The 288358-nt window shown below is 40.1% G+C and overlaps 1 protein-coding gene across 4 annotated transcripts; it reads right to left on the minus strand.

Annotated features, from left to right (window-relative positions):
• Positions 1–7254: 7254 nt before the first annotated feature.
• On the minus strand, positions 7255–196106 carry DNM3 (dynamin 3). 4 transcript variants are annotated; one of them, XM_023554244.2, is made up of 6 exons: positions 195552–196105; positions 150497–150608; positions 50334–50498; positions 41458–41684; positions 40594–40830; positions 7255–8530 (listed from the first exon to the last, which is right to left on the minus strand). In XM_023554244.2, the coding sequence occupies exons 1-6, from the start codon at positions 195662–195664 to the stop codon at positions 8509–8511; spliced, it is 876 nt and encodes a 291-aa protein (XP_023410012.1). In that variant the 5' UTR covers positions 195665–196105; the 3' UTR covers positions 7255–8508. The 4 variants fall into 4 exon arrangements, with proteins under 4 accessions (XP_023410012.1, XP_023410011.1, XP_023410010.1 ...); XM_023554243.2 differs by having other exon boundaries at positions 7257–7383; XM_023554242.2 differs by lacking the exon at positions 7255–8530 and adding an exon at positions 12015–16489 and having other exon boundaries at positions 195552–196106.
• Positions 196107–288358: the final 92252 nt, after the last annotated feature.

A 288358-nucleotide genomic window follows, 5' to 3' on the forward strand; every position in this document is an offset into this window, starting at 1 on the left:
GTGTCTCAAGATGGAAGGGTGAACAACTGTCAAATTCTGATAAATTGAGTAAGACAAGGACAGAACTGACCATTGGACTTAGCAAGGAGAAGATCATTGGAATCCTTGAAAAAAATTTTTGTTTGGGGGGAGTAGTGGGAGGAAACCCTGGTGGTATAGTGGTTAAAAGCTGTGTCTGCTAACCAAAAGTTTGGCAGTTTGAATCCACCAGGTGCTCCTTGGAAACCCTATGGGGCAGTTCTACTCTGTCCTATTGGGTCACTATGAGTTGGAACTGACTTGATGGCAATGGGTTTTTTTGGTAGGAGTAAAAAACTCTTTGGAGGGTTTAAGAGAGAACAGGAGAAGAACTGGAGGCAGCAAGTACAGACAATTTTCTGGAATTTTTGATCCAAAGGGCAGCCAAGAAACAGGACAGAAACTGAAAGGGAAAGTGAGGACAAGGACTTTTTTTTTTCTTAAGATGGGAGAAATGATAGCATGTTTGTGTGCTGGTGGAAATGAAACAGTTCAGAGTAAAAACTGATGAGAGAGAGAGGGGAGCATTGCTGGAGCAGTATTCCTGAGTAGGCAAGAGGAGGTGGGATCTAGAACACCAGTGGAGAGATTGGCTTTAGACAAGGCCAGGAAGAGCTGATTTGTGGTAACAAGTGGGAAGGCAGAGTATAGGGATTCAGATGCTGGAAAGTGGGCAGATGAAGTGATAGAAATCTTTGGAAGTTCTTTTCTGATTGGAAACCCTGGTTGCATAGTGGTTAAGGTCTATGGCTGTTAACCAGGTGCTCCTTGGAAACTCTGTGGGGGCAGTTCTACTCTGTCCTATAGGGTCGCTACGAGTCTGAATAGACTTGATGGCAACGGGTTTGGTTTTGGTGAGTATGTAGTCATTAATTTAAAGTGAAACCAGAGAGCTTGGTTGTGTTTGTGTGTTTTCTAGACCATGAACAGTGACATGGGGCACACCAGAGTAGGTGGAGAGGTGGATTTACCCAGGGTAAACTGAGAGAAGGTTAAGGGAGAAAGGTATGTATGTACACACACACACAGGCATGATTATAATGATTGGCCATGGAGTTTAAGTGGGGTAAGAAGGACAGTGAACCTCAAGGGAATGGGGACAATAAAAATGTGTTAGAGGTCTTGGGGGTTATGAGAACGGAGGGAATAGACTAGAAAGATAGGAAGTGGAGGTCTGAGAGTGGATAAAGACAAGGGTGTACATTTGGAAGTAAGTAGCTGAGTAGGGTGGAGGGCAAGATCACTGGAGGAGTGATGTCCTAGAAAATGAGAGGCAAGGTGGGAGGGTGAGGATTACCTGCAGGGATGTGGCCATCCCCAAGAGTTAAGACAGGTGTAGTACTGGAGACAGTGATGATAAAATAGGAGCTAAAATTGTGAAGTAAGGGGGAATGAACTGGGGTTACATGAAACAAGGATGAGGGGTTGTGTGTGCTATGATCTGGTGCCATGGGGCTCAGAGCCGTGGGTTCTAGGGAGGAGGGCAAATGGTCTGAGAGCAAATGTGGGGAACAGCAGTCCCACCCCACTTCAGGTGCAGCAGTCTGAAGGTTGTGGACACAAGCAGCCACCTTTCAAGAAGGCTGCAAAGGAAGCAGTGCCCTCAGGGGAGAATCTGGCTTTGTCAGAGCAGGAAGGTGAAGAATCTGGCTTTGTCAGAGCCAGGGGACTGAAGATACAGGAAATATGCTGATCACAGGCTGTGAATTGCAGAGGACACAGTGGAAGGGCTTCAGGAGGGGAGAGCTGGGAAGAGGGGACAGGATAGGGATGTACGAAACTGTATGGGGATTAGAGGTCAAAGAGGAGGGCAACCTAGCCATCTAGGGGTTCTCGTGATGACTGATATAAACTGTGATAAAAGAGTTAAAGATGTAAGTCCCAGGGGGTTCAAGGGAGGCCCCTCTGTGATACAAGTGGTTTGTGATTGGCTGCTAAAGTTTGATGGCTTGAACCCACCCGGTGACACTGTGGAAGACAGGCCTGGTGATCTGCTTCCGTGAAGATTACAATCAAGAAAACCCTATGCGGCGTTCTACTTTGTCACATAGGGTTGCTATGAGTTGGAATCGACTTGAAGGCAGTGGATTTGGTTTTTTGGTTGGGTTCACAGCAGATAGCAGTGGGTAAGAGTGTGCATGTTGGTGGGGAGGAGTGGTGCATTTCTGGAGGGTTCTCTTCACCTTGAAGGAGATGTGGTCTTTGTGCACAGGCCTCACATCATCATGAACATGCTATTACTGTTTGCTAGTGGGATTAATGCACTAATTCCCTGGGTAATGTGCATTTTGACAGGGGCCTTCAGTGGATAATGACACAAACTTCTGAGAACTGTGCAAACTTCCATCAGTGGTGTGGTGTCATCTGCAATGTTCTACAAAGTTTGATTCTGGGCAAAGTGACTACAGCTTAGGTGAGAGCCAGAGTTGAACTTAACATAAAGTCAGAACCAAGGCCCTGTGGAAGGTCAGGCCTGAGAAGGCACATGCCCTGGCCACTTGGGGGCACCCAGGTGTGCTGAGCTGCATGGGAGAGGTGGAGTAGAAACGGCAGAAGACCTGGTGGAATGAGCTAGCTTAGACCATGCCAACACTCTTGGCTTCCGTATTCTTTTCCCATCAGTATTGGTTTATCTTGGAAGACAACACCAATTGCGCACCAAACCAAAACACCATGTTCCTCCCAGGTACTTTACTGTGACTGATGAGAGGATTCCGCAGAGCGGGTAGTTAGGAAGCATGTGTTTCCCAACTGCCCGATGTTTGCTCACCACCATGAGCCTAGCCGCCCTGTCCTGCTGGAGCCTCCTTGTGCCCATCAGGTAACACAGGGGCCCTAAGGTAGGTACAAATGGCACCAAGGACCAGCCCAAGGTCTCCTGTCTTCTTCTGTCCGAAACAGACTGTTTCTGCACTCCTGACTATAGTGCTGTTGGGACAATGGAACAAACCGGTTTCATCCAGGCTGAGGTCGAGGGAAGCTACTGTTCCATGGGCACCTGTAAAGCTGGGTCAGAGGAGCCGCTCCACTTCCCAAGCGTGACTGGCTTGCTGCTCACCCCAGGATGGCCCATGGCCTTGTGCCACCCAAGTAACATTTGGACTGTGGATAGTGGAACACTGTGGGCCTCCTGCTCTTTGTAAACCGCAAAATAAACACATCTTTAGGCCCCTGGCAGCTTTTGTGTATGCAGCCGAGAGGATTTTTGTCTTTGAAAAAGAAGGCTGGCAGAAGGAATCGTTTCCTCAGCTCTAACTTGCTCTCTGTTGAGCAGCAGGAGAAGAACAAATAGCCTTGAAAGAGCCTGAGCAACTAGGCTTTCTTGAAGTGTTATATAGAGCTTCAAAAACATACTTTGCCACCAGCTGTTTCAAGAGGTGGGTACTCCTGCAGGGCCAACTTCAGTGACTTCTCGGTCACTGTCCTCGGGACCCTTAAGACTCTTCCACCTCCTGGGGATTGCCGAGGCTTTCTCTGCTCCGTGCCTGCACTGGCGATGGCGCCTGTGCATGAGGTTCCTTGAAGATATGGCCTCGGGCTCAAAATCAAGACCTGATATAAAGTCCTATAAAATTTGATTTGATTGAACAGCGAGTATAGAAGTAGCAGTTCATTGTCTTGACTTGTCCAGTAGCCTGTCACCTAATCTGATTTTAATGCTGACCACACTGCAATTCAATAGTAACTGGTTGTAGGGTAATGCTACCCAGCTATATGCAGCCCCTCCTAATGGAATCAGCTTTGCTCTTCCCTGAAGTACGCTGGGCATGAATTTGGGATGGACTCAGGATAAGGTACGAGGCCAGGGGTGGCATGACTGGGCCAGCGGCCAAGGCCAAAGAATGCCTTAGCAACAAGAAGGAAAACATCTGGGCCTGGAGGTGAAGTCCCTGGGAACACTGACTGCCCAAGGATGTGGGAGAAAACAATGAGCCTTGGTCCCAGCTGGAATGGTATATAAGCTTGTGTCCCTTGCTAGGTGGTTGCGGAGCACTAAACTGGTCCAGCTGCCGCCCTGAGCCACGGTCCTGTAAGTAAGCTTCCCAAATAAACCATATGTCATGATCACTGGTTCACGAGTCTTTCTTTGGTCTCTTGGAGATGTGGCTGACCTTGGGTTCAGGTGCCGGTGGGTTGTTACTCAACACTGGTGTTATAAAAGAAAAAGGTATGCATTGTGGTAGTAGAGACAGCTGGCGTGCCCCTTTAAATGGTACCCAGGTGGTGTAGTATCATAAGCTCAATGTGATTTATTCAACACACGTTCTATTTTAAAGGGCTGCAGAGGTTTCTTTTCTTTTTCAGCAATCTTAATCTGCTATGACTGAGGGTCATGCTTTTAAAATGAGTTCACAGTTGGAAAGGTTCACTTCAGAGTCTCAGGGAACTGGGCTAAAGAATTCAATAACAATTTTCTGAGGATTTTTAAAAAAAAATCATATGTAATGCTGAGTTATAGACACAAGTACAGTTTTTTTTCATACTATAGAATAGTTAGGATTGAAGTGCATCATGTTTCAAAGCCATTAAAAGTATCCACGACTGGAGGTGAACAGCAAGCAGAGTTTACCTCCTTTTCTCCATTTGATTTTCAACTTCTAGGATGTCTTTTGAAACACCCCTCAATCTATACATGGTTCCCAAGGCTTATAGACATTTACCTACCAGTGGAACCTCCTAAGGAGAAGACTGGAGCTTTTTAAATTTGTTTCTTACCTTTAGTTCTCTCCTCTCCATCTCTTAGATGTCCAGGTCAGTTCACTGCTGCCCGTGGCAGCGTGCCTTCTCGGTCCAAAGCCTTTTGTTAGAAGCCAGCGCAAGTTAACAGCCCACAGTTTCAAAACCAATGTGTCTTTTTCTCAGCCAACACCTGAGTAATTTATAGTCTTGCATCATTCCATTAGAAATGAAAAGTTTGGTTTCTGATTGGCTAAAAATGAGTTCTATTCCTTTCTTTGTCTGAGGTCAAAATCACCACATTCTGGAACGTTAACATGTGAGAGTCAAGTAGTTAACCTGATTCTAGACCTCAAACAGCTGCTTCTGCCCGGAAGTCAGTACACACTTTCCCTGTATTATAACACTGTAGCCTAACTGCCTGTTTAGCTATTTTGTAAGTTTCTTTTATCCTGTCACTTCTCTGATGTAATTACATGAGTGCAGGAAATGCTTGCTACATCGATGAAGGAATGAATGTATTTAAGGAATATTATGTTTATTAAGGAGTCCTGGTGGCACAGTGGTTAAGAGTTCTGCTGACCTTTTTTTCAGCAGTTCAGATCCATCAGCCCCTCCTTACTAAGGATAAACCAGGGTATGATAGTTTTATGCCTCCTGACCATCCTGCCTTGTCATTAATTCTGAAGAATGCTGTACCTTTCCAACTCGATCAAATACTGAGGGTGAGAGTGAGGGTAGAGTGAAGTAGACAAAGGTATATCATGAGACACAGAAACACCGTTAACAGTAAGTAGATGTTCACAAGCCTCAGCGTAGTCTCCCTCTGCTCCGGGCTGCTTCCTTTCTCCCCGATTCCCCAGCCCTCCTTTTTTTGTGCTGATAGAATGTGAGACAAGGGGCCTAATTCTTCACTGAGGAGACGGAGTAAGGTTACCAGAGAATCATTTGATTCTGCTCGTTCCTTGAGTTTTCCATTCTCATTGTCAGATCAGTATAAGTTTTAAGCATCTAAATCGTGTAACAATGTATAAAAATAAGTCCATGTTTACAACACAGTGGAAAAGTACCAAATACTTTAAAAGGATGAACTGGAGAAACCTTCCCATGGACAACTGTTTTTTTTGCGGGGGAGGTGGAATGAAATAATCTAAAAGCATTGGGTCTGTTGGGATGGGCATGCTATCTGATGGGAATCTCTCCGATAAGGGTATTGATTAAAAAATCAAATGCCTGGCCTGGAGGTGAAGGGAAGGGCAAAGGCTGAAGCTGTACATTCTTCTGTATCACCTTGATCACCTCCAGGGATGGATCGGCTGCTACTGATCCCCTGCTTTGGAGGCTTTGAACTTTTCTTAGTTCCCGGTGATTCTACCCGGTAGTCACTGGATGTGAGATACAAGTAAAAAGGAGGTAACACGCCATATGGATTTTAACCTCAGAAGCAAACTGGTTTTGCGCTTCTGAGTGAAGGGATCAGTTCTCAAAAAAGATTTTACAGTCCGCCTTCATGCTGGGGGTTCCTACCACGTCTTCCACATGGCTCTCTTGCCAGGGCTCACCTAGGTCAGGCGTGGAGTGAAAAGTGACAAACATTCTGACTCTTCCGCTGTGTGGTTTTCTATCTTCATATGTTGAAGTGAGGCACACTGGGAAGTGAGCTCATCTGGGAGGGCATACTTTTAAATTCTAATTTAGTCACGTCAGTCTTCAAACAAGAACATTTGGAATTAAACCTCAAAACTTTGGGCAGGCTTCAAATCCCATACTTTGCAGGATATACTATATACTAATATAGTACATATAACAGTAACAGTGCTATTGAGTATATATACTATACACTATATTACCTTAGTAATAACCATTCATTTGGATAAATCTTTGGACACTTTTTAAAAACACGAGAGCTTAAAATTTCAACGTTGGAATGAAAGATTAAGGCACAAAGCTCTTTTATTCCCCAAACTCATCTAGATTCCATTCTTCATGAAGACACCATTAAGAATCTTTCTTCTCAAGGTAGCAACGTTTCCTTGCCTTGTTGTACTTTCATTCTGGATGATACATTTTTCCCTGAATTTGCCAAATAGAATTTGTGAAGTTTGTTTCAGACCTACTGTTTCTTTATTGATCTTACATATATTTTATTTCCTACAAGAGTGTTTAGAAAAGCAACAGAAAGAGGAAAATAATATCTTGGTGAAACAATAGTTATTAACGGGATTCCTGGAGGCAGGGTGAAGCTATTCAGTCTGCCGTGACTTTTTTAGACACCTAAAATTTTTACTCTGTATGTTCATACTTCTATTGGACGGCAGCCTCAGTCGAAGATCGATTACTGTTCTCCACCAAATAACACCTTAAATCACATGCTTTAAGAATGTAAAAACAATCTTTTTCTATTTCAGCTCCTTAAAAGATCAAATTATGTATTTGTTACCCTACCTGCTTTTAGTGGAAACAGACTTTTGTTTTTACTTGGGTCTTCATTAGAAACAGAAACTGAACACATTCCATGTTTTTATACAGAATAAATTTTGTTTTTATTATAGATAGAGATCAAAAATAAAATTTTTTATGTGCACATGACACATGGTGCAATACCACAGACAGACACGTTGTTGGGAACAAAAGGAGATGAATGATGGGGGTTAGGATGGTCGTCCTGGAACTGCAGGAGGGGGGCGCCTAGTGAAAACAAAATAACAAAGAGAAAAACACAGATGCAGGGGAAGAAAACGATGTCTAAATCATAAAACAAGTCCAAATAATACCATGCAAAAATACCCCACAAAAGTCAAATTCAGCTCAGACAAAAACATGCAGACATGCAGGGAAATGAAAGAATGGCATGCGGCAAGGTTAGCAGCTCCCAGGACTTGTCCTGGTGACCAGCAGGGTGCTAGGTACGAGCCATCTGAGCCTGCTCAAAAATCTCATTATTTTGCACCACGGAATGATAAACTGAAATCTGTGCAATCATTTTCAGGTGAAATGGGAACCACACCAGAGCCAAATACCTTTTTAACTTGAGTGTTTGATCCTTAGCCCTGATTTTGTGACACTCAGCTATTTCCAAAGATTTCAACCAATGTCCTGAAACATCCATGGGGGGAGAGGGGACCAATACGGAAATATGGCAGGGGACACTTTTTTTACGGTGAAGGAAATTAGGTGTCAAAAGATCAGATGAGCGATAGAATCACAACACAGAAATGTCCGGGGTCCATCTAGGAGAGAAGGATTTCTAAATTAGAATTTGCTCCGGGTGAAAAGTCCTGCGTGTGATACGTGTGATAGCTGGAACCAAGCTGAGGGAAACTCGGCAGCTAGGTCTGGTCCTTGGTATCTCAGAGTGAGGTACAACTGAAGTTCTGATTTGTTCTGAACCGGGTCTGGTAAGTGAGACCTGGCTTGCTGGATCCTTTTGCACATCCCTAGCCTGGTGCGCACCTCATCAGGCCCACAGTGATGAAATCAGGGTCCAGGGCTGTGCGTCATTTTGACATCAGCCTCTCTGATGTTCGTCTGCCAGGATGATGATCTGCTGCTAGAGAGGATACAGGAAACTCTACATCGTAACAAACAGCTCTGGAAGTAGGAAAACGGCCAAATGAAGCTTTTCCATTGGTTTCCAGCAGAAGTCTACACTTTGACTTCCTCTTTCTAACCAGCTTGGTAATGAACTCAACATTACCACGAGCCACAGCACTGTGCGGCTATTGCAGTGCCCTATTCTTGGTGCGGCTTCTTTTTGGCTACGCGTCCGCATGTTCAACACCGCACTCACTTCCACCTCACTCTGGTAACCCTTCAGTGAGTGGAGCAATGAGGTCTACAAAACACAAAAACAAAACAAACCAAACTGCATTTTCATCTTCTATGAGGTGTTAATGGAGCCAAGCTGACAGGGCTATTTCTGAGCAGTGGTAAAAAGAAAAAGAGTTTACCATCCCCAAAGTCCGAGACCAATTTTTCTTCAGTCTAATTTAAGCTGGCTAAGGAGGCCTCCCACCCATTTAAATGATGAAGAACTTATTACTGGTACATAACCTTTGAATTGCGGGGGGTCTGCAAGCTTTTAGCTTTAGATAGATCCAGGTAATGGTTATCCCTGGTGTTTTCATGAAAAAGTGTAATTAAATTCCTGTCAGGCTCAGTAAGATTTACCTCCTGCCCAGCAAACAGAAACTATTTTTGAGTTCTGAAGGGGCTTTAAAGGACACTTTAATTACCTCAGCAGGGCGGGGAGGTGAGCCATTAAAACTGAACAGCAAGTCCACAGTGCTGAAGGGACATTCTGTCAGCATATGCCAAAGCACTTTCCTGTTTGAGCTAGTCTGGTGTTCTAATCCAGAAACAGGATCAGAAACTTTACATCTCAGAATGTATTTCACAGACAGAATGTTTCCTTCAAAAATCAGGGTGCCGTTTACCCCCTCACAGCTTTTTCCATCTTCACTTATCCTGTATCTCACTTCCCCTGATTGCCAGAAAACACTGTTGATGATGACACTATTTCAGTCTCAGAGTTAGTTATATCATGGATCTCAGAAATTTGGGTTTTTGCTATTTCTTCCCCAGAATTTCCTATGTGACAGTCACAGGGCCGAAGTGCTGAAGGCAAGTGCTGAAAATAACACGAAGAGCTACAAGGCACTCGATACTGTCACTGCCTCCAGTATGAAAGTTTACTGACTACTCAGTGGCTAACTCATTTTACAGCTCAACACACTAGTATTCACCACAGAAACAGACTTACCTAATCAAGATTATAATTTCGGGTTATTTCCTTTTAAGTATTCTAAAAAAAAATAATTTCCTAGAAGTGGTGCTTGGCCAAAATGGGAAGGTAAAGAGGCAGGAAAGACTGCATGGAACACGGACACAATTCATATGTAAGAGACTCAATCATTGGTAAGAACAATGAATTACCCACATTCTCCTGGATCTACCTCCGGTCTGAGGGTGACATTCTTCTGGCAAGACGCCCAGGAAGGTCTGTCTTTTCTTTCACAATCTCACAACACTTTCTTTGCTTGTTTTCTTTGCCCATTGTTTAGGTAACTTAATATCCCAGAGCTATAGACAAGCCTGAAGGCTTGGGAAAGTGAGGCAAGAAAGAATAGCATTCTTCTAAAGTCTTCTGTGATGATCTTTAAGAATTTTAAATCAACTTGGATCTCTTCCTTTACAATAATCTCATGGGAGGAATGTAATTAATTTAGAAGTGTGCTTTTCTTGCAGAGTACCCAGAAAAGAGTAGATGTCGCTAATTTGCTTCCTGTTTCTATCTGACCTTCCTCCTTGAGATTCAGACAGTGCTGTAACAAAGCACCGGAGCTCCAGGAGGATTGTCCTAAGCTGGGAGACCTTGTTGTTCTTACATTCGATTTTATCACCCGACTGTTTGTTACTGACAGGCTGTACTGGGACAATCACACTCAATACCTTTCCCTCTGGCCTAAAGCCACCAGGGCAGTATTTTCTAGGGCACGTACCTCAGAACATTAGTCCTGTGAGATGCTCTGTAAATAAAGCTGGTACATTCAAATAAGTCTGGGAAACATGTAGACACTAATGTGCTCTTGAGATTTACAACACAATCTGATTTTAAAGTGTCTGTCAAGTCTTCCAGGAAAGAAACATTTCATTTTAAGTTGTCATTTCCAAAATACATTTGATCAAGAAACCCTTGCTTTATGTGTATGTAAAATTTGTTAAAATCTCATGGAAAACTCTTTGGGAAACTCTGAATTAAGGCTGTTTTTTCAGCCAACGTCTTCTACATGTATTCCAATTACTATGAATACCAGCAAGTGGTTTTCAAAGTGGCAGTGCCAGGCACGTGACCCAAATACCAGATAGGTTTCTCAGTATAGAACCTAGGTGTTCCAGCAGAAAAACAAGAACCTTGAGAACAGAAATTGAGTTGATGTTTACATTGACAGCAGAATTGTTTTGAAAGTACAAATGGACAATCTGCCAAATAGTCACAAAAAGGTCCTTTGATTTTGGTAACTTTCAGTTGACAATTCTAGAATATATTATTAACATATTTTAGAATCAAGCAGTAAAGAAACAAGTGTACAACACGATCCTCCTCCAGTCTCTTCTAGTAAGAAGCTAGCTTCCTTTGATGGTGCCTCTCATGGAAGATGTATTGATACAAGAAATTACAACAAAAAAGGGTGGTTTAACACAGCAATCTGTCCAGTTCATCTTCTCACAATGACCATCTCCTGATCACAGAGGGAAAGTAAACCATCATCTCTCTCCTCTCCTTGTCTTCTGCTTTTTCATGGCTCAACCTGAGACTATTGATAATACCAATCAATAGATACTAATCTCTCACCAAATTTTTGTAACAGTCTTTTGTTCTCTGGAGACTCAGGACAAGGATGTATGTAATGGCTGAACTTTCTTCCATTCTTTGAATTCTGGGGAACTGAGGACTATACTGTTCCTTCTATGCCCAGAGCTCAGTTATTTCCTGTAAGAGATGCCTTCTGTGGGTCTAACACCCAGGCAAAAAGCATCTTTCCTCCTTCTACTTCCAGTGTTTCTCATGAGCCCTGACATTTTCAATGGCAAAATTTCAAGGTGCCTCTTGGTAGGTCTCACATCGCCCCTCCAGCTATCTAGGATTTGTGTCCTTCAGCTTTACCCAACGATGACTCAGGTCAAAAGTAAAACGTCTCCCACTCTCTTGCCTTTGATTTATCCAATTTGCTCCCTTCAAAAATATCATCCTTCCCCAAATGAATGACAACAATGCAAATGCTATCATTCTCCACTTTGGTAACTTTGGGCTAATTCTCCAAAACAGGTATAAATATTTAGAAATTTCAGGTATTACTGAAATGCACAGGTATGACTCAAATATATACAAGAATGAAGAAGGGGGGAGTCCTTCAAATGGTATAATTTATTTCAGGTTCAGAGATACAGCTTCACATTTTCACAATAGGTGCATGTGACCTCCCGGAATAATTCAGGCTTTAGGAACTTATTTCAAAAATTCCATTCACAGAGTCCATATACCAGCATTAAGAAATCCCAAAAGTGCCAAGAAGACAGTAGAAAGTATTCTGGCTCATATTAATTACAGAATCAACAGAGAAGACACCATTTTGCTCTGTATACTCCTTCCTCATAAAAAAGAAAACTTCAAAATTTGATTCACAAAAGAGAGCGAGAAACACAGACAGGCAAGCAAAACAGGCTATACACATGAAATAAAACACAAATCAGGTAATAGTGTGGCATTTCTGGTTGGGGATAATTTCTATCAGGTTGGCAGCAGACAATCCAAGAGGTTAGACAGAGTAATTTTTTTACCATAATTTTTAGAACATTAAATAATTAGCACAGTTTAAGGAGTTAAAGGGTAAAAATTAACAAAGAAACTAACGCCTTGAGCTGAGCCATGTGTGAAACTCCAGACCAGAGAGGAGTCTCACCAGTATACCAGTATGAACAGGTCTTAAGACAAACAGGAGACTCTTTCTTGAGTTTCCTCTCTCTTGCTCTCACACACGCACACGCTCTGATATACACACACTCTTACGTATATTTACACACACACAAATAGCCAGGCATATATTACAAGGCATCAAAGTCATCTTAAAGTTTTACAATACAGAGCACCGCATAATTTTAAACATACCAAATAGACAGGATAATTAAGATTACCTAGAAGACACATTTGAGCCTTTTGGAAAGGGTTGAGTGATCTGGTGAACTAATTAATAGTTGTTTCTCTAAAATCATCTAGTGTCATTCGCATTGTTACATTCTGAGCTCACAGCTAGCAAGTCCACCAGGTGCAATGATACCAAGCCATGGCTTGAGTCTCATACGCTGTCTTCTTCCATCGAGTTCCACAGCTGAGACATCTACTATTTAGTCTTTATTCTCAGTGCTAAGGAGATTCCCATCAATTTCAAAACATACCATTTGCCAAATGAAAAATATTCATTGGAAAAAGTGGATGACCTACCTCCAAGGTATTAAGTACCTTCGCCCTGGAATTTTAGAAATTTGTTTAGAAAAATCCACTCATTTTATTACACTGTTGTATCCATCTACTTTCTCTTTTGATGTTTGCCACAGAAAGACAATGACTATGTAGACCAACAACCCCCCCTCATTTAGAATTCTAATTACAGATCTTAAAATGTAGGTTTCCAGATTTCACACTTTCTTTTATCAAACTGCATTGGCAAAGGTAATTCCTTCTTAGATAACAGTGCTGTGAATTCCATGCACGTGCCTGCGGATGTTACTCACCATGTCATCTTGGTGGTTCTGAGGTTTGTACCTCTCAGAACGCATACAATCTGGAGCTGGAAAACTGTGTACCTCCTGTATGCCATGAGAAGTGAATCGCCGTTATCACGTATTACGGCATATCTCCCAAAGCTACCTCTTGTATTAGCACAGTTTAGAAAATATATTCATACACACATGGACTAAGGACATGTATACATAGATATTTACACCCCCATACATGTACATTATACAAAATGCACACACAATCACACTCATGCTTGTGACATTTTAACAAGAGCTTTTAAACCTACCTACTCATTTTTTTTTTTCACTCAAAGGTGCACAAAATACATGTACTTACAGAAACAAAGTTTACTATGTATATAGTGTATACACAGAGACACATGCATAGGAAATATGTTCGTACACAGAAAAAAATGAACATTTATCACATACTGGTATTAGGTCCCTTTTCATATTTGAGAATTATGGCTACAGTCTATACTAAAACGTCATAAAATTAGCCTATATGACTCCTTTAAGTTCAGCAGGCTTATAGTTGTATCACAGGAACTGGTTTTGTTATAATTGGGAATAGAATGAGTTTGCATCTGAACAAGTAGGAGATTTGCTAATAAACAGATCCTACTGCTCTTCTATGATACAAAACACAGCTAAATGCAATATTCAGAAGAGTAGTCTTGGTAGATGATTTTTGGAAATGCAATATACCTGTTCTAAATCAATACTATTTCAATCATCTGTCCACAATTGAGTAAGTGGTTATTCCAGTTAGTCAATATGCATGCAAGGTTTAACATGTGACAATAAAGCTAGAGTTACCTATCAAACAAACATACACAGTTTATTTTTTCCAAGTCCTAAAACACAATGTTTTATTTTATTAGACTAGACACGATGGAGCTACGTCTACTATGCAGACAATATCAGAGCAGTCAGTTGGGAGAAGTCACAGAAGAAGAGAAGTGGTGTGGGGAACACTGAGGAAGCTCCACAGGTACGTGCCCTCTGAGGTGCGGGCTGTACCTCAGACTACAGAGCTGAGAGCTTCGGGCGCCCTGGCATCTCCCTTCAGCAGAATACAAACTCTGAGAAATGGGATTCATACTGATAGAGCAATGTAGTGCTGCAGCAAGCTGGAAATGGTCTCCAACACGCCTGCTGAGATTCCAAGGAGACTGGGTTCTATGAGAAATAATTTAGAAGCAGAAAAGAGCAACAATGAACCCCAAAGGGCGACAGTTGCAACAGGGCAATGGCTGGACTATAATTTAAGCATAAAAGCCAAAGATGACAAACGCGATTGTTTACGACTGCGTAAGATCAGTGAAAAGAAACGTGGAAAAAAATGCCCAACTTTCTTTGACATGGTTTATGCTGATCTTACAACACACCAGTGGTTATCCACAGTATTTTCCTTTAACAGAAGGAAATTTTTGAAATACAGCAAAATGCAAAACCGCATTTAGCAGAAGGCCAAATCCTGAAGTTTATAATCTGTTAGCTGTTTGTTTTAGAGAACTCAAAGGAAGAAGCAAAGGGAATCCTAAAAAGAAGGAATTTTATGAAAAGATCTCACTGCAGATTATTCTTTTTTACTGTGGAGGTTTACTTAAGATTTTTCCATTTAGCTGAGACACTATTTTAAAAATAGAGTATGTATTTACATGTCTGTTCCATTCACAGATTTAATTTTTTTTCCAGTGAGAAAAAAGAAGGCATGAGAGGACTCGTAGTGGTGATGTGCTTTATATGATCGCTTGTGACTTAAAAAGGTGAAATGCCCTTTTTCTATAGCATGTATTTTCCAATTTTTTGCTTGTTATAAATGGGCTAGTTGTAACCCTTTCAATACAATGCCACACACTTGGCAAGTTCTCTTTTTAATAATGGTTAAGAGGTTTTTTTTGTTTTTTACTTCATACTTTACGGGTGTCTGCTTTGGGTATAATCTACACAGGAAATTAAAGTTACGTTAACATACAAATCATGCTTGCTGCTTTCAAAGGGAGACATTTCAGTTGGCGAAACGTAATTTACTCCTGTAGAATATGAAGTAGTGTCCTGGGACGCCACTGCCCAGTGAATGCTTGGTCTGCTGTCTGGGAACAGTTAGCAGACAAAATTCCAGTTGGCTTCTGGCTGTTTCCCACAGGCTAGTCGTCTGGTCTTGGTAGCCCAAAAACTCAGCCTCGAGGCAGAACTATTAACCCCTAGGCTAACTTGCCCTTGTAAATTTCAGAAATTGCTGATTTACTTTAGATCTCAGTGCCTCAATACCTTCTTCCGGAGTGACCTGGATAGAGAACCTGAAGTTGTTCAACTGAAAAAGCACGGCATGTATTACTGACTCACTTTCCTTTCCATTCCTGGTTCCATTCTTTAAAACATGGTCATCCCATAGTAAGGCTCAAGATTTATTAAGAAAGCCGATTGTGGATAGTTACATTAAGCCTAGGATAAATTCTTACATGAAGGAATTACAAATTAGCAAGGAAAAAGAGTCTTATTTTTGTTCCAACCAAAACTAACAAATAATTAAATAAAGGAGTTGGTGTCCAAGTATAGGTAACCATGCCAGCAAATTATATCAATATGAAATATTTAAATATTTTTCATGTTGGCGGTCACTGCGACCTGTGAGGAGGTGAATCTATAAGTGAGTAAAGAAATTACATTTCCCCAGACACTTCTAGAAATGTGATACTTTGCTTCTTCCTGGAACTCTGAAATTAACTTGCCCAGTCTGTTGACTGACTACTGAAAAACAAGCGCTGATTCACTCCTGGATGAGCTTCTAGCATGAAGCAAAACACACTGGTATGAGGAGAGGCCCTTGCCAGCAAGCAATGCGTTGCTTTTCCTTTGCAAGCTACCTTCTGCTTCTGGAAAAGTTTTATTCTTACAGAATTGTAATTTAAAAAAAAATCATTTCCTAGCAGTCCTGTGAAATAAGGAGGAAGGCAAGAGGATGGAAATATGCAACCATGGAGACAGCAGCAGCATCAGTAACAGACAACAGAACTTCTGTTGACCTAAACAGAATGTTGAGAAAAGAAATATGTACGGCTTAGTCTAAGCCCACCGTCGCATGTCACTGAAGGATGATGCTGAATGAGTTACCTGACCAAAGCAATTTCAAATATATGCAGGGCTCGGCAACTGGCCCCCGAAGTCCAGGGCTGCTCCACAAACCCACCGTGGTCAATAGCACATCGATAGCCTCCGGGGTCAGCAGATTGCAGGAGTCAAACCTCAAAGGTCTGACATTAGGAGCAAAGAAGAACGAGCGATGAGGGCGTTAGTGAGACCGGTTACTTGCCTACTGATGTCCATACACGAGGCTACTCATGAGTTACTGCAACGGTTATCAAATGGGTTGCTTTCGCGTAATTCGTTAGTAATTAATCGCCACGTCAGACACTTCGTTTAGTCTAACAGGGAGGATTCTAGTGAACGGATTATAGTGGGACGAGTTGGTGATGGGGGTGGTCTCCGGCTAGAAGAGAGAAAGAGAGAGGTAAAGAAACAAATAGGGTAGCTGGCAGGAAGCTGTTCCCGGGGCCCTGAGGAGCCCTCACGCACATGCTCATGCACACATAGGCCAGCAGGAGGCGCTGCGAGCTGTGGGACTTTCTACGCGCTCACCTTTCACTCATCTAGCATTAGGTATGTTTTCATATACACACCTTTCTCAAGACAGAATAGTAACAAAAAATATTAAATCATTTGAACGCCATTTAAATATACTGCGCATTTCTCAGCCTTAAAAAAAAAAAAAAGTCTACTGATTGCATAGAGTGAACTGCCGGAAGATAAAGCTACGAGGTACATCGGGCCCCAGAGAATGATGGTTTTCAAGTTTTATCTCTGCTTTGTATACTGCCTCTTTTTCTGACTGTTAGGGTATTGGTTAACACTTCTCATTATTTTAGCAGTAGCTGTCTCCAGTTTGTTTCATACTTTGCTAATTTGCGGGAGCTGAGAAAATGAAAAAAAAGGCTTCTAGAATTGTCTACAAGTGTAAATAGGTTCACGGTGAGTGCCTGCTAACTGCATGAGCTCTAGTTTCTGCTTTGAGCCTTAAAGGTTTTATAGAAGGAGTGGTAATAGTATTGCTCACTTTCTGGTTGGTAAAAATGTTTCTGATAGCCTGAGGTTGCTGAATAAGAAAACTCTAGATAATAGTACTATAGTTGAGAATCTTAACATTAACAAAAAATATCACTTATTCCCCGATCCCCTTCTCTAACTCCTAAATTCATTAGTAAGATGTTTTCTGTGTGTGTACTGGACCTCACCGGTAGTATCTAGGGGAATAATTTTTATCACCAACAAAATTCAAAAAGTTCTACAAATCAAAACCTTTCTTTTTTTGATAAGGCCCTCCACATGATTTTTAAAGAAAGACTCCTCTGTAGTTAAAATGTTCTGGCTATCAACTCTTCAGACATGGATTGGAGTGGACAATGGGTTGGAGAGGGATGCTGGTGAGGAGTGAGCTTCTTGGATCAGGTGGACACTTGAGACTATGTTGGCATCTCCTGCCTGGAGGGGAGATGAGAGGGTGGAGGGGGCTAGAAGCTGGCGAAATGGACAGGACAGGAGAGAGTGGAGGGAGAGAGCGGGCTGTCTCATTAGGGGGAGAGTAATTGGGAGTGTGTAGCAAGGCGTATATGGGTTTTTGTGTGAGAGACTGACTTGATTTGTAAACTTTCATTTAAAGCACAATAAAAATTATTTTAAAGAAAGTGTGCACAAAAAAAATGTTCTGGCTATCTTCTGCACTGGAAACATCAGATTCATCAAATCAAATGACATTTCTCAGTTGTGAAGAAGTAAAGTTAGAAAAGTTGAAGATAAAAAAATTATGAAATATTGTTAAAAATCACAGAGATATTAAATGAAATTAGATGGCGAAGGAAAAATCAAAGCAAATGAGATATTGTTGACTAGTGCTAAAAAACTAAAGCTCCTTGGAAACTCTATGGGGCAGTTCTACTATGTCCTGTAGGGTCGCTATGAGTCAGAATTGACTCCACGGCAGTGGGTGTTGGTTTTTAGTGCTAAAAATACTTAAGCGCAAACTCAGGTCTTAGTAGTTTCTTTTGCTTCCTGCACCTGAAAAATGCCTCAGAGACTTTAAAGGGAAAGTTTGCTTGGGAAGGTGCATTTCAATTTAATGCTCTGTACAAACCCTGGTGGCGTAGTGGTTAAGTGCTATAGCTGCTAACCAAAGGGTCGGCAGTTCGAATCTGCCAGGCGCTCCTTGGAAACTCTATGGGGCAGTTCTACTCTGTCCTATAGGGTCACTATGAGTCGGAATCCACTCGAGGGCACTGGGTTTGGTTTGGTTTGGTTTTATTTGTTGTTGTTAGGTGCCATCAAGTTGGTTCCAACTCATAGCGACCCTATGTACAAATGAGTGAAACACTGCCCAGTCCTGCGCCGTTCTCACAATCATTGCTATGCTTGAGCACATCATTGCAGCCACTGTGTCAGTCCATCTAGTTAAAGGTCATCTTCTTTTTCGTTGACCCTCTACTTTTGTCAAGCATGAAGTTCTCCTCCAGAGACTGGCCCCTCCTGATAACAAGTCCAAAGTAGAATGTTTTTACCTTCCTCGCTTCCAAGGAACACTCTGGGGTTACTTCTTCCAAGATAGACTTGTTCGTTCTTCTGGCAGTCCATGGTATCTTCATTATTCATTGCCAATACCATAATTCAAAGGCATCGATTCTTCTTAGGTCTTCCGTATTCATTGTCCAGATTTTGCATGCATATAAGGTGACTGAAAATACCATGGTTTGGGTCAGGAGCACCTTAGTCCTCAAAGTAACATCTTTGCTCTTCAACACTTTAAAGAGGTCTTTTGCAGCAGATTTGCCCAAATGCAATACTTTGATTTCTTGACTGTTCTTCCATGGGTGTTGATTGTAGATCTAAGTAATATGAAATCCTTGACAATGTCAATATTTTCTCCATTTATCATGATGTTGCATATTGGTCCAGTTGTGAGGATTTTTATTTTCTTTATGTTGAGGTGTAATGCGTACTGAAGTCTGTAGTCTTTGATCTTCATCAGTAAGTGCTTCAAGTCCTCTTCACTTTCAGCAAGCAAGATTATGTCATCTGCATATCACAGGTTATAAATGAGTCTTCCTCCAATCCTGATTGATGCCTTGCTCTTCTTCATATAATCCAACTTCTCAGATTATTTGCTCAGCATACAGATTGAATAAATATGGTGAAAGGATATAACCCTGACACACACCTTTCCTGATTTTAAACTACGCAGTATCCCCTTGTTCTGTTTGAGCGACTGCCTCTTGGTCTATGTATGGCTTCATTAAAGAAGCAGGTACTCGATTTTTAAAAGTGTAATTAGAGATATAGGCATGACAGCAGAATTAGACCAATCACTTTTTTAGTGATTGGACCAATCACTACTAGTGATTAATTTGAGTAGACAAATAAGTCCTCTTCCTACAGAAAGGAACCTGACCAACTGAAGTGTTCCGGCAATTTCACAATGGGGAAAACACTCTCTGATTTCCTTCTTACTACTGCACAAAGCCTCCTGCCCTTTCACTGGCGTATTGTTCATTTTCTTTTAAAATGACCATATTTATTTAACTCATGTCCTGAATCTTGAATCTACATCATTTTCTCCTTTGATGTAAAGTTTCTAGAGGCCAAAGGTCATGTCAATTTAACTCCTTCCATCCAGTGTTTAGTATGTTGCTATGTGCAATTACCTTCTCAGTGTCCTTTTGTTCACCTGCTGGATCTATTGTTCATCCTTTAAGACTCACCTTTGTGATGCCTTCTCAGAACCCACCTCCGTCTTCTGATACAGTTGCTTCCATAGCATCTCGTTGTATTTCTATTAGTAATTATCACACTGAATTCTAATTAGGTTTTTGTGTTTCTCTTCATTGATCAGAAACGGCCTTTCATCTTAAACTCACCTTTAATTCCAACGGAGTCTAGCTCAGTGCTTGTCATTCATCATTGAATGTTCGAAAAATAAATGAATTAGTAAAAGTTACTTTACTCCTTGGAAGTAAGAAATCATTTATGAATGCTTGTGATATCTATCCATCTTTCCATGATACAAGGGCATTTGTCAATAAATCACTGCCGTGGCAACAAGGCCTGTAGGATTCAGACCCTTGGAAACTCCACCTATAAAGTATTTGACTGCTTCACTTTTTAGTAGGTGTTTGGATTATTATTATGATGATGATGGTGATCATATACTAAATTATAGATTCTCTGCCCACAGGGAGTTTGCCAAATAATCATGTATTCTTAGCAATTAAACAATTATGGGAGGGAGGGAGGGTGACCAGAATCTGAACTTGAAGGAGAGAAACTCTACCAGGAAGTTCAATAATGAGACTTAATTAGGGGATTTTATTTGAAAAAAGTAAACCTTAAGCTACAGATTTAGTGACAGGCAGGGTACAGCAAGGCGTGGTGCCTTGGGAAGTGTTTTATGCCCAGGTGACAGCTTGGACTGAGGGCTGCAGCCAAGAGAGAAAGGAATGTAAACCGGGTACCCTTCTGATCCTTCTGGTCTTGGTTTAAATGTCACTCCTCAGTCTGTCCTAACCATCCCATAATTTTCCACCTCCCCGTCCATGACCACTTCTTGCTATTTGTATATTTCACAGCACATACTCCTATTTGGAGTTATTTACTTACTAGGTTATTGTCTCCGTCCCCTCCCCACAACAGACTGTGAATTCCTGGAGAGCAGAGACCACGTGCTTTCGATTTATCACATGTATCCAGCATTTAGTGTAATGTGATTAGAAGGCAGTAAATAAATACTTATTGAGTAATGATCAAACAAATGAATGCTTGAAAAGTGCCTAAACAAAGGTGTTTAACCAGGTTAGAGTCTAGCCCAGGTCAGGGCAAGCAGGTCTAATGAGGCCAGAAATACAACACTTTTGAGGCATCTGTCAGAGGCTTATATTTGATGGCAGCAGCATGCTTATATAGAGAGAGTCCTGGACCAGAAGTCAAAAGATGTGGATTCTAGCTCCAACAATCATTAATCCACTCAATTCCTCCAAGCTTCAGTTTCCTCATCTCTGCTACAGGGAACTCAGGCGAGATGACCTGTGTGGTGCCTTCTGGTTACGTGCCTCATGCATTACTTATCCAGCATCTACTGCGTGGACTGCAGCATGCTGCATGATTGCAGAGAACTGGATTCAATTCAGAGTGGAGGAGGAGTGCAAGAGGACAAAGATGTAAACTATTACATACCATAAAGCCAAAAAATTTCCATAAAGCACCCTGTTTTAAGTGGAAAACTTAAATTCCATAACTCGGACTCTGCAAATATATTCTGAGAAGTTTGAGAACGTAGTAATGTGGTCAAAACCAAAACAGGAGAAAATATGATTTTAACTGCTGCGTATAAAACCTGGAAGTCATTAGAGGATGCAGGATATAACAAGAGGTGACAGACTCTGAAAAGTAAGTGATGAGATCTGAAGGGAAGAGGCCAATGGTGAGGACAGAGAACAGGAAGATTTAAATACTCTGATGGGTGCAGGAAGTTTCATAAATCTCCTCCCCAAACCTTGGTCCCTGCTGATGGGACAAGGGGGCAAGAATAGGCAACTGCAGAAAGAAGGCAAAGGCAGAAGACCAGAACTAAGTTCCTGCTATACACCAGGCTTTTGTTTGTCTTGCTCACCAGAGTAGCCCAGAACTTAGCATGATCTCTGGATCAGAGTGCTTTTTTATTTATCAGATAAATAAGTTTGGAGAAACTATTCATTTTGTCTTTAAGGGTGTCCCTAGGGCCTTGCATTGAATAGGCACTGTGTACCTGTTTGGTGAATTAATGACCTAAGAATAAAAGACAGCATTTCCATCATCTTCTCTCAAAATAATTATGACATATTTAAAATATTTCCAGTTTCAGGTTAAAGTAAACGATATATGTAGTTGCTTCATAATTAAAAATCCTAAAATAGTTCAGGCCATAAGAACCTCCCACCCTCCTACAAGAAATGAGTATTATTTTCTTTCTAAAACAATAAAAATCCCAGCAATCTATATATACAATGCTATCAGAAAGCGATTCAAGAGGAACACTAAGTTGTTCAGGGTGAATTTTCTTAATAAGCAATGCTAAGGCATGTACCAACTTCAACACCAGAAAAGCATTTAAGGTTTACCGGTGAGGTTCGTTTCATTGGTCCAGTTCCCAACCATTCAAAGGGTTTCCAAAGACATTGATTTCATGAGAGTGTTTTGAGCAAGGCAAAGTTGTTTGTTTTGTACCAGATTTCCCTCAGCTATGTTGTTTAGTGATGGGCTTCATTAAGTAACCCGCTATACTGAAATGGACCATCTTGCTTTACTTCAGTGTTTATTGAAACCCTGTGTGGTGTGTGGGCGGTTTATGGCTAAGACAGAAGAGCCATGCTTCTGCTTCCAAATCAAAGGGAACAATGTAAGACTCGAAGTTGTATTTGTAGCTTCAGGGATGGCCCGTTTACAGTATTTTAGACAATGACAAGTTTTGTAAGACAGGCAAATGCTCATGCAGGGTGGGTGGCATTGTGGGGGAGAAGCTGGTTTCACTGATAAGAGAGAAAAATGCATTATTTGTTGCCTCATCTTATTCTCTTCTAAAAATGGAAGAATTAAAATTTTATCTGCTCTTCTTTGGATCAGCTGGCTCTGAGTGTTCACCCTGGGAGGCTGTTCTTAACAGGGGCCAGGGAAGACCCGAATGGGGCAAACTGCTTTGGGGCATCGGCGGGCGGTGTATGCGGTGAGGTGGGAACTGCCTCTCCTCTAGCTTCTTGCTTCTGGTTAGTGGAACACCAATGACTGAAATGGCCTGGTCTTTCAGCCCCTGCCTTCGTTCCCCCTCAGGATGGGAAGTGGGGATTATCTGACTGCAAAAGTGTGAGCCAGCCTGGGCTATGAGCTCAGTCTCCTTCCTTCCCTGTGCTTACACCAAGATCCGGTGACCCCCAGCTCTGGGCCCTTTCAGTTAGGCGGTCCCGTTGGCATGTCCTGAGGCGGTGATTCTCACACTGGAGGGAGCACTGGAATCCTCTGGAGGGCTTGTTAAACACGGATTGCAGAGCCCCACACACAGCATTTCGAATGGGTTGGTACGTTTCTAAAAAGTTCTTAGGCGATGATGATGTTGCTGGTCCTGGGATTGGGCTTTGAGAACCACTGCTCTGAAGCATAATAAATGATTTTTGACCTGACTTTATTAGCACGTCAGTTCATTTGACAGATAAAGTAAGAGCAAAAAGAGAAAAAGTGCTGAGAAAAGTCCTAGGAAGGAAGAAGAAATGGTTGTCAAAATAGTTTGATGTCTTTGGGAGTTAGACTTACACACTGGTCGAATCAGTTTGGGCTTGTTGTAGAGAGCGAGGCCTGATACTAGAGCGGTCTTCTTATATTAGTTATTACTGACAAGCACTTGCTCGAGGATGCTTTTGTTTGCTTATGAAAATGGAAGGAAGTATAGAAAATGAGTATCTTTAAACCTCCATCCCAAATTCTCATATTTAGAAAGAGTAGGACTGAAGTCCAACCTAAAAGTTAACCAAATAAAAAGGAAAATGCTTAAAAGCTATATACAAAGATTGGCATTTCTAGCAGAGGTAACTGCCCTGGGGGGAAGTTATTTGCATAAAAATGACATAGAAGAGTCTCCTTTCATACCACCAAAAAAACCAAACCCACTGCCCTGGAGTGGATTCCGACTCATAGCGACCCTATAGGACAGAGTATCCATGGAGCGCCTGTCGGATTCAAACTGCTGACCTTTTGGTTAGCAGCCGTAGCACTTAACCACTATACCACCAGGGTTTCCTTTCGTACCACAGCTCAAACACAGTAAAACCTGCAGAAGCCAGAACCTGGGTAAGGTGGAAACCTATCAGAGAAGAAAAATTCAAATATTTTCCACTAAATAGAGAGCAAGAGAAAAGTGGTGTCTGCACCCTGCCAAAGGCGGAAAACTTGTGAGACCTGGAAAAGCAAGGCAGTCCTGTTGAGTTCTGGCTCTCACAGGTTTCACTGTATAACTCTCAAAAATTCAATTTATACATAACTCCATCTAGGAACGTGGAGAGTTATAGACCCCAGGTTTCTAAGGGTGACTAGAATCTGATATCAACTTGCCCAACTTTTTTACTTTATTGATGAACTAGGTCCAAAAAAATGAAGGGTTTCATCTGCTGGTACCTCCTTTCTTTTGGCTATATCTGACAAATTTCTTAGAAAACAAAAGAAAATGAAAACTGCTGAGTTTTCTGGAATTGCAAAGAATACTTCCCAAAAGGGACTCTGCAGAACCACTTGTCTCTGGAGCTGCTCCAGGCAAACATGGTTCTGGAGGCATCAGCTTGGGTAGGGTGTACCATACTGCATCTCCACCCTAGGAACTCAAATGCCTTGCTTCTCCATGACCTTCTTTAATCCTTGCATCATTTTTCAAGGTCTGAGGCATGCATATCTTATCATCTGAACTACATTATGAACTTCCTGTGAACAGAGATTACTCCTTGTACTTCTGTTATAGATTGAATTATGTCCCCTAAAAATATGTGTTCTAAATCTTAATCTCTATGCCTATAGTTATAATCCTATTTGGAGATGGGTTGTCTTTGTTATGTTAATGAGGAAGGATTAATGTAGGGTTTCTCTTGAGTCAATCTCTTTTGAGATATAAAAGAGATTAAACAAGAGAGCAGAGCAGAGATAGGAGAAGAGAGATGCCAAGCCACACGAAGAGCACCCAGGAGCAAAAGCTAAGGACCTTCCTCCAGAGCCCACAGAGACAGAAAGCCTTCTGCTAAAGCTAGTACCCTGAATTTGGACTTCTAGTCTCCTAAACTGTGAGAAAATACATTTCTGTTTGTTAAAGCCATCCACTTGTGGTATTTCTGTTATAGCAACACTAGGTGACTAAGACAATGTATTGCTGTCCCAACACCAAGAGAGGGGAGTGTCCCAACTAGTACTTCGGTAAGTAGGAATCAGTGGATTGACTCAGAGTGCCCTTCTAGGTGGAATGGAAAGGCAGCTCCTTCTGATCCAGGACCTTTCCTTCCTCTTGTGAACGTCTGCCCTGAGAGAACAGATTGTGGGACACGGTATTATACATTTCAACACTGTGTTTGTGGCTTGCTTCTTATTTTGAGTATCCATTCGATAAGCAGATTTTGGATAACTAGAAGGTATGAGGCTAACTTGAGAAAAATCCTTTAACAGTCATGACTTTGTCCACATGGAAGATATTTTCTAATTTCTCGTCAAAAATACTATACGATGCTATCCAGCATATTTTGGCCTTTTCAGCTTTAGGAAAAGTGAGCCAATATTGTCCAAGAACAGTTTACAGTAAATGTTGGAAAGAACATAGGACTTGGAGTCATTTAAAAGGTTTAAGGAATTCTCTAATGTGATTCTTGTTGTATATTAGAGCCAACATTTCTTTCCCCTGTGAAAATGAACCCATAATTTTATAATCTATGTCACTGGGAAAGTATGAATCAATTCATGAAATCTGATATACGAACATAAGAAGAAAAAGAGTCCCCAATTTTTATCTGTGATACACACAAACATATAATATCCTGTATAAACTAGCCTCTGAGATAAATGGTAATATAATCTACTTTGTCACACTTTCTTTACGTTGTCTTAAATATCTAACTTGGATTTTACCCAAAGGGATGGTACAGACGTGCCCACTTCCGTGGTTGCGGCAAAAAGGGAGTTTAAAGGATGATTTATTTGCCCTGATGAACTCTGCTCGGTTTACAGTCTGCAAGAAGTTTATGACAGCATTCACCCTGGCAAGGTTTTCAATAGAACAGAACAAGAGAAGGGGTGTTTGTGTTTTAAGTGGCTCTTAAAATACACTAAACATTGGACTAATTCATAAGCTAATTTTGATTAAGCATTGCAAGCACCTCATTTTGTATCCTTTCATCCCCTCAGTAAGCCCGGCTTATGTGCCAGGCACTGTATCAAGAGTCAGGATGCAGAAAGGAAGACAGTCCCTCACTGCTCCTAAGGAGTTTCTAGTCTAGCTGGGGAGAGAGGCAAGCAAACAAAGACAGGAAGAAGAGGAGTGCTGTGACAGGACTGTGCTCAAGGGCTTTTGGGGACACCTGACCTGGAGGTGGAAGGAGGCTGGGGGATTAGAAGGACTTCCAGAAAGGTTGCGGGGACTGGCACTTCAGGAACAGGAAATAGTATGTGCAAAGGAAAGAAAGCTAGAAAAGGTACTGTCTGTTTGAGAAACCAAGTGTCGTTCTTTATCACAAGCACCAAAACTACTTGTTTGCCCCAAACCTTAATTTATAAACTGGATATCTTAGAGGATTTTTGTCTGTATTAAATTTGATGTCTGAAAAGCATTACTTTTCAGATTAATTTTGTAATATTTTGGCCCCTGCACTCTGTCATTAACAACGGGTAAGATGGGGAGAGGAACCAACTAAAAGAGACACACAGAAGCAGAAGGTAAGAGGAATACAGTGTTGACAAAACTACACACAGAGAAAGGAGGTGATATTTTAAAAAAGACTTACAAGCACATGGCTACTGAACAAAGCTAGGCAGTCCTTTCTAATGATTCCTCCCTCCCTCCTCCTCCTCCTTCCTTCCCTCCTTCCTCCCTCTTTCCCCTCCTTCCTTCCTCCTCCCTCCGTCTCTTCCTCCTTCCTTCTTCCCTCTCTCCCTCCCTCCTTTCCTCTCCCCTCCTTGCTCCTTCCCTCCTCCTTCCTTTCTCCCTCCTCCCTCCCTCTTTCTCTTCCTCCCTCCTTTGTCCCTCTCTCCCTCCCTTCCCTCTCTCTGCTCCCTCCTCCTTCCATCCTTCCCTCCCTTCCTCCTCCCTCCTTCCATCCTTCCCTCCCTCCCTCCTTCCATCCTTCCCTCCCTCCCTCCTTCCATCCTTCCCTCCCTCTCTCCCTCCCCCTCCTCCTTCCCTCCTTCTTTCTTCCTACCCTCCCTTCTTCCTCCCTCCCTCCGACCCTCTCTCCCTTCCTGTTTGGGAAATTCCCAAGGTGACCTCCAAGAGCTTACATTCTGTAGAAACTTCACCTATCTGTTGATGGTGGATGAAGTAAAACGATTTGTGACCCTCTTCTATGCTTCTGGCCTCTTCTTTCTCTGTTTCCCCTCACTCCCACCCCAGGCACAGGGGAGATGGGGAGGCAGACTGCTGCCAGCTGGGCCAAGCAGGAGAGGAAATGGAAAAAAGAGAGGGTGGGAAGGAGGTGCTGAGAACTAGCTGCCAACCAGAGTGAGAGGCAAACTCATACCCTAAGGTGTACATTCCTTTGTCATCATAAAGTCAAGGAGAAGAAGAAACAGAATCAAGGATAGGGAGGGAAAAGGCAAGACTTCGAATCTGCGTATAAAACTGTAAAATTCATTTCTGCTTTGGGAAGATGGAAAGGCTTTTATACCCCTTTTTGAGAGAGCAAGAACTTTTCAGGCATGGGTAGTGACCAGGATGTGGGTATATATTTACCTCAGAGAGGGGAAATAGGAAATTAGAAACACTGATAAAAAAAAGTTTACTGTCCATTTCTTTTTAAAACAAAAAGTGATCATGAGGAGTTTGACTTAGAGAGGACCTGTGTTGTACCCACACCTCATTTCTGCCTGTTCATGATACCTGCTGAATTAAGAGGCCAGTTTAAAAAGCACCACCTGGTATCTTTCTGGTCACTTCTATCAGTCCAACTGGTAAAATGGAGACAAAGAGTTACTGTTTCCTAATTATGATCCCAGTGATTTAAAAAAAATTTCAGCAGGGGGAGCTCTAACATGTCTTAGCGCTCAAATGTCAAAAACAAAGTTTCAAAGCAAACGGAGAAATACAAACAGAGAAAAACAAACAAGAGAGGCAGTGTGCTCTGCAAGCTGCCCTGTCAGTGAGCAGATGTTTGACCAAGTCCAATTAAACGCTTCGTGCAAAGCCAAGTGATGGTACTGGTGGAGGGGGCAGGGTCCACGTTTTCTCCCTCCTGCCATCTCCTGGTTCGGAGGCATTAAACTGGGCCCAGATTTGTGGTGTCAGCTCTTAAAAAGGGGAGGAAAAGGCTGATTTATAGGCAAGTCGAGAAGTTATTCTTTCCCTCTTAAAGTGTGATAGTGTTTTCGAATGAATCTTTGACTGCGTTTTAAAAGTGAATTTTCACTGTTGGCTGAAGGCACTCGGGAATTCCTATGGTTCACTCTCCCTTACTCCGTGGCTTGTCGGGACTCTTAAAAAAATTTTTGTATGTATTAGATATTTCTATGCTATTTTTCTGACGTACCATTCAAAATGTATTGTTAAGGAAAGATTTAGATTACAAAACAAGATTTAATAATAGGCCAGTTTTCTAAAAACACGCACAAAGATTTTTCCAAAACAGTATGTAAGGGAATAGACAACAACAACAAAAAAAAGACTGGAATAATAGAAACCAAATATAAACAGAAATTATTTCTGGGTGGTAGAATTTGGGGTGGATTGTATTTCTTCTTCATGCTTTTCTCTGTTTTATTAAAATTTTTCATAATGAACAATTGCTATACTTTCGAATCGACACAAATAACAAATATTATTACATAAAAGAGAGTTTGTTACTCCAAATGAAACGGGACTCCTCAGGTTCTGAAAAAGAGGACTGTGTAGCACACATTTAAACCCTACTTTAAGGCCATGTCCCTCCTTTACATTCTTATACTTAAGCATAGGATTTTAAGTGGCCAATAATTCATTTGGAGAATAAAAATATAGATTTGGAGGGCATAGTTTCATCTATGAAGAATAAGAACTTATATTGGGTGAAAATATATCAGAGTCCACCTACTTCTTAAATTGTCAAGGAAAACCCTAAATGTCTGAGTTTCAACAAAGGACTGTAAGAATGGGGCCACGTTGTTCTGTGACTGCCTTGTGTGATTTTGGGGGTGGCTGATGAGGCATTTCATCCTGGTAAGGACAAATTTGTACCACTGTGAAGTCATGATATCACCCCTTCCCTTAAACTTGCCCGTGGTCTCTTGGTTCCCCTCTCACTTCTTGGGTGACTACTGTGCCATTTCCTTTGCTGATTCCCCTCCCTTCTCCTACTCATCCCCCCTCCCCAGCCCCAGAGGAAATATTCTGTAGGCTCCTGGCCTGGGTCCTCTTTCCTCTTTCTCTGCTTTCTTCAGAAAAGCATCTTCTCCCTGGGCTTCAATTATCACCTTCCTGCAGAAAACTCCCAAATGTGCATTCTTAGTGGTATTGTCTCACCAGAACCACACATTGACATTGGCCCAACAATACCTCAAAGTTCAGATACCTAAAACTGAACCCATGAAATCCCTCTCCTTGACTAATTTTGTTCCTTCTTTGATGTCCCAATTTCCCATAATCAACTCCTTCCCTGTGGCTCAGTTCTTCTACGGTCTTTGCCTCGTCTCTCCCAGTAAGTTACAGAGTCATTCTCCCTCCGCCATCATTCTCCCATCCATCCCTGCTCCCTTTGTCTGTTCAGGCCTCAGATGACTGCAGTGGCCCTGAAGCCCCCCAGTTCTACAGCCCATCACAGCTACCAGGTGACTGCTCTGAAGAGAAGCCATAACCACGTCACTCACCCTCTCATAAACAGCCTGCGATTTCTGACGGCTTGCTGATTTAATTCCAAGCTGGCAGCCTTACTTCTAATATCCTCTAGGCCCAATCTTTCTTTACAGATTTCTGCCTATCTACTTATTTGTACCTTATTCAGACAAATGAAAAAACTCCGCTATAATATGAATGAACACCACACTTCATGCACTGCTCCCTCTGCCTGGAGCATTATTTTCAATTCCACTGTTACCTCTAAACCGCCCCCCCCCCCGACACCTTTTTATTTTTCCTCTGAATTTTGTTTATTTCGTTGCTGTTGGGCATATACACACAAAGTGTACACCAATTCAACAGTTTCTACATGTACAACGTAGTGACATTGATTACAGCTTTCAAGTTGGGCACCCATTCTCACCCTCCTCCCTCATTAACATAAACCACTGCCCCCTAAGGTTCCTATCTCATCTTTCGAGTTGCTGTTGTCACTTTGATCCCACATGGATAGTTCTTAGAACATAATGGGGACTCTTTTTTAAAATGAGAGAAAATGCTGGGTTTGTAAAAATTGGTGCTAAAAGGGTAAGGAATCACATCTCTCCTGGGCCATATAAAGAGTCTGCAGAAAGAGTTGGAGCTTTCTAACATGCACACACCAACCGGGACACAAAGAATTCACTCAGGAAAACACCGAGGCTTATATGAGTTTAACAGTCACCGGAGCTTTAGGGCAAGGCTTCCATCCTGGACGGCGCTGTGGGGGTGGAACCCACGATGATCAAAATTACTTAACCTGAAGGAAATTTTCAACCAACTCCTTTTAATCTCTCGCCAGTAAGAAGTCAAACTTTTTGTTTTACACCTTAATGGTATGCCCACATTTAAAATTTTTATACAAGCTCCTACAGAAACTTTAACTAGACCAATTCAGACCAAAAGTCACTAAATAAAGCTAGTCTAGACGGAAAAATCTATGAAAACCATATGTCTTCTAGGCATCCGTCTTACAAAAACTGCCATCATCCGGGAGAAATAGGCTACAAAATATGCTCTCAGGAAAACACTGCCGTAGGACCAGAGGAGCCTGTGCTTAAAAGACGGCTGGATTCAGGGAAAGTACACCCGAAACGTTCATAAATGAACGGCCTCCATTCCCACTTACGTCTAACCAGTAACAAACAACACTGAAAGACCAGGCAGAGGCAGATACCATCTATATTTTGATTATTCTAGAAGGGATCAAGAAAGTTTACAGTTTTGTCCCTCCACACTCCTAGAGAACACTAGGCCAAGGGATCCCAAGGCAGCTGAGTTCTCATCCTCAAAGAACTGTTTGGAATAGCGATGTCCATGGGTGATGCTAAAGAACCGGAACATTTTCTTCTGATCATGACTTCATCCTGCTGGCCTGCCAAGCACCGTGAGAAGGCAGGTGTCTGACATAAGTAATTAAAGGTGTAGGGCCCCGCTGAGAGACAAGGGGAGTCACAGGGACGGGGGTACGGAGCGGGGGTGCGGTGAGAAAGCCGTGAGGGGGGGATTTCTAAAAGTTTGCTTTTCTAACGGAACATTACTTGCTGAGCCTTCGCTATTACACCTACACATTTTCACATGGCAAAATGCACTTGCATTTAATAAGTGATCTGAAACTCATAGAAAAAATTAGAATTGCAAACTTTAATGATAAAAAAATAACATTTTAACTGAAAACTATGAACAATCTGCGGAGACTAGGAAAGTATTTCTAAATTGCACAGATTCTGTGTGACCCTCAAATATATTTTGCTGAAAGTTCTTGCTCTTCAGGGAGGGGGCTTTGGAACACTACTGTAGCCATGGTTATTGGCATGACCGCCCTGTGCATTGTTCGGTCACCTAGGGGCCTGAGTGAACAATATATATTAAACAGCCACATGGTGAGAAAGGGCCTGGGTTGGAGGAGTTGGGGACAGAAAAACGAAGGAAATCTATAAGACGTAATCAATCATACATCAACTTTTTAAGGAAAGACGAGAACCAATATTTCAACATATTTACTCAAAGGTAATTTTTTTTTTTAATGTGCTTTAAGATGAGTTTTCGATACACCATATAGTTTCCAAGTATTGAGGTGGCGATGAGGTGACGTGGAGTGTTTGAACATGAAAACAAATCAGGCCACCGTATCAACAGCCGTCATTACAGATTCATAAATGGAACTGTGGTGCATTTAAGTAAATTCATCAAAGCCTATTGATGGATGAATCAGGGGGATATTTCTGGTCCACTAATTTTAGTCCTGAGTACCTGGATGCTACTGTTATTAGAGCTAAGACTACAAGTTTGCTTTAACTCAAATGACATGCAGAACATGGGTTTTATTCTGACTTTAGATCTAGGTGTGTGGAGGGAGGTTACTGCAGTGGGTTTTCCAGTTAGTACATACACTGACATTTCCTTAATTTTCCACCCCAAGAGGCAATAATTAAGGTAGAATTTGCCTCATGTGAAGTTTTATTCTTTTAGTTATTAAAATATTTTCCAACACTACTGACAACCAAAAAGGAATTCTAGTTGTTTTAAAAATAAGCAGATGGTGCCATGAGTTTTTGTAGCTTTTCCTCCATGAATGGTGGTCTTGCGGTGCAGACTTACTTGGCGAAGGCCCTTGAGCACAATCCTAAGAGTAGATTTCCTTGAGGGAAAAATTTCATTCACTCTTAAAATTGGCTTTGAGAATAATCCTAATATAAACTTAAAAAAATACACATGGTACTGACTCTGAGTTTCAACATGATTTCAAAAATCGTTTTCTTCTCCTGCTTTCCTAAGAGGTCTCAGTGTACATGAAGGAGGATGTGTACTTATCTTTTGAGATAAACAACATACCTCAAATGAGTGTTACTGATTTAAGTAAACAGGCTGAAAATACATTTAGTTGATGATGCCTCATGAAAATCTGAAACCAAATACAGGTGGTATTCACACGGTGTGAGGCAACTGGGCTACTGGATTATAAAATAAGGTCTTTTCCATTGATAATAGCCCAGATCCTATGCAAAGCCACCTAGGGTCTCCTTGCACTGCCTCACCTCTGCTTAGTTTTCAAAACCGCCAGAGATGCTTGGGGATGCTGGTGTGATGGTCTGTCTCGGTGGTGGTGATTCAGGTCTTTAACTTAATCTCCCTTTAAGTTGGTTCACAGCCCTTGTAACTTGCCATTATCCCTTCCGCCAAAAAGAGGGTAAGACACGGAGCTTATTTCTAAATTTCATATTATTCTGGGTTCCCCTAAGATCAGCAAGAAGAGTATTTACACTGTCTCTTATTTTTCAGCATTGAACTCCCAGTGGGGAAAAATGTTCGACTTCAGGAAGATTTAGAATTCTCTGAGTAACTGCCTTGCCACAGATTATGAGTAATTAAGAATTTTACCACAATTCTGACTCATAGCAACCCTGCAGGACAGAGTAGAACTGCCCCACAGGGTTTCCTAGGCTGCAATCTTTATGGAAGCAGACTGCCACATCTTTCTCTCTCAGTGGCTGGTGGGTTCGAACCACAGATCTTTCGGTTAGCAGCTGAGCACTTAACCACTGTGCCACCAGGGCTGCTTGACTGGAAAATAGGAGTGGACATTTGCTAGTGCCGATGGGAATAGTTCCAAAATCATTCAAGAAATTAGGGCACTTGCTAACTGTGGGTTTAGACTCTGGCCTGTGTAGAGAGTTGCCATGTGACCTGGACTTCATCTAAACACTAATACTGTGGCCACAACATGCATGTGGATTCACCAGAAGAGAAGGGAAGAAATGCAGTTTATTTCTCAATTTCATATTAATCTCGCACATTCCCGGGGTTCCCACAAGATCAGCAAGAATATTGACACCTTGTCCTATTTTTCAGTGTTTAAAACGACTCCTCACGCGGACAATGCTGACTTCGTGAAGCCTGAGAACCCTCTGTTTCTGAGTAATGGCCTTGCCACTGATTATGAGTAATTAGGAATTTTGCTACAATCCTGACTCACGCCTGCACATTCTCCCTTCCAACACTGCCCCCACCCCGCTTTCTAAAACCTTGGCCAGAACCTAAAGTGTCATATGCTTTTGGAAACAATGTTTGGTAAGCCAGATGGATTTCATCTGGCAACTGAAGGGTGTAAATATGTGTTTAGAGGCAGAGGCTCCCCTGACAATGCTTACAGTATGTTGGCACGAATAAGCTAAAGGACTTCAGTGTCGGGCGTTTCAGAATTCTACATCTGAGCAGCAATGCAGTTACGATAAGCAGACAAAAGCCACCAAACCCTCAGCTAAATCCTTAACTCCTTTCTCTCATTGCCCGAGATAAGCATTTAAGGCACGCCCTGAGTGAAAGATGCAATATTTACATTTTCTTTGTGAAGGTCCTGGCTGTCATAGGCTAAAGCCTTAAGCGTGACTTAACTTTTGCTTCTCATCTTTCCTGTAACTGATAAGTCAGAGGGAAAGGAGGACACTCCGGCAGCCCATTCTTGCATTTGGTGCCTGGACGAGATCTAGAGGTGACCGAGCCCTGACTCAGGGTGTGCCCTGACCCATCACCTGACGGTAACCGTCTACACGTGAAGTCTTTGCTCACAGTGAGGGACCACAGGGGGCGGTGATGAAATCCAAGTGCTAGCCTGTGTGTGTCTACAGAGCTGTCTGCTTACAATGGGGAGAATTTTTTTTCTTGTCTTTGAGCTGACACCAACTTTTATATAGGAACGTTCAGCAGATTCCAGCTGGTGACAATTTGCTGCTGGATGGCCACAGGAAGAATAATAACCGTTTGTGCCTTTTTCACTGGCCAGCGGCCCCCCTGCCAGACTCCCGTCTCGGCTCTCTATTGCTCAGGTGAAGCCCAGGGCAGGGCTGGGTACCCCGAAACTTGAAGCGGCTTTCCCTTCGACAGCAGAAATGCAGAGCCCCAAAGAGAACAACGACCCAGCTATTTGATATTATTTGTCACGGGACATGGATGCAGTTGTACTTGGTTAGCCGAAGGCCGGCTTCCACGGGGCTAAAGCGGAGCCTGTTACGTTTACTGCTGCCGGCCGGCCGTCTGCATTTACGTTGCTCCCATCTTGCCTGACCTGGACCCCCCCACCCTTCCCTTTTTTCTTTTCCATCCGACATTGGATGTTTGGCAAAGTCAGGGATACACAGAAACCTGAAAGACAATCTGAAGTCTACCTGATGCGTCTGCAAAGCTCCCGGATTGATTCTGACCTTAGGAACGCTGGCAGTTCTGTTCCCAGGCCTCGCCTAAACAAACTGCCAGTCATTCTCTACTGTGGGAGGGTGGGGATGTTTGTGTCAAGTAGGCTCCAGCTTGCTAGACCCAAGGAGGAAACCACCAAACTAATTTTACTTTCACTTAAACCAGATTGAAACCAAGACCCGAAGAATGAGAAACTTTGACGTTAACCACGGATTCACCTCAGTGAAATACTACGTTACAACCAGAACCATAATGGAGTTCTAATGAGGCTTTTGATGGGATATTTAACTGAGGGGCTTAAGTTCAACTGGACACTTTCTTTAGTAAACAGCATGTGACTGAATTTCTGTTTTCCTTGAAGTACATTAAGCGTCATGACAGCTCATTTTAAACCTGCAACAAACTGTTAACTGCATCTGGGGTCTCAGTCACAAATTCTGTCACACACTAGCCTGGTGAAGCGCTGAAAATATCAAGAATCAGAAAGAAAATCCTCAATTTGTTTTGATTCTTGGCAATTATACTCTTAAAAATCTTTGCTTGACTTTGAAATCCAGTTGCTAAAAAAAAAAAAAAAAAAATTCCCTGAATATCAGAATACCTAATTACAAATTTATTTGTTCTTGAAAGGGGGAGGATAGCTAGTGGAATAGAAAGCTCAAGGCTGAGAGCAGAAATTACAAGAAGAATTCATCAGTGGTCCAAGCGACACTCAGTGTCTAAAAGAAGTCACAATCTGAGAGAGCTGCGGGAGGGAGGGAGCCAGGGAGCGTCCAGCGCGTGGCCGAGGGGCGGCAGACGCAGGCTGGTCACAGCAGTTGCTTAATCGTCCATACACCCTTAGCCCACGGCTTCAAGGCTCTGCAGCTTCATCCTTCATGGCACCAAACCTTGATGTTAGGGATGCAATGACACACTCATAACAACCGTGGGTTTGTCCTTACTCAAAATTTGGGGGACTGGCTGGAAAGAAACAAAACAAGGAGACCTTATCCCTAAGTGAAAGGAATTCTGTACTCATTGTAAATGACATCAACACAGAATTTAAGTAAAAGAGATAAAACATTGCAGGCCATCAAGCTCAAACACTTAAGACAGGATTAAAGTAAATTATAAGGAGAACCAAGTGGTTTTATCTCTGAAAAGAGAGAGAGAGAGAAAAAAAAAAGGGTGCGTTAATTGTCTCTTTACATAGAGGGGCTTATATGTGTTTGGGGGTGGTTGATTTCAGAAGAAATGACTGAGAATGTGGGATTGGGGTAAGACGCTCGTGTAACGTCATGGAAACCGCGTGAGCCAGGCTGGGCCCAGGTAGGAGGCCCTGGGATGGTCCTGACGCTGATGGGGCTGTGCAGGTAGAACAGGGCATCAGGCTTACCACATGGCTCCCCAGAGACTTGGGATGAAGCTCTTCTCAGTTTCCACCCTGTGTTTCTGCCATCTAGATGAGCTCGAGTAGAGGTCAAACCCCTTGGTGATTTTTTGCCATTTTTTAAAATGACATCATCAGACTTGGTGGACAAGGGTGGTTAAAAGAAAGTTGTTCCATTTTTCAATTTTTTTTTGGTCATGTGGGTTGAATTGAAGGTTGAGTGATGAGGTAAATGAAGTCTGCGTTTCCTTGGACAGAGACCCTTCCTCCCACCCTTGTCCCCTTTTGACCGTTGCAAAACAGCTTAGTCCGAGGAATGGGGAGAAGAGAAGACAAATGAGTGAAATAATGCCAGAGTCAGTTGTGGCCAGGAAAAACACACTCTGAATCAGTTAATTTGTTCTGTTAATGTCAAAGGATGTGATCCCCACTTAACTAGTTTTAAGAAGCTGTAACCAAAAATAACTACCTCAGCCCTCAAGTTAGTGTCTGGTGAAGATTTGGATCTTCAGTTAAGAGAACAGGGGCTCTAAGGAGGCAGTGGTGTCTAGGCTTATCTTCCTAAGCTAGTACACGGCTGGCTGGGATTTTCAAACAACAGAGTTTTAGCCCCTCCAGAGAAGTTGGGTGGGGATGAGTGGGAAGGGGGCAAACCAAACATTCTGGCAATAGAAAGTGTCCCACAAATCACAGATCTGTGCACACTTTCTAATGACAGAAGGATCCATAGTGGTAAGGAATGGATAGAGAGGCCCCCCTAGTTCAGGTGGAACTATTAAAACAGGCACGTAGGCTGCAATATTCCCAGCTCCCTCACTGAAGGGCTCGGTGCAGGTAAACCAGGACAGCCTGAGCAGCTGAGAAAAGCTGGGCCCAAGGTGACTCCACCTCCTCCTCCCTCTTCCTCTCCCTTTACACTGAAGTGGAAGGAAAGAGTAATAACGACACTCGTGGTTTCTGTACAACTCTAAGTGCTTTGGTTACCTTTGAATAGAGTTAAAATGAAAGTACGTATGCTCTTAAAAGTCAAGACCACAGCTTGCTAACAGAGCCGTGAGTTATCCACTAGAAAGCCATGCACAGGCACGTGCTGAATGGCAGACCTCTTTGCCGCTAGAAGTTCAGTTATTGCCTTTGTAATATTAAAGCCCAACAGGGAGCTGGCAGGACACTGTTTGTGCTGTCTTGTCACGTTACGAGTTCCTGGTTTCAGATAAGAGAGGAGAAAGGGCCCTTAAGAAAGCAAAGAACTTGGGGGGAAAAAAATCAAACTTCCTTCTTGGAAAGCTAAGGGTTGTTTTCCTGGAGATGATGGATAATGGCATTTCAACTGTTTCGGTTTTTAATGGAGAAAACGGAGGCCAATCACGGGGGGGAAAAGGGACGATATAAATAAATAGAACAAGGTAACGTTTCAGCAAGAACTTCCCTCAGCTTCTTTCTTTCTCTTTTACTTTCCTTCGTTTCCTCTCTCTCTTTTTGAAATCTTAAACCCCATTTCTGGCTTGCATTTGGTAGGATTCCTGCTCTGGCTTTTATTAAAAACAGACTTTGTGTGGTGAGAAGTCTCCATCTGAAGCTGGGCTTTAATGGGCATAAGGACCCTGACAGTCTTTCTCGCTCTCGCAGGTGACCCTGCTTGGAGGGGTTCCCCTCCCCGGAGGGGTTCCCCTCCCCACGTGCTGAACTGGCACTTAAACTGAAGGCTCAGCACAAAACCACCAACTTTCCTCTTTTACTCCCTTTTCAATTTTACATTTGGGACTCTTTGCAGGGCTAGATCAAGTTAACTCCGACTCTAACAAGAATATTCTAGAATCTTTGAATAATGCGACCATTGTGCTGTAAGTTCCCCAGTGCCGGCAGGTTAACCGGTGGCTCCGCTTTCCAGCTCTGCTGCCAGTGGCCCAGTCAGCTGCCCAGCACAGGCTACCATTTCCCACCTGGCTCCTTCTGCCTGCGAGCTCAGAAATACCAACAGCGACTCCAGCACGCTTAACAAATCAGTTTAGCATTCAAAAGATGATATTTTTTGAAGGGCTTCTGGCAAGCTGGCTTATCTGAAACTAAGAGGTAAAGCAGCCAAGCGAGCAGACAAGACATGCACGTTCATTCCCGAGGACAGGCACCACCAGGTTGCTCTGGTTCCTTCTGACAGCGAAACAGACAAAATAGCCCACTTCAAGGCTCCTGGACCGACTCCGCCTCCCCACTCCCAACCCTACCCCTCCTCCCCGTCGCCTCCATGCCTTCCTGGCACAATGGCAGACACCTTCCCAGTCAATCTGAGGTTTTCTAAACCAATACATTTGAGCTCGCTTATAGCGGGGCTCACTGATGAAATCGCGTGCGTTTTTCCCAAGTGAGTAAAGTGCTTTTGAATAGTACAGTACAGTGGCTCTCGGGGAGGAGGGTGATTTTGCCCCTCCTGGGGATACTTGTCAAAGCCTGGAGTCGTTTTTCCGTTGTCACAACTGCGCCTACTGACATCTAATGGGTAGAGGCCAGGGATGCTGCTCAACTTCCTACAATGCACAGAACAGCCACCCACAACAGAATTATCTGGTCCCAAGTGTCAGTATTGCCAAGGCTGAGAAATCCTGGTGTAGTGGTTAGGAGCCTGGGCTGTGGAGTCAGCCTGCTGGGGATTCCATCCCACCTCCACTATCGACTGGCCGAGCAGTCTGGGGCAAGTTGCTTAGCCTCGGCACCTCATCCGTAAAATAGATCTATCTTGTTGGGCTGTTGTGGGCATTAAATAAACAATGTCTGTGTAGCGCTCTGAGGACATCGCCCAGCACAACAGCAAGAGCACAATATGTGCTGGCTATTGTCACTATTAGTACTAGATGTTTAGCTCAGTTCCAAATATGTTATAGGCCAAACCTATTAAGTTTAGGGGAAAAAATAGGTATAAGTAGGATTGAGAGGGCATATCTCCTCTTTAATGAGGACCAAAACGATAACACTTAGTAACAATCACGTGCTTTACAGCTTATTAGACTCCTTCTCATGTGATCTGGACAGCAGCCTTGTTGTTGACTTCTCCCCATTTCAGAGATGTGGAACTCCCAGCTCAGAGCTGAAAGAGATGCCCGAGGCCCAGCTCAGAGCTGAAAGAGATGCCCGAGGCCTTCGGCACTCAAGCTCTCCTGATTCCCAACCTCCTGCTATTCCCAATACGCCACCCTCTGTTTACTAGTTTAGGATCCCCTTCCTGCTCTTCAGACACCCCACAACCTGAAGATCAGAATGAAAATATAAGCACCTTCATGGGTGGGTGGGCACATTCAAAGCCCCAGTCACTTCCGTTTTCACAGTACAGATACAGCAGGGTTTCCTTCGTGGAGCATGAGAATAGTTTTATTCTCTGAATTGATTTTTTAAATAATTAACTTTTTGTATGTGCTCATTTTCTTTCCTTTTTAAATTTGGAAAAAAAAAATTTAATGCCTTCTAACTTAAGAATCTACAGGGTTTACACATTGTATATATTTTGACTGTAAATGTATGAAGATGAGAATCTAGTAAGTTGCATTTACTTATTAGCTGTTTTGTTTCACATTTAGGCCTGAAGAGCTGCTTATAATTGTGTCCAAATGTGTCACTGAAATGCAGGATGTTCTGTTTCCTACACACAGCTGGTCATCACACACAGCAATCATTATGTCTAATGTTAAATTCTGCATGCATAGTTTTTTTTGTTTGTTTTTGAACAATTGCAGATTAAACAGCCAGATTTTACTCCAGCTACATTAAGGTTTAGGAAACGCTGGTGGCGTAGTGGTTAAGAGCTACAGGGGCTAACTAAAAGGTCGACAGTTCGAATCCACCAGAACTCCTTAAAAACCCTATGGGGCAGTTCTACTCTGTCCTTTAGGGTTGCTGTGAGCTGGAATCGACTTGACGGCAACAGTTTTTTTTTTTTTTTTTATATTAAACTTGACAATATTGGGCTTAAGAACCATAGTTCAGAGGGCAGATGGGTAATACTCCTTGAAGTCAGTGGTTTTCTATTATTCCTTTGGTAAGACAGAAGGCCCACGACACTGAGCAGATGTCACACCACAGCCCAGCCACAGCTCCTTTGTTTCAAAGCCCTCAGTTAAGTCCTATAAATGCCATTCATTTGGACCCAGTTTTCTTTTGTTCCATCTTGTATGTGCCAGTTGATAAATGAGAGGCTTTACTGACCACATATTGGTCTTTAAATGGTACAACAGGCTTAGCAACTTCCCCATGATCCCCCTCTAGGGCGAATATTGCAAACACACCTAATAACATTTTCGCAGTTTTCTTTTTCAAATCCGTTTTGTCTGTCCCACTACAAGAAGAGAACCATAGAGCCTCCCTGCCATTGTTTTGCTCCACTCCTTACCTTGGAACACTGGGAGGGGCCCTCGTGGGCCGAGATGGGACTTGCGGGGGGGCTCCAAATGAGTCAGCGCTGTTGGGAAAAGGAGGTAATGGGCCTGGACGGAATGGGACTGGGGGGGCCCCAGCGTGTGGGCCTGGAGAGGGAATGGCAGGAGCTGGTCCTCGGCTGGATGTGGGCCTCGTGGGGGGAGCACTTAGTGTTGGCCTCCTTTGGGTTGTAGGGCTTGGAGGGGGTGACCTGAGGAAAAAGACAGACAGCAATTTGCCCACTCCTGCTTCATGTCTGAATTCATCTGAAAAAATATTTTATAACTTCCTAATTGTAAAAATTACTATTTTTTTTTTTTTAACTGAGTAATTCAGATACAGGCTGCCAAAGTCAACAGGTACGAAAGAGTAAAGGGTGGAAAGTAAGTTCCCTCACCCACCTTTCGTTCTGCGAAGATGACCACCGTGGCAGTTTCTGTGTGTCCTTTTAACTGTGCTCTACTATGTACAGATGTATATTTTCTCTCTACATATAAATTCCTTTTTCTTGGTACATAAATGGCAGCATATTATACACACTACTCTACAACTTACTTTTTTAAAAAAAAAAAAACTTCACATGAACTCGACTATCTTTTCATTTCAGTATTTACAGAACCACCTTTTTCTTTTTAACGGCTGCATGATATTCCATTGCAAGGATATACTGTGCTTATTTTTAAACAGAGTTATGATAATCTGGCCCTCTCATTCCTAAATTTAAACATCTCTCTTTCCTTCTTTTCTTTAGGTTCCTACTAGTTTGAGAAATCTCTCTTAGAAAAGGATATTGGATAAGTTCAGTGGGATTCCGGCGAGGTGGGGAGCACCTTCCTACCTGCGAGAGTGCTGTATCCAGGAGTCGTCCACTGGAGGCGGCGCAGGGGTGGACACGGTGGCAGTGCTGACGTCACCAATGATCACTAGCGCTTCTTTCAGCGCCTGGTACATTCGCAGCATCTCATCCCGGCGCTGGGCCTGCTCAGCAGACTCTTCCATCAGGGTGTTTTGGTCCTCTGAAGAATATAACTGTGCTAGGAGCTCTGAATTGATGAAATCTTTAACCTGTCAGATCACCACAGAAAAATAAAAGCGGGAATGAATGAGTGACTCAATGGTCTAAAGGTGGCTGAGATTTTCAGAGGCTGTGGACAAAGTCCACAAATGTCCACTCTGGCAAGAGGAAGCATTGTGCATCTGGTTATTCTTATTTGCTTCATTATCATCCCCATCCTTAGTACTGGTGCCAGTAAAAGGTTTTCCTCTTGTCTGCAGGTGTTGAAAAGAATAACCGAGATTAGCTGAGGAAAGGGCCAAACCCTGCCGTCACCAGGACAGGGCTTGCTGGCTGTGCAGGCGTTCCAGTGATGCTGTCTGAGGCCGCTTGGCTTATAGGAGAAAGTACTGGGAGGCAAGCAACAGCATTTTGAACAGGAAATAAAGACAGAAAAAAAAAATCTGTGTAATAACTTAAATTTTCCAAGCCTTGCATTCCCAGCCCTTTACCTAGCTTTTACCAAAGTCACTGGCCTATTGTTAAGACCCCAGGTTTCAGTGTTGTCTCAAAAGTGGAATTAGGACCAAGAGTGATTTCACAGTTAACAGACACATAAAAACAAAGTGTGAGCAATACGTGTGAGTCTCAGGAGAGGGACTTTTGTGGCAGAATAAGCACAGAAAGGATGGTTACGTTGTTGTATAGCTGTGAGAAGGTCAGCACCAATCACCGTGTCTCTTCCAATCTAAGACACCATGGATTTTAAGTTACGTGATTTAATTCTCCCCATATACCTAGAAAACAAATTTTTTTCAATTTTATGGATGAAGAAACTGAAGGTCAGAGAGCTTGAGTGGCTTCCCCAAAATGACAGGGCATTCAGCTGGATCCCAAATCTTCCGACTTGAGGTCTAGTGCTCCTTCCACCACCCCACTGTGACTGAGTGCTTAAAAAGACGACTTGCCTGTGTGAACACCATTATTTTAGAGTGGTGTAGCGAGTAAGCCTACAAAAACAAGCCAATTTTGATTTTTCACTTTCTCTGTTAAATGAGAAAATTAACACTTATCCAGGGTCACTGGGTATCTGTAAGAAAGGCTAAACCCAAACCCAAAACCAAACCAGTTTCCATCAAGACGACCCCTCCTCACGGCGACCCCACGTGTGCAGGGTAGAACTGTGCTCCGTAGGGTTTTCACGGCTGTGACCTTTCGGAAGCGGATTGCCGGGACTTTCTTCTAAGGTGCCCTGGCTTGGTTTGAACTGTCAATCTTGTGGTTAGAAGGCAAATATATTTGCTACCATTCAGACAAACAACAGAACATCTGTCAGGTGCTCAAAATTCCTGGGCTGTAGTTCAGTTTGTAACTCAGAGATGACCAGAGTCTAAAACATCCAAAAACCAAACCAAATCTACTGCAGCCAAGTCGATTCCAACTTGTAGCGACCCTACAGGACAAAGCAGAACTGTCCCAGAGGGTCTCCAGGGCTATCAATCTTTATGGAAGCCGACTGCCACACATTTCTCCTGTGGAGCGGCTGTTGGGTTTGAATTACCAACCTTTTGGTTAGCAGCTGAGCACTTTAATGACTGCGCCACCAGGGCTCCTATCTAAAACATACACCGTCATTTTTTAAAATATATTTGAATTAAAAAAATTTTATTGTGCTTTTTTTTTTTTTAGGTGAAAGTTTACAGAGCAAATTATTTTCTCATTCAAAAATTTATACACAAATTGTTCAGTGGCATTGGTTGCAATCCCTGCAATGGAGCACTCTCCCCCTTTTACCCCAGGTTCCCCGTTTCCATTCGTCAAGTTTTCCTGTCCCTTCCTGCCCTCTCGTCTTTGCTTTTGGGCAGATATTGCCCATTTTGTTTTTTATAGCGGATTGATCTAAGAAGCACGTTCCTCATCTGTATTAATTTATTTTATAGCCCTGTCTGATCTTTGGCTGAAAGGTGAACTTCAGGAGTGGCTTCAGTTCTGAGTTAGGAGTGCGTCTGGGGGCCGTAGTCTCAGGGTTCCCCCAGTCTCTGTCTGATCAGTAAGTCTGATTTGTTTTTGTGAATTTGAATTTTATTCTACATTTTTCTCCTGCTCTGTCCAAGACCCTTTATTGTGATCCCTGTTACAGTGGTTGGTGGTGGTAGCCAGGCACTACCTAGTTCTTCTGGGCTCAGGCTGGTGGAGGCTGTGGTTCATGTCATTCATTAGTCCTTTGGACTAATATTTTCCTTGTGTCTTTGGTTTTCTTCATTCTCCTTTGGGATGGCACCAATAGCCGTATCTCAGATGGCTGCTCACAAGCTTTTAAGACCTCAGACAAACTCATCAAGATAGGATAGAGATTATTTCTTTATGAACTATGTTATCCCAATTGACCTAGATGTCCCTCAAGAGCATCGTCCCCCAGCCCTCAGCTCCAGAAACTTGGTCCTTCCTGGTGTTTGGATGTGTCTAGGGAGCTTCTAGGACTGTGCTCCCTTTGTGCTCTAGTATATACATGAGTATACATGCTGTACATACAACTATGTGTGTGTAAAAAATCTACAGCCTAACCTATATAAGCACATGGGTATACTCCTGTACGTCCTCCTACCCCTGTTCAGCATACATATCTGCTTGTAAGTTACTGTTTGTTTTTACTGTTGCTGTAGTATTGTATATGCTACAGTATTTACTGTGGTTCTCTCTTTTTTTTTTCCTTGTGTTCCTCAAAGTGTCTTCCTTTGCCTTGGTCAAGTTGTGCTGACTTCCCCTATATTGTATATTGTACTTCCCTTCACCAAAGTTAACACTTGTCTACTATCTAGTTACTGATTCCCTCCAATCCCTTGTAACCTCAAAGGTTGCTTTCTTCTGTGTGAAACCTTTTCTTGACTTTTTATAATAGCGGTCTCATACAATATTTGCCCTTTCGTGATTGACTTATTTCATTCAGCATAATGTCCTCCAGATTCATCCATGTTGTGAGATGTTTCACAACGGTTCTTCACCCTTGCGCATAATATTCCTTTGTGTGTTATGTACCATAATTTGTTTATGCATTCATCTGTTGATGGGCACTTAGGTTGTTTCCATCTTTTTATTGTTGTGAATAGTGCTGCAGTGAACATGGATGTGCATAGGATGTGACGACTCTTATTGCTCCGGGATATGATTCTAGGAGTGGGATTACGGGCTTATACGGTATTTCTACCTCCAGCTTTCTAAGGAAGCACTGTATCGTTTTCCGTAGTGATTGTACCATTTTACACTCCCACCAGCAGTGCAGAAGAGTTTCCAGCTCCCTGCAGCCTTGCCAGCATTTACTGTTTTCTGAATTTTTGATCAGTGCCCTTCTTGCAAATTGTTCATTATTTTTTAAAAGTATCAAAACATGTAAATAATTCTATAAATTAAAAAATTCAAATCAACCACAGCTTCATTGTGGTGAAATGAAAACTGTTCCCTGAGCCTTTTCTTAAACCAAGAGTGATTCAAACATGGATGTAATCTAATATACAAGACGTGTTCAGGGAACCGTCTGGTGGAGTCGAGGGCCCATGTGTGATAGTTGTGGAGGAAGGTAAATTTGGCCAGGGAGGCTGGGGCCAGATGTGAAAACCTTGAATGCCAAGGAAAAGCGTTTGAACTTCATCCACTTGGCAATGGAGAGCCATGGAAGGCTTTTAAGCAAGTCAGTAAAACAATAAAAGAGAGTTTTTAGAAAAATTAATCTGGCTGTGATTGAAAAAGAATTTTCAAGGGTGGTAGTGGAGGTAAAGAAATGTGTTAGAAGACTTTGCAGATCACTCATGAGAAGACGAGGGTTTGCTATGGAAAGGCTACTGTGGAATAGAAAGTGTGGGTAAATATAATGCCATTGTAAATGAACAGTCAACCGAATGTGGTGTGATTTGTGATTTGGACGTGAAGGCCAAAGTAGAAGAAACAATTACAGACACCTCAAGTGCTGAGGTCTGCGTTTGAGTAAAAGCATAGAAGATCAAAAGGCAAGAAAGAAAATCAGGTTTACAAAAAAAGACAGTAAGTTTGGCTTGAGGGATATTTCTTTTACTTTCTTGAATATTCGTTCACTTCTAAACACACTTGCAGGTACTCGAGGAGTCAGAGACACGTGCACCAATCTTCCATTGTTGGGTGTATGTGTGTGTGCCTGGACAGACGGTGCAACTCAAAACCAGACAATTTTCCTGGCAATGGCCAACAATTGGGTTAAGCTCTTTTGAAGCTTTACATTTTACTGGAGTATCACTTAGAATCTACTAAACACAATTTAAAAGATGCTTCTTCCAAGAATAGATTTAAAGCAGATCTGAATTAAGAAGCAACTGTCAAACAAACCACAAAATAAAATAGTGAGGGCCTGTTTCACCATTCTGATCAAAGATCTGCCTTGACTCAACTCTTCCACTAAAAATGTCACACGACTAACGCTTTCCTGCCATCCAAATGTTTTGGCAATGTTTTCAAATAATGGGTATTACAGGCAGTCCCATTCCACACCCCCCCCACCTTGAGTTTGTCTTTAAGTCGAATCTGTAAGTCAGAACAGTTAAGTACAGTTTGTATCTAACGTCAGTTAGTCAAATGTTTGTCTTAGTATATTGTACATAGTGTACCTTTCTGTGTATCAAAAACATTAAAGAAACACTTCCAGATACACTAAAACCTCTTTAACATAATACAGTAATAATAATAATAATGTGTGATGTACATCACAAAGTAGCACCCCTTTGTTATTAGGAACCATTGTATGAACCTCAAATTTTAATATAATAGGCTGTGCGGGGGTTGGTTCTTAACTACTGGTCAGGTGTTGGTAACCTGGGTACTGCCTGTAGTAGTGTGAGAGAAAACGGCAATACAGCTAAGTGGGCTAAGAGCACGGGCTTTGGAATATGACGGCTCTAACACTTATTGCTCTGGGCCAAATAACTTCTTTGGGTCCCAGGCTCCTCATCTGTAAAATGGGAATATCAGTAGCTACCTCATGAGTTGTTGTGAAGATTAAGTGAAATAACGAGTATAAATCCTCTAACACAATGCCCAGCATATGGTTAGCGCTCAATAAACAAAAGCTATTGTTTTTACAGTTGTTGTTGTTGTTAGGTGCCACTGAGTCTATTTCGACTCATAGTGACCCCGTGTGATGGAGCAGAACGGCCCAGAGGGTTTTCTAGGCTGTAATTTTTTAATCTTTATGGGAGCAAATCACTAGGTCTTTCTCCCATGGAGCCACCAGTGAGTATGAACTGCCAACCTTTTGGTTAGCAGCTGAGTGCTTAACCGCTGTGCCAACAGGGCTCCTTTTTCTTTTTTTTCTTTTTACAGTACATAGGCTAAATTGGCATTGGGTACATCGAGGTAGCAGAACAAGTAGAAAGCTGTTGTAGTAGTGCAGGCATCAAGGACATACAGTTAAGTACAGAGCATAGATGAACATTTTCTTTTGCATTCAAAGCAAATTTTTAGAAAGGCCCTTCTACCTTCCTCCTGCTAGCCTAGTCTTGTAAGCCTATGACTGGAGTTTAGAACAAAGGAGGGCGGTTTCGGGGGAGTTTCCAGACACCCCAGGGACTTTCTGAGCAGTCTGTATGTCTAGGGAACAAATATGTAAATTAAGAATTCTGCGGGACCATTAGAGGCCAAGTAGATCCCTCCTGGAGGACAGCATTTAGAAAGTGCCTCACAGAACACAACATAAACTAATTAAGCTGGGACGTGAAATTTGAAATAATATTTATGCTTTTAATTATAGCACCTTATATTTGTATGGCTCTCAAACATTCTCACACACCAAGCTCCATGCCGGCGCAACCTCTACGGGCGAGATAAACAGAAATTACTGCGCCATGTCGTTCTGCTCAGCGTAAAGGAATGTGAGGCCGTTAAAAACCTTCTCTTCTGTAGCAACCTGAAATATGTCTGGATCTTAACCCTTCTTGGTCTTTATTACTAAGATCAGTTCAAAGCCCTCACAAATAGAAGAGACATTTCTAGGGTTTTCATGCAGCTCGGTTACCAAGGAGACCCTTGCTTTGGAACGGCTTCGTTTCTGGATAGGAGGACCAGAGTACGCACCAAAACCTGCCCACGGAGGTTATTTTAATTGCCATGTTTAATTTAGTGTAGTTTTAGAGGACGGCTTGGTAAGAATCTGGTGCTTTTTTTGGAGATCTCAGATCTACCTAAGCCTGCTTTCCTTTTTCCAGGGATTTAGTTTCGATAAAGACCAATGGAGATTTCCTTGTTTAAAAAGCAGCGCCCTTGACTCTCAGAAACATAAAGCTGGGCAAAAGAAATTAGACACAAAAAAGCATAAACTATATGATTCCAAAGTTCAAAAACAGGCAAAACTAATCTACGGTGCGAGAAATCACGAGTCTCACCTTTGCGCGGGGGGCTGAGGGGGCAAAGAGTGGGGTTTCTGGGGTCCTGACCAGCTCTGTTTCTTGAGCAGGATGCTGGTTATAGCTAGACAACTATGAGGTGTGCATTTTCTGCACAAGTGTTAAGCTTCAATAATTCTTTTTTCACCCATAGGCTGACTTTAAGGAAATCTTTGCGCATACATGCAAGAAGTACAATGCCATTTCATAGTATTTAAAAGGCGTTATAAATTGCTTTGTTTTTTCAAAATAACACCCTTCACGAAGTTTTCTCACCTGAAAATCCAAGTGTAAATTCTTGACCCTTGGAAAGAAATCAGTGCTCTGGCATTGAAGACGGTCTTTCTCCTCAAATAATGAACATTTAAAATAACATTTTTCTTCATGTGCATTAAAAGTACAGTAAGTTTTGAAACTAGGGCACATGTTACTAATTTTCCACCAAGGTGCCAGTGGACCTTCAGTGGTCCAGAAGCTCACGGTATAGGTGGGAGATGCCTTTAAGTTTCATATTTGTTCTTTTAAAAATTCCATAAAAACTTTATATTCTACTTTGTATTATTTGGGCTTGTTTTAATATGAGAAATGTGTTTTAAGTTACTTATTGGTTAAAATAGCTATCTTCTTCCTCTCCTCCCACCCCCCAATTAAATCTTCAAGTAAATTAGCTCCCCAGGAAGATGCTCTATGTACACCCTCAGGGGGAGGAGAAGACCCCTACTTTGAGAAGGCTCACTTACAGTTTTCCTAACCCTGCCATAGGCCAATATCTGATGTTGAAATGAGAAAACACCAGACTATAAGAAGAAAGCTAGATTTTAATCTTGACTCTGCTGCCCTTAGCTGTGTGCTCCAGGACAAGTCTCCTAACCTCTCGGAGCCTCAATTTCTTCATTTACAAGCTGGGAAAAAGAATGGCTATTCAGCAGGAGGCTGATGTGAGGACCTCACAGAATCAGGTGTTGATGCCGAGGGTTTCATATACAGGATTATGCGCCGACGGGCCACACACAATTTTAGAATAAAGCTGGATCCATTTCCTTGCTTTTCGGGTGGAGAGCTTCTGGTGGGGTAAGCGGCGGTGAAGAGGCCATCAAAATGTGCCTGCCATGGGGGCGTTAGGTGTGTGTTGGCTTTAGGGTCCCGGAGCCAAACTCTGCTGCTTTGCCTGTAGCCTGTCCAGAAGAACCGCCTGCCATAAACTTGCTATTTCTTTGTGCCGTTGTTACCTGGTATGTTTAAGTAATGAAACAGCTGCTGCATTTCAATAGACAAAGGCTTACAGTATGTCTGAGGCAAGGCATTTACTGCTGGGCTTTAAACTTCTTAAACAATTCCATATGGAGGCTTGAGTGGCAGAGCACTTAATGTAAACTTTCAAAGGAAACTGCCCACCAAATTCTGAACTTTATGAAAATTGGCTGAAACATATCCTTTTTCAGAAGGCAGAGTAGCCATTCCAGTTTCAAAGAGGAAAGGCCACAGCACTGCTTTAGATAAACCAGAAATCGGGGACCTGTTTTAGGAATTCACAGGCTCTGGAGGGACAACTAGCTTTTCACTCAAAGCCATTTATAGAAGCGGCAGGGTTAAGGGAATGGACTATAGAATTAGGAGTCCAAGTATTAGTTTTCTAGTTGTGATTACATCATTAATTCTCTCGCTTGAAGGTCTCTTCACTTTAAATCAAATAAAAAATCAACACACATGCATGGCTCAGGGCTGGGTGTTCACTATGCTTCAGTTTCCTTGTATTCAACGGGGAGCTCTGGGAGTGAACAAAGGAGCCCAGACACTCTGTACAAGAAAATGTCAAGAGAATATGAGTGCATATGTTAAAAGGGATTTTACATACGTAGTAAAAATAATACTCAAAGAAAAGTGGCTTTTCCTTCTTCTCTCCCTCCCTCTCTCCCTTCCTTCTTCCCTTCGTTCCCCCCACTCTTTCTTTATTTTTGTGTTTAATGTCAAGGTCTAGGAGCCAGGGCATCTGGTTTTATTGCTGCCTTTGAAACTAATTTATACCATGACCTTGGCTATGGTATTTTTGCTGCACTTTATTCTGAGCAAATCCACACCTTTCTAGAGGAGACATCCAATGGGGAACACTGCAAAATGAGAACTTTTTAGTTTTACATTTTCTTTCCTAAGTTCCCTTTCACTGGTCAGTCACTTGTCACTTGTAATGGAAAATGATGAATCTGGGTAATAGGTATTTCAGCCATCCAGAAAATATCACAAAGGAACGGAAGAGACTGTGAGCAATGACCATGCCAGGATGGGCCGGACGTTAAAACGAGACAGCTCAGAACCACTTACGTTATTGATCATGAGGTGCATGATGGTTTTGGGAATTAGGTCACGGATACATTTGTTGATAATAGACATGTAGGAGTCTACGAGGTTGCGAATGGTCTCCACTTGTCTCTCCAGCTGTGGGTCCATGGAAAAGTTTTCTGCTTGTCCATTCTCCTCACTCTCAGTCTGGTAGATTGGGAACAAAACATGAATTGTCTCCCATTAGTACAAAAGAAAAAATACACCAGGCACTACCAGGTAATCAACTTCTGCTTAGCATGTTTGGAGTTTATACTACCACACGGTAACATCTTTATCTTATCGCACGTCCATTAATTCCAAAAAGAAATCAGAACTCTGCAGCTCTTATACTACTTTTAGCCTGCCACATTCTAGGAAAAGAAAGTATTCCAATTCTGAATGAATGTTGAGATGAATAACCAGATAAACAGTCTACCTAACACCATACCTCTAGAGAATCATCTCATTTTAAGCCATTTCCAAGCTGGCCAAAGAACTGAGTCCAGATATATGACGCAGATGTAAACCTCTGGGAGGAGTCTCCTGGGGATTCCACAGATTAGAAATAACCTTGGTGTTGTTCTGGAAATCCTGAGTCTGCTCTGAAACGGATCAGCCCCGATGCAAAACTAAATCTCCCAGGGCTGGCCTGGAGCCGTGTAAGAGATAGCAAGCATAATTCATTCTCCCATGCACTTGCTGGAATCTGTTATGTAAATTCATGCTGCTGTCATCACTACTAAAGGCTGGCTCCATTGTGAAAAATGTACAATTTTAACTTCCAACGTGTTATTCTTTGTATAAAGCAGAACACATCAATACACACAAAAAAAATTGTGCAATAGGAGAAAAGCATCTGTTTTCTATACTATGGGACCTGAGTTAATTAATGTTGGCTTATTTTTTTTTATCCACCAGAGGCTGGGCTGGAATGGTATCTTCATCATTAAGGGCTGACCTATTGGCTTGGCTTTGAAATCAATTTAGAACAAAAGGTCTCTATTTCAAGTCAGACTGAACCATCTAAGCCCCCGAACACGATACGGATATTGTTAGTGGTCTCGCTACTTTCTAGTGTTTGGAAAGATTTAATTGCAAATGCAAAAAAAGGGAAATAATTTATTGCTTCCAATGTGGACATGGAGTACTTTTCTTAGGAAATGTACATACTTTGATCTGCTAGCTTTGCAATCCTCCAATCAGTTCTAGGCACAGCACTGTGCTAAATAGCCTAGCTGGGTCTACAAATGCAGAGCCCTCCCACTGAATTAACATGCACACGTGAAAGGCAGATTATAGAACACCAAATTAACAACAGCATCGTTCACACAGCCTTCTCTCTCTCTCTCTGGAATATCTAACACTTTAAAAAATGTATTAAAACAATACAAGCTCACTCTAAAAAACAATAGTCAGTTTCCATCCCTGGGAGTATGGCCCATGCTTTAGAGTGACAGAGGGCATTTCTGAGGACGCGTACTGCTCCTACAGCAGAGGACTGGGGGGCTCAAAAATGAAAGCTGTTGCCCCATACCATTTCTTTGAAAATAATCTTTTTAGTCAATGAAAGAAAGAACTAAGTCAAGTCTGACACAGCTTCTCATTTTTATTGATAGTCTGTGATACAGGCACAAGAGGACCTGGGGTAGATAGGTAAAAAGCTAAGGCTACGAAGTGGTAAAATGATACAGGAAGGGTCAGCAGTGAAAAAACCAATCCCCTTCTCAACTTCTTTCTGGGGTGCATGTGCTCCACACTGCACCTGTATTCCAAGGATCAGCGGTAACTTCAGTGCTATTTCATGGGCACTGTATTTGAAAGTAAAAACTTTAGGTTCAAATTCAGGCTCTCTCAGGTGCTGGTTGTGTGGCCGTGCTTCAGCTACCTGATGTGACTGAGACTCAGCTTCCCAGCTTTAAAATGGGAATACCTGCCTGAAGACCTGTGGCAGCTAAATGAGATAACCTATACAGAATGACCCAGCAGAGCGCCTTGTGGGTGCTCAGTCAATGTTAGTTTCTTTTCCTTCCTGCCTGGATATTCATGGACTAAGATTAAGAGGGGTGTTTGACTCTCAACACAGTATGAAGATTTAGATGACAAATTGCAACACAAAACATTTTCAATTCAAGCAATATATGAGGCTTTTTTGATTGTTTTCCAACTCCATGTTTTCTGCAAGCTATTTGCCTTGCCTGGAATCCCCTCCTCCCACCAACCCTTTCCCTACCTGTGAAGACCTTTCATCTTTCAAAGCCCTATGTCCCTATCACCTGTTCTAGAAAAGCTCCTGGAAGCCCTCAGACCCTCCATATTCCACCTGTGCCTTGCACTCGCTTTTGTTATTTAATACCCAGCTTAGGCATATCCAGAGTCCTGGTGGTGAAGTGGTTAAGCGTTTGGCTGCTAACCAAAAGGTCAGCAGTTTGAATCCACCAGCTGGTCTTTGGAAACCCAATGGGGCAGTTCTACTCTGTCCTATAGGGTCGCTAGGAGTCAGAATCAACTCAATGGCAACAATTAGTATATTGGGGTCCCCTGCTAGACTTGGGGATCTTGTTTCTCTGTCCCTTCTCAGCACCCAGCACAGAGCTTGGTGCACGGGAGGAGTTGGACTGAACACTACAGGAGAGCTAACCCAAGTCCAGGAAGCTGCCCAGTGCATTTCAGTGTCCCTAGGAGTGGCTACTTGGTGAAGCAATGAAAGTGTAGAGAAACCCCAAGCTGATGGGCTAGGATCCTACTTGATAATAAAAAGGATGATAAGATAATTATGAAATTACATATATGAAGGAGAAAAGATGACCCACACCTTTAAGGAAAACACCTTTTATATAAAGCAGTACAAACCTCCATAATGAGTACAATACGATTCAGCTGTCTCTTTGATCTAAAACATACTTGGGTTTTGCTATAGTATTTGGCGTTATGCGGGTGATGGAATTTCAGCACCAACCTACTACCTCCAACCTATTACCTCTCCTGGGAACACTTACCAAGCACTTACTTGTGTTCCAGGCACTGTGCTATGCACTTTACACAGAAGATACCTGCCATGAGGTTAGGAAGTGGGAACCATTGTTGTTGTCAACCTACAGAAGAGGACTCTGAGGCTCCAGGAGCTAAGGTTTCAACCCATGTGTTCAATAAACACAAGACGGGTACAATTTTAAACCAATTTCTTCTTTTGCTTAGGTGTGAAAAACAAGAAGTATGATCAAACAGTGAAAAATTCATATCAAGTAGGTTTCATAGATAATATATGTAAAAAGAGCTTTTTGGAAAAAGATGTCAATGAAGCACTGATATTTGCGAAAAAAATGTTTGGGTCAAAACAGAGCAGAACAAATAGTATTTATTAAATAAATTTCCAGAAATATGAAAAACCAGGTAAATTAAATCACACTCTACATTTTCATGTTGTTGTTGACAGGTTCCTTCGAGCTGATTTTCGACTGGTAGTGACCCCATGTGACAGAGCAGAACTGCTCCATAGGGCTTGCTAGGTTGCAGTCTTTACAGGTGAAGATCAACAAGTCTTCCCCCGCAGAGCAGAGCTGCTGGTTGGGTTCACATTGCCAACCTTCCAGTTAGCAGCTGAGTGCTTAACTGTTGCGCCACCTGGGCTCCTTCATTTCCACACAGAAACATCAAATTTCCCCATTTCACACTATTCTGAACATTTAGCCTTGCTTTACTGTTTTGCATATCAAAATATGCAAAAACACTGAGTTTCACTGTTTGAAACCAGATACAACTAATAGGCAAAGTGTCAGAGTGAGTGAAGAAGAACAAATGTTCTAACACTCAACATTTGTGAAGAACTAAGAGGCGTTTCCAAAACAACCAACGGAACAATTTGAAATTCTCTTTGGGTTTTAGAAATACTAGTAGTGTCGAAGTGGCTAAGAGCCCAGGCTGCTAACCAAAAGGTTGGCAGCTTGAATCCACCAGCCACTGCTTGGAAACCCCATGGGGGAGTTCTCCTCTGTCCTATAGGGCTGCTACGAGTCCGAATCGACTGGAGGGCACAAAGACAACAGTAGACATGTGGTCACATACAAGTTGTAACTACTCTGACACCATGGACATGGTGGGAAGTCACAGAATTCAGAATACAAATTTGATGGCTTTAGAAAGAAACAAGCAATAATTTACCCTTCTGAAATGTCTAAGATGAATGGGGAAAAAGGCACGTAGATGGAATTCTTCTTTTAACTGAGTAATTGCAGAGAGCAAATGCTGGCTTTTCCCCACCTCCAGCTCTAACCGGATTCCCTATAGTGCTCTTTTCTGTATGTATAACACGGATGACTATGTATTTTTTCTTTGTTTAAATTACAGGATTGCAATAAGATTCTTTGCAGTCGAAGCTCTGAAGTGACAGCTGTTTATCATTATCCTCATCAAGGGAATGTAAAATAAAAATAGTAATTTGTCTCTGATCTTTGAGGCAAAAGAGAATGGTCTGCAAACATTTAACCTTTTATGTGCAGGTTCATTGATGCTATTTACAAATGTGAATGATGTTGTAGAAACCAGCTTTCTTCTGAAAACACAATGGACAGACTTTCCTAGTGCCATTTTTTTTTCTAACAAGCTTTTGATAACTTTAATGAAATTTAAACAATAAAAAATAAACAACCCAGCTTTATAAAGGTGAGGTTGTTTCCAAAAATTAATATCATAACTTTCTTTCTTATGAAACTCTTTGCACAATATTTAAGAAATGAGCTGTTTTCCAAAATTTAAAGACTTTCTCCTCAAACCTTTAACAGGTAAGAGAATGAAACAGCTGCATGAGAAATAATTCCCGCCATACTTTGAAACAGCATTACGGATGTTCTGGGCTTGACTGGGATGTCTGTTTTTCGTGTGCTTTGTTTTGTGTCTTCCTTTCCTTAAATCTCTTATCTAATTATGTCTTAGGCTTATTTGAGGACCATTGAAACTTTCTAAATAAGGTTGGTGACTTTAACTCCTTAAAAGTAGAATACTGAAATTCAAAGTATCCTGACAGTATGATGTACATAAAATAATACAGAGTGAATGGAGTGTTCGCTGCATCTATATTTACCAATGGGAAGCACTGGAAAATAATCTATAGATCTACACAAGTGATTTTTCTAGACAGCTGATGCCTACCCCTGGTGGTGCAGTGGTTAAAATTAAGCGCTCGCCACTAACCAAAAAGGTCTTTGGTTCAAACCCACCAGCCGCTCCACAGGGGAAAGTTGTGGTAGCCTGCTTCCATAAACATTTACAGCCTTGGAAACCCTATGGGGCGGTTCTACTATGAGTCAGAATTGACAGCAACGGGTTTGGTTTGGTTTGCGCATTTTTTTTTCTATTATTGTTACACAGCTCTCCACTGCCTTAAACAAGAGTGACAAATATTATTTAACTTCTCCATAATGTATCAGGTCATTGTCATGAAAATACTGTTAACTATGAATTTTTTTTTTTTTATGGTAACGCAGCTTTGAACTTTTCAGCCCCACACTGTCGAGAATGTTTTCACTGAAAACCTTTCCCTACTCCCAATAATCCAGCTAGTGTGTAGTGGCAAGGAAGGTAGAAACCAAACTTGTTAAAAACTGTGTGAGAAACATGCCTGAGGACGCTGCTGAGAAAAGGGTTAGGTAATAAACTACCAGGCTGTAGTCTAGCTCTTTGTGATAGGTATTTCACTAATTAATTCAACGAATACATAGTTAGCATCTATGGCAGACTGTAAGAGACACAGAGGCAGTCTAAAAACACAGGCTTTGCTTGTGAGCTTACACTTAAGCAGGGAGGGCATAGAATAAGAAAATAAAAAGTGTGAGGAAAGCCACTGAGCAGGTCAAAGAATATGCTAAATGAGCTCAGGACACGGTGGACCCCAGGGGTAATCTTTATGGAAGGGTAACATTTGGGACAGACCTTAAAAATTGGGTGCGATTTCAAAGACAAAGGCTGGAACTGAGGGAACATGACATTGTTTTATCCCCAGTAGCCAGCCCAGTGGCCTCCATATAAACCCGTTGCCCTTGAGTTGATTCTGACTCATGGTGACTCCATGTGTTTCAAAGTAGAACTGTGCTCCATAGGGTTTTCAATGGCTGTAATCTTTTTTCTTTCTTTCTTTTTTTTTTTTAATTAATTCTTATCCTGCTTTAAGTGAAAGTTTAAAATCAGGTCAGTCTCTCATACAAAAATTTACATACACCTTGCCATACACTCCTAACTGCTCCCCCTCCAAAGAGACAGCACAGTTCTTCCCTCCACTCTCTCTCCTCGTGTCCATTGGGTAGCTTCTGGCCTCCTCTGCCCTGCCATCCCCCCTCCAGACAGGAGAAGAATGGCTGTAATCTTATACCACGGACTGCCAGAAGAGCAAGCAAATCTGTCTTGGAAGCAGTACAGCCAGAAGGCTTCTTAGAAGAGAGGAGGGCGAGACTTTGTCTCACAAACTTTGGACATGTTATCAGGAGGGACCAGTTGCTGGAGAAGGATATCATGCTTGGTAAAGTAGAGGGTCAATGAAAAAGAAAAAGACCCTCAATGAGATGGACTGACAGAGTGGCTGCAATGATAGGTTCAAGCACAACAACGACTGAGAGGATGGGGCAGGACTGGGCAGTGTTTCGTTCTGTTGTACATAGGGTTGCTATGAGCTGGAATCAGCTCCATGGCACCTAACAACCTGACAGGCTTTTCTTCCACAGTGCTGCTGGGTGGATTTGAACTGCTAGACTTTCGGTTAGTAATTGAGAGGAAACCACCCGACACATAAACCAAACCCATTGCCATCAAGTTGATTCCAACTGATAGTGACCCTATTGGACAGAGTGGAACTGCTCCATAGGGTTTCCAAGGGGTGCCTGGTGGATTCCAACTGCCAATCTTTTGATTAGCAGCCGTAGCTCTTAACCAGTACGCCACTTGGGTTCCCAAGGGTCTTAATAAACATGTGGAATTAAGAAAAAAACCCAACCCAGACCATTTTTAGTTACGCCTGAGATTGGGTTTTTGTTTCAGAGGGAACCTGAGGGACTGAGCTGCAGATACCCAGGGTGTTACTGTACAGTAAATGCGATTCATCTCTTGGACTCCTAGAACTGAGGTCTCAGAAGGGTTGCTTCTCTGCCTGGGCAGTATATATAACTATCTACAACCAGGTTGCATGCTGAAAGATATAAAGAGTTTGATGAATCTGATTGAGGATGTCTGCGTATTTGAACTGTGATTATAGCCAAAAATGCTGGGTGGCAAAGGGGATATCAATTTGAATCTCCAATCTGCAAGAAACATCCAAAATGCAGGAGAAAACACTGAGCCTACTTCGGTTGGGTCAGCCTGGATAGCCGCTAAGTTAACAGGCAGGACCCAGCTTTGTTTGCTCATGTTATTTTCATTTTTATTCTCCCTTGTCTCTCCTCCTTTACCTATTATTGTCTTTTTATTTTCCCTATTGCTTTTATTCTCTTTTCCTCTTTATAGTATCATAATAAATATTTTGAAACCATGTAAAATTAATGCAAAATTAAACAGCTATACAATAAAATCCTTTAGGATTTTAAAGCTATTGTTTAAAAAAAAAAACTATTTTAATTTTGATGTAGCCCTGTACCTTTTTTTTTTTTAACTCTGGTTCAGCCCAATAGCTGCCTGGTGGAGTGTTTATTTCTGTGTGCTGCTAATACTTGTGTCTGAGTCCCTAATAAATAACTTGGATGACGATAGCAATGAATGACTGGAATTTAAAGGAATAAGGAGGGACTGCCTCACATGACTGACAGTCATTACATTTGCATTTAAGATGCATTGAAACAATTGCTTTTATCTGCGACTATAAAAATATATGGATATGAGGATTCTTAGACAAATATGAAAACTTATAAACCCTGTTCTTAGTTTCTCTTAATAGAAGTCATAATAATTCTAATATGGTTTATAATCTATCTAAAGATCTGTCTTGCTTTATATAACAGATGAATTGAAACATGAAAATTCATATATTAAATATTTTAAACACATGATCAAATATTGTTATTCAAATAATCTTACACAGAGGAAAATATATATACTGAGTTTGCTTACAATGAAACAAACTTTTTCTCCAGATAATAAATGGTCTCCACAGGAGCAATTTAAATGGGTTCTTTAAAAAGAACCACTCACCTCACCATTATTTTTGGTTTTTTAGATAATATTAGTAATTTTCAAAGGAACAAAATTATTTTAAACTGTTGATTATCGGAAGATATGTCTGTGTTTGTTTAAAATTCACCTTTGTCACACAGAAAATCCTTTTCCCAAAAAGAACTAAAATTAGAATCCATTGATAAACATTTCCTTAAATTTCTTTTTTAGTGAATAAAACATCTCTTTGGAACCGCAAAACAGGAGCTGAGTATTTTCAAACAGGAAATCTCTAGAAAATGGTAAGAGGTAAAATGAGGGTGAACATACAAGCCGTCGTCCTATGACAGAGTATAAGACGATAACTTCTAATTGACGCTACGTTGCCCAGTGGGGTCTGCAGGTGCTGTGGGCAATGAGAGAAGCAGGATCAGTGAGGGCTATGATGGGGTTTACATGGCTCACTCTAACCATGTACCCTTCATGTCACAGCATTCTTTAAGACAGACGGATGGAGGAATAAAAAATTAATCCACCTTCATCCCCTCTATTCAGCCACGAGGTCTTGCTACCCCTCTTCTAGATCAAATATAAATTTGGGGAGCCCTGGTGGTGCAGTGATTAAGTGCCCAGCTGCTAAACGAAAGGTCATGGTTTGAACCCACCAGCCTCTCCTCAGGAGAAATATGGGGCAGTCCGCTTCTGTGAAGATTTACAACCTTGGAAACCCTACGGGACCATTATGCTCTGTCCCACAGGGTGTCTATGAGCCGGGATCCACTTGATGGCAGTGGGCTTGGGCCCTTCCTACTCTGGGTCCTGGTGCTTACAGTGGGGCTGCTCAACTCCCTGGCGACAGGTTAGTTTAGTTGGTCTGGCCAGTCTACTCTACACTCCAGTCCTCCCGGCCTCCATGGTGACGGGATGGCATGCGACCAAGCAAAACCAATCAAAGCACTTTTGTCAGAACTATCAGGAAAGAGACATCTCTTTCAGCTAGGAATGAAAACTTGTTAAGTAAGCCTGATAGGCGAGCCTGCCTAAGAATGGAAAGGAGCCTGAACCTGCCTGAGGAAGGAGCCAATGCAGAGAAGAGCATAGCTGAGACATAAATAGAGACAGATTTTTGAAGCAGTTGTTTGAGTGCCTGTATCCGGTTGAGACAGATCTACTTCTGGGTTGTGCAGTTAAATGCGGCAGCAAATGTCTTTCTTTTTTTTTTTTTTTTTAAGTGGAGTAAGTTGGAATTTAATTTCTTTTACCTATATCCTGAAGAATCCAAGTGAATAAAACACTTAAATATTATTCATCTTTCATGGCTTAATGCAAATGTAACGTACCTTGGATTGCCACAGCTAAAACGTAACATTCTCTTCTCTTTGCCTGTGTGCACTTTGCTTAGACTTCTCACCCTTCGCCTTGCAACATAGCTAGGTATGTGAATAGAATTTCCCTCCCCAAAATGAAAGTGTCTTGAAGGCAGGGACCATAATGGTTGGTGGCAAATCTATACTTGATATAACAATAAGGTGAAAGCTATAGGATTAAAAAAGATGCTTAGTTGATTCTCAGGGGATACCATTACTACAATGATACGTTCTTAGCATATTAATACATAATCTGGTCAGTGGGCTATATTTTTCTTTTTTCCTTCAAGAAAATTGGGAGAGCAACTTCTACCACATGAAGACATCTCTGCATTGGAAGTTATTGTGAGAAAAAAAATGACAGTTAAATGTCAGAGAGTTTTCAAAAGGATTTACATATACTAAGACCCACTTAATCCTACAACAGTATGAAGTAGGTATGATTATTGTGATTCCTACTTTGCAGGTGAGGAGCCTGAGTAACAGAGGAGTTAACTCACTTGCCTAAAGTCACTTAGTTAATAGCTGGTAGAGCAGAGATTCAATTCAGGCATTTTGATTCCAAAATGTACTCTCTCAACTACTGCATAATATTGCCTCTCCTCCATTCTCGTTTGGGTGGGCTTGATGCACAGCCTACCAGGAAGAGTGATGTGCAAAGACCCTGAGATGAAACCTGTGTTTCCAAATGCAGCTAGGATGACAAATATGCTCAGATGACACGTGCCTTATAGACACAAAATAATTCATGGTGTTGATCACGATGGAGACTCTTCTTTGATTCGGAAGTAATTCTTTTGCTGCTAATTTTGTAACATCGCCATCATCACAAATTTTTATAAACTCAAGTAATCAGATATTACAAAACCAAACAAAACCCACTGCCCTTGAGTCGATTCTGACTCATAGCTACCCTACAGGACAGAGTAGACCTGCCCCATAGGGTTTCCAAGGAGTGCCTGGTGAATTCAAACTGCTGACGTTTTGGTTAGCAGCCAAACTCTTAACCACTGTGCCACCTGGGTTTCCATCAGAGATTACAGTCACAAGAAAAATCCCAGTGGTTTCATTTGTAAGAAAACACCTGAAGATTAGGGAAAAAAATGACCAAGCTTGCAAGACAGTAAGTAATCTGTGTTCTGGGAATGCCAATTTCATTACCTAAAAATGAATAGCTACAAAGAAATTTTAAATTATTACATCCATCATATGATTTGTTCAGTAGACTTTCTTAAAGCTCGTTCCTTTCAGGGTTAGTGTATGAAGGGGTTTTAAAACCTATGCAATGAAGAACTGGGTCATGTTATAAAAATATAAAAATGGACAAAGATATGAAAGAAAAAATCATAAATATTGTGAACCAAAATGTCAGCCAGTTTTCTTCTTCAAAAACATTTAAATGGAGGAGTATAGATGCATCATGGTCAAATTAACAAAGCGCTAGAGAAAGCAGGCAACAAGTTCAGGTATGCCAGCAGCATAGAAGGTCCTAGCCGATAAGCTACATGGTAAACAACAGGATAAGTGCTCAGCAGCCTTGATTCATTCTTCCTTACGTAAGTCCTGAATATGAAATATTCATATACTAAGTATTTTAAACGCATTACTGAATATTGCTATTTAAACAATCTTACTGAGAATTCTTCCTAAACTGATGAGTATTTATATTTGGAAAATCTCTATCTTTATATACTGAGCTTGCTTACCATGAGATAACCTTTCATCCAAACAATAAATGCTCTACACGAACAATTTACATGGTTTCTTTATAATTTTTCTTTTAAATTTCACTTGCTTTGTGTGCAAAAACTTCTCTAGTTGTAGCTGTCTTAGTAAAACCCCAAACAAATGAATGCAATGAATTAAAAAAAACACACAATCATGAAACTCTGTGGGGAGAAGCATTATTTCTCTCAAGAGCTTAGGAAAAAAAAAAACTTTTAAAGAAACAGTCATAGTCAAGGGTTTTAGATTTCCCTGAGGTCTAGTGAACACCGTAGTTGATAAAGCCATCATCTGGATTTGATGGCAGCACTCCCCAAAGACCTCAAGATAACTTTTTCAGCCATCCCTTCACATGAGTTAGTGAGTACATCTTTGTCAAACATTCCATTGCCCAATGGCCTTACCATACAGATTAAAAAAAAAAAATCTGTCAATAGGAGAGATGAAAGTAAAATCAGAAGAAAGTTGCCTGGTCAGGCTGCTGTGAATCTTATTTCCAACATTCAAAAATATAACCTACCTGGCAATAGCACTGAACTCCGTGACTCAGGTTTGGAAAACTACTTCCAAATTTGCCAAAAACAGAGCTAGTTCTGCCTTGGCAAATACTGGTATCAATTTAGGCAAATTTTCAGTTTTCAGAAGTTAGAAATTCACGAAGGTGATGAAAGTAAGATGGATGGAAGAAGCTGAATCTGAGGATATTGAGAATAACATTAACTGGACAAAGATCTATATGCCAAGAGTAACAACCATTGAGTGTGGGATATACTCTCTTCTTGTTACTTCTCTTCATTCCTCTTCCGAAATTGAGTGTGTGTGTAGGTGTGAGCATGTGTGTATGTGTATGTGTGTGTATTCTGCTTACATGACAATGTGGAGGACATAAAGTACAGAAAACAAAACTTCCTTTGCTTCACCGTAAAACTGGTTCGTTTTGGCTACCAAATTTTGTCTACTTCTCATAAAATTGCAAAAACCGAGAAAAAAGATGACTTACAAGTCAGCAATTTATACCTACATTTATAATAAAAGTTAAAATTATTCTAAGGTATATTTAATAGGAAGATGCAATTATTGTTTTAAAAAATTTGTATTTTAAAATTCATGGTTTATGAGATAATTCGTATCACTTGGTGTATAAGAGAAAAAGTTAATGTGGTATCTTTAAAAACTTTCTTCACCTAGAATGTTTTTTAAAACGAAGTTTAGGAGCAGAAATCAGACTATATCTCCTAACAAACTTTACTCCAATAATGATTTATTAGTGGATGAAGATGTCCCTTGAGAGAGTACTAAGGTAACTTTAGATTAAAGATGTAAATGTTGCTAAGAAAACCTATCAGTGCATGCATTCATAATTTCTACAAAATGGCTTCAAAATTCCTAAAAATGTTATTGTTAGTGAACACCAGGATTTTCCTTCTGCCAATTGGTTATGTCTATGCAATCCATATTAATGCTTTCAAATTAAAACAGATGTAATGATTTCTGAATTAAAGAAGTTTAGTTAAATGAAAAATGTGATAGAATCACTTGCCTTTGAAATCTCTCTTCACACTATAAAGGCAGCCAAATGAATCAAAATGTGACTGTGACAACATTATCTGTCTAATTCAGTACACTTTCTAGCAACATTCCTCAATCACCTACATCCGGAAATATGTATAAAATAGAAAGGTCATGATACTGATTTTTAGAGGGCTAATTCTATGAGTCGGATTCGACTCGAGGGCACTGGGGTTTTTAATTATAGAATGGAAATCCTGGTGGCATAGTGGTTAAGAGTTCAGCTGCTAACCAGAAGGTCGGCGGTTCAAATCCAACAGGTGCTTCTTAGAAACCCTATGGGACAGCTCTAACCTGACCTATAGGGTCACTGTGGGTTGGAAATGACTCAACGGCAATGGGTTTCGGTTTGGTGATTACAGAACACACATGATTTTAGGTAGCCTCACACTACTTCAAGGTTGTACACTTGATTAAAATCCAAAAAGAATTAAAATAAATGAAATAATCCTAGATGGTAATTCTTACCATCCCAATTTAACTCTTTTCAAATTTAATTATATTTTTCATATTACTACAAACAATATAGTACACAAAGTCTGTAGGAGAATTGCCAAATCAGTTACTGAAAACAGCTGGATCAAACCTACATTTGTAGCATTCTTTAAAAATAAGTTAAAAAAAAATCTACCTGACTTCGGTGGATTACCCCAAATGCTCAAGTCATTTACTTTGAGCAACAATTTAGAATAACATTCAGGAGTAATGTTATGGACTTGCACTGTGTCTCCCAAAAATATGTATTGTCAGTCCTAACTTCCATGCCTGGGGGTATAAGCCCAGTTAGGAATGTGCTGTCTTTTTTATGTTAATGAGGCAGGATTAGTGTAGGATGTGTTTTGAGTCAATCTTCTTTGAGATATAAAAGAGACTAAACAAGCAAGGGAAAGCAGAGATGGGGGAAGAGAGATGCCAAGCCACAAGAAAATCGCCCAGGAGCAGAAGCTCACAAGAGACAAGGACCTTCCTCCAGAGCCGACAGAGAGGGAAAGCCTTCTCCTAGAGCTGGCACTCTGAATTCAGACTTCTAGCTTCTTAAACTGTGAGAAAATAAAGTGCGTTAAAGCCACCTACTTGTGGTATTACTGATATAGCAGCACTAGATAACTAAGACAAGTATGAACTATGAGATCAGACGACCCATATTTATATCTTGGCTGTCACTTTGTGACTTTACTGAAGTTAACGTTCAGAAGTCACTTAGCCCCTCTAGGCCTTAGATTCTAAGACTGTAAGACAGGATAGTAATAGCAACTTATGCATTTTATAAGGAGCCTTGGTGGCACAGTGGTTTAGCACTCATCTGCTAACTGAAAAGTTGGCAGTTTTAACCCTGGGGGAAAGATACGCAGTCTGTCCTATAGGGTTGCTATGAGTCGGAATTGGCTTGATGGTAACGATATTTTTTTCTTTTTTAAAATTTTTATTGTGCTTTAAGTGAAAGTTTACAGATCAAGTCAGTCTCTCACACAAAAATTTATACACACCTCGCTATATACTCCTAATTGCTCTCCCCCTTATGAGACAGCACACTCCTTCCCTCGACTCTATTTTCATGTCCATTCAGCCAGCTTCTGACCCCCTCTGCTCTCTCATCTCCCCTCCAGACAGGGGATGCCAACACAGTCTCACTCTTCACCAGTATCATTTTCTATCCCATAGTCCAGTCCAATCCCTGTCTGAAGAGTTGGCTTTGGGAATGGCTCCTGTCTTGGGCTAACAGAAGGTTTGGGGACCATAACCTCCAGGGTCCTTCTAATCTCAGTCAGACCATTAAGTCTGGTCTCTTTACGAGAATTTGGGGTCTGCATCCCACTGCTCTACCATTCCCTCAGGGGCTCTCTGTTGTGCTCCCTGTCAGGGGAGTCACTGGTTGTAGCCATACACCATCTAGATCTTCTGGTCTTGGGCCAATGCAGTCTCTGGTTTATGTGGTCCTTTCTGTCTCTTGGGCTCATAATTACCTTGTGTCTTTGGTGTTCTTCATTCTCCTTTGCTCCAGGTGGCTTGAGACCCACTGATGCATCTTAGATGGCCACTTGCTAGCATTTAAGACCCCAGAAGCCACTCTCCAAAATGGGATGCAGAATGTTTTCTTAATAGATTTTATTATGCCAATTGACTTAGATGTCCCCTGAAACCATGGTTCCCAAACCCCTGACCCTCCTATGCTGGCCTGCAAAGCATTCAGTTTATTCAGGAAACTTCTTTGCTTTTAGTTTAGCCCAGCTGTTCTGACCTCGCCTGTATTATGCATTGTCCTTCCCTTCACCCAAAATAATTCCTATCCACTATCTAACCAGTGAAAACCCCTCTCCCTCCCTAACTCCCTCCTCTTGTAATCATCAAAGAATATTTTCTTCTATGTTTAAACCATTTCTCCAGTTATTATATTAGTGGTCTTATACAATATTTGTTCTTTTGCAACTGACTAATTTCACTCAGCATAATGCCTTCCAGATTCCTCCATGTTATGAAATGTTTCACAGATTCATCACTGTTCTTTATCGATGCATAGTATTCCATTGTGTGAATATACCATAATTTATTTATCCATTCATCCGTCGATGGGCACCTTGGTTGCTTCTATCTTTTTGATATTGTAAACAGTGCTGCAGTGAACATGGGTGTATATATATCTGTTCATGTAAAGGCTCTTAATTCTCTAGGATATGTTCCAAGGAGTGGGATTGCTGGATTGTATGGTAATTCTATTTCTAGTATTTTAGGCAGTGCCAAATCGATTTCCAAAGTGGTTGTACCATTTTACATTCCCACCAGCAGTGTATAAGTGTTCCAGTCTCTCCACAACCTCTCCAATATTTATTATTTTGTGTTTTTTGGATTAATGCCAGCCTTGTTGGAGTAAGATGGAATCTCATCGTAGTTTTGATTTGTATTTCTCTAATGGCTAATGATCGTGAGCATTTCCTCATGAATCTGTTTAGTGAAGTGACTGTTCATATCCTTAGCCCGTTTTTTAATTGGGCTATTTGTCTTTTTGTAGTTGAGTTTTTGCAGTATCATGTAGATTTTAGAGATCAAACGCTGATCGGAAATGTTATAGGTAAAAACTTTTTCCCAGTCCGTAGGTAATCTTTTTAATTCTTTTGGTGAAGTCTTTGGGTGAGCATAGGTGTTTGATTTTTAGGAGCTCCCACTTATCTAGTTTTTCCTCTGCATTGTTAGTAATGTTTTGTATGCTGCTTATGCCACGTACTAGGGCTCCTAGCATTGTCCCTATTTTTTTTCTATGATCTTTATCATTTTAGATTTTATATTTAGGTCTTTGATCCATTTTGAGTTTGTTTTTGTGCATGATGTGAGGTATGGGTCTTGTTTCATTTTTTGCAGGTAGATATCCAGTTATGCCAGCACCATTTGTTAAACAGACTGTCTTTTCCCCATTTAACTGACTTTGGCCTATACTTTTTTTTTTTTTATACTTTTTTATTGATATAAATTGACCTCCGAGTACCACTTTTGCTGTATTCCAAAGGTTCTGATAGGAAGTGTTTTCATTCTCATTAGATTCTATGAATTTCTTTATTCCATCCTAATGTCTTCTATAGCCCAGTCCTTTTTGAGCAGGGTGTTGTTCAGTTTCCAAGTGTTTGATTTCTTTTCCCTGGTTTTTCTATTGTTGATTTCTACTTTTATGGTCTTATGGTCAGAGAAGATGCTTTGTAATATTTTGATGTTTTGGATTCTGCTAAGGCTTGCTTTATGATCTAATATGTGGTCTACTCTAGAGAATGTTCCATGTACACTAGAAAAGAAAGTATACTTGGCTGCTGTTGGGTGGAGTGTTCTGTACATGTCTATGAGACCAAGTTGGTTGATTTGTGCCATTTAGATCTTCCGTGTCTTTTTGAGCTTCTTTCTGGATGTTCTATCCTTTGCAGAAAATGGTGTGTTGAAGTCTCCTACTATTATTTTGGTGCTCTCTATCTTGCTTTTCAATACTATTAGAGTTTGTTTTATGTCTCTTGCAGCCCTGTCATTGGGTGCATAAATATTTAATATGGTTATATCTTCTTGGTATATTGTCCCTTTAATCATTATATAGTGTCCCTCCTTGTCCTATGTGGCATATTTAACTTTAACTGTCTATTTTGCTGGAAATTAATATTGTCACTCCTGTTCTTTTTTGATTGTTGTTCGCTTGATATATTTTTTTCCATCCTTTGGGTTTTAGTTTGTTTGTGTCTCTAAGGTGTGTCTCTTGTAGGCAGCATATAGACAGATAGTGTTTTTTTTAATCCATTCTGCCACTCTCTGTCTCTTTATTGGTGCACTTAGTCCATTTATATTCAGTGTAATTACAGATAGGTATGAGTTTAGTGCTATCATTTTGATGTCTTTTTTTTGTGTATTGTTGACAGTTTCTTTTTCCCACTTAATTTTTTTGTGCTGAGTAGTTTATCTTTATATATTGTCTTTTATTTGTTGTTGTTGATTTTGTATCTGCTGAGTCGCTAATTTTTATTTTATTTTGATGCGTAGGATTGTTATTCCCCTTTGTGGTTACTTTAATATTTACCCCTATTTTTCTAAGTTTACATCTAACTTTTCTTTCTTTATATCACCTTGTCATTCTCTCCATATGAAAGATCTATGACTACATTTCTTAGTCTCTCTTTATTATTTTAATGTTGTCTTCTTTTACATAATAACATTGCTGTTTCCTTGTTTTGAGCATTTTTTTTTAAATCTTATTTTTGTGATTTCCCTGTCTGGGTTGACCTCCGATTGCTTTGTCCAGTGTTCTAGTCATGGGTTGATATCTGATGTTATTGATCTTCTAACCAGATAACTCCCTTTTGTATTTCTTGTAGTTTTGGTTTGGTTTTTATGAATCCCTCTAAAATTCTGTTTATCCACAAATGTCCCAATTTCACCTTCATGTTTGAGAGACAGTTTTGCTGGATATATGATTCTTGGCTGGCAATTTGTTTTCCTTCAGTTCTTTATATAAGTCATCCCATTGCCTCCTTGCCTGCATGGTTTCTGCTAAGTAGTCCAAGCTTATTTTTATTGACTCTCCTTTTTAGGTGACTTTTCGTTTATCCCTAGCTGCTCTTAAAATTCTCTCTTTATCTTTGGTTTTGGTAAGTTTGATTATAATATGGCTTGGTGATTTTTTTAAAATCTACCTTATATGGAGTTTGATGAGCATCTTGGATAGATATCTTCTAATCTTTCATGATACCAGGGAAGTTTTCTACCAACAAATCTTTAACAATTCTCTCTGTATTTTCTGTTGTCCCTCCGTGTTCTGGTACTCCAATCACTCGTAAGTTATTTCTCTTGATAGACTCCCACATGATTCTTAAGGTTTCTTCATTTAAAAAAAATTTTTTTATCTGATTTTTTGTCAAATATATTGGTGCCAAGTGCGTTATCTTCAAGTTCACTAGTTCTGCCTTCCACTTGGTCAATTCTACTCCTCTGACTTTCTACTGAGTTGTCTAATTCTCTAATTTTATTGTTAATCTTCTGAATTTCTGATTGCCGTCTATGGATTCTTGCAGCTTATTAAATTTTTCATTATGTTCTTGAATAACCTTTTTAATTTCTTCAAGTACTTTTTCTTTGTGTTCCTTGACTTGTTATGCATATTATCTGATCTCTTTCCTAATCTCGTTCCTGATGTCTTGAAGAGTTCTGCATATTAATCTTTTGATTTCTGCATCCGGTAATTCCAGGAAGACACCTTCATCCAGAAGATCCCTTGATTCTTTGTTATGAGAGCTTGCTGAGGCAATCATGGTCTGTTTCTATATGTGACTTGATATTGACTATTGTCTCCGAGTCATCTATAAGTTATTGTATTAGTTTATTTCTGTTTGCTTACTGTATCCTAGCTTATTGGTTTGTTTTGATATGCCAAAATGGGTTGCTTGAGTTAGCTTGATTATTTTCCCCTTTGAAGCTCTGACATCTTGTCACCAGATGGCTAGAGCTGTTATCATGTATATTAGTCTAGTTGTCCATTCACTTTTCTTGAATGAATTCAGCTCAAGTGTCCAGGTAGCTGGTCATCAAGTGTGTGGTACAGGCTCTGTCCTACAGCCTTAGAGGGGCGGGGTGATTGGTGTAGGTACCTGTATCTGGTTGTAGCAGGGAGTCACGCTCTGGACAAGGCAGGGGGCTGAGAACTGTCCCCCAAGTGTCTGTAAGGAAAGCATGTCTCTGTTCTTTAGAGCGTACAGGTGGGTGTGTCCTGCAGATGGGCCATGGGCACCCAATGGTTTTGGTTTTAAGGACTGGGAGGTACCAGTTATCCTTGGACCCCTGTCACGGGTGGCTGGTTGACCTGAGTTAAGCCACCAGTCCTTAGGCCCCTGACGTGGGTAGGTGAGGACCCTGTTTAATAGCAAAGCCGTGTCAAATATCAAACACTCACTTCTTCACCGCGCAGCCGAAATGGTTGGAGTCTGCCAACAAGGCCTATTCTCCTGAAACAGGCCCATACAGGTCTATGCAGGGAGGAAAGGTATTCAAAGTCCAGGGAGCATTTATGCCCGGACAGGGGTTGCTTCTGTCCTGAGCTCCTGAGGTTAGTGGAGCTAGCAAATTATCTTTTCCCCCAATCATGAATTTATTCCTACTCCAAGTCTGGGAGGATGGCTCTGGGTGCTCAACAGGACCTATCTCAGGCCCAGGGGAATCAACAGCCTTTGAAGCTGGCTTGGGAGTGGGGGGCGGGGTAAAATATACACAAGTACTTAGCTTTTGCAGAGAGCGTCATTCTTCTCTGGTTCTGGAGGCGTGAGTAGGCTGTGCGGTTGGCTGCTTCTGCCTGAGGAACTGCGGCTGAATGCTACTACCAGCCTGCTGCAGCCACTCCCAGGAATGGCGCCTGAGGGATCCCAGCGATTCAATTTTCCAGCCATTCCTCTCTGCTTCTGAATCGTATCTCTGTCCCCCTGCCACTTCGTCCATTTTCGGACTTTGCCTTTGCTGTTCAGGGCCCCTAGCTTGTTGATATAGTCGTTTCACTTGTTTTTTGGGGTCTTTTTTTTTTAAGAGGGAGTGTAGGAAGCATCTGCCTATTCTGCCATCTTGGCCCCGCCTCCTTTTTTTTTTTTTTTTTTTTAATATATATACACATTTTATTGGAGCCCTGGTGGTGGTATGGTTAAGTGGTCAACTGTTAACTGAAAGTTGGCTGTTTGAGCCCACCCAGTGGCTCCATGGGAGAAGTCCTGGTGATATGCTTCCCTAAAGATTACAGCCTAGAAAACCTTATGAGGCAGTTCTACTCTGTCACATGAAGTTGCTGTGATTTGAAAATAGACTTGACAGCACAGAACAACAACATACATTTCATAGGGTGGTGCAAGTATAGACTTAAATGAGTTAATGCATAAACCTAACACATAGTAACTGCTCAATAAAAGTTAATTATTTTTTATTATTTATTGGTACAAATAATTTTATTGTACCAATATAATTATTATTTAACTAAAATTAATTATTTATTTCTATTACTGAAGATAAATGTTGTTACACTGACATTTGAATCTAGAAAATATGAGCTGGGGTTAAAAAAAAAAAAAAAGTGTCCCTTGCAGTCTCTGTTCTTGGGAGTATTTTCTAAAACAGAAGAAATCTGGGCCACAATCTTACCAACAAGTATTTGTGGGTTTTTTATATCAAATGTACGTACGTGAGTTTGGAAACCATCGACTTAATCTCCAGAGACCCATTCAGCTCTAACAATCTATCATCATAAAAAAAAGGAAGCCATATTTAAATTTAATATAAGAAGTCAGAGATACTCAGAAATGGTATGTGAGAAGTGAGTGTGCATTTGCTATAAGAATTCAAGCAAAGTCTATCAGGCTTGCTGAAAAAAGAACAGGGCTGCAATGAGTGAGGGGGTGGGCTAGAAATGATGACTTCTGAGAATTCTTCCAAAGATTTTGTGAGTCAACAGTGTGTCAAAAGCAGATATATTCACTTCTTTTAGTGCCAAAATTACACAGTTAAGGAAGATGTATAGACTTGCCAGTCAAAAGAGAAAAAGAAATTTTATTTGTACTATTACTAAGAAAGTAAACAATTAACAGTCAATATTTTTTTTAAATGCCTTTAATATGCCACCTTAGTTGACCCTGAAAATAGTCTTATAAGACAGAAATACAGGGAGAGAATAAAATAAATGACATATTGCAGTGGGCAAATCTGCTGCAAAAGACCTTTTTAAAGTTTTAAAAAGTGAGGTGTTCCTTTGATGACTAACGTGCGCCTGGCCCAAGCCGTGATCTTTTCAATTGCCTCATATGTATGTAAGGAAAGTCAGGAAAGGTATGCGTCAGGGTTGTATTCTTTCACCATACCTATTCAATCTGTATGCTGAACAAATAATACAAGAAGCTGGACTATATGAAGAAGAATGGGGCATCAGGATTGGAGGAAGACTCATTAACAACCTGCGTTATGCAGATGACACAACCTTGTTTGCTGAAAGTGAAGAGGACTTGAAGCACTTACTAATGAAGATCAAAGACCACAGCCTTCAGTATGTATTACACCTCAACATAAAGGAAACAAAAATCCTCACAACTGGACCAATGAGCAACATCATGCTAAACGGAGAAAAGATTGAAGTTGTCAAGGATTTCATTTTACTTGGATCCACAATCAACAACCATGGAAGCAGCAGTCAAGAAATCAAGACACATTGCATTGCATAAATCTGCTGCAAAGGACTGCTTTGAAGTGTTGAAGAGCAAAGATGTCACCCTGAAGACTAAGGTGTGCCTGACCCAAGCCATGGCATTTTCAATCACATCACATGCATGTGAAAGCTGGACAATGAATAAGGAAGACCGAAGAAGAGTTCATGCTTTTGAATTGTGGTGTTGGCGAAGAATATTGAATATACCATGGCCTGCCAAAAGAATGAACAAATCTGTGCTGGAAGAAGCGCGGCCAGAATGCTCCTTAGAGGCAAGTATGGCGAGAGTGCGTCTTACATACTTTGGATGTGTCGTCAGGAGGGATGAGTCCCTGGAGAAGGACATTGTGCTTGGCAGAGTACAGGGTCAGCAGAAAAGAGGAAGACCCTGAACGATGTGGATTGACACAGTGGCTGCAACAATGAGCTCAAGAACAGCAACGATTGTAAGGATGGCGCAGGACCGGGCAGTGTTTCGTTCTGTTGTGCATAGGGTCGCTATGAGTCGGAACCGACTAGACGGCACCTAACAACAACAACAACAACATATGTATGTAAAAGTTGAATAATGAAAAAGGAAGACAGAAGGAGAATTGATGTGTTTCAACTATGGTGCTGGCAAAGAATACTGAATATACCATGGACTGCCAGAAGAACAAACCAATCAGACTTAGAAAAAATACAACCAGAATGTTCCTTAGAAACAAGGATGGCAAGACTTTGAATCGCTTACTTTGGATGTGTCATCAGGAAAGACCAAATGCTAGAAAAGGACATTTTTATGGATTGAATTGTGTCTCCCCAAAGCATGTGTTTTAAATCCTAACCTCTCTGCCTGTGGTAATAACCACATCCGGCAATGCGTTGTCTCTGTCATGTTAATGAGGCAGGATTAGTATAGGGTGTATCTTGAGTCAATCCCTTATAAGATATAAAAGGAAGGTAAATGCCAAGCCACTCTGAGATCTCCAAGGAACTGGGAAACAGAAGCTGAGGAGGCAATGATCTTTCTCCAGAGCCGACGGAAAGAGAAAGCCTTCCCCTAGGACTGACACCCTGAAATGGACTTCCAGCCTCCTAAACTGTGAGAAAATAAATTTATGTTGGTTAAAGGCATCCACTTGTGGTATTTCTATTATAACAGCACTAGATAACTAAGACAGACATCATGGTTTGTAAAGCAGAGTACCAACAAAAACAAGGGAAACCCTTAATGAGATGGATTGACATAAGAGCTGCTACAATGGACTCAAATATACTAATGATTATGAAGCTGGCTCAAAAATGGGCAACATTTCACTCTGTTATACACAGGTCCTCACTAGTAGGAGCTAAATGGTGGCAACTAACAGCAACATCTTAACAGACATGCACCCTAGATATTATGCTGTAGAGGAGGAAAAAACTCCCTTACGGTGTAAATACCATTGTTTATAGCACTTGTAGAGTCTTTTTCTTGGTCTAAACTAGTTTAACAAAGAATAGATTATTACTACAATTAACCAATGCTACATATTAAACATTTAACATATGACCAGAAGTGTACTAGGTCCTCCGGGGGTTCAAGGGAGGAACACAGCACAGTTGTGATACTAAGAAGTTAATTATCTATTTGGGGAAGAGAGGAGTAAAAGGCTGGAAACAACGTGCCATAATGGTAGCATGTAGTAAGTGCTAAGTGGTATGGTGAAGATTGTAAGTGTAATTAGCTTTCCAAGAAGGGAGAGATTTCTGGAGGCTGCAGGAGCCAGGCAAGGGCATTGTGAGAAAATGGGTGGGATCTGACTAGATGTACTGGGGGATGAAGACATCAAAGAACATCTAGGTGAAGGGAGCACACAAGCAAGGAAGGGCATGTAGGTAGTATTTCTGTAAACACATCAAGAAATTAGCTTGATGTGTTTACAGAAATACTGATGAGGGCAGGGTGACGAATGTGTTGAGTGGGAGGACATAAGGATGGATCGTGAAGTGAGTGGTCAGACTGTGCAGAACCCAAATGTAATGGATTGAATTGGGTCTGCCGAAAATACGTGTCAACTTGGTTAGGCCCTGTGTGGCTGTCCTCCATTTTGTGATTTCCCTATGTATTATAAATCATAATCTCTGCCTGTGGTTAAAGAGGATTAGGGCAGGATGTCACACTCTTGCTCAGGTTACATCCCTGATCCAATGTAAACGGAGCTTCCCTGGGGTGTGGCCTGCATGTGGCCTGCAACACCTTTTATCTTAAAAAAAAAAATTTTTTTTTTTTTTTTTTTTTTCTTAGGAGAGATAAAAGGAAAGGGAAGCAAGCAGAGAGTTTCTTGCTCATACCACCAAGAAAGCAGTGCCGGGAGCAGAGCACATCCTTTGGACCCAGGGTCCCTGTGTGGAGAAGCTCCTAGTCCAGGGGAAGATTGATGAGAAGGCCAACAGAGAGAGAAAGCCTTCCCCTGGAGCTGACACCCTGAATTTGGACTTTTAGCCTACGTTATTGTGAGGAAATAAACTTCTCTTTGTTAAAGCCATCCACTTGTGGTATTTCTGTTATAGCAGCACTAGATGACTAAGACACCAAGTTAGGCTAAAGAGGTGAGATATGATGTGGGAGGCAGGCAAGGCCACCAGAAGGCATGTGATCAAATGCTGTTTTAGGGAAGATTAGTTTGGCAGCTGTTTACAGGCTGAATTTATTTAGGGAGGGTGAGACTGGAAGCATAGAGCCCAATCATGTATCTGTGGTAGTAAATCATGTAGGAGGTTATGGAAGTCTGGATCACGTGGGTAGTTGTAAAAATGGAGAGGTTGGACTGGATCTTAGAGGCATCTTAAAGAAAGGATAATTAGAATGCATTGACCGATTACATACAAAACTGAATGGGAGGTAAGAGTAAAATATGAAGCTCAGATTTCCAGCCTAGAAGACTGAGATATGGTGGCTTCACTCATTGAAGCAAAAACCAAACAAAACAAAAAAGAAAGAAAAAGAAAAGCAAGCAGGGAAACTGATTTTCATGGAGGGAAATCAATTTTGAGCAAATTGGGTTTGAGGGGATGCAAAGGATGGATCTGTTGGTGACTGGATACATAGAACCGAGAGTCTGAGTGAGAAATCATGCAGAATATGTAGATTTAGAAATATTCTCTACAGAGGGAGAAGCTATAAGAATAAAAAGCATGCTTAAAACGAGTGTACAGAGAAGACCAAATTCATCTCTGTGCTTGGCGAAGTCCCAACATACTGCATGTGCTCGATAAAAGTTTTCAGAGTGGAAGAATGAACAATGGAATGAAATGAGCAAGGGAGGGAGGAAAGCGTTTTTGGAATATGCACAGTAAAGGAGGTAGAAGAAGCGCCAGCAAAGGAGATCAAGAAGTGGGAAAGGTCCAAAGATTATGCAACATCATAAACCACTTTAAATTAAAAAAAAAAAAAAACTTCAAAGAAAAATGCAATCGTTAACAGTGCCAGATATTGCTAGGAAGCCAAAGGAGTGAGGACTGGTTAGTGGTTTTGTCTGAATGACTTGGGGATCCTTAACAGTGGCTTTCAGTTGCGGGGGAAGGATGGGGGAAGCCCAGAAGCTGGATTAGGAAGGTGAGGTAGGGAATGTGGAAAGGGGACTGAAAAGAAAGTATAAGTTACACTCTGAGAGTCTGGCAGAGAAATAATGGTAACTATTTTTTTTAGTATCTACCATGATTTTTTTTTTTTTTAGTATCTACCATGATAACAGGGTCAACAATGTTTCTTTAGGGTAGTGAAGACGTGCGTATACATGACGTTAACAAAGGAGCTAGGAGACAAAAGACCATAGACACCAGAGAAGGAGGTGTGGGCATGACATTTCAGATGACATAAGAGGAATGAGACTCAGTACTGGATTTACAACAGAGAGATATTTAGAAAGATTCACCTCCTGTGCCATATTCCAGCTGTATCAGACTGTTCACTATCCCCAGACCAAACCATTTACATCACAAACCTAGCACCTTTGGACTTGCTGCTCCCTTGAATTTAAATGACCTTCAGCTGTTAAAACCTTTCCATTATTCAGGGACTAGCTCAAACACTGTCACCGCCTCTGTGATAACTGTCTCCAGCCAGACTGATCAGCATTGATCTCTCTTTCTTACATACCAATAGACGATTAAGTGTTTCTTAATATTTAGAATTTATATTCTTTGGGAATGTATTGTTAGCTGCATCACAACTGGTCTTTTCCACTGTATTTTGGTCCATTGTACACAGCTGGAACTCAATAACGTTTTGAGCAAAGGTGAAAATTTTCTGCTAAGATTTAAGGGAAAGATAAAAACAGAATAGGGGAAGAATGCTTGGCTGAGGCTAAGTCAGGGACATTGGGCAACTTCTTCTGGTTGTCCTCAATGCTCTCCTGAAGAAAGAGGTGAGATACCTGCTGAGACGGGGAGTGCGGAACTGATGTGAGGGAAGATCAGATTTGGCGCAGGTGCCAGGCTAGTCATCATAAAGGTGAGCAAAAGAAGGTGCAGGTCCCATAAGCATTGTTGTTGTTAGGTGCTGTCGAGCTGATTCCAACTCATAGGGACGCTGTAGGACACAGTTGCACTGCCCCACTGGGTTTCAAGGAGCACCTGGTGGACTGGAACTGCTGACCTTTTGGTTAGCAGCCATAGCTCTTAATCACTACACCACCAGGGCACCAAAAAGGCTCCCAAGGAGTGGCTGGTGGGACATCCTGTATGATATATGATGTATGATATATATGAAGCCCTATGTAAGCATTGGGCATCGTGAATTTGCAATGGCCAGGTTTTCGTAGCAAGTTTCTTTTGCCAGGAGTTCACAGTTGCAAGGACAGAAAAAGCAAACAGCGTGGAGACCCAACATTGTTGGCTGGATCAGTGAGCTTCCCACAATCCCTAACATTTAACAAGGGAGTGGGCAGTGTTGCAGGATGCTGGTGTAGACACTGCTGAGATGCCAATTGGGAAGTTCAGGCTGAGGAGACAACCCATCGCAGCCTGTAAGACCAAGGCTCTCCACTTGGCTGTGGGGAGAAGTGCCGGGTCAATTTTAAAGAATGCTGGCACCTAGCTCCCACCCCTGAGACTCTGATTTAGTTGGTCTGGGGTGAGGCCTGGGCCTCTGCATTTTGGCTAAGTGCTCCAGGTTGAGAACTACACAGTAAGGAGAGACAGGTCTGGGAAAGCAGAAGGGGCTGAGCAATGGAACCTTCTACTGAACACAGAGCACAGGATGAAATAAAAATGCTATTTATGGTCTCAGGCCTGAAAATTCCCCAGGAAGAGAAGGGTCTGACTTTACATAAAAGAAAGTATCTATGTTTTAAGATCCAAATGTGATCTCAACAGTTTCCACTGGACAGACGTCACTATTCCCTAACCGACAGTCATAATTGGCACCGTGGCAGGCAGATAGTTGAGGGGTGAGGGAAAAGTTACAAAACCGCTTTCTAGTCTTGATTTCAGAAAGAAAGTGGCCCATCCCGGAACAGACTTAGAGGGTCCCTCTGAGACCCACTGAGATTTGGGAGAGACAAGCGTGGAGGTGACGCAGGATACACAGGAAACCCCACACTGGGTCCCACAGAAGGTCAACCCATGGCCTGGGACTGCGTGGGAGGCCGTGGAGCAGCGCTCTGACTTCAACTGTAAAAGCCAGACCCAGCGGTCCTTTGCTCAGTCGCCTTCTGTGGCTCTCATTCATAAATTTGGCTAAAAGGTTTTTGAATCCACATACATTTCCCGCCAGTATCACCTTTTGGGACTAATGAGTTCCTTAAGTTTATAACCTGCTATGTGAAGCAGATTTCTTTTCATTTGCCCTAAACTTGCTTCACTCTGTGTTAAAGAGTGCCCTCCTTGTCCGCTAAAGAAAAAGTAAACAGGATTATAAAATGAGGACAGATTGGCTGAAGTAGGCAGGGAGAAAAAGAGCTAGGTGTTAGAAGGAACCGCAGACGACCTTAAATCGGTAGTATAGTTTTAAAAGGCGAACGTGGCTGGAATGCGGGCATGTGAGTGGAGCTGAGCAGCCACCAGACAATGGCTCCATTGTTCTCCTATTCCCTAGCCCCTTCCAGGAGCTCTGCATGCTGTTTGGGGCCCCGTGCCTAAATGAAAGGGAGAACTCGGAATGGTTAGCAGATATCAATAAAACCCATTAAAACACTGAGAGTGGAATTCAGAACTAAAATGAAATGAATTAGGATTTTTCAAGCTAGAAGAAAGCCATTCTATAGAAAAATATCTTCGATGCTATGTATAAAATGGGACATAGTTGTTCTACATTTGAATTTAAACGTCAAAATCCTTCCATTAGTTCTAAGAATGAACTTCCTGACACTGACAACTACATATGAGATGAAGTGGCAGCAGAAAACGACGCATTGTTTTTTTTTTTCAAGTTCACATTTCCAAAATGATTTGAGGTTCATCTTGCCTTTGTACCTGCCTCAACGGATTAGGAAGGTGGCAGAATGAGTTGTTTACTCACAGGGGTCAGGTAAGAATGGATTGGATGAGTATGGATATACACATCTTAGAGAAAAAGAGATTTATGATTAAAATGTTAATATGTGTAATTTTAAAAGGTATAAGGAAACAAATATTTCAAAAACCTACTAAACTTAGTAGGCTAAATAGTAAAGTATCCGTTGCATTTTTTTCTTCCAAGGTCATAGTATGAAGTTGATTACAGCAAAGTCTCGTGTTTTAGTGGAAAATAGGGCAAAGGTTATGTACAACAGGAACCCAGTCCTGTGGAGCCTGCAGAACCTAGGTTAGGCTCATAAAACTGCTCATTAAAGTGCTCTGTTTTGAAGCAAAAGCAAATAAATGAGCTCAGGGAAAAGAGCCACAGAAATCGTCTAGAAATATTTCCATGAAAGACTGTGAAAATAGTCTTCCGCAGTTATAAGAAAGGTGCAGCTATTGCTTATACAAATAGCCCACACTTAAAAGATATTTAAATACCTTCCCTGCAATGCTGGTTTTGACCTTCTGCCAAAAGCTACTTAATGTCTTTTTTTTTTTTTTAATTTTTCTGAATAGACTCTATGATGAACAACAACAACAACAAAAAAAATAAAATAAAAAGGCACACACACACCAGAACAGTTTCAAACAGCAGAGAAAAACTGTTTAGTTATCTACTCTCCCTAACCCCCACACCTCTGCCCCAATTCTGGATAAAACAGCAAATTTACAAGTTAGTTTTACACTGGTTTAAAATCTTAATCTCAAATTACAGAAATGGAAAGTGAAAGACATCTTGAAAATGTATAGGGCTAAGCTTCTCTACAAAAAGTATAGACTGAAGAGTTTTAAATGAATACTACTAGTGGCTTGCCAGCAAGATAATGACCATCAAGAGGACTTCTCTGAAGGCAGTTAGCCCCAAAGCAATTCAGACAGACCGTGCTTACACAACGGCTGGCTGATATCTAAAGCCTCAAGCCAAAAACAACACCAACGGTCAGCAGCGCCCATCACTTCTAGAGGGAACTGGACCTCTGGATGCTGATTAACTGTGGGGGTGTCCAGACACCCATCTGACTTTATATGTAAATCCAGTGATACCCCAAGCCCTGTCTGAGTTACCAGGGGCAGCCTGGTGGAATCTCACTGTGCCAAGTGACTAATCGGAATGAGGCAAGCTCGAAGAAAACAAGACTGCTCCAGAAAGAAGAACAAGTAGCGTGTCATGTGGTCTGAATTCACACATGACTATCTGTGGCTTTTCCTTGCACCATTTCCACAGTCTGCTGGAATCAGGATGAGGGACCCGGGAGGGAGTAAATATGAGTGTGGAAATTTGGCCCACTACTTATTTTTTTCATGTAAAAAGAGCTACTGATGGCAATATTCTATTTTCACTTCTACAACTAATTTTATCTTATGAAAAGCAGTCTGGAGCTTGCTTGGGAGAAACAATAAATCATACTGAGAGATGCCTTCTAAAAGCAAGGCGGGATTGCAGTGGGCTTCCCGCCAACGTTTACTGTTTCAGGAAGGTTTTGCTGTTGTCGGTGCTGTGGCTGTTCCAGTCTAGTGGAGGAGGGAGCTGGCTGACAGTCTTCTAGAGATTTGGCTAAAATAAAAACAGAGCTAAAATTTTACAAAGCTAAACTAAATCGCACTTCCTGTGAGATAGCCTAGATACTTGATAAACACATCTTGGCCAACAGCTTGTCTCTTCAGAGTTAGCCACAAAGAGGGTATTTCCTAATTCATCCGGCTCTAAACAAAAAAAAAATCACTACTCTTTCCCACTGGCCTCTAAAACGCCCTATTCAGGAATAATGATTTCTTTACTTTAGTAGATTTTAAAACCAGCATTGTTCTTTCTACAGTGGTAGTTTACATTTCTACTCACACACACACACACACGCACATTCTTGCACAAGTTAGCATGATTTAAAGCCTCTCATTTTTTATTCTTGAAGCCCCAAAAGGGAAACTGTGATTCATGCGCCAAAGAACACAGTCATTCATTATTTTTTCTTTCTTTTGCCCTGTACACACACCCTCCCACAAGGATTAAAGGCAGACTGGGATGTGGGGTATGGAGGGAGCCGGAGAGAGAGGGCAGAGGGAGAGGAAGACGGCATTTCACCAGCCTCTACCACACCGATGCAACACAGTCGGCACCTTGTGCTTCAGACTCACTGTTTCCTTCTTTCTAAGCCTTGGCCCCGTTCTACTGAAGCAGACAGTGTCATCTCTCCATGGAACTTGGAGAGGTGATAACTAATAAATGGCCTTTCTGAATTACGGTGACGGAGGATGGATAGGCCTAGAGAAATGATAACAACCCTATCTTTAATTTAAAAATTAAAAACAAAATTTGCACCCTGATATAATTTCAATCTTATAAATAAGTTGCAAAATAAATACAAATAATTCTTGTACCCTCCTCACCTGATTCCTCAAATGTTAAGCATCTCGTTGTTGCTGTTGTTAGGTGCCATCGAGTCGGTTCCAACTCATAGCGACCCCATGCACAACAGAACAAAACACTGCCCGGTCCTGAGCCATCCTTACAATCGTTGTTATGCTCGAGCTCATTGTTGCAGCCACTATGTCAATCCACCTCATTGAGGGTCTTCCTCTTTTCCGCTGACCCTGTACTCTGCCAAGCATGATGTCCTTCTCCAGGGACTCATCCCTCCTGACGACACGTCCAAAGTATGTAAGATGCAGTCTCGCCATCCTTGCCTCTAAGGAGCATTCTGGTTGTACTTCTTCCAAGACAGATTTGTTTGTTCTTTTGGCAGTCCATGATATATTTGATATTCTTCGCCAACACCACAATTCAAAGGCGTGAACTCTTCTTCGGTCTTCCTTATTCATTGTCCAGCTTTCACATGCGTATGATGTGATTGAAAAAACCATGGCTTGGGTCAGGCACACCTTAGTCTTCAGGGTGACATCTTTGCTCTTCAACACTTTGAAGAGGTCCTTTGCAGCAGATTTGCCCAATGCAATGAGTCTTTTGATTTCCTGACTGATGCTTCCATGGGTGTTGACTACGGATCCAAGTAAAATGAAATCCTTGACAACTTCAGTCTTTTCTCCTTTTATCATGATGTTGCTCATTGGTCCAGTTGTGAGGATTTTTGTTTTCTTTATGTTAAGGTGCAGTCCATAATGAAGGCTGTGGTCTTTGATCTTCATTAGTAAGTGCTCCAAGTCCTCGTCACTTTCAGGAAGCAAGGTTGTGTCGTCTGCATAACGCAGGTTGTTAATGAGTCTTCCTCCAATCCTGATGCCCCGTTCTTCTTCATGTAGTCCATCTTCTCATATTATCTGCTCAGCATACAGATTAAATAGATATGGTGAAAGAATACAACCCTGATGCACACCTTTCCTAACTTTAAACCAATCAGTATCCCCTTGTTCTGTCCGAACAACCTCCTCCTTATCTATGTAAGAGTTCCTCGTGAACACAGTTAAGTGTTCTGGAATTTCCATTCTTCGCAATGTTATCCACAGTTTGTTATGGTCCACACAGTTGAACGCCTTTGCATAGTCAATAAAACACAGGTAAACATCCTTCTGGTATTCTCTGTTTTCATCCAGGATCCATCTGACATCAGCAATGATATCCCTGCTTCCACGTCCTCTTCCGAAACCGGCCTGAATTTCTGGCAGTTCCCTGTCAATATACTGCTGCAGCTGTTTTTGAATGATCTTCAGCAAAATTTTGCTTGCGTGTGATATTAATGACATTGTCATATAATTTCCACATTCGGTTGGATCACCTTTATTGGGAATAGGCATAAATATGAATCTCTTCCAGTCAGTTGTCCAGGAAGCTGTCTTCCATATTTCTTGGCATAGACGAGTGAGCACCTCCAGGACTGCATCTGTTTGTTGAAACATCTCAATTGATATTCCATCAATTCCTGGAGCCTTGTTTTTCCCCAATGCCTTCAGAGCAGCTTGGACTTATTCCTTCAGTACCATCAGTTCCTGATCATATGCCACTTCTTGAAATGGTTGAACATTGACTAATTCTTTTTGTTATAATGACTGTGTATTCCTTCCATATTCTTTTGATGCTTCCTGCGTCGTTCAATATTTTCCCCATGAAATCCTTCACTATTGCAACTCAAGGCTTGAATTTTTTCTTCAGTTCTTTCAGCATGAGAAATGCCGAGCGTGCTCTTCCCTTTTGGTTTTCCATCTCCAGCTCTTTGCACATGTCATTATAATACCTTACTTTGTCTTCTTGAGATGCCCTTTGAAATCTTCTGTTCAGTTCTTTTACTTCATCAGTTCTTCCTTTTGCTTTAGTTGCTCGATGTTTGAGAGCAAGTTTCAGAGTCTCCTTTGACATCCACCTTGGTCTTTTCTTTCTTTCCTGTGTTTTCAATGACCTCTTGATTTCTTCAGGTATGATGTCATTCCACAACTCATCTGGTCTTCAGTCATTACCGTTCAATGCGTCAAATCTATTCTTCAGATGGTCTCTAGATTCAGGTGGGATATACTCAAGGTCATATTTTGGCTCTTGTGGACTTGCTCTGATTTCCTTCAGTTTCAGCTTGAACTTGCATATGAGTAATTCATGGTCCATTCCATGGTCGTCCCCTGGCCTTGTTCTGACTGATGATATTGAGCTGTTCCATCGTCTCTTTCCACAAATGCAGTCAATTTGATTTCTGTGTGTTGCATCTGGCAAGGTCCATGTGTATAGTTGCCGTTTATGTTGGTGAAAGAAGGCATCTGCAATGAAGAAGTCGTTGGTCCTGCAAAATTCTATCATTTGATCTCCGGCATTGTTTCTAGCACCACGGCCATATTTTCCAACTAGTGGTCCTTCTTGTTTCCAACTTTTGCATTCCTATCGCCAGTAATTATCAATGCATCTTGATTGCACGTTCGATCAATTTCAGAGTGCAGCAGCTGATAAAAATCTTGTATTTCTTCATCTTGGGCCCTAGTGGTTGGTGTGTAAATTTGAATAACCAGTCGTATTAACTGGCCTTCCTTGTAGGCGTATGGATATTTTCCTATCACTGACAGCATTGTACTTCAGGATAGATCTTGAAACATTCTTTTTGACGATGAATGCGACACCATTCCTCTTCGAGTTGTCATTCCCAGCATAGTAGACTACATGATTGTCCGATTCAAAATGGACAATACCAGTCCATTTCAGCTCACTAATGCCTAGGATGGAAACCCTGGTGGCGCAGTGGTTAAGTGCTATGGCTGCTAACCAAAAAAAAGGTCGGCAGTTCAAATCTGCCAGGTGCTCCTTGGAAACTCTATGGGGCAGTTCTACTCTGTCCTATAGGGTCGCTATGAGTCAGAATTGACTCGACGGCACTGGGTTTGGTTTTGGTGTTTAATGCCTAGGATATCGATGTTCATGCGTTCCATTTCATTTTTGATGATTTCCAGTTTTCCTAGATTCATAATTCATACATTCTAGGTTCCGATTATTAATGGATGTTTGCAGCTGTTTCTTCTCATTTTGAGTCGTGCCACATCAGCAAATGAAGGTCCCGAAAGCTTTACTCCATCCACGCCATTAAGGTCGACTCTACTTTGAGGAGGCAGCTCTTCCCCAGTCAACTTTTGAGTGCCTTCCAACCGGTGGGGCTCATCTTCCAGCACTATATCAGACAATGTTCCGCTGCTATTCATAAGGTTTTCACTGGCTAATGCTTTTCAGAAGTAGACTGCTGGGTCCTTCTTCCTAGTCTGTCTTAGTCTGGAAGCTCAGCTGAAACCTGTCCTCCATGGGTGACTCTGCTGGCATCTGAATACTGGTGACATAGCTTCCAGCATCACAGCAATATGCAAGCCCCCACAGTATGACAAATTGACAGACATGTTGGGGTTACATATCTTACCATGACCTAAATCAGGAAATTATCACTTACAATACTACGGTCCAGGGTCCAATCCTGGACCACACTTTGCACCTAGCCATTATGTCTCTTTGTTGTTGCCTGCCATCAAATCAATTCCACTCATAGTAACCCTGTAGGACAGAACAGAACTGCCCCATACTGTTTCCTTGGCTGTAATCTTTATGGGAGCAGATTGCCAGGTGGTGAGTTTGACCTGCCGACCTTTTGGTTAGTGGCTGAGTGCTTAATCATTGCACCACCAGGGCTCCTTATGTCACTTTAGTCTCCTTTAGTTTGGAAGGGTTCCTCAGTCTTCCTTAGTCTTTCATGACCTTGACACGTTTGAAGAGCACTGACCAGTTACTTTGTAGTATCCCTCGATTTGTGTTTGTCTGGTGTTTCCTTATTTTTAAATTCAGGTCATGCATTTTTTTTTTTTTTTGCAAGAAAATCACATAAATACTTTGTCCTTCTCAGTGCATCATATCAGGAGACATGTGGAGTTTCTAGTTTTTCCTCTTTGAAATTAATAGTATCTTGTGGGATGATACTTTGCAGCTATGTGAGTATCCCGTTTCTCATCAGACTTTCCTCTACTAATTTTAGCATCACTGAGGATTCTCTCCAGAAACAATTATTACTGTGGTGTTTGCAAAAGACTTTTTTATTTCCACCTTTGCTTCTAAATTTATTAACTGGACATCTATTTTAAGGGAGAGTTTTCCCTCATTTAACTATTTGTTCAGTTATTTATCTATGTAAGTATGGATTATTATTTTATCTATGGGTTAGAACCCATTACCCTCATTACTTACTTTGTTACTCACATTGTCCCAAGTTTAGTTATGGGACGCCTTCTTCAAGCTGGCCCCTGTGCCCTTCTGACACAACCCCATCAGTTGTTGAGTACTTGCTTTCCCACACCATGAAATATGCCAGGCTCACCTGCACTTTCTTTGCTCCAGTCCTGGAATAAGGCATTTCTCCAAAGACCCACCGGTTCCTTTAACTGGAGAAAAGGTATAAAATAAATCTATCTTTTTTTGTGAATCAGAGTGAATAAATAACTCTCCTAGTAATAAAAGGTCCCAGCACATGGTTAGGAAGAAACAAAGGCCCTGGATTCCCAGTGTTTTTCCAGGTAAACTTTTCCACAACCATAAACTTCAATACAATATAATGTCTTTCCCAGTACCCCTTAAACTGGAAATCCTTCCTAGACAGTGACCTTAAAGTCACAGTATTGATTGTTCCAGATCATTAAGAAATTAACCTAAAATCTGAGATATCAACAGATCTATCATTATCAATAAAAACTGAACTAAAATTTTACTGTGGTTTGCAAAGAGTAGCTTGACTTCAAATGAGTAAATCTTATACCACAATATTTATTTTTTCTCTGATTTTTTTATAAGTCAAAAGTAAACAAAAGATGATTAAAATATCTTAAGTGGTGATCTAATTAAATGAATAATAACCTGTTTAGTATTATACTTGTGGGAAAATAAAATTCACTGTTCACATGGCTTTTAATTCCCAATTAGACATTATCATTATTGTTGTTTTTGTTGTTTTAGCTACTGTTGGCTTAGATTTACCTGAATGTTTACATATTTCTTTGTCCATGTTTTCTGGATCATTTTCCTTCTTTATTCCTAAAGAACATTTTTAAAAGAAGTCTTTTTGTGAACATCTACTGGCTGTAAACTCTCTGTTTTTGTTTTCTGAAAATGACCTTACTTTTAAATAATACTTTAATTAGGTCTACAATTCTAGGTTGATAGTGTTTCCCTCTGTACTTTGAAGGCTACCCCCATTATTTCTGATTTCCACTGTTGCTGTTAAGGAAAAGTCTTGGATGTTGTTCCTTTGCAGTTGATCTGTCTTTTTTCCTCTGGATGCTTTTAACATTGTCTCCTTGTCTTTGGTGTTCTGCAGTTTCATTAAAATGTGTATCTGGGGGTTATCTGTAGTACTCCTAGACCTGAGATTTCATGACTTTCATTAATTCTGGAAAAAAATTTAGCTATTCTCTTCTAGCATGATGATTAAACATATGTTAGGCCTTCTTATCCTCTTTTTCACGTCTCAGATACTCTCCCCATTTCTCTGCCTCTTTAGGCTGTATTCTGGGTAATTTATTCGGTTATCTATATAGCGTACTGGATTGAACTGGCTCACAAGAACTGATTGTGCACATCCCTTTGCAATTCTGTGTTCAGTGACAGCACCTTGGTAGCCTGAAATCATCCAAGGTGGCAGTGTTTATACCGCTGAAACTGGCAAATGCTACAGAGTAGGGCTTTTTCCCTGAAGAGCTGGTTGATAAATATCTATCAGCACACCACTGTAAGTAGCCCATTTTATTAGTCTCTAGTCAGCTGTCTAATCTATTTGTATGGTTTTAATTTAAATGATGGCACTTTTTATTTCTAGACATTCTATTTGGTTCATTCAAAAAATATACCTTGTCTTTAAAAAATATATAGCAGTCCTTTCTCTCATTTGTGATTTTTCCTGTCTTTAAATATTTTAAACATGGTCCAAAATCTTTTCTGCTATTTGCTATTTCTCTTGACTTACTCATTACGGCTTCATTATGTCCTTTTAAATTCTGGATTGTATATGCATGTTCAGCTGGGCTTTATGTGTATGACTCTTATTAAGCGTGAGTTGAGGGTGTGTCTCTCCAGAGAGTGTATGTATTTCTACAGGCTCCCAGAAATGCTTCCAATCTGAGTCTGCTTTAAGTTAATTTCTCAGCTTTGTTTCTGCTTGACCATGCAAATGATGCAAATTTGAACCCCAAACCACGTGACAGAAGACCTATAAAAATGGATTCTTAAAAAGAAGACTTTTATTTTATTTTCTTCTACCCATTACACAGGCTGAGACAAAAAAAAAAAAAAAAACTTCCTTGGTTTCTCTCTTTTTTGGCAAGTAGATTTTTCTTGCTTTACCATTTCACTGACGGTATAGTTCTTTTGAGTGTCCTGGCTTACTGCAGGGATCTTGGTTCCAATTTCCCAACTTATTCTGGCCAATGCCTTTTCTCTTGTCTGTCTAAGACTATGTAAACCAAAGCTCTTGTGTACAGGGATGACAAATGCCTCAAGGACATCTGTGGTTTCATCACTGGCTTTCCAGCTCCCTGTTTACTTTGGTGCTCCAAGGATTTCTCTTACTCCCGTGTGATCTCAGTCAGAAATTTAAAAGACCGTTTGTAACATTGTCCTCAATATTTGAAGGTGTTTTGAAATCTAAAATACCTGCCAGAAATCAAAGTCCACATGTTTTTAAAAAGGTCCTTTCCTAAAATTATGATGGTTTAGAACAGTAACAATTTCAAGGCTGATTGGTACTTAGCCATTTCTTTTTCTTCAAAGAATTCTATAGCAAAAATGTTTTATATGCCACTCCCCCACCCACACATATCAACACATTTTTGTCTGGGTACCTGTGATATGTTAGGCACTATTAGCTATTTCAGAATAGCTGCTGATCCATATAAAACATTTAAAAAAACATGATCAAATAGAGTAAGAGTTTGATGCTGAAAAAAATTTACATCTTAACTGCCATTATTGGCCCAATTTTATTTCTGTTTCACATACTGTAGATTTCTAGTTTCCTTTGGTGCCAAAAACAATACTGCGTACTACTTAATATAAATGTAGCACTCTACAGTTTTCAAATTTCTTTTATTTACATAATTTGTTTTCAGCATTAGATCAACTTTGTGGCGTAGGGAGACTTACTATTTCCTTTTTCAGAAACTAAGAGTCAGAAAAGCTGGATAATTTTTCTAAGGACACAAAGTGTAAGTTGAAGAGCTAGAATTGTAATTCTGGTCTCCAAGCTCCAAGTTCAGTGATCAATAAGTACAAATCAATCAGAAAAAATAGGACATTTTCCTATCTCTATGGGGAAGATGGGGCCCTGGTGGCACAGTGATTAAGAGCTCAGCTGCTAATCAAAAGGTTCGAATCCACCAGGTGCTCCTTGGGAACCCTAAGGGGCACTTCTATTCTGTCCTATAGGGTTGCTATGAGTCAGAATCAACTCAATGGCATTGGGTTTGGTTTTTTGGTTTATGGGGAAGAAGGTCTATTGGAACAGAAGACTGTGATTGAGATGGGGGACCTATGGACACATTTCAGCTATCGGCTCCTTTGCATATATTTTAAACATTTTTTTCAACATTGGATACAAAAATGATTAAGAGCTCTGAAGAAAACTCCCGGTTTCCTGACTGCTTCTAACACTTCCCTAACATTTTCTGTCTGTAAGTCTTAATTTCATTATCAGTAAGATAAGGACACTGCTGACATAAACCTTAGAACTGTTGTGAAAAATAAGAACAAATTTTGATGAAAAACTGATAATAATCAAACCTACATATTCTGAGGAATGCAGAAAGGAAATGTGTATAAATATGAGAACTGGGTTTTGATGAGCAGCAAGGGGCTCCTCAGGTATGGAATGAAGGGGAGGGTCTTTCAGGCAGAAGGGGCTACATGCACAAGGGTGCAGAAGGAGGGAAGCTCATGGTGCACCCGTGGAACAGAGAGTGTGGCTGTCCGGTGGATGCAGCATCGCGGGTGTGTGCAGCTGGGGGCGCCGGGCAGGAAGAAGGCAGAGGAGAAATGGCCTGAGACAGGGACGAATGAATGAACACACTTCAGAGATTTTAGGGAAGTGAAATAATCAGATCTCTCGTGTGTGTGTATTTAATCTGTTGAAGAGGATTTTTGAGACTATTTGGTCCGCACTTACTTTTTATTCATTTAACGCCCTCCAAAGGACCTGGGTTAACCCAAAGTTCAGAGCACAGAAGGTGCATATGGGCTTTCCAGAGTGATGTGAGAGCAAAAATATTAGAAGCCAGAGGCTCAGGATGTTAATTGTCCAGAGCTGTGTCTTCTAAGGGCACACCAGAATGCCTGAGGGAAGCAGGCAGTGATTCTTTCCTTAGCACTACAAGTTCCGAAGCTGAGTCATGTGGTATTTCTACAACCAGAGGTATATCCCAGATAGCTTTAAAAGACACACCCTTATTGGTTAAGATATTAAAAAAAAAAAAAATTACGTTAGCTAAAGGCAGAGGGCTTAGCAGGTACGCTAGGGTACTCTGTGGCTAGACTTTCGTACAGTGCTATGTTGTGGTGACTTGAGGAATCTTTAGCTCCAATAAGTTCTGCAACATGGACCACTGGCAGAAGGACTGGTGTGTTGAAGGCCTGTCACCCCTTGCCTTTCTATTTTCAATTAACACTCATATAAAAAGAAAAATGTTCACATTAAAAATAGTCAACTAAAAAATATCAGGACTTCATTGAAATGATTTTTCTATCTTGAATGCAACAACAATTTTAAGATTCACCCTCTCCAGCATCACAGGCAAATCCTTGCAAACCAATAAACTGGAATTCTTGGTGAATTCTTACTCTGGTAGTGAGATTTGTAGTGACAGCTTTAGGGTCAAAAGTGCATTCCTGTTGTAAGTGGCCTACGTGGGATCATCCAGCGGAATGAAGTCCGGTATAACCCACACAGCTGTACTCTGAGAAGTAATTTTAGATGGTAGGATAACGTATGGCGGAGCTGTGCAAAACCACAATTCACCAGTGGATCGCAATGCCTTTTGGCAAACTGCTGTTTATTCTATTAGTCTCCTTGGGCTGTACGATGATCCGTACGATGATCTGGGAAGCTGAGGGATTGGAATTTGTCCCTTAAGCCATTTGTCCTCAGCTGCCAAGAGGTGGGCACGTCCTGACCTCCGGCATTAAAGCTGGGCAGAGTTCCATGGACCATCCCACTAAGAATGTGGTAATTGTAGCTCCAATGAAGACATTCTGTCTCAACAATACAGCGTGAAGAAAACTTTGCACTGTCAAACGCTTTAGGTGGTTCCTGTTCTTTTTAGCTGGCTAAAAGTCTGTTTTCTCTTTACCTATGTATAAAGTAAAGTGGTGTTTTGCAATGGTAGGTTAGATTTTTTTTTTTTTATTCTCCGTAGCACTAACTTAAAAACAGCTGAACTTGTTTTCCTGAAAACATGTAAAAACTCCTCAGCTGAGACCTGATGTATCAAGTTTCAGCCTGAAGAATTGTTTTGAGCTGATGGTTTATGCTGAAAATGCTGACAGATGTAGAACAGCCTCAGCAAAGCAATGTTTAAGGGAGTCCTGGGCAACGGACCATGTGGCTGCTCGGAAACTGCTAAGTTCTTTTTGCTAAACAATTTTACCTAAAAACAAAACAAAACAAAACAAAACCTAGCTTTTGTTATAATAAGTTTTTAACAAAGGTTTGGAGAAAGCCGTCAATGACTTTGTAGCTGAATTTCTGGAACCTGCTAGTTACCATTTTGCATTTTCTCTGGGACACAACAAATTCTTTTAGATTTATCTTACTAAAGGCTCAGATAAGAGCCACACTTCTGGAATTATGATCTTTAAAGCAAAAGGCAGATGTCTAAATTTTAAAAATAGCTGCAGGAAGTCCCCGGAACCTAGAGAATCTATATGGCAAACATTTGATGTTTCTGGCCATGATTTTTCTTTGCTGGGATACTAAAATGTGAGTCAGGGGCATTACAAACAACACAAGTCTGAGCAGAAACAACTGAATGTTTATAAGTGTTCTTCGGGGCTGCAGGCTTTCCCTGAAGAGTAATAATTTAAAGGATGTCAGTGGATGCAAATGAATTTCAGCCGTAAGAAGGAAGAAAAAGTGAATAGTACTTTTGTTGCTGTAAGACTTGGAATTTCAGACAGCCTCCATTTTGAATAATTTTCTTTAGCCTGCCTTCGTTTTCTGATGTTGTTTTAGTTGGGAATGATAGATGGTCTATCTCCTCCCCATGTCCTGAACTGTTCAGCAGTGTTATGCTATGTTGTTAATGGCCATCAGGTTCTGTGTGATATGCAGAGAGAAAAGTTCCCTGCTGATATAAAAAAGAGTATGAATTGTGTCTTGTGAAAAAGAGAGCAAAACCCTTTACAAAGCAAGTATAGCGAGAGTAAGAATCCATGCCTTTTTCTCCTTTTCTCAGTCCTCTAGCATACTCCAGGCTCTGATACTCTGAAAGAGCAACAGAGGTACTTCATTCTATTGCTGTGCTTGGAGAACTGTTTTTAACACGAATTTTTCTCCAAAATTAAGCACTTCCTTTCTTCCTCTCTAGTTATACTGTGGTAGTTAAACAAATCTCCTAACAATCTAATCTGAATGCTCCATGAATAGTCAAGTGGCAAAGAATGTTGGCTTGAAACGGGGAAGAAAAAATCCAGGACTCTAATTCATCAGTATATTAGTCATTAACAGGAGGGATATTTCATCTGCAGAAACATATATGTAAACAAGGAAAAATGGAAGGGTATGAAAATTGTGAGAGAAATCACAATGGTATTAGTGTACCAAAAAAAAAAACTCTGAAGAACTGAAATTTCAAGTCAACTGCCACTAATCACCTAGAAGAAAGAAGATGTTCTATACAGCTTTTATCTTCTTCTTGGAAAAAAACAAAGACAGAGTGCTAAGTTGAAAGGGAAAACATAAAAGTTTCTGCCTACTAGGTTTGTCAAGTTTGCATGATTTGAAAAAAGAATAATCATTTTTATTTTTAGAAAGCTATTTATGTCAGTTAGCATTTTATATGTACTATGTCCACCACCCATCTGTTGTTTTAGTGTACCATGGGGGCTTGAATGTTGCTGTGATACCGGAAACTATACCACTGGTATTGCAAATACCAGCAGGGTCACCCATGGTGGACAGGCTTCGGGATAGCTTCCAGACTAAGACAGACTGGGAAGAAAGACCTGGTGATCTACTTCTGAAAAAACTGGCCAGGGAAAACTTTATGGATAGCAGTGGAACACTGTCTGATATAGTGCCAGAAGATCAGCCCTTCAGGTTGGAAGGCACTCAGAATACGACTGGGAAAGAGCTGCCTCCTCAAAGTAGAGTCAACTTTAATGATGTGGATGGAGTCAAGCTTTTGGGACCTTTGCTTGCTGATGTGGCACGACTCAAAGTGAGAAGAAACAGCTGCAAACATCCATTGATAATCAAAATGTGGAATGTATGATGTATGAATCAAGGAAAATTGGAAATTGTCAAAAATGGAATGGAATGCTTAAAGATCGATATCCTAGGCATTAGTGAGGGGGGAATGGATTTTGAACTGGACGGTCATATGATCTATTATGGTGGGAATGACAAATTGAAGAGGAATGGTTTCACGGTCATCATCGAAAAGAACATTTCAAGATCCATCCTGAAATAAGATGCTGTCAGTGATAGGACAATACCTATACGCCTACAAGGAAGACCAGTTAACACAACTATTATTCAAATTTACGCATCAACCAATGATGCCAAAGATGAAGAAATTGAAGATTTTTACCAACTTATCCAGTCTGAGGTTGATCGAACATGCAATCAAGATGCATTGATAATTATTGGTCATTGGAATGTGAAAGCTGGTAACAAAGAAGACGGATTGGTAGTTGGGAAATATGTCCTTGGTGACAGAAATGACCCGGGAGACTGCCTGACAGAATTCTGCAGGACCAACAACTTATTCATTGGAAATACTCTTCTTTCAACAGCATAAACAGCGACTACCATATTTCTATGCACATAATGAGCAACTTTTACATTTGTTTGCCAGCTGTGCCCTCCCCCTGCAATGTATTTTCATAAGCACTGCTATGCCAATTTTTTTTTTAATATGTTGCAGTAAAAAAAAAAAAAAAAAAAAATCAGCAGAGTGTGCATAAAAAATACCTTGCAGGGGAAGGACATGGCTGGCAAACAAATGTAGAAGGTGAACTTTATGTAAAAATACAGTATACGTGTGGAACTTGCTGGATGGAATACACAGGAATCAAATTGACTATATCTGTGGAAAGAGATGATGGAGAAGCTCAATAGCACGAGTCAGAGCAAGGCCAGGTGCTGATTGTGGGAAAGACCATCAGTTGCTCATATGCAAGTTCAAGTTGAAGCTGAAGAAAATTAAAACGTCCATGAGAGCCAAAGCATGATCTTGAATATATCCCACCTGAATTTAGAGACAATCTCAAGAATAGATTTGATGCATTAAACCCTAATGACCAAAGGCCAGATGAATTGTGGGATGACATCAAGGACATCATACATGAAGAAAGCGAAAGGTCACTAAAAAGACAAAAAAGAAAAAAAGACCAAAGTGGATGTCAGAAGAGACTCTGAAACTTGCCCTTGAACATAGAGTAACTAAAGCTAATGGAGAATATGATGAAGTAGAAGACATGAACAGAAGATTTCAAAGAGTGGCTTGAGAAGACAAAGTATTATACTGAAATGTGCAAAGATCTGGAGGTAGGAAAATAAAATGGAAGAACACGACTGGCATTTTTCAAACTGAAAGAACTAAAGAAAAGATTCACGTCTTGAGTTGCAGTACTGAAGGATTCTATGGGCAAAATATTGAATGACGCAGGAAATAGGAAGCATCAAAAGAAGATGGAAGTAATACACAGTCACTGTATCAAAAAGAAGTGGTCAACATTCAACCATTTCAGGAGGCAGCATGTGATCAAGAACAGATGGTACTGATGGAAGACGTCTAAGATGAATTCTACAAACGGACGCAACACGGGAAGTGCTCACTCATCTATGCCAAGAAATTTGGAAGTCAGCTACCTGGCCATCCTGGCCAACCAAATGGAAGATATCAATATACACGTCTATTCCAAAGAAGGGTAATTCAACAGAATGTGGAAATTATCAAACAATATCATAATATCACATGCAAGTAAAATTTTGCTGAAGATAATTAGAAGATGGTTGTAACAGTACATCAACAAGGAAGTGCCAGAAATTCAAGCCAGATTCAGAAGAGGACATGGAACGAGTGACATCATTGCTGATGTCAGATTGATCTTGACTGAAAGTAGAGAGTACCAGAAAGATGTTTAACTGTGTTTTGTTGACTATGCAAAGGCACTCGACTGTGTGGATCATAACTAACTAAGAATAACCTTGTGTAGAATGAGAATTCCAGAACACTTAATTGTGCTCATGCGAAATGTGAACATAGACTAAGAGACAATTGTTCAAAACAGAACAAGGTGATACTGCATGGTTTAAAATCAAGAAGGGTGTGCATCAGGGTTGTATCCTTTCATCATACTTATTCAATCTGTATGCTGAGCAAATAATCCGAGAAGCTGGACTATATAAAGAAGAATGTAGTATCAGGATTGGTGGAAGACTCATTAACAACCTGCATTATGCAGATGACACAACCCTGGTTGCTGAAGTAAAGCGAACATGAAGCACTTACTGATAAAGATCCAAGACTACAGCCTTCGGTATGCATTACACCTCAACATAAAGAAAACAAAAATCCTCATGGCTGGACCAATATCCATCATGATGAATGGAGAAAAGACTGATGTTGTCAAAGATTTCATTTTACTTGGATCCACAATCAACATCCATGGAAGCAGCAGTCAAGAAATCAAACAACGAATTGCATTGGGAAAATCTGCTAAAAAAGACCTCTATAAAGTGCTAAAAACCAAAGCTTTGAAGACTAAGATGCACCTTACCCAAGCCACGATATTCTCAATCATCTCATATGCATGCAAAAGCTGGACAATGATGTCCCTGGAGAAGGACATCATGCTTGGTAAAGTAGAGGTCAGCAAAAAAGAGGAAGACCCTTGACAAGATAGATTGACACAGTGGCTGCAACAATGAGCTCAAACATAACGAGGATTGTGAGGATGGTGCAGGACCAGGCAGTGTTTCATTTTGTTGCACATGGGGTCACTATGAGTCAGAACCAACTCGGCACCTAACAACAACAATTGTATTTGCAATTGTTCATATGCATGTGAAAGCTGGACAGTGAAAAAGGAAGACCAGAGAACTGATGCCTTTGAATGATGGTGTTGGTGAAGAATATTGGATATACCATGGCCTGCCAGAAGAATGAACAAACTCGTGTTAGAAGAGGTACAGCCAGAGTGCTACTTAGTGATGAGGATGGCGAGACTTCGTCTCACATGTTTTGGACATGTTATCGGGAGGGACCAGTCCTTGAAGAAGGACATCATTCTTGGTAAAGTGGAGGGTCAACAAAAAAAGAAGTCCCTCAACGAGATGGACTGACACAGTGGCTGCCACAATGGGCTCAAGCATAACTATTGTGAAGATGATGCAGGACTGGGCAGTGCTTCACTTTATTGTACATGGGGTCACTATGAGTTGGGACTGACTCCATGGCATCTAACAACACGTGACATGTCTCACACAGTGTACATACTGACTGATCCATGATGATGTCTCCTCTGCCTCTCCTCCCTCATCCCTGGCTTCAGCATGAGTTCTACTTTTACATGTGGATTTGGCGCAACATAAAGTTGCTACCCTGGCACTACAGCAGTCTTCTTCACATATGACTGTATCATTTAAATGAGTTTTAAATAAGCACCTAATTGAGAGTAATAAATCCCAAAGGCAAGAATACTCTTTGGCCAAAATGGTCCATGTAACATGTGAGTTCTTTAGAGGCTTGGTGAATACTGTCTTCATTTCCGTTCTGGTGAATTCAACTCAATGGATGAAAGTCTGGACATTTCTTTTAGCTTAATTTGAAAAATTGATATTTGGCAATGTCACATGACCTCGATATGCAATTCAGAATAGAATATTTTATCATGAATTTCATGTTAAAATGAGCTAAAATTAATACTAACTAGGTCCAAGACTACATCATACCATAACAGAAGAGATGAGATAAAAATGGGCCACTTAGGCAAACTGGGAAGGGAGAAGGAATACCACTGACTATAAAAGCTACCTCTGTGTCAGTGAAAGGCTGGATTTGTATACTAACACCAGCAGCAGCAATCACTTATTGAGAACTTCTAAGAGCCAGAGACTGAAGTAAGTGCTTTACTGAATTTATTTTTTCACCTGATCATTAAAGTAATCTTTGAAGGGTATGTATTATTGTCCCCAGTTTTCAGATGAGGAAACTGAGGCTGAACTAGTTTCAGTAATCTGTCTAGTCAGTGGAAGAGCCAGGCTTCAAAAACCCTTCCACCATCTCAAAATGTTCAATATACTTTAAGTGAATGATCAGACATGGGATGGAGAAACTGGTAGTGTATCCAAGGGTCAAAGAATCCTAGAGAAGTATAAGTAAGGGAAGATTTGACATTCCTGAGTATCTCTCTGGGGCAGGAACCCCTGACATGGGGAGTGGTGGCATCGAAAGGCTACTCTGAAAGTCTTGTTTGGTGTTCCTTAAGAATTATAAATTAGATTGTTTTGTTACTGACAATGTTACTGGGGAAATGGTGCTGGAAAGGGGTGGTGGCACCACTCTAGAATTTGAATTTACCATTTACTAGCTATGTGAAATTAGGTAAGTTATTTAATCTGTTCACACCTTAGTCTCTTATACCATAAAATGAAAATAAGAGAGCCAACCCACACAGATTTGTTTTGAGAACTGAATGGCATTTTTAAAGTACCAGCACAAAGCCTGACACATACTTAGGCATTAAACAAATGCTAGTTCCTTCCTCCCTTCTGTACCTAAATAAGTTTTACTAAAATTTTCATATGTTAAAAAAGTTATCACTAAGTTTTCTCCCAGCTTTTCCAATTATTGGGTTCCTTGATTTTGTTACTTTTCTTGTTTGCATTCGTGACAGTGCACAAAACACTCTATATACGGATATGTGATAAACTTTGATGGAATATTAGAAAGAACAGGGCAGAGGGGGCAGAAGACATGTACCTGAGCTCTGGCTCTACCACTTGTCCACTGAACAATAACGCACAGGTTAACTGTTTGCAAAGATTCCATTTCCTTTGTAGGTAGACCTATCCTTCTAGATTCTTTTAAGATCTCTTTTTTCTTTGGTGTTCTGTAGTTTGACAATGACATGCCTAGGTGTATATCTGTTTACTATTATTAGTTTTAAATATTACTTGGAATTTGTTGGGTTTCCTGATTCTGAGGATTTGTGTACTTCAACGATTTTACAAAGTTCTCAGCTAGTCTGTCTGTCTGTCTCTCTCCTCCTTCTCCTTCCATGCCTCCTCAATGTACTTCTAGTACACAGAATTGGATTAATCATAATCCTTGATTCGCAGCATACTCTCGTCACGTATGGATCAATTTTCTTTATGCATTTGTATTTTTAACTAGCTGCTTCTATAACTTAATAAGAAAAAAAAAAACCCAAAAATAAGCACCTATGAATTCATTGCCAAAAACAAAAGCTAGGACTCTTTCAAGAACGTGTATCTACTCATATGGTACCTTCCACTAAGCCATCCCCCTGCTTGCCCCCACCCAAGGTAACCAGAAATAATAACAACTATCATTACTTATATTGTTTTACGGCATCTACATATAGTCTTAGTTATTTTTATCAGTTTTTTTATAAAAAGAGTTTATTATCTATAAACTTTTCTCACTTCTATTGCTAATTCATGCCACAGTAGTTCCCTTGCTTAGATGCTGAAATAATCCTCCCATTTGTGAATATACAATTTATTCATTTACCATCCCACTGACGACCATTTTGGTTGATTCTAGGTCTTCACTGTTCCAAACAGTGCTACTATGAATGCTCTACTATGACTTCTTTGAATACTGCCTTTTGCTCATTCTTTCTATTCTCTCCTTCTAGAACTCTTTTTATATATATGTTAGACCTTCTCGAGATACAATCTTTGTTGTTTTTTCTGGGCTTTATTCTGGTCATTTATTAATTTTACTATAGATTCTCCAATTCATTAATTCTTTATTCATCTACATCTGATCTGCTCCATTGAATTTATTGCTATGATTGTATTTCATTTTTTAGAAGTTACTCCCCCTCACATAAGCTTGATCTCTCGTGCTCAATTTTACAAGTTTCTCTTTATTTCTTTAATATATTAAACATTTTAATCTTATTTCTGTGCCTGACAGTTCCAATATTTTATCTTTAGAGGTCTGATTTTGCTATCTGCTCTTTCTCCTGGCTCTCAGTAGTGGCTTGTTTCCTTGTGCTCCTTGTGAGCTGTTCATTTTTCTTGGAACTCTGAGAGAATTACTTAAGGCCTGGTTGAACTTGCATTTTTCCAGAAAGGATTTATGTTTGCTTCTGCTAATTTTCTCTGGGGTGCTACTAATCTAGGAGAATAAAATCCTGTACTTAAGGTTTTTTATTATACACATATAGTACAAAGTCAGACTTCACAGTCATATGAAGTCAGGCTTGTAGTTGTGTATTCTAAAGACAGACACTCCATCCCCTTCCATCTAGTGCTAAGGTCAATACAAGATAATTTCGTTCTGTATCCTTCTAAACACTGGATTTATTTCTACTATAACTTTAGACTAAGAGTACAAAATTTTGCAGTACCAGTCTTAGCACTGGGAGTGTCCTAAGCTTTATCAGTTTCTTCCCAGGCCTGCTTCAGCCACCGTGATAGAGGCTCAAGATCTAGAGTTTGTATGAAACCAGTAAGACGAAAGCCAGCTCTTGCACTCACTGTCCTCCCAGGTCTTCTGCTCTCACTTCATTTTCTGGCCCCTGTGGATTCTTTCCTTTCACTCTATTTGGCAATGCATTTAAAAATATATTCCATATATTTTCTTCAACATTTTAACTGTAATTGGGAGGGTCAATTGGGGAATCTTGTCTGTCATTCTGCTGAAAATGGAAGTCTGTCTGTCCCCATTTCAGCACTTCTTTCCCATTGCAATAGCTTCCTTGCTTCCAGCCCCACATCTTGGTATATTTGCTCACTCCCAGTATAAACACCCTTACAAAAATGTAAAGATAATCCCATGTCTAAAATTCTTCAGTGACTCCATAATACTCTTAGGATAAAATATAAACTCCCGTCCATGGCATACCAGGCCCAGAAAGATTTGTCATCTCTCCACTACCCCATCCCCACCCTGCCTGCGCTTCCTCTATAAATCTTCATACACGTGCCATAGCTACAGCCATCTGCCTTCACTGTCCCCCAGTACATTCTCATTTTTCTCAATCTTTACATATACTGTTCTGCTGCCTGCATCCACCGGCCTTCTTCTGGCCTTCTCCCAGTTTCTTACTAATAGCCTTGAAGTTACTGCCTCTTCAAAGCATTTTCTGACCTACATCCTTGCTTGTCAGGAAAGCATCATTAGGCCCTTCTCATCTCTACTTCCTGATGTAACTACGATAGCAGTTATCACACAAAAACCAAACCTAAACCGGTTGCCGTTGAGTCGATTCTGACTCATGGCGACCCCATGTGTTACACAGCAGAACTGCTCCATGGGGTTTTCTTAGCTGTAAGCTTTACAGAAGTAGATTTCCAGGTCTTTCTTCTGTGGTGCTGCTGGGTGGGTTCAAACCTTCAACCCTTAGGTTAATAGTCAAGTGCGAACTATTTGTGCGACCCAGGGATCTCCTTTATCACAGCAGGTGATAAAAACTGATTTTCTTCTCAGTCTTTCTATTAGACTAGGGGTCTTTGAGAACAGGGGCTATTCCATGCCGTATATCCAGCAGTGAACGCAGTGCCTGGTACATGGAAGGTGCTAACTAAATGTCTGTGAAATGAATAAGAGAATCAAATGGGCACAATTACACTTAAAAGTTTGGTAAACTTGGAGAGGAAGACTTACTCTAACGGTTATAACAGTGTATGTGTGCATACAGGTGTGTGTGTTTTAGATTATCTGTGCTTTATAATCATGCATAATTTCATGTCTTTCATCAATGAAGAAAACTGAGAGTTAACTTTCCATTCGCTCTGCCCTATAGATTTTGAAATGCTGATCTTACTACCATACCACCTCAAATGCCTTTGGAGCCAAATTAATAAGGAGAAAAGGGATAGTAGTTAGTTCATATGTGGTAAAAAAAAAAAAAAAAAAATTGTGTGGTAGGAAGCCCTTAATTCACAGTGGTCTGAGAACTGTTTTGTCTTCTAATATTATTTTCTCTAGCATAATCAATTTCCCTCTCTGAAAGAAGCTCAAATAAGAAATCAAGATACAGTTGAAAAAATAGTTTTTGAGAAACATTTTTAAATGTGATGAAACCAAAGCTGTCTGTTTGATTCCTTTCTATAAAATGGAGAGATAACTAACTGTATGGTCTCAGGGTAACGCCTTGGAATAGTCTGGAGAGGGAATTCTTATTCCCTTTATGAATACAATTATGTTTTCTTTTCTAAGCTATATTTTAGAAGAATGCCAGTTTAGCAAAAGTTCTTGGCACATCAGATTTGGACATGAGACCCTACACATTAGTTATGAACAAACAATGGAATAAAGTCTTTACTGGCCATAAAATATGAAAATACTATTACAAAATGTTCGGAAAGCTTTTGGTATAAATGTATTAATCCCACGTGAACTTACACAGTGGGATACAACTGATAGAATGGCAACTTCTTTAGAAAAACAAATTTTGTGGTATGTTCGTATGTATCCTTTTGTGGGCATGTGCGTACACACACACATACACATACGTGGGCCACAGAATACAGAATTCTGATGACGGTTTTTTCTCCTCAAAATTTAAACCATCACCCATTAATATTTTGAAGCAATTCCTTGTCTATTTCCAGCCTGAGCTTAGTCTCATCTTGAAAACTCTGTGAGAAAGGGAAACAAGCTGCAGAGATTCCATCTGGCCAACAAGGGGCCTGTAGATCTGACTGTGGTTCAGCCTATGGCGCCATCAGTTGGGCTCCAAGTCAAAAGCTGTGGAAGGAGGTGATTAGCAGGGACTCTCAACCGCCCAGCTGGCAACAACAGACTTCTTATAGCCACTGGGAAAGTGGGTGGGAAGGGGTTCAGAGTTATTCTCTGAAACAACATTTCTCCTTTAGAACGGATGCTTGTAATTATAGAGCTATTTTCATGGAGAGAAAGTTAATTTTTATTAACATGCACATTGATGAATTTTTTTTTTAAGGTGTCAATATTTAATTACAGAGTCCAGCCACTAGCAAGGACAATCATTATATCTTCTTACTCAGTTAGAAGATAAGAATAGAAGACAATACAATACCTTCTAACCAACTAACAAAGGTAAAAGGCGGGCCTGATCTGGGCATAGCGACCACCAACAATTCTTAGCAAAAAAGGGCACAATTCTCTACCCCATTAACTCTAGTAGAAATTAAACCAAGGGGAGGTCTTTTGCCAAAGCAATGAAAATACAATTATGAAGGTCACATTCAGAGGAGAGTTCTCTGAATCACTGGCCGGGCTGTTGATTTCTTAAAGTTGAGTGTTAAATGGAAAGAAATTGGCTAGGTTCAAGCCGCTAGATTTGGCCATAGATGTGATCATTTACAGATGAAGGCGAAGCAGCCCCAAAGTGAAGAGAAGATGAGAAGACTGTGTTCCAAGTTGACCAGCTGAAGGAAAGTTTATATTTAAAAAAAACAATCACTTGGTCAGTGACTCATGGGGAAAGAATTCTTAAGCTTTCTTCAGGGAAACCCCAGTAAATAACATGTATAATAAAATGGAGATGGTGTTGTCTGTTTTGTTAGACCATCCAGTCCACATAATAAACCATTTGGCAAAAAAAAAAAAAGAACGTTCTGAATACGATTCTCTCTGGGAAACCCCAAAACAGAAAGGGCTACTGTGGCTTCCTTACAATTTTACAGAATATTTTGTTTCTGAGACTTGCATGTGAAATAAAAACTTGGAAGAAATGTGGGAAAAAAAATCTGCTTTTTGTTATAAGGTTGAGGATTTTTCACTTGGTTGCTTCCATGATTCACACAGCAGTCCTCTTTTCTGAAACACAAAACCACATATCATAAAAAGCAGCGCTGGCCCAAGTTAATTCTTCCTGCGCTGTCCCAAGAAGGAACCACTCTGTGTGTGCCCCACATGACATACAAGAGAAGTGAATGAAAGCTCTCGGCCTACATCAATTGACTGGAATGTGATGTAAATCATATACTTTAAAAGCGACCTGCAGTGGCACTTTTTTTTTCTGTTTTTAATGTGGGTTTAACTGACATAATCTACAGCAGTTTCAGTTCCTCTCTTTTTAATTAGCAAAAGCTTTTGGAATTTTGTTGTTTTTGGTCTCTAAAGACATTGTGCAAGGAAAAAAGGTTGAGCAAAATAAAATGGGCTCTAAATGATTAAAGAAAGCCCTGTTTGTTGGGGATAGGAATGGTCAAAGATTCACTATTCCCCAACCCCCTGCCCAGAATGCTTTGTTTAAGCCCCACGGTGTCTAATCAGTATGTCTTTAGATTATTTTATGTTAATTAAAACTATGGTTAGTTTCAGAGGCTAATGTATACATGTGCTTGTGGCTTCAAAGGCTTCCCAAATTACTGGCTAAGCCCCCTGGCCTCTGGCAGGCCTGAACTGTGATAAAACTGACCACATTAAACCAAGTTTATTGCTACGAAGTTTTTTTTTTTTTTAACTCAATGGGCAAAATACATTTTGCAGATTTAAAAAAAAAAAATTCTCATTTTAAAACACTCTTTCAGGGCCCCCCGGAAAGGTTAAAAAAAAAAAAAAAAAGGAAAATTGTAAAAAGAACGAAGGAACCAGCTTCTATCAGAAAAACTGGCATTACAGATTATAGACAGGCAATGGGTAAGACAGAAGCAGACTACGACAGATCATGACATGGACAACATTTCTGCTGTTTTCTTTTTTTTAACTACAGAAATGTTTCCATGCATTGATTTACTGAGAGCAAACCCTACAGAAAAAAAAAATCAGTAAAAAGTGGTTAATACAATTTTTTCTCTACTTTGTGTTGCCCAGATTATAAACCTCACAATGAGTGCTCAGTGTTTGTCAATTACAGTAATTAGGAAAAAATCCCAGTGGTCAGCATAAACCTTGCTGGTAATGGCTGCAGAGTAGCCGTGGGTGGGAGCTGGGAAGGAGACGGATTTTCAAGATGTGAGCAAAAAATGTTGGGACCAGCAATGGGGACAGAGTAGTGCTTCTCCCATGGAAGAGAGGCTATCAATCCACAACTTATTTTTTATTTTTATTATATATATATATATATAGTACTTTAGATGAAGGTTTACAGAACAAACTAGCTTGTTAAACAGTTAGGACACATATTGTTTTATGACATTGGGTAACTACCCCACGACATGTAGACACTCTCCCTTCTCAACCTTGGGCTCCCTATTACCCGCTTTCCTGTCCGCTCCTGCCTTCTAGTCCTTGCCCGTGGGCTGGTGTGCTCCTTTAGTCTCATTTAGTTTTATGGGCCCATCCAGTCTTTGGCTGAAGGGTGAACCTCAGGAGTGACTTCATTACTGAGCTAAAAGGGTGTCCGGGGGCCATACTCTTGGGATTTCTCCTGTCTCTGTCAGGCCAGTAAGTCTGGTCTTTTTTACTGAGTTAAAATTTTGTTCTACATTTTTTTCTAGCTCTGTTCTGCACCCTTTATTGTGATCCCTGTCAGAGCAGTCAGTGGTGGTAGCTGGGCACCATCCCGTTGTACTAGACTCAGTCTGGAGGAGGATGTGGTCCATTAGTCCTTTGGACTAATCTTTTCCCTTGTATCTTTAGTTTTCTTCATTCTTCCTTGCTCCTGAAGGGCTGAGACCAGTGGAGCATCCTAGATGGCTGCTCACAGGCTTTTAAGGCCCCAGACGCTACTCACCAAAGTAGAATATAGAACATTTTCTTTATAAACTATGTTATGCCAGTTGAACTAGATGTTCCCCAAGACCATAATCCCCACAGCCCTCAGCCCAGCAATTCGGTCTCTCAGGGAGTTTGGATTGTCTATGCAGCCTCCATGACCTTGCCTTGGACATGTTGTTCTGGCTTCCCCAGTATTATATACTGTCTTACCCTTCACCAATGTTGCCACTTATCTATTGTCTATTTAGTGTTTTTCCATCCCCAACTGTCCCCTCCCTCGTAACCATCAAAAATTATCTTTTTGTGTGTAAACCCTTCCATGAGCTTTTACAGTAGTGGTCTCATACAATATTTGTCCTTTTGTGATTGACTTATTTCATTCGGCATAATGGCCTCCAAATTCATCCATGTTGTGAGATGTTTCACAGAGTCATCATTGTTCTTTATGGTTGCATAGTATTCCATTGTGTGTATGTACCACAGTTTGTTTATCCATTCATCTGTTGATGGGCATCTAGGTCGTGTCCATCTTTTCGCTATTGTGAACAATGCTGCAATGAACATGGGTGTGCACATGTCTATTCGTGTGACAATTCTTATTACTCTAGGATATATTCCTAAGAGTGAGATTATAGGATCATATGGTATTTCTATTTCTAGCCTTCTAAGGAAGTACCATATTGTTTTCTAAAATGGTTGTATCGCTTTGCATTCCCACCAGCAGTGCAAAAGAGTTCTGATCTCCCTGCAGCCTCGCCAGCATTTCTTATTTCCTGTTTTTTTGATTTGTGTCAGTAATGCTGGGGAGAGATGGTGTCTCACTGTGGTTTTGATTTGCACTTCTCTAATGGCTAGAGATCGTAAGCATTTCCTCATGTATCTGTTAGCCATTTGAATGTCTTCTTTGGTGAAGTGTCTATTCATTTCCTTTGCCTATTTTTTAATTGGATTATTTGTCACTATATTGTAGAGCTGTTGGATTTTCTTGTAGATTTTAAAGATCAGACCTTTTTCTGATTTGTAACAGCCAATTTTTCCCCCTGCCTGTAGGTTCTCTTTCTACTCTTTTTTTGTGAAGTCTTCTGATGAGCAAAAGTGTTTACTTTTTAGAAAATCCCAGTTACCTAGCTTATCTTCTGGAGTTTCTGTACTGTTGGTTATGGTTTGTATCCTGCTAATGCCATGTATTAGGGCCTCTAGTGTTGATCCTATTTTTTCTTCTATAAGCTTTATAGTTTTTGACTTTATATTTAAGTCTTTAATCCATTTTGAATTAGCTTTTATACACGGTGTGAGGTATGGGTCCTGTTTCATTTTTTTTTTCAGATGGACATCCAGTTTTGCCACCACCACTTGTTAAAAAGACTGTTTTTTCCCCATTTGATGGACTTTGGGCCCTTGTTGAAGATCACATGACCGTAGGTGGATGGATTTACATCTGGGTTCTCAATTCTGTTTCCATCAGTCAATGTATCTGTCGTTATACCAGTACCAGGCTGTTTTGACTACTGTAGCTGTATAGTAGCTTCTGAGATCGGGTAGTGTGAGTCCTCCCATTTTATTCTTCTTTTTCAATAGTGCTTTACTCCTCCGGGGCTTCTTCCCTTTCGGTATAAGGTTAATGATTAGTTTTTCCATCTCTTTAAAGAATGTTGCTGACATTTGCATTGGTATTGCACTGTATTTTTAATTTGCTTTGGGTGGAATTGTCATTTTCACAATGTTGTATCTACCTATCCATGAACATGGTATGTTTTTCCATTTGTGTTAATCTCTTTTGGTTTCTTACATTAGTGTTTTGTAATTTTCTTTGTACAGGTTTTTTACGATCCCTGGTTAGATTTATTCCCAAGTATTTTATCTTTTTAGGGGCTATTATAAATGGTATTGTTTTCCTGATTTCCTTTTCATCATTCCCTTTATTGGCGTATAGGAATCCAACTGATTTTTGATGTTTACCTTGTATCCTGCTACTCTGCTGCATCTTTCTATTAGTTCCAGTAGTTTTCTCATGGCGTCTTTTGGGTTTTCTATGTACAGGATCATATCATCCACAAATAGCAACAGTTTAACTTTTTCATTACCAATTTGGATGCCCCATTTCTTTTCCTCGCCTTATTGCTCTAGTTATGACTTCCAACATGACGTTAAATAGGAGTGGTGATAAGCATCCTTGTCTTATCCCTGTTCACAAGGGGAATGTTTTCAGCCTCTCTCCATTAAGAATGATGTTGGCCATTGGTTTTGCATATTATGTTGAGAAATTTCCCTTCTATACCTATTTTATTGAGAGTTTTTATTAGGAATGGGTATCGGACTTTGTTAAATGCCTTTTCTGCATTGATTGAGATGATCATGTGATTCCTTTCTTTCCTTTTATTAAAGTGGCGGACTACATTGATTGACTTTCTAATGTTGAACCATCCTTACATACCTGGTATGAATCCCACTTTGTCATGGTGTATTTTTTTTTATATGATGCTGAATTCTACTGGCTAGAATTTCATTGTGAATTTTTGCATCTATATTCATGAGAAATATTGGTCTGTAATTTTCTTTTTTTGTGATGTCTTTGCCTGGTTTTGGTATCAAGGTTATGCTGGCTTCATAGAATGAAATAGTTTGAGTAATACTGGTGTAAGCTCTTCTCTGAATGTTTGGTAGAATTCTCCAGTGAAGCCATCTGGACCAGGGTGTTTTTTTCGTTGGAAGTTTATTTTAATTACTTTTTCTATCTCTTCTCTCATTATGAGTCTGTTCAGATTTTCAACATCATTTTGTGTTAGTTTGGGTAGGTAATGTGTTTCTTAGAAATTTGTCCATTCCCTCTAGGTTTTCAAATTTGTTATGGTTTTTCATAACACTCTGTTATTATCCTTTTTATTTGTTGTGTCTGTTGTAATGTCCTCCATTTCATTTCTTATTTGGGTTATTTGCATCTTCTCCTGTTTTTCTTTTGTCAGTTTGGCCAGTGGTTTGTTGATTTTGTTGATCCTTTCAAAGAACCAACTTTTGGTTTTGCTGATTTTTTTTCTATCGTTTTTCTATTCTCTATTTCATTTACTTCTGCTTTGGTCTTTATTATTCCCTTTCTTCTGGTGGCTGTGGGATTTTTTTGCTGTTCTCTTTCTATTTGCTAAACATGTGTAGCTAATGTTTTGATTTTGTCCCTTTCTTCTTTTTTGATGTGTGCATCGATTGCTATCAATTGACCTCTGAGGACTGCCTTTCCTGTGTCCCAAAGGTTTTGGTATGATGTGTTTTCATTTTTGTTTGATTCTAGAATTTTTTGATTCCATCTCTGATTTCTTCTATTACCCAGTGGTTTTTAAGCAGGGTGTTATTCAGTTTCCATGTAATCGATTTTTTTCCCCCTTGTTCTTCCTGTTGTTAATTTCTACCTTAATGGTGCTGTGGTCAGAGAAGATACTTTGTATTATCTCAATGTTTTGGATTTTGTTCAGGGTTGCTCTGTTCCCTAAAGATGTGGTCTATTCTGGAGAATGTTCCATGAGTGTTGGAAAAGAATGTGTGCCTTGCAGCTGTTGGGTGTCAATCCTCAACTTATAATACAAGGGAATGTGTTCACCTATATCTGATTCTGATCACATATTAAATTCTCAGGATGAATTTAACCCAGAGATTTGGGAAGGGAATACTTTTCATTTGCCTCGTCGTCTACGCCTTGGTTCAGGAACTCACCACCTTTCTCCTTGGCTTACAAGAATCTCCTGACTGAGTGTCACACGACCTAGCTATCTCACTCCTAGGAATATATCCTAGAAAAATAAGAGCCATCATATGAATAGACATATGCACACCCATGTTCATTGCAGCATTATTCACAATAGCAAAAAGATGGAAACAACCTAAGTGCCCATCAACAGTTGAATGGATAAACAAACTATGGTATATACACACAATGGAATACTACGCAATGATAAAGACAGTACACAATATTGGGGAAGTCAGCACAACTTGACCACGGCAAGGCCATGGAAGCTTCATAGACACATCCAAACTCCCTGAGAGACAGAATTACTGGGCTGAGGGCTGGGGACCATAGTCTCAGGGGACATCTTGCTCAATTGGCATAACAGACTTTATAAATAAAATGTTCTACCTCCTACTTTGATGAGTACCATCTGGGGTCTGAAAAGCTTGTGAGTGCCCCATCGGGAGTAAGGGAGTAAGGGAGAAGGAGGAAAACCAAAGATACAAGGAAAGATTAGTCCAAAGGACTAATGGACCACAACTACCACAGCCTCTGCCAGACTGCGTCCAGCACAACCAGATGGTGCCAGGCTACCCCTACCAACTGCTCTGACAGGGATCACAACAGAAGGTCCCAGCCAGAGCTGAAGAAAAATAGAGCACAAAATTCTAATTCACACACACACAAAAGACCAGACTTACTGGACTGACAGAGGCTGGAGAAACCCTGAGAGTATGGACCCCGGACATCCTTTTAACTCAGTACTGAAGTCACTCCTGAGGTTCACCCTTCAGCCAAAGATTAGACAGGCCTATAAAACTAAATGAGACTAAATGAGCACACCAGCCCAGGGGCAAGGATGAGAAGGCAGGAGGGGACAGGAAAGCTGGAAATGGGGAACTCAAGGTTGAGAAGGGGAAGAGTGTTGACACACTGTGTGGCTGGCAACCAATGTCACAAAATAATATGTGCATTAATTGTTTAATGAGAAACTAATTTGCTCTGTAAACCTTCATCTAGAGTACAATTTTTTTTTTTTTTAAAAAAAGAACGTCCTGACTGGTCTTCTGGCTCACATTAAATTCATCATCACACTGCTGCTAGACTAAACAATCTGAGCTTTTATAGCTTCTCAACAGCAAGCAGGATGAAGTACAATATACTGGGTGATTTGATCCCCTGCCTGGTCTCTGGGCACATGCTCCCCCACTGCTGACCTCAATGCGTCAGCTGTTGCTGTATGGGATCCCTTCCCCACCCATCCCTCAGGCTGCCAGATGCCCCTCCTTTAAGAGCTGTGGAACCATGAGCACACCTTTGGTCATCCTCTATTGTAATTTTCTGTTAGGTATGATCTTGATAAGGACAGAAATCATGACTTAGTTTTGTTTGTAGTCTTAGCACATAAACAACAACAAAAAAAACCCAAACCCGTTGCTGTCGATTCATAGTGACCCCATAGGACAGAATAGAACTGCTCCGATAGGGTTTCCAAGGAGCAGCTGGTGGATTTGACTGCTGACCTTTTGATTAGCAGCCAAGCTCTTAACCGCTGTGCCACTAGGGCTCCTACCCACCCACTGCTGTCAAGTCGATTCTGACTCATATCGATCCTAGCAAGTGTTTAATACGGGCTTGTTGAACTGATCTTGATGTGAAGTGAGAGAAATAATAAGTGATATAAAGCTCTAACATATAGGACAAGCAGGAATGATGAAAGAAAGCTGGCTCTAGGCTTCCTTCATCTATCAGAGACTGAGCGATTATCTGGGAAAAGCCAGGCAGGTATACTGGCTTCCTAAAGTGGCAGAAGTTTCAAGAAGCTGTTGCCTACAAATGTGGCTGAACACCAAGTGTTTGTTTCACTTCTGGTGCTTTGACCCCTAAGTACAGCATGGCAACAATCCATTGCAAACAACAAGATTTTGATGGACTAAATAGTCTGCAAAGCTTGGACACCACTGATCCTGACCAGGAGACTGCCTATTTCTTACAACGGGACAAGGGCGATTGACAGAGACGAGGTTCTTACGGCAATATGAGCTCATGTAAGTGTTCTAGAAACAGATTAGTAGGAAAATAGACAGAAATAGATAAAACAGTGTGGGTACACATTTTTAAGAAAAGCATCTCCATCCTATCACTTTTTCCTAAAAGCAGCAAATACAAGTATCCAATACTGTGAGAAGTCAGGAAAGAAATTTAGTTAGAGACAGACTTTAAAAGAACGCTAAGATGGAAAAGCCTTTTACTCATTGAAAAGGAAAAACTTAACATACCAAAATATGACCAAATATTTCACAAGAGGTTGCCCCCAACTCCCCTTCAAAAGTAATCAAACTTTATTTTCCATTTGGAAAACCAAAGGTCAATGAACATCATGGTGAAACCTGGCAGAGGACAAAGTATGGAAATCTCCAATGAGAGGAAATGTGAATATAGTTTTTACAAGTTAAAAGAATATTTGTAAAAAAGCAAAAAGATTAAAAAAAAAAACCAAAACTTTATACCTGTACAGATATACTTTCTACTACTCGCATGTGTCAAGTTTAGATTCATTTTCATTTTTATTCTGGAATTAGAACGAAAATGAAGTACTGATTATACACTTAGGCTCATCTAGAAAAGTCCCTGAAGGTTTTCAGAGCTCTTTACCACACAGGTACAAAGAGGATGGTAATGACTTCCCCGAGCAAACAAACATACAGAAAAGAATAAGCAGCTATGCACCCTCAGGGCATACCCAGTGGCCGGTGGCTGTTCTGGTCACTTGCCATTAAGAAATATCTTAGACCTCTCTAAACCATCCCTCTAGCCCTGTTACTGCCAACAGTCCTTTTCAAGGAAGAACTGAATGACTCCCCACAATGAGCGTCAGAGCTCTGAACAGAATCTGTCTACAAGCTCCCTCCCTACAGGTAAAATGACTTGCTATTGCTCACAGCTGGCAGGGAATTGGGAAGGTGTGATCAGAAAGCTGAATTTCTGCTTTCAGAAAACCCAGACTTAGGCATGATTCTTACTGTTACACCAATCTGCCTCAGTAAAATCAAAGGCTGTGGGTTTAAAATCTTCCTTGGTGCTGGCAGAAGGGAAGTACTAACAATTTGTGTAACTTACACTATGGCTGGCACCCCGCAGGTCAGATTGGCTGTGCACAGTGAGGCAAGCAGTGGAGCTTGGGATGTGTTTTCCACATCAGGACAGACCGAGTGGTGGAGAGCCCACTCATACCTCCAGAATCAGTGTAGTAGGACCCATCACATGCCTTGAGCCATTCTCCCAGCCTTGGAAAGGGAACAAATTAACAAACAGGAAAAAAATAATCTGCCAGCTCCCCGAAGCCAGGAACTCAGGCAGAAACAGCTCCTTTGCCTAGGCACAGGCATAAGTGGTCCATGGACTTCGAATGCCTTTTACCCCTCATTAACACAGTACAACAGGCTATATACCTGAAGCCTAATTTTAATTGTTTCAGCTATATGGTGGAGAGGCAGGTTCTTGACATTTGACACTGCTCTGCCTATTAAGCAGGGTCCTCATCTAGCCACATCGGGGGACTGAGAACTGGTGGCACCACCCACACCACCGGTGATGGGGTCCAAGAATATGTGGTGTCTCCTAGTCCTTATAGCCAACAGCATTGACTGCCTATAGTCTGGCTGCAAAACCCACCCACATATGTGCTCTAGGGAACAGGGACTTGCTTTCCTCACAGCCACTCAGGGGCAGCTGTCAGCCCCCTGTCTTGTTCAGCATGTGCCCTCCTACTGCAGCCAGATACCTGTGCCTACACCAATCACCCTTGCCCTTCTAGGACTGTGGGTGAGAGCTTGCAGCACAAACTTGATGACTGACTACCTGGCTACCTGAGCTGAATCCATACAAGAAAAATAAACTGACTCCTGGGCTCACATACCTAGTAACAGCTCTAACCACCTGGTGACAGGACGTTAGAGCTTCAAAGGTGCCAATAATCAAGCTACCTCACATGAGCAGACTATTTGGGCATATTAGAACAAAACAAAACAAGAAGCTAAGACACAGTAAGCAAACATAAATAAGTACAATAACTTCTTGATGGCTCGGAGACAACAGTCAATATCAAATCACATACAGAGGCAGACCATGATGGCTTCACCAAACTCCCAAAACAAAGATTCAAGAAATCTTCCGGTTGAAGATAACTTCGTGGCATTACCAGGGGTAGAATACAAAAGATTAATATACAGAAGTCTTCGAGAGATCAGGAAGGAGATCAGGCAAAACACAGAACAAGCCAAGCAGCACACAGACACAACAATAAAGGAACTAAAGATTAGAGAAAAACATAACAACAAATTTAACTGGCTGCAAGAATCCATAGAGAGTCAGCAAACAGAAATCCAGATTAACAATAAAGTCGTACAATTAGACAACTCAATAGCAAGTCAAAGGAGTAGAACTGAGGCAATGGAAGTAAGAATTAGTGAGATTGTAAGATAAAGCACTTGACACCAACATATTTGAGGAAAAATCAGATAAAAGAATTAAAAAAAATGAAGAAACCTTAAGAATTACTGGGATTCTATCCAGAGGAATAACCTATGAGTGACTGGAGTACCAGAATGGGTGGTGGGGAGGCGGTTAGCAGAAAACACAGAGAGAACTTTTGAAGGTTTGTTGGCAGAAAACTTCCCTGATATCGTGAAAGATTAGAAGATATCTATCCAAGATGCTCGTTGAACCCCACACAAGGGTAGATCCCAAAAGAAAGTCACCAAGACATATTATAATCAAACTCGTCAAAACCAAAGATAAAGAGAGGGTTTTAAGAGCAGTCAGGGATAAATGAAAAGTCATCTACAAAGGAGCGTCAGTAAGACTAAGTACAGGCTACTCAGCAGAAATCATGCAGGCAAGAAGGTGATAGGATGACATATATATAAAGCCTTGAAGGAAAAAAATTGCCAGCCAAGAATTATATATCCAGCAACACTGTCTCTCAAATATGATGGCAAAATTAGGAGATTTCCAGATAAACAGAAGTTTAGAGAATTTGCAAAAATGAAACCAAAATTACAAGAAATAGTAAAGGGAGTTCAGCTAGAAAATCAATAACATCAGATAACAACCCAAGGCTAGAAAACAGGACAGAGCAACCAGATATCAACCCAGATAGGAAAATCACAAAAATAAAATGTATACTCCTTGACTTCATCCCCAGATATTCTAATGCAGAAAACTCAGAGTAGTTCAGGGGTTTGCATTTTTAACTAGCACCTTGAGAAGTCTAATGCAGGTCAGATGGGCTACGTTGAGAATGCCTGGGCTAGCAGCTGCTCATGGTCCTCTTGCCTATTTTGTGAGCGTGTTCTGTATTGGGGAGGGGCATTTGATCAATTAAGTTCAGCAACTGCAGTATTAAGCAAAAATTGTATTTTCTTTATTTCAATTCTCTTAAAAAATCTTTAAAATTTTAAGGTACTCTGTGTCTCATCAAAACACAATGCAACCAACTACCTGGATCAAGTCTACTTCACCTTCTTCTTTAAATAGGCTGAGCATATTTGGCTGCTATAGAACTTTTATATAAAAAAATATAAATACAGAGGACTCTTGAGGATGGTAATCTGTAACTCCCAGGTGGAAACGGTTTAGTAGGCAGGTATATCAGAATATTAGCAGTGCTCAGGGAAGGCTGGAGCAAAGAGGGGTGCCATGAACATATTATGAATGTAAAAACCAGGCAGTAGCTCAGCTACAGATAGCCCAATTGATGTCCTATTAGGGCATTACCAAACACTAAGTTCTTGGGAGTCAGAGCAGCTAGTGGGTCCAGAATCAGGGCAATTTGGTAAAGCTTAAAAGACCATGAAAATATAAAGAATAATAATACTGAATATAGCCAGCACCTTTCGAGAAGTTACTTTGTTTCCAGCACGGTTCTACATACTTCACACGCAGAGTATTAACTCATTTAGTCGTTGTGAGGGGAGAATTATCATCAAGGCCCATTTAACAAATGAAGAGAGGCTCCAGCAACTTGCACAAAGTCATCCAGTTATTAAGTAGCAGAGCTGGGGTTTGGGCTCAGACTGGCACTTTTAAACTGCACCTCTTTGTCTTCACAATTGGAAGTGTCGGTAGGTTTGCAGTTAAAGGAAACTACAGAGCAGCAGTGGCCAGGGAGAGAGATACTGAAATAATAATCAAGACAGCAGATGTCATGGATTGAGTTATGTCCCCCAAAATATGTGTTATAAATCCTGACCTCTATGCCTATGTTATAATCCCATTTGGGAATGGGTTGCCTTTGTTATGTTAATTATGCAGGATTAGTGTAGGGTATATTTTGTGTCAATATCTTGAGATATAAAAGAGATTAAACAAGCAAGCAGAGATGGGGGAAGACACTTGCCAAACCACATGTAGATTGCCCAGGAGTAGAAGCTCAGAAGAGACAAAGACCTTCCTCCAAAGCCAACAGAGAGAGAAAGCCTTTCCTTAGAACTGGCACCCTGAATTCAGACTTTCAGGCTACTAAACTATGAGAAAATAAATTTGTTTGTTAAAGCCACCCACTTGTGATATTTCTGTTACAGCAGCACTAGATAACTAAGACAGCAGAGTAGGAAGCTCCATACTTCCCTCCTCCCATGGAGAAAGGAAAACAAGCAGAAAACAACAGGGCTCTCCTTGTTAAAATGTTGGTGAGCAGCCAGGAGATCAAGACAGTGGGATGAAGACTTGCAGACATTAGGAAGACTTGAACACATTTTTTCCTTGATGCCCAGTAGCTGGCCAGAGGCAGCTGCATTTCAGCTTAGGAGACTGGCCTCTGGCTCTGGAGTGAACACAGAGTTCTTTATTAACGGGTATGCTGTTTGTCTGCCCAAGTCAGTTGAATGACCATTCAAAGTACAAAAGCAAAGTGTGTCTCTCTGTTTCATCCACTTTGGAAGTTATTGGGGAACAGCACTGGGCACAGCCTGGGGCACTGTAAGGTGAACAAAGGAATCCATGGTAGCTTGGAAAAATGAAGGGTTATTGAGATGCCAGCATAAAAACCCCAGAGGAAGAATTTCTTTGGGAAATTGGGAAATTTAAAGACATCCAGGTACATTTAATTTAGAGAGCCAAGTGCACGTCCAGGGCAAGATGTGTGCCCAGAAAAACCTGAGGTAATCTTAAACTCTCTCCTCAGGTGTATCTCCCAGCTCAGTGTAAGCTTACTTCAGGATTGTCCCAGTACAGAGACAGTCTGCAAAGACTGCAAGACTCCCCCTTCCACACCCCATAGTTTTTCCTCTATTTGTTTCTGCAAAAATAGTTTGAAAGAGTCACTAAGCTAAAATCCTTCAACAACAACAACAAAAAGATAGAAGAGAAAGAAAGAAAGAAAAAATCTAGCAAACCCTGAGGGAGACAGAGAACCTGAGTTCTAAAACTACGATATAATATTATTGAAATGTCTGATTTTCAATAAAAAATCACAATACATATAGAGAAACTGATAAAGATGGCCCATTCAAAGGAAAAAAATTGGACAACAGGACCATCTTTGAGGAAGACTAGATGGCTTCCTATAGATACAGATTTTAAAACAACTGTTTTAAATATGCCCAAAGAACTAAAGGAAAATATGGACAAAGAATTACACCCTCTCCTCACTTATTGACATGGTTAGGTTCCAAAGACCAGGTCACTATGTGAAATAGGTGTTACACAAAAATGGAGGATGACCACATTAGATCACAACGTGGAGGACAACTACATCATTACACAACTGCCAAACTATTGAGAATCATGGCCCAGCCAAGTTGACACATCATCTTAAACATCAAAACCAGTATTACTCTTGCCTCACACCTTGGCATTTGTTACTGCCAGATGTATGTCATTAACGTGCAAAACAGTCAGATAGTAGATTTTTTACTATTGTAAATGTGAAATGTTGGATAATGAGACAGTTGATAAGTGAGGAGAAGGTATAAAGGGAATCACGAAAACAATGTATGAACAAAATGAGAATATTAACAGAGTTCCTGCCAGGCCATGCTGCACTGCTGCAGGTGAGAGACCTACTGGGCAGCTGCCAGCCTGGGTCTCCCCCGCCCCCACCCATCAGCTCCTGCCTTGAGATTTTCTTTTCTTTTCCTTCTCCCTCTCACCTGGCCCCATATCCCATCTTTACCTCTTTGTGATGGGCCACCATGTGTTGCCTTGGCTAGGGAGGTACCAGCTGGCTGCCACCCTGGGCCCACACCACAACCACCCATGGATCCTGCCGTGACCTTTTTTTTCTCCCTTTCTTTCTCTTTTTCCCATTCTTCCTTCTCTTTCTTCCTCCCACCTAGCCCTCTATGCCACCTCTACCACCTGTTCCCACCAGGTCTTACTGCACCAACATGGGTAGAAAGCTACTGGCCTGCGGTCACCCTGGGATGTCATGCCCTATTTGGCACCTCCACTGTGCCATATTTTTTCACTTTCTGACTTTGCTTTCTCCCTTCCACCTAGCCCCACATGCCACCTTTACCTTTTCCCACTGGACCACGCTGCGGCTAGAGAGCCACTGGCCTGCTACCACCCTGGGTCCACTTGCCCCCAACCATTGGATTCTGCAGCACCATTTTTTTTTCTTTCCCTTAATTACTTTTCTTTCTTCCTCCAACATAACTCCATATGACACCTCATCCCCTCTTCATCAGCCCTCAGGTCTGCCCCGCCCGCACCTGCCAGCTACCCCTTTTCTTTCTTTGTCTCTCTTTTCTTTATTCCTATTACCTAGCCCCATACGTCACCCCACCCTCTTGCTGGCTTTTGCAGGGCTGCCACATGTAGAACATCCTTGGCTCTGGCCTGCCACTGCACCAGACTTGCACTGCTTCTCCCATTCCACCATTAGACCAGTCCTGAATGAGGGGAAGTGAGCCCATACCACTCCCCATATAACACACTGTCTCACTGGTGAAGGGCTGTGAATGCTCCCACATCACCAGGCCAACACCAGGAGACATATAGTACCTGCCCAGTCTGCACTCAGTCACTTCACCAAACCAGTGTACAGCAAAGTGGGCTAACCCTGCCTGCTGTTGCCCTGCCCACCTGAACAAAGTGGTGAGAGCTATCATGCCCACAGACGAGCAAGTAGCAAACCATGCCTGGGCAACCTGCCCTGAAATATCAAAACAAAACAAAGAAGGACAAAACACAATGAACACACAATCAATAAATACAGAAAAATAGTACCTTAAGGTCTCAGAGACAGCAGACAATATCAAAATATATAAAAAAGCAGGACTAGATGGCTCCAGCAAGTGATCAAAATAAAGAATCAGATGACCTTTTGGTAGAAGAAAAGACAGTGGAACTACCTGGTATGGAACTCAAAAGACACATTTAGGGCTCTGCAACAGACTGGAAAAGACATCAAGGAAAAGGAGACAAAACCAAGGAAAAAAATAGACAAAATCATGGAAAATATAGACAAAACCAGCAAGAATATAGCCAAAATAAAGGAAAACATAAACAAGGGAATAGAAGAATTCAGAAAAATAATACAAGAACAAAATGTCAAAATGGATAAATAATCAGAAATCATACAAAAACAACTAGAAATCCAAAAGATAAACAAAATTTCAGAAATAGATAACTCAATAGATTTTTTTTTTAATTAACTTTTATTGAGCTTCAAGTGAACGTTTACAAATCAAGTCAGACTGTCACATATAAGTTTATATACACCTTACTCCGTTCTCCCACTTGCTCTCCCCCTAATGAGTCAACCCTTCCAGTTTCTCCTTTCGTGACAATTTTGCCAGCATCCAACTCTCTCTATCCTCCCATCCCCCCTCCAGACAGGAGATGCCAACACAGTCTCAAGTGTCCACCTGATATCATTAGCTCACTCTTCATCAGCATCTCTCTCCTACCCACTGTCCAGTCCCTTTCATGACTGCTGAGTTGTCTTCGGGAATGGTTCCTGTCCTGGGCCAACAGAAGGTTTGGGGACCATGACCACTGGGATTCCTCTAGTCTCAGTCAGACCATTAAGTATGGTCTTTTTGTGAGAATTTGGGGTCTGCATCCCACTGATCTCCTCCTCCCTCAGGAGTTCTCTGATGTGCTCCCTGCCAGGGCAGTCATCGGTTGTAGCTGGGCACCATCTAGTTCTTCTGGTCTCAGGATGACGTAAGTCTCTAGTTCATGTGGCCCTTTCTGTCTCTTGGGCTCTTAGTTATCGTGTGACCTTGGTGTTCTTCATTCTCCTTTGCTCCAGGTGGGTTGAGACCAATTGATGCATCTTAGATGGCCGCTTGTTAGCATTTAAGACCCCAGACGCCACATTTCAAAGTGGGATGCACAATGTTTTCATAATAGAATTATTTTGCCAATTGACTTAGAAGTCCCCTTAAGCCATAGTCTCCAAACCCCTGCCCTTGCTCCACTGACCTTTGAAGTATTCAGTTTATCCTGGAAACTTCTTTGCTTTTGGTCCAGTCCAGTCCAGTTGAGCTGACCTTCCATGTATTGAGTATTGTCCTTCCCTTCACCTAAAGCAGTTCTTATCTACTAATTAATCAGTAAAAAACCCTCTCCCACCCTCCCTCCCTCCCCACCTCGTAACCACAAAAGTATGTGTTCTTCTCAGTTTATACTATTTCTCAAGGTCTTATAATAGTGGTCTTATACAATATTTGTCCTTTTGCCTCTGACTAATTTCGCTCAGCATAATGCCTTCCAGGTTCCTCCATGTTATGAAATGTTTCACAGATTCGTCACTGTAATAGATGGTTTTAAGAGCAAATTTGAAACAATGGAAAACAGAATCTTTGAGGAAAAATCAGAGAAAAGAAAGACGAAAAATGAAGAAAACCTAAGAGTTATGTGAGATACAATCAAGAGCAAAAATTTACGTGTGTTCGGAGTTCTAGTACAAAGGGGAAAAAAATGGAAAACACTGAGATTGTTAAAGATTAGCTGGCAAAAAACTTCCAAGATATCATGGAAGACAAAAAGCTGACCATCCAAGAAGCTCAATGAACCCTGTGTAGGGCAGACCCCAAAAGAAAGTCACCAAGACATATACTGCCCCATAGGGTTTCCAAGGAGTGGCTGGTAGATTCACACTGCTGACCTTTTCATTAACAGCTGAGCTCTCAAGCACTACGCCACCAGGGCGCCATATCATAATCACACTTGTCAAAACAAAAGACAGAGATAGAATTCTAACAGCAGCTCAAGAAAAACAAAAAGTGACTTACAAAGGGGAAACAATAAGACTAAGCTCTGATAACTTGGCAGAAGCCATGCAGACAAGAAAGCAATGGGATGACATACACAAAACCTTGAAAGAAAAAAAAGGAAAAAAACTGCCAACCAAGGATACTAAATCCTGCAAAACTCTCTCTCAAATACAGTGGTGAAATTAGGACATTTCCAGATTAACAGAAATTAAGGGAATTTGTAAAAACCAAACCAAGGTTACATGAAATATTAAAGGCAGTCCTTCAGTTAGAGAACCAGCAATATCAGACAACAACATGAATCTAGGACACAGGACAGCATCAGCCAGATACCAGCCAAGGTGAAGAACTCTCAACAATAAAACAAAGCTAAAAGACTAAAAACAAGGAAACAGAGATGACAATCCATAAATGACAAAATGTCAAAACTAAAAAGGGGGAATAAATGGTGTAGGTACAGAACTTTCAAATGGAGATGAAGTCAAGGAGATACCAAGTAATAAAAGACTGGTTCAAGCTTAGGAAGATAGGGGTAAATTTCAAGGTAACCACAAAGAAGCTAACAAACCCACTTATCAGAATAGAAAAGAGGAAAAACAAAGTCTCAGTAAACACGAAATCTATAAAAACAAAAGCTAAGAAAAGAAAATTCACAAACAAAAGGAATTCAGCAGGAGAGTAAGAGGAACAAAAAAAAATAAAGCACAACAATATGAAAGCAATAAACTCACACATATCGATAATCACACTGAATATAAATAGCTTAAATACACCTGTAAAGAGACAGAAAGTGGAAGAACAGATAAAAAAAATGACCCATCCATATACTGTCTACAAGAGACACACCTTAGACACTGACATAAATATATTAAAAATCAAAGGATGGAAAAAAAAAACCAAGCAAGCAGTAACCAAAAAAAGGCAGAAGTGGCAATACCAATCTCAAATAAAATAGGCATCAAGGCAAAATCAAATATAAAAGACAAGAAAGGGCATTGTATAATGATTAATGGGACAATCCACCAAGAAAACACAACCTTAATAAATATCTACACACCCAACAACAGGGCTCCAAAATACATAAAACAAATTCTAACAGCAATGAAAAGAGAAATAGTTCCACTGAAAGGAGACAGAGGAAACTTCAACACACCATTCTCAGTAATGGACAGAACATTTAGAAAGGAACACTACAAAGATACAGAAGCTCTAAAGGCCAAAATCAAACAACTTGACCTCATAGATGTATACAGAACACTCCACCCAATAGAAGCAAAGTATACATTCTTTCTCAACATACATGGGACATTCTCCAGAGCAGACTACATTTTATGCCACAAAGCAACCCTCAATAAAGTCCAAAACAATGAAATAATAGGAAGCATCTTTGATCACAACACCATGAAAGTGGAAATGAATACATGAACACCAAGCAGAAAAAAAAAAAAAAATTAAACACATGGAAACTGAATAACACCTTGCTTAAAAACAACTGGGTAATAGAAGATATCAAAGAATGAATCAAAAAATTCCTAGGATCAAATGAGAATGAAAATACATCATGCCTAAACCTTCGGGACACAGCAAAGGCAATGCTCAGAGGTCAGTTTATAGTAATAAATGTACACATAAAAAAGAATGGGCCAAAATCAAAATGTTTACCCTACAACTCAAACAAATAGAGAACAGCAAAAGAAGCCCACAGCCACCAGAAGAAAGGAAATAATAAAGATTAGTGCAGAAATAAAAGAGAGAACAGAAAAAAAAAAAAAGAAAGAAAGAAGAAAGAATCAATAAGACCAAAGTTGGTTCTTTCAAAAGATAACAAAGTCCACAAATCATAGGCCAAACTGACAAAAGAGAAACAGGAGAAGATGCAAATAACTCAAATAAAATATGAGATGCAGGACATCACAACAGACGCAACTGATATAAAAAGGATCACAATAGAATACTATGAAAAACTGTACTCCAACAAATTAAAAACCTAGAGGAAATAGACAAATATCTAGGAACACACTACCTACCAAAACTAAGACAAACTGAGATAGAAAATCTGAACAGACCCATAACAAGAGAAGAAATTGAAGAGGTAATGAAAAAAACTCCCAACAAAGAGCCCTGGCCTGGATGGCTTCACTGGAGAATTCTACCAAATATTCAGAGAAGAGCTTACACCACTACTACTCAAACTATTTCAGGGCATAAAAAAGGAAGGAAGCTCCCAAATTTATTCTACCAAAGACAAGCAGAGAGGCCACAAAAAAGAAAATTACAGATCAGTATCTCCCATGAAAATAGATGCAAAAATGCTCAACAAAATTCTAGCCAATAGAATTCAGCATTATATAATAATAATAATACACCATGACCAAGTCAGATTCATACCAGGTATGCAAGGATGGTTCAACATTAGAAAATCGATAAACGTAAACCACCACATAAATAGAACAAAAGAATCACGTGATCATCTCAATCAATGTAGAAAAGGCATCTGATAAATTGCAATGCCCATTCCTGATTAAAAACTCTTAATAGGATAGAAACTGAAGGGAAATTCCTCAGCATAACAAAGGGCATCTATACAAAACCAACAGCCAACGTAATTGTGAAAAGAGAAAGACTGAAAGTATTCCCCCTGAGAACAGGAGCAAGACAAGGATGCCCTTTATTACCACTCCTATTTAACACTGTGCTGGAAGGTCTAGCTAGGACAATAATGCAAGAAAAAGAAATAAAGGGCATCCAAATTGGAAAGGAAGAAGTAAAACCCAAACCAAACCAAACTCGTTGTCATTGAGTCGATTCCAGCTCATAGCAGCCCTATAGGACAGAGTAGAACTGCCACATAGGGTTTCCAAGGAGAAGCTGTTGGATTCTAACTGCTGACCTTTTGGTTAGCAGCCATAGCACTGAACCACTATGCCACCAGGGCTCCAGGAAGACATTAAAACTACCCCTATTAGTAGATGATATGATCCTACACATAGAGAACCCCAAAGATTCCACAAGAAAACTACTGGAACTAATAGAAAGATTCAGCAGAGTAGCAGGATATAAGATCGACATACAAATTCCGTTGAATTCCTATACATCAACGAAGAGAACTTAGAAAAGGAAATGAGGAAAGCAATACCATTTACAATAGCCCCTGAAAAGATAAAATACTTAGGAATAATTCTAACCACGGATGTAAAAGACCTACACAAAGAAAACTACAAAACTCTACTACAAGAAACCAAAAGAGACCTACATAAATCGAAAAACATACCATGTTCATGGATAAGAAGACTCAACATTGTCAATCCTACCCAAAGTGATCTAGAGATATAATGCAATCCCTATTCAAATACCAACAGCATTCTTTATCGAGATGGAAAAACTAATCACCAACCTTATACAGAAAGGAAAGAGGCCTCAGATAAGCAAAGCATTACAGAAGAAAAAGAACAAAGTAGGAGGCCTCACATTATCTGATCTAAGAACCTACTATACAGCCATGGTAGTCAAAACAGTCTGGTACTGGTACAACAACTGACAAATAGACCAATGGGACAGAATTGGGAAACCATATGTAAATGCATCCACCTATGGTCAGTTGATCTTTGACAAATGACCAACGTCCATTAAATGGGGAAAAGACAGTCTTTTTAAACAAATGATGCTGACAAAACTGGATGTCCATCTGTAAAAAGTGAAACAGGACCCATCCATACCTCACAGCATACACAAAATGAAACTTAAAAAGGATTGAAGACCTAAATATAAAACCTAGAATGATAAAGACTACAGAAGAAAAAAATACAGACAACACTAATACATGGCATAAAGAGAACACAAAACATAACTAACAATGCACAAATATCAGAAGATAAACTAGGTAACTGGGAGCTTCTGAAAATTAAACACTTATGCTCATTACCAAAAGAGTAAAAAGAGAACTTACAGACTTGTAAGAAATTTATGGCTATGACATATCCGACAAGGGTCTAATCTCTAAAATCTATAGAATACTTCAATACCTCAGCAACAAAAAGACAAAAAGTTCAATTTTAAAATGGGTAAAGGACATGAACAGGCACTTCATCAAAGAAGACATTCAGGTGGCTAACAGACACACGAGGAAATGCTCACAATCATTAGCCATTAAAGAAATATGAATCAAAACTACAAGGAGATACCATCTCACCCTGACATTACTGGCACAACTAGAAAAAAAAAATGTTGGAGAGGTTGTGGGGAGACTGGAACCCTTATGCACTGCTGGTGGGAGTGTAAAATGGTACAATCACTATGGAAAACAATATGGCACCTCCTTAAAAAGCTAGAAATAGAAATATCATAGAAACCAGCAATTCCACTCCTAAGACTATATCCTAGAGAAATAAGAGCTGACACACGAATAGACATATGCACACCCATGTTCATTGCAGCACTATTCACAACAGCATAAAGATGGAAATAACCTAAATATCCATCAACAGAAGAATGGATAAGCAAATTATGGTACATGCACAAAAAGGAATACTATGGAGCAATAAAGAACAATTATGAATCCATGAAACATCTCACAACATGGATGAATCTGGAGGGAATCATGCTGAGCAAAATTAGTCATAAAAGGACAAATATTGTATGAGACCATTATTATAAAAAGTCAAGAAAAGGTTTACACACAGAAAAAACACTCTTCGATGGTTATGAGGGAGGGGAGGGGAAATCAATAGCCAGAAAGTAGACAAGTGTTAACTTTGGTGAAAGGGAAGACAACACACAATATAGGAAAAGTCAGCACAGCTTGACCAAAGCAAAGTCATGGACATGTCCTGGACATATCCAAATACCTTGAGGGGCTGAGTTACTGGGGCTGGGGGCTGGGGACCACGGTCTCAGGGGACATCTAGGTCAATTGGCATCACATAGTTCATAAAGAAAATATTCTACATCCTATTTTGGTGAGTATCATCTGGGGTCTTAAACGCTTGGAAGCAGCCATCTAAAATACATCTATTGGTCCCATGTTTGGAGCTAAGGAGATTGAAGAAAGCCAAAGATACAAGGAAAATATCAGTCCTAAGGAGTAACGGACCACATGAATCATGCTTCCCACAGCCTGAGCCCAGAAGAAATAGATGGTGCCTGGCTACCGCCACTGACCGTTCTGACAGGGATGACAATAAAGGATTCCAGACAGAGCAGGAAAAAAATGTAGAACAAATTCAAATTCACAAAAAAAGACCATATTGAGCTTCTCCATAGTTTCTTTCCACAGATGTAGTCGATTTGATTCCTGCATATTTTACCTGGCAAGGTCCACATGTATAGTTGCTATTTATGTTGTTGAAAAAAGGTATTTTCAATGAACAGTTCATTGGTCTTGCAAAACTCTATCATGTGATCTCTGTCACCTTTTCTACCACTAAGGTCATAATTTCCAACTGCTTATACTTCTTCTTTGTTTCCAACTTTCACACTGCAATCACCAGTAATTATCAACACATCTTGATTGCATGTTTCAGACTGATGAAGTTGTAAAAATCTTCAATTTCTTCATTTTTGGCAGTTGTGGTTGGTGCACAAATTTGAATAATATAACTGTATTAACTGGTCTTCTTCGTAGGTTTATTTAGATAAAAGTATAAATACTAAATATTATAAATATGCGGTATGGGTATATAATGTATAAAGATGTAATTTGTGACAATCAATAACATAAAGGAGGGAGCAGTATAGGTACAGAGTTTTGGTTGGTATTGATGTAAACTAGTTTGTTATAAATTTAGAAAAGCAAAGGTAATCTCCATTTAACCGTTAAGAAAATTTCTCCTAAAATGTGCATAAAAGGAAATGAGAAGGGAATCAAACGATTCACCTCAACAAGCAAACAACAAATAAACAAACCCAAACCAAACACACAAAAAAGGAAAGAATTCAAGGAAACAAGGGACAAAAAAGGTATAAGACACATAGAAAACAAACAGCAAAATGGCAGAAGTAAGTCCTTCTTTTGGTAATTACATTAAATATGAATAGATTGAACTCTCCAGTCAAAAGTCACAGATTGGCAGGATGGATTAAATAAAAAAGACCCAATCACATGTTTTCTACAAGAGACTCCTTGTATTTATTTTGAGAGACTTATTTTAAATCAAAAGATACAAATAAGTTGACAGTGAAATGTTGGGAAAAAAATATTCCATGCATGAGAAACCAGAGGAGAGCTGTGGCGACTATATTAAGATCAGACAAAATAAACTTTAAATCAAAAGCTGTTAAGAGACAAAGAAGGACATTATATAATGATAAAAGGATCAATTCATCAAGAAGAGATAATGATTGTAAAAATATAAACACCTAATATCAGAGCCATAAAGCATGTGAAATAGAAACTGACAGAACTGAAGGGAGAAATACAGAGTTCTACAATAATAGTTGGGAGACTTCAACACACCACTTTCAATAGAACATCCAGACAGAAGATTCAAAAGGAAATAGAGTATGTGAGTGATACTATAAACTAAACCTAACAGACACTCATAAAATGCTTTGTCCAACGATACAGCAGGATATACCTTCTTCTCCAATCCACATGGATCATTCTCCAGGACAGACCATATGTTAAGTTATAGAATAAGTTTCAATAAATTTGAAAATATTGAAATCATACAAAATATTTTCTCCAACCATAGTGGAATAAATGTAGAAAGCAATAACGGAATACTGTAAATCCCACAAAAATATGTGCAAATTAAGCAAGATACTATCAAAAAACCAATGGATCTGTGATCATTAAGGTTGCATGTCAACTTGAATGGGCCATGATCCTCAGAGGTTTGGAAGATATGTAATGATGTAGTTTGGCAGTTATGTAATGATGTAATCACCTCCATGATCTTATATAATGTAATCTCCTCCATCATGAGATCTGCTATGAGCAGCCAATCAGTTGAAAGGGCATTTCCTTGGGAGTACGGCCTGCATCCACATATATGGACTTTCTGGCAAAGCTTGCTGGCTTTTTCCTGTGCTCTGGTTCTTTCATTTGGCTTGTCATCATCTGAACTTTGGTTCCTGGGACTTGAGCCAGCAGCCTGCCATTCTACCTGCTGATCTTGGGTTTGTCAGCCCCTGTGGCTATGTGAGGCAGGAGAAACCTCCAGCCTCACACCTGACCCATGGAGTTAGGGCTTTACAGCCTCTAAACAGCGTGGGTCATTTCCTTGATATAAATCTCTCTCTCTCTCTCTCTACACATACACATGCTTCACTAGTTTTGCTTCTCTAGAGAACCCAACCTAAGACAGGGTCAAAGAAGAAATCATAAGAGAAATTAGAAAATAGAGACAAATGAAAACGAAAGCACAACATGCTAAAACCTAGGGATGCAGCAAAGGCAGTACTCAGAGGAAAATTTATAGCTATGAACACCTACAGTAGAAGAGAAGAAAGAGACCAAATAAATTACCTACTTTATATCTTGGAAAATTAAAAAAGACCAATGATGCCCAAAGCAACCAGAAAGAAATAATTAAGAGTAAAGGAGAGATCAATGAAATAGAGAACAGAACAACAGAGAGAATCAACAAAACCAAAAATAGAACTGCTGACTTTTTGGTTAGCAGTCATAGCTCATAACCACTGTGCCAGCGGGGCTCCTTAGCAGTCTCACCTACTTTTCCCCTTGAAATCTATGCTTAAATTCACAATTTCTGATTTATTTTCTTCTATCATTTATATTGATTTATTAAATCTTTCCACCAATATTTATGTACTATCTATTATGTGCCAAGTTGTAGAGATAAAATAAGTTAACAAAAGCACAGGAAGTTCTTGTCTTCATAGAGTTTCAAGTACAGTTAAGAAGACAGATGACAACAAAAAATAAACCAACGGCAGAATATAAAAATATTTCTAACATAAAATCTTGTTTTCTGCTAAATCTGTTCGTATTCCCTGGCTGGTACGAAAAATTTAAATACTAGTTTTTCACTATTTGGGAAGCCTACCAATGTACCTCATGTGCAGCCACCTCCAGTCTGTAATTGGAGGCCTGTGTGTCGCTATGACGGTGAACAGGTTTCAGTGGAGTTTCCAGACTAAGACAGACTAGGAGGAAAGGCCTGGTGACCTACTAAAGAAAAATCTGTCAACAAAAACCCGTGGATCACAAGAGTCCAATTCCCAATGGATCATGGGGATTCTGCAGGACCAGGCAGCACTGCACTCTGTTGTGCATGGGATCACTGTTAGCTGGGGGCTGATTCGACAGCCGCTAACAGCCTGTTTGTTAAGCAGTTGTAACAACCAGCTTCTTTAAAGACCTATGCCTAGACCAAAACCGCCCTGTAATTTTATAGGATCTAAGCTGAAACTAGGAAACCCTGGTGGCGTAGTGGTTAATTGCTACGGCTGCTAACCAAAGGGCCGGCAGTTTGAATCTGCCAGGCGCTCCTTGGAAACTCTATGGGGCAGTTCTACTCTGTCCTATAGGGTCGCTATGAGTCGGAATCAACTCGACGGCACTGGGTTTGTTTTTTTTTTAAGCTGAAACTCAGATGTCAACCACTCTCTGATGTGATATTTTTATTCTGTAAACCTATGATACATAAACTTTTTACTTCCATAATTCATCATGATTATAACCCTCTCAGCACTTTGTGTGAATTGGAAATGCAAAATCATGGATAGCTTTCATAAAGTTTGGTTTCTACAACTAACTTAACTTCATCACATTTGAAGAAAATCATAGTATCAAAGCTTATGCTGCTGTGCTTGAAAAATTCTACCTTTAAATGAGTTGAGCAAATTGATGATGGTGGCTTTACCTTTGGGCTTTAGTTTCCCCTGTCTTAGCCACCTGGCTTTTTAATCTTGATTGGCAGACAATACTATGAGTCGGAATCGACTCGATGGCAACTGGTTTGGTTTTGGTTTGGGGCAGACAAAACATTCCATACCTTAGTCAAGAAAGCTTTTTGTATGACAATTCACGAGTTGAGTTGTTGCGTCATGTGAAAATCAAGAATGATGATGTTTAGGTTAAAACATTACAAAAAGTTTTCCTGATAAAGACTCAGATTTCTGACTCAGTCTATTTTGATATCTTGTTCTAAGGCTCAAATAGAGAAATATTTTAACTTTTATTGTTTTCATGGAATTCCAATTTTGAAATAAGCCGTTAGTAGAAGCACATAAAAGTTACCCATATTTATAAAATTTTTTTTTTCTTATTTAATGAAAGACATGTGTTCACATAAAAGTATTGGTAAAGGCAATTCTTTGTAAACAGTACCAGCCCTTGACCCTGAACCCCCTGCCCAAGTATGCAATTCCAAGCATGAAAACCTTTTTTGTTATTTTCATGTCTCCTAAGGCAAAGCAGCAAATCAAAGGCCAGAGAATATTTTTCATATGAAATAGATACTGCTGAAACATGATGGGAAGTGTGGCTGTATACAGTTAAGAGTTTGCAGCGTGACCAGTTTCCGGTTCTTCAACCAATCCTCAGTGAGCTGGGCTCAGTTAATGAAGGGCATAGGTTCAGGGCTTCTTAGGCTTTGGTGTCGGGGGATCTTGCACGTCTATTTCATCAAGCACAGAACTGCTAACATACTGGGCTGGGTAATTCTTTGTTGTGGGGGCTGCCTGGTAAAATGTAGGATGTTGAGCGGCATGCTTGTCTTCTACCCATTAGATGCCAAGAGTAACTCCCTAGTCTGACGATTTAAAATATCTCCAGACATTGCCAAACATCCCCTGGGGAGCAAAATCGCCCTTGGCTGAGAACCACTGATCTAAGTAGAAACAATACTTAATTTTCAGCTTCTTACTGGAGGGGATAGCTGTAGCGATAGAAAGATTTTAACAAGCTGATCCTTTTTTTAAAGTTCTGTTTTGCTCTTTGCATCAAAATGGCCTCTTTTGCCCCAATCCCTTGAAGCATCTCCAATACTCCTTTTTGAAAGCCACTGTTACATAAATGAAAAAATTTGTGAGACTAATGGTGAATTACCACAAAAAGAAAAATAAAAATGTTTCCATTAGAAATTTTCTTCAGTTAAAACTTGGTCAATAATAATATTTTATCCTGAAGAATATGTCTCCTCATTACGCAATGTTGGTCTTTACTATCCTGTTTTGTTATATAATTCAAACTCCCCCAAAAAACCCCTTGTCATTGAGTCAATTCCAACTCATAGTGACCCTAGAGGACAGAGTGGAACTGCCCCATAGGGCTTTCGAGGCTGTAATCTTTACGAGAGCAGGCTGCCACATCTTTCTTCGCCAACTTTTTAGTTAGCAGCCAAGCACTTTAACCACTGTGCAACCAGGGCTCCTTGTTATACAATTAACCAAACTATTTTCTTTTTAGAACTTTGTTTACAAGAGTCTGCTTACCCCAATAATTAAGACAAATCCATTCCTAACTCCAGACTAAGATAGTATACCTCAAGTGAGGCAAACAAAATGAAAATGCTTTAGAAAAGGAATATTGTTTTAAGTTAAAATATGCTAGTCCTCTTTGCTTATAGTTTCTTTAAGGAAAAAAAAATTTTTTTTTTTCCAATTGCTGTTGAGTTGATTCCAACTTATGGTGACCCCAAGTATGTCAGAGTAGAACTGCACTCCACGAGGTTTTTTTCTGAAGTAAATCACTGGGTCTTTCTTATGAAGCACTGCTGGGTTGACTCAAACCGCCAACCTTTTGTTTAGCAGCTGAGTGCGTTAACTGTACCACGTCTGGGTCCTAAACAAATGACTTACTTTAGGTTTTGTTCTGGGATACCTGCCTGTTTATTATATCCAATTAGGCTGCTCAATTTTAATAAGCAGGCATATGGCGTCTATGCAGTAACTGTTACCACCAACTGTGTCCAGACCTAAGCTCTGCAGGCCTTCTCATGCTCGCCTACAATGTGCCGCGTACTCACTTTTCAGTCCACTTCAATGGACTGCTTCCTCCTACACTTTTTGTGTAAAATTTTTTCTTATCCTATTGGATTCATAAATTTTTAAAAATAATGCATGAGTGCAGTAACAAGCAAATTAATACACGGATGTCTAAAGACATTCAAGAGTAGTAGAGGATCAGTTAACAATATCCCCTAACTTGTCTTCAGACTCATTTCCTACACTTTTCCCTATGTGCTCTCTCACTCTCATTCTTCTCTTTCTCTAGCTTGAAACTGAAGCCCCTCCTGGAGATCACCTTTCACCCAAATAATAGACAGACCTTTAAAATAAGCAATAACACCTATGAGGGAAGTGCTCCTTAGAACATTCATCTGCATGAAACCAAAACGGCAACACCTGCCCCAAAGCAAAGATGAGGAGGCAGGAAGGGGCAGGAAAACTGGACCAATGGAAACGTGGAACCAGGTGGGAATGGGCAAAGTACTGACACATTGTGGGAACTGCAAGCAACATCACGAAACAATTTGTGTATAAATTATTGAACAGGAAGCTAATTTTCTCTGTAAATCTGTAAACCTTCACCTAAAGCACAATAAGATGCCCCCCCCCCACAAAAAAAAGAAAAGGTGATTCAGTGAGTGAAAAGAGCATATTTGCCCAGGTAGGGCAAAGGGAAGGAAGTTAACAAAATCTACATAATTGTTACATAAATAATTGTAATAAAGAGAATATATAATTTTTCCAAGTTTACTTTCTCAGATACTTAATTTCTACTCTTTCTTTATATTCTTTTTCATTAAGTTTCATCCATTTCTTTTGTTATATATTTTCCTGTATTCAGTTTTCATCGTTTCACACTTCTTTTTCTTTCTAACCATCTTCCATTTAAATACTTTCCTCTTTCTCTTTTATTTACTTTTGTGTGTGTTTTAAAACCTTTTAGAAAATTTCACCAAAAAAAAACAGTCATAAAAAGTGGGAAAATGACATGGAAACAAAAATAAAAATTGACCATACCATTAACACTTTGGTGTACATAATTCCAGAATTTCTATGCGTATCATCCTATATAAAATTTTTAAATAAAAATGGAATTATGCTACACATGATATACAGGTTTTTTTTTTCCATTTAATTTAGCATGAGAATTTCAATTTTTATTTTTTTGAAATTTGCTATGTGGCATTCTGTTGAACCATTCATCTATGATAGTATTAATGCCATCTTTAAACATTAATAATTATGAACAATATTTCAGAATTATCTTTGAACACATACATTTGCACAATTATTAAATTATTTAATAAAGATAAACCTTTATGAGTGGAATTGCTGAGCCAAAAGGCTTGTACCTAACCAAGGCATTTGATACACATCACCAGACTGGTCTCTGGAAAGCCTGTGCATACACTCTCCCCCATGTGATACACAAGGATGGCTTCCTCATTGCCACTTGTCAAGTCCATTCTTTCTCACTACTCCTGAAGTGCATGTATGTGTGTACACATATTTCTCATTACTCCTAAAACATTTATATGTATATACATGTCCCTGGGTGACACAAAGGGTTAAGTGCTTCAATACTAGTTGAAAGGTTGTCAGTTTGAACCCACCCAGAGGCGCCCTGGAAGTCAGGCCTAGCGATCTGCCTTATAAACCCCATGGAGCAGCTCTACTCTGCACACAAGCCAACTTGACGGAAACTAACAATAACAACAACAATTAAAAACAACAAGAGTTGCTGTTGACTCAACTCCAACTCCTGGTGACCCCAGGTATGTCAGAGTAGAAGAGTATAACTGTGTCCCATAGTGCTTTCGGTGGCTCACTTTTCGGAAATAGATTGTCAGGCCTTTCTTTTGAGGTGCCTCTGGGTGGACTAGCACCGCCGTTCTTTGGGTTAGCAGTGTGTTAGCCATTTGCATCGCCCAGGGACTCACTTCTATTCTTATTGTCGTTGTTGAGTGGATTCCAACTCATCTTTTTTTTTTTTAGGGACTCACTTCTATTCTTATTGTCGTTGTTGAGTGGATTCCGACTCATAGTGACCCTAGAGGACTGAGTAGAACAGCCCCACAGGGTTTCCAAGGAGTGACTTGTAGATTGGAACTGCTGAACTTTTGTTAGCAGCCTGAGCTCTTAACCACTTTGCCACCAGGGCTCCATTCCTATTTTCCTATTCTAGAGAGTCAGAAATGATGTCTGGCAGTTATAATTTACAATTCTTGGTTGCTAGCGAAATTGAAACTTTTTTCATGTTAGTCTTTTTTTTTTTTCATAAATAAATGTTCTATTGATATCTTTGATTTTTTTCCCCCCAATATGATAGGTTTTTCTTTCTTTTTAATGACCTGAAATAGAAACTATTTTGAGGATATTTAATTTTTTTATGTCATATATGCTGCACATATTTTACCAATTTGTCAATTGCCTTTTAACTCTTTACTGTCTTTTGTCCCAAACAAAGGAGTCCGTGGGTCGTGCAAATGGTTAATGTGCTTGGCTGCTAACCAACAGGTTGGATGTTCTAGCACCCAGAGACTCCTTGGAAGGCTACTTCTGAAAAATCAGCCATTACTAACTCTACGGAGTACAGCTCTACTCTGACACACACGTGGGGGTCACCACGAGTCGAAGCCAACTTGATGGCAACTGGTTTTTTGCTCCTTTGCAAAAACTTTAAATTTCCGTGGTCTAAGCTCGTTTTTTTTTTTTTTAAGCTCTTATATTTTTCCTTTTCTATTTTCTAATTCACCCACTTTTATTTTAATCTTTAATTTTTTTTTCTTTCCTTAGGTTTTTTTGTTGATCTCATTTCAACCTTTAAAATTTATTCACTTCCATTAAAAAAATTAATCCTGTTTAAAGCTATTAATTTTTTCTCTATGTATAGCATTGACTATATCTTACAATGTTTCCTGTATAGCGTTTGGCCTGTTATTACATTCCAAACAGTCTGTAAATTAGGTATTGGTTTTCGTTTGGATCCAATAGTATTTTGGAGTATATGATGTCATTCATAAGTAGATGGGTTTTTATATTTAAAGGTTCCTATATATATGTCTAGTTTTCTGTACCTTACTACATATTCAATTTTATATATCTTTTAAATATATTTATGTGTATATAAGTATAAAATATTTTAAATCAATGTTGTTTCTTATATTAGTCACATCCTTTTTAACCTTGATTTTTTGTCTAAAGGAGAAGGATTTTAAACTCTCATAACTGTAGTGATTTTGTATGATTTCCTGTAGAGTAGTTATAAACATATCAAGGTAAATTAACAAAATAACTACTTTTAGAAAAAAATGCTTTCTATAAGGGCTTAAATTTTAAAACAAAGCTTATCACAGTATAACATCTAAAATCACACTTGATGAAAATGTTTTCAAAACAGAGAATTTTTTTTGGTGGTGTTAAACCAATTCCATTAAAGATATCACAGAGCATATGAAAAGGACATACCTATAACACTGTGAGAGAAAGCATGTCAAAACAGCTATGATGTCTTAAATATTTCCCATTAGTGAGAAGTCTTTTTGGACAGAACAGAAGAAATAAAACATATAAATAAGTACCCCAAGTACCCTTCAGAAGTGCTGCACTATCACACACTATGGGCTTTCTGAGTGCAGATCAGTCCTTGCTTCCCCGTAGAGTAGGACCAGTGAATTTAGGAACATATTGCAGATTCTAGCTCCCTTCTCAAGTCGTCTATCCCCAAATGAATTGTCCCTTCCTCCACCTGGTTAAGATTAGAGTCAGGGTTCAAAAAGCAGGTACTGACAATGCTCTTTTAAGGCTGGTTTGCAAAAAAAAAGAACCAAAGGTTTATTGGTATTGTGCCGACTGACACAGACAATGCATTTTTATATGCACATGGAACTAAAACAACGCTTGGAGGCCAATGAGTTTTCATCCTTTCTTTTAACTTTAATGATATCCTTATTGGGTTATACACACACTTAGTGAACCAGATGGGCTCTCCTTAAATCCCAGGGAAATATATTTGCTAAAGCCTTTCTAAAAAATCAAGGAGAGTATATAGATTATTCAAAGAAAATAACCGTAACTGAGCTGACTGTACCTAAACTGCTTAGAACTTTCTGACTTTCAGTCCTGCATCTTAAACACAGTATTAGAGAGGAAACGTACTCTCTGCTTCTTCATCTACCAAGATTATAATACACATTATCAGTAAGACATTTTCAGGTTCTGAGGATGGGCTTTCAGCGCCTTTCCATAGTCTACAATATGTGAACAAAACAGTAAATCAGAAGGTGAAGGTCTGGCTTAAGAAGGCATAACAAATTATTAAAGATTTAATATCCGTGTTCTTCAGTGCCGTAAGTATATACACTTCTGTGTATCTTTTACTTAATTCATCAATTGTTAACATTTTGCCTCATTCGCTTTATCATTTGCTCTCTCATTACGTATATGTACTATGTATCATAATTTTTTTATGTATAATATGTACTTACACCTATATGTAAGTATATGCATATTATTTCTTCTGAATCATTTGAGTCAGTTGCAGTCATTATGCTCCTTTACCTCTAAATATTTCAGTGTGTATTTCCTAAGAACATAACTGCAGTTTAAGTATCAAAATTAGGAAATTTAATACTTATACAATATTATTTTCTAATCCACATTCTATACTCAACTTTTGCTCATTGTCCCAATTATGTCTTTTATAGCTAGTTTTGTCCTGACCCAAGATCCAATCCAGAACCAGGCACTGCACTTAGCTGTCATGTCTCTAGCGATACCAAAACCAAATCAGTTGCATTGAGTTGATTCTGGCTCATGGTGACCTCATGTGCGTCAGAGTAGACCTGGGCTCCATACATATATTTTGATGTCACTTGATTTGGCAAACTATTTTTGCAAATGACTGAAAATGAATTTGATAGATCACCAAAATGAGTACTCCAGGTATTAAACTACTTTTCCCACTAACGGAGGGTGACAACGTCCACTACCCTTGCTGAATGTGTCTGGAAATCTCTTTAACAAGGTATTTTTTTTTCTTTTTACTTTTTTTTATTGTACTTTAGATGAAGGTTTACAAAGCAAACTAGCTTCTCATTAAACAATTAATATACACATTGTTTTGTGACATTGGCTGCCAACCCCATGACACGTCAACACTCTCTCCTTCTCTACCTTGGGTTTCCCATTACCAGCTTTCCTGTCTCCTCCTGCCTTCTCGTCCCTGCCCCTGGGATGTTGTGTGCATTTAGTCTCATTTTGGTTTATGGGCATGTCTAATCTTTGGCTGAAGGGTGAATTTCAGGAGTGACTTCAGTACTGAGCTAAATGGGTGTTTGGAGGCCATACTCTCAGGGTTTCTCCAGTCTCTGACAGACCAGTACATCTGGTCTTTTTTTGTGAGTTAGAATTTTGTTCTACATGTTCTCCACATCTCCCCGGGATCCTCTATTGTGATCCCTGTCAGAGCAGTTGGTCGTGGTAGCTGGGCACCATCTAGTTGTGCTAGACTTAGTCTGGTGGAAGCTGTGGTAGTTGTGGTCCATTAGTCCTTTAGACTAATCTTTCCCTTGTGTTTTCAGTTTTCTTCATTCTCCCTTGCTCCAGATGGGGTGAGACCAGTGGGGTATCTTAGATGGCTGCTCACAAGCTTTTAAGACCCCAGATGCTACTCGCCAAAGTAGGATGTCGAACATTTTCTTTATATACTATGTTATACCAGTTGAGCTTGATGTCCCCCGAGACCACGGTCCCCAGGACTCAGCCCCAGTAACTTGGTCCCTCAGGGAGTCTGGATGTGTCTACGGAGCTTCCATGACCTTAAACAAGGTATCTTTTAAAAGTTTGTGAAAATAGGTATTTATTTAAATTGGTTTTTTTTTCCTTCTCTGTGTAAATATCAAGGCCCTCTAATATGTATAAAATTATTTCATTTAACCTAACTAGAACTTGATAAAGAATTAGTTATTTTAAAAATTTATCTTGGTATATTTCTGTCCTATTTCTTCTTTTCAAATGTTCCTTCTCTTCAATCAGTGTAGTCAACCTTTTAGAATAAAAGAATCTTTGAGTTTAAAAAGATCGAAGTTAAGTAAAGTGATAGTAGATCTCTTTTTCAAAAGTAATAAGGGATTCATGAAGGAAGAGGTTAAATGTAGCTTTTCCCCATAACTGAAAATTTTTTATAGCACTCATTTCTGAACCTAGTATTCTTTCTAGTTTGTATTTCTGTTTCTGCACCATCACTAAAAAATTTGAGAGCTCTTGTTATAGTATTTAATTCACTATATTTCAAGTTTTTCTCTACCATTAATTTTCTTAATTTATCATCTAAGATGTTTAACCAAAATTCAAAGTCTCAAATAGAGAAATAAAATTAATAGTTTATTAAATTTCTAGGAATCTCCAAGCAAGAACGTACCAACAGAGGGCATCAAATTAAAGAAGGAAATAAAATGGCTTCTTTCTAGGGCAAAACATGGAGGTTACTTTTTTACCTGCAGGCCTCAGGTCTGAAAATGACATTCTGATTCACATTTGTGTTCAAAAGACAAAATCAAAACCAACCAACCAAACAAAAGCAACCACCCTTTCTCCTGCTGTATATGTCCATTTATATCCACAAACTGACTTGGCAGTCCTGGAGTCCTGTCTTCCTAATGAGAACCTGATCTGGACTCCGTGGTCCAGCGAGACCCGTCTAGGGAGGAAACACACTCCACCCTAAGCAACTGAGGATGTCACTATGCCGACAGAAAAACATTTTCAAAGGGAAAAATAAATAATGGGACGGGAAGGAAAATTTTTCTGAGCAACTGTGATCCCCTCACAAAAGGAAACTTTGCTTCTTAAGGAGAAATGACAAAGTACAAGAGAAATGTGAACTTTGGTGCTATGTTCCATCACGCATTCATAATGTAAATTTGCATTGATTGTAGAAGCTTGTTTTCCGGGAGCTTAGAGAATTTTTTTTTTTTTTAGAGAATTAGCTCCCAAACCAGAAGCATAATCTAAAGAAAGATGAAGTATATCAATTTAGTTGTCACTGATAAAAATGAATAATAGGGTCAATACAGACACCACAAAATATGTGTGTGTGTGTGTGCACATAATATGTGTATTACAATTAACATATGTGGGAAGATGAATTAATTTCATCCGGATCATCTAAAGACACATTAATTGAGCAGGGTTCATTTTCTTTGAACCTGGTTAATAACATAAATAATAAAATGCCATGTACTAAACAAACAGCCTTTGCAAGTCTAAAATGAGTCACCTTTTATAGCTGGTTTACGCATGTGGCAGGCAACAAGTCAGGTATGTTGCCTTGGGGACAACTCAGAACAAGCATTCCAGCATGAGAGGGAGAAAAGAATCTCCTATTCTCCTTCTGAAGGCTCCAGATCCATACTCTGGAGACAGCACAGCTTGTATTCCAATGCTTTCCATTTTCACTGAAATTCTAAGCTAAAGGCAAATAGCATGCAGATGTACTGTTTGTGATTTCAGGAGGCTCTTTTGTGCCAGAGTCCATTGTGAGTATACTGACCATATTTTTTCATATTTCTTAAGTACTGTATTAGCATTACATTTTGCCCAAACTCTCACTTATCGAAAATGTAAACAGTTAAAATAAGGCATAAGCATAATAAATACCAACACCTACGAAGCATTCACTCTCTGATGAAAAAACAAAACAGCCGGCACTTGCTTCTCTGGCACCCTTCACCTAACACACCAACCCTACTGGCCCCGAAGGTCACCAGTGTACCAGTGCTCACGGTGCAGGTGATGAATGCCGGTACTCTGAGGTCCTAGAGGGCCTTCAGCATCATCCTAGATGTGCCCTTAATGAGTAACAGTTCACGATTTTTTCGTTTCATTGCAGGTTCTATTACAATGATTTGAAAATCAGTAAACTGTATTAAAACTGAACATTTTATTACCCAGAAGGACTTTACCAAGCAAGATACAACAAATGGATGACTACCACTATGGAGAAGTGTTTTCTTTGGGGAGTTTCATAAATGCTTTTAAGCCATCAGTGAATCACTAGTGAAAAGAGACAAATCACAACTGCTCCTTGAGAGGTCTAAGGTTTGCACCTCCCTAAAACGTCAGCAGCAGGTGGCCTGATCTCCAGCATGCACAGACTCTCTACTTAAGCACCAAAACAAACAAAAAACAAACCCAAACCAAACCTGTTGCCATTGAGTCCATTCCGACTCATAGTGACCCTATAAGACAGAGTAGAACTGTCCCACAGGTTTTCCAAGTAGCGCCTGGTGGATTCAAACTGTTGACCTTTTGATTAGCAGCAGTAGCTCTTAACCACTACACCACCAAGCACAGAGCTCTTAAAAAGCAAACAAGAGCAAGCAGCACATGACATTCCAGGCAGAGACCCAATGCAATGGAAGAGACCAGGATTAGTCAGACTTACTATTTAAGAATTGAAACACATTACATGGTACAAGAACTAAAATATGGGCTTTTATTATCTGTCCAAATGTTTTTTCCAAGAGAAGCAGTATTAGTTAGAAATACCCTTTGCTTTGTAGAAGAAATCTTAAATCAATTTTTAAAGTTACCTACTGTTTTTAAAAATATACTATGAATGGGCTGAGTTCAGCCCTTTGTATCCTTCACAAATGCCTATCTTGTGCAGTTCTTGTATTATTTTAACTTTATTAAATATTATTACTTGGGTTATAAGCAGTTAATCAAGATATAAATTTATGAAGTAACACATTTTCAATACCAACCACTGATGTCAACTTATTCCTTAATACCACATTCCATCAGACTAAACTGCAAAAGATTTCCCACATTTGCTTTACATTCTATATGTATGGCTTATGAATAGCAATTTTGATGAATTCCAGCTGGTTTAAGTATGTAGGCCTACCCATACATAACAGATCCTTTTCAATTCCTCTTGTATTGAAAAAGGCCCATTTTAAGTGAGCCACCTTGTAGGATGAAGTGCTAATATTTCTCCAAAGAAAACTCAAGGGAAAAAAAAAAACAAACACAAAAATTCCTGCCGAACTTGAGGCATTTTTCCCCAACTACATTATTATTACACTACTAATATAAGTAATATGTAGTTCTTATCTTTTGGAAAAGTTGAACTTGAAATTTAAACCAACCAGCAAACCCAAGAAAGACTAAACTGCTATTTATCTATTATAATGACATTAAAATACTTTGCACTACTTGTGTGCGTTGCCTAGTTTCACAGATCTATCATACACATCTCTGTCCCCCTCCGTTCCCCACACGTTCCTACTTCAATCCAGCTGGAATACATCAAGGGCACAGAAGCCAAGTCAAAAGTTCACCCCACCCTCCTCCACCATTTTGAGGCACCTTCAAAGTCAGAGCACTGATCTACTTCAGTTTCGCCAACAAAGCCAGCCATCCTTCTATTTAAGACTCCAGTGTGGGATTTTCACAACTGCATATTAACATGAGAGCTTTGATTTTGGTCAGAAACTTCAGCTGCACAGAGCTGCATGAGGTTGTTGTAGTCTTTCCACAGAAGATTATTAAAGCTTCATGATCTTCGCTTTCAGTGTCCATCTCTCCCCTCACACTATCAGCCTCTCGGAACTGCCCCAGCCCTGAACACAGCATGTTTCCCTCCCAAAAGGTTACAACAGGAGAGCCATTGTGGTAGTCCAAGTACACGTTTCCCCCACATTTTCACACCCCAGTCATTTGTGCATGGAACAGATGCAGTCACTTCAACGCACACAACAAGCACACTCTTGAGAAGACATTCGGGAAAGGAGGGGTTTGGGAGACAGAAAAGTGGCAACAGAACCAAGGACTTACTTTGTTGTTCCCCTGTGCGTGTAGCCGCAAGGAAGAAAAAAAAAAAAAAGAAATACGTTAAACATGACTTTATTTTTTAATTATGAGGGTTTTTCTCACTAGAGCAAAATCACAAATGAGTAATTTTGTCCCTGATGGCCCATGCACACATATAGGGCACCCAGACCTACAGACAACTCAAAGGCTCTGGCTCTGCTAAATGCGATCCTACATTTATAACGGGAGAAATTATGACAGAGATCTCCCCCTTCTTTCTCCTCAGAATACTTGGGGTGTGGGAACCTGGCCAAAAAGAATAGGTTTGAATCGGTAATAAGTGAGCTGTTAGCATGAAAGGCAAAGCCTTCAGTACGTCTGCTTGCCCTTCCCCAACAGCCCCTCCTCCAACGTGCCAAGTGGTGGAAAATTTCATCAGCCAGTGCGTTTTTAAACAAACACTGCATCCTTGGTTTCAAAGAAGGTGGAAAAAAAAAAAAAAAAAGAGAGAGAGAGAGAGAAAAGGGAAAGGGAGTAGAGGAAAGGAGCGGTGGGTCTGGGGGGACAGGGCGAGCAGACGAAGTCACGCCCCCATCTGTACTGTTCGTCAATTCTGTAAATTACAAGTTTCGTCTTGGGCTGGCAGGGGAAGCAAAGGCTGTATAGTGGGGAGGACGCCAAAATAAACACTGGTCCACATTCAAGAAAACGGGTCTGGAAAGGTTAGTCACAAAAATGTAGTCGTTTCTAAAAGCGACACTCTGGGTAGAGACACAGAGCGGCGGCAGTCGGAGGGCAAATGGCTCTCCTGTTTCAAATTGGCGCTGCAAGAGTGTGATTTATATCAAACAATTTAACTCGCATATGGCTTAAAAAAATACGACAGTGATTCATTACTCCCAGGGCAGCCCAAGTCCTCGCGAGGTCAGACCCTGTGGGGGAGACGTGATGGGATGTGGGCAGGGAACACATCTCAGTCTTCTCACGAGGGGCCCAGGAGGGGTTTCTCCAGACGCGGAGTGGAAGAGGGCTGTTGCTAAAGCGTCCACATCTGTGGAGGCGGCTGAGAACAGGGGGAGTAAGGGCCCTCTGAGATCAGCATACCGTCTGAAATTTAGGATGTGGAGGGGGAAACGCTACAAACAGACGTTTTCTGGAGAGCGGTGAGGCAGTGATCCCCGGAAAGTGTGTTTCTTAAAAAGCAACGCTAATTGGCGACTGGAAATGCCTAATCCAGAGACCATCACAGACATCATATTTAGTAAACATAAATTTAAAGACACTGATGAAATAGTGCAGAGAAGCTTCTTGGCATTGTGAGTTGCCATAGGTATAGCCGTTAATACCACCAGCTTATCTGAGACATGAATAACGGTACAAGAATGAATGAAGGGAAAAAGAGTCCATGCTAAAGAATACGCCAACTTTTCAATAGGCAGTAAAGATCCCCACGGGGAACTGAACAGGAGTAAAAGGCTATTTTAGAGCATAACAGAGCTCTGGTTCCCCCAAGAAGCACAATATTGCTGAAAATACCTCAGACAGAGTTTATTGCATCCCACAGCAGGGCGGCTTCTGATCTATTAAATACGTTTCAGGAGCTCCACCGAGTGCTTCTGCACATTGGGGAATGCCTGGCTCCCACACTCGGGCAGACAGTTCTGTCTGGAGTGGTAACAGTGATGTCACAACAGTAGGAGGCCTGAATCCTGACACACGAAACACACAACCCGAGGACGTGGTATGGCTTTGCCATTTCTTCTTTAGTTCAATTATTTCCCCATTGTCTCTTCTGAGAGAGTCTTAACAGACATGAACGGTGAAATTTAAATTCCTGATATTTCCCTTCACTGCTCTGCTGAGTGGCAGCAGTTTATGTTTAAATCTCTGAAAATGATTTAACTTCGTTTTCCATCGAAGAAAAACTAAGACTCTTCTGAATTGACCTGTGCAGCGTGACGCTCAGCTGAATATGCCAAGAATAACGTGATACTTAGTGGGGCTAAACAGTGAGTGTTTTACAGCTTGTATTATTACACTGCAGAATAAATTCATTGGAGTGACCATCCCCATATTAACAAATATGTATGGAGGTCTGTGGCCATTCCTCTTCTCCCCTTAGAATGATACAGACACCCTTTACTCTGTTAGTTACCACAGAGGAAAACCTCAGTGGCAGAGTATATCCAGGAGGAATTTCTGAAATACCAAAAGGACTTCATTCTAAGATGTTTTCAATCTCCAAGGCAGTGCTATTAATTATGGTTGGGAGAGTCCTGAGTTCCAAGGAACAGTGACGCTCCACAGTGTTTCACTTTCTACTGTCATTTTTAATCTCTTAAGAAATAATATACTACAGGGAAGTGTCACCCATATAATACCTAGTAGAAACCTCTTAAAACGTTCTGAGGCGCCAATATGCAAAAGTGAATTTACACCAAATTTATTTCCAGGGCACGCCTGGGTCTGTGGCTGCTTCCTTCAGCTAGCCAGCAGGCCAGCATGGAAGGCAGCCTTGTGAATTCTCACTTCCCCTGAGAGTCTCTCTGGCCTCACTCAGGGCTGAAGAGAATCTGAGGCTGGCCTCTCTCTCAGGCAGCATTACCCCAAGCACTCCCTCTCAACAATTTGGCTTCCTCAGCCAACAGATGGGAAATTCTCCCTCACATGCCATGAGTCCCACTGGTTGTTTCCAAAGAAAAGGGAACTACTCAAGTGGTAATTATAGCTTCATGAACACTTTGAATTACTTCATGAATTACTCTGAATAATAATAAGAAAGGCTACAAGTGTTGCACACATTTAACATGCTCCAGGCACTGAGCTAGGTGTGGTATGCAAAAGCCTTTATTTAATCTTATAAAATCGCTCTGAGGAAGGCACTATTATTTTGAGCGTAGAGAAGCTGCCCAAACCATGCAGTTAATAAACGGTTGGGCTGGGATTAAAATGTGGGTGGATCTGACTCAAAGTCTCTCTCATTTCACTGCACACATTTTTTCAAAGATTAGAGCTCCTTAATGTTTATGTATAATTGAGTCATATTGTAAGGCAACAGAACTGTGTCAGAAAAACCAGGCTTTAGATATTCATTTGTATTCACATTTGTAAGAAAAATTTATTCACATGTGTCAGTAAAATAATCATTTTAATGGTTCTTTAATTTAGCCTCTAGCTACACACACACACACACACACACACTTTAATTGTATCTCAGTATCATCAATGGAAATAATATTAATTTCAATAGAAATATCTTTATTTTAAAACTGTATAAAATCTTATATAGTTATTTAACAATGTAAAATTTTATCCGAAAAACCCTTCTGGCTCATAGCGGCCCTATAGGGCAGAGTAGAGCTGCCCCTAGGGTTTCCAAAGCAGTAGTCTTTACAGGGGCAGACTGCCACATCCTTCTCCCGTGGTTTACCAGCCCAATGTCGTGCAACCAGGGCTCCTCCAAAACTTTATAGAGGTTATAACTTCAAGTTAGTGGCCAAAAGAAATTGAAATAAAGAAGTGAAATTCTGTTATACCCAAATTTAGGCTTAAATATATTTTTAAAACATTGTGGCTGCTCAGAAATATCAGGTGACTGGTAGAATGCTAAATCTGTGGCTCAGACGGGTTACGTGTAAATTCCTGATTAAGTCAGCAGCACAGTGGGAACATGAATGCAGGACTCCTCATTTCCATTTTAAGGCCACGTGCTACTACTCAGATAAGAGTTCTACATTTTTCTTAGGGTTCAGAAAAATGAAGGGAGTGAAGGTAATCAGAAAATGTGCCTGGGAAAATAGATGAAAACAGCAAAATATTGCTGGCTGTTGTATTCTGCAGATACCCACTGTAGTTCTTATTGCAGTGTATTATATTTGCATCTTTCTCTTTCATGGACTTGGGACTCCTATAAAGTAAGAATTACATATTAAAAAAAAAATTTGAATCTCTAGTATCTACCATAAGTGATAGATGAAGAGAAAGAAGAGAGGGAGGAAAAAGTGGCAGAAGAGAGGTAAAGAAAAAACTTTTTTGTAGGAAACCCCAAGAGAAATGACTTAAGAGGCAGAGAAACAGGGTAGGGAAACATTCTGATGTGATTAACATACAGACTTTCATCATGTGAAGATGAGGAAATAAAATATGGTGGGAAAAGCATGTTATAAAAATGTGTGGATATAGTACGTTAGTAGAGAAAAAAAAAGTTCGTTCAAAACACCATTGCATTCAAGTTTGTATGCTAGCTATCCATCTAAATGAAGTCAAACTTACACAATTAAAAAAAAAAATACTTAGAAAATTTTTCTGGTCAAAACAGAGGTATCTTGTGCTGAAAATTGTACTTTCTGACTCCAGACTTATATCTATGTGTGACACATAAATGTTTAATTATTAAGGTAGCCATTGACTGATTTGGTATCAACTTAATGGCTTATTGGTATAAAAGCAAAATGATACACTATTCAGAAGTCCTGAAGATTTACTTAGGTAGAGACATCACTGTTATTAGGTTAATCTGAGTTCTTTATCAAATCTTTCTAGATTGGGAATAACTGTACCTGAAAGTATCCTACTCCCCAAAAGAAATCTTTAGGTAAGCATTCTACTTAGATTGATTTCAGTTGTTAGCTGTCATTTAAACATCTGAAACAAAGCAATCCTATAATATGACTAGAGAATTTATAAGAAAAAAAATATAGTGCATAAGAAATATAGTTTATGATGAAAGCTGAGAAAAATGACATTGATGGCACACTGTCAAGTTTAATTTCCTATCTTTTCCTTGGTACGTATTAAAAAAAAAAAAACCCAAAAGCCTTTGTCTTGATTTTCCAAGCAACCATACCAAATACATATTTATAAAAATGATATGAAAAGAATCAAAACACATTATGTAGGAATCTCCAGATTTGTTTAAAATTGAGTATTCTGATTAAAAAACAGTAAATATTTTTGAGTATCTTCTTTGTGTAGAGCTATGGACACATGAAAACTCAGCTTTATGGCAACAGTTCACTGGGGATGGGTAATGTTGCTTTTCCAAGACTGTTTCCCTCCTGGCAAAGCTAGTGCGTCACATACAGGCACACCTCGTTTTACTGCACTTCTAAGATGCTGCCTTTTTACAGATTGAAGGTTTGTGGCAACCCTGAGTTGAGCAAGCCTACTGGTGCTATTTTTCCAACAGCATGTGCTCACTTCATGTCTCTGTGTCACAATTTGGTAATTCTCAAGATATTTTAAACTTTCCCATTATTATTACATCTGTGATGGTGATCTGTGGTCAGTGATAGTTCATATTACTATTGTAATTGTTTTGGGGAGTCACGAATCACGCCCATATGAGATGGCGAACTTAATAAATGTTATGTGTGTTCTGATTGCTCCACCGACCGGCTGCTCCCCTGTCTCTCTCCCTTCCTCAAGGCCTCCCTGTTCTCTCAGACACAACAATACTGAAATTAGGCCAGTTAATAGCTCTACAACGGCCTCTAAGTGTTCAAGTGAAAGGAAGAGTCGAAGGTCTCTCACTTTAAGTCAAAACTAAAAACGATTACACTTAGTGAGGAAGGCATGTCAAAAGCCAAGATAGGATGAAAGCTAGGCCTCTTGTGCCAAACAGTTAGCCAAGCTGTGAATGCAAAGAAAAAGTTCTTGAAGGGAATTAAAGCTGCTACTCCAGTGAACACATGAATGATAAGAGAGCGAGACAGCCTTACTGCTGATATGAGCAAGTTTGCGTGGTCTGGATAGAATATCAAACCAGCCACAAAATTCCTTTAAGGCAAAGCCTAATCCAGAGCAAGGCCCTAACTCTCTTCAATTCTGTAAAGGCTGAGAGAGGTAAGGAAGCTGAAGAAGAAACGTTTGAAACTAGCAGAGGTTGGCTCATAAGGTTTAAGGAAAGAAGCTGTCCCCATAACATAAAAGTTCAGGGCGAAGCGGCAAGTGCGGATGTAGAAGTTGCGGCAGGTTACCCAGAAGATCCAGCAGGTTACCCAGAAGATCCAGCCAAGATAACTGATGAAGGGGCCACACTAAACAGCAGGTTTTCAGGGTAGATGAAACAGCCTTAATATTGGAAGAAGATGCCATCTAGGACTTCCGTAGCTAGAGAGGAGAAGACGATGCCTGGCTTCAAAGCTTCAAAGGACAAGCTGACTCTCTTGTTAGGGGCTAACGCAGCTGGTGACTTTAAGTTGAAGCCAATGTTCCTTTACCATTCTGAAAATCCTGGGGTCCTTAAGAATTATGTTAAATCTACTCTGCCTGTGCTCTATAAATAGGACAACAAAGCCTGGATGACAGCACATCTGTTTACAACACGGTTTACTGAATATTTTAAGCCCACTGTTGAGAACTACTGCTCAGAAAAAAGATTCCTTTTCAGAATATTACTGTTCATTGACAATGTACCTGGTCACCCAAAAACTCTGATGGAGATGTGTTGTTGTTGTTGTTGTTAGGTGTCCTTAAATTAGTTCTGACTCAAAGCACTGCTATGTACAGTAGAATGAAACACTGCCCTGTTCTATACCACCCTCCCAGTCGTTGATGCTTGAGCCCATTGTTGTAGCCACTGTGTCAATCCATCTCGTTGAGGATCTTCCTCTTTTTTGCTGACTCTCTACTTTACCAAGCACGATGTCCTTCTCTAGGGGCTGATCACCCCTGATAACATGTACCAAGTATGTGAGACGAAGTCTCGCTATCCTTGCTTCTAAGAAGCATTCTGGCTGTACTTCTTCAAGACAGATTTGATGGTTCTTTTGACAGTCCATGGTATATTCACATATACTATAGAGATGTATAAGGAGATTAACGTTGTTTTCATGCCTGCCTAACACAATAACCGTTCTGTAGCCCATTGATTAAGGAGTAATCTTGAATTTCAAGTCTTATTATTTAAGAAATACATTTTGTAAGGCTATAGCTGCCATAGATAGTGAGTCCTCTGATGGATCTGGGCAAAGTAAATTGAAAACCTGGAAAGGACTCACAATTCTAGATGACATTAAGAACATTTGCAATTCATGGGAGGAGGTCAAAATATCAACATTAACAGGAATTTGGAAGTAGTTGATTCCAACCCTCATGGTTGACTTTGAGTGGAGGAAGTAACTGCAGATGTGGTGGGAACCGCAAGAGAACTAGAATTAGAAGTGGAGCCTGAAGATGTGACTGAATTGCTGCAATCTCATGGTAAAACTTTAACTGATGAGGAGTTGCTTCTTATGGCTGAGCAGAGAAAGTTGTACTTGAGATGGAATCTACTCCTGGTGAAGATGCTGTGAACATTGTTGAAACGACAACAAAGAATTTAGAATATTACATAAACTTAGTTGATAAAGCAGTGGCAGGGTTTGAGAGGACTGACTCCAATTTTGAAAGAAGTTCTACTGTAGCTAAAATGCTATAAAACAACATCACATGTTACAGAGAAATCTTCTGTGAATGGAAGAGTCAATTGATGCAGCAAACTTTATTGTTGTCTTATTTTAAGAAATTGCCACAGCCACCCCAACCTTCAGCAACCACCACCCTGATTCGTCAGCAGCCATCAACATCGGGGCAAGACCCTCCACCAGCAAAAAGATTATGACTCACTGAAGGCTCAGATGATGGTTAGCATTTTTTAGCAATAAAGTATTTTTAAGGTATGTACTTTTTTTTTTTTAGACATAATGGTATCGAACACTTAATAGAGTACAGTATAGTGTAAACATAACTTTTATGTGCACTGGGAAACCAAAAAATTTGTGTGATTCTCTTTATTGTGACATTCACTTCATTGCAGTGGTCTGGAACTGAACCTGCAATATTTCCAAGGTATGCCTGTAATTTCTTTAAATGGTAACGTTATTTAGCATATTTACAATAGGTTTCATCTATAAAATCATGGCAATAATGAAGATATGGATAGATAAGTCAATATATTATATATATATTAAATATATATAATCAAGCAAATTTGGAAGATAGGAAGTAAAGTATTTATGATCTCATTAGGCTATATTTTAATATCCACATTGTTTCTTCCCTCTCCTACTTGTTAATGAAAGCAGCTCTGTGACAGTAATTACATAATAATTATTATAAATAAAAATAGAGTGCTCACTCAGGCCCACCCTCTTGAGTGCTTTTCCTCCATTATCTCATTCAACCCGATGTCTATGACGTAGGGACTATTGTTATCTTCATTCCAGAAAGGAGAAATTTGAAATGCCAACAGGGTAGCCAATCTTCCCAAGATCCCACAACCTGTATGTGAGCATCTGGCATTTAAATCTAGCTAGTTTGACACTGCAAACCCTGGTGGCATAGTGGTTAAGTGCTACGGGTGCTAACCAAGAGGTTGGCAGTTCGAATCTTCCAGGTGCTCCTTGGAAATTCTGTGGGGCAGTTCTACTCTGTTCTATAGGGTCAATATGAGTCAGGATGGACTCGAGGGCAGTGGGTTTAGTTTTTTGGAGTTTGACACTAAGGAGCCCTCGTGGAGTAGTGGGTAAGCGCTCGAGTGCTAACCGAAAGGTTGGAGATTGCAACCTACTAACTCTCCCGTGGGAGAAAGACATGGCAGTCTGCTTTTGTAAAGATTAAAGCTTCAGTAAACCCTATGGGGCAGTTCTGCTCTGTCCTGTAAGATCGCTGTGAGTCTGAACAAACTCAGTGGGTTAGTTTGACAAAGAACCTTTGCTTGAACGCCCATGTCGTACTGCTTGTCATAATGTAGCCATAACAACCTTTTAAAAAGGTAAATCTCATCATGCCATTATGTGGCTCAAAACCCTCTAGTGGCTTTCTATCTCACTCAGAATAAAATCCCAAATGCTCACCATTTCTTTCAAAGGGCTCCTGACCACCCTCTTGGCAACACTTTTCTCTTCCTTTACTGTGTTCCAGACACACTGACCTTCTTGCTATCCTCTAAGACGCTAAGCAGGCTTTTCATTTCTATTCCTCTGCCAAGAATACTCTCCTTCAGACCTTCTTGTCATTCACTCTCTCTCTTCCTGGCATTGTTGTTGTGTGCCATTGAGACAATTCCAACTGCTAGCCACCCCACAGGACAGGGAAGAACTGCTCCGTAGGCTTTCCGAGGCTGTGATCTTTAATGGAGCAGACTGCCACATCTTTCTCCCACTGAGCAACTGGTGGGTGAACTGCTGATTTTTCGGTTAGCAGCTGAGCTCTTTAACCACTGTGCCACCAGAGCTCCTTGAGTAGTCGATTCAAATATCTGCTCTTCAAAGGGGACTTCCCTGACCACATTTATAAAATAGCACTCCCCCGCATTCCTCACTCTCACTCTGTCCCTTTAACTTACTTTTTTTTTTGTAGAACTTACCATTACCTCTTATAAAATTACACAATTAATAGTTACTTATTCACTCATTTATTATCTGCTCCATGAGGGCGGAACTTGATTGTTCACCTCTGTCTCATTATCGCGTAGAACAGTGCCTGGCAAAAAGCACACGCTCAACAGGTTTTTGTGGAACAAATGAATGCAAAAGTAAGGCTACGTGAATTTTAAAACACGTAATATTGTGAAATTATACACACTACCATCAATGGATAGGGACGTGTAGTAGGTAATGATTATAACTGATGACAAAAATAAAAATAGTACTCCGGTTTTTAAATGACTTGTCATAGGTAGTCTTTAGTGTGGTACATATCTATGCAAATATGTATGCATGCAACAGGAGAAAAACTGGACAATAACAAAGAAAATCATATATAGGTACTTCTGAACTTGGGTATCACCAAGAAAAGTACTAACTCCCATTTGTAGGGCCCAGGGTATATGAAAGGGTTTATTGTTTTAGGCACTAACCAGACAGGTCTAGGTTGAGAAGGGGTTAAGGGGTCTATAAGTGAGCTATAATAACAGAAATGAGGAGACCATTTAGGCACAAATCCTCAATCCTTTATTCCTGGAACTCTGTTAAATTCCAGTGTAACCCCAGGGATGTGGTCAGGTTTGAAATTGCCCCAGAGATGCTTCAAGTATCTTACACTGCACCCGTCTCATACTTTCTCTTGAAAGGACTCTATCCCAGTGTTTCGCCTAGAAACGATCAACTTATGCATGGTCAGTTCCATGAACTTATCTAGAACCAAGCAAGTACTGCGAGGGTCAAGATGGACCAAATTGCCAAGGCTCAGTCTCAGGACTTGTATTTCTGGGGAAAAACTTGGATAGTACAAGCTCTTGGGGAGAAGCCACTCATCAGCAGAGCCTGCTTAATGGTGTGTATACATTTGTGGGGTGTTTCTTCTAAAGTTTAAATTCAGACCAGTCTGTGTAATATTACATTTTCCAAAGAACACAAAGAGAAGGTCTGTTTATTAACTGGAATTAGAGAAGTGTCTCCAAGACACTTGAAGTATATTAATAAAGATAAGTATAAGTGGGGATAGCAATATAATTTATATTTTTTTGTTCTTTCACACTCATGATGACAGTAACCAGAGTTTAAATATAGATATAGCTATGGATAAAGGTAATACAGACAGAAAAAAAAGCAGATTTTTAAAAAATGGGAATAAGCACATTTTTAAGAATGTGAAATATTGGTGCTCTCATGATTGATGATATGTATCCCATGACATATATGCTGGTGATGTATATAACATGAGTGTTGCAGACTGCTTGTCTTAATGCCATAACAACTGTGGGACAGCATATAAAGGAAAATTTAAAAAACCAAAAAGCTCTCTTTTGGTCTGACATCACATATATCATGTTTTATGGCAGAGTATGACTTTTTTTTTTCTTTAACAAGTATACTGTTTACTTCTTAAACAGAAATCTAACGGAGGAAAAGAAATGTAAGCAAAGTATACATTAAAACTGTGCCAAATTAATTAAGTCAATAGAGCGCTTGTTTGTCCAGAATATGGTTAAGGTATTTTCTTAAATATGGTTAATAATAATTTAAAAATAAGAGATCCATTCAACTTACTAAAGATTTGTCGGGATAGACCCCAGCTCTTAGTAGAGACGCCTTCCAGCTGTCTACATCCTCCTGCGAGTCGCACGCCAGCTCAAGGAAGCGATAGTCTTTGTATACATTTCTGGGGTAAAAAAAAGAAAGCCATGCTCTTAGTTTTGAACCAAATTCAAGCAGGCTGCCACATCTTTCTCCTGCAGAGTTGCTGGTGGGTTGGAACCACCAGCCTTTCATTTAGCAGCCAAGTATTTAACTACTGTGCCACAGGGCTCCTTAAAGAGATACTAGACAAGTGCAAAACAAAGAGATAAAAATATGAGATGAGGTGGAATTAAAATTACTCATCAGGATAAACCATTTAAAAGCACTAAGTAGGATAAAAAGAAATATTATATAATATTAGGAAGAACAGAAAATACTCATAAGCCTCTCTGCACCAAACAACATAGTAAACAACAACAATAACAAAATGCTACTAAAAATCCAAAGTGAACTTGATAAAATACAATGTAGACAGAAATCTTAACATAAGTCTTTTCAAATTGGACAAATGAAGTGTACAAAAATTTGAAAACATGTAGAGGAGATACGTGTCTTGGATAAAATTTTTTTTTTTCAGTATTCACAAAACATTTACAAAATCTGTCATACATTTGGACCTACATACATACACACACACAATAGCAACACCAACCAACTTTTAAAGGGAGATATTTTACAGGCCACATTCTTTGAGCCCACCCCCCTTAAAAAATTAGAAATGAATTTCTAAAAAAGAGACTGCCAAAAAACACTTAAGAAACATACTCCTAGATAACCTTTGTATCACAGGAAAAACCAAAATCAAAATGATAAATTGTTTAGAAAGCAATAAAAATATAAACACTCCCTAGGCAGCTAATGGAGCACTGCAAAGGCTGTGTTCCTAGGAAAATTTATGGCCTTAGTTAAATATGTTCATTTATAGAAAAAAGAAAAAATGCTCAATATTCATTTAGAGAAATTATGAAAAGGTAATAAAAATCAAAATAAACCAAGAAGAGGGAATTAATACAGATAAAAGGCAAAATTAATGACACAGAAAATACAAAAATAACATAAAAGATAAGCACATCCGCAAGTATTTTCCCCTTAGGAACAGATAAACCACTTAAAATCCTAATTAAGGGGGAAGACAGGAAAGAACAAACATATAGAAGATCACTAATGAGAAGGGATTCATAACCACAAATAGAGAGGAGACTGATAAAAAACAAGTATTATCAAAAAAAACCTAAGAACCTAGAGGAAATTTATAATTTCCTTAAAAACATAAATTACCAAAATTAACTAAGGAAGAACTAGAAAATCCAAGTGGCTTTTAAAAACACTACTAGAATTAATAAAGAAAACTTTGCTTAAAAGGAGCTAGCATTAGCTACGAGATTTATACAAAATTTACAAATATACAAAATATACAAAATTTAATGGTTTTTCTCAATACTACCGATAACTTAGAAATGGAAAAATATTCCATTCACCTTAGGAGCAAAACCTATAAAATATAGAGGAATAAATTTTACAAAACAAGACAATTATAAAATCTTATTAAATAGCCTGAAACAGAATCTTAGTAAATGGAAAAGACATGTCTGGATGAACAGACTTGATAACGCTATGCTACTAGGGTCTTACAGAGCGACTAGTACTAGCAGGTGTTCAATAAATATTTATTCGTATGTGGGTGAATAGTGAATTACATTAAACCATAAAAAACACTGAATAACATCTTTAAAACACTTTTGCTAAATTTATAATTTTAAAGTGATTCTTCAGCAATGCTTTAATATTTTTACTCCCTAAGGAGATTGCACATCTTTATATGTTTATAGACATTATCTTCTTTTATAATAATTTCATCATATTTTGGGGGGCAGTATTATTGCGATGGCGTCTCACTTTTTTAAAATTTGCATTTGCCTGACATATCTTTGACTTTCTTACTTTTATCCATTTATTTTTTTAAAAGACTCATATATTATAATTATCAACAACATAGTATTTTTTTTTTTTATCCCAATATGAAAATCATCACCTGTGATTTTAAATCATGCTTGTTTCTTGCTATAGCTGTGTGCTTGGTCTTAGTTTTGCCACTTTGATACATTCTTTTTTTTTTTAAAAAAAAAATGCTGTTTACTGTTTCTTTTGTTTATGCCATTAGAAATGAACTGCCTCTTTTGCTATCTTTTCCAGGGGTTTCAGTTCTACAGGTGAATTGATGAAGTGTTTCAAGTCATTCTTGAACTCATGTTTGTATATATGAAATTTAGGAGTAAAATAATAACTCCTTGCTTCTTGAGAAATTCAGCAGCTTTTGCTTTCTGCTACTGCATTTCATGACATTTGCTAATCTGTCTAGAAATATTCTTCTGGATTATTTCTGAATTAGTGTTTTCACATATCTTTCAAGAGTCTCCTTTTCTTTGTATTGTATTCGATTTTGTTACATTTAAACAATTATTTAGATGAAACCCTCTATGTTTTCCTTCAATCAGTGTTAATCATCAGGCATTTTCCACCTAGACTTTCCCATTTGTACGTTCTTACTTCAATTCATTTTTGAATTAGCTCTACAACAGAGAGCGGCTTGCTCCCTGGATTCCCTGGTGCAGTCTCTACATTTTTCACATGGATGTAGCTAGGATGAGTCAAAGTTTCTTTTTGTTGACTTTCTGCTTAGCCCCATTTTTTTTTTTTTTTTTTTTTTTTACTTATGCTAAAACATGCACTGGTCACTGGTAGTTTTTCATCCAGTTTGCTCCTCAATAAGTCTTGCAAATAGCTAACGGTCATCACTACTTTCCAGTTGTTTTTGGATTTCCCATCTCTTTTGTATATGACTGGATGCAGCAATGGACAGAGGAGGGTAAAAGACTCCTAACTATCTGCCTTCTTAAAATAAAATCATTTCATGTAATCTGTAGAGTTGGTAATAGAGCTGTTTAACAAATGAGGAAACTGAGGCTCAGGGAGATTGTGACCTTCCAGGAATCACATAGTTAATAAATGGCAGAGCCCATACCTACCACAGTGCTTGGCATATGGCCTCTGTGAAACAAATATTTGTTGAATGAATCAACAGTCGAATGCACTTGGATAATATTTATTTTCGAAGCCACCTTTATAATTTTTGACTCATCCTTAAATTTCTCCAGAAAACCTAAAATATAAAAGATTGAAGGGACAAATCTCAACAAGCAGAATGAGTAATTTTAGTTAAAAGTGGGACATTTTTAAAGGGAATATATTCTCTCTGCATGTAAGTTTATTACCAGAAAATTCGAAAGGTCATATCTTTGTGACAGAGCAGAAAGGGTCATGAATTATCTTGACAAAATTGAAATTTATCAGTTTTTAATTATCTAGTTACCTCTTTATCGTAGCTCTTAGCTACTACTTAGGCTTCCATCTGGAGGCATTTCCACTGAACACTTATCAGAAGGGACCAGTCCCTGGAGACCGACATGATGCTTGGTAAAGTAGAAGGACAGTGAAAAAGAGGAAGACCCTCAACAAGATAGACTGACACAGTGGTTGCAACGATGGGCTCAAACATAGCAATGATTATGAGGCTGGCACAGGACCAGGCAGTGTTTCGTTCTGTTGTACACAGGGTCACTCTGAGTCGGAATCAACTGAAGGGCACCTAACAACAACGACCGCTGAACGGGGCGAGTATCCTTTAAGATGTAAATGCATGGGGAAGGCAAAGCTGCGCAAATGCTATGGGAGCTCTTTGCCAGCTGGCAATCCAGAAGAGTGAAGAGAGCGCAGACTTTCCACATTCTCTAAGCAGATCCGAAGAATTCAGCTTTGGCCCATTCTCATTGACCTTTCTCCAGAGTATTTTCTTTCAGGGGCTCTTCACATGGAAAATCTTGATTTTTTTCCCCCCCTCAAAGGATAGCCAAATTCTTGAGAAGGAAAATAATTATCTGGTTGAAACATTAGAAGAGGGTCAAAGGCTTCCGGTGGCTTTGGTACTTTATTTTTGCCCATTTTTGAAACCGTCATTTTAGGCTGTCTGGAAATCCACGGAGAGTTGGATGCAGGTCTAAAACACTGAGCTGTGCAGATTGACTGCAAGTCTTAGAAATTCTGTGAGCGCAGCCCCCAGCTTCTCACCCCACACTGTTGCTGTATAGATAACCCACAACGACTTGTACTGACTGCATTCTTTTTGTTTGTTTAGTCTATTTCAGCTGCAATCATGCAGATATGAGCTTCTGAACGATTTCACTATGAAACCAAGCTGACCCATGTGTTTTAAAGTTTGAAGAAGTAAAAGTCGTTTCAAAGCTAAAAAGAAGCCTGAGAAATTTTATCCCATAGGTAAAAGGTTTTCTTTCAAGTGTTGCAGTGAAGAGAACAAGACCCTATGATAAGCCCGTGTTTTGATTACATGTGTAACTTTCATTCATATGTCCCAAGAATGCCTTTGGGAGTTACACATATGACATTTAATCCCCTTACCTCATGATGGTGCTTTATACGTCTGAGACCAGATATTATGAGTTCCTCAAGTCTTCTGGTCTCCAAGCCAACAGTCTTGCCAATTTTTTCAGACATTTCTCATATGAAGAGGTTTCTAGATAAGCCAGTATCCTTCTTGCCCTCCTGTGAATTTGCTCATTTCTGAAAGGATTTTCAGAAAATGAGATCCCAGGAACTGAACACAAATCTTCAGGTGCAGTGTTACCAAGGAAAGTGGAATTTTCTGCCTGCTTTCTGGACAGTAAACTTTTACTAACGTAAGCTATTTTTTTATGAGCTTTTTGGCCTGCCGGGCTGAGCAGTAAGTAGAATACAGTAAAGACCTTGAGCTCTTGAATCAGATATGTTGCTTTTGTCAGGTGCCATCAAATCTATTTTGACCCGTGGCAACCCCTTGTGACGGACCAGAACTGCCTCACAGGGTTTTCTGGGCTGTACTCTTTACAGGAGCAGATTGACAGGTCTGGGTGGCTTCAAACTGCTAACCTTTCAGTTAGCAGCTGAGCACTTAACCGTTCCAGCATCAGGGCTCCTTGAGCCAGACATTCCTGGTGGAAATTCAGCCCATTCCATGTATTTTCTTAGATGACCCTGGGTAAGACACCACCTCTGAGTCTCAGCTTACTCATCTATAAAATGGGAATAATAACACTATCTGCCTTGGCTTACTGTGAGGATTAAATAAGGTTTTATGTGTGAAGATCTTACTTAACACCATGTTCAGTTTAAGGAAAGATATACATAATACAGAAATCAGTATAATGCTTTATAATCACTGTCTTTAGGTCCATTGCACTTTACCTCCCATAAAACTAGGCCTCTCCTCTACTGAATGCAGCCAGACTTTTTAAAACATAACAGTAAAATTTACATTTAGCATTATTAAGTTTCATCTGGTTAGTTCTATTAACTGACACCCATTGGGTACCAACAATAACACTTCAGGTCTAGTTATAAATCCATCATATATGTACTATCAAGTCATATTTCTCTATTTCCCCTCATGGATACTCTAAAAGACTTTACCAAGCCTAAATATAGTATTTATAGTTAATTCCATCAAAAGTAAAGTTTGGTTTAACTTGTGTTTCAAGATTCAAAGCAAGTTCCTATTGAACACTGATTTCCTTTCTTAGAAAGTATGAATATCTTTTTATAACTCATTATGGGTTTATACAGCAGAGCATTGATGTTTGTCAGTTGAAATTTCCATTTTGTTTTCTTGGATAAAAGCCTCCACTGCAGATTTTTACTGATCCGCTGATCCTACCATGGTCACACTCATCATTATGGTCCTTATTTTCTCACTTCTATGTACACCCTGTTTACCACTACAACCACTACCTTGCAAACCTCAACCCCCTTTCCTGTCTTTTCCTCCACTATTTCATCTACCTAAGAAAACTACAATCTGATTATTTCCCTACTCTGCTTTCCTGCATCCAAGTTGCTAAACGATGCAAGAGAAAAGCCACACAATGATGCTTCACATTTGTAACTAAAAATATCAAATAGGCACCCAACTTTTCTAGCTATCCCTGCTATAATTCTGTACCAGATGATTACTTCCCACTGTACCAGATAATTTCATACATTTTCTTTTCTCAAATCTCCAATAAAGCCCTTCCCCACACACACATAGCTGATAATGATACTTCATACTTCATTGTGAAAATATATGCAATCAGATGAGAACGCTCTATCGTCCTTCTCCCAAATCCACCAGCCTACATGCCTCTGCAACCAGACTGCCTTTTCCTTGTACAATGAAAGGCCAACCCGTCAGCTACTCTGGGTCCCATCTCTTCTGACATCCTCATGTTTCTCTCAGGAGACTTTTCTACAAGGATTACTATCTATGGAGTTCTTGCATTCAGTACCATGGATGAGCTGGCCACTCACAAATGCCACACTTACCGCTAAGCTCCAGTGGCCACCTTGATTATTTCCACTTTCAAAATCTTAATTTATTCTCAAAGCTTCTCTTCCTACCTCATGTTAGAAAATGGCACTCGTGCCAGATGCCTTGACATCTCTTTCTCCCTACTTCATTTCCAGTCAGTCAATTCTGTCATTGTAGCCCCCAAATAAACCTCCTTTATTCTATTTCTACCGCCTCCATTCTAGTCCAGGACACCATCACCTTTCGCCTTGATCACTACAAAACCTCTTAACTGGTCCCTGCCTGACTTACCCACTCCCACTTCCGGTCTGCAGACAAATCTAACTGCATTGCTCCCCTTCAATGACTGCATTAAGATGCCATGGCCTACAGGGCCATAAATCACCTGGCCCCTGAGTCTTACTCACCAGGCTCCAGTTATCTGCAGCACAGACACACCGAACTTCTTCCTGCGTCAGTGTCGTGGCATGTGCTATTCCCTCAGCTGAAACAATCCTCCTTTTTCCCCTTTCCCTTGTTAGTATCTAAATGTCATGGATTGAATTATGTCCCCCCAAAATGTGTATATCAATTTGGCTGGGCCATGATTCCCAGTATTGTGTGATTTTCCTATATGTTGTAAATCTTGCCTCTACGATATTAATGAGCGAGGATGGGCAGCAGTTGTGTTAGTGAGGCAGGACTCAATCTATTGTGTCTTGAGGCAGCCTCTTGAGATACAAAAGAGAGAAGAGAGCAGGGAGACAGGGGGACCTCATACCACCAAGAAAGCAGTGCCAGGAGCCAAGCATGTCCTTTGGACCCGGGGTCCCTGTGCAGAGAAGCTTCTAGTTCGAGGGACGTTGGTGAGAAGGCCAACAGAGAAAGAAAGCCTTCCCCTGGAGCTGACACCCTGAATTTGAACTTTTAGCCTACTTTACTGTGAAGAAATAAGTTTCTCTTTGTTAAAGCCATCCACTTGTGGTATTTCTCTTATGGGAACACTAGATGATTAAGACACTACATATTCTTCTAGTTTTAGTTTTAACCATTTCTCACCTTCCACAAAGGATAGGTCACTCCATTATAAATTCTCACAGAGGTCATAATTAACAGTTGTAGTTAAATAATTATTGTTTGCTATTTTTTTTTTTTTTATTAATCCCTTTACGATACCATCAATGCCATAAGATTAGGAACCATGTTTCTCTTGTTCACAGAACCTAAGCACAGTGCCCAGTATGTAATTGTGAATTAATAAACGAATGAGAGACTGAAGCAATCACCAATACCAATACCTGTATTAGCTCGGGACTCTTCATTTCCTTAAAATACGTTTTCCTTATCTTTCAATATCACGGTCTCGGATCAATATAACAAATTAAATTGGAGGCTGGCAGTTGCCTACAGACTCCGAGTATCATGATTCACTTCCAAAAAGACACATTTATTTGACCTGAGTTGATCTGATATTCAATGCATGACACTTCCTTTTCCTGACACAGTGAAGAACAAAAAGTAAATAAATGAATAAATATTTGACATAAAATTTAAAATTTGTAGGAGAATTATTTTTAGCTATAAGAACATTGCAAAACACATTTACTGTAAGAGCAGCTGCAGAGTCAGCTGAGTCACCGCTGGTCCTGACCTTCTCTGGCTGCCAACGGCCATGGCGCCAGGTCCATGTCAGCATTAATCACGGTCACGATTAAAGAGCTGAAAATGTGAGCTTTGGCTATAACTGTGGGGGTCATGTTTATGATTAAAAAGGTCATAGAGAAGGAGGATCACAACTTAAATGGGTGGAAATTCTCACAATATAAACTATCTAATTCCTAAATATTCTTCCTCACACCAAGCTGCTAAAATAATCTGGTGTCCCCGAAATTAAGAAGGTATCTAAATAAAAATAGAAAAGTTGGTAGTGATTAGTTAGTGGCATTTATATCCCTGGTCTCTTGGAGGGACCTTGGCTCCTGGCCTCTTTTCCTCAGCCTTCATCATCTCTTCCCCTCAGGGGGAAAAGGAGGGACTTGATTGGTAAGTTATAAAGGAGAAATTGAGCAAGCCTGTGCCCACAGGACACACGCATTTCTGTCCTATTCCAAGATGTTCTGGTGAGCTCTGCTGGTGTAGAGGCCTGTGGCTGCTCGGCTGAGGCTGTGATTACTGTGGCTGAAGTATCAGCAAGAAATGTAGCCACAGATCTAAAGTCCATTTGTTTCATGCCTTATCTGTTTGTTTGCTGTGTACTGTTTCTAAAAACAAATGGAAAAAAAAAAAAAAAAGTAATTTGAAAGGGGAAGGAAAGGGTATGATTTACTGCCGCCTAAAACTCCAACAGTGAGGGATAGCTTTGAAGGGAGTGTGATGGTTTTGGTTTCAGATGGATTAATGAGGAAGTGACAGAAGGTTTCTGAGTGAAAATGCCCAGTAGGCAGTTGGAGATGTGGGACTGGTGTCTCAGGATAATAAATAATAACCATATTACATGTGGCTGCAATGCTGGGTGCCATGTGAATTTGTTTATTTTATTTTAATACAGCTTATTAGCTTTGTTAAGTATTTTCCCATAGGAGGACAAGCCAAATAGCCACAGGTCTTGTGTCTACTTGAGCATAACTAATAGCAGGCAAATTAGCCAAAATTACAATATTGTTTAAAAAAAAAAAAGTTGTTGCAATACAAACTTCGTTTTGCCCAAAGCAATGAAAGGCTTTAGAAGGGAACAAAAAGCAACTGGTGAGGAAAGCAGAGAGAAAACCACAATTATTCTCAGTGTGTGACTTGCTTAATCTCAGCATTTCTAAAGTCTGAGGAAGAAACAGGGAGCAGCTATGGGCCCATTCGTGCAGTGTCTTATCACGTGCTGGGATTCTGCCCATTCTGTACCAGTCTGGCCTTTTCCCTTCAACACTTACTACTATATTTGAGAATCACTCTACCTGAGAGCTTTCATTTGAAAAATTAACACATTAAAAATCTGTCTAAGGAACAAGATTTATGAAGAACTATCAACATGGAGAAAATGGCATCTGATTCCAGAAGGTACAGTGTGGATCAAGAAGCCAAAATCAATGATCATGAGATAATATGAACCACTATGATTCATGTTAGCCTCCAAATACCTAGAGGGAGTCAGATGAGCATTCTTAGAGCCTGGGTTTGAAGTGAGCACATCTGCCTGTTGAGATACTATTAAAGAGTACAGAGTGAAGGAAAACTTAAAAGTCATGAAATGCACTCTCAGAATCATGGTATTAATCACATTTTTAGACAATGGCTCCTCACAAGACAAGCATTTTAAGTTATTTTAATATTATTATCTCTTGATACTGTTACTATTTTAAATCTTGGCATGTTTTATCAAAGTCAGTTCCTTGAACTCATTTTGGAAAGTTTTACATAAGTCTTTATCACATGATGCGGTGTGATGGATCACTTTTGTGTGGCCTCTCTAGCCATGGCCTTGTAATTCCCACCCAAGCGATTGGGCGGGACTGTGCAGATATGGTAATTGTGGCCCACCAAAGGGACTGGTCAGTTTCACCAACCCACTGGGCTTGAGGTGAGCCATCCCAGAGGCAGGAAATAGAGAATTCCACTACCACCAAGGAAGAACAGACAGGAGCCAGCTTGTCCTTTGGACCCAGGATCCCTGCCCTGAGAACCTCCTGGAAGCAGAAGACCGAGAGAGAGAGAGTGAGCTGTAACCCTAAAGATGCTGAGAAGCGGTGGCAGGAGGGACCCGGCTGCAGGAGACAGGTGGTAGGCTCCCCAGCCCATGGAGAGAAAAAACTGAGTGTCTTTAGGGAGAGGCCCAGAGCCAGGGAGGGGCATGCCTATGAACACAGCTGGGAAGAGGCTGTCCTGGTGGAAGAACTGTATCCTGAGTGTTCCTGAGCCTGAATTATAACTGTTAGTTCCCTAATAAACCCAAAATCATAAGCATGGTCTCTGCGTTCTTTGTGGCCACTGCCATGAATTATCGAACCCAGCAGAGAAGTAGAGAGCGCTGTGGGAGGGACAGTTGGTGTTAGAATTGGTAAAGATGGCAGAGGGACGAAGCATGTCTGACCTCCTTGTAGAAATCAGCCTTGGGCTGTTGATCTTGATTCTGCTTCCCCCTTGGGAAGTTAGAGGAGGTCAGACAATGTCCCCATGTCACTTTTACACATGATAAAACCAGTCTTTGCGCCATTGTTCAGCCGGAGGCTTCAAAAAGACATCCTGGAAGGCAGCGCCAAGATGATGGAATAGAAAGATGCTTCCGGTGAGCCCTCTTACAACAAAGACCTGAAAAAATAAGTGAATGAGTATGTTTATGACAAGCTAAGAGCCATGAACATCAAAGGCAAAGTTAGAAAACAAACTGAGCAGCAGTGGGAGGAAGAGACAGTTCAGAAGTGGAAGGGAGTTACTGGACCTGAATCACCAGAAGCCCTCAGGCATCATTCCTGGGAGCGGCTGCAGTGGGCTGGTACTGGCATTTGGCTGCAGTTTCTTCAGGGAGAAGCAGCCAGCCACACAGCCTACTCACACGTCTGGAACCAGAGAAGAATGGTGCTCTCGCAAAAGAAAAGTACTTGTGTATATTTTACTGTGCCCCCCGCCCCCAAGCTGGCTTCAGTGGCTGATTTCCCTGGGCCTGAGATCAGCCCTGATGAGTGCCTAGGGCCATCCTCCAGGCCTTGAAGAAGGAATAAATTTGCAGCTGGGGGAAAAGATAATTTGCCAGCTCCACCAACTGGGGGAGCTCAGGACAGAAGCTGTTCCTGTCCAGGCATACATGGTCCATGGACTTTGAGTAACTTTCCCCCCTGCATGGACCTGTGTGGGCCTATTTCAGGAGAATAGGTCCTTGTCAGCAGACTACAACTGTTTCAGCTATGCAGTGGAGAGGTGGTGGGTGTTTGATGTTTGACACTGCTTTGCATATTAAACAGGGTCCTCACCTACCCACATGAGGGGTCTAAGAACTGGTGGCTCCACTCAGGTCACCCAGCCACCCGTGACAGGGGTCCAAGGATAACTGGTACCTCCCAGTACCTTCAACCAAAAACTTTAGGTGCCCATGGTCTGTCTGCAGAACCCACTCACCTGTAGGCTGTAGGGAAGAGGGACGTGCTTTCCTCAGAGACACTTGGGGGGTGATTCTCAGCCCCCTGCCTTGTTCAGAGCATAACCCCCTGCTGCAGCCAGTTACAGGCACCTACACCAATCACACCTGCCCCTCTAAGACTGTAGGAGAGAGCCTCTACCACACACTTGATAAGCAGCTACCTGGACACCTGAGCTGAATGCATACAAGAAAAGAGAATGGACTCCTAGACTGACATACCTGATAACAGCTCTAGCCATCTAGGGAGAGGATGTCAGGGCTTCAAAGGTGAAAATAATCAAGCTAGCTCCCTCAAGCAACCCATTTGGGCATATCAAAACAAACCAAAGCAAGAAGCTATGATACAGCAAGCAAACATAAAATAAACTAATAAAATAACTTACAGATGGCTCGGAGACAACAGCCAATATGAAGTCACATAAAGAAACAGACCATGATTGCCTCAACAAGCTCTCAAAACAAAGAATCAAGAGATCTTCTAGATGAAAGTGCCTTCTTGGAATTACCAGATGCACAATACAAAAGATTAATATACAGAACCCTTCAAGACATTAGGAAGGAAATCAGACAATATGCAGACCAAGACAAGGAACATACAGATTAAGCAGTTGAAGAAATTAAAAAGATATTCAGGAACATAACAAAAAATTTAATAAGCTGAAAAATCCATAGATAGATTGCAATCAGAAATTCAGAAGATTAACAATAAAATTACAGAAGTAGACAACTCAACAGGAAGTCAGAGGAGTAGAACTGAGCAAGTGGAAGACAGAACTTGTGAACTTGAAGATAAAGCACTTGGCACCAATATATTTGAAGAAAAATCAGATAAAAGGATTAAAAAAATGAAGAAACCTTAAGAATCATGTGGGACTCTATCAAGAGAAATAACCTACAAGCAATTGGAGTACCAGAACAGGGAGGGATAACAGAAAATACAGAGAGAATTGTTGAAGATTTGTTGGTAGAAAACTTCCCTGATATCATGAAAGATGAGAAGATATCTATCCAAGATGCTCATCGAACTCCACATAAGGTAGATTTTAAACGAAAGTCACCAAGACATGTTATAATCAAATGTGCCAAAATCAAAGATAAAGAAAGAATTTTAAGAGCAGCTAGGGATAAATGAAAAGTCACCTGCAAAGGAGAGTCAATAACAATAAGCTCGGACTACTCGTGGAAACCATGCAGGCAAGAAGGCAATATGATGACTTATATAAAGCATTGATGGAAGAAAATTGCCAGCCAAGAATCATATGTCCCGCAAAACTGTCTCTCGAATATGAAGGTGAAATCAGGACATTTCCAGATAAACAGGAGTTTAGGCAATTTGTAAAAACCAAACCAAAACTATAAGAAATACTGAAGGGAGTTCTTTGGTTAGAAAATCAATAATATCAGGTATCAACCCAAGACTGGAACACTGGAGAGAGCAATCAGATATCCACCCAGACAGGGAAATCACAAAAATAAATCAAGATAAAAATACCCTCAAAGCAGGGAAACAGTGATGTTATTATGTAAAAGAGGACAACATTAAAACAATAAAGAGGGCCTAAGAGATGTATTCATAGATCTTTCATATGGAGAGGAACACAAGGCGATACAAAGAATTAAAAGTTACATTTAAATTTAGGACAATGGGAGTAAACATTAAGGTAACCACAAAGGAGACTAACTATCCTACACATCAAAATAAAATACGAGAAAAAAAAATTGAGACTCAGCAGAAACAAAATCATCAACAATGAATGTAAGGAAAAGGCAATATATAAAGATAAACTACTCAGCACAAAAAATTAAGTGGGAAAAAGAAACTTTGCACAACACACAAAAAAGGCATCAAAATGATAGCACTAAATTCTTACCTATCCATAATTACGCTAAATGTAAATGGACTAAATGCACCAATGAAAAGATAGAGAGTGGCAAAATGGATTAAAAAACACGATCCCTCTCTATGCTTCCTACAAGAGACACACCTTAGACTTAAACAAACAAACTAAAACTCAAAGGATGGAAAAAAAAATATATCAAGCAAACAACTATCAAAAAAGAGCAGGAGTGGCAATATGAATTTCTGACAAAATAGACTTTAAAGTTAAATCCATCAGAAAGGATAAGGAAGGACACTATATAATGATTAAAGGGACAACATACCAGGAGGCTATAACCATATTAAATATTTATGCACTCAGTGACAGGGCTGCAAGATACATAAAACCAACTCCATCAGCACTGAAAAGTGAGACAGACAGCTCCACAATTATAGTAGGAGGCTTCAACACACCACTCTTGATGAAGGACAGGACATCCAGAAAGAAGCTCAAAAAGACACGGAAGATCTAAATGCCACAATCAACCAACTTGACCTCATAGACGTATACAGAACACTCCACCCAACAGCAACCAACTGTACTTTCTTTTCTAGCGCACATGGAACATTCTCTAGAATGGACCACATATTAGGCCATAAAGCAAGCCTTAGCAGAATCCAAAACATCGAAATATTACAAAGCATCTTCTTTGACCATAAGGCCATAAAAGTAGAAATCAATAGCAGAAAAAGCAGGGAAAAGAAATCAAACACTTGGAAACTGAACAATACCCTGCTCAAAAAAGACTGGACTATAGAAGGCATTAAGGATGGAATAAAGAAATTCATAGAATCCAATGAGAATGAAAACACTTTCTATCAGAACCTCTGGGATACAGCGGAAGCAGCGCTCAGAGGTCAATTTATATCAATAAATGCACAGATACAAAAAGAAGAAAGACCAAAATCAAAGAATTATCCGTACAACTTGAACAAATAGAAAGAGAGCAACAAAAGAAACCCACAGGCACCAGAAGAAAGCAAATAATAAAAATTAAAGCAGAATTAAATGAAGTAGAGAACATAAAAACAATTGAAAGAATTAACAAGACCAAAAGTTGGTTCTTTGAAAAAATTAACAAGATTGATAAACTACTGGCCAAACTGACAAAAGAAAAACAGGAGAGGAAGCAAATAACCCAAATAAGAAATGAGATGGGCGATATTACAACAGACCCAACTGAAATTAAAAGAATCATATCAGATTACTATAAAAAATTGTACTCTAACAAATCTGAAAACTTAGAAGAAATGGTTGGATTCCTAGAAACACACTACCTACCTAAACTAACACAAACAGAGGTAGAACAACTAAATAGACCCATAACAAAAGAAGAGATTGAAAAGCTAATCAAAAAATTCCCAACAGAAAAAAGCCCTAACCAGGATGGCTTCACTGCAGAGTTCTACCAAACCTTCAGAGAAGAGGTAACACCACTACTACTAAAGGTATTTCAGAGCATAGAAAAGCACAATGGATATAGCTGACTCTTCAAGAAAAATAAATCAGATTCTCCACTGAAAAAAAGATCACGTACTTCAATGGCAACCCTGGTCTTGCATGGAACAGTAATACTTAAGCAGACAGACGATGAAGGTGATGGTCATATGATGAGTGCTTCATGGCACGCCCTTCATCCCTCCAGGGGAAAAATACAAACAACTTCAGAGCTGATCTACATAAAACCATGGGTGAGAGATACCTATTGGCTTAATAAACAGAGTTGAGATTTTGAGGTATATCTTTGGCTTTCAAGCTTCTATTAAGGGAAACTTCTATGCCAGGTATTTCTACAAAAGATAATTGAAGGATGGATAAATTATGTATCTGATTACATATCATTCTGTATAATGATTCTTATGGTATTCATTTATTGATTCATTTGATCAATAAACATTTACTGAGACACTACCCCATGCCAGGCATTGTGCTTGGCCCCGAGGAAGACATGGTGATTGAGAGAAACAAAGTCCCTGAACTCATAAAGTTTATATTCAGGCATCAAGTACAGAAAATGATGGTGAATGGAATGGCAAGACGCTAACTATTTACTGTCAAGGTACTGAGCAATATCCCAATATCCCAATGATATTTCTCTTTTACCCCCAAAACAAACCAAAACTAAAAACAGACATCTGTTTTATTCCAGTAAGTTTCATCATTTTAACAATTACTCAAAGGACTGAAAATAATTCATAACCCAGATAAAGGGAATCCTTACAAAGCTCCAAGCGGCTTTTAAAAATTGCTGTTTAAAAATGTCCACTACAAAGGAGTTTTTGACCAGACAGCTGTTTCAAGGAACAATGATTTCATGTCTTAAGACTGACTTTAAAATTGAGATGTCTTTGCCTTCCAGGAAAATTGAGCAGCTGTGGACATTATTTCACTTCTCTTTCTTTCACATATTACTGGATTTGATTTTAAGAAAAAAGAGGAAAAAAAGATATAAAAAAAATTGCAAGCAGCACAGAACAAAAACCTATTGCAAACTGAGCAACTGTAGAGTTTTAACACAGGAAAACAAAAGGCAACACCAAATCCCTTTTAAGAACTCAGCTGAAGAAGGAGACAACGTAGCACTTTCCTACTCAAACTTACCTCTTTCCTTGCTACGCTTAGAAAATGAGCCCCCTAAATTTCAATGCAGGTTGAGTTGCTTTTCTACAGGAATGAACACTCTCAAGGAATAACTAAAAAGGTTTCAGAACGTAGCAATGGAGAATCAGTCACAAATGAAAAATGTAAGGTACTTGCAACCTTTTCCCTTGCATGGGCCAGGCTCTGCCAGCCCACAGTGCCTGGTCCTTGGGTCCAGCTAAAAATGTGGGCTCATCAGTGAGGGTGCTGGAGAGGCTCCAAGGGGCTAACGGGAATACACACGAGGTTAAAGGTGAGGGGAAGAACCTTCCAGATGAAACCAGCAAGCAAGGCACTATCAAGAGCAATACAAAGCCCCGTTACATTTTAGCCCTTGCTACTGAGGAAAAAAATAAGAGGAAAATGACAATGTGGCACAAAGAGTTATGACTGAGAATTTTCTGATAATTCCAACAAGCCTCTGCTAATCACATCTCCCTCAGTGGCCAGCGAGGATCTAAGGTGGCTGTAACCTTGGGAGGATAAAACCACAGAGTAAAACAGGAGCAAATTGATGTTATGCTGTTGGAGCTCAGCAGGCATAAAAGCATTTCTGACCCAAAGATGAAGTCTCAACCCCAGACAGCCCCATGAGCTGTCCAGGTGCCTCAGCCGGAAGACTGCGCTTTCCTTCTCTTTCCATACGGGGGACACGTTTGAGTTTCCTGTAGGGGTCCAGTTACAAGACAAGGCACACAAGAACTCTGAGACTATCTCCAAGTAAAGCCTAGCATCCCAATGGAAAATCAAAGTGACATTTTAGTATGCAGAGTAGGCAAACAGATCTACCCCACCAGGGATATCCTTATCCCCTATCAAAACTCTTACCAACCAGTTATGTTTCTGGCAGTTTCATTCTTTTGAGTCTTGAAGGCTTTTGGTTTCCACAAAAATCAGTAATGATGTGGTGGAAAGAACATAGACTTTGGAGTTAGAAAGACAAATTCAAATGCTGGCACTTGTGGATTACTTGACTTTGGGTCAACTTACCTAAGTTCGCAGAGCCTTGACCTCCTCATTGGTAAGTGGGGATAGTGCTAAGAGGCTTGTTTTAAGGATTTGAAATGATGTGTGTAAAATATTTAGTACGGTGGTAGTGTTTATTATCTAAATGCAAATATTCCTAATGAAAGTTATTAGCTCAAGGGCCTGATTCCTACAAGATAAAGCTAACTGAGAAAAGCAGACTGAGGAGGAGCTGGGCACAGTGAACAGTGAGGATAAGGAACTGACAAGATCAAGTACAAACTTCAGCTCCTTCACAGTTCTGCCTCGGGCTGGATGAAAACACTGGGACAAACAGGGAAGCAAATATAGTAGATTTTCATCTTGCTAATATATTTTAGATGTGGTCTTGCCTACATGTGGAATGTGACAACTCTTGGTCCCTTTCAACTCTGACATTATATAATTCTAAAATTTCAAAGCAAAAAAAAAAGGCTGCTCAACAAGTACATGTTAAAACCCTGTGCTGTCAAGTCGATTCTGACTCATACTGACCCTATAGGACAAAGCAGAACTGCCCCATAGAGTTTCCAAGGAGTGCCTGGTGGATTCGAACTGCCAACCCTTTGGTTAGCAGCCAGAGCACTTAATGACTACACCACCAGGGTTTCCAAACCAAAAACCAAACCAAGTGGAGTCGAGTCGATTCTGACTTATAATGACCCAATATTAGATTTTTCAAAGTATCAGTCAGGGAAGAAACAAGTACAACACTGCCAAGCAAAGAAGCTGACTTTAAGAACAGAACTATGAATTATGGAGTTGGATCTACAAACCAGCTTGACTCATGTTATAAAGAAATCACAAGATCAAGTTTAGTTACTATATTTAAAAAATTAATAACAACTATTTATATCAAGAACACTAGCTATTTGCAAAGTAATTTATAGTACTAAACACTGTAGATGTTTCCATGTGTTTTATTGACTATAGCAAAGCCATTTGACTGTGTGGATCTTAACAAATTATGGATAAAATTGCAAAGAATGGTAATTTCAGAACACTTAATTATGCTCATGTGGAACCTGTACATACACCAAGAGGCAGTCGTTTGAATAGAACAAGGGAATGCTGCATTGTTTAAAATCAGGAGAGGTGTGCGTCAGGGTTGTATCCTTTCACCATACCTGTTCAATCTGTATGCTGCGCAAATAATCCAAGAAGCTGGGCTGTATGAAGAAGAATGCAGCATCAGGATTGGTGGAAGACTCATTAACAGCCTTCGGTATACAGATGACATAACTTTGCTTTCTGAAAGCAAAGAGGACTTGCAGCACTCACTGATGAAGCCCAAAGACTACAGCCCTCAGTATGGATTACACCTTAACATAAAAGAAACATCCTCACAACTGGATCAATAAGCAGTATCATGATAAACAGAGAAAAGATTGAAGTGGTCAAGGACTTCATTTTACTTGGATCCACAATACATGCTCATAGAAGCAGTAGACAAGAAATCAAACAATGTATTGCATTGGGCTGCTGTTCATAAGGTTTTCACTGGCTAATGCTTTCCAGAAGTAAACTGCTGGGTCCTTCTTTCTAGTCTGTCTTAGTCTGGAAGCTCAGCTGAAACCTGTCCTCCATGGGTGACCCTGCTGGTATCTGAATACTGGTGGCATAGCTTCCAGCATCACAGCAACCCATAAGCCCCCACAGTACGACAAACTGACAGACACGTGGCGCAACTCAAAATGAGAAGAAACAGCTGCAGACATCCATTAATAATTGGAACCTGGAATGTATGAAGTACAAATCTAGGAAAATTGGAAATTGTCAAAATGAAATGGAACACATAAACATCAATATCCTAGGCATTAGTGAGCCGAAATGGACTGGTATTTGCCATTTTGAATCAGAAAATCATATAGTCTACAAAATTATGCATCAACCACTAGGGCCAAAGATGAAGAAGTAGAAAATTTTTATCAGCTGCTGCACTCTGAAATTGATTGAACATGCAATCAAGATGCATTGATAATTACTGGCAATTGGAATGAGAAAGTTGGAAACAAAGAAGAAGGATCAGTAGTTGGAAAATATGGCCTTGGTGATAGAAACAATGCCAGAGATCGAATGAGAGAATTTTGCAAGACCAACGACTTCTTCATTGCAAATACCTTCTTTCACCAACATAAATGGCAACTTATACACATGGACCTTGCCAGATGCAACACAGAGATCAAATTGACTACATCTGTGGAAAGAGATGATGGAAAAGCTCAATATCATCAGTCAGAACAAGGCCAGGGGCTAACTGTGGAACAGACCATCAACTGCTCATATGCAAGTTCAAGCTGAAACTGAAGAAAATCAGAGCAAGTCCACGAGAGCCAAAATATGACCTTGAGTATATCCCACCTGAATTTAGAGACCATCTGAAGAACAGATTTGACACATTGAATAGTAGTGACTGAAGACCAGATGAGTTGTGGAATGACATCAAGGATATCATACATGAAGAAATCAAGAGGTGACTGAAAACACAGGAAAGAAAGAAAAGACCAAGGTGGATGTCAGAGGAGACTCTGAAACTTGCTCTTAAACATCAAGCAACTAAAGCAAAAGGAAGAATTGATGAAGTAAAACAACTGAACAGAAGATTTCAAAGGGCATCTCCAGAAAACAAAGCAAAGTATTATAATGACATGTGCAAAGAGCTGGAGATGGAAAACCAAAAGGGAAGAACACGCTTAGTGTTTCTCAAGCTGAAAGAACTGAAGAAAAAATTTAAGCCTTGAGTTGCAATAGTGAAGGATTCCATGGGGAAAATATGAAACGACAAAGGAAGCATCAAAAGAAGATGGAAGGAACACACAGAGTCATTATATCAAAAAGAATTAGTCGATGTTCAACCACTTCAAGAGGTGGCATATGATCTGGGACTGATGGTACTGAAGGAAGAAGTCTAAGCTGCTCTGAAGGCATTGGGGAAAAACAAGGCTCCAGGAATTGCTGGAATATCAATTGAGATGTTTCAACAAACAGATGCAGTGCTGGAGGTGCCCATTCACCTATGCCAAGAAATATGGAAGACAACTTCCTGGCCAACTGGCTGCAAGAGATCCATATTTATGCCTATTGCCAAGAAAGGTGATCCAACCGAATATGGAAATTATAGAACAATATCATTAATATCACAGGCAAGCAAAAGTTTCCTGAAGATCATTCAAAAATGGCTGCAGCAGTATATCGACAGGGAACTGCCAGAAATTCAGGCTGGTTTCAGAAGAGGATGTGTGGAACCAGGGATATCATTGCTGATGTCAGATGGATCCTGGCTGAAAGCAGAGAATACCAGAAGGGTGTTTGCCTCTGTTTTATGGACTATGCAAAGGCATTCACCTGTGTGGATCATAACAAATTATGGATAAGATGGCGAAGAACGGGAATTCCGGAACACTTAATTGTGCTCATGGGGAACCTTTACATAGATCAAGAGGCAGTTGTTCGGACAGAACAAGGGGATACTGATTGGTTTAAAGTCAGGAAAGGTGTGCATCAGGGTTGTATTCTTTTACCCTAGTTATTTTTTTTTTTATTCAATCTGTATGTTGAACAAATAATATGAGAAAAAAAGCTGGACTACATAAAGAAGAACGGGGCATCAGGTTTGGAGGAAGACTCATTAACAACCTGCGTTATGCAGATGACACAACCTTGCTTGTTGAAAGTGAAGGGGACTTGAAGCACTTACTAATGAAGGAAGATCAAAGACCACAGCCTTCAGTATGGATTGCACCTCAATGTAAAGAAAACAAAAATCCTCACACCTGGACCAATGAGGAACATCATGATAAATGGAGAAAAGATTGAAGTTGTCAAGGATTTCATTTTAATTGGATCCACAATCAACAGCCATGGAAGCAGCAGTCAAGAAATCAAAAGACACATTGCATTGGGTAAATCTGCTGCAAAGGACCTCTTTAAAGTGTTGAAGAGAAAAGATGTCACCTTGAAGATTAAGGTGTGCCTGACCCAAGCCATGGTATTTTCAATTGCATCATATGCTTGTGAAAGCTGGACAATGAATAAGGAAGACTGAAGAAGAGTTGACGCCTTTGAATTGTGGTTTTGGCGAAGAATATTGAATATACCATGGACTGCCAAAAGAATGAACAAATCTGTCTTAGAAGAAGTACAGCCAGAATGCTCCTTAGAAGCAAGGATGGCGAGACTGTGTCTTAGATACTTTGGACATGTTGTCAGGAGGGATCAGTCCCTGGAGAAGGACATCATGCTTGGCAGAGTACAGGGTCAGCGGAAAAGAGGAAGACCCTCAACTAGGTGGACTGACACAGTGGCTGCAACAATGAGCTCAAGCATGACAACGACTGTAAGGATGGCTCAGGACCGGGTGGTGTTTCATTCTCTTGTGCATAGGGTCGCTATGAGTCAGAACCGACTCGATGGCACCTAAGAACAACAACAACAACATTGCATTGGGCAAATCTGCTGTAAAAGACCTCTTAAAAGTTTTGAAAAGCAAAGATGTCACTTTGAGGACTAAGGTGCACCTGACCCAACCCATGATATTTTCAATCACCTCATAGGCATGTGAAAAATGGACAACAAATAAGGAAGACCAAAGAAGAATTGATGCATTTGAATTATGGTTCTGACAAAGAACACTGAATGTACTGTGGACTGCCAGAAGAACAAACAAGTCTGTCTTGGAAGAAGTACAGCCAGAGCGCTCCTTGGAGGCGAGGATGGTGAGACTTCATCTCACGTATTTTGGACATGTTATAAGAGGAAGGACCAGTCCCTGGAGAAGGATATCATGCTTGGTAAAGTAGAGGGTCAGCAAATAAGAGGAAGACCCTCAACGAGATGGACTGACACAGTGGCTGCAACAATGGGCTCAAATATAGCAATGATTGTGAAGATGGCACAGGACTGGGTAGTGCTTTGTTCTGTTGTACACAGGGTCGCTATGAGTCGGAACCAAATTGACAGCACCTAACAACAACAATGACAAACACGTGTATCAAAACTTTGGGCTCTAAATCACTGTATGGGAGCAAAGAGCTGACCCAGAGATGTACTGCCTTCTAGTTCAGCACATTTCAAGCTTGCTTACATTATGGGAAAAGGGATGTCTTGGCTCACAGGTCACCTGACCTCCATTTGGGGTAGGATTTTCCTGGTGACTCTCCTCTTGAGATGTCCATTGTGATGATTAACTTGTGGACCATGGAGAAGAGGGACAAATTTCAAGTGGATGGCTTAATTGGAACCATGTCATTTTACCATCTCTTAGACCATTACAACAACTTCCTAGGCTCCTTTTCCTGTATCTCTCCTCACCTCCTTTCAACCCACTCTGTGTTTCATTAGAACTATATTCCTCTCCATACTACTGATAGCTCCCTCCTAAAATCGGGAAGAGTTCCTTATTCCCTAGCTTTAAAATTTCCTCAGATCAGCTTCAAGAAATCCCACTATTTAATTCTGCTCTATCACAGCATACATGAAAAAAAATCTTATTATATTCAGTTTTCATAACCTCCTATTATAAATCTTCTCATTCCATCAAAGCAAAACTTGCTGTTTCCGGAACACTATTTTCTATCTTTGGCCATGGCTTTCCATATTCCAGCTTTCATATGTGGACTGCCACTTTAATCCACTCTTTTTACCTCATTCACAATAAAATATTTCAGGATAACTTAATTAATAATGTTTGGTTTGAACTACTACTCTCAGCTCTTTGTGTGTGTGCATGTATGTGTGTGCATGTGTAAAACTTGGGATACTATTAATTTTCATAATTTTGAGTTTTAGTGACTCTCTCTATAAACTTTTTATAATTGTTGTTCCTGTTCCTTCCTAATATTACCTTGGAACCTCTTCTGAATGGCTTTCTAAAGGTTTAATAAAATACATAATTTTATAAAAGCGGATCGTAAAGTGCCATATAAATACCCAGTGCTGCTTTTTGATATCCTCACAGAACGTGCAGTTACCATTAGATAAATGTTGCCTAAAGCTTAAGACTGAGGAAAAATCCAGCAAGCCCAAGGATATTAAGGAGCACTTCCACAATTTGTTCACTCACTTATTCATTCCTGAATAACTACTACATGCTAGGCACCGCTCTAGGCACTGAAGATACACCATACCTGTTGCCGTCGAGTTGATCCTAACTCGGCAACCCTGTAGGAGAGAGTAGAACCGCCCCATAAAGTGTCCAAGGCTGTAATCTTTGTGGAAGCAGACTGCCACATCTTTCTTCCATGGAGTGACTGGTGGGTTCAAATCACCAGCTTTTCTGTTAGCAGCTGAGCTTTTAACCACTGAACCACCAGGGCTCCCTACTGAAAATATAACAGTGAACAAATGAGACGAAATTCTTGTCTTTACAGAACCTATACTGTAATGGGAAAGACAGAAAAGCAAAAAAAGGAATGAAAATATCAAACAGTAACATGTGCCGTGAATAAAACAGAGCAGGATAAGGGGACAGAATGACAGAGGTGCCTCTTTAGGAAGGTGGCCAGAAAATGAGGTGGTGGCATTTGACAAGAGCCATGAACTGAAGAGGGGCAGTGGCTTATGAGAGTTTCTGGGAGAAGAACATTCCTGACAGAGGGACCAGCACATTCAAAGCCCTGAGATAGGAACAAGCTCAACATATTCAAGGATCATAGGCTATGACAGCAAGTTTGCATTATTTTCCGCTGAGAATGTAGGAATTTACACAGAAATGTGACAGGATCTGATTTATTCATTTTGAAAAATCTCTGGTTGCCGCGTGAAGAACACGCTGGCTGGAATGTGGCAAGAGCAGAAACGGACCAGTGAGGAGTCTGCTGCAGTGGTCCAGGCAAGAGATGACTAGGTTGGGGAGACAGAGGGATGGGGAGAGGTCGTATTCTAAGCACACATCCCAGGAAAAGCCAGCACTATTTTCTGAAGAACTGGCTATGGGAAGTGAGGGAAAGAAATCAAGGGTTACTCCTAAGTTTCTGGCATGAGGGACGGGGTAGGCTGGAGGAGGAGTTTGTCTGGGTGGGGAAATGGAGATCTCAGCTTTAAACTGCAGTTAGTAGGAAGGAGCTGAGTATATATTTGAAGCCCAGGAGAAGCATGAGGGCTGGATACACACATCTGGGATCATCAGCATATAGATGGAGCTAGGGTACTCACTCAATATTCTCACACGATGACAGTGGTGACTGAAATGTTCAAGATGTCACTTAAAACCAAGATTGATAATATTTAGCACCAAAAAAAAAAAACAACCAAACCATTGTCGTTGAGCTGATTCTGACTCACAGCAATCCTATAAGACAGAGGAGAACTGTCCCACAGGGTTTCCAAGGCTGCAAACCTTTACAGAAGCAGGCTACCACATCTTTCCCCCAGGGAGAGCCTGGTGGGTTCGAACTGCTGACTTTTAGGTTAGCATCCAGCATTTTAACATTTGGCAACAGCAATGTAAACAGACCAGAACCATGAGTTTGCAAATTGTGTCTCTTGATTTGGGAATTATTCAGGTGCATACACCCCAAAAAAGAAAGAAAGAAAAACCAAACCCGCTGCTGTCGAGTTGATTCATTCATTTGTTCCTGAATAACTACCATATGCCAGGCACCGCTCTAGGCACTGAAGATATACCGTACCATACCTGCTGCCATCGAGTTGATCCTGACTCATAGCAACCCTGTGGGACAGAGTAGAACTGCCCCACAGAGTTTCCAACGCTGTAAATCTTTAAGGAAGCAGACTGCCACATCTTTCTCCCATGCAGTGGCTGATAGGTTTGAACCACTGACCTTTGTGTTGGCAACCGAACGCCTTAACCAGTGCACCACCAGGGTTCCTCATACCCTGGTGTATTGTGCATATGCAGAGCCATAAAAGACCCTGTATTGGTTATACAGGTTTACGGTCCACATCTACTTCATTAAATATTTTTTTATGCTTGTGTATTTCAAATGAGTGAGTTTTTATTATAAACATCTGTGGATTAAAAGAAATTATAAATACTCCCAACTATTTTTCTTTCCAACATAAAATTACGATTCTCCAGCTTTCTCAAAAATGAATTGCGGCCTCCAAAGGTGAGGCAGCATCAATCTTTTTCTCAACACTCACACTCGTTCACTTCCTACACTGAAAGGAGAAAAATCCCATGCTGTCTGGCACCGTTATGTTTATAAAACCAGATTGCTAGTGAAAATAAGCAAAGCAAATTTCAGCAACAACAACAAAAAAAACTGGCCTAACTCTCCAGGTTAAGCACGGGGAGTCTGATCTCATATGCCAGGAAATGTCACAGTGATAATAGAAACCACCAGAGAAAGAACAGTTTAACCTTCTAATTAAGTCAGTCTCTAGGGTCTGCTGGGGACCTCTCTTCAGGCCACGCTGGGGTTTACAACGGGAACGAGGCCGAATGTTAAAGGCAGTGGAGTCAATGGTGCGATGTGACGTGAGCTGAGTTTACACACTTGTGCAACAAGCCACATGTTGACGCCCCGGTTTCTAACTGAAGACAGATGAAGCAGGGGTGTTTACGAGGAAGAGGGCCAGTGAGCCACGGACACCTGCCCTGTCCTCCTGGCCTGTCAAAGAGCAAGCAGTGAACGCCTCCTTGACAACAACCGTGCTTGTTATCTATTGTGAAATACTAGTGGCAGTACACAGCCCTGCAAAAAGCCTATAAATCATGAGTTGTGAAAAAATGTAGCATTAGTAATCTTTTTTTAAATAATGGGACTACTGACCTTGTGCAGAGAAAAGGGCAACTTATGCATCTAAGAAAACTAGACTACAGAGCACTTTTTTAAGCACTTTGCTGTTTTAATTCCGCGGTACCTTGGAAAGAACACAATAATAGTTCTGGATCAAATCTAGGGTCCACCTCAACAGCAGTAATCCAGACATGAGAGAGAAAGTAGAAAACACACCAGAAAAGGCAAAGAGGTCTTCCACGCAATCAATCTCAGGGCTCAGGGATGTTTTCCTTGAGAAACGGCTAAATTTTGATGCAGCCATAATTTCATATAAATTTCTTGGAAAGTGTCTATATCATGCCTCAGGATTAATGAAATTGATGAGGTCTCTCACTGATGGTAAAGCAGTTCGGTCTATTTTTTTTTAATCCAAAGGATCATTCCTCATTCTGTTAAACCGCTGTTGCTGTCACTTGATTTCGACTCATAGCAACCCTATAGGACAGAGTAGAACTGCCCCGTAGGGTTTCCAAGGAGCAACTGGTGGATTCAAACTACTTTTGGTTTGAAGCTGTAGCTCTTAACTACTGTGCCCCAGAGCTCCTTCCTCATTCTAGGAGTTCACAATTTCTGGGCAGTGAAATAATCTAGTGGCATTAACACTGAAAATACCCCTCTCATCTTTTCAGACTGAAACATCCCAATCTTTTCAGTATGATCATGCAAGGTAATTTTCTTACCTTGTCAATTATTTTAATTATCATTTACAGCATCTTCTCTGGTTATATTGTACCTTTTCTTCCAACTGACTGAGAAGTTTTTATGTATCATGCTTTAAGTGTAGAACACTATGGTTTTGTACAAAAGCAGAACGTTCTCGTTCTTGATGATATTCACTTGTTTCTGGATCTCTTGACTACATTGCAGAGATACTTCCAAGGACTAATCTACAGAGACTCCTAGGTCCTTGTCACACACTGTACACAACTAGAGCCCAAGATCCTCTGCCTACAGCCTGGATCATTTTCCTCTAAGTATATGGCTCCTCATGCTTTCCCACATCGCAATTAATCTTCCATTTTCCTTCTCACTACTAAAGCCCTGTAAAACCTTCTGAAAATTGTCCTTTCACTACCCAAGAAAGCCTGATCTGAAAATTTTGATTTTTTGCCATGCATTTCTGGTTCTTTATACAGATGTTCAGCCTGGTCTGTGCATTTCAAATCTGAAAAATTGGCATCTTGGGAAATCTCATTTGACATACCATGACTGACAGATACATCATCTCCTCCCAATGCACTGTGAGTCATGAATGCAGAGAGGGAAGACCATCTTTGTGTCTATTAGCACCTACCACAGAGCCCAGCACATGCTCAGTGCTCAATATCACGCTCACAGGTGGGATCACTTCTATCCTCAGTCTATTTCTCTAAGACAGTTTCCTAGGCACATACATTTAAGTATATGTGTCTCCATAAAATGACCAGGCTTCATGGTCTGACAGAGACCTTAGAGACTGGAGGAACCCCTGAAGCTATGGCCCCCAGACGCTCTGTTAACACAGAACTAAAACTATTCCTGAAGCCCACTCTTCAGACAAAGATTAGGCAGGACTATAAAACGTAAAATAATACACGTGAGTAGTGTGATGCTTAGTTCAATCAGATGCATGAGACGGAATGGGTGGCTCCAGTCTGGAGGCAGAATGAGAAGGTGGGAAGGGACAAGAGCTGGCTGAATGGACACAAGAAACCCAGGGTGGAAACGGGGAGTATGCTGTCACATCATAGGTATTGCAACTGAGGCCACATAAAAATATGTGTATGGTTTTTGTATGAGAAACTAATTTGAGCTGTAAACTTCTACCTGAAGCACAATAAAATAAATACATTTGTCTCAATTCCACAATGATTTATATTTGTTAACAAACTTTACAGTAAAACTTTGCTAATAAAACTTAAATATAGAATCATCCATTGGTTATTCTTTATTGCCACACATATTTAACCTCTCAGAAATAGTTCAGAATAGCAAGACATGCTTTTCTCTTAAAGAAATTATCTTGCCTTTTCTCTTTTAGTTTTCACACCCTTTATTATAATTTACATTAGCTTAACTAATATAAAAGCCAGACTCCTGATTTCTGTAAATTAACAGTTCTAAAAGCATTGTCTGGGGGACTTTCGGGGTCCTTAAGACTCTTTCAAGATAGTTCTCAAAGTCAAAACTATTTTCATAACAATACTACTTTTTTGACTTTCATTCTTTTACGAGTACAGGGTGGCGTTTTCTAGAAACTACATGACATTCGATAATGTTGTCACTCAGGTGGCTAATGGAAGGTGAGCTTGTGTAGTCTGTTTTCTAGAATTTTCAAAAGTCGTATATACATTTTCAGAGATTAACCCATTTGCCCTTGGTCCTTCTTTTTTTTTAAAAAAAATTTTTTTTTATTGTGTTTTGGGTAAAAGCTTACACAGCAAATTAGGCTCCCATTTAACAATTTCTATGCTTATTGTTCCGTGACATTGATTACGTATTTCACAATGTGTCAACATTCTCATTATTTCCATTCTGGTTGTTCTCTTTCCATTAATCTAGCTTCCCTGCTCCTCTTACCGTCTCATCTTTGCTTTAGGGTAAATGTTGAACATTTGGTCTCACATAAATTTATTTATTTATATTTTTAAGAGCACATTACTCACAGGTGATGTTGTTTATTGAATGAGCTGATCTGTTATTTAATGGGAAGGTAACCCTGGGTGTGGTTTCAGTTCCACGTTTAAAGGGTATCTCAGGATGATAATTTGGGGGGATCCGCTGGTCTCTATTGGTCCAGTAAATACGGCTTTTTTAAGATTTTGAGTTTTGCTCTACATTTTTCTCCAATTCTATCTGGGACCATCTATTGTGTCCCTGGTCAGAATGGTCAGTAGTGGGTACCATCTGGTTCTTTTGGTCTCAGGATAGATGAGGTCATGGTTTGTGTGGGCTATTAATCCTGTAGTTTCCTAATTGTGTCTTTGGTTTCCCTCTTTCTCTTTTGTTCCAGATGAGGAGAGACCAATAGTTGTATCTTAGATGGTTTTTAAGACCCCAGATGCTACTTACCAAACTATCATGTAGAACTTAAACTTTATGAACTATATTATGCGAATTGACTGAATTGTCCCATGAGACAATGGTCCTGAGCCTTCAAACCCAGTAAACCAATCCCATGAGGTGTCTGGTTATGTCTGGGAAGTATCTGCAACTGTGCCCCCTCTGTGCTTTATTATATATATGAACATATATACAGCACAAATATGTATAAAGCTATGCATACAGATACATGTACACACGTATGTACACAAAATACATAACTTTCTATACACATATGTGCGTACTTATCAGCCTATGTAGCCACACATATATTTTTTGGTTGATATCACTGTCATTGCAAACTAGTATATGTTACCACATTTATCAAACTGCCCCTTCTTTGTGTGCACTGTCCTCAGTACTCCTACTGTGCTGTCACCACCTTCAGCCAGACCTGGCTGCTACAATACCTGGAGCCTCAGGGTCACCGCGAGAAATACACCAAGAACCAAGTATACTTTTTTATCTTGTTTTGCAGTACTTTAATAAAAAACTTTCTAAATTTTAAAATATTATCTAAGATATTACTTTAGAATTTAATAATTTTACTCTAAAATGAAATAATATGTATTTGTATGTTTCTTATATTTAAGGGGTGCTCTGGTAAAAAAAAAAAAAATTTTTTTTTTTCTGGTGGTCCAGTGGTTAAGTACTTGGCTGCTAACCAAAAGGTCTGCAGTTTGAATCCTCCAGCTGCTTCTTGGAAACCTTCTGGGGCAGTTCTACTCTGTCCTACAGGGTCACTATGAATCAGAATCTACTTGATGGCAATGAGTTTGGTTTTTTTTTTTTTTGGTTTATATTTAAGAATGGATGCTTGACTTAAAAAAGATCTGAAGATTCACTTTCTCAACCCACAGCCACAACATCTACAGCTGAAGATGTTAAAAAAGGGAAGCCTGACACACCTGACTCCCAGAAGGGAGATAGCTAACCCAACACATACGACAAAGTTATAAATAAGAAACAAAAATACCATGGAAGCTATCTTTCCCTCAGCTTTACAGATTTTTATAATTCACCTCATTGTCTTATGCTACTGAACATTTCTGGACAGTATTATAATGCCAGTTAAGACATCATTTTGAGGCCAATCATTGGATATATAAAGAAAAATGAATCAAAAAATTTAAACATAGACATGATGAGTTCTTCGAAAGCCGAATATTGTTTGTTAGAACTTTTCAAGCTAGAAATGAACACATCACTAAATCATCTTATGGGGTGAGTGTTACACTAATGGGAGAAGTGACTAATAAGGATTTATACGGTTGACATGAATGCTTGATGGACAAGAAAGCCAAGGAAGAAAACCATCGTCACTTTCCAGTAACATTGTAACTTGTCTAACTAAGGATTTAGTTGCTGACATGAAGCTTTAGCTAAAAATCTCATCTGCAGAATTTGTGCCTTTACCTTAAAAAAGTACAAATCTAAAGACATAACTACACTTGCTGTGTTGGTTATATCTATCCGGAATTAGAACCAACTAATCCTGAAAGAAGATCTTCTTTTATGTGAACGCTTATCAACAAACGTGAGTGTTGTTGACGGTCAAATTGTAGAATAATTTTTTTGAATTTAATGGTTTATCTTGCAATAACTGTGTTGACATTTGCACTGATGGTGCAAAAGCAACGGCGGGTAAAAGCATCGGGGCCTTAGCACAAGGCTGTCCCAGTGGCCATTGTCTTCTTCACTGCCACACTCTCACAGCAAAATTCAAGTTTCACTGAAGGCTGTCCTGGAGGAAGCAGTAAAAACATTCACTTTTATTAAGTCTAGACTCTAGATTTTACTATTCTGTGTGACTAAATGACAAGTCCATAAGCACTTCTACTAGATGCCGAAGTGGTTTTCTGAAGAAAAGGCCTCGTACAATTGAATTTTAAGCTAAACTAGCTGCTGTTATCACAAGATGCCGTTTTCACTTGAAAGGCTGACTGACTGAAAGACTACTTTAGTTTTTGGCAGACATTATCCCAGAAATACACGAAATGAGCCTGTCACTTCAAGGAAAACAATTGACAACATTTGTGGCCAATGATACAATCGGGCTTTATAATTTTGGAAAACTTAGCGAACTAACACGTGCCTTCTGTGTCTGCCTGCCTGCTGCCCCTCCCGCCCCCACCAGGTGTTTTCATAAGTGTGCTGTGCAAATACCTTTTTTAAAATGTTTACAGTAACATGTGGAAGAGGACTGGCATGGCAGCACTTGCAGGGGAGGGGGCGCGTGGCTGACAAACAGACACAGAAGGCCTGGGTTGTTGCGTAACACGCAGCATATCTGCCACCATGGACTTGACAGCTGCTTCTTTTCTAACAAGATTAGTGGCTATATTAGTGAATGTGGCTTTTTAAAGAAATATTGTATAATGATTTGTGTGACTATTTGGAAGATCTGTATAAATCAGTGAGTTGATATTTTCCAAATGACAAAGGAATGATGTTACAAAACCACCTGTAAGTAAAAGATCCATTTGAAGCACAAGACAGGCTAATGGATTTTAATGTAACAAAGTATGAAAAGTTCACTGATGACTGACACTGACTTGCTGACTTTTGGTGAGGTGTCAACATTCACGATGATCCAAAAAGGTTATTAAGATACTCTTCCCTTTCCAACTACACATCTATGTGAGGCCGAATTTTCTTTGTATATATTGATCAAAACAACATATTACAATAGACTGAAAGCTGGAGGAGATATGAGAATCCAGCTGCCTTCTATTAAGCCAACCATTAAAGAGATTTCGAAAGCTGAAAACAATGCCACTGTTGTCACTAATTTCTTAAAATATTTTTGCATAAAGTCATACTATTATGTTAACATGAAGTGAGTCTATTACTGTTATTTAAAGGAAGAAGGAGAGTCAGGAATAGGAGGAGGAAATGAACAACTGCCTCCTTTGCCATGAGACCACAAGAACTGGATAGTGCCTGGCTACCATTGCTGAATATTTTGACCAAAGATTCTATAGAAGGGTCCTGATCAAAAGGGGGAAAATGCAGAACAGGATTACAAAGGCACACAGAATCCAGATTTTCTGAAGCCATTAAGGCTGGATGAACCCCTGAAACAATTGCCCTGAGATGATCTTTAAGCTTTAAACCAAAAATATCCCCTGAAGTCTCCTTAAAACCAAACAATAGTTTAGTTTACCTAGTAAATGAATGTCTGCCTTGAGCATTGCACTCTTTTAAGAACTATCTATATGGGATCAACTTGACAATAACTTGAAATATTAGATAGGAAACTTAGGAGGTAATCCAAAAAAACCAAAACCAAACCCAGTGCTGCTGAGTCAATCCTGACTAATAGCGACCCTATAGGACAGAGTAGAACTGCCCCATAGAGTTTCCAAGGAGCGCCTGGCAGATTCGAACTGCTGACCCTTTGGTTAGCAGGCGTAGCACTTAACCACTATGCCACCAGGGGGTAATCAGTTTATGTTAATGTCACTGAATTGTGCATGTAGAAATTGCTGAACTGGTGTATTTCTGCTGTGTACATTCTCAACAACAAAAAATAAAATAAATTTTAAAAAGTTCAAACATCTCAGTTTTAATTTCTAGCATTGGGCATAATCAGCGGTGTGTTAGAAAATGTTTAATAACTGGCTATCTGGAGAAAAAAGCCATGGTTTGTAACATTTGCCAATTTCCATGGTGTAAACCCTAAAAATTTTTTTTTTAAACCCTACCACTATGTCAAGTTTCAAAATACAATGAATTGTCAATGAACTCACAAATTCCTGATATAACTCACATAATCCATATAAACAAAAGCTCTTTGAGGTCCTCAATAAATTTTAAGAGAGGAAAGGGTCCTGGGACCAAAAAGTTTGAGAACTGCTGGTATCGGTTTTATATGGCCAGTTTATTTTTAAATTAACAAGGCAATCATCAAAATACAGAAATATTTTAACTATCGTAGCACACTGAGCAGACAAGTTGTAAGTACTTATTTACTAAAATAAAATCATTCTACAACATTAAAAAGTGTACAGGCTAATATCTGGTATTCTAACATGTATCACTCATTTTCCTGTGAAAGATTTCAGCGGAGCGTGGATTTAACACACAGTGAAAGCAAAGACAGATGGACACTGTGTTTGAATAGTCAGAACTATTTTGCAATTGCATTTTTGGAAATTGTTCTTTATCAGCTCAATAAAAAAAAAATACTTTCCTTAAATTCTAAGAAATGAACATAGGCAGTTTCAAAATTAGAAAAAAAAGTAAAGAAAAAACTTGCTACAGTTAGGCTCTGCAAATACTTTCTTTATGAAACCAGGCATCTGCTCAGAGTTAGCTGCAGAGTGTGACTAATGTTTTCTACCAAGGCATGTACCATGTCAGTTCCCTCCACTGTGGCTCTGTGTGTTAATTAAAATTAATTACACATGCCAGTAAATAGTTTCCCTCTGAACGCAGCAAACTGAAGCAGGATAATATAAGTTACATTCAAGGTATGTAATTCAAACCTTCACAATATTTTCTCTCAGCAGGTACAGTCAGTAAAGACATTCTTTACGGGCAAGCTGGTTCCGCACTAAATCAGCTGAGGAAAATAAAAAAACACTGCACATGCAGTGCTAAGTCACAAAAAGGCACTCCTGATTGGTAAATGGACTTGACATTATAAAAAGCCAGATGTATAATATTCTTGAATGTACGATCTGATGCAGTTCAATGATCATCATATAGCTTCAAGCGTCCAAAGCACGGGGCTGCTGCTTTAGTAATAAGTCAGGACTCTATACGGTAACACTGGAAATGATGGAAAACACCGTGTCTGCCAGAGTGCCCTGGATACATAGGTCAGCTGCAACTGATTTCAGCAGCAACAGATTTGAATAATAACCTTCTTTGGTTTTTTTCTACTATTTGATGTAAGCTTTTTTTCCCCTTTAATATGCAGATTGTTTTACAATATCCTATAGGTCATCTCTAAAAACGTGTTTATTCTAATAGTAAGACAGGCCCTTAATTTTCTTTATTTTTTTCCTTGAGAGGCCTCTACGGCTGCCAAAGAAATTTGGGTATTTAGAAACTTCCTTCAGGCTAGACCCAGTTAGGGAAATATTCACACTCCTGCTTATTCCTTTCTTAAGAGCTCTCCTCCTCCGGCTGCTGACTGAAATACATGAACGTTTGGCTCCCCCACCGCTGGCCTCGGCTCGAGGGGCGGAGGGGGCATGTCACCACAAAATTGCCACCACACTGGCTGAAAGGAAGCTATAGCGTACACTTGCTTTGATTCCACCCTTATCATAATTAACCAGAATGTAAATTCATTTTTTTTAAAACAGAAGTCTGAGACAAACCAGCTATCGTGAATCTAGCTCTTTAGTTTAGAATAACTCGTCAGTATTCAAAAAGAAAGCTAGAATTGTAAAAAAAACTAGCACATGGCTGAAGATATGGGATCATTTGTACTAGTCTCTTTTAAGACGGAATGACGAGCTGTCAGACTTTCTCTTCCATGACCACGACAGTGTCTCATTTAAAGACTGTATCTTAGAACCGACCCTCTATTTTTCTGCAGCCTTTTTGCAACCAGCGGCTGCCCCCCCATCATTAATGAGCAGCAGCTGGGACATTTTATGGCTCCCGAATGGAGGCACACTCTTGCCCCAAGCCGCCGGTGTCTGTCTGAAGGAGGTGCCGGGGTAGGGAATTGCCCATAAGCAAAGGGTTCCGTGAAAGAGGTTGCGAATGGGCAAAATGTTTGTTCTGAAATCCTAGAAGAAAAGTAAACTTGCTGTGAAGGACAGAATTTCTTTTCTTGAAATTTACATAGCCGTGCTGGGCTCATTCATCAAGACGGTCCTTGGATGGGAACCTCCTGAACACAAATGCTGCAAACACTTTGACCAAAAATCCCTGGTGGTCCTATAATGGCTTAAGACATAACTCCAGTTCCAACCCTTGGGAAGAAGGGAGCTGAATCTAAATGGCTGGCTCTATCCTCTCCATCTCTTTGTTTGAAACCCCCAAAGGCTCCTGAGGAGGACAGTACTATTTCTCCTAGAAAAATGGATCTGGGGTACACGCAGGTGTTTTAAGCATGAAGAATTCTTCCAAAGCCTTTTAATGGTATCTGAAAAAGTGGGAAAGCACAAACTTGCTATTTTTCTCCCTCAGAAAAGGCAGAAGCACTCATCCAAGTAGGGCATCACACTCAAACTCTTTATTTCGGAGTTTAAGTTGAAAACCTGTAAGAGAAGAATTTAAATAGATGGCTTCAAGTCACAAATATTTCATACGCAAGCAATTGTGCTGCCTTTCATAAGAATTTATCTTAGCTGTGAAATCAATTGTTGCAGACTTAGTTGACAAAAATATTACCAAACCATATTCGATTTCTGTCTTGGCGTGGTTGGTGAATGGAATAAAACCAAAGGGGCAGACGGTTTTGGTTCTGCAATCCATCTGCCTCCAGGCTCCTTCTTGGAATGTTTTTCCCCCTCCTCTCTAGTCTACCTAGGGCTTCCTAATGGTGCTATTTCACAACCAGAAAGATGCTCATAAAGGGAGAAGATGCGGTAGCGAGGACTAGGAAACTATTGCAATGTGCAGGGTCAGAACATACGACAACAAAGAGCTCTGCAGTGACAGCCTGGACCAAGGAAGACAACAGCCCAAAAAACAAAGTTCTCTGATTCAAAGATTTGGATTCAACCACTTTCAGGATATAACTTGCCCTTTATATTAACTTGCTAAACATGTATTCCTATCCAGTTCCTAGACAGGGCATGTGCACGGTTTATCTTCCTAGATTTATAGAGGGAAATAGACATATTGTGAACTCACAATCAATAACTCTGCAAAAGTCCTCAAGTCTCTGTCTCATCCATGTGAACTTAATAGTTCTAGCAGATAAAAGAAGAAGTCGCAACTCAGGACCGGAAAACTTAAGTCCTGTCTTTCGGCTCTCCTCCTCCCGAACTTCTTAAAAGCTCTGTATATTAGAGAAAGCCTGAGATTTCTTAACACTTTGCTACAACTGAAGAAGAAATGCAGATTTAGAAAGATTGGTGTAGATATCTACAAAGCACTTTTGAATAACAAAAGGTAGTGAGAACAGAGTTAAGACTGCATTTATAATAAAATATCTATTCTGTATTTTTTTTTTCTTAATCTCATGGAATTCTGTTCTATTCATTCAGCAAAACCCATTTTTACAGCTTGTACATAACTGAAAATTCTCAGGTTCTTCCTTTTTAAAGAAAGGTTTCTTTTTGGGCTTCCGCTATTTTCTCTAAGCTTTTAAATCTATATTTTCATTATCAGCCCACTAAGATCCGAGGTTCCAGGCTTCCAGAGCTCACCAAAAGAATGCTTTCTTTCTACTGACAACTGGCATTACTTATATCTTCTCCATATAACTGAGGAAAACATTTAACATCCATCCATTCATTCATTTGTGCTACTGAGAGCCTATTCGATGCCAGGCACTGTGTTAGGCCCTCAGGATGAATCAATGATGAAGACAAACACAGCTCCTCCCTCAGGGAAAGAAGTCCAGCAGAGAAGACAGACACTGAATACATTACTTCATTTCTAATTAATTAATCATTTTTATAAAACTAGAAAGAAAAGTAAAAGTAAAAAAAATGCAATAAAAAGAAAAAAGTACAACATCCTCTTAACACTCTGCGTTACCTAATTTCTGCATGTTTAAGTGTTTCTCACAGCAGCATCTCTGACACCTGGTTAATACCAGTTTACTTGGGCTCTCCTCTGGACAATGCATCAGATGGCAGTTGGCCTCATATCTGGTGGCATTTTTTGAAACTAAGAACAAAGTATGGGGGAAAACCAAACCTTTATATCCTACTAAAGTTACAGAAAAGGTACAATGTACTGGGTAAGTCATTTGACAGTCATAAAGAGTTTTCGCTCTTAAGCTGATTTTTATTTTCTCCACCAGGTGCTCTGGTTAGAGGATATTACAAACACCTCGTGTGGACAGATGGCCCACAGACATGCCCTAGACAAATGTACGGTGTCACACACTGCATTTTCTCAACTTGGGCTGGTTACTGACTGAATCTTCATCTGACAAAGGAAAATCTTGAATCAGAGTATCCAGAAGATAAATAATTCTCATTTAGTATTCTGTGAGGCAAGAAGTAATGTCTTAAACATCATTTTGACAACAGTGGAGTAAAAAGAAAGTAATTTGTCCCGGAGTCTTGTATATGCTCCATGATCAAGCTTAATTGTGGCTCCTTACACAGAGTTTCCTTTTCTAGACCAAAATACTACATCTTTTCACTCTATTAAAATACCTATAAATATAAGCCTCCACTATCCCTATTTATGGAGGAGTAATTCCTTCCCTTTACACAAATATTTGATACTCAACCATCTCCAAAAGAGACACTTCCTTTCAAAAAAAGTTGTGGAAGACCACCTTTTGCCCAAGATATTTGTCTAATTAATCGCTTCTGCAAACAACTTAAATTCTGAGAAGTTAAGTACCTGGTGGAGGAAATAAAAATCAGTTTGAGACATGGAAGCTTCATAGACACATCCAAACTTCCTGAGGGACTGAATTACTGGGCTGATGGCTAGGGTCCACGGTCTCACGGTCTCAGGGAACATTTAGCTCAATTGATATAACGTAGCTTGTGAAGAAAATGTTCTACATCCTACTTTGGTGAGTAGCATCTGGGTCTTAAAAAGCCTGTGAGTGGCCGTCTAAGTTACCCTACTGGTTTCACCCCATCTGGAGCAAAAAAGAACAAAGAAAACCAAAGACACAAGGGAAAGATTAGTCTAAAGGACTAATAGACCACAACAACCACAGCCCCACTAGACTGAATCCAGCACAACTAGATGGTGCCCAGCTACCACCACTGACTGCTCTGATAGGGATCACAATAGAGGGTCCTGGACAGAGCTGGAGAAAAATGTAGGACAAAATTCTAACTCACACACACACACAAAAAGACTGGTCTGACAGAGACTGGAGAACCCCCAGGACTATGGCCCTTGGACACCCATTTAACTCAGTACTGAAGTCACTCCTGAGGTTCACCCTTCTAATTGAAAAAATTAGGCCCATAAAACAAAATGGGACTAAATTGGCATACCAGTCCAGGGGCAAGATGGGACAGGAAAGCTGGTAACGGGGAACACAAGGTTGAGAAGGAGAGAGCGTTGACATGTTGTGGGGTTGGCAATCAATGTCATAAAACAATATGTGTAATAATTATTTAATGAGAAAGTAATTTGTTCTGTAAATCTTCACCTAAAGCACAATTAAAAAAAAATCAGTTTTGAGAGTGAAAATTCTGACTCCCAAGTGACTTATCCAGTTCACTGTAGCTTTTCTGTAACTTTGGTAAGATATAAAGGTTTGGTTCTCCCCCATGCTTTATTCTTAGTTTCAAAAAATGCCACCAGATACAAGGCCAACTGCCATCTGATGCATTGTCCAGAGGAGGGCCCAAGTAAACTGGTATTACCCAGCTGTCAGAGATGCTGCTGTGAGAAATTTAATATATTAATATAGCCATAAAGGTATATGAATGGAAAACTTGAGTCCAGTTCCTTTCCAGCTACTGAATTGAAAAATATACTGCTCAACAATAAGAATAAAGAGCTATTCTTTTCAGAATGCGTAAAGAGCACATACTTGCTATATCGCAGTATTATTTGACATTTATTGAGTGTTGACAATGTGCTACGGACTAAGTGGAACAGTGAAACATCCTAAAATCATTTTCTGTAGGAATGGGGTAGGGGAGGGGAGGAGGGAAGTTGGAACACTTGGTAATGTTGATAAACCATATCCCGAATTGAAGCTAGAAAGCAGTGTCAAAGAAAGAATGCCTTATTTTAAAAGAAAACAAAGCTCCACAACCCAAGGCGCACTTAGGAAACACCATGTGGCTGCCCTACAAGCCTCCTGTACAGAAACAGATCTCCCCTGGCTACCAGAGCTGACATACCTTGAACCAAATGGGCCTTAGCATGACCTTAACACTGCAGGCCTGCCTGGGGAGAACAAAGACTGACACAGTGCAACCATTATCTAGACACAGTTCTACCAGAGAAAATGTGGCATTTCCAGCAAAATCAGGTGGAACAAAAACCGGGGGAACGTTCCAATCCTTGATTTCGACCGTGCCACAAAGAAGTTCAGGAATCTTTTAACTTAGATTTTTGAAATGGTTTTGTGATGCAATGCATGTGAGAACACAGTATTGGAACGTATCAATCTCTGCAGGTATCTATGATGCCCTCCCTCAAAGGCACAGAGGAGGGCTCAGGAATGCATATTCTTACCTGGAGTTTATGTAGACTAAATCAGTCTGTGTGTGACACTCACTCTCCTCCAGTGCTGAAGTCATTGCTACTGTGATAAGTCCTTCCATTTACAAAAATCTTAGCACAAAACACTGTTTAGAATGGCTCAGAAATCTGGTCACCAGCCTCATAAATATCATGTTAATTCATCAAGCCACTTGAAGCTTTTTAAAAGATGCTAAATGTATCAGTTCCCACATGCCTGATGATTGGGGACTACAGAATAACTGTTTTAAACTTTATAGTGGAAAGCTGAAATAGCAACTGAATGAGCACTTAGGAAAAATGCAGCAATACAAGAAGTAATGGCTGAAGTAGTTTTTCAGGAACTGTGGCAAGGGTACTGGTTTGTTCCAAAGCAGGGCTTTGAAAACGAGACTGAAAGCATTCCACCGAAATTTGTAAGACCCGACAGCAAACTGAAACACCTACAAAGCGAGATCAAAAATGTCTTCGTTTCTGTTCTTTTAGGAGCAATTCCAATTAAAGCCAGAGGTGTAATTGCTATTAGTTAATATATAAACTGTGGTGTCAGAAACACCCCTAGCTCAGGAGACATCAGACCTGGGTTCTAATTCTGGCTCTGTCATTAACTGCTTTTGTGACATGGTGAAGGCATTTAACTGTTACAGCTGTCAGCTCCTTAACCTGTGTGGTGAGGAGGACAAACAAGGTCATCTCTAAGTGAATCCTAAAAAGCTGTGATACTTTATACTTATATTACTGCCAACTCCCAATGTTCACACAGAAACTCTTATCCCCAAGCCAGGGGATCTCACATAGGGCCACTGAATGGATAAATAAATTGATTCGAGACACTCTGCCATGGAAGACAGATATGAGGAATACAAAGTAGTGGAAGCATTTAGAAAATCTCTTCTAAATTAACCAAGGAGAAATTCATTTAAAGGTTGGGAAAAAGAATGCTTTTTTTTTTTTTCTTAAGTGATTTTGTCTCAAAAGAAAGAAAAAAAATGGAACATAAGCTCAGAATCCATGTAAGTGGTGAAAAGAATATAATTTAAGTATAAAACCCAGTGCTGTTGAGTCTGATAGAGTTATTTTAAGCATATTGGCTTTTGATAGACATATGGTTTTCCCTCTGTGTAGAAAATGAAAATACACAAACTTACATGCATAAGGCCACTTCAGTGAACTCTATAGAAACAAAAAAGAATTGGTCTTATTTTTGTCGCTAAGAGTTTGCCTTCGAAGTTAGCACCTTCTCATCCAGGAGAAGCTGACAAAAGATTTATCAAAGTACCGTTTCCACCCATTTGTTTGGACTAATACTATTCCCTTCTTCTGGTATTCCATTCTATTTCCTCTCTACCAGTCATGTCAAGGCCTAATGAGGGTCACCTTCTATGGTACTAACTCCATTGCTTGTGGCTTAATCCTACACCCTGTGTTACTCTAGCATTTACATTCTGAAATGGAATACACTATCATGTAATTCAGTTAAATGTCAGCTTTTACACTACAACCCAGTTGTTTCATATATAATTTCCTTACAACTAGACTCACTTTTCTTCCTTTTTTCATTCTTCATTGATTTCTTAAAGTTTATATCTTAGGATCAGTGAATGATGAATGTTGTTGTGACATTCATTGGTCATTACAAATGTCATGAAAATAAGATCACATGTTATATTGCATTTAGAGTGCCAGCACTGACATGCAGGGCTGAGTATGCAGACATGCTTAATAAATGCTTTAGAATGAATAACAGAACAAGTATTTATTGAGAGAATTAGAGAACGAGATCTGTCTCTAACTGGTTTATAAAACATTCATGTCTAAACGTACAGTGAACCACAGTTCCAGGTTCATGTTTATTACAATCTTCACCACTGGGGGTAGTCAGGAACATAGTTTTGTGTTTCTACAATCTAATGGCAGCAAGAGACCACTTCATTGAAATCAAAATGGCAGAAGAGAAACTTTTAAAACTTTTAGAAAACCATTATTCTAAATGCCTAAGCTCTCTCAAAAATGAAAGACATCTCTTAAAGAGCCCCCCCCCAAAACAAAACAAAACAAAACAAACCCAGAGGAAATACATCTATTACCACTTTTGCCACTGGGTGGAATTGGTTCTAAACCAAAAAGCTTGGATTTTAATGGCCACAAAACGACAGGAAAAAAATCTTGGAATTTATACAAGGGCTGGGACTTTGCAAAGAACGAACTAGAAAAATAAAATAAGTCCACTGCCAAGGAGAGATGACAGGCAAGTATATACTGGTCTGGTCACAAATGAAGAGAGCATTAGTGAACTGAAGACAGAACTAAAGAAATCACCCAAAATGAGGCACAAAAACAGATATACAAAAGAAAGGCTTAAAGACACGAAGAACAGGATAAAACAATCTAGTGTACATCTAAAAGTAATTCCAGAAGGAGAGACAATGAAAAGTCAAAAAGAAAATGGCATAGTTTTTCAGAATTTACGAAAACCACGTTTTCTTAGATTTAGGAAGCACAATGAACCCCAAGGAGGACACATAAAACAAAACACAAGCATAGCAACATCATAATGAGACTTCAGAACATCAAAAACAAAGAGATCTTAAAATCAACCACTGAGAAAAAAAGATTATTTATAAAAAGGAGCAACAATTAGCATGACAGCTGACTTCTCAAAAGCAGTATGGAAGCCAGAATACAGAGGAATAATAACTTTAAAGTGATGACATAAATTATCACTATATAATTTAATATCCCGCTAGATTATTATTCAACAATAAAAGTAAAATAAAGATATACTCAAGAAAACAAACACCAAAATGAGGGCCCATGAGTTGGAATCAATTTGCCAGCAACTAACAATACCACCAACTACCAAGTAGCATCCTTTGATGGGATTCCTAAAAGGTGTACTTTACTGTGAAAGAAAATGAACCAAAATAAGCACTTGGAGTAAAGAGGGAAGGTGAACTCAGAAATTGGTAGACATGTTAGTAAACCTAAACAAGCATTGCCTATATGAACCAATCACAATATTGGCTAAGGTGGTAAAAAAAATAGATGGAACTCAAATACTGGATAACAATAACAGAGAAAACCAGAGGGGCTCACTGGAGTTAGTGTTCTAAGGTCATTTTGGACAGAGAGTAGAGAGGCTAACTTTAAATTTTAAGTCAAATACGAATGTCAAAAATATTAAAGAGATGTCTAAAAGAATAGAAATAAGAGTGTGCAACTTCCAAGCCAGGAAAAAAGAAAATGAGGCTGAATTAAAGGAAAGGAAGGCTGGAAAAGAGGGGCAAAAGTATAGTAAAGCAAGTTAAAGAGACAGACTAAAACAAAATGTTCAAATCAAATTCAAACGCATTAGTAGTAATAATAAAAATGTAAAGTGGCTAAACTCATTCATTAAAAGAAAAAGATTTCACACCAGATTAAAAACAAATATATCTATATGCTATGATAAGAGACACAATAAAAATACAAAAAAAGAAGGCAAAAGGAAATAAAACGATATACTAAGCAAATATTAACCAAAAGAAAGGTAGTATAGCTACATTATTGTTGTTGTTGGGTGCTAGAGGGTTGATTTCAACTCATAGTGGCCCCATGTGACAGAGTGGAGCTGCCCCACGGGCTTTCTAAGCTGTAATCTTTACGGGAGCAGAGCGCCAGGTCTTTTCTCCCTCAGAGCCTCTGAGTGGGTTCGGTTAGCAGCTGAGAACTTTAACCATTGTGCCACCAGGGCTAATTAAGATCAGATAAATTTTAAGGCAAAGAACACTATTAGGAATAAAGAGGGCTGCCACAAAATTATTTTTAAAAAGTGTCAGTGGGAAGATACAACAACTCTAAATTTATATGAATCTAGTAACATCAATTGGCCTCAAATACATAAAGCAAAAATTAAACTTAGTAAAAAATCCAAACTCACAATCATAAAAAGAGGTCTTTAACATGTCTCTGATAAAGTGATACTGTTTATGGCTTTTATCTGTCTCCCTGCAAACACCCTTCTCTAGAATGTGATCTAGAATTAATAATCTTTTTTTGCCAATTTTATTCACAGATGTATTTTAAACCCATAGAGCAGTGCCTGGCACAGAAACAGGCACCTAATATATACTTGTTGAATGTCTGACTTAACCAAGGTGGAATAAAAACAGTAACTATAGAGATTGAATAACGCAATTAACAGGCACAACCCAACTGACTCTCGTGGGACCTTGCACTCTCAAATTAGCTAATGTACGCTCTTCTCAAGCACACAAGAAGTATTTATAAAAATTCACTATGTACTAGGCCATATTGTCTGACCATAATACAATTAAGTTAGAAATCAACAACAATACGATAACATTCCATGCACTATAAAATGTGAATAAAAAACCAAACCCACTGTCCTCGAGTAGATTCCAACTCATAGCGACCCTACAGGACAGAGTTTCCAAGGAGCGCTTGGCATATTCGAACTGCCGACATCTTGTTTAGCAGCCATAGTACTTAACCACTACACCACCAGGGTTTCCATAAAATGGAAAACATACTTCTAAATAACTCATAAGTCAAAGAAGAAACCAAAATGGAGATTAGGAAATGGAATTGAATTACAATAAAAATATTGTGTTTCCAAAAATATCCAGAGGAAAATCTACAGAGTTATATGCATATCCAAGAAAAAGAAAAGATAAAAACTGATTGGCTAAGCATCTAAATTAGTAAGCTAGCAGAAAGACCAACAGAGTAAATACAAAGAAAATAGAAGGAAAGAAAAAATGAAGAAGAGAGCAGAACTGAAATAGAAAAATAAATAAATTAAAAATATATATACAAACATATATATATATATATTTTTTTTATATGATAGAAGATTGGAAAAAAAAAAAAAAAAGCCTAAAGCTGGTTTTTTCAAAATAGACAAAACTCTGGCAAAAGTTACCATGGAAAAAGAAGATAAGGCTTACTTTTAGGAATGAAAAGGGGTCAAATGTTCAGATACTACAGAGATTAAAAAAAAAGAGGGAATTATGAAAGATTTGATGCTAACATATTTAAAAACAGATAGGATAGACACTTGCCTAGAAAAAGTATCATTTATCTAAATCAAATCATGAGAAAAATACAAAACCTGAACAAATCTATACGGTACTCATTGAAGAAATTAAATCACTAGTTAAAAGTTATTTACCAAAAATACCCACCAGGGCCAGGTGAGTTCTACCAAACATTGTGATTACTTCACAGTTAAACCCTATCTTACTCAGACTGCTCCAAAGAACACTGAGGGCCTTGTCCTACCTGAACGCATGAAGCTAACAGAACCTTGATATAAAAACCAGGTGGGGTCAGCACAAACGTCCAGGCAAGACATTTAAGTGCTAATCTCACTTATGAACACGTAAAAAGCCTAAATAAAATCTTAGTAAATCTAAAATAGGAACATACAATAAATAATAAAACACCAAGACTTAGCTCAGGTTAATCCCAGGAGACCAAGAATGGTTTAACATCCTAACATCCTACACCACATTAGCAGGTTAAAAGAAGAAAAATCATAGAATCTTCTCTGCAGAGGCAGAAAAAGCATTTGATAAAATTCAACACCCAATCATGATTTACAAAACAAAAGCTTTAATAACTAGGTACAAAAAAGATCTGATATCAGGTGCCTACCAGAAAGTACTGGACTATAGAATTTTAAAACCCTTCTCCTTAAAATCAGGAACAAGACAAGGGTGCCCCCTTCTATTCAACATCATACTGGAGATCCCAGCCAGCACAAAAACAATTTAAAGAAATCAAGATGCCAAAGGAAAAGACAATGGAAAATGATCTGACAGGAGTCTCTTCTGAAAGTGGCTGAAGAGTTCAATACCTTTGAGAAGTCCAGGATTCCAGAATACCCAGACTCCTAGAAGCCCAGAGTTGTCTTATTTTGGTGACTCTGGCTCTTTTTAAAATCCACAGCTGTACTTCATCTAAAGACATGCTCTACTGCTGTCTTATTTTTACTTTGCACCAAGCCCTTTTATAACCTACACTTTTCAGGGTAACCGAAGATTCAAATTGACTTTGACTTCCCGTGTGGTAGTCAGGAGTCCCACCCCCTTCGTCCAGGCAAGAAGGCTGAGCAGGCCTCTGAGGATTCCCTCAGGGCCTCCCAATCCTCCACTGCCCCGAGAAAGGTGTGTAAACAGTAATGAGGGTGGCCCTCGTACCAAAGACTCACTACTGCTCTCTCCAGAAACCTTCTTATCCTTACCATCTTCAGTGTTTTTTGCAAACTAATACCAAGGCTTTTTTAAATCCCATTTTAGTATTTGGTAGGGGAGCTGTATTTAATTTTCTTTCCCCTTGATTCCTTAAGTGCCTTGCTCTTGTGGGTTTTCCAAGTATTTCTGTGCAATGAGTCACGCTGAGCAACTGACTGGGAATGTAGGAAGAAGTCTTCTTCTCCAGCTATTCTGATTTACTCTGTGGTTGACCCTGGGCCAGTCCTTGAATCTAATCAAGCAGCTTTGCTCGTTGCTAAATAAAGGTAAAAGGAGGTCTGGAGGAAGGGGTTAAAATTAGATTCCACCAACTAATGATGCATTCTCTTAATAACTAATAAAAATTAGTTAGCTTTATCCTATAACATTTCCATTTGAAAAAAAATCTCCTTGCCTAGTGGTGGCCTATTTACAACTCTCTGTCTTGTCCTCCTGGAGGCCTGGTGGTTAACCATTTGGCTGCCAACCAAAAGGTCAGCAGTTTGAATTCACCAGCCGCATCTTGGAAACCCTACGGGGCAGTTCTACTCTGTCCTCTAGGGTCGCTATGAATCAGAATCAGCTTGATGGGAAGGGATTTTTTTGTTTGCTTTTTCCTTGCCCTCTGTTACCCCTCCATATGTTTATTTAACTTTACTTCTGAGTTTCAGTGAACACCTACAGCACTCCATAATGATCAGTTTTGATGTCACAGGTGAACAGCAGTAAGAAACGCAGAAGTGAGAGTTAAAGGAACAACAGAATTAGACCCAGAAGTCCTGACATAAATTCCAGCCCCCCCCATGTTCTAGTTTCATGATCTAAAAAAGTAAAGTTCTCTGAGCCTAAATTTTGTAAAATGACAACCACATACACCACCCTATCTTTTTAAGTCACAGAGCTTTTGTTAATAAAAAAATCAAAGATAATCAATGTGGACAATGCTTTGAAAAACTGTAAAGTACCATATATTATACATACTAACTGTGTAATTCTATCCACTGATGTAAGAATTTAGTTATATATATATATGAAGGTCTTATTTAAGTGATTTCCTTCCATGCTGAACAGATACTGTTAAAACTGTAACTGAATAATTTGTAAGTATGTAAACCATAAATTCAGCACAAGGAAGACTCGACGGTAATAAAATGTAGCTTAAGAATGGAAGCATGCCGATTTGCGTGCCTGTTGGAAAAGCAGAGAAATAAACTAATTCCTACTAGATGATCCCTCTTATTCTAAATTTTAAGCCATAACTCATGGTGGAGCTAAAAATATAAAATAAACAAAAGGAAAACAGAAGTGTTAAACGGTTTTGAGGTGGGACCGAAGGGGCTACTCTGGAACATGTAGGAATTCAAGGGAACAAAAGTCTGAAAACAGAAACAGCTTCATTTTCTTACCTCTGCTCCGTGTTAAAAAGTGCAAAGATGTGCTTGCTAGACATAAAGCTCTTTTCCACATCCCGAACTTTCAGGTTATCCAAGGGAAGCATGTATTTCTTTTCTTTTTCCTATTAAAAGAGAGAGAGAGATTGGCTTTAAGAAACGATCTTAAGGCATGCCAACAGCAACGTAACACCTGAGTTGGCTAAGACCGACTACACAATTGTGATATATCACACGTATTTGATACCAGCTACCAAGTACAATTGTCTGAGATAGGAGACTCCAGGGATGCTCAGCATGTGGGTCAGAAGAAAGGAAGGGCTCTGTGACCGAGAACACACGCGGTCCTCCGTTCTTGCCCCCTCGTGCGGGCCCCTCAGATGTTTTAAAACATTAGTTCGATATTAAGAATTTAGCCATCTGTTAATATTTAGCAAAAATGTTCTGGTCCTAATTCAATGAGAAATGCCAGATGGATTTCATTGCATATTTTATTTGCAACCTCGGCAGTTTTGATAGCCAGTGCTGGCAGGGGATGGAAGCACAAGGACCCTGGTATCAAATGCTCCCTGTAAACTATGATACAGCACTGAAAATACTTCCCTAGTTTGGGTCTAGAATAAAATATGTGTCCAGAAATTGTTGAGCTCATTGGGTTGAAAAGAATCCATTAGAAGTAGACTGATACAGTAAAACCTGAGACAGCCAGAAGCTGTGTAAAGCAGAAACCTGTTAGAAAAGGAAAACTCAAATATTTTCATCTAAACTCAGCGATAGAAAAGTGGTAAGACTGCACCCTGTCAGAGGCAGAAAACGTGCAAGACTCAGGAAAGCAGGGCAGTCACAGTGTTTCAGCTCTCACTGTATTAACTAAAACAAGTTCTCTTTTGAAATTAACTTTTTTTTTTTTTTTAGGAAGACAATGGATATTGGAAAGATAAGGTCTGAAAACGGAACCAGACTCATTTCAGTAAAACATATTGGATGCCAAAGAATTATTAGAAATATTGACTTCTAGGGACAGTCCAGGGACAATATTACCATGTGTATAAATGCCTAACTCTCAGGATCATAGGAGAGAGTCAAACACTTGGATTCAGAAACCTAGTAAGCACTTATTGTTGTTTGTTGTCAATGAGTAGATTTCGATTCATGGTGACTCCACGTTTTACAGAGTAAAACTGCTCCATGGGGTTTTCTTGGCAGTAATCTTAACGGAAGCAGATCACCGGGCCTTTTCTTCCACAGTACCACTTGGTGGGTTCCAACTGCAAACCATTAGGTTATCAGTCAAGTGCAAACTGTCTGCAGCACCCAGAGACCTCGAATACCTATTGTTGTTATGTGCATTCAAGTCAATTCAATTTATGGTGACTGTGGGACAGAGTCAAACTGCTTCATAAGGTTTCCTAGGCTGCCATCTTCATAGGAGCAGATCACCAGGTCTTTTCTCCTGTGGAGCTGCTTGAGTGGGTTCGAACCACTGATCTTTCAGTTAGCAGCCAAGTGCTTAACCACTTTGCCACCAGAAACCCAAAAAACCCAAACCCCTTAGCACTGAATGGATTCTGACTCATAGCAACCCTATAGGACAGAGTAGAACTGCTCCATAGGGTTTCCAAGGTGTGGCTGGTGGATTTGAACTGCTGCTTTTTTGGTTAGCTGCAGAGCTCTTAACCACTGCACACCCAGGGCTCCTTCATTACCGATTACCAGGCGCATTTTAGCATGGACCTTGTTACATGGGTCGTCCTTTGTATGGCCTCAGGCTATAGCTCTGGTGCTGTGCCTGAGAGAGAGCAGGACTAGACTCCAGGGGAAAGCATGGAGAATTCGCCACAGTTCTAATAAGCAACTATTAATGCCTATCACAAATGTGTGCACTGCACCAACAGGCTTGACATAAGCCTTTTTGTCCTACAGCATATAGAGCACTTTCTTGAGAATCTGTGAAGGGGCTCTGCAGCATGGAGCAGAACTCTTCCATGCTCCCTAGACAGGTTGTGGGCACCATGTTGTATGCAGGCCCCATAGAGAATATTTGCAGGGAACATCACTGGCTTTGCCACTTCTTATTGCCAAATTAAGCAGGGTAAAGTTGGCAAGAGCACATTAGAATAGCTAAAAGGTGGCACTCTACTTGACACAAAGTAAGGCAGAGTGAAACAGCTGAAAGCTGGCTGGAGAACAAATGGCTGCCTTGGCAAATAATATCTTCAGAGAAAAGAAAAAACAAAACAGAAACTAGATGGGAATGGGAGAAATGTAAGAAAAGATGGAAAAGCAAAGCACTATAAAAATGCCAATATTTCTTGTATACAAATTAACAGTATATTAGCAAACACAAGGGTATTCCCAAAGAGCCAAATATAGAATTTAAACAAATGAAGTATCATAGTTGAGTTTAATTTGCTTAAAACAAATGTCAGACTATTTTAGGACAGAATTCTAATAAGCAAGAGCCTAGATTGAATGAAAATCTATCCAATGTATAATCAAATAAAAATGCTTGAGACCCAGGGAACATTTTTTTTTTTAATTGGACTTTTTTCAATGCCCTAAATTTAAGCAGCTGCATTTTTATTCTCATGCACCATCCTATTCAACCTTCGAAATGATGGATTTGCCTTTTAATGGGAGATCTGTGTTTCATTGTAAAGATGGAACACAATGTCCTTGGCTTGTTTTCTACAGAAGTAGCCTCCCTTCTGTACTGCATTCTTGAGCATATAGCGAAGACTGAAAATCCAGCGTTCAGACGTTAAATACTGGAGAAATGCACACATATGCACACAGGGAACAGAAAAAATACAGTTTCCATTTCCAAGTACTAAATGTCATTTATCCAGGGTTCTGAAGACACATTGCTAGATTATTGCATAACAAAGAGTTTGAGGCTGACAAGGAAAGAAGAAAGAGAAGATAGATTTGTTTAATTAAAGTTGTAAGTCAAATGGAGAACTAGAGACAGCAGAAACTGTAAGCGGTGAAACAGGATATCATGGGTATTTCAGAAATTCCTGTTGATTTGGGGAAAGAATGATGCTGTGCTTAAAGAACATCTTGAATCTGAAATAACTAAAATCAACAAAAGAAATGAGAAGGGAAGAGGATACATAATTCATAAATGGCCTCCTATCTGGTCTCCTTGCCTCTAAGCCCGCTAACATCTCCAGGTTGGACAATTTTCTAAAACTACTCTGTCAAATTCATTATAATCCTTCAAAACTTTCAACATCTCACCATTATTTATAGGAGAAAATCCAAGGAAGTCCTTAATGTGACATTTGAAACACCTACACAATTGACCCCACTGTGATTTGTCAATGATATCTCCTCTATTCCTCCATAAGAAGTCTCTCCTTCAACCAGATACATCTATTTACAGCCCTTGAACGTACCTCTGTGTCTTTACCAACAGTCTTCCCAACTTGAGATACCCTTTCAATGCCTCCCTACAAATCAATATTTATTATTTAGAGTCCGGCTCAAGCTAGAACTTCTGTGAAAAAAATTTTCCCAAGCTTCTAACTGTCTTTCTGTCCCATCCCCAGTGTCTCTTTCCTTCAAGTTCATATTATAGGTATTGTTTATTTTGTTCATTTTGAATTTAATTTTATATATGATGTCCTCATCTTATAAATGCTTTCCATTCAAAAACCTTTGTGAAGGTTGTTCATTTGGGACTCAGAACGCTCAGCCAAGTTGGTTGTTCAAGTAGGTTAATTTGCGAAGAGAAACAAAAAGTGGAGGATATTTTCTACAATATTTATAAACAGACAAGAAACAAAATTAGATATTTTAAACATTTTATCTTGAATAGATATTTTGGAGGAAGCACTTGTAAAATTATAGAGAAATATTTTTTTAAAGGACATTCGGAAAGGAATTTCTGAATATTTTCAAAAGCTTCGGAGGCTAATGGCACCGACTCCACATCAGTCTTTTCTTCACCTGTAAACACGGCGCCTTCCCTTTTCTTTCCCCGATAGGAGGGTCACCAGCACTGTTTGCATGGGAGGTCCACGGTGACATTCTTTGTTCAAACTGAAAGGTAACATGAGAGAGCCAATATTGTTTCTCTGTAGAAACTTGGCAAGAGTTAGACGAAAGAGAAAAAAGATAGGCCAAAAGAGGCTGCATCTATGCATGAAAGAGTGTGGTCTGGGGTAGAATTAACTGAACTATGAGAGAGAAATCAAGGTGGAGGGATGTAGGAATTATGGAATGGCCACCCTGTGTGCTCGTCTATCTTGAAAGGCAACAAAAGAGTTAGTGAGGGATAAACTACAATGGCTAGTGTAGTGTTGGATGACGAAGTTTACACAGCATATGTTATAAATCATTTTTTAAATTGACTTGAGAATGTCTCATATCCAACACCAAGTGTTGAGTAAGATACTTGACAGTCACATCTATTTGAGAATCAAATAAAAATTCTACTAAAAAAAAAAGCTGTGTAAGATGCTTCCCCAAACCGTTACAAGGTTTAGGTGATCACCATGTTTATTTCTATCTTTGTTTGTGTTGCTTTCACTTTCTAGGAACATCTTCTCTGGAAGAAGGTGAATCCTACCTAACCATTGCCATCAAGTTGATTTCAACTCATGGCAACCCCATGTGTGTTAGAGCAGATCTTATGGAAGTAGATCGGCAGGCCTTTCTTCTGAGGTGCTCTGGGTGGATTCAAACTGCCATGCTTTGTCACCTTGGAATTTATGTCAGATGACACTTCCTCCATGAGGTCTACTCTGATTACCACATGTCATAGACCTCTTTCTTCAACAGCTCTCAAATTGTCCACAGATTTTGTTGGAGGCTATTTAGTATACTATTTCTAATTTTTGTTCAGCTAGCCTCTTCAAGAAGTAGCTCTGGTGGCGCAACAGTTATGCGCTTGGCCGTTAACTGAAGGTTGGGCGGTTCAAACTCACCAGTGGCTCCGTGTAAGAAAAGACCTGGCAATCTACTTCCACAGAAATTACAGCCTGGGAAGCCCAGTGGGATAGTTCTTCTCTGTAACATACAGGGTCACTATGAGTCAGAATCAACTCAACAACAACAACAACAGCTTTTTCAAGTAGATTGGCATCTCCTTGAGGGCAGGGATCACTGTCATAGTTCTTTTGTGTTTATACCTATCAGTTACTATGCTGTTGCATGCACAGATATTGCTTAAAGAACAATTGATTCATTGTCGATAATGTATTACAAATAAGATTCCAATATGGTGGGTCTACCTATACTGTCATGTTAAAAATTCTCTAACCAGCTGTGATAGAAAAACTTATTTTTAATGCTTCAAATATTGATTTTAAATGAACTTACAGCTTTCTGCTTAGTATCATGTAGTTTGTTAGGTGAAGTTTTACTAACCTAGGCCAATATACCTGATTTGACTTAAACTAACCTCATGGCCTAACCATATGAATGTACTGTGAAAATCCAATATACTTCAAAAAAATGTTTTAAAAAAGCAGAGATTTTGATCTTAAGAACTGACATAAATTTTTTGAAAAGGATAAGGCAGAGAAGAGAATAAAGAAAAACACATGAAAAAGCCAGTAATGGCACCAAGTTTGTTTTTCAAATATGTGATATTTGTTACCCTTCTTCACAGGCTTGCTTTGACATTTTAAAGCATCATGTGGATATTTCTGATAAACAATCAGAGTAGAAATAGGTTCCATGCTCCTGAAAACAGCCAGGAGCCCTGGTGGCGCAGTGGTTAAGCGTTCGGCTGCTAATGAAAAGGTTGGCAGTTGGACTTCACCAGCTGCTCCTTGGAAACCCTATGGAGCAGTTCTACTCTGTCCTGTAGGGTCGCTATGAGTTGACATCAGCTCCACAGTAGTGGGTTTGAATGCTGTGCTTCATTAGAGCACAGACTCCTAGTTTTGACCGTCCCTGCTCTGACCCTTGCATTATAGCGTTCCGTGTACATCCTCCACGGCTGCTTTTACCATACTTGTACTCCGAATGTGTCAAACGTCTCTTCGCCTTCTGAGAGACGTGGCTTGCCCTCTCTTGGAGCTGCACGTCCACAGGCAACGAGTGGAACACCCTATGGCACAACGGCACCAATAACATGCACACACCGCCCAGGTGGTCCTGCTGCGCCACCCTAGGGAGAAGGGGCTGAAGGATTTTGCCACTCAGCTTTCTCTCTCTGTGGTCTGGGAATCCCGCTGTGTCATCCTCTGCTGTTGGGTCTCTCCTTCCTGGGTGGTGGTGGGCTCCTCTTCTTTATTCTGGAATTGGCTCTCTATTAAGGCAAAACTGACCAATCCCCTTGGTAGGTCACAATTACCCTATCACACAATCACCTGGGTGGGAGTTACCAAGATCATGGCTAGAAAGGCCACGCACAGAAGTAATTAATCGCACCTCAGACTCACTAAGAGTTACGTAAACACAGAAATTCATCATGCTCCCCATTTCCACCTCATTGTCTGGGATGACACTGTATTGTCCGTCATTGTTGTTGTTGCTTTAGTTGCCATCGAGTCAATTCTGACTTACGTGTGCAGAGGAGAACTACTCCATAGGGTTTTTAAGGCTGTGACTTTTGGAAGCAGGTGGCCAGGCCTGTCTTCTGAGGCACCTCTGGGTGAATTCAAAATGCCAACCTTTTAACTAATAGACGAACACTTAACTGTCTGCACCACCCAAGGACTTCTATTGTCTGTCACAGTAAATTCACACTCCTCAATGCAGGCCCTGCACCAACCACGGGACTCCTGCTTCCCAGGGAAGTCCATGCTTTTTCACATTCCACATGGAACACATGCAGCTGTATCTTCTGTCCTTGTCTCTATTATTTCCTCCACTAGAAATTCCTCTGCCTACCTGCCACTCCACTTCTCTGTGCCTCAAAATCCCTGCAAAAGATTACATACCTAGCTCAGACTTAATTTGCTTTTTTTCCTCAAATGTGTGATAGGTCTCATATTTCTGTCTTCCTTCCCCATCCCACTTGTAAACTGTTTGTTTTTTTTTTTTTTAATCAGTGGAATCATTTTTCAAAAAAAATTTCTGGCACCAAAGCGCAATACAGGAAATAGATTAAAATGCAGAGCTCCTCGAGATGAAGCAGGGCTGAGGCTATCAGAAAAACCTGTCCACCAAGACTCACCCTGGGGCCTTGCTATTGCCTCTGACACACCCCCAAGAAACGTGGCCGGAACATGCACGCACTACTAGTACAGGCCTGGTTGTCCGATCACTGTCCACAGTCTGGTGCACCGCTGGCCTTGTTCTCCAGGTGTTGCCACAGTGCCAGGGTCTGTCCTAATCCCATGTCTGCTGGAGCCTGATGCTTTGCTCATTCCTTCAGGTCTCCTACATCAAGCAGCTCCTTCTCACTCCTGCGACTTCTAACTGAGGAAACATACCTCCCAGAACTACAGGTGTAGTTAGTCTAACCCTTCCAGTTCAACCTCTGCCATGCCCTGCCTACCTGCTTGGGCACTGTGATGTGCCCACCTAAAACTCACCCTACTCTGCAGAGCTCTGGAGCCAGCAGAAGCTTCTGCCGCGGCCAGGCACTGCACTCAGACCAGCTGAGACCCTCCTCCACCATTTCCAGATTTCCTCTACCAATTCCTTACACCGTAATCATTATGTGAGACCTCACCAGCACTTGTGTACTTGGTTTCTACTTCATTCCTTTGTACTTCTGTCTTACTTTCTAACAAGCTTCAAATGGAGAAGAAATGATGGAGAAAATAGAACAAGGAGAGCTACAGAGTGGAAGTCCCCTGCCAGTTAAAGGGACACAAACTCGCCATCTTGGACTACAGTCACCAGTGAATGCAGACACGGAGTATGAGAGGGCAGCTTCACGGAGCTCCCAACAGGAGACAGAGCACCTGGTAACCAGGGATACATGTTTAGCAACCCCTCACCCTTCTGCCCTGTATGCTGCCTCCACAAATTCCCCATGTGGGAGAGACACAAGCTCACTGCCACCCCAGGTCTGCCCAGCCCCCAACAGCCTGCTCCTGCTGTGCCACTTTTTTTTCTCCTTCCCATTTTTCTCCCTCCCAACTAGCCCCGTGTGCCACTTCCACCCCTTCCTGACAGGCCACACCATGGCGCTCAGCTAGAGAGCCACCGGCACACCGCTATTCCAGGTCTGCCTCCCACCCACCCACCTGCTCTTGCTGCGCTGTTTTTTGCCTTTATTTTCTCCTTTTCCCTTTCTTCCTCCCACCTAGCCCCATATGCCACCTCCACCCCGGGTCTACTCCACCCCCACCCACCAGCTCCCGCTGCACCATTGATTTTGTTTCTTTCTCTTCTTTCTCCTTCCCACCTAGCTCCACACATCACTTCCCCTTAATTCCAACCAGCCCTGTGGTTGTTATATTCCTATCTTCTGGTGGCTGGTGCTGCTCTCTTTCTATTTGTTCCAGTTATAGGGTGAATGTTTTGATTTGGGCCCTATATTCTTTTTTGCGTGCATTTATTGCTGTAAACTGATCTCTGAACACTGCCTTTGCTGTGTCCCAAAGGTTTTGGTATGATGTGTTTTCATTCTCATTTGATTCTAGGAATTTTTTTTTATTCCTTCTTTGATTTCTTCTATTATCCAGTGGTTTTAAACAAGGTGTTATTCAGTTCCATGTATTTGATTTTTTATCCTTGCCCTTCCTGTTATTGATCTCTGCTTTTATGGCATTGTGATCAAAGAGAATGCTTTGTATTATTTCAATGTTTTGGATTTTTATTGAGGGTTGTTTTGTGGCCTAAAATGTGGTCTATCCTGGATAATGTTCCATGTGTGCTGGGAAAGAATGTATATTTGCTGCTGTTGGGTATTCTATACATGTCTGTGAGGGCCAGTTGCTTGATCTGGGCTGTTAGATTTCTGTCTTTGTTGAGTTTCTTTCTGGACGTTCTGTCCTTTACCAAAAATGGTGTGTTGAAGTCTCCTACTATTATTGTGGAACTGTCTATATTTTCAGTGCTGTTAGAGCTTGTTTTATGGATATTGGAACCCTGTATGTGGGTTTACAGATATTCATTAAGGTTATGTCTTCTTGGTGGGTTGTTCCTTTAATCACAATATAATGTCCTTCCTTGTCTTTTATGTTAACTTTGCCTTAAAGTCTATTTTATCTGAGATTAGTATTGCCACTCCTGCTGTTTTTTGGTTACTGTTTGCTTGATCTACTTTTTTTCCATCATTTTATTTTAAATAAATGTATGCCTTTGTGTCTAAGGTGTTTCTTTTGTAGACAGTATGTTGATGGGTCGTGTTTTCTTACCCATTCTGTCACTGTCTCTTTACAGGTCCATTTAAACCATTTACATTCAGTGTGAATATCTATAGGCATAAGTTTATGGTGTTACATTCATCATCAAAAAGAACATTTCAAGATCTATCCTGAAGTACAATGCTGTCAGTCATAGGATAATATCTGCATGCTTATGAGGAAGGCCAGTTAATATGATATTCAAATTTATGCACCAACCACTAATGCCAAAGATGAGGAAATTGAAGATTTTACCAACTTCTGCCATGTGAAATTGATCAAACGTGCAATCAAGATGCATTGGCAATTACTGCTAAATGGAACGTGCAAGTTGGAACCAAAAGGAAGAGTAGTTGGAAAATATGGCCTCAGTGACAGAAATAATGCCAGAGATCACAGGATAGAATTTTGCAAGACCAATGACTTCTTCATTGCAAATACCTTTTTTCAACAACATAAATGGTGATTATACACATGGACCTCACCAGGTGGAATACACAGGAATCACATTGACTACATCTGTGGAAAAGACAATGGAAACGCTCAGCATTATCAGTCAGAACAAGGCCAGGGGACCACCGTGGAACAGACCATCAACTGTTCACGTGCAAGCTCAAGCTGAAGAAAACTAAAACAAGTCCTTTAGAGCCAAAGTATGATCTTGAGTATATTCCACCTGAATTTAGAGACCATCTCATGGATAGATTTGACTCATTAAACATTAATGATCGAAGACTAGACAAGTTGTGGAATGACATCAAGGACATCATACATGAAGAAAGAGGTTATTAAAAATACAATAAGGAAAGAAAAGGCCTAAATGGATGTCAGAAGAGATTCTGAAACTTGCTCTTGAACACAGTAGCTAAAGCAAAAAGGAAGAAATGATAAGTAAAGAGCTAAATAGAAGATCTCAAAGGGCAGCTCAAGAACACAAAGTAATGAATTATAATGAAATGTGGAAAGACCTAGAGTTAGAAAACCAAAAAGGGAAGAACATGCTCAGCATTTCTCAAGCTGAAAGAACTGAAGAAAAGTCAAGCCTTGAGTTGAAATACTGAAGGATTCTACACGGAAAATATTAAACGGTGCAGGAAACATCAAAAGAAGATAGAAGAAATACACAGTCACTGTACCAAAAAGAATTAGTTGCTATTCAACCATTTCAGAAGGTAGCATATGATCAAGAACCAATGGTAATAAAGGAAGAAGTCCAAGCTGCACTGAAGGCATTGGCAAAAACAAGGATCCAGGAATTGATGGAATACAAATTGAGATGTTTCAAGCGCTCACTTGTCTGTGCCAAGAAATTTAGAAGACAGCTGCCTGGCCAGTTAACTGGAAGAGATTCATATTTGTGCCTATACCAAAGAAAGGTGATCCAACAGAATGGGGAAACTATCAAACAATATCATTAATATAAGGCACAAGTAAAATTTTTCTGAAGATCATTCAAAAGTGCCTGCAGCAGTACATCAACAGGAAACTGCCAGAAATTCAAGCCAGATTCAGAAGAGGACATGAAATGAGGGATACCACTCCTGATGTCAGATAGATCTTGGCTGAAAGCAAAGAACACCAGAAAGATGTGTACCTGTGTTCATACCACTCCCCATCCAACATCCCACCTGTCTTAGTCATCTAGTGCTGCTATAACAGAAATACCACAAGCAGATGGCTTTAACAAAGAGAAATTTATTCTCTCACTGTCTAGTAGGCTACAAGTCCAAGTTCAGGGCATCAGCGCCAAAGGAAGGCTTTCTCTCTCTGTTGTTTCTGGAGGAAGGTCCTTGTCATCAGTCTTCCCTTGGTCTGGGAGCATCTCAGCACAGAACCTCAGGTCCAAAGGACGCATTCTGTTTCTGGCACTGCTTTCTTGGTGGTACGAGGTCCCCATGTCTCTCTGTTCTCTTCTTTCTTTTATATCTCAAAAGATTGGCTTAAGACACTACCTAATCTTGTAGACCTCATCAGTATAACTGCCACTAATCTATCTTATTACATCATAGTGATAGAATTTACAATATATAGGAAAATCACATGAAATGGTGGATAATCACACAAGACTAAGAATCGTGGCCCAGCTAAGTTGACAGATAATTTTGGGGAACACAATTCAATTCATGACACCACCTATCTGATGAGGGACTGTGAACACTCCCACACTGCTGGACCAACATCAGGAGGCAGACAGCACCTGCTCAGTGTGCCCTCAGCCACCTCACCAAGCCAGTGTCCAGTGAAGTGGACTCGTCCTTTTTGTTGCTGCCCTGCTCACTCACACAAGGTGAGTGAGTCTTGTGCCCACAGATAAGCAAACAGCAATATACATCTGGTCTGCCAGCCCTGATGTATCAAAACAAAATAAAAAAGCAGGACTGAACAAACAAACATACAATCAATACATAAAGTAATACCTTAATGTCTTGGAAACAGCAGATAATAACAAAACACATAAATAAGCAGGGCAAGATGGCTCCAGCAAGTGACCAAAATAATCAGATGAGCTTCCAGTAGAAGAAAAGGCATGGAACTACCTGATGTGAAATGCATTGTGGTTAAAGTGATGGACTACAAACCGAAAGGTTGGCAATTTGAAACCACCAGAGCCTCCACAAGAGAAATACATGCCAGTCTGCTTCTGTAAAGATTAAAGCCTTGGAAACCTTATGGCATCACTATGAGTTGGAATCAACTAGACAGCAGTGAGTTTGATTTTGGTTTTCCAAGAAATTAGGAAAGAGATCAAGGAAAACACAGACAAAACCAATAAAAACATAGCCAAAAATCAAGGAAAAACACAGACAAAGCAATGGAAGAATTCAGGAAAAGCAATAATAAAAGAACAAAACATGAAAATAAACAATTAGAAATCATATAAAAACTCAACTAGAAATCCAAAAGATAAAAGACAAAATTTCAGAAATGGACAACTCAATAAAAGGGTTTAGGAGCAAATTTGAAACACTGGAAGACAAAATCAGCAAGACTGAAAACAAATCCATAGACATTATTTGAAGAAAAATCAGAGAAAAGAATGACAAAAAAGAAAATCTAAGAATATGTGGGACACAATCCAGAGCAAAAATTTGTGCATGATCAGTGCTCCAGAATGGGGAGAAAATGGAAAACGCAGAGAAGACCGTTGAACATTTTCTGTCAGAAAACTTCCCAAATACCAGAAAGACGAAAAGCTGATCATCCAAGAAACTCACTGAATCCCATATAGGATAGACCCAAAAAGAAAGTCACCAAGACACATCATAATCACACTTGCTAAATCCAAAGACAAAGAAAGAATACTGGGAGCAGCTTGAGAAAAACAAAAAGTCACTTACAAAGGGAAGCAGTAAGAATAAACTCTGATTATTCAGCAGAAACTATGCAGGCAAGAAGGCAATGGGATGACATATATAAAGCCTTGAAAGAAAAAAAACTGCCAACCAAAAATAATATATACTGCAAAACTCTCTCTCAAGTACAATGGCTAAGTTAGGACATTTCCAGATAAACAGAAATGAAGGGAATTTGTAAAAACGAAATTAAACTTACAAGAAATATTAAAGAGAATCCTTCAGTTAGAGAACCAACAACATTAGACCACAACCTGAATCCAGGACACAGGACAGCGTCAGCCAGATACCAACCTGGGTAAAGAACTCTCAAGGATAAAACAAAGCTAAAAGACTAAAAACGTGGAAACTGAGATGTCCATTTGTAAACGATAATGTCAAAACAATAAAAAGGGGAATAAAAGGTATAGGTAGAAAACTTTCAAATGGAAAGGAAGTCAAGGTGATATCAAGGATTAGACAGGTCTATAAAAGAAACAATAACACATGCGAGGAGCTTGCTTCTTAGTTCAATCATGTACACGAAACCAAATGGGCAACATCTGCCCAAAAGTAAAGGTAAGAAGGCAGGAAGAGACAGGAAAAATGGATGGATGGAAATGGGGATCCTGGGGTGGGAAAGGGGAGAGCGTTAACATACCACAGGGATTGCAACCAATGTCATGAAACAATTTGTGTATAAACTAATTTGCTCTGTAAACTTTCACCTAAAGCACAATATAAAAAATTTTAAAGTGAATTTAAAAATTATCAAAGTATTAAAGAAAAAAGGGAGACTATTTATTGAGAACATGAGAATACTAGTTCCACAGGCTGTTGAAAACTACAACACTACTGTTTACAGCTAGTAAGATGTTACAGCTATAGAAATGTACAGCTACCCATCTTTTTATTTGGATTTTAATTCCCTGCTTTAATCAGAATGACATTTTGAGTAATAAACAGCACATGTGAACCAAAAAACCAGCCCGTCGAGCAGGCTGCTAATAAATAATGTTTCATTGGAGTTTTTCTTGGGCATTGAAGAAACTGCCCTGGTGCGCTTTTGATGGGCTGTGCTAGTAGGTCTGAGAAAACTCCACAGTTTATATGCCATTGGCTCAACGGCTGCTGCCACTGTCCTCAGATGCTTAAGTGGAGCTACACTTGGCATATTTCAGCTGGGTAAGGAAAATACAATCATGCTTGTCATTAACCCGGCTGAAGTACCCCACTCTTTTCTCTGGCTCCTATGCTTGCTTTAAAGTTCGATTCAATTTCTGCCTCCTCCACGAAGCCGCATGGCCAGACAGGCCACTGGAGGGCTCTCTCCTCCATTTTCACAGCAGCCCCCTGCCCTTGGCACTTACCATATGTTGCCCTGTATTTTAAAATACATTTTATATCCTCAAAATGCTGAACATTCCCCACCCCCACTAAAAAATTCATTTTTATAATTTGAAAGTGAGAACATTAAGTATTTTATTCTTGATAAATCCTTACATTTAAAGAAATATTCATATGTGAGAAACTGTGTGTATAAGAATGATAATGACAAACGTACCAAAGAATAAATTACAAGTACTGATGGCTGAACATGGCAGATTGAGCCCATGCATACAGTTCTTCTCCTCATGCCTTACTGTAATGACGGGGTTGTAGTTGTGCGCCATCGAGTTGATGCGGACTCATAGTGACCCTACAGGATAGGGCAGGACTACCTCATTGGGTTTCCTAGGTTGTAATTTTTACGGGAGCAGATTGCCAGATCTTTCTTTTCACTCGGCCACTGGCGGGCTCCAACTACTGACCTTTTGGTTAGCAGCCAAGTGCTTAACCATTGTGCCACCATGGCTTCTCATAATGACAGTAAAGGGATAAAAAGATATTGATCCACAAGGACAAAGGAAATGGTAGAGGAGAAAAGAGTGGACAAGAGATTTCTGAAAACGTTTGGAAGAGAGAAAGCAGACACAGGAGCTTTAACTGACCTAGCAGAGAGGAAGGGGTTATTGTCCTAATTATCTGCAGAGGGAGGGGATGGAAGAAAAGCCACCATTTGGGTTGAGTTCTTGGAGGCACCCGATACCACATGCAAACAGGTGTAGTTGTGGGGTGGAAGCAGCAAGGCTGGATGGAAGTCATTTCCTCTACCCACGGCAGTCTACTACTCTGCCCAGCAGGAGACTGGAGGTTTAGTCGCTAGAGAAATCACACCAAAGAAGTTTTGGTCTCAGAGATACCAGGCAGGGGGGATGGGATGGGGTAAAAACAAGAGAATTTAGTGGAAGTCTACATACTAAAATGTTGGTCCTCAGCCCACTTCCTGACCTGCCAGCAGCCAGATGGGTTTCCCTGCTCCTACCAGGTGGGATATATTGGAGTGTCCTTCTGGGGGAGGATAAGATGGTTAAGTTTCCAGAGAAAATATGTCACATACTTGCATCTCAGTGAAAAGGCCAGCTTAACTGCCTGAGCACCTCACTGAGAGGCCGGTCATTCGAAGGCTCCACCCACATATAAGTAGAGTTTCCAGTTAGCTGAATGGCACAGGATCTCAGTAGAGTAGGCCTGTCAAGGCTACTAACCGGCTGGACTGGATTCTGAGGACAGGCCATCTCAACGCCCACTGCAACGTCCGTTTAATGTTTCAGTTCAATTCAAACCTCTCTGTTCCTTCCCAGCCTTGCTCCTGTAGCTAGGGCTCCGGATGAGATTTCGTTTCAGCCACTCAGATCTACTCATGCTAGACTTTGCTTCAGAGCTGAGTCCCATGGGAGAGAAGCAGGCTGTGCGGCACCTGTCGTGTTGGCCTGGGTCGCGGCAGAGGTGGCGTGCTCTGGATCCCATGGCTATAATGGTGACGCCCTGACTGCGCAGCCTCCGCAGTGGTGGCAGCCACAGCTCCTTTGCAAGCTCAGGCCTGAAATTCAGTTTTGAGAGCTGCCCCTGGAAACCCACTCTAGTTCTATAATTTTGCACTCCCAATGGTTCTTTTTACAATTTATACTCAACAAACTCTTTTCTACTTAAACTAGCTAGAGTAGATTTTGTTGTTGGCAGTTAAGAACTCTGAATATACAGTAGCAATATTTAGTTAACACATATTACAATGCCTTAGCAAAAATGAATAGCCAACAACCAGAACAGAAATCAACGAGAACGTTCACGAGCAGTGCAGAATGCAACCAATGTCACTGAACAATTTGTATAGAAATTGCTGATTGGGAGTATAAACTGCTCTGTAAATCTTCACCAAAAACACAATGAAATATTATTAAAAAACAAATAGCTAGTAAAGCAGAATAGCATTAACCAGCAATACTTCATAAAAAAATAATAAATGTGTGTGTTATATGTATACGCAGTTTTCCAGTTTCCAAGATAATTCACTCGAGGAAAGAGTCTGTAACCAGGAAAAAATTATATACATGATAAATAACATACATGAGAAATTTTCAATTAAAAATTCCAGGTGTGAGTGAGAGGGGTAGCATCTGAACAGCTTTACAAGACAGAAAATAAAGCCACAGATGTGGCTAAAACAGAAAGCATTCCTGGTGACGCGTATTCACAAACTACCACAAGCTGCGTCTGTAATAGCAGGGTGCCTCACAGGTTACATTTTCTCTCCTAGTGAGCTAAGTGCATGCGATTACTTTGTATTTTATACTTTTCCAGTTACTAGGAAGGAAAAAATTTACTTAGCATAGCAAAGCCTGCTGCAAGCACTTTAAATTAACATATTTCACGTGCTTAAGGGTCACTCTTCCCTCATCCTTTTCTGTGTCAGAAGGCAACACAGCTTATATTCTTCAAGCAGAGAAACTTTCAGGTTTGAAATAGTGATTGGATTACTTGAAACAGTATCCAGTAGAATAAGGACTCTTGCTAGCAAAAGGCACACAGAGAAGTATCTCTCAAGTCTGACTTCTTCAGTGGCCGAACGTTAAACCACAGAGTAAATTTAAGAGACACCGCAAACTCTGGAATGATGTTTCTTCTTCAAACAGCTTTTAAGTGCATATTAATCATACAAAATTCTACATGTATAGCCTGCTGGCTCTACTTTTACTAAATAAAAGTGTTATTTTGACTGAAGATACCACACATTTGTAAAAGTTCAACCTAATGAAAGGATCTTGTTTACTAATACAGCACTATTTTTACTTATTCGAGCAAATGGGGGTCAGGATGGCATAAATACAATCCTCTGAAAATTCCCAGAACTCAGCAGATGAATGATTTAAAATTTCCCCCTTCGTTTGTCACCAAGTTGCAGACAAAAATCAAAGCTGAATTTGCCCCTTCCTCCCCTATCATTCCAGCAAAGAAAGACTCAAAAGGAGCCGGCACTAAGAAAAGAACCACAGGGCCTGAGTATTCAACCAAATTAGTCTCTGCATGAAGCTGAGTTTCCTCCCTCTGCTGATGCTAACATAATTCAACGAGGCTCCTTCTAGGAGGGAAAGAGTCCCTTTGAAAAGCACAGCTGAGTGGCCCCGCCCTCCATCCTTAAACGAGAGCTTCTCTCTGGGTTCTCGGAGAGCAGACTCCGAGACCTATGAGGGAGAGGAGCCCCTTCCCTAAGCCTTCTGAGACTCAGCCCTGGGCTCAGGATGACATTTGGCTGGATCGCTCCATGTACAGCTGGTGGTCTGTGCACAGCCATTGGCTCGGACTCGTTTCTGCGCAGAAAGAGGGCTTTGGACAAGGGAAAAAGAACTAAAGGAGTTCTCCTCCATCAATTCTAATCCTGACTCCTAGCCTGCCCACTGCTTTCTGGGGGAAGGGTGAAGAAAACTGAAAGCTTGGATGGGGCAAGAGAAAGGTGGGAGGGAGAGGGAAAAGGGAAAGGGGCGAAGTGAGAAGGTAAACTGACTATTCATAATTGGGGAAGAATTAAAGCTGCCGTAGCCAGGACTGTTCTCTGCTGTCACAGCACACTCAGGTGGGCCTCACCCCCCTCAGAGAAAAAGACTGTTTAGAGAAGACTCCCAGGAGGGTCCCTGCAGTAAGGCGAAGGACAGACAGTTTGGGGTGAAGACCTGGGGATTCACCCATGGGCTTGGACACTAGCAATGTGAACCCCAGAGAGTGGCTTGATTTCTCATTTCTGTATGGAGGTGATAATTCATACCTCGTAGGGGTACAAGGATTAAATGAGATCATGGAGCCAGGTACTTCCAATAAATGCCTATTTTCTTTTTCATGGAAAAAATCCTTTTAGCCATCATCTTCCCACCCATAAAAACAGTAGGTGTTCTCTCTTTAACAGATTTACAACTAACTGTAAGCTTTTTTACTTCTAAACTACAGAATTATAGAAAAATGAAGGGAAAATAGGAAATTAATTACATGCCCAGTGGATAAACACACATTGAACTTGAACAATATCAGGCCAGGAGGGTGAAAAGCAGCGGACTGTTATTAGCAACTTTAAACTATGCTTTTTTATTCCGGGAGGGTTTATAAGAAAATCAGGATTGTGGGATCGTGTCCACAGCCAGAGAGAGGAAACGCAGCTGCAAGCTGAGGGGCGTGTTTGGTTCTCCTCTCACTCCCACAATGGGTTGCCCAGAACATATTAAGGAAGTACTTGGGGGAAATTCAAGTTCTGAAATAACTATAAAGATAAAAAATCCATAATTAAAGAATCATTTACCTCTTATTTCAGGTCTTTAAAAAAAAAAAGAATGACCAAGAGTCTCAAGACTGGCTAGACCAAACTACAGCTTCCATTCAAGCAGCTTTTCTCTTCTCTGCTGGCTCCTAACCAAGATGCCCTGGGTCCGCTGCTGGTGCTGCCACCTCCTTTCGAAGTTTCTCCCTGGGCTATACCCCAGAAGCTTTCCCTTCGCTCCATCTGTCCTGTATTACCAGCTGGGTGTTAAGACCCAAGAAGAGGGACTGTGTGCTTATCTCTGCAGCTCCTACACTAGTAGGCACCTGGTGCCATTTATTCAATATCAACTCGTAGCAACCACATGTGTGTCAGAGTGGGACTGGGCTCCGTACGGCTTTCAAGGCTGTGACCTTTCAGAAGTAGATAGCCAGGTCTTTCTTCTGAGGTGTCTTTGGGTGGACTTGAACCTCCAACCTTTAGGATAGCAGCCAAGTGTGTTAACTGTTTGTACCACCCCGGGACTCCTGGGGTATCTTTAAATTATCCCAAGAGGTAGCTGCCTAGTCCACGGCTGGCCTTAAAAATGCTAACTCCTTCTCCAGTTCTTGGAAACCCTGGTGGTATAGTGGTTAAGTGCTACGGCTGCTAACCAAGAGGTTGGCAGTTCAAATCCACCAGGCGCTCCTTGGAAACTCTATGGGGCAGTACTACTCTGTCCTACAGGGTCGCTATGAGTTGGAATCAACTTGACGACAGTGGTTTTTTTTCTCCAGCTCTTAGGGTGGTAAGTTTAGGGCAGTGTTTCTTCAACTGAAGTCCTCCAAGCCCCAGAGTCGGTGAGTTCTTACGAGAATTGAAAAAAAAAAAAAAAAAAAAAACTGTGTTGGTATTTAATAAAATTAGCATTAGGGATTTTCTGAATTGTCTAGGGGACCACTTTCTAAGTGAACACTGCTGCTCATTTACACTGCCCATGTTGTGTGGTGGAAGTACCTCATTTGTGGTACACCAACGAGAACACAGGAGAGACTGATGGAATACTTCGATTAGGTACTCTCCTCCAATGACATCGCAGTGCCCTGGGTAGGTGAGAGGATAAAAGTGACAGGAGAACTGTGGGCCATACAGCACAGGGTAGCCCAGGTGTGCTGATCTCCAAGGCACCTCTGCCTGGTAGCCAGAACACATTCCTGTTGACTAGCTAATGATTTATCATAAAAGAACATCATCTCTCCCACTAATGCCAATCAAGAGAGTTTCTCAGTGATATGGTTCTGTTTGCATTTGACGTGCAGTTTTGGTTTGCTATTTTCTATGTAGAACAATAAGCATAAAGTAGATATTTAAGTATAAAAAAAGTTTTCTGTTTGTATATATTTAAGCAACATTATGAATAAAAAAATTTGTCTATACTCAGAATTCAGGGGGCGTCTTTCTTTCAAGGGTGTTTGCGCATTACTCAAATTTGAGAAACATTGGTTTAGGGAAAGTATATCTGAAATCCTTTTAAAAGAGTTGACATATTCAAAATGTTGTTGTTATTGTTAGTGGCCACTGAGTTTACCCTCAACTCACGGTGACCCCATGTACAGCGGAACAAAACTAGGTACAAGTAAATGACCTCGACGTATAAAGAATTTGGAGCGATCTTAGAAGTTGCTTCGATCTTTAACTGTCCTCTGCGAGCCAGGAGTAAAGCTCAGGTGTGGCCCTCAGAGCCCAGGAGGCCCAGTCATGCTTGGGGCATACACCAGGTGTCCTTGAGGGATTACTTCCCTGCTCTGGGCTTCGGTTTCACCATGTGTAAAGCAAGGATAACATCCAGGCTCAGCCCTTTACACTGAAAAATGAAAACAAACAAACCTGACTTTATGGGAACAAAGAAGCAATAGATGAGAAAGCATTTTCGTCTCTTCTGGGCAGGGAGGGGGGAAGGTATTATTTAAAAGAGGAGCTCTTGAAAATATCTCAACAATACGTGTCTAATTCATACTGGCATGTGTAATTTAATCTATGTTTAATTTTTGCTGAAAATGATCTGCTTCCTTTTAAAACCTGGGTTAGTAAAATGCTGAATCGTTTGACTCAATCAGACAGACCCACAGAAGAGTGACAGACCCATGGAAGAGTGACAGACCTCTGGGGAAAGACAAAAGGGGCCCTGGTGGTGCAGTGGTCAAGCGCTGGGTTGCTAACCAGCCTCGGGAGAAAGATGTGGCAGCCTGCTTCAGTCAAGATTACAGCCTGGGGAACTCCATGGGTCAGTTCTACTCTGCCTATAGGGTGGCTATTAGCTGGAATAGGCTGGAAGGCAGTGGGTTTGGTTCTTGGTTTTAGGGGAAAGACACAATATGGTTGATCCCTCAATAAGAGACAAGAGAGTGAGAATAGGACACAAAGGAAAAAGAAGAGAGAATTCTGAAGAAAAACGTGGTGTCAGCAGTAAGACAAGCGGCATCACATTCAGACATCACCAGGGAGCTGGTGGAAAGGGTCCTTCTTCTCCTGCTAACAGCAAGGAAGCAGCGGTAACAAGGATTTTCACCCCTAAACCTCAGTAAGCACAGACAGAGAAGTTTCGCACAGGCAGCACCAGCCCAACGAACACTCAGAGCAACCCAGAGGGAGTTAACAACAAACACAAACACTGAACGTGACCTCACTTTATTGGGCAGGGTGTATACTCTCCTCCTCCTCTCTTCTTCCCTGGCCTTCCCCCCACCTTCCTCTTCCTCCTACTTTTCCTTTCCTCACTTGCTCTAAGCTGAAATAATTACTGAATTATTTAAAAACCGAACTTAATCCATTTTTGTTTTATTACTCAGAAGAACTGCATTTCACTATCGGAACATTAATAACTATATAAAATGACAAACTGCAGATTCCCTTCTTGTTTTTAACCACCTGTGTTAAGGAGTACCACGCATTTGAAATAAAACTAAAGTGAACAGAAATACACTGCCTTTCTAGAAGTACCGCCCGCTCTCTTCTCCTCAAGGGTAAATCTCGGTTCTTAGAAAGTCACGCCAATGTTGCACTACACCACTGTCCTTGTGGCTCATCTAGGAAGTCTTCCTTGACATGTGAAGTGACATACCTGCTTTAAAAGACCCTTCAGACTCCTTTGCGGAGCGTGGGTTAGAAGTGCCGAAGAGCAGAAGCAGGAAACCAAATAGGAGAGTAACACAGAAGCAGGAAAGAGAGAATGGTCATCTCAACTAGGGTGGACACTGCAGAGAGAAGCGGTTGGGTTTGGGATGGGTTTTGCAGGGTAGTAATGTTTGGTAAACTATGGCTCTGCAAGCTAAATCCAGCCTCAGCCTGTCTGTATGTTCCCAATAGCTAAGAATGTTTTTTATTTACATTTTTAAAAGGGCTATGAAAAGAGAAGAATATATGACAGAAACTGTATGTGGCCTGCAAAGCCTAAATATTTACTATCTATTTATTTACTATCTATTTACAGAAAAAATTTGCTGACCCCTGTAGTAGAGTCAACAGATACTAAAAATAAACCAGATGGATGGGTGAAAAAAAGAGTGGTCTGCAGGGTCGCTATGAGTCAGAACCAACTCGATGGCAATGGGTCTGCAAGGAGCAGGCTGTTTTGTTAGGAAAGTCAAATGTGAGATGCCCTTCAGACATTCAAGTACATATGTGAAGAGGGGAGTTGGATATCCACGTCTGGAGTTCAGAGTTGGAGACACAATTGTGGTGTGGTGGGTGGTACTCACATACATATAGCATATACCAAACCCAAACCAAACCCAGTGCCGTCGAGTTGATTCCGACTCATAGCGACCGTATATGGTACTTATAACCACAGGACTAGATAAGTTCAGATGGAGGGGGTGTGAGGCAGAGAAACTGATGGGCTCAGGCCAGCCTTAAGCACACCAACACTGAGAGGCAGAAGAGAGGAGAAAGAGCCAGCCAAAGGAGACTAAGGAAGCAGAGCTAGTGCGGAAAAACCAGGACAACACAGTGCTCTGGATGACAAGACAAGAATGTGCTTTAAGATGGAGAGAGGGGTCAATTATATTTACTCTTTCTAAGAAACAGTAAGATATGGACAGAAAATTAACCATTACATTTGTCAAGATAAAGGAAACTGATAAGCATAAGACACACTGTTTTGGTGGAGCAGTGGAGACAGAAGCCTGCTTCTAGATGGTAAAGAGAGAGTGAGAGGGGAGAAAGCAGAGAGAGTGACTACAGACGTGTTAAGAAGAGATATTCCCAAGGGACATCTAATGCCCAAGTTGTAATAAAAAAAGAAACTGCATGTAAGAAAATACTGACTTAAGAGAACATTTTGACTTTGTTAAAATACTGTTAGCATGTTTATTTTTCCCATTTTTTAAAAGGAGTGTATCCTATACAATAGTGGGCACAAAGTGGTTAAACAAAGGTTCAAAGTTTTTTTTTTTTTTCCTAGAGAGTCAATAGAGCACTAGGGATTCTGGGCAAAGCAACCAATTCCCTGAAACAATATACAAAGTGTTGTGAATTCATCTACACTGGGAGGGGGTGGGGTCTCAAAAATCAACTGTGTTAACCAGCAATACCATTTGATACTGCTCTGGTGAGGCACCCTGTGCTTTTGAGTGAATTCTGACTCATAGCGACCCTATAGGACAGAGTAGAACTGCCCCATAGAGTTTCCAAGGAGCACCTGGCGGATCTGAACTGCTGACCCTTTGGTTAGCAGCAGTAGCACTTAACCACTATGCCACCAGGGTTTCCTGGTGAGGCACAGAGGGCTATAATTTTAAGGAATTTCATAGGTTTGTTGTCACATCCATGAGTCTGCTTGATGGGGAAAACCCAATTTTTAGCTTGTATCCTAATCATGAGCTTTGTCCCCACAAAATAAAATAGTCTGATTCATTCTCATGTGGGACAGAGCCCAGCATACAGGGAGTTGTCAGAACAGAGGCCAACCAAGAACCACACAACACAGCAGAGCCACCACCAGGGTTACAGGCTAAGGAGGAAGTCAGCTTTGCCTCTCCTGGTGAGGGGATTAGAAAACAAAACCAAACTCTTTAGGAACAGCAGAGAGGGAGCTCTGAACAAATACAAAGGCAACGGATGAGTTTTCTAAACATTTTCTTACATATAAAAGAAGACAATATCCTGGCAAAGACCAGCAGGACAACAACAAAGTGGCACACACCAAGAAGAATCAGCACAACTTGGACAATGAAAGAAGTGTCCAGGGTTTTCCTCAGTTTCATGGTAAGAAGAAACAAGTAGTTTACATAAGAATCTCACTGCAGGCATGTGTATGTGAGTGTGTGCACACGTGTGTGTGTGTATATACATGCCGTTGTTTAGGTGCCGTCGAATCAGTTCTGATTCACAGCGACCCTACATACAACAGAACGAAACACTGACCGGTCCTGTGCCATACTCATAATCACTGTTATGCTTGAGTCCATTGTTGCAGCCACTGGGTCAATCCATCTCACTGAGGGTCTTCCTCTTTCTCAAAGACTCTCTACTTTAACAAGCGTGATGTCCTTCTCCAAGGACTGGTCCCTCCTGATAATATATCCAAAGTATGTGAGAAGAAGTCTCACCATCCTTGCCTCCAAGGAGCACTCGGGCTGTACTTCCTCCAAGACAGACTTGTTCATTCTTCTGGCAGTCCATGGTATATTCGATATTCTTTGCCAAGACCATAATTCAAAGGCATCAATTCTTCTTTGGGTTTTCTTTATTCCTTGTCCAACTTTTGCATGCATATGAGGTAAATGAAAACACCAGGGCTTGGGTCAGGGACAACGCAGTCCTCAAAATGACATCTTTGCTTTTCAACCCTTTTAAGAGGTTTTTGCAGCAGATCTGCCCAATGCAATACGTTGTTTGATTTCTTGACTGCTGCTTCTATGGGTGTTGATTGTGGACCCAAGTAAAATGAATCCTTGATAATGTCAGTTTTTTCTTTGTTTATCATGACGTTGCTTATTGGTCCACTTATGAGGATTTCTGTTTTCTTTATATTGAGGTGTAATCCATACTGAAAGCTGTAGTTTTTGATCAGTAAGTACTTCAAAAGTCCTTTTTGCTTTCAGCAAGCAAGGTCGTGTCATCTGCAGATCGCAAGTTGTTAATCCGTCTTCCACCAATCCTGATGCCACGTTCTTCTCGATATAGTCCAGCTTCTGGGATTACATATACATATACACATACTTTTATTAAAACTTATTTTATTATACTATACATGGATATGTAGGTAATAAAAAGGCAGTTCTTATTTCATACTGTGAACTCAGCCATTCTCCCCAAGTCTTTTTATTAATCACTTGAGTTTTACAATTCCAAAAGCTATTGCTATAGTCAGATCTATGGACAGGGAAGACTCAACCTGATTATTATAGATAATATTATTGCACTTAGAGTAGCAAAAAGTGTTAACAATCAGACCTCACATAAAGATGCCTTAGCCAGGCACATTTCTAAGTGTGCTATTCATTACAACTAAGTGCTACTGATTCACACACACGCACACATTCATTATGTATTTAATTGCCATTTGATTGTGAACGCTTATTGGCTTTATGGGATTTAATTGTATATAGAGCATGTATTTTAACTACTTGTTTCATGTCTGTCTCTCCTACTAGACATAGTCACTTGAGAGCAGGGATATATTTGTTAGTTCTAGAACTCTGAACACGATAAATCAAAAACCCAAAACTGTTGCCGTCGAGTCGATTCCAACTCACAGTGATCCAATGGGGCAGAGTAGAACGTCCCACAGGGTTTTCAAGGCTGTAATCCTTACGGAAGAAGACTGCCACATCTTCCTCCTGTGGAGCAGCTGGTAAGTTTGAGCTGCCAACCTTTCGGTTAGCAGCTGAGCACTTAACCACTGAGCCACCAGGGCTCCTTTCTGAACATAACAGACCCCTATAATTGTTTGTTGGATGAATGGGAATTAAGCATAGTGGTTGTTTGACTCAATATAGAGTAATTAAACTCCAGTGAGTTTGCATAGAGGAGTCCTGGTGGTGCAGTGGTAAAAGTGATAGACTGCTAACCAAAAGGTTGGTGGTTGGAAACTACCATCGGCTCTACAGGGGAAAGATGTGGCAGTCTGCTCCCGTGGACATTTACAGCCTTAGAAACCCGGTGAGATCGCTATGAGTCGGAATTGACTCAATGGCGGTGGGTTTGAAGTTTTTTGAAGTTTTGGTTTTGTATAGTCATTGATTTCCCAGTTGTGTTTTTTAATCAGGTGAGAATGAAATAATCATGAAAGCCTAACTCTTTAAACAAAAAAAGGAGCTCTGGTGGCACAGTGGTTAAAGCGTTTGGCTGCTAACTGAAAAGTCAGTGGTTTCAACCCACAAGCTGCTCTGTGGGAGAAAGAAGTGGCAGTCTGCTTCCGTAAAGATAATTTACAGTCTTGGAAACTCTATGGGGCAGTTCTACTCTGTCCTATAAGGTCACTAGGAGTTGGAATTGACTCGACAGCAACAGGACTCTTTAAGTAATTTATGGCAAAAATCTTGGCCAAACCATATTCCAAAAATACACAAGCTTTGCATGGGAACCATGTATAGATGAAGAATGTTAGGAAGGGGCTACTGCTTACTGGATCCTGAGGTGCTGCTTCAGCTGCTTGGGAAAGTGTTTTCCATAGTGGAAAGTGGTAAAAGGAGAGGTCTTTGGTGAAAGCTGTTGGTGGAATTAAAAAATAAATAAATTGTATTCTTACAGAAGACACAATTTGTAGGACTATTTTCCATTGAGTCATTAAATAAATGCAGGGTGTTAACCAGAAAATACCTGGGAATATACCTAACAAGGAGTGTGCAGAGCCAGTATAAAGAAATTTATAAAAAGTTATGCTGAGGGACACAAAGATGAAATAGAGAGACAGACCTTGGACTAAAATCTCAGGATTACAAAGTTGTAAAGTCTTCCTTAATTAACTAACTATAATAAAATCTGAGAGAAAAAAATTCAATATCATTTTGCAAGAGGTAACCTGACAAAATGATTCTATTTGGAAGAATAAACAGGTGACATTAGTGAGGAAAAAAAGAAAAAAGAAAGTCAGTAAGTGGGGGAAATACGTTCTCTCAAACATTAAAATCAAAATTTAATGTAAAAAAATGACAAAATGGTAGACATTACAAGCCTGCTGTAAAGGTCCACTGGCAGACAGTGAGACAGAAAATAGCACAGAAAGAGAGGAACATATGTGGGAGCTAATGACAACAGCAGCACCACAAATTAGACTCCTGAATGCATGATTTTAGAAAAACTGGTTACCTGTCCTTCTCCCAAAAAACTTTGAGATGAGTTAAAACTCAAAGTGATAGAGTATAGTATGGGTGATGATTTTGGCTAAGATTGGAATTAAAAAAAAAAAATCTTTTGGTATTTTGACACAAAATGGCTATGGGGCACTTCTTTGTGGCAAAATAATGGACAGAATTGAAAAACAGAAGACAATTTGAGAAAAAGTACCTGCAACATATATGACTAAAAGATTATAATAATGAAACTCAAAGGGCTTTAAAAAAATCTGTCCAAAAAAAAAAAAGGTAGGTTGGGCAGGGCCAAGATGGCGGACTAGGTAGATGCTACCTCGGATCCCTCTTGCAACAAAGACTCGAAAAAACAAGTGAATCGATCACATACATGACAATCTACGAACCCTGACCATCAAACACAGATCTAAAGAGTTGACCTGAGTGACAGGTGAGTGAAAAGCTGCGCCCTGAAGCAGCAACCTCTTCTGGATCCCGTGACCCACTCCACAGCCTTGAGCCCTCGTAGTTCCCTGGTGCCGAGTGGCAGGGCTGATTGCGGCTTGCTGAGGCGGGGCAGGCATAGGACACAGCCCTAACCCCTAGCCCCTGGGGTAACCTCCATAGAGACTCAGCTAGCGCAAGCAGGCTGTACACTGACGTGGCTAAGGAGAGAACGAACGAGCAACCACAGGGAAGCCACGACTGTTTTCGGAGCCTGGAGCCACCGTCCCAGTCAGAAAACCTTGGTGCCGGGTTTTCGACTAGGCGCAGGGGAGCTGAGCATGGCAGCCTGAGAAGGGGCAAACACGGGACGCAGCCCTAGCCCCCTGAAGTGACCTCAGGGGAAGCCCAGCCAGTGCACGCAGGCAGCGCAGTGACGCGGCTGACAGGAGGAGAAGTCACCAGGAGGCAGCGACTGGTTTTGGAGCCGGGAGTGCAGCATCCCAGCTGGGGAACCATGGCGCTGGGCTTTGGACCGGGAGCGGAGGAACTGACCACGGCTTCTGAGACAGCACATGCACAGGACGTGGGCCTCACCCCCGGGGGCAATCTCGACCCAGCCAACACACACAGGCTACCTGCCCCTTGGGAATCTCAGATAAAACAGTCCTCACCAAGCAAGATAAGTAACTTTGTCTATATTCCTGGGTGCTGCTCTCTCCTGTATATCTGATCCCTCCCCTCCCCTTCCCAGGTGGCTTCATTAACATTGGAATTTCCTGGGCCAGAGAGTGAAGTGCTCTACACTTTTTTTTTGTTTGTTTGTTTGTCTTTTCCTAACCCATTCTCCTGGCCTGAGAGAAGCAGCTACAAAAAACCCAGGGACCAAAAATCCTTCCCTGACTTCCTGAAATTGGACTAAAAATACAGAACCAGCTCCAGCCAAGCATATGTGATCCACAGTCTTGGGCTTTCATCCCTACAGGGAACAAGGTGGCTATTAAAATGCGAAGGTAATTCTGATAGGGATCTGACTGTAATTATTTTAGCTGATTACTAGAAAGACAAGTTTCCCAGGTCTGATATCTCTACCTATTAAACACAGCCCTCACTGACCCACAACGGGGAACTGAGGGCTGAAGCTCCACCCAAACCACCTAACCTCCTGTCATAGGGGTCTGAGGATAGCAACATCTACCAATCTGTAGAGGTACATGCATTGGGTGCCTAAGGTACAGCTGCAGAGCCCACCCACCAAAGTGCTTTAGGAATACAGACATACCTACATCACTGGCACTTGGGGAAAGCCTGTCACTATCCTGCCCCCCCAGAATGTGACCCCCTGCTGCTACTAGAATCTGGTGCACACAACTATCACCACTACTCCTCTAAGCGAATAGGTGACAGTGTACCCCACACACTTGGTGACCCAAAATCAGATTCTACTCAAGAATAGTGAATGGACTCTTAGGCTTACATTTCTGGTAATGGCCCAAACCACCTGGTAAGAGGACAGAAGTGATTTAAAGGCTACAACAATCAAGACAGCACAACCTAGTAGCCCATCTATGTATATTGAAAGAAAACAAAACAAGATAAGACTCAGTGAGCAAAAATAAAATGAATCATTACAATATCTTATAGATGGCTCGGAGACAGCAGTCGATATCAAACCACATAAAGAAGCAGACCATGATTGCTTCTACAACTCCCCAAATTAAAGAATCAAAATCTTTCCCAAATGAAGATACAATCCTGGAATTGCCAGATGTGGAATATAAAAAACTAATTTACAGAATGCTTCAAGACATCAGGGATGACCTCAAAAATGAAATAAGGCAATCTACAGAAAAAGCCAAGGAACACACTGATAAAGCAGTTGAAGAAATCAAAAAGATTATTCAAGAACATAGTGGAAAAATTAATAAGCTACAAGAATCCATAGCGAGACAGCATTCAGAAATCCAAGAGATTAACAGTAAAATTACACAATTAGACAACGCAATAGGAAGTCAGAGGAGCAGAATCGAGCAATTGGAATGCAGAGTGGTGGAGTTGGAGGATAAAGCAATTGACACCAATATAGTTGAAGAAAATCAGATAAAAGAATTAAAAAAAAATGAAGAAACCCTAAGAATCTTGTGGGACTCTATCAAGAAGAATAACTTCCATGTGAATGGAGTTCCAGAACAAGGAGGGATAACAGAAGATACAGAGAGAATAGTTGAAGATCTGTTGGCAGAAAACTTCCCTGACATCTTGAAAGACGAAAGGCTATCTATCCAAGATGCTCATCGATCCCCATTTAAGATTGATCCAAAAAGAAAATCACCAAGACATATTATCATCAAACTTGCCAAAACCAAAGATAAAGAGAAAATTTTAAAAGCAGCCAGGGATAAAAGAAAGGTCTCCTACAAGGGAGAATCAATAAGAATAAGTTCAGACTACTCAGCAGAAACCATGCAGTCAAGAAGGCAATGGGATGACATATATAGAGCACTGAAGAAGAAAAACTGCCAGCCAAGGATCACTTATCCAGCAAAACTCTCTCTCAAATATGAAGGTGAAATTAAAACATTTACAGATAAACACAAGCTTAGAGAATTTGCAAAAACCAAACCAAAACTATATGCAACACTAAAGGAAATTGTTTGGTCAGAAAATAAGTAACATCAGATAACAACACAACACAACACAAGGTCACAGAACGGAACATCCTGAAACCAACTCAAATAAGGAAATCACAAAAACAAATTAAGATTAATTTTAAAAAGAAAAAAATGCTCAAAACAGGGAATCATTGAAGTCATTATGTAAAAGATCACAATAATCAAAAAGAGGGACTAAATACAGGAGGCATAGAACTGCCATATGGAGAGGAAAACAAGGCAATATAGGACAATACAAGCTAGGTTTTTACTTAGAAAAATAGGGGTAAATATTAAGGTAACCACATAGAGGTCTAACAATTCCATAACTCAAAATAAAAACCAAGAAAAACATAACGACTCAGGAAACATAAATTCAACTACTATGAAAACGAGGAACACACAATTTACAAAGAAAAACATCTTAGCACAAAAAAGTAAGTGGAAAAATGAAATTGTCAACAACACACACAAAAAGGCATCGAAATGACAGCACTAAACACATATTTATCTATAATTACGCTGAAAGTAAATGGACTAAACACACCAATAAAGAGACAGAGAGTCAGACTGGATAAAGAAACACAATCCATCTACATGCTGCCTACAAGAGACACACCTTAGACTTAGAGACACAAACAAACTAAAACTCAAAGGATGGGAAAAAAATATATCAAGCAAACAACAATCAAAAAAGAGCAGGAGTAGCAATATTAATTTCTGACAAAAATAGACTTCAAAGTTAAATCCACCACAAAGGATAAATAAGGACACTACATAATGATTAAAGGGACAATTGATCAGGAAGACATAACCATATTAAATATTTATGCACCCAATGACAGGGCTGCAAGATACATAAAACAAACTTTAACAAAACTGAAAAGTGAGATAGATACCTTCACAATTATAGTAGGAGACTTCAACATACCACTTTCGGAGAAGGATAGAACTTCCAGTAAGAAGCTCAATAGAGACTCGGAAGACCTAATTGCTACAATCAACCAACTTGACCTCATAGACCTACACAGAGCACTCCACCCAACAGCTGCAAAGTATACTTTTTTTTCTAGTGCACATGGAACATTCTCTAGAATAGATCACATATTAGGTCATAAAACAAACCTTTGCAGAATCCAAAACATTGAAATATTACAAAGCATCTTCTCAGACCACAAGGCCATAAAAGTGGAAATCAATAACAGAAAAATCAGGGAAAAGAAATCAAATAAATGGAAACTGAACAATACCCTGCTCAAAAAAGACTGGGTTATAGAAGACATTAAGGAGGGAATAAAGAAATTCATAGAATGCAATGAGAATGAAAACACATCCTATCAAAACCTCTGGGACACAGCAAAAGCAGTGCTCAGAGGTCAATTCATATCGATAAAGGCACACATACAAAAAGAAGAGCCAAAATCAGAGAACTATCCCTACAACTGGAACAAATAGAAAGCGAGCAACAAAGGAATCCATCAGGCACCAGAAGAAAACAAATAATAAAAATTAGAGCTGAACTAAATGAAACAAAGAACAGAAAAACAATTGAAAGAATTAACAAAGCCAAAAGCTGGTTCTTTGAAAAAATAAATAAAATTGATAAACCATTGGCCAGACTGATTGAAGACATACAGGAAAGCAAACAAATAACCCGAATAAGAGACAAGATGGGCCATATCACAACAGACTCAACTGAAATTAAAAGAATCATATCAGATTATTACAAAAAATTGTACTCTAACAATTTGCAAACCTAGAAGAAATGGATGAATTCCTAGAAAAACACTACCTACCTAAACTAACACAATCAGAAGCAGAACAACTAAATAGACCCATAACAAAAAAAGAGATTGAAAAGGTAATCAAAAAACTCCCAACAAAAAAAAGCCCTGGCCCGAACGGCTTTACCGCAGAGTTCTACCAAACTTTCAGAGAACAGTTAACACCACTACTACTAAAAGTATTTCAAAGCAAAGAAAATGATGGAATACTACCTAACTCATTCTATGAAGCCACCATATCCCTGATACCAAAACCAGGTAAAGACACAACAAAAAAGAAAGTTACAGACCTATATCCCTCATGAACATAGATGCAAAAATCCTCAACAAAATTCTAGCCAATAGAACTCAACAACATATCAAAAAAATAATCCACCACGACCAAGTGGGATTTATACCAGGTATGCAAGGTTGGCTTAATATTAGAAAAACCGTTAATGTAATCCACCATATAAATAAAGCAAAAGACAAAAACCACATGATCTTATCAATTGATGCAGAAAAGGCATTTGACAAAGTCCAACACCCATTCATGATAAAAACTCTCAGCAAAATAGGAATTGAAGGAAAATTTCTCAACATAATAAAGGGCATCTACAAAGCCAACAGCCAACATCATTCTATATGGAGAGAGCCTGAAAGCATTTCCCTTGAGATCGGAAACCAGACGAGGATGCCCTTTATCACCGCTCTTATTCAACATTGTGCTAGAGGTCCTAACCAGAGCAATTAGGCTAGACAAAGAAATAAAGGGCATCTGGATTGGCAAGGAAGAAGTAAAATTATCTCTATTTGCAGATGACATGATCTAATATACAGAAAACCCTACGGAATCCTCCAGAAAACTACTGAAACTAATAGAAGAGTTCGGTAGAGTCTCAGGTTACAAGATAAACATACAAAAAATCACTTGGATTTCTCTACATCAACAAAAAGAACATCGAAGAGGAAATCACCAAATCAATACCATTCACAGTAGCCCCCAAGAAGATAAAATACTTAGGAATAAATCTTACCAAAGATGTAAAAGATGTATACAAAGAAAACTAGAAAGCATTAGTGCAAGAAACTAAAAGGGACCTACTTAAGTGGAAAAACATACCTTGCTCATGGATAGGAAGACTTAACATAGTAAAAATGTCTATTCTACCAAAAGCCATCTATATACACAATGCACTTCCGATTCAAATTCCAATGACATTATTTCAAGTGATGGAGAAACAAATCACCAACTTCATATGGAAGCGAAAGAAGCCCCAGATAAGTAAAGCATTACTGAAAAAAGAAGAAGAAAGTGGAAGGCCTCACTCTACCTGATTTTAGAACATATTATACAGCCACAGTAGTCAAAACAGCCTGGTATTGGTACAACAACAGGCACATAGACCAATGGAGCAGAATTCAGAACCCAGATATAAATCCATCTACATATGAGCAGCTGATATTTGACAAAAGCCCAGTGTCAGTTAATTGGGGAAAAGATAGTCTTTTTAACAAATGGTGCTGGCATAACTGGATATCCATTTGCAAAAAAATGAAACAGGACCCATACCTCACACCATGCACAAAAACTAACTCCAAGTGGATCAAAGACCTAAACATAAAGACTAAAACGATAAAGATCATGGAAGAAAAAATAGGGACGACATTAGGAGCCCTAATACAAGGCATAAGCAGAATACAAAACATTACTAAAAATGACGAAGAGAAACCAGATAACTGGGAGCTCCTAAAAATCAAACACCTATGCTCATCTAAAGACTTCACCAAAAGAGTAAAAAGACCACCTACAGATTGGGAAAAAATTTTCAGCTATGACATCTCTGACCAGCGCCTGATCTCTAAAATCTATATGATTCTGTTAAAACTCAACCACAAAAAGACAAAGAACCCAATCAAAAAGCGGGCAAAGGATATGAACATGCACTTCACTAAAGAAGATATTCAGGCAGCTAACAGATACATGAGAAAATGTTCTCGATCACTAGCCATTAAAAAAAAAGCCATTAGAGAAATGCAAATTAAAACTACGATGAGATTCCATCTCACTCCAACAAGGCTGGTATTAATCCAAAAAACACAAAATAATAAATGTTGGAGAGGCTGCGGAGAGATTGGAACTCTTATACACTGCTGGTGGGAATGTAAAATGGTACAACCACTTTGGAAATCTATCTGGCGTTATCTTAAACAGTTAGAAATAGAACTACCATACAACCCAGAAATCCCACTCCTCGGAATATACCCTAGAGAAATAAGAGCCTTTATACGAACAGATAAATGCACACCCATGTTTCTTGCAGCACTGTTTACAATAGCAAAAAGCTGGAAGCAACCAAGGTGTCCATCAACAGATGAATGGTTAAATAAATAATGATATATTCACACAATGGAATACTACATATCGATAAAGAACAGTGATGAATCTGTGAAACATTTCATGACATGGAGGAACCTGGAAGGCATTATGCTGAGTGAAATTAGTCAGATGCAAAAGGACAAACACTGTATAAGAAGACCACTATTATAAGATCTTAAGAAATAGTATAAACTGAGAAGAACACATTCTTTTGTGGTTATGGGGGGGGGAGGGAGGGGGGAGAGGGGTATTTACTGATTAGTAGATAAGAACTATTTTAGGTGAAGGGAAGGACAATACTCAATACAGGGAAGGTCAGCTCAACTGGACTGGACCAAAAGCAAAGAAGTTTCGGGGATAAACTGAATGCTTTGAAGGTCAGCGGAGCAAGGGCGGGGGTTTGGGGACTATGGCTCAAGGGGACTTCTAAGTCAATTGGCATTATAAACTCTATTATGAAAACATTCTGCATCCCACTTTGAAGTGTGGTGTCTGGGGTCTTAAATGCTAACAAGTGGCCATCTGAGATGCATCAATCGGTCTCAACCCACCTGGCTCAAAGGAGAGTGAAGAACACCAAGGTCACACGGTAACTATGAGCCCAAGAGACAGAAAGGGCCACATGAACTAGAGACTTAACATCATCCTGAGATGCCCAGCCACAACTGATGACTGCCCTGACAGGGAGCACAACAGAGAACTCCTGAGGGAGCAGGAGAACAGTGGGATGCAGACCCCAAGTTCTCATAAAAAGACCAGACTTAACGGTCTGACTGAGACTAGAAGAATCCCGGTGGTCATGGTCCCCAAACCTTCTGTTGGCCCAGGACAGGAACCATTCCCGAAGACTACTCATCAGACATGGAAGGGACTGGACAATGGGTTGGAGAGAGATGCTGATGAAGAGTGAGCTACTTGTAACAGGTGGACACTTGAGACTGTGCTGGCATCTCCTGTCTGGAGGGGAGATGGGAGCGTAGAGAGGGTTAGAAACTGGCAAAACAGTCACAAAAGGAGAGACTGGAAGGAGGGAGTGGGCTGACTCATTCGGGGGAGAGTAAATGGGAGTATGTAGTAAGGTGTATAAAAGCTTATATGTGACAGACTGACTTGATTTGTAAACTTTCACTTAAAGCACAATAAAAATTATTTAAAAAAAAGAATACTGTAATAGACAAGCAGCAAAGAATAATTTTAGCAGTTCTCAGATGATGAAAGACAAGTGGTCAATGAGATAGAAGACACCGAACCTCACTAATGATCAAAAAAATCTCATGAAAGCTACATGTGTGTATATTTGCATACTAAACTGATAACATTCCATACTGACCAGATTTGGGGAAATGGAGATTTTTACACACTCTTGGTTGGAATATTTATTGGCACAGCCTCTTGGAGAACAATGGGGATATGAAAATATTTATCAAAATTTAAAATGTGTTCATCTTTGACCCAGTAATTTCATTTTCTATATTTAAGAATGTAACCTAAGGAAATATTTACACAGATATACATATATGAAATGTTACTTGCTGCATTACTGTGCAAAAACTAAAGAAAACTTCAACGCCCATCAACTGGGGACTAGTTAAAAAATTGTGTTACAAATTAACAATAGGTAACATTTATTGAGTGCTTATTGTTCTAAGCATTTTACCAAATTCAGAGTTATACTTCCGGCAGTATTATGAAGTCAGTGCTGCTATCATCTTAGTTTAAATATGCGGATAGTAAAGCACAGAGAGTCTACGCACCATCCAGTCAGGTAGCTGGTGGAAGGAAGGGAGCCAGGTTCCAGAGCCCTGCTCTCAACTTCCATTTCTCTGTGCATGAGACACTCTGTAGTCAGTAAAGGAAGGAGCTGCATAGACATGCCCTGATTCATGAGCTGGTTCAAGATCCAGTGAACAAGTTGGTTTTTTTTTTTAATTATATGTATAGTTAAAAATAAAAAATACCTCTGTCTTTATGGTGTTACATTGACTTAAAGTCTGAAGTCTATACAGGGTTTCTTCTAGAGAGTGGGGTAAGAAACACGGGGGTTGTAGGAGGCTGTCACTTAAACCTACAGATTTGCCTGTGATTTCTTTTGCTCTTTAACATTTTTTTTATGTACAATAAACACTCATTAAAGATATTTTAATTTAAAATAGAGATAATGTGGACCCATCAATTTCTGTTCTACAAGTTTATCCCGAGAAGATAAAATGGATATAAATATGTATGTGCAAATGATGTTTATTTTGACATTTAAAAGAAATAGTTAAAAACTAGAAACAATGTAAATAACCATCAACAGAGGGCTGATTAAATAAATTATAACAAATTCATACAAAGCAACTTGGTATAACTATGGAATAGAGTGACACATCTATCTTTGGTGGGAAGAGCACCAACATATTACTTGACTAAAAGAATCAGGGTGTAGCACACATAATATGTTATTGCTGTTAGCTGCATTCCAGTCAGGTCAGACTCAGGGCAACCCCAAGTGTGCAGAGTAAACTGCTCCACAGGGTTTTCACGGCTGTGACTTTTTGGAAGCATATTGCCAGGCCTTACTTTTGAGATGCCTCTGGGTGGGTCTCAACTGCCAACTAGTTAGTAGTCTAGTGTTAAACCATTTGTGTTACCCAGGGACTCCCTGCATATACAGTATAATTCTATTTATACTAAAATTATATAAATTCATGCATTTACATTCAAAGAGAGATGTCTAAAGGAAGGGTTAGTGGTATTTTTTCTCTGAATGGTGAGATTTCTTTTTTAAAACTTTCTAATCCTCTTTAATTTTTATAAAATGTTCTTACAGTGAAGTAATTTTCATTTTGGAAAATATAGAGTTGATAAAGCTTTTTTTTTTTTCCTCAAAAAAAACAAAAACAAAAACAAAAACTGTTTTTCTCCCATTTTTTTAATCCTGTCTATTCTGGCCTCAAAATAAAATTCTTAGCCCTTTCCCCTTGTCGATCTTTATTATCCCAAGTTTCTACAAATCCTGAAATGAAACAGAGTTCTTAAAATTGCCTGTCACACAGACCCCAAATTCTCATAAAAAGACCAGACTTAATGGTCTGAATGAGACTAGAAAGATGCTGGTGGTCATGGCCCCCAGACCTTCTGTTGACCCAGGACAGGAACCATTTCCGAAGCCAACTCTTCAGACATGGATTCAACTGGACAATGGGTTGGAGAGGGATGCTGGTGAGGAGTGAGCCTCATGGATCAGGTGGACACTTGAGACTATGGTGGCATCTCCTGCCTGGAGGGGAGATGAGAGGGTAGAGGGGGTTAGAAGCTGGCAAAATGGACACGAAAAGAGAGAGTGGAAGGAGGGAGCAGGCTGTCTCATTAGGGGGAGAGTAACTGGGAGTATGTAGCAAGGTGTATATAAGTTTATAAGTGAGAGACTGACTTGATTTGTAAACCTTCACTTAAAGCACAATAAAAATTATTTTAAAAAAATTGCCTGTCAACATACTACCAACTTGTTAGTGCATTTTTATATGAAAATAGAGTAATACCTTAGGAAGGAGATGTACCAGGGAGTTATGGGAGGAAAAAATGGCTGTTTAGTAATAGTTGCTAGTGAAAGAGTTTAGAGGAGAAGCTATCAAAAGAAGGAAGACATTCAGAAGGTCTTTTTGTTCACACGTGCAGCCAATGAAAAGGGTTTTTTTTTTTCCTCCAAAAAGAGTAAAGACTAAATTGACGTGACAAGAAGGATGTACATGCCACCAAGGAAAATAGCCTGGTGTAATGGGAGGAGAATACTGGCTTGGGTGGCAGGAAACCTGAGTTCTAGTCCTACCTCTGACCAATATTGTAACTCTGGGCATGTCATGTAAACTCTCTGAACCTGTTTCCTCATGTAAGAAACGAGAGGTCAAGACCAGATCTTTGGTGTTCAAACTGAGAAAAACCAGTGCTCTAAGGTTTCTCTGGAGGTGCTTCAAGGGCCACCATGGAAGCTGCAGAGCCCAGAGGCAAGAAGGCAGGATCCTGGGCTCCCACCCTGCTGTAACCAAAGTGACTCCATTTTTATTTATTTCACATGATGGGATTTCATGGAGGATTTTGATTGAATAAAGAGTTCTAATGTTGAAATGCAAAAAAAAAGGAGAGACGGAAAAGTTTGAAAACCACAACTGGCTGATGTCTAAGGTTCCTTATAGCTTTAAGTTCTTATTTTAAAATCAATCTATGCCTCAGAATGTATGCTAGTAAGCAGTGGAAATGCAGTTTGCCCGAAGAGAATTTCCAAGTCACTGAACATCAATCATGGAGCGTCTGTGATGCTAACATGTGGCAAGTTGATTTTTCGTTCCCTGGAGTCAATTTGCCATCTGCCTCATCTTCATCAAAACATTAATTTCGGCTTAATCCCCTTTCTTCCTCTCTGGTGGTAAACAGACCTGGCTCACTTTGAAATAAAACAAATACAGTACAGCTATGCTTTCATATGCAGGGTGGTTTCCATTTGATTAGTATGGAACTCTAACATATTAAAATGAATTCAGCAGTTCAGCTCTGTTCTGAAATAGACTCAAAGTCTAAAACATGATTCAGATAAAATTTACTAAGATTCACTAAATGTATCGACGATTTCCTACATGAAAGAGACAGTGCAAGGTGTGTCTGATGATAGAAATGTGGTAAGACTCTGCTGTTAAGGTAGTCTCTACTCTCTGGCAAGAGGAGAAGTCAAATCTATGTGCGTTCAAAGAACATAAGGTTTTATTAGGCTGGGAGCAGTTCACAAAAGGCTTCGAGAGTCCTGAAGGCTGTGCAGGATTTTATAGGCATAGGTATAAGGAGAGGTATCTCTGGTGAAAAGAATGCTAGACTAAGAAGTTTCAATTTAATTCAACAAGCAATGGGGTAGGTAGGAATCATGTGTGCTTTATGAAGATTAATTTGGTATTGAAACGCAGCATAAATAAGAGAAGGAAGAAACTAACCACTGCGGTACCAGCTGCTCCAGTGGCCCAGACAAAGAGGTAATGAAATGGAGTGATGGCAGTGGGAATATCTAGGAAGTGATCGATGCGAGCTACACCTAGAGCCCACCACCTGACTGTCAGTTTGCTGTAATGTGGTTTCTGGTGTGTCGCTGGAAGCTCTGCAACCGGTATTTCAAATACTAGCAGGGTCACCCATGGTGAACAGTTTTTAGTGGAACTTCCAGACTAAGACAGACTAGGAGAAAAAGCCTGATGATCTCCTTCCAAAAATTAGCCAAAGAAAACCCTATGGATCATAACAGATTATTGCCCAATATAGTGCTGGAAGATGAGCCCTTAGGTTGGACAGTGCTCAAAATACAATGGCTGCAACAATGGACTGAAGCATACCAAAGTTCATGAAGGTGGTGCAGGGCTGGACAACATTTTGTTCTGTTGTACATGCCATTGCATGAATCGGAGCCAACTCATGGCAACTAACAACAACACGTACAGCAGAATTCGAAGGACTTTTTTAGAGGATGTAGAGCACGCAGGAAGCTATTACAACAGTCAAAGAAGAAAGCAATGACAGCTAGGACTACTGTGGCTGTGGTGTAGAAGGAGGAGAGGAGATGTGTTTGAAAACTATTTACAAGGTAAAATTGTTAGGGATTTGGTGATGGATTGGATATGGAGGTGATATTCACTGAGACAGAGATGAAGACAAGCAGGGACCATGAGTTCCATTTTAGATATTTTGAGGTTGAGGAGCCTTTGAGACATCCAAGAGCAGCTAGAGAAATGAGAAAAAGGGAACTCTCTATTTGAGATATTTTTGAGGGATAAGATGTTTTCAGAGGAAAGTTAGATTTCAAGGAAGGCAAGAAGTTTAAGGATTATGGGTAAAAATTATAGGACACATGGGAATTTTTCACAACAGAATGAGGGTTACAGAAGAGAAGGTGGAAGGGGTTCGTAATGGAGCCTGCGGTTGAAGAATGTGTCTGAAGAGGTAGTATAACTGAAATGAGATAATTTTGATTAGGTTTTATATGCATACTTAATATAAAAGAACAAGGGATGTGAATACTTATTTTTCTGGGCTTTGTGTGTGTGTGTGTACTAGCGTTCAATGAATGAACAAGTTATCTCTTCTGAGATCTCTGACCAGTGGAATTTTCTCTTCATCACATGTCTGAATGTTTAGAGCTCTGTTAATGTTCTATTTAGTTCAAGTGGTTGTATGTTGGTTCTTTGGCGCCATTGTCAATAATAAAATTCAACAAAACAAACCCCTAAATATGGCTTTGTTTTTCTCTTTTAAGCATATCTGATTCTCAGCCCAAACCAAGATCCAATTTTTTCTTCTTATGTGGGAGACAAGTGTAAGTGACTGATGACCATTAAAATTGCTTCACTCAACAGGCCCCCTGCCCTTTTGCTAACCTATCTCTTTGCGTGGCCTCCCAAATCCTTGCTTCCCTATTATCTATAATCACCACCCTTGGCACACACCTCTCTGTCCCTTTGCCAGCCTCCCCCTATACACTCATTCCTTGTGAGGGGAGGAGTCAGGGAATCTGGATTTTTAACAAGCTTCCCAAGTGATTTTTGAGATTAGGAAAATTTGAGGAAAAACTCTGCAGTTTTTGCAGGGAGCACTTTGAGGAGGCAGGAGAAAAGCAGGCTGGGCAACGTCCCCTCCTTCTGTCTCACCCGGACTAGGTCTGTGCCTGATCTCTTTTCACAGGAGGCTTCTACACAAGTTTTCATTTGAAGCAAAGATGCTATCACTCAAAATTATTGAAAATTATTGTCTTGGATCCAGTACCACTTCTGACTTTCCTAGTTTCCCTGCCCATTCTCACTTCAACAATGTACTCACAACCACCCTGAAATTCCTTGATAATCAAGAATTGATTAACATTACTGAGGGCCTACTATGTAATTAGCCCTGGTGGCACAGTAGCTAAGAGCTTGGCTGCTTACCAAAAGGTCGGCAGTTTGAATCTACCAGGTGCTCCTTGGAAACGCTATGCAGTTCTACTCTGTCCTATAGGGTTGCTATGAGTCAGAATCGACTCGATGGCAGCAGGTTTGCTTTTTTTTTTTTTTTGGTTTATTATGTAATAAGCTTGGTTATAGGCATTAAGCATACAGCATTGAACAAAACAGTCAAAACTCTTGCCCTCGTCTCCCCTTTTGGTAACAACAGACAAATAATAAGGTAGAAAAATAAAAAAGTAACTATTTTAGAATATTAGAAAGTGATGATTGTCAGAACAATAAAGCATGAAACGGGGAATAGGGAGTGTGAGAGGGTGAGGGTGTGTGTGTGTGTGTGTGTGTGGAAGGCCTCATGAGAAGATGACCATTAAGTGAAGACCTAAAAGAGGCTTGGAAATAAAAAGGGTGGATATCTGGGATAAAAGCATTTCTAGACATAGGAAACACCAAAAAAACAAAGAACAAAATCAAGCCTGATGCCGTCAAGTTGATTCTGACTCATAGTGACCCTAAAGGACAGAGTAAAACTGCCCCACAGGGTTTCCAAGGAATGCCTGGTGAATTCAAACTGCCAATCTTTTGGTTAGCAGCCATAGCTCTTAACCACTGAGCCACCAGGGTTTCCAGGAAACACACAGTAGATGTTAATTTGTCTTAGCAGAATGAATGAATAGCAATGTACGAATTCCTTCACCAAGGCAATTCTGGACTCTTGCAGGCCTTCTTCCCCTTCCTGCTGTTACAGTGGGTGCCATTTCCTTTAGCTAGAATCCCCATCTAGACTGCAGTGGTCAAATCACCAAGAACATTCATTACTGATACAGTCAAAAGTTCTCTGAGAGCCAAAGAGGGCATGTGACTTGTCCAAAGTCACAGTGCTAAGTAGGGGCAGGTCCAGGGCTTCTAACTTCCAGCCCCAAGTTTTTTTGGTTGGGAAGAGCTTTAATATGTAGACCAGAAATCCAATGAATTCATTTCTGATAGAAATATTTTCTTAATGAGTATACACTCAGTTTTCAAGATTTAGCTCAAGTACGGTCCTCTCTTGTATATCCCCTACCCTCACCTCCCAAACGCTCTCTGTGCTCCACTGTGTCCTGTGCATGCCTTTAGCCCGACATTTACGACACTTCATTTTATTGTTTCCTTGAAGACTAGAACCAGGCCTTCTGCTCCATGTGTCTACCCTTCATAGCAGTATCTGCTGCATAATAAGAGTTCAATAAATGTTTGTAAAGAGAGTAAATGATTTAGCATTTTAATTGCACAAAATGTTTTAGAGCCTTTTCCCCTGATTAGAATAAGTCAGAAGGTTAAAAAGGTAAAAAAAATGGAGCATGACAACATACTAACAAAATCCACTGCTATAAATATTGCTTGCTTCATTACAGCGTATTTGTTTCACATTTAACTTTACATTATTCTGGAAATGAATATTGTTATTTAAAAATAATGATAAGAAAAAGAAATAGGCTAGATGTATGAACTTATTAACTTTCTAGGTATTTTCTACATTAAATAAATATCCTTAATAATAAATTATTTTTCTTTGAATACCACTGTGAGTTCCCACACCTCCTCATCCCTCAATAAGAAGAAAAGATAAAGAAGTAAAGAGAAAGCAGGATGAGGACAGAAATGAATGAAAAGCATGTGAAGCAATCGCATCAACTGTCTCATAACCCCAAATCTTCCTAAACCTAAATCCTCCAGCTGCTCCTTGGAAACCCTATGGGGCATTTCTACTCTGTCTTATAGGGTCGCTATGAGTTAGAATCAACTCGCAGGCAATAGATTTGTTTTTTGTTTTTTCTTATGGTGTTATTAACAAATAAAAGAATCACCCAGTATTGTCAGTGCTTGACATAACCCAACCAGCTACACTGTGATATTTTGATGTTTACTGGTTTAATACAATATCCCCTCACACTTCAGATCCAAATTCCACCCGGCCATCCCAGCCAGTTCCACTTAGGCTCACTGGTTTCCCTTCCTGTCTTATTTGGTAATGCCATCTCCGTTTCTTCTACCACTTAATCTTCCCTGAGAAGCACTACTCTTTCTGACATCTGTTCCTTTCCCATCCGCCGCTGTGAACTCTGAGATAAAGAGAAGGTTTTAAGAAATGTAAAGCTCATCTGTCAACTGGCTTCCCTGCCACCTGTCAGGGGCCTCAGGCTTCTCCCATGTGCACTCTTTACCCTATGCAGACTGGAAGCATTGACCGCTGAGCTCTCTTTGGAGAATTTTCCCATTCTCCAAATGTTTTCCCCACTAACTCTCTGTATGTTGTATTTAATCACAATGTACCTGATTGCTCCCCATTGCAATCACTTTGCATACAGCTCTGCTGCCATAGTTTCTGCTGTATCAAAAGCCTGGTACCTCATGAAATTTCTATCCAGTCCTAAAACTCCAAGGTTCAACTTTAGGGTTTAACCTAATCTGGGCGTTTGAAGAGTTATCACAGCTGCGGCAGCCGCCAAGATGGGTATGCAAGCAAATAACTCTTACTATTTGATGACCTCATCATATTTGTTCATGCCCTTAAAATCTTTAGGTTGGATTAGTGTAATGAATTCTGGTTTTAGGGCTGTCCTTGAAGACGACCTGGGAGATTTAGTGAGCCCGCCTACCTCAGGATCCTGGTCAGATGAACAATGCTTCACTTTAGACATTTTACTTGTAATCTAGAAAAAGGTAACCTTATACTGTTCTTGTTGAAAATTTTGCCTGCTCATGTACATTTTCCCAGGGTCTTCCATTTTGAGAATAAAATTGAGACATGAGTTTCCTATATAAAATGAACTATTCCGCACCCCCTCCCCGAGGAAAAAAAGCACCATCTGAACTGCTTCCTCTTCACCAGGGAAGGCAGGTTTAATTTAAAGAAACTGCCAGCAGGTTTTCGCTGGCTACAGAAAGGTATGGAAAAGGGCTGTCCATCGTCAGCTTTTCTATATCTTCTCTCCATTTCCATCTCCCTCTTACTCTCTTAGAAACCCTGGTGGCTCAGTGGTTAAGAGCTATGGCTGCTAACCAAAAGATCAGCAGTTCAAATCCACCAGCCACTCCTTGGAAGCCCTGTGGGGCAGTTCTACGCTCTCCTACAAGGTCGCTATGAGTCAGAATCAACTTGATGGCCATGGGTTGTTGTTCTTACCCTCTTACTGTGAAGCCTTCCCTGACTGACTTCCCCCTTCCTTCTCCCACAGCCCACCAGGCCCATCCTATGTACATACATACATATAGATAGGTAGGTAGATAGAAAGGTAGAAACAGGCGCAAACACTCAGGTCTCTTAGTCCTGGAAAATACTAATCACTGTCTTCTCTATTCATATAGCCAGATTATCACTTCTTGTTTTATATTATGCTTAGTTGTTTTTAAGTGTATTTTCCATGTTAGAGCCCTTGAAGGTTTTAATTTTTACATTTCCAGAATCTAACACAGTGTCTAGTGCATTGTATACACTCAAGACAGATTTGTCAAAATACTTCATTTAATTTTTAAAGCCCAAGTGATACAGGCATGTGATAATAGTCCAGAGTGTTTGGAAGGCCAGACGATAAAAAGCAAGCCTCCCATCCCATCCCTCTCCACTTCTAGGCCCCCTTTCCAGATACCATTTCTTTTATTGTTTCTGTGTTTAGATCTTTCTTTCCATAAACCTATATAATATGCTTACACTTTTACTTCCTGATTTAGCCAATTTAGACAATAGCTACTGACTTCTCATTAAAGAGGGGGCTTTAGCTCATTCACAATACCCCTTACAGCTCCCTTCCCAAGGGTTGGTAGTTAATAAGTACACAGTCCCTCATCCAAAGTCCTTCGGACCATATATGCCTCAGAATTCAGAATTTTTCAGAATGTATGAAGGTAGTATTGTGCTTAGACCATAGATTACAACCTCCTCACATTAGTGCTTCTCCCGTAAATATATGAACAGTCACATTAAACCAGATACATAAGGATTTTAAGTAACTTCACATTAGTGCAAGTCAAGATTTGCCAAAAAAAAAAAAAAACTTGCCAAAAGGTAAGATAACTTCAGCTTCTTACCAAGAACCACAAGTAACATCAATTGCTCCTTGCCGTTACTCTAATTCAACACCCTGGTGGTGTAGTGGTTAAGATCTATGGCTGCCAACCAGGTCAGCAGTTCAAATCCACCAGGTGCTCCTTGAAAACTCTATGGGGCGGTTCTACTCTGTCCATAGGGTCACTATGAGTTGGAATCGAATGGATGGCAGCAGGTTTGGTTTTAGTAACAAGATACATTGTTCCCTCACTTTTCTAATGTACTTTTCTTACATACTAACTCCAGGCTCAAACCACCCAATTATTTCGTTTCTGTCAGTCTCACTATTATTTTCTAATTGTACTATACAGCTACTTTCTTATTAATTGCTTTTAACTAAGAGTCTGGCTAAACATGCTATTTTCTTTCTTTCACTCTCCTCTGACTTGATTGCTTACTAAGGTACTTCTCTGTAATGGTAAAATGTAATGGTTGTTGTTGTTGAGTCAAATTCAACTCATGTTGTACATCACTGTAATTATTTCTACAGAATAGGAAGGAATTTCACAAGTGGCATATAGTATCTTCTAAAATAGTAGTAGAATTGATTTTTCGGAAACTAAATTAGTCAGGAGAAGGAAGAGAAGGCAAGAATGAGGTGAAGAGAACAAATAAGAGATAGAATGGCAGGCAGTGAGCAGAAGAAAACAAAGCGTGGAGCCAAAACCAGACTAGACAGGACATCTGTAATGGAAAAGCACCCTATGGTTCACTGAAAGCTTTGTCCTATTGAATCTCCACTTGCTTTGACATGAAAAGAGCCACCAGGAGCACTGAATTAACTCAGAGGGTAAAAGACTGAATGCAGATGGTCGGCAGGCCTGAACCATAACCAGAGGAGCACTGGTAGCACAGTGGTTAAGCACTTGAATGCTAACCAAAAGGTTGGAGGTTCAAATCCACCAGCCGCTCCGTGGAAGAAAGATGTGACAGTCTGCTCCTGTAAATATTACAGCCTAGGAAACCCCCTGGGGCAGTTCTACTCTGTCCTATAGGGTCACTATGAGTTGGAATCAACTTGATGGTACACAAAAACAACCATAACCAAGAACATGGCTTCGCAGGAGCCATACTGATTTTGGATCTCTGAAAGCAGTGCTGCTGCTTCTGAAAGAGGCAGAGTCAGCGGTGAAAACAGGGTGGGAGGACACTCCCGAGCTCCCAAAGATCTCCCCACCTCTCCATGTGTCAGGGGACAGGGGCAACGCTGTAAGGGTCAGTGAAGTCAGGACAGCTATCACTATGTGGGTGGTAGTGCTTATGAACTGGAATTCTACTCAGAGCATTGTCTTCCTAGGAAAGATTCTACTTTCAATGGAATAAATACAGATGTATCGTCTCCATTAGTAAGGTGAGATTCTTGTGAAGCTTGGAAATGACCTCATGAAAAAAATAAAAGATTATGAAATTTAATGTCCAGAATCCACTGCTGATGGCACGTATCAGGTATCAAACTAGAGTGGGAAGTATCTAGGTGGGAAACTTGGTTTATTCTGGATTTGAAATCTGAGCATAAGCGAAGGTCATAGACATATTCAACAATTGCTTTATACACATATTCCCCTAATGTTTCTGTTCACATTTGCTCTAAAGAAGCTCTGGTGATGACAGACGTGAAAAGCATGTTACATTTGCCCAAGGGGTCTGCATGCATAAGAGCCGATGTAAAGGCTAATTTCCAAAATGTGAAGATAACTTATACCCCCACTTTATCGCTTCATGAAGACACATTATCAGGCAAGGTTGGGAGAGGTCCCTGCACCTCTATGCTTCCATTGTCCCAAGGTGTGCCACACCCTCTTCGCTGCATGGATGTCCTCACCAATCCCTGAGGCCTCCGAGAGAGCACTCCAAGGTTCCAGGTCATGTGTATAACTTGGGCCTTAATGCATAGTTATGATCAATCAAATCAATGACTACGCATAACTGCATCAGCCCCCCTCCCTTCCTAAAGTTACTTCTCCAGGCTTGGATCTGTGTAGCCCCGACTTGCCTGGCTGTTTTGGAAAACAAAAGCATCTCGAGTCCTCCGGTTATTTTCATAAACCAGTGTCAAAAGGCCAAACCAAGTTTCTTGTCCCACAGAGTTAAATTCCACCTATTGAAAAGAAATGTTCACTGAGAGGAATTAATAATTTTTCTCTAATTTGGTCTTGAGTATCTCTGAATAACTTTAACCGTTCAAATTTAGAAGCCAACAAGATTAAGTTTTGGGCTTTAGATGTAATTGAACAGGTTGAAACCTTCTGTCTGGTCGTTCTGTTTTGACCGAAGCATCCAGCACAAGTGAGGAAGCCAGGTTTTTGCTTTTTTAAATGGAGGGTAATTATTTTCAGGAACGAAGAGATCGATGCCCTCTGGCTATTCTACCATGTCATCACTGCTGTGGTAGAACATACCTGAGATAAAAATGCTGATAAGGAAATTAAAGTAACCCCAATTTATTACACAGTTTTCCCTGAACATTTTCAGAGATAAACTACACAAGATACATGTGAATTTTCCAAGGGAATTTACCTTTGAATGGAGAAGCCATTCTGCAATATGATTTCCCTGTATAATATTAAGAGGCTATATTTGGATGAAGTCTTATTTTAGAATTAAATGACTAAATTATTTTATTCCAGTTCAGCACCTTTTGTCTTAAATCTCCTTTGTACATTTTTGCTATTTGTTCTGTTTTGTTTCTGATCAACATGCCCTCCACTGGGAGCTGGGAGAGGAAAGGCAGAGAGAACACCAAGTCCAGTGTTCTTCCTTCTCTTCCCACACCTGTCCTCTCCGTGTAACTCTTACAGGTGGGAGTATTATTTCATTCTTACTACTGAACACAATGACTGATTTTTAATATTAATAAGTAGTAATTTATTCCACAATCTCTCTATACATAAACTGTTATGCATTTACTTTTTAATTTATATCCTGGTTCACTTCTTGCCACTTTTGCAGGATATTAACCACAGTATGCAATAATTAAGGTGCTACAAGGTCCTGAAATGCTTCTGACTTATCACGAACAAATTTAATTACATCTAGTAGAGCTTTCACGGTGAAGAGTATTTACCACACTGCAATTCTGTGTGTGTACATACATATGCATACGTATGTGTGTATACATACGTGTGCATGTGTGTGGTATGAGCCGTGTGCATTTATGTATAAACATCTTTTTGTTAGTGATAATATTTAAATAGCTACAATAATATATTACCCAACTAGGACTTCTAAACTTTTTCTCCTTAAGAACTATAATGGGTTTCCATGAAGTTTTGGAATAGATTTTGTAGGTATTCAGATATAAATTATAAGCTCAAATGAAGATCAGGGAAAAAGCTATGGACCTATAATGAGCTCTGATGTAGAGTTATTCCCCTGGTGTAAAGATGCTACAAGTGTCTAATAGCTTTTGCTTTTTAAGGGTTCCTTCGGCAGTTACACAATATGAAGGGAAGACCCATCATCCAGAAAAACCTTCCACCTGAAGGAGCTGATTAGATTTTCTTTACAATAAAAACTGTAGTTGTACCAAACGATGATGGCTGTTTTTGCTTAAATTTTTAAAAACATGGCTGCAAAATAATTTCTAGAGGTATTTAATTTCTTTGAAGCCAAAACTCTTTCCTTAAAACGATTGTTTTAATTGCTCTGTAAAATGCTCCAACTTTTATTGAAGCATCCAGACAAGCACAGCTCCTAGAATTTTCAGGAACTGAATGCTCCATGTGCCCGATCAAGAATCAGAAAATCCCCAGTCCTCCAGACAGCCCATCATGCCCTCTTCTAACAGTGGCTTTTAACCAAAGATGCGGAAGCCATTTCTACAAAGAAGTAATTTCTGAGGCAGGGCTGGAGTGAAGAAAGGCCATGCAGTGGTTTCGAGTTCTGCTGGCCTGAAGCAAGCTGGTGCCGTGTGCAAGAGGCTCCCTCTGAATGTCCTCTGCCCATCTGCTGCTGGTGGAGTTAGCACTCCTGTCTCCTGTTGTCAGGGAGGGAGGAGGAAGAGGGGGAGGACAGAGCGTGGGAAGAGAAGGCAGAACACTGGACTTGGTAGGCCCAAACCCACTTCTTGAGATTCGGGTTTTCTTCCTTTAATTAGCTGTCTGACCTTCGGCAATTTAATTTACCTTCCTAGGCCTGAGTTTCCTTTATCTATCAAAAGAGGAAGTTTGACTAGATGATCTCTACAGTTTGTTCCAAAGCTAAAATGTCATGATCTCATATGAAAGGCAGCTTGGGTGCATGGAGGAGATGAGAACGCACCAGAAAGCAAAGAATGGCTCTTCGCTCCCCTCCAGTGCTGGCCTGGCTAAGGGGCCTTCTGCCCTTTACCTTCTTCCTGTTTGCTGAAAGCACACGTGGAACATGATTAGAATTATTTGATCACCTCCTCTTCTGTACCAAAATCATTTTGTGATTTTAACAAATAATTACTAAAATCATAAATGCATAATATTTTTGGATTCTTTTTTTAAAATTCCTGGTGACAATATAAAGTAAAAGGTTTGGGCTTCGAAAATAGAATCTCATACCTCCTTCTGAAAAATAATAAGAATTTCAGTTCACATGTACATGTAACAGGAAATACTCCAAAAATGTGATGCTCATGGATAAGTGGATAATTTGGGTCAGTTTTGAGGCAAACCTCGCTCAAAGAGTGGTAATAACCGATTTTTTTCTGAAAAGCGATTTTATATCATATAAAATATCTTCAGCAACTGCACAACAGTAAAAAACGCATATTGGCTTCTATTTAATAACTTTCAAGCTTCTGATGATTGGCTACAGGAGTGACTGTTGGGAAGAAAGCTCCCAGCAGTGGTGACGAGCCTCCATGTGCTACGAGCTGAGTTGCGATCGACACCAGGGACTGTGCAACCTCCCAACTTCTAGCAAGAACATGGAAACGGCTATGAAAACAAGAAAGAGCAATTTCATAGCTGATATCCTTCCTGTCCTGCCTTTACTAAGATTCAAATATCTTCTCTGCATTTTCTTTTCCCGGAGTCACTGGACTTTTTTGAGGTCACATTACAACAGGGCTGGCGACTGCTCTGCTGCAATCATCTGAACCAGGTGAATAAAAACCGAAGCAAGGCCTGTCGGCCACAAGCCCCTCCTTGCTACCGTTTAGGAACAGATGCAGTAGAAAACGTGACCCGTGTGATCTCCATTATGTAAAAACATTATGATAAGCCCTTCAACCTCCTCCTCCATCCTCACAAAGCAGACAGAACGACACTCACAAACTCCACGTTCCATTTTCTTTTCAATTTCTACCTGTTCCTTGAAAAGCCATTTCTTCACATTTATTCTCTGACCTTATTTTCACTTCTGCAGCAGGAAAACTAGACATAAACTCCAGTTTTTGGAACCAATATATACTTTTGAATGTGTGGTCTCCACAGGTTCAGACTTTTACCCTTTTTTTTTTATTCTCCTAACTCATCAGTTAGGAAAAAATAATTTAAACTAGACATCGTCTATCAAACTCAGAGCTGTAACTTTCTCCAGTCGCAATCAGGCCACATGACATACTTAGGGATGTAATAAAACATAAGAAAAACATATTCTAGCTGCTTGCTCTTTTGAAAAAAGAATGCTTTCAGACAGTAATCAGTTGCATTGTGGTGGAGATTTCTGCAAAATGCATTAAGAAGTTCACGCCTGTGGCAGCGGTTGCTGCGCACATTCTGGAATGTCTCCCAGACCCTAAGACTTTTTCCAGACATCTAGGAGGGACTTTAGTACGACAGAGATTCTGCTCTGAGTCTTTAAAAAAACCGTAGAAGGAAAACTTTTGAAGGTTCAGTTTCAGCTGGATTTTGTTTCTTAGACAGCCGAGTTGCCTAGGTTATGGAAAATACTAGTAATTATGGAGTGATGATAATCTCTTTTTTCTGAAGCCTTTATTAGTCAATCAAGGTATTGGTTAAACAGCAACGCTATTTGGTTTTCTAAGGGTCTTTATGGCTAGATTCTATCCTATCCCAGATAATGAAAGCACCAAAAGGTATTATGATAATACTTCTTTAAGCTTTGGAAATAAGATACATCTCTGCTTACTCAACTGCCTTAAAAAAAAAAAAAATTTTTTTTTTTTTTTTATGTAGCAATAAAAAACAAAAACCAAACCCATTGCTCTTGAGTCAATTCCGATTCATAGCGACCCTATAGGACAGAGTAGAACTGCCCCATAGAGTTTCCAAGGAGCGCTCAGTGAATTTGAACTGTTGACCTTTTGCTTAGCAGCCACACCACTTAACCACTACACCACCAGGGTTTCCTTATGTAGCAATAGTAATTTTAAATTAAAATTTTTCTCAGGAGTTTGCCTTGGAGAAGGGTGGCTGAAATCACTGGACCTAAGAAGTACCGTTTAATCATTTCTTTCTCTATCACGTTTAATTCTAAAGTGTTCACTTACAAGTGGCTTTTGCTGTGGCTGGGAATAAAATCTGAACCCAGAAACTTACATCGTTTAAACCCTAAAGAACATACTGAAATATCTAGGACCTCAGGTTTAACACAGACATACGCTTTCCACTTTCTTCTCTCTCTCAAGAGTGTAACTGTGTTTTGGACATCTTCTACCTTCTACAAATCTAACTTATCTTACAAATGAAATAAACAAATGAACGAAAAATTGTTTCTAGTCATTTGTTTCACATTGTATCTTGATGTCCTTTAGAGTTTTTTCTGGTTTGTTCAGCTGTAAATTTACAATTTCTTTATTATCCTTGTATTGGCTTAGTATTCCTTTTTTGCCCTTCAGGCACCTCAAGTTCCAGCTCAGCTCATTCTGTCCCCCAACCCATACAGCTCCCCAAAACACTGTGGTGCTTCTACTCCACTCTTCATTTCGATCCTCTGGCAAAGGCCAAGAGTTAACGGCCCTTTAGGGAGGCAGACGTCATTTTCTTTATCTTACTGATTCTTTCATTTCTTTGTGTAGGACCCAAAGAGTCCAAAGGCACCTTCATGCTCTCTCCATTATATACAAAACATATCAGATGTCATTCACAAGAGAAGTGGTTTCGAGAAAGCGCTAATACAGAAGTCAGAAGACCTGAATTATGCTTCAAACTTTGCCATTTGTGAGCAGGTAAATGAGGAAATCACTGAACTTCTCTGAGCCTCGACTTACTCACTTGCAAAATGGGAATAAGACCTGCCTGACCTACCTTACAGCTTTGTTACAAGGATCAAATGAGATAACTTATGTCAAGATACTTCTAAGTTAATATCTGTAAAGAGCTTAGGTATTTGCTACATTATAGGTGTTAGCCACTCTATTATTTTAATTATAACAATAAATAATCCTTATTATCATTATTAGACCTGCAAAGCACAAACAAATAAGGAATAACTGGCAACTGCAATTTCGATGGCTGTATAATAAAAAAAACCCTGTTGCTGTCGAGTCAATTCCGATTCACAATGGCCCTTCAGGACAGAGGAGAACTGCCCCATAAGGTTTCCAAGGCTGCAGTCTTTACAGAAGCAGGCTGCCACTTCTTTCTCTCATGGAGTGGCTGGTGGGTTCGAACTGCTGACCTTTCGGTTCATAGCCGAGCATTTTAACCGGTGTGCTGCCAGGGTTCCCTGGTTGTATAATACCATCTTATAAATTTGTAGCATTTTAAGAATTTTAATTTTATAAGTCTACTTAGTTATTTAAACCCAGAGAGCGGTAACTGATGTGATGAAGCAATATTTAGATATACTCATTTCCCAGGTGATTAAAAAAAAAAAAAAACAGCCTAGGAAATACTAGGCTGAAAAAAATCACCGGGCTTCTTGAAATGCTCTGTAATGTTACATGGCTTGCTGTTTGCCTGAACAGACCAGATCTTTCTGGAGCTGCAGCTGTGGACTGGCCGAGTCCAGGCGGGAGCACCCCAGACACAGGAGTATATAACTGTAAAGTGGGGTCTTGTAAGAGGTAGCCGAATCCCCTCCCTGTTTCAGGGCGACTATCAACAAACACTCCAGTCTCCCTCAAGCCAGTCAGAGACCAACCAGTTCAGCCACCCAAAGCAGCTCCCAAGCTGTACGGATCGCTTATGGGAGAACCCAAACCATTGCCGTCAAGTCGATTTTAAATATTTTTTTTATTTTTTTAACCCTATAGGACAGAGTAGAACTGCCCCATAGAGTTTCCAAGAACCGCCTGGTGCATCTGAACTGCCAGGCCTTTGGTTAGCAGCCATAGCTCTTAACCACTATGCCACCAGAGTTTCCTCTGGGAGAACAGAGATGTCTAATACACCAGAATCAGGTCCAGCCCTAGGCAAAACTGAAAAATAATCAAATGTCACCCTTGGGCCCTTCCCTCTCTTCTCCTTCTCTTCCTGTTAGGTCTCCTAACACCAGTTACTTCTGAGAAACTGTTTTAATACATATTTCTGGGGTCCATGGAGTTGGGGTGATCCATCAAGGACATTTGCCCTTAGGTGTCCTTTTGAACCTGGAGACTTGAAGCTAAAAAAAAAAAAAATCACCTTTGAGCCAAACGATGGTCTAGATAAAGCAGTAAGGCTGTTTTGCCTTGGGCATTGTACTCTTTTGAAGAATTCAGTCAGTTTCCAGAAATTGAGACTTCAAAGGTCAAACTGGGAGCTATGTTTTAGAGTAAATCAGTAATTATTTTAATTGTTATTCAAGACAATGCTATATGAAAATCCTTCCTGAGCACAAATTTGTTTATCAGTTCTGTTCCAACCCTTTTTTCCACAGCAATGCCGATCAGATTTGACATGAGTGTTCCAAGGTTTTCTCACCTTTGGAACATTTTTGCCTCTCTAGTTGAAATGTTACCTCAATTTGCAAATTGCATATTCAATAAACTTCAATCTCTATTGTTGGCTTACTATGATTTTTGTTTTAACATTTCTTATCTACCTGGGTCCATGCAGTTCAACACATTTTCTTTTCCCCCGGGTCCCAAGTCTTCACTGCTTCTGAATACTTCCACAGAAACAGTTGATTATACACAAATCACACCAAAATAAAATGCAGAAGTGTTTTGAAATCGATAGCAGAAGCTGAAAATGTTACACTATTATCACTTCTAGGAGTCTGCACCTGGCAGTATAAGGAAGCAGAGGGTATGTGGTGCACACCTTCCTTGGACTACCTGAAAACAAAAGCAATGAGGACAAGCCGGCAAAGCATAAAATAGTGATGTGAAATCACAGTACGTGGGGACGAACTTTGGAAGTAGGTCCTTAAACTCAAAGACCAAAGCCAGCAGCTCTGCTGTGTCTACTTTGTAGCCCCCACTACTTTGGTCTCCTGTCTTCTCAGCCTTGAGGGAGAGCGGCAATTTGACGTTGGGCCACTCCCAATCATCGTTCTCACTTTGTTGGTATGAACATTTCTGTACTTGGTCTATCTCCCCATTAAATAAATAGTCAGCTTTTGGACAAGAAGGGATTTTTTTTACTCTCTGAGCAAAACTATATAGACAGTAAATGTTACAGCAGAATTCTGAACGAAAATAAATGTAGGTTTTTTTTTTTTTTTTAAGAAATATTTACTTGTAAAGGTGCACATAATTTCTTAACATCTTCAAAAAAGTCCGAATCCAATGTAAAGTTGAAATCCAGTGCTGAAATACTATTATACATCCTGGTAAACAACAGAAATCTGTTAAGAAGTGTCATTGTCTTTATTACGGGAGTCTCACTCTGAACTCTGAATTTCCAAATAGCAAACTAAAAACTGTTTTCAATGCCGATGACAATGGATAACCAAAAGTTATCTAACACAACCTTTGCAATCTCAGCTTTAATTCATAGAACATACTCTTAACAAACAAAAACTTATTTCCCAAATTTCAAATTATAAGAAATAAAAGCACTATAAATGTAGGGATCAAATCCAAACGCCTTTGCCCCATTTCTCTACCGTACCCCTTGGGGACGAAGCCCACGTCATACTCATCTTTGTACCCTGAGCACCTGGCACAGAGTGGATGCTAAATAACTGTTTCCTGAATGAATGTAAGAAACGGAAGTTTAAAAAAATATTCTAATAAGGTCCCATCACAATGATCTACTATGGGACTAGTAGATCCAAGGGCAGCTGCAGTTAGCGTAGAATTATCCAAAATGACCCCTTAACCTGCATCATGGTTTGAGCCAAAGTAAACAAGGAGCTGCTGACCTGGTTACCGCACAGGGTGGACTCTGAGCGTTACCCGCACCACGGTCACCGTGTCAGTATCACAGCACAGTACCGGGACCCTCAGCATCAGCTCAGCATTTCCTGAAGCTTGTGGAAGTGGCACTAAAGACACGCCCAATGTTTCTGCTTTCCTTGCTAGAAAATGGAGGGCAGGTCATCACTCCTCGGACTCCACGCCAGAGCTGAGGAAGAATAACAAATGCCAGGACACGTAGCCAGGGCAAGTAGGTCCGCTGCTGCTTAGTAAGTACTGCCAGGCGTTGTGGGGTGACGGGAGAAACAAGACACTACCAGGAGCATCTCACAGACAGAGGGAAATGTAACAAAGGCCAAAATAGGAACTCACAGAGGGAATGATGTTCTAGCCTGGGGGGCTTTGGGAGGCTTCATAAAGGATGTGACATTTGAGCCAGCTCTTAGGTTTGAGTATAAATCCTCCTAGCAGAAAACTGGCTCAGGGAAGATGCTTCAGGTCAGCAGTGCTCAGAGCATGGACAGGCCTCTAGGAGTCAAGAAGGTGCTTCCAGGGGGTCCACAAAGTCCAAGCTACTTTCACAGTAACTAAGGCACTATTCGCCTTTTTCACCGTGCGACGTTTGTACGGATGGCGCACAAAACCGCGGACACCTTAGCACACATCGAGGCAGCAGCATCCGGTTGTACTAGTAGTTGTATTCTTCAATGCCAAGCACTTGCAGTTAAAAAAAAGCCTAGTTTACACAAAAGTTTGTCCCGATGAAGTAGTAGAAATCAGTAATGTTACTGAATCCTGACCCTGCAGTACACGCCTTTTTCATATTCCCTGTGATGAAACTAAGGGCCCTGGGTGGCGCAAATGGTTTGCGCTCAGCTACTAAAGGTTGGAGGCTCGAGCCCACCCAGCAGCGCTGCAAAAGTAAGGCCTGGTGATATGCTTTGCTAAAGATCACAGCCAGGAAAACCCTATGAAGCAGTTCTGCTTTGTAACACATGGGTCACCATGAGTCGGAATTGACTCGAGAGTGACAGGTTTGTTTTGTTTTTGGTCATCATAAAACCCTTGTGCCGCATACTGAGCTTCAATAGCTGTTCTGAGGAGAAGCGCTCCTGAGATCTTTGAGCTGTGCTGTTTTTCATGGAGCGCTATTTTCACTCGAAAGAATGACAAGCTCAGGGACGCACAGTGCTTCACGTGCCGTGAGGTCACTCTTCTGTTAAATTTGGCTTCAGCTGGATGTCACTTCATGGAAAACTGACAGTATTGGTCATGAACCACAAAATTAGAGCTTTTAAGTGAACAGTAGGATTTTGGAAAACTTGAATCTTGAGCTTAACAATTTCCCAATACTTAAAGACTTGTTTGATACGATCAATGGTGACGTTAACCAATGTGGTTTTTTAAGTGTATAATTAAAGGGGTAAACATTTGGAAGATCTATATGGAATTCAGAGAACCAATATTTTCCAAATGACCAATACGAGATATTATGAAATTATATATGCACAAAAGACCCACTAAAAGTACAAATGAGACAGACCAATGGATTATAATGTATCAGAGAATAAAAAGTTCACTGATAATTTTTCAAATTCCATATTGCAACTAACTGTTAAAAAAATCTACCACTTGCTGAGTTTTGGTGTAGTACAAATGGAGAATTAGTTAATTGACACAATTATCTGAAATTTTTCTAAGCACGTATCTGTTAGAGGCTAGATTTTCTTCATAGCCTTCAACCAAAAGAACATACAACAGACCGAATGCAGAAGCAGATATGAGACTTCAGCTGTCTTTGATTAAGCCAGACATGAACAAAGATTTGCAAAAATGCAAAACAGCATTATTCTTCTAGCATTTTTTGCTTTATGAAAGGCATTTTTTACACAAATATATTATTTAAGTCAACATGTAATGGGTTTATTATTATAAGAATTTTTTTAATATTTTAAATTCTCAATTTTCATTTCTAATATGGTATATATTAATATAAACAAAGGTCCTGTTGGGTTTTTAATACTTTTTTTTTTTTAGAGTTTAAAGGGCTCCTGAGACCGAAAAGTTTGAGAACACTGTTCCATTTACAGGAAATAGCTGATATAAAGTACATGCAAGGGAAATACAGCGAGTTCTTCACATGGAAACAGGCAGAGGTTGCTCTGAGGAAGTGGTTTGGGATGATGGCCAGGTGAAAGGTAAAAGTGGGGCAGATTACAAAAGAAACTGCTAAAAAGTTTGACCTTTATCCTCTATCCTTTCAAGCTTTCCTGACCCTAACCCATGGTCAGAAATGCATTTTGCACCACGAAACACTACCCTACCACATACGTATTTACATGTTTACATAAGATGAAGCAGTTTTACATGCTAACACCCTAAGGAAACACAACATGCTGTGATGCTTTCTTCTATTTCATTTAAAAAGCTGACTGCAATTCACTAATTTGATTTCACTACTCATTCGTGTCTTGCAACCGACAACGTGTAAAACACTGCTCTATGTAAAGGAGAATCAGGGGCAGCAGCCCTTTTACCCAGAAAAGGGACATGATCACATTTGTGTTTCCAGAATCAGTGTATAGCGTGGAGGGTGGAACATTCGGGACATGTGGTAACTGTCCAACATCTTACCAAGAAATAGTAAGAATACAACCAGAGGCAGGGGATGGTGGAAGCAGCCGTCCTTGAGAGAAAAAGAATTAACAGGCTTTAAAGACAAGTTGGGTGTCCAAAAACAAAAAACAAACCAAACCCATTGCCGTCGAGTCGATTCCGATGCATAGCAACCCTATAGGACAGAGTAGAACTGGCCCACAGAGTTTCCAAGGAACACCTGGTGGATTTAAACTGCCAACCTTTTGGTCAGCAGCTGTAGCAATTAAGCACTAGGCCACCAGGGTTTCCAGGTTGGGTGCAGTGCTTGTAACATGCGAAGGACACAACCACGATGACTCTAAGTTGGTAACTGGGAGAACTGTGTGGCTGCTGAGGACACTAACTAAGACAGAAGACGTAGGAGAGCAATAGGTTTGCAGGGCATCAGGGTGGGGGTGGAAACAAGCCAAGGGAGGTTGGCTGAGATTTAGGTGGGCTGGCTTTCAGATGCCTGCAAGATACTCAAGTAGAGATGACCAATAAGGGAATAGAAACTCGATTCTACTGAAGTAGAAAGAAACCAAGTCTGCAAACACACAATAACTGAAGCTAGGTCACTACCCTGCCATTTTGGGAACACTGTTAGTCCTCTCAGTTCTGTATTCACACTCTCAGGTGTGCTCTCTTTGAGCAAAAACAATACACTGTTTATGTGAAGTAACTACGGACCTATAAGACACGGTATGACTACAAACAATAAATAAAAACATATACGCCAATTTTAAGTTTAAAACCAAATTCACCAAGGCCATTACATTGTGAGGGTTTCTCAGCACGGCTCAATCACACAAAAGAATGGCCATGCACGTGGTCCTCATTAGACTGTGCCACAGCATGGCAGGTGCTGCACACAGCCACGAAAACCTTCTACAGGGCTATAAAATCTCAGTGTGCACAAGGGTATGAATACTTTATGCGCTAACTGTATGAGAGTGCTCTACTTGCTTTTCGTCTTTTTAAATTTTGTTTTGTTTTTGTACAGATCAAAGGATAAAGTATAAAAATACCCATATCATATGAGTGGAGAAATATTAAGTCCACAAGCATTTAAAATTTAGGGTAAAGTCCCTAATTCAATTAGTTTCTTTTTAAACTCCTCATGTCAGACTTACTTCTTGTTATTAGATACGTGTTTAGTGGCAGTGGGATCCTTTGTACAGTGAATTTTGCTGGAAATATTTCCAAGGCCCTTATGAGCATTATAAGTGTGGCACATAGAGAGATAGACATCAAGAATCAAACTGGTTAAGTCAACTTGTAAACATAACACTCTGGATTAATATCCAATTTAGTAATCAAACTTATATCAGAATTGATTCATTACTTCATACAGCCTTGTAACCAAGGAATTACACACATTTTATTTTGGTACTAACCAATAGACTACACTATTTTTTTTTAAGAGTATGCCATTTTAAATAAAATACTGTTACTAAACTTTTTTTTAACAAGATGTGCTAATTTTGCTTATATTAAACAACAAAAATAAAAATAAACACCCTATGATAGAGTACAGAGAAGAAATGCAGATTGAAAATGTGATAAGCTCTATGAGAAGTAAAGCAAGAGTCAGCTCCACAAAGGAAATCTGGTTGTTTATCATAATAATCACGAATCTCAAAAAAAAGAATCGTTTAGTGTTAAACACACGCAAATGTCTGGGATCAGATATTATACAAACAACTTGCCGCTGCTACTGCTGCTAAAATGTTGTTCCCTCATAACCTGCTTGGGCAGCCCGGCGGCCAAAAACTGCCCCAAGGCTCAGACTTGTCAGTGCAATGTTTATGCCTCAGTTTCTGTGACCAAAAGAGCCTGAGCGCACCATTGAAGCACAGCGCTGAGTCTCAGCGGATGCAGCACTCGAGGGCTCGTGATAATCTAAACACAAGGTCTGGAGAAAGCAGCCTGTGGCTCAGCCCTTGGGGAATATGAGGTCCCTCAATTACACAATAGCAGTTAGCAGATCAGAGCAGAGATTAAAGAGCCCCTGCAGCTCATTCTTTGTCCCGGGCCCAATATTTAATCATAGCCAAAGAGTAAGCAGAAGTTTAAATTACAAGTCTAACTTCCTGTTTTGTAACGTTTAATGATCAGGTCACCCCAGCGGGGCGCAGGTTGTATGCTTATTGTGTCTACTCAGGTGTGCTCTGGTTTGTGCAACAGAGAATTTCTAAAAATGGAAGGTCAGAGTGAATCACATTTTTATAACTCTATTAATATTTCCTCCAATGACAAATGTCATCATTTTGGAGTAAGCTTCTTTAGCTTTATATTTTCTTGACTGACTGTTGGTCAGCCTTCTCTCAAACAGTAAACTGTCTGTCGTTCAACATTAAAATACACCAGGTGACAAAACCAGTTAAAAGGACTGGGTAGATTAGTCTTTTGTAAAGTGAAAAAGTTTATGATATAAATAATAAGCTCATTTCTCTTCTTATAGTTGTGGTTTTCTTAGCTAAATGTCTTATATACCTTCGATATTTTGGAGAAATTCAGTTCATTTCACTCAATATTTATGGAAATGTTCCAGCCACTCTGCTAAGTCCTAGAACAAGACACATATAACGTATATAAACTATTAATTATGGAAAAGTGTGAAATATGCCATATAAAAAGTAGATACAACTTGAAGCTCAATAAAAGTTAATAAAAAAAAAAAAGTAGATACATGGTTCAGAAGTAGAATATTTTAAAGAGCAACTAACCAATTCCTTGAAAGACTCAATCTACTAAAACTCACACAAGAAAAAACACAGTCTGAACAGATCTACGCATATTAAAGAAAATGAATCGATGACTAATAATCTTCTAAAAAAATAAAGGACCAGGCCCAGATGGTTTCACCTAAGAATTCTATCACACATTTAAGGAAGAAATGATACCAATTCTCTACAATGTCTTCCAGAAAATAGAAGCAGAGAGAACACTTCCTAACTTATTCTATGAAGCCAGCATTACTCTAGCAATGCATTATAAAGAACAAAAACAACTAAAAAAGAAAGACCAATACCACTCACAAACGAAGATGCAAAGATCCTCAACAAAATATTAGCCAGTTGAATCCAACAACCCATAAAAATAGTTATACACCACAACCAAGTAGAATTTATTCCAGGTATCCAAGGCTTGTTCAGCACATCACATCAACAGGTTAAAGAAGAAAAACCATATGGTCATATTAATAGATGTAGAGAAAGCATTTGACAAAATACAACACCCATTTGTGATAAAAACTCTCAGCAAACTAAGAATGGAAATGATCTTCCTCAATTTGACAAAGAATATCTGCAAAAAACCAATAGCTAACATCAAACTTAGTGGGGGAGAAACTAGATGCTTTCCCTTTAAGATCAGGAACAAGGCAAGGCTCTTCCCTCTCACCCTCCTTTTCAACATCATACAGGAAGTCCTAGCTAATGAAATAAGACAGGAAAAAGAAATAAAAGGTATACAGATTGAGAAGAAAGAAATAAAACTGTCTTTGTTTGCAGATGATATGACTGTCTGTAGAAAATTCCAAAGAATTGACAAAATAACTCCTGGAACTAATAAGCAATTATAGCTAGGTTGCAGAATACAAGGGTAATATATAAAAGTCAAATGCTTTCCTACATAGCAGCAATGAAAATTTGGAATTTGAGATGAAAAACACAATACCATTTACGTTAGCACCAAAAAATGAAATACTTAGGTATAAACCTAACAAAATATGCACAAGATCTATACGAGGAAAATGACAAAACTATGATAAAAAGAATCAAAGAAAATCTAAATAAACAGAGATATTTGATATTAATGGATAGGCGGACTTAATATTGCTAAGATGTCAGTTCTTCCAATTTGATTTTATAGATTCATAGAAGCTCAATCAAAATCCCAGCAAGTTACTTTGTGACTATTGACAAACTGATTCTAAGGTTTATATGGAAAGCCAAAAGACCCAAAATAGCCATCACAATACTGAAGAAGAACAGATGTGGGGGACTGACACTACCTGACTTCAAGATTTACTATCAGGCTACAGTGATCAAGGCCGTGTGGTACTGGTGAAAAAGACAAATATCGATAGAACAGAATACGTTCCAGAAATGTTGTTGTTATTGTGTGCTGTTGAGTTGATTCCAGCTCATAGTGACCCTATAGGACAGAACAGAATTGCCCTATAGGGTTTCTAAGGCTGTAAATCTTTATGAAAGCAGACAGCCACATCTTTCTCCCACGGAGTGGCTGGTGGGTTCAAACTGCTGAGCTTTTAATTAGCAGCTGAGCACTTAATCACTGCACCACCAGGGCTCCAGAGTCCTGAAATAGACCCACGCAAATATAGTCAACTAATCTTTGACAAAGGAGCAAAGGCAATTCAATGGAGAGAGGACAGTTTTTTCAACAAATGGTGCTGGAATAACTGGACATCCAGATGCAAAAAAAAAAAAAAAAAAAAATCTAGACAAAGATCTTACACTTTTGATAAAATTAATTCAAAATGAATCACAGACCTAAATATAAAACACAAAATTATAAAACTTCCAGAAGATAAAGGAGGAGAAAATCTAGGTGACCTTGGGTTTGGTGATGTCTTTTTAGATACAACACGAAAAAGCACAATCCATCAACGAAAAACTTGGTAAGTTGGGCTATGTTAAAATTAAAAACTTCTGCTCTGTGAAAGGCCCTGTTAAGAGAATAAAAAGACAAGCCAGAGACTGGGAGAAAATATCTGCAAAACACTTATCTGATAAAGAACTTGAATCCAAGATATACAAAGAACCCTTAAAACTCACCAACAAGGAATACAAAGAACTCAATTAAAAAGGGGACAAAAGATCTGAGTAGACACCTCACGAAAGAAGATATGCAGATGGAAAACAAGCATATGAAAAGATGCTCAACATCATAGGTCATTACCCATTGTTGTTGAGTTGATTCCAAGTCATAGTAATCCTACAGGCCAGAATAGAACTGCCCCATAGAGTTTCCAAGGAGCTCTTGGTGGATTTGAACTGTCGACCCTTTGGTTAGGAGCCATAGCACTTAACCACTACACCACCAGGGTTTCCATTAGGGAATTGCAAATTAAAACAAAAGCGAGATACCACCGCACACCTATTAGAATGGCTAAAATCCAGAAGACTGGCAATACCAAATGCTGGCAAGGATGGGGAGCAAGAGCAACGCTCATTCACTGCTGGTGGGAAGACAAAATGGTACAGCCACTTTGGGAGACAGTCTGGCTGTTTCTGACAAAGCTACGCATAGTCATACCATAAACTCCAGTAATACGGTCCTAGGTATTTCCTGGGTCACTAGTAAAAGGCACCACGATGAGTGGATAACAGGCAGACTCCGGCCCAGACACACTGGCATTTTCAGTTCCCCTCCATCCTTTATCAGCTAAGTGACTTCCTGCAAGGTGTCTAATTTCCTTATGTCTCAGTTTGCTCATCTGTGAAGTTGAGTTTTTGCCTCAAAATGTAACGGCTAGTTAATTTACGTAGCATGCTGAAACCAGTGCCTGGCACATGGTCAGCACTACGAAAGTGTGAGATACTATCAGGATCGTTATCACTATGATTAATTATTAACTGTGACTTTAAGCAAGTCATTTCACCTGTCTGAGCTCCAGTTTGGGTAGCTGTAATGTAGCGAGACAAAACACCTGCCTGGAGGAGTTGATGTAGTAATTAGTGACAGTGTAAAGTACGCCAAACAATGTCAACCATTTGATAAGGTTACTATCTGCTATTCTTAACATTATACTATAATAATGCATACTGGAGAAGTGAAAAGAAATCCAGAGACCTCGCTCTCACCCCAGGCTCTGCTACCTGAGATAGCATTTAACGTTCCTAGCCTTTAACTCAGTTTCCTTACCTGTGAAATGGGGGTAGTATCAGGCCTCCAAGGGATTGCAAAGAGGGACAAATAAATTAATGGATTTTTTAAAATATATAAAGATACAAGGTAAAGCAATGATATTTGCAGAAAGAAAATGAATTTGCCTATTAATAGTATAAAACTAAAACCCATTGCCATTGAGTCGATTCCAACTCATAGCGGACCTATAGGTCAGGGTAGAACTTCCCCATACAGTTTCCAAGGAGCGCCTGGCAGACTTGAACTGCTGACCTTTTGGTTAGCAGCTGTAGAACGTAACCACTACGCTACTGGAGTTTCCATTAATAATATAGTTCGCATATATTTTACACTATTTGAATAACAATTGTAAGGATGGCGCAGGACCGGGCAGTTTTTCGTTCTGTTGTGCATTGGGTCGCTATGAGTTGGAACCAACTCGACGGCACCTAACAACAACAAATTTGAATAAAGTTCTAGGTGACCTAAATCAAGATTATTTCTTCAACCTACAAACAAAAAATGAGTCTGAATCATGCCTGATATAAGGAAATGGGAGAAGTGAAGAGCAGTTCAACAGCCATAGAATTATAAAATTTGGTATAATCTGAGTTTTGTTCTATGGAAAGTAGAGGGAAGGAGAGAAAGTGGTCTTCCAGAAATGTCTGATAAAACATGACTGAGGAAAACTGTCCTTGTGGGACAAGAAAATACAGGCAAACCTTAAAATGAGGAAGACCTAGAACCAGGTGACTCCACCTGTACTCATCTGCAGTCATTTATTAAGGATCCCTGAGCATTGAGCTAAACATAGCAGAAGAAATGAAAAGAAAAATAATGCATCTTGTCTATTCTCAAGGAATTATATATAGTCTTATTAGAGAAATCAGATCTATACACAGGAAAAAAAAATTAAAGAGAAAAGGATGAAGCACACCTGGAAATGACGGGCGTTACTTCCAGGGAGGGAGGAAGAGGGGGTTGTAGAGGGTCAGGCAGAGGGTCTTGACTGTAATTTTTTTGCGGGGGGTTGATGCAAATATGCTATAATGCTAAGATTTTATTAAAATGGGCAGTTACTTCTGTTCTTGATTCATATGTGTATATTTAAAATATCCCATAGTAAAAAATAATTTAAAACAAGCAAAAATAATAACGACCGTCACTCACTGTACAAAGTGTGGGTGGCCACCCTGGGAGAGTAGTGACTTGGAGCCGCTGGCAAGGGAAGGCAGTCAGGAGAAGCAAATGGAGCAAGATATCAGCATGGGTAGGATTCTGATGCAGAGAAGGGAGGGAAAGGAAGCCTGTTCAAACCTCTGATCAGACCTTAGAGAAAACACTGATATAAAGTTGTTAGGTCCCTTCTGGGAGGTGTTCTGACATTTGAGAGAGAGGCAGAGGTGGGCAGGATATGAAGAGAAATTTACGAGGTAAGTTTTCTCTTTACCTTGAGGGCACTTGGCCAAGGGGACCAGTTCCTCATTTAGAGAAGACATCCAGGTGGTACAGAGTCAAACTTTATAGAAACAAACCCTATGGAGCTAGGGAATGGGCTTCAGGACTGGAAAAGCCTTGAAAATCATGTGTAATGTTCTGCAAATGTGTGCAATACTCTGAGGAAGGAGTCCATGACTCTTATCATGTTCTCAAATGGGTAAATGGCCCCTAAAACTTTAAGAACTGATTCTAGGATGGCAAAGATGGGTCCAAACACTTTTATCAATGACTGATTGTGATTTCTTCAGCTGGGTGGGCCATCACTAGAGGGTAAGAACCCCCTTGGAGAAGCAGGACCTAACTACCCTTGTATCAAAAAAGGCAGATGCCTGCATCCTGGACCTCCCAGAGATGGCTAAACTCTTGTTATGATCCCATGTCATCTTCAAAAAGGGGGGCAAGGCACTGTCCTAGAGCATTTGCCAGTAAATGAAAGAAAATTTGCTCTGTTTTATCTGCAGTTGGTACTACCTTACAAGAGTCAGGAGAAGAGAAACTGTATTTTGTCATTACAAAGTGAAGAAAAAACCTGACACAGGGTTAGCATCAGAGTCCAGGGTCCCTAACCTCTGCTCGGCTCTTAAGGTCATGCTATCTTTCTGGTTTATATCTCCACATTTCTTGGCATCTGTAACCGACATTTAAATTAACTCTTATGCACACTGCGTTCGGAGGTAAATTCAGTTGTAAGCAAAAACAACTTCAAAAATCTAAAGTCTTTACTCCCTTCTGGACCCTAAGCACTCAGAAGATGTGTTTTGTCAGCTCCCATACTCTGGAATTTCTTCCCAGAAAGTGAGTTAAAATGACATTTCTGCTTCTTCCCCATTTCTGCCACAATTCCAATTATAAAACAATGTAAAATTCAACAACTGTTTGCAATAAAGCTGCTTAAAATTAAAGCACAATTTTTATTTGAGGATGAGCCAAATTCCTTAGAATAAAACAAAATATGACTTCTTAGATGTTTCTACAAGTTTATTATGACAGTGGAACTAAATTCTTCCATATTATTTTACTTCCAGCTCCAAACCTCTATAAAATCACCTTAGTTAACTTGATTAAATATTTAGTAACCTTTAACTGTGAAGCAGTGTTTGCAATGCACTTACAACAGAATCTCACAAAATGGCTGAACAATTACAAAACTCTGGAAGAATGGCTCCGAAGTGCACGAACACATTAAAAATCCTCTGCTCAGGCCAGGTTGCCGTATAATTCTGAACAGTGTGACTGTGCGTCCCTTAGAGACCCTTTGGAATTTGGCTCCTATTTCAGCCTTTCCTCTGCCAAGCATATAGAATGAATTAGGTGAAGCCCTGTTACAACACTCCACCCACAATGGCGGCCAAGAGAGCTGGAGGTTTTAAACCCACAGTTGAACTTTAATGTGAAAATGGTTCTGCTTTTGAAATTGAGTTTCACTTCCCTTTCTCCTGCGCTCACCCCTTCTTCTCTTCCCTCCAATTTTACTCCCCAGTGAGAGAATAAAATTGGAGCAAATGTAAACAGGAAGCCTAAAGTAAACAGTCTAAACGCATATTTGTAGCCTTGTAATTTCAGGTATTCACACACTACAGGGGCATTTTGATCTTACTGCTGATGTGAATAAAGAAGGAGGCCATCCGGCACTTCCTTCAATTCCATTTTAGCTGTTTTCCCAGAGTGCACTGGAGCCCTGAGCAGAGAGCCTAATTTGCTTCATCTGAGAGCTCCCTGCATACCGCTGACTGACAAAGCTCACCAGCCTCCATTTTATGCTCTTTCCCCATCTTTTACCATATCTACTTCTATTCAAAAAAAAAAAAAACCAAACCCGTTGCCGACGAGTCAATTCCAACTTATAGCAACCCTATAAAACAGAGTAGATCTGCGCCATAGGGCTTCCAAGGAGAGGCTGGTGAATTCTAGCTGCCAACCTTTCGGTTAACAACTATAGCTCTTAACCACTGCACCACCAGGGCTCCTCTATTCTAGTAGTAACCAACTGATGCTCTGAAGGGTTAACACTTCTTCCAACTCAGAGGTTACGTCATGAGATTGCTTCTCTATGGCTGCTTGAAATATAAATTCTTTTCCCTGATCTTAAGAGTCATATACATATCTCCAAGCTACTAGAATGATCCCACATAATGTTTGCTTATGTTTCTTTCTCATTAAGTGACTGTGAGCTCCCAGAGGCCAGAGACAAAATTAACCTTGCATTCCTAGCACCTGGCATAGTGCATTCCAGAACGTTCTGCATTCCAGGCAATATGTTTAGTCTCTCTGGATTCGGCAATGAACAATAGAGATATAGCTCCTGGCTTTCTGCCACTTACATTAGGGAACAAATCCACAAATAAATATGCACTGATAAATGAGAAAGGAGCCCTGATGGCACAATGGTTAAGCACTCAGTTGCTAATCAAAAGGTTGATGGTTTGAATCCACCAAGTGGCTCCAAAGGAGAAAGACCTGGTGAAGGTCTGCTCCCATAAAGATTACAGCCTAGAAAACCCTATGGTGCAGTTCTGTTCTGTCACATGGGGTCACTATGAGTCGGAATCAACTCATGGCACCTAACAACAACAGCAACAATGATAAACTAGAACAAGTGCTCCATGGGAGAAGGAGAGGGTGCCATGAGACAGGGTGACAAGGAAAGTCTAATTTAAACTTGAAAGGGAAGTTAGAGAAAGCAACTCTGAAAAAGTCATGTTTATGTTGACTCTTAACACTGAAAGAATTTAGGCAGGTGGAATGAACAGTTTTCGTGGCAAATGGACTAGCACGTGTGAAGGCCCTGAAGTAGGAAAGAGATTCATCTCTAAGGAATAAAAGAAAGGGGGCTGGTGTGGATACAGTGGAGTCCCTTAATGTGTGTGTTGGCGGGGGAGAGGGGGTATGCTGGTGTAAGACAAATGGGAAAAGGCAGGAAAAGGTCAGGTTGTGGGGGTCAAACTAAAGATTTTATATCGTATCCTAAGTGCAGCCATGACCACTGGAAGGTTTAAAGGAAGAGAGTGACAAGATCTGATTTATGCTTTTGAAAGATTACTCTGAGGGCTGCATCGGAGAAGGCAGAGGGACAGAGTGACGCAGGAGACAATGACAGACCACTGAAGTAGTCTAGATGAGCAATAATGATCGCGTACATACCCCTGCTGAACATATAGAGAAAACAGGTCCACTGAAGCAAAGCAATTAATCCAAGGTGAAATCATCTCAAAGTGGTGCAACCGAGTCAAGAACACAGATTTCGCAGTTATTGTGGGGGCTGTTTCAGTGTCGCTTTGAGTACTACTCGAGGAATTTCCACTACCTTTCTCTGATTCTTTAGTGAGAAAATGTTTGAATGCATCTACCAAATAACTAGCCATAATTGTAAGCAAATGATATGCTTTCCTGTTCTGGAAATTGAAGATTTTATCATCTGCCAGATTAAGCACATTCCTCACTAAAAAAAAATTCATAAGGTTTTGCTGCATTTGGGTTTTGAAACACAGAATGGTTGCATATTTCCAAAACTTACAGAAAAATAATTCTAGAGTACTCATTTACCAAGTCCGAAGTATGACATCAAAATACAATAGATGTTAATTTACCTTTTTTTAACTTTAGATAACATAGAATATTTTTAATATCATGAAATTATATATTCATAGGGTATGTAAAGCCAATATACTTAGCTTTCCCAGAAATTATTTGCATTCCAAACCAAAACTGGGTAGCAAATATATTTCTGCTGAGTAGAATGCAGAGACAACGTAGAGGAGCACAGGCCTGGTGTAGAGATGGAGCCGTATATGCACATGACAATGCAGTTCCCTCTGGGAAAGGAACTGAGAAAATGGACTCATGCCTGTTTTGATGTAAGTTATTTCCAAAAATTATGATATTAAAATTAGACTTTAAATTACATAACTATCTGCACAATTGGAATGATATTAGATAATCAATATGCATTCTTAAAATAAACTGTTAGTGCTGTTCTAATAGTGAAGTTTTATGATAGAAACCTGAGAATTGGGGTCCTAAATCTGGCAATGGGTTTGGAATTCTTCCTAAAATGGGATAAAAGTTTTGGGATTCAAAATTTCTCTACTCTTGTTTTTTCTGCTTGAATAAAAGATAATCCCAATCTATGGTCTCTGTCCCCCACATGTCTGTCAGTTTGTCGTACTGTGGGGGCTTGAGTGTTGCTGTGATGCTGGAGGCTATGCCGCCGGTGTTCGAATACCAGCAGGGTCTCCCATGGAGGACAGTTTTCAGCTGAGCTTCCAGACTAAGACAGATTAGGAAGAAGGACCCGGTAGTCTACTTCCAAAAATAATTAGCCAGTGAAAACCTTATGAATAGCAGCGGAACATTGTCTAATATAGTGCTGGAAGATGAGCCCCCCAGGTTGGAAGGAATTCAAAAGACAACTGGGAAAGAGCTGCCTCCTTAAAGTAGAGACAACCTTAATGATGAGGATGGAGTAAAGCTTTCAAGACCTTTGTTTGCTGATGTGGAATGACTCAAAATGAGAAGAAACAGCTGCAAACATCCATTAATAATCAGAACCCGGAGTGTACGAAGTATGAATCTAGGAAAAGTGGGAATCATCAAAAATGAAATGGAATGCATAAACATCAATATTCTAGGCATTAGTGAGCTGAAATGGACTGGTATTGGCTATTTTGAATTGGACAATCATATAGTCTACTATGATGGGAATGACAACTTGAAGAGGAATGGTGTTGCATGCATCATCAAAAAGAAATCTCAAGATCTATCCTGAAGTACAATGCTGTCAAGTGACAGGATAACATCCATACGCCTACAATTCAGGTGGGATATACTCAAGGTTGTATTTTGGCTCTCGTGGCCTTCCTCTGATTTCCTTCAGTTTCACCTTGAACTTGCCTATGAGCAATTGATGACTATTATTCAAATTTACGTACCAACCACTAAGGCCAAAGATGAAGAAACTGAAGATTTTTATCAGCTTCTACAGTCTGAAATTGATCAAACATGCAATCAAGGTGCATTGATAATTACTGGTCACTGGAATGCAAAAGTTGGAAAATGAAGAAGGAACAGTAGTTGGAAAATAGCCTTGGTGAAAGAAACAATGCCAGAGATCGAAAGATAGAATTTTGCAAGACCAATGACTTCATCGCAAACACCTTCTTTCACCAACATAAACAGCGACTACACACATGAACCTCACCAGATGGAACACACAGGAATCAAATTGACTACATCTGTGGAAAGAGATGATGGAAAAGCTCAATATCAACAGTCAGAACAAGGCCAGGGGCCGACTGCGGAACAGACCATCAATTGCTCATATGCAAGTTCAAGCTGAAACTGAAGAAAATCAGAGCAAGGCCACGAGAGCCAAAATACAACCTTGAGTATATCCCACCTGAATTTAGAGACCATCTCAAGAACAGATGTGATGCATTGAACACTAGTGACCCAAGACCAGACAAGCTATGGAATGGCATCAAGGACATCATACATGAAGAAAGCGAGAGGTCACTGAAAAGACAGGAACGAAAGAAAAGACCAAGATGGATGTCAGAGGAGACTCTGAAACTTGCTCACAAATGTCGAGCAGCTAAAGCAAAAGGAAGAAATGGTGAAATAAAAGAACTGAACAGAAGATTTCAAAGGGCAGTTTAAGAAGACAAAGTATTACAATGACATGTGCAAAGAGCTGGATATAGAAAACCAAAAAGGAAGAATACGTTCGGCATTTCTCAAGCTGAAAGAACTGAAGAAAAAATTCAGGCCTTGAGTTGCAATCGTGTAAGATTTTGTGGGGAAAATATTAAATGACACAGGAAGCATCAAAAGAAGATAGAAGGAATACACAGAGTCATTATACCAAAAAGAACTAGTCGATGTTCAACCATTTCAAGAGGTAGCATATGATCAGGAACCAATGGTACTGAAGGAAGAAGTCCAAGCTGCTCTGAAGGCACTGACGAAAAACAAGACTCCAAGAAGTGATGGAATATCAATTGAGATGTTTCAACAAATGGATGCAGTGCTGGAGGTGCTCACTTGTCTATGCCAAGAAGTATGGAAGACAGCTTCCTGGTCAACTGACTGCAAGAGATCCACATTTATGCCTATTCCCAAGAAAGGTGATCCAACTGAATGCAGAAGTTATAGAACAATATCATTAATATCACACGCAAGCAAAATTTTGTTGAAGATCATTCAAAAGTGGCTGTAGCAGTATATTGACAAGGAACTGCCAGAAATTCAAGATGGATTCAGAAGAGGATGTGGAAGCAGGGATATCATTGCTGATACCAGATGGATCTTGGCTGAAAGCAGAGAATACCAGAAGGATGTTTACCTGTGTTTTATTGACTATGCAAAGGCATTCAACTGTGTGGATCATTACAAATTATGGATAATATTGCAAAGAATAGGAATTCCAGAACACTTAATTGTGCTCATGAGGAACCTTTACATAGATCAAGAGGCAGTTGTTCGGACAGAACAAGGGGATACTGACTGGTTTAAAGTCAGGAAAGGTGTGTGTCAGGGTTGTATTCTTTCGCCATATCTATTCAATCTGTATGCTGAACAAATAATCCGAGAAGCTGGACTATATGAAGAAGAACGGGACATCAGGATTGGAGGAAGACTCGTTAGCAACTTATGTAATTCAGATGACACTACCTTGATTGCTGAAAAAGTGAAAAGGACTTGAATCACTTACTAATGAAGATCAAAGACCGTAGACTTCAGTATGGCTTGCACCTCAACATAAAGAAGACAAAAATCCTCACAACTGGACCAATGAGCAACATCATGATAAATGGAGGAAAGGTTGAAGTTGTCAAGGATTTCATTTTACTTGTATCCACAATCAACGCCCACGGAAGCAGCAGTCAAGAAATCAAATGATGCATTACATTGGGTAAATCTGCTGCAAAGGACCTCTTTAAAGTGTTGAAAAGTAAAGATGTCACTTTGAAGACTAAGGTGTGCCTGGCCCAAGCCATGGTGTTTCCAATCGCATCATATGCATGTAAAAGCTGGACAAGGAATAAGGAAGACCAAAGAAGAATTCACGCTTTTGAATTGTGGTGTTGGTGAAGACTACTGAATATACCATAGACTGCCAAAAGAACAAACAAATCTGTATTGGAACAAGTATAACCAGAATGCTCCTTAGAAGCAAGGATGGCGAGACTGGGTCTTACATACTTTGGACATGTTGTCAGGAAGGATCAGTCCCTGGAGAGGGACATCATGCTTGGCAAAGCACAGGGTGAGCAGAAAAGAGGAAGACCTTCAATGAGGTGGATTGCCACAGCGGCTGCAACAATGAGCTCAAGCATCACGACGATTGTGAGGATGGCGTAGGATCGGGCAGTGTTCTGTTCTGTTGTGCATAGCATCAGTATGAGTCGGAACCGACTGAATGGCACCTAAAAACAACAACAACATGACCTCTGTACCTAATGAGGGTCACACTCTAATTCCAAGGGAAAGTCTTTAAAGACTGCACACGCTGAGTAGAGGGGGGAGCCCGCAGGGTAGGAAGTCTTCCTATGCTCCACTTTAATGAGTACTTCTAAGCAGGTTCACTACAACTTAATTTCATCTTTATTCTCATTCTTATACAAAGGCATAGGAAAAGCGAACCACAGAGAAAGCCACTTCTTTAGAAATTAGTTTACTTTATCATTTGATTTGGTTATCGTGTTTTTGAAGAACTATTTCTCGGCATTTAAGGAGACAAGATGTCTTATTACTTCACCTCTGCTACACATGGGGTTGTCATAGTACTGACTCGATAGCAACGAGTGGTGGTTACCATTTAAGACACATATCATGGTTGGACACCAACCTGTAAAGGTTCTTGTTTAGAGTACCTTTGTCCCCCTGTTTCTCATATTCCAAAGTTGTTAGGTCCTAAGTTAATTTCATGCAGACAAAGTCAGTATTATTACATCCATTCTTATTCTTTATCTTGTGAGCTAAGCATTTTGAATGCTTAGATCCTTATAGGGTGTCTATGAGTTGGAATCAACTCAATGGCAATGGGTAAGCATCTTAAAAATAAATCCTTGTCTTTGCACTAGCTTCTCTGGCTGTTCTTGGATTTTTTAAAAAAAATAATAATAATAAATTCCACAAATGCTCTTATACTTCTTTTCCTCTTAGACTTTGCTTCCCATCTTAAATACTTTCTCCACAGTAGACAATTTTTTTAATATAATTTTTATTGTGCTTTAAGTGAAAGTTAACAGTAGACAATTTAATGTTGCTCATTTCTAAGAGTAAAAAGTTCCAGTTCATGACAACTAAAAACTCTAGAAAATCAACAATCATTCCTGAAATCTCTTGCATATTGTCATGGATTGAATTATGTCCCCCCAGAATATGGGTATCAATTGCACTTAGCCATGATTCCCGGTACTGTGCAATTTTCCTATATGTTGCAAATCCTGCCTCTATTATGTTAATGAGGGAGGATGGGTGGCAGTTGTGTTAGTGAAGCAGGACTCAACCTACAGGATTGGATTGTGTCTTGAAGCAATCTCTTGAGATATAAAAGAAGCAAGCAGAGAGACAGGGGCACCTCATGCCACCAAGAAAAAAGCACCAGGAGCAAAGCACGTCCTCTAGACATGGGGTTCCTGAGTAGAGAAGCTCCTAATCCGGGGGAAGATTGACCAGAAAGACCTTCCTCCAGAATCAACAGAGAGAGAGAGCCTTCCCCTGGAGCTGACACCCTGAATTTAGACTTTTAGCCTACTTTACTGTGAGAAAATAAACTTCTCTTTGTTAAAGCCATCCATCTGTGGTATTTCTGTTATAGCAGCACTAGATAACTAAGATACATATTATCTTCAAATGGAGTGCATGAAGTTGTGGCAACAGCCACCAAGAACAGCCATAAGGCAGGTTGATTCTTCAGTACCTAAGAAGTTAATTAAAAAACAAAGACACCAAGAACATACACGATTACAACTGATCTAGCTTTACCTATTTGGTTTCAGTCAGACATGACGAATTCTTTCAAATAGCCCTAGTTTATTTTTGAGGGGGGAAAAAAAAAACCCTGTCTCCAGACAGGACATAGGGGAGGAGCTACGTGGCGATGTTTTACAGATGCACATCTGGATACAGTCCAGTTATTCCCCTTAAACATTCCCCTGCTTGTTTTCATTTTGCTCCATGCTTTGGCATTCATAAATTTGTGAGATTAATTATATGTCAGCAGTCTGCAGGGCTGGAGCTGGGCACCACTTTAATAGCAATACAACTACAAGACAACTCTGTGAAGAAATACATCCATATTTTTAAAAAGGAAAGTACAGCCACATATTTCATTTCTGTTTAATATTGTGGCATTGACATTGTACATAAAGAAGGCAGTGTAATCTTTCAGAAAGTTGCCTTCTAGCAAGATTTATATAAACTCAACCATTTTGAAGCATAAGAAAGGGCTCATGAAGAAGTACACTGGAGGGTTTGAGACTGGGCATTTGTGTTCCTTGCTTTCATATGATCATTTGTGGGGGGCGGGGAGTGTCAACAGAATGTGTTTCTTGTTCTGGAACTGTGCCAACAATTAAAATCATCTTTGCCAAAAAAAAAAAAAAAAAAACGAAAAAACTTATCTCAGAGACGGTGGAAAAGCATCTTTGTTTTAAACTATATTTTGAGAAGTCTCATATGCTTTCAAAACTACCATATGAAAAGAAAAACTTGAAATCACTTTCCCTGGTGTTTGAACCAAACAGTCTACATTATGAGCCCAATAAAGGAAGGACTTTGTTTCCCAGAGCTGGCATGCAGTAGGTGCTCAGTAAATGCTGGTTTACAATGAAATATTTTAAAAATGTTGGTAACCAGGAGGTGGTCCAAGATGGCGGAGTAGTCAGATGCTTCATAGCATCCCTCTTATAACAAAGGCCCAAAGAAACAAGTGAATTGGATATAGATGAAAACTTAGGAATGCTAAGCATCAAAGACAAGACCAAAGAATCAGACTGAGCATCAAGGGGAAGGAGAGACAATACAAAAAACAGTGGAAACGGAGATTTTTGGATCACTGGTGCCCTGTTAGCAGAACCTGAACAGCACAAAAATATTGAGACAAAGCAAGCAGCCTTCCCAACCGAAACTCCCACGACCTGGTGCAGTCAAGCAGGAGCGACTCCGCACACACGTCCAGACCAAGACAGGAGTACTTTCCACCCTGCAAAACTTAAGTGCAGGCGGAGCCAAGATGGCGGACTAGGCAGACGCTACCTCGGATCCCTCTTACAACAAAGACACGGAAAAACAAGTAAATCGATCACATACATAACAATCTACGAACCCTGAACAACAAACACAGATTTAGAGACGGAGAACGAACTAATACCGGGAAGCGGCGATTGTTTCCAGAGCCTGGAGCCAGCGTACCAGTCAGGTACGGCACAAGCACAGAGAGCTGCTCCACCCCCCTGAACTAACCCCGGGAGGGGGACCAACCGGTTCCGCGGGCGGCGTGGGATGCAGCCGGTAGGAGAAGTCCCCCGGAGGCAGTGACTGGTCTTGGAGCAGAAAGAGCAGCGTCCGAGCTGGGGAACCGTCCCGCAGGGATCTGGACTAGACGCAGGTACGGCATAAACACGGAGAGTGGCTCCACCCCCCTGAACTGACCCCGGGAAGGGGACCAGCCGGGTCGCGCGGGCGGCGTGGGACGCAGCCAGTAGGAGAAGTCCCCGGGAGGCAGTGACTGGTATTGGAGCGGGGAGAACAGCGTCCCAGCCGGGACACTCGGTCACGGCACAAGCACGGGGAGCTGCTCCACCCATCTGAACTAACCCCGGGAGGAGGCCCAACTGGTTCTCGGAGGCGGCACGGCCATGCGGCTGGAGGGACGAGAAGTCCCCGGGAGGCAGCGACCGATTTTGGAGTCAAGAGTGCACCGTCCCAGTAGGGGAGCCTTGACGCTGGGTGTGGGGCTGGAAGCGGAGGATCTGACCATGACTCCAGCGGGCCAAACCCCCCGGGGGCAATCTCCACACAGCCAGCACACATAGGCGACGCGCCCACGGGAATCTCAGATATAATAGTCATTCCAAGCAAGACAAGCAACTCTGGCTATATTCTGAGGTGCTACTCTCCTATCTCTCTGTTCCCTCCCCCACCCTCCCCAGGCGGCTTCATTAACATCTGAATAGCCTGAGCCAGAGGGAGAACTCTGATAGGGATCTGACTGCATTTTTTTTTTAGCGGATTTTCTGGAAAAACTAGTTTCCCAGTGATGGCTCGGAGACAACAATCCATATCAAACCACTTAAAGAAGCAGACCATGACAGCTTCTCCAACCCCCCAAACAGAAGAATCAAAATCTTTCCCAAATGAAGATACAATCTTGGAATTATTAGATACAGAATATAAAAAACTAATTTACAGAATGCTTAATGATATCACAAATGAAATTAAGATAACTGCAGAAAAAGCCAAGGAACACACTGATAAAACTGTTGAAGAACTCAAAAAGATTATTCAAGAACATAGTGGAAAAATTAATAAGTTGCAAGAATCCATAGAGAGACAGCATGTAGAAATCCAAAAGATTAACAATAAAATAACAGAATTAGACAACGCACTAGGAAGTCAGAGGAGCAGACTCGAGCAATTAGAATGCAGACTGGGACATCTGGAGGACCAGGGAATCAACACCAACATAGCTGAAAAAAAATCAGATAAAAGAATTAAAAAAAATGAAGAAACCCTAAGAATTATGTGGGACACTATCAAGAAGGATAACCTGCGGGTGACTGGAGTCCCAGAACAGGGAGGGGGGACAGAAAACACAGAGAAAATAGTTGAAGAACTCCTGACAGAAAACTTCCCTGACATCATGAAAGACGAAAGGATATCTATCCAAGATGCTCATCGAACCCCATTTAAGACTGATCCAAAAAGAAAAACACCAAGACATATTATCATCAAACTCACCAAAACCAAAGATAAACAGAAAATTTTAAAAGCAGCCAGGGAGAAAAGAAAGGTTTCCTTCAAGGGAGAATCAATAAGAATATGTTCTGACTACTCAGCAGAAACCATGCAGGCAAGAAGGGAATGGGACGACATATACAGAACACTGAAGGAGAAAAACTGCCAGCCAAGGATCATATATCCAGCAAAACTCTCTCTGAAATACGAAGGCGAAATTAAGATATTTACAGACAAACACAAGTTTAGAGAATTTGCAAAAACCAAACCAAAGCTACAAGAAATACTAAAGGATATTGTTTGGTCAGAGAACCAATAATATCAGATATCAGCACAACACAAGGTCACAAAACAGAACGTCCTGATATCAACTCAAATAGGGAAATCACAAAAACAAACAAATTAAGATTAATTAAAACAAAAAAATATAACAGGGAATCATGGAAGTCAATAGGTAAAAGATCACAATAATCAAAAAGAGGGACTAAATACAGGAGGCATTGAACTGCCATATGGAGAGTGATACAAGGCGGTATAGAACAATACAAGTTAGGTTTTTACTTAGAAAAATAGGGGTAAATAATAACGTAACCACAAAAAGGTATAACAACTCTATAACTCAAGATAAAAACCAAGAAAAACGTAACGACTCAACTAACATAAAGTCAAGCACTATGAAAATGAGGATCTCACAATTTACTAAGAGAAACGCCTCAGCACAAAAAAGTATGTGGAAAAATGAAATTGTCAACAACATACATAAAAAGGCATCAAAATGACAGCACTAAAAACTTATTTATCTATAATTACCCTGAATGTAAATGGACTAAATGCACCAATAAAGAGACAGAGAGTCACAGACTGGATAAAGAAACACGATCCATCTATAGGCTGCCTACAAGAGACACACCTTAGACTTAGAGACACAAACAAACTAAAACTCAAAGGATGGAAAAAAGTATATCAAGCAAACAATAAGCAAAAAAGAAGAGGAGTAGCAATATTAATTTCTGACAAAATAGACTTTAGACTTAAATCCACCGCAAAGGATAAAGAAGGACACTATATAATGATAAAAGGGACAATTGATCAGGAAGACATAACCATATTAAATATTTATGCACCCAATGACAGGGCTGCAAGATACATAAATCAAATTTTAACAGAATTGAAAAGCGAGATAGATACCTCCACAATTATAGTAGGAGACTTCAACACACCACTTTCGGAGAAGGACAGGACATCCAGTAAGAAGCTCAACAGAGACACGGAAGACCTACTTACAACAATTAACCAACTTGACCTCATTGACTTATACAGAACTCTCCACCCAACTGCTGCAAAATATACTTTTTTTTCTAGCGCACATGGAACATTCTCTAGAATAGACCACATATTAGGTCATAAAACAAACCTTTGCAGAGTCCAAAACATCGAAATATTACAAAGCATCTTCTCAGACCACAAGGCAATAAAACTAGAGATCAATAACAGAAAAACTAGGGAAAAGAAATCAAATACTTGGAAAATGAACAATACCCTCCTGAAAAAAGACTGGGTTATAGAAGACATCAAGGAGGGAATAAGGAAATTCATAGAAAGCAACGAGAATGAAAATACTTCCTATCAAAACCTCTGGGACACAGCAAAAGCAGTGCTCAGAGGCCAATTTATATCAATAAATGCACACATACAAAAAGAAGAAAGAGCCAAAATCAGAGAACTGTCCCTACAACTTGAACAAATAGAAAGTGAGCAACAAAAGAACCCATCAGGGACCAGAAGAAAACAAATAATAAAAATTAGAGCTGAACTAAATGAATTAGAGAACAGAAAAACAATTGAAAGAATTAACAAAGCCAAAAGCTGGTTCTTTGAAAAAATTAACAAAATTGATAAACAATTGGCTAGACTGACTAAAGAAATACAGGAAAGGAAAAAATAATCCGAATAAGAAATGAGAAGGACCACATCACAACAGAACCAAATGAAATTAAAAGAATCATTTCAGATTATTATGAAAAATTGTACTCTAACAAATTTGAAAACCTAGAAGAAATGGATGAATTCCTGGAAAAACACTACCTAACTAAACTAACACATTCAGAAGTAGAACAACTAAATAGACCCATAACAAAAAAAGAGATTGAAACGGTAATCAAAAAACTCCCAACAAAAAAAAGCCCTGGCCCGGACGGCTTCACTGCAGAGTTCTACCAAACTTTCAGAGAAGAGTTAACACCACTACTACTAAAGGTATTCCAAAGTATAGAAAATGACGGAATACTACCCAACTCATTCTATGAAGCCACCATCTCCCTGATACCAAAACCAGGTAAAGACATTACAAAAAAAGAAAATTATAGACCTATATCCCTCATGAACACTGATGCAAAAATCCTCAACAAAATTCTAGCCAATAGAATCCAACAACACATCAAAAAAATAATTCACCATGATCAAGTGGGATTTATACCAGGTATGCAAGGCTGGTTTAAAATCAGAAAAACCATTAATGTAATCCATGACATAAATAAAACAAAAGACAAAAACCACATGATCTTATCAATTGATGCAGAAAAGGCATTTGACAAAGTCCAACACCCATTCATGATAAAAACTCTTACCAAAATAGGAATTGAAGGAAAATTCCTCAACATAATAAAGGGCATCTATGCAAAGCCAACAGCCAATATCATTCTAAATGGAGAGAACCTGAAAGCATTTCCCTTGAGAACGGGAACCAGACAAGGATGCCCTTTATCACCGCTCTTATTCAACATCGTGTTGGAAGTCCTAGCCAAGGCAATTAGGCTAGACAAAGAAATAAAAGGTATCCGATTGGCAAGGAAGAAGTAAAGTTATCACTATTTGCAGATGACATGATTATATACACAGAAAACCCTAAGGAATCCTCCAGAAAACTACTGAAACTAATAGAAGAGTTTGGCAGAGTCTCAGGTTATAAAATAAACATACAAAAATCACTTGGATTCCTCTACATCAACAAAAAGAACACCGAAGAGGAAATAACCAAATCAATACCATTCACAGTAGCCCCCAAGAAGATAAGATACTTAGGAATAAATCTTACCAAGGATGTAAAAGACCTATACAAAGAAAACTACAAAGCTCTACTACAAGAAATTCAAAAGGACGTACTTAAGTGGAAAAACATACCCTGCTCATGGATAGGAAGACTTAACATAGTAAAAATGTCTATTCTACCAAAAGCCATCTATACATTTAACGCACTTCCAATCCAAATTCCAATGTCATATTTTAAGGGGATAGAGAAACAAATCACCAATTTCATATGGAAGGGAAAGAAGCCCCGGATAAGCAAAGCACTACTGAAAAAGAAGAAAAAAGTGGGAGGCCTCACTCTACCTAATTTCGGAAGCTATTATACAGCCACAGTAGTCAAAACAGCCTGGTATTGGTACAACAACAGACACATAGACCAATGGAACAGAATTGAGAACCCAGACATAGATCCATCCACGTGTGAGCAGCTGATATTTGACAAAGGACCAGTGTCAATTAACTGGGGAAAAGACAGCCTTTTTAACAAATGGTTCTGGCATAACTGGATATCCATTTGCAAAAAAATGAAACAGGACCCATACCTCACACCATGCACAAAAACCAACTCCAAGTGGATCAAAGACCTAAACATAAAGACTAAAACGATAAAGATCATGGAAGAAAAAATTGGGACAACCCTAGGAGCCCTAATACAAGGTATAAACAGAATACAAAACATTACCAAAAATGATGAAGAGAAACCCGATAACTGGGAGCTCCTAAAAATCAAACACCTATGCTCATCTAAAGACTTCTCCAAAAGAGTAAAAAGACCACCTACAGACTGGGAAAGAATTTTCAGCTATGACATCTCCGACCAGCGCCTGATCTCTAAAATCTACATGATTCTGTCAAAACTCAACCAGAAAAAGACAAACAACCCAATCAAGAAGTGGGCAAAGGATATGAACACACATTTCACTAAAGAAGATATTCAGGCAGTCAACAGATACATGAGAAAATGCTCTCGATCATTAGCCATTAGAGAAATGCAAATTAAAACTACGATGAGATTCCACCTCACACCAGCAAGGCTGGCATTAATCCAAAAAACACAAAATAAGAAATGTTGGAGAGGCTGCGGAGAGATTGGAACTCTCATACACTGCTGGTGGGAATGTAAAATGGTACAACCACTTTGGAAATCCATCTGGCGTTATCTTAAACAGTTAGAAATAGAACTACCATACAACCCAGAAATCCCACTCCTAGGAATATACCCTAGAGATACAAGAGCCTTCATACAAACAGATATATGCACACCCATGTTTATTGCAGCTCTGTTTACAATAGCAAAAAGTTGGAAGCAACCAAGGTGTCCATCAACGGATGAATGGGTAAATAAATTGTGGTATATTCACACAATGGAATACTACGCATCGATAAAGAACAGTGACAAATCTCTGAAACATTTCATAACATGGAGGAACCTGGAAGGCATTATGCTGAGCGAAATTAGTCAGAGGCAAAAGGACAAATATTGTATAAGACCACTATTATAAGATCTTGAGAAATAGTAAACCTGAGAAGAACACATACTTTTGTGGTTACGAGGGCGGGAGGGAGGGAGGGTGGGAGAGGGTTTTTTATTGATTAATCAGTAGATAAGAACTGCTTTAGGTGAAGGGAAAGACAACACTCAATACATGGAAGGTCAGCTCAATTGGACTGGACCAAAAGCAAAGAAGTTTCCGGGATAAAATTAATGCTTCAAAGGTCAGCGGAGCAAGGGCGGGGGTCTGGGGAACATGGTTTGCGGGGACTTCTAAGTCAATTGGCAAAATAATTCTATTATGAAATCATTCTGCATCCCACTTTGAAATGTGGCATCTGGGGTCTTAAATGCTAACAAGCGGCCATCTAAGATGCAGCAATTGGTCTCAACCCACCTGGAGCAAAGGAAAATGAAGAACACCAAGGCCACACGACAACTAAGAGCCCAAGAGACAGAAAGGGCCACATGAACCAGAGACCTACATCATCCTGAGACCAGAAGAACTAGTTGGTGCCCAGCCACAATCGATGACTGCCCTGACAGGGAGCACAGCAGAGGACCCCTGAGGGAGCAGGAGATCAGTGGGATGCAGACCCCAAATTCTCATAAAAAGACCAAACTTAATGGTCTGACTGAGACTGGAGGAATCCCAGCGGCCATGCTCCCCAGACCTTCAGTTGACACAGGACAGGAACCATCCCCGAAGACAACTCATCAGACATGAAAGGGACTGGTCAGCGGGTGGGAGAGAGATGCTGATGAAGAGTGAGCTAATTATATCAGGTGGACACTTGAGATTGTGTTGGCAACTCATGTCTGGAGGGGGGATGGGAGGATAGAGAGAGAGGGAAGCCGGCAAAATTGTCAAGAAAGGAGAGACTGGAAGGGCTGACTCAAGAGGGGGAGAGCAAGTGGGAGTAGGGAGTGAGATGTATGTAAACTTATATGTGACAGACTGATTGGATTTGTAAACGTTCACTTGAAGCTTAATAAAAGTTATTAAAAAAAAAAAAAAAACTTAAGTGCAGCACCCTATCCACAACACCCAACCTAGCACCCCATGCTGGAGGTACACGGCCCCACGGGGCACTCTACCTCCTCTCGGCCATCACCCTCTCTGCTCGCAATCACCACCAGCGGCTCCCACCATTGCCCTGTTCCCAAAGCCAAGAGCCCACGATTGGGAGATGTCTGCCCCTTCACTCAGCTACTTACACTGGGAGCCCATGGTTCTCTAGCGCCTTCTCCCCTCAGTCACCCACACTGGTGCCCTGCTAGCTGAGCCTGCACAGCACAGCCACACTGAGACAAAGCAAGAAGCATTCCCACTCAAAACGCCATCACCTGCTGTAGCCAAGCAGGAGTGACACTGCAGAGCCAGAGCCAGATAAGAGTGCCTCTTGCTCTGCTCACACCCACCGGGGCTCTGCTACTTGAACCTGTATAGTGTAGCCATATTGACACAAAGCCTGTAGCATTCTCAGCTGAACCACCATCACCTGATGCAGCCAAGTAGGAGTGAATATGCCCTCGTGGCCAGAGCTAAATACCCATGCCAGGATCTCAAGGACTGGTTGTACCCACCTACTCCCTATAGCTACCCGCTCAGGGGCCCAAGGACAGGCTGCACAACCTCCTTCATGACACACTCTGGTGGACAGGGGTATGCCCTCCAACTGGGCTCCCATGGACAGGCAATATCCCCTCTGCTTTGTCCCCTGCTTCACCCCCTCTTGCAACTAGAGACTTGTGCCTGCTCCAAACACCCCAGCCCTGCTCAACCAGGAACATCAGTGAGTTTCCACACAACCCACCTAGTGACCAACGATCTGGCACCCTCGCCTCTGACCACCAGACAATCAACAAAGCACATGCACAACACCCAACCCAGCGACCAGGGAGAAAGATCCCTGCACCCAGAGTGAGGTAACCAGCTGCACAGATGTACCACCTCACCAGAAACACCACCTACATTCTCAGTGGCCCTGCAAGATCAGCAAAAAGAGACCTGGACTCACATACCTAGTCACTGCTTCAGCCACCTGGAGACAGGAGGTGAGAGCTTCAAAATGGCGAGAAGCAAAAAAAGCAGCACACACACTCAGCCTACTCAGATATATCAAAACATAACAACAACAACAAAATTCAGAATGTAGAATGCAAACATATAATAAATAAATAAATAAATATTTTAACTTCTTGATGCCTCCGAGAGACAGTATCAAATCATATAAAGAAGCATGACAAGACGGTACAGCCAAGTAACCAATATAAAGAATCAGAACACCTCCCAAAAGAAGAAAAAGCAATGGAAGTACCTAATAGAGAATTCAAAAGACTAATATACAGGGCTTTCCAAGAGACAAGAAAGAGATTAAGTAAAACACTGACAAAACCAAGGAAAAAAATAGAAAAAAAATCAAGGAAAAAAATAGACAAAATCAAGGAGAGCACAGACAAAGCAATAGAATAATTCAGGAAAACAATACAAGAACAAAATGACAAAATAAATAGACAACTGGAAACCATACAAAAACAGCAACTTGAAATCCAAAAGATTAACAATAAAATCTCAGAAATAGACAATTCAATAGAAGGATATAGGAGCAGAATTGAACTAATGGAAGACACAATTAGCAAAATTGAAGACAAATATGTTGACAACAATTTGTTTGAGAAAAATTCAGAAAAAAGAATAAATGTTATTCAACCAAAAAGCTCAATGAACCCTATACGGGATAGACCTCAAAAGAAAGTCACCAAGACATATCAGAATCAAACTTGCCAAAACCAAAGAGAAAGAAAAAATCCTGAGAGTAGCTAGGGAAAAATGAAAAGTCACCTTCAAAGGAGAAGCAATAAGATTAAACTCTGATTACTCAGAAGAAAACATGTGGGCAAGAAGACAATGGAACGACATGTATAAAATCTTGAAGAAAAAAAAATGCCATCCAAGAATTACATATCTAGCAAAATTGTTTCTCAAATTTGATGGCAAAATTGAGACACTTCCAGATAAACAGAAATTAAGGAAATTTGTAAAAACCAGACCAAACTTACAAGAAGTATTAAAGGGAGTCCTTCAGATGGAGAACAAACATCAGACAGCAGTCTGAGATTTGGATACAGCACAGACCACCCAGATACCAACCCAAATAAAGAATTCTCAAAAATAAAACAAAGCTAAATAACTGAAACCAGGGAACCAGAGACTTCAATATGTAAATGAGGACAACATCAAAACAAATAAAGAGGGAATAAACAGCGTAGTTATAGAACTTTCATCTGGAGAGGAAATCAATGTGATATCAAGAGATAAAAGATCATTTTAAACTTAGGAAGATAAAGGTAAATTTCAAGGTAACCACAAAGAAAGTTAACAAACTGTGATCGTTAAGGTTGTGTATCAACTTGGTTAGGCCATGATTATCAGTGGTTTGGTAGCTATGATATAGTTTGGCAGTTGTATAATGATGTGATCACTTCCACGATGAGATTTGATACAATGTGATCACCTCCATGATGGCATCTGCTGTGAGTAGCCAATCAGTTGAGAGGGAGTTTCCTTGGGGGTGTGGCCTGCATTGACTATAACTGGACTCTCTGGCAAGGCTCATGGGCTTTTTCTTGCTCTAGATTCTGCACTTGGCTCCTGTTTGTCTGACCTCTGGTTCTTGGGTCTTGAGCTAGCAACTTACCTGTCATCTTTCCTGTTGATCTTGGGATCTGTTGATCTTCACAGCCTGTGAGCAGGAGCCCTGCTGTCTGACCAGCTGGTCTTGGGTTACCCAGCCCCTGCAGCTACGTGAATCCAGAGAAGCCTCTATCCTGACCCACAGACTTGGGACATTCCAGCCTCTACAACTGCGTGAGCTATTTCCTTAATGTAAATCTTTGTCTCTCTATATATTTATATCCGTTACTGGTTTTGCTTCTCTAAACACAACTTCAGTTACAGTGAAAGAAATGAAAATAAAATCCGCAAACAAAAAGAACTCAGCATAGAAAATTTAGTAAAACAAAGAAACCGTCAACACCACAAAAAAGTACAACAAAATGATAGTAGTAAACTCATAACTATTGATAATTAGACAGAATGTAAATGGATTAAATGCACCAGTAAAGAGACAGAGAGTGGCAGAATGGATTAAAAAAAAAAAAACACAACTCATCAATATGCTAACTACAAGGGACACACCAGAGACACAAAGACATAAAAAAACTAAAACTAAAGGATGAAAAATATATATCATGCAAACAATAACCAAAAAGGAGCAGGAGTGGCAATATTAAAGGACAAAATAGACTTTAAAGCAAAATCAACCATAAAAGATAGGGAAGAACACTATATAATGATTAAAGGGTTAATCAACCAGAAGGACATAACCATAACGAATATTTATGCACCAAAAGACAGGGCTCCAAAATACATAAAACAAACTCTAACAGCACTGAAAACATATAGACAGTTCCACAATAATACTAAGAGACTTCAACACACCACTCTCAGTAAAAGAACACGTAGAAAGAAACTTAACAAAGAGACAGAGGATCTATAGGCCAAAATCACTAATGTGACCTCATAGACATGCACAGAACAGTCCAACAAACAGCAACAAAGTATACATTCTTTTTTTACCCACATGGAACATTCTCCAGAATAGACCACATTACAGGCCACAAAGCAACCCACAACAAAATCCAAAACATTGAGATAATACAAAGTATCTTTTCTGATCACAGTGTCATAAAAGTAGACATCAATAACAGGAATAGCAAGGAAAAAAAAATCAAATACATGGAAACTGAATAACACCTTGCTTAATAATCACATCACTGGGTAACAGAAGAGATCAATGATGCAAAAAAAAAAAAAAAAATCCTAGAGTTTAATGAGAATGAAAGTACATTTTACCAAAACCTTTGGAACATGGCAAAAGCAGAGTCTAGAGATCAATTTATAGCAATAAACACACACATCAAAAAAGAAGAAAGGGCCAAAATCAAAACATTTACTCTACAACTTGAACGAATAGAAAGAGAGCAGCAAAAGAAGCCTACAGTCACCTCAAAAAAAATAATAAATATCAGAGCAGAAATAAATGAAAGAGAACAGAAAAACAATAGAATCGACAAGACCAGAAGTTGTTTTTTTGAAAAGATCAACAAAATTGACAAACCATTGGCCAAATTGACAAAAGAAAAGCAGGAGAGGAAGCAAATAACTCAAATAAGAAATGAGATAGGTGATAGCACATCAAAACCAAATGAAATAAAAAGGATCATAACAGAATACTATAAAAAAAAACATACTCCAACAAATTTGAAAACCTAGAGGAAATGGACAAATTTCTGGAAACACACTACCTACCTAAACTAATGCAAACTTAGGTAGTAAAACTAAACAGACCCATAAGAAAAGAAGAAATTGAAGAGGTAATACAAAAACTCCCAGCAGACAAAAGCCCTGGCCCCAGTGGCTTCACTGGAGAATTCTACAAAACATTCAGAGAAGAGCTCACCCCAATACTACTCAAACTATTTCAGAGCATGGAAAAGGAAGGAATACTCCTAAATTCACTCTATGAAGCTGGCATAATGCTGATACCAAAACTAGGCAAAGACACCACTGAAAAAGAAAAATGACAGACCAATATTCCACATATGCAAAAATTCTGACCAAATTCTAGCCAATAGAATTCAACAGCATATGAAAAAAATACTACATCATGACCAAGTGGAATTTATACTAGTTATGTAAGGATGGTTCAACATTAGAAAATCAAAGTAATTCACCACATAAATAACACACAGGAAAAGAATCACACGATCATCTCAGTTGACACAGAAAAGCAATTTGATAAAGCCGAACTCCCATTCCTGATAAAAACTCTAAGCAAAATAAGAAATAGAAGGGAAATTCCTCAACATAATAAAAGGCATTTATGCAAAATCAACAGCCAACATTATTATTAATGCACAGAGACAAAGCATTCCCGTTGAGAACGGGAACCAGACAAGGATGCCGTTTACTATCACTCTTATTCATCATTGTGCTGTAAGTACTAGTTAAAGCAATAAGGCAAGTAAAAGAAATAAAGGGCATCCAGATTGGTAAGGAAGAGGTAAAATTATCGCTATTCACAGATGATATGATCCTATACATAGAAAATCACAAAAATTTCACAAGAAAGCTAATAGAACTAACAGAAGGACTCAGCAAAGTAGCAGGATACAAGATTGACATACAAAAATCAAATAGATTCCTCTAACCAACAAAGAGAACTTTGAAAAGGAAATCAGGAAAACAATACCATTACAATAGCCCTCCAAAAGACAAAATACTTAGGAATAAATCTAACCAGGAATGTAAACGACCTATTACAAAGTAAACTACAAAACACTGCTGCAAGAAACCAGAAGAGGCCTACATAAATGGAAAAACATACCATGTTCATGGATAGGAAGACTCAACATAGTGAAAATGTCAATGCCTCCCAAAGTGATCTACAGATATAACACAATTCTGGTAAAAATTCCAACAGTAACTTATTGTTAACTTTATATGGAAAGGAAAGAGGCCCCCGATAAGTAAAGTATTAATGAAGAAGGAGAACAAAGTAGGATGCTTCACATTACCGGATCTTAGAACCTACTGTACAGCCACATTAGTCAAAACAGCCTGGTACTGGTACGATGAGAGACGCACAGACCAATGGAACAGAATTGAGAACCCAGATGTAAATCCAACCATCTATGAGCAGCTAATATTTCACAAAGGGCCAAAGTCCATCAGATGGGGAAAAGGCAGCCTCTTTAACAAATGGTGCTGGCAAAACTGGATGTCCATCTATAAGAAAATGAAACAAGACCCATACCTCATACCATACACAAACACTAACTCAAAACGTATCAAAGACCTAAATACAAAATCTAAAATTACAAGGATGATGGAAGAAATATAGGAACAAGTCTAGGGGATCTAATGTATGATATAAATAGGATACCAAACATAACTAAAAAGGCACAAACAGCAGAAGATGAACTAGATAAATGGGACCTTCTAAAAATTCAACACTTACGCTCATCAAAAGACTGCATCAACAGAGTGAAAACAGAACCTACGGACTAGGAAAACAATTTTGGCTGCAACATATCTGGTAAGGGTCTAATCTCTAAAATCTATAAAAAATTCCGACACCTCAACAACAAAAAGACAAACAACCTAATTAAAAAATGGGCAAAGGACAAAGGACAAAAGGACCACATGAACCACAGCCTCCACTAGCCTGAACCTAGAAGAACTAGATGGTGCCTGGCCACCATTACCAACAACTCTGACAGGGATCACAATAGAGGGTCCAGGACAGAGCAGGAGAAAAATGCAGAACAAAATCCAAATTCACACAAAAAAAGACCAGATCTACTAGTCTGACACAGAATGCAGGAACCCCTGAGACCATGGTCCCTGGATACCCTGCTAACTCAGAACTGAAGCAACTCCCAAAGCCCAATTTTCAGACAAAGATTACACAAACCTATAAAACAAACAATAACACACGTGAGGAATGTCCTTCTTAGTTCGATAAACTATATGAGCTCAAAGGGACAATTCCTGACCAAAAGCAAGATGAGAAGACCAGGAGGGACAGGAAAACTGGATGAATGAATCCAAGGTAGAAAGGGGGAGAATGCTGTCACATTGCAGGGACTGCAACCAATGTCACAAAACAATTTGTGTAAAAAATTTTGCATGAGAAACTAACTTGCATTGTAAACTTTTGCTTAAAGCACAATAAAATTACATACAAAAAAAAAAATGGGCAAAGGATACGAACAGACACTTCACCAAAGAAGACATCCAGGTGGCTAACAAACACATGAAGAAATGCTAGCGAACATTAGCGACTAGAGAGATAGAAATCAAAACTTTGATGAAATGTCATCTCACCCTGACATTACCAACACTAATCGAAAAACAAAAACAAATGTTGAAGAGGTTGTGGAGAGACTGGAATTCTTATACACTGCTGGTGGGAACATAAAATGCAAAACGATATGGTGCTTCCTCAAAAAGCTAAAAATAGAAATACCATATGCTCCAGGAATCCCACTCCAAGGTATATTCCCTAAAGAAATAAGATCTGTGACACTAATAGGCATATGCACATCCATGTTCATTGCAGCATTATTCACAATAGCAAAAAAGATGCAAACAACCAAAGTGCCCATCAACAGATGAATGGGTCAACAAACTGTGGTACATACACATAATGGAATACTATGCAACAATAAAGAATAACGACGAAGCTGCAAAACATCTCACAATATGGATGAATTTGGAGGACATTATGCTGAGTGAAAGAAAGCAGTCACAAAAGTAAAAATATTATATGAGGCCACTATCACAAAGAAAAGGTTTACAGTCAAGAAAAAAACCAAAAAACAAAAATCTTTCTTTGATGGTTACCAGGGATGGGGGGTAGGGAGAGAAAATTATGAAATAGATAGAAGACACATGTTAATTTTGGGAAACAAAAAAAAAAAAACCAACATTTTGGGGGAAATTTTGAGAAAGGCAATACAAAATATGGGGGAAATAAAAAAAAATAACATGATAAAGGACACTGAGAGGAACACAAGGACAAAGGGCAACAACAGTTATTACTATAGCACAGAGAATCCTGCAGCAACAGTATTAACAGTTAACACTATTTTACAAGTGGATACATAGCTAGATAGATATAACCAGAGGGTTAGAGGGTATAAGGGAACACACCCCCATGTGCAGATATAGGTATGGCAGTGGATATTTCTACATGCATAATTGTAAGTGATGCTTATACATCAATATAGACAACACAGCACACAAGGGTGACAGTCAGGGCAACTTCTAGGCTCTAAGGTTATGGACCATAGACTCAGGGGATATCTATGTCAACTGGCATAACATAGTTCATAAAGACAAAGTTCTGTATCCTACTTTGATGAGTAGTGTCTGGGGTCATAAATGCTTGCAAACGGCCATCTAAGATATAACTCTTGGGTTCTTACCATCCGGAGCAAAATGAAATTAAGACAATCCAAGACTCAAAGGAGCAGTTAGTCTACAGGACTAATGGACCATGTGAACCACAACCTACGTGACCCCGAGAACAGAAGAGCTAGATGGTGCCTGACTACCAATACTGATCACTCTGACTGGGATCACAACAGAGGGTCCCAGACAAAGCAGGAGAAAAATTGAAGAACAAAAAGTCAAATTCACAAAAAAGACCACACTTACTGGTCTGACAGAGACTGGAGGAACCCATAAGACTATGGACCTAAGACACCCTGCCGAACCAGAACTGAAGCCATTACTGGAGACTCCCCATCAGCCAAACCATAGACAGGCCCATAAAATAAACACCACCACCCGAGAGGAATGTGTGCCTTAGAACAATCGATTATGAGATCGAAAGGGCAACATTTGCCCAAAAGCAAAGGTGAGAAGGCAGGAAGGGGTAGCAATTCAGGATGAAAGGAAACGGGGAACCTAGGAGGGAAATGGGGGGA

The sequence above is a fragment of the Loxodonta africana genome, chromosome 3 (genome assembly GCF_030014295.1).
Source record: "Loxodonta africana isolate mLoxAfr1 chromosome 3, mLoxAfr1.hap2, whole genome shotgun sequence".
Taxonomy (NCBI): domain Eukaryota; kingdom Metazoa; phylum Chordata; class Mammalia; order Proboscidea; family Elephantidae; genus Loxodonta; species Loxodonta africana.

Bases quoted from the DNA above. Each gene is read 5' to 3' on its own strand.
- DNM3 (XM_023554242.2), bottom strand. From the start codon at position 195,664: ATGTCTTTAGATGAAGTACAGCTGTGGATTTTAAAAAGAGCCAGAGTC. The intron at 50,499-150,496 runs GTAAGTTGAATG...CCAATCTACCAG, and splicing joins TCTATCCCGACAAATCTTTA to ACTGAGAGTGAGGAGAATGG. The intron at 16,490-40,593 runs GTAAGGAGTGGA...TCTCTCTTCTAG, and splicing joins GCCCCTCCCAGTGTTCCAAG to CCGGAGACCACCCCCATCAC.